This window comes from Pinus tabuliformis, chromosome 3_1, assembly GCF_031772625.1.
Source record: "Pinus tabuliformis cultivar Carrire ecotype Pingquan chromosome 3_1, CPIR1, whole genome shotgun sequence".
Lineage (NCBI taxonomy): Eukaryota > Viridiplantae > Streptophyta > Pinopsida > Pinales > Pinaceae > Pinus > Pinus tabuliformis.
Genome location: NC_142301.1, coordinates 992670812 through 992959169, shown reverse-complemented (window position 1 = coordinate 992959169; position 288358 = coordinate 992670812). Strand labels below are relative to the sequence as shown.

The 288358-nt window shown below is 37.2% G+C and overlaps 1 protein-coding gene and 1 pseudogene across 1 annotated transcript; both read left to right on the top strand.

The window, feature by feature from the left end:
• The first annotated feature begins 19439 nt into the window (after window positions 1-19439).
• LOC149191208 (GDSL esterase/lipase At5g33370-like) lies at window positions 19440-22120 on the top strand. The gene is made up of 5 exons (XM_089413540.1): window positions 19440-19715; window positions 20793-20920; window positions 21038-21280; window positions 21374-21626; window positions 21786-22120. Exons 1-5 carry the CDS (start codon window positions 19484-19486, stop codon window positions 22007-22009), a joined length of 1080 nt encoding a protein of 359 aa, XP_089269666.1. The 5' UTR covers window positions 19440-19483; the 3' UTR covers window positions 22010-22120.
• An 88384-nt stretch (window positions 22121-110504) lies between these two features.
• LOC149191207 (GDSL esterase/lipase LTL1-like) lies at window positions 110505-242292 on the top strand (annotated as a pseudogene).
• Window positions 242293-288358: the final 46066 nt, after the last annotated feature.

Below are 288358 nucleotides of genomic sequence, written 5' to 3'. Positions count from 1 at the left end.
ACATTTTCTATGAAGCAACAATCTTACCTTGCCAAGGGTCTGATCACTGGCCCATAAAATTAGAAATCGCCATGAACCAACAGAATCAGAATAGACCCTTCAGGTTCGAGGCATTCTGGTTGAGAGACCCAACCTTCATAGAAAAAATGGAAAAGTGGTGGAAGGAAAATGAGACTGGAATAAACGGAAGAAACAAAATGCACACTCTACAGCTAAGATTAAAAGATCTCAAAGGTAAAATAAAGAAGTGGAATAGAGAGGAATTTGGACATATTCAAAAAGACCAAGAAAAGCTTCAAACAGAAATGAAAAGAATACAACAGAAAATCATAGAAGACGGGAGAATAGAGGAATTAGCAGAGGAAGAAGGAATGGTTCTAAACAGGCTGGAGGAAAGAAGAAAACAAGAGGAAATCTTATGGAGACAAAAATCGAGAATACAATGGCTGAAAGAGGGGGAGAGAAATACAAAATTCTTCCACAAGGCTATGCAACAGCACAAACAACAAAACAAAATATTCTCTCTAAAAGATAACCAAGGCAATAGGTTAACTCAGAAAGAGGAGATGGAGAATCTGCTGGTACAACATTTCAAAGGAATCTTGACCGAAATGCAAAGCAATAGAGAGGAAGATATAGCAAAAATAAGCCAATATATACCCAAAAGAGTGAATAGAGAACAGAACATGGCACTCCTAAGGGTTATAACAGAGACAGAAGTAGAAGAGACAGTGAAGATGATGGCAAAGAACAAAGCACCAAGACCGGATGGATACACCTCGGAATTCTTCCAAGCCACATGGAGCTTCATGAGTCAAGACATTGTAAATGTAGTGGAAGAATCTAGATGCATGAAAAGAATGCACCGGAATTTGAATGTGACCTTTCTCGCCCTGACTCTGAAGATGAAAAAAGCTGAGGAACCACAAGGATTCAGACCAATAGCACTATGTAATGTAATTTACAAAATCCTAGCCACTATAATGGTGAATAGACTAAAATCTATACTCCCAGAGCTGATTTCACAGGAACAGATGAGGTTCGTCAAAGGGAGACAAATAGTGGACGGAATCATATTTGCTCAAGAAGCAATCCATTCACTGAAGAATTCAAAACACAAGGGGATGATGATCAAACTAGACTTAGCTAAAGCATATGACAGGATAAGTTGGGAATATCTCCAGAAAATCCTCAAAGCTTATGGTTTTGATGACAGATGGATAGATTGGGTAATGTCTATGATAACTACGCTAGTTATGTCCATACTGCTAAATGGGACACCTACAGAAGCCTTTAACCCGTCTAGAGGACTCAGGCAGGGGGATCCACTATCCTTGTTTCTGTTCAACCTAGCTGCGGATGGTCTGGGAAGACTAATAAAAGCTAAAATGAATAGCAGACAACTAAAAGGACTCAGACTGTGGGGAGAAGAAGTACCCCTAACACATCAGCAATTTGTGGATGATGTCATGTTGTATGGACAAGCTAACCTTAAAGAAGCAAAGCAATTAACGGAAATCCTAGGTAAATTTACAAAAGCAACAAGTACTGAGATAAACAAAGAAAATACGGAAATTTACTTCTTCAACACTCAAATGACTTCCCAATTATTTCTGGCAAGAACCATGGGATTTCAAGCAGAGAAATTCCCCACTAAATACCTAGGCATTCAACTAAGTGATAAGCAAAATAGAATTGCTAACTAGGGAGGTCTGATGGGAAAGATACAAAAATGAATGGATAACTGGACTTTCAGGGCTCTGAACACACCGAGTCGCATCATCCTCCTCAAATCAGTCCTCCAATCCATTCCAATTTATCAAATGACTAGCCAAGCTATACCAAAAACAATATGTCAAAAAATGGTGGAAATCTTCAAAAAATTCCTATGGCAAGGGACAAGCAAAGCTAAAAAGTGGGCGTTTTTATCCTAGAAATGGCTAAGTAAAACATTAACAGAAGGAGGACTAGGGCTGCGAGATCCATATATCCTAAACCAGGTAATGGGGGAAAAATTGTGGTGGAGATGGATACAAGGAGGAGAAGACTTGTGGAAAAAGCTGTGGGAGAAAAAATATGAGATGGCCAGATCTCCAAAAGGAAAACTGAGAAGCCAATCGGAAAAGAAAGGCTCCACAATATGGAACTTGGCAAGATCAAATAGGGACCTGATAAGAGAACATAGCTTCTAGGAAATAAGGGAGGGGGACAAAGTGAATTTCTGGGATGAGGCATGGCAACAAAGAGAAAAACTTTGTCAGCAACCTCAACTCCAAGAAATTCACCAGTTCACCACCCAAATGGAGGAAGACATAGTCCGGAACTACTAGCTTCCCGAAAGGGACGGATACTGGAGAAAATGGAAAAAAAAAGAAGACTGGAAAGAAGCACCAGAAACAGAACAATGGGAAAACTACAAAAAGGAGATGGAGACAAGAAAAATAGCAGTCAAAGAAGGGATGGACATCATAAGATGGGGAAAAAGAATTAAAGGGATGTTCACGACAGCAGAAGGATACTACATAAAAGCTGGTAGTACTAGCAACCCCGAAACAAAAAATGGGACAAAATTTGGAAAATGAAAACCTGGCCAAAGATAGCATTGTTTACCTAGATTATGACCCATGGGCGAGCTTTAACCTGGGACCAGCTGCGAAGGAAGGGGACGCAAGGCCCATCACGCTGCGTACTATGCCAGGAACAAGAAGAAATGATGGAACACCTGACTAACACCTGCCGAGTCAGCAACATCCTGTGGCGACACCACCAGCAACTCTTCGAAATCAGTGATAGAGACACAAACAGTATGAAATTAACAGTAGAAAACTGGAGGAGTAAACCATACCAAAATGTAGTCTTGAATAGAGCTTGGAATCTCTCCATAGGGTTCATCCTATGGAACATATGGAAAGAAAGGAACCGGTTGCTTTTCAAGGACGATGGTAGAGCAACGAATGATATATGAAACCAAACAATCCGGAACATAAGAGAAACCATAATCATAGAGAGGTGGAACGATGAATACTGGAAAGCGGACCAAACACAGACATGAATTCTGAACTAGCTGCAACTAAAAATAAGCATAACAGATATGGCTGTAAGGAAATGTCAGGCCAAAGACGTAGAGGACAACAATTACTACAAGAATCCTCAGCAGGGATTCATAAAGTTGAATTTTGACGGAGCTGCAAAAGGAAACCCAGGGGAGGCAGGCATTGGAGGAATATTCAGAGATGACAGAGGAAGGATGCTAAGGGTATATGCGATGGACTATGGAAATGCATCGAACAATGAAGCAGAATTCCATGCACTGAAAAGGGGGATAGAAATAGCCATACGAGAGGGGTATCAGAAACTCCAGGTAGAAGGAGATTCAAAGCTAGCTATAGACATACTCAAACAGTTACAACACGGAACACCAGCAGAAAAGCTGAGTCGCAGCTGGTGGACCGCATGGATAGTCAAGGAGATAAGCAAATTGCTGAGAAGGATAACATACACACTACCATCCCATGTGAGAAGAAGAGGTAATGAACCAACAGACTGCCTAGCGAATTGGGGATGCAGGAAGGGAGACCAGTAGCTGGATGTAAGCGGGGCAGAGCTAAATCAAAAGGAGGAAATGGCACAACTGATACAACTCATAGAAAGAGATAGGAATACGAATGAACATCTAGAGAAATCGAAGAGAGAAGATCAAAGCGGAGATGGGAAAAGACAAACATAGGAAAGGACATGGGAGGAACAGGACAGGAGTAGATAGGTGATCAGAAGGATGACAGAGTAGGGCAGAGGAGGTACACCCCCTGAGAGTATGGGGGAGGAGTCGGAAAGGAATGTCAGAGGAAAGGGCAAGACAGAGAAGATGAAGGCAGGCAGAGGAATAAAGACAAGTGGCAGATTAGAGCCAGAAATACTACGGCAAGAGTAGCTAGGAGAGGAAAGAAATTAATGCAAGACAACGGTAGATAGGACAGGAGGGCAGCATCCCGAGACAGGAAGGAAGGGATCCATGCCGGGAATAAAACAGGACAGCTGGCGGTAAAGACAAGAGCCAGGAACAAAAAAGAGATAAATCTCAAGGAAAATAGGAAAGAGGCATTATGCATGCAGACGAGAACGAGGAAAGGTGACGAGAAAGGAAGGGGAGGAAGCGAGAAGACGCAGAAGGCAAAAGAAAGGCGAAGTTTGGTAAGCTGGTATGTAATACCTCTGGCTCTAACTTCTGAAAGCTTTAAATATTTGAGAAGTAGGCCTTTAGGAATTTGGTATTGTAATCAAATCTGGCATCTTCATATCAATTTCTATAGCAACTCCAGTGGAATGGGGGAAAACAGCCCCGAAAAGATTTCATCTACTCTAGACAGAGAGAGCGAGAGGAGAGGCATAGAAACCTATGAGAATGAGGGCCACCCTGAGCAAAAATTCATCAGTTACCCCCTCAGAATCTGGGTCATAGCCAGACCCATCGGTGTGAAAGGCAGAATGCCTGTAGACTTGAGAGAAGGAAGCTGGGAAAGGAAATCCATGATTTCCAGTGTGTTGATACTGCAACCTAGGGGGAGGGGAGGGAGCGCAGCCAACAGAAACCCTGTAAAAAAGCCTGAGAAAACTGGGTCCAGGGGATACCTCTTCCTCCTACTATTATCCAAGGGCGAGGCCCCGAGAGGGAGGAGGCAAAAAAGGCAGGAGTTGAACTTCTGCGTGGGATGGGATAAGAAACGAACCCATCGATACCCCATGACCCTGGGAATTAAAAGAGATGGAGCCAAACCCAGACTGGTGGGAAACCAGAAGATAGGAAGCTCAAGAAGGAGGAAGGAGGAAGAAATCGGGGAAAATGTTTTAAACCAAAATAATATGACTGACATATGCTTTGATTCTATGATAGGTTCAGTAACAGATCAGGGAAGGCACTTAGAATAGGTCAGAGAGCTCAAGATTACAGGCAACAACCACCAAGCTGCAAGCAGAATGGCTCCCAGAAGAGGAAAGAGGGTAGCTAAGAAGGATGAAGGAACAAGTGGCCAGGCAAAGAAAAGAGGCAGGAAGCAAGATGGAGACCAAATGAAGACAATTATTGACTCCTACATGGAAGGAAACCCGAAGGAAGTAAGAGACCAGATAGCAAGCTGGGAGCGAGACCTAAGAGATAATCTTAGATACAGAGATATACCTATGGATGAATGGGAAAGAATGGTGCAAGACCCCGGGACCACTAATGGAAGACAATCCCTGTTCAAAAAAACCCTGCACCAGTACTGGGTTATGAAAAACGTAGTGGCATGGGCCATGACCCTCCATCGCGAGCACATGGTAGGGGAAGAATTCGGAAAACAAGAAGACAAAAAGGAGAAGGACCCAGTCCACGCTGAACTTCTAAGGGAAATAGTGACCATACAGATACAGACTTACCGGAACAATCTTGCATTAGGAAGGATTGAATAGACCCTGAAAGAGATAAAGTGGAAAATGGAATAGAGAAGCGAGATGCCAGGATCCAGCGCAAAGGCACCAGCTCCAGTAATATCCTCAGATGAGGAATGATCAAGCGAACCAGAATGCTTTGAATTTTGACTATGATGAAGAAAACAAACATGTTTATGTTGATCTTTAGAGATAGCAGTAGAGACAGTCAACATAGAAATAGTGGATGGATTGCTATGAACTTATTTAAATTTTGGACAGGATTTAAAGCTGATCGGTGGTCACCTGGTTTCCTCCGGGCAGGTGACTACCCGGAACATATGGATGTAAAAAGTTTTGAAAAATAGATGATAAATAGAGAACTGCCAAGTTTACAAAAAAAGAAAGAAAGTGGTGCGCATATATTAATAAATATTATATTAAAAAATAAATAAATTAGCTTAAAAATACTAAACAATAATTTTATTTAAATTAATTTTTAAATATATATATATATATATATATATATATATGCTAGTATAATGGCTTGTGGACATGATATTTTTCTAAATTAAATTGAAAAGAAAAAATGACATATCACCATGACTAAATAGATATAAATAAATATTTAGTAAAAGTTAATTTCTATTATTCATATAATTAAATTAAAATTCAATAAACTTTATTCTAAAAGAAACAAACTTAGCTCAATTAAACTATATAATAACTCCACCATAATGTGAGTACCTATTTTATAAAATATAAACTATCCATTAAAATAAATATAATTTATTAATTTAAAAATAATTTAAAATTTAACTTTCCAAAACCCAAAAAAAAATAAATAATATATATATATATAGCTTGTGGACATGATATTTTTCTAAATTAAATTGAAAAGAAAAATGACATATCACTATGATTAAATAGATATAAATAAATATTTAGTAAAAATTAATTTCTATTATTCATATTATTAAATTAAAATTCAATACGGCCTGGAGTATGCCGTAAAACTGCTTCTGCTTGGCTAAGAGCTCGTCTTCCTCGGACGTAAGGAAACAGGTTAACGGCCCAAGACCCAGAGGCATCTGGCAGGAGTGAAAGCCTGCCTGCTCCCTTACGGACCACCAGCGGGTTATTACAGGTGGCGTGGTTTTCCTTGATAACGGTGATGAGTCAAATCGACATTCGCGGATAGCAGCCAGAGATGGTTGTCCTCACTGTTGGTTTGACACCTGAGTTTGATAGGTTTTGCCACCTTCAGAAAAAAATAAAAAAATAAAAACATAAAATAAAATAAAATAAAATTCAATAAACTTTATTCTAAAATAAACAAACTTAACGCTTTTAAACTATATAATAACTCCACCCTAATTTAAGTACCTATTTTATAAAATATAAACTATCCATTAAAATAAATATAATTTATTAATTTAAAAATAATTTAAAATTTAACTTTCCAAAACCCAAAAAAGTTTAAATAATGTGCATAGGAAAATGGATTTCTCTGTTAAACAAAATTCAACTTTAATTCTATATACGAAAGTAAATATTTATAAATTTAACCTAGGGAAAAACATCGTACCATATAAAAGTAAATTATTTTAAAACATAAATCCCTTCCTTTACATCGACTTAATTTCCCAGTTGTGCCCTACCAGCGTTCGAATAATAATTCTTAATTTCCCAATTGTGCGATAAAAGCTTTCGGGTAATAATTAAATTATTTTGGTACGGTGATGTGGTTTGATGGTAAGTTAATTGGGTAAAGTTTGGGAGAACGAAGTTCAAATCTCATTGAGTATACTGATTTGTTGTGGTCCAATCCCGTCTTGGCGGCACGTGAGTCTGCTCTTGCTAAAATCATAGGATCTTAGCATACTCGAGTTGTAGGGGGTTGGATGCTCTTGCTAAAATCCTAGGATCTTAGTATACCCAACTTGCAGGTAGTTGGATGTACTCCTAGTGTTATAGAGGCAGCTACAAAAATTAATACTGGGTCTCGCATAGATTAAAACTGGCAGTTACCAATTCACCATATAGTTAAAAATATAATTAAATTATTTTGAAGAGAAAAATCCCCTGGATTCCTAAAATATCTAACCTAAATACCATAAACCTAAATACCATCTCTCTTAGCTGTAAAATTTGCAACTGCTACAACGTGTGTCGGGCGGAGAGAAATGATTATGGAAAGTGACAAGTCGGTCTGATTTATTAAAAGATATTATTGCATTCCGTTCGTTCTCCATCCCTGTCTGTTATGCCTCCATTGTTATTTAGTGTTCAGCGTGTTACTTTTTGACGAACATGGATGACTTAAATCCTCAGTCTAAACAAGCTGTCGAGTCGTTTGGTACAGATAAAATGCAATTGGAGCCGTAATAGAGAATGATAGTTGAAATATTAAATAGTCAATAACTATTATTAACTTTTTTTAATACAATTAAATTCATAATTTTTTTCCAAGGAGAGTTTCAACGATGCCATCTTAATTATTTGCTAGTGCTAGTGTTTTAAAGAATATCTTCCTTCATTATCCACATTCCAAACCATGTAGAAATAATCATCTAATTAAATTAGATACAATTATATAGAACTTTATATTTTTTTTATTGATATATTAACAAGTTTTTAACCTTTGGTTTGAAAAATGAAACCAAATAATTATCCAACAGCATCTAAAGATTCAAAATCATGAGAGACCATCTAAGCACTCAAAATCATGAGATCTGAGGCACATCAGACTCCATCCTAACTAAATTTTTACTCAAAAAAGAATTCAAATCAACTCCTTTTACATTATAAAATGACTTAACAAGATACTATATCACCATCCATTCTATATCATATACTAAATTTTAATATTTTTATAAATAAAATTGCAAAAAATTTATTCTATAGATGCACTAAACTTTATAATTTTATGAATAAAATTGCAAAGTTTTCATTAATTTGTGAATGTATTGATGAATGCGCGTATATGAATTAATATTCAACTGGACAATCCACGAATCCAAAAAATTTATTACGTTGAACAGTTCCCATTTTACACATGCACGGGCCCTACTATTACTTTTCTGAGGTTGACCCCTGAATCACGGCCATAACAATAACAGGGGAAAATGCACCGACGGAGACTGTCACGGACACGCACAAATCTCGCGTTTGGCCGGTACCTCGAAAGCCCTTATTATGATTACTGCCGATACGGTCGTCCTTTGTAACGACCTAGACGCAGAGGAACCGGCGCACTGCCGGTTCGGAATAGTTTAGTGTAAAGATGTTGTAAATTTGATAGGAAAATAATAGAAAATTGAGCAAGATTTTGGTAAACTCTGGAGAATTATTTTGGAAATTAGAGGTAATTTGTGAACTTTAAGATTTTAGATGCTATGGGTATTTTGATAACTTTGAAGATTTTAAATGTTATAGTTTTGGATAATATTGAATTTATTTTCACCATTAAAATTTAAATTTAAACACTCCTACGGTTAAAATTAAAATAACTAGATTCAAACAACTTTTGGTAAGCAAATTTACTCGACTAAACAACTTACTTCCGACTCGTTTCTGGACAGTGGCAGCAACACTCGTTTCTGGACAGTGGCAGCAACACGAAAGTTGAGGCAATCAGTTTTGGGAAATGCTCTTTTATCTCAAGTGCTAATAACTGCATAGAAAAAATCCGCAAGTCATGGGACATCCTTACTGTTATTGTTGATATGTACGCACCTGCCACGCTGAATTGGACTAACACCCGTTTGTCATAATGATATCGAAGAAATCGATAGGATTTTTTCGGAAATTGCTGTTTCTAACTTTATAGAAAAGTTAATGCGTTTTGACATGTGCTCTCGGTAGTTAGATACAGGGTTGGAATTTGGATTTCTCTTTACCCATCATATAATTTTTTTTTTGACGTTTTGGGTTTTTATGCTCCCCATCAAGAAATGTTATGTTTAAAATTTTGCCCTTCAAGACTAATGTTCTTACAATAAATTAATCCTCCACCAATAGATGTTTGATTATATAATTACTTTTCAATAACATAATTATGTTAAATTTTCACATTTATCATAAGGAAAACAACAAAATGACCATAACACAGAAATGACTTATTAAATCTTGAATCCTGGTTTGAAATTGCATGGAACCTTCACAATAAAGTCTTTGGAACTTGAAATCAATTGTCCTTGCCCCAAACATGCCATAGCGTTTGCATATATGAGATATAACTAAGGATATCTTATAGGACATATAAGATGACCAACATAGTAAAACTATTGAATGTTATCAACAACTCAAAAGTAGATTAATTAATATGGTTTATGTTATTATTTAGCATTTTTTTGGATAATGAGATATACACTAATGTTAACAACAATGAATGTATAGTATTTGAACCTTTTAAAAATTAGAAGACAAAGATTATAATAAATGGACATTGTAGATCTAACATCATGTTATAGGATTATGTTATGATTTCCTCCGCTATTACATTCTTAAAGAACAAACACTTATAATATTAAATGTGGCAAAAACATGCTCTCGTCAAATCCTTCCTTCTATTTATCATCAAATTGTAGTAAAATCAATATATATAAACAAAAAAACATTGTGTATTAAAGTAACATTAAATACAATCATAAAAAACTCACTTTAACTAACTAGTTAGTTTACTTTTTAGACAAAATAATTTATTTGAAAATTCAAAATAATTTTCATCTTGGTGTATTATTTAGAGACTATACTCTTTAGTATAACTTATAGACATATCAACTAAAAATTAAATATATTTAAATTATAATACTTTGACAGCTACAATTATGGAGATTTCAACAAAAAAATATTGAACATTTGAAACATGTTTATTTTTCTTATTGAAAGTATATGATAAATCCTAGGTAGAGTACTTTGTCGTTATCCATTGCATATATTTCAAGTGTCATTTAAAGACAACAATTTATATTATACCACCAAAAAGTTTTGATTCCCAATAAGACTAAGTTCCATGCAAATTAGGAGATAATTTTTTACATTATCTAATATAAGATTTGATACAAAACATAAATATATGACACCCTAAAAGGGCACAAGAACATACCACCAACGTCCAGTTTTCATATCCATCTAATAAGAGAAATTCACTTTACAAAAAATTATTAGTTGTTTCAATGTGATGTTACAACTTACAAGTTTCCAAATTTCATTGCTCCAATGATAAAGTAAGCAAAGAAATGAGTCAAGTTGCATGGAAGCTATTCATTAAATCCAAATATAGATGGAGATTGGATATATGTGCAAAAGAATCTCCTCATATTTAAATGCATCTTGAGAAACATAAAGGGAAAGATGCTATGCCATAGTAAAATAATGCTCCAATCTAAATATCTCACATCTTTTACTACATTTTTAAAAATGTTGGTAAGATGTGGGACACCTAGGTATATGAAATGAAAATAGACAAAAAATATAATAAGCATCTCATTCTCCAATATGTAGTGTAGTGGGGCCTTCAATATTATAGAACTTTATTCTTTTAAGATTAATTTGACATACAAATGCAATACTTTGACCTTAATTATACTAGATAGAAATATATCATGTTGGAGTTCAATTTTGTTTTTTCATAAACATGTTTATGCTTTGGATTCTTTATATTTTTAATTCTTATCTATGTTTAATAGGTTTGGGATTAAAATAAATATTTATTTTAAAAATAAATATATCGAAATAATAAGTAATTATTGTTTTTATAATTGAATGATCTTCTTTTCAAATATTTTAGTAAGGGATTTTTAAGATTTGATCTTTCTAGCCACTTGGTAGATCCACATTTAAGATGGATCTAAGTTGGTTTAATTATTAATTATAATTATCATTATAATTATTAACTTTGTTTTTTGATTTCTGGTTTTTAATTTAATTTATTTATTTTTCTAATTTTATTTTGACTAAGTCAAATGTTATAAAAGATATTACAACATCTCTACCATATTGGAGAGCAATTTGCTCACAAATATTTTAGAAAAGAAAGAAATCCTCATTGTCTTAAAATATACATTGTAACAAAAAAATAGTATTTACATCAAAACAAATTTATTAAATGAAAAAATCATTACTCAAATACAATATTAAAAAAATATCCCATTTCATTGATGTATGTTTTTTATTGATTATTTAATTTAGGGAAGTATATCTAAATATGTTAGGATGATTATGATTACTAATTGAATTATTTCTTATCCATGAAATGCTTTTTTTTAATGGTTTTTTGGGTTAGTTTTAATCAAAATATGGCAGAGATTTTTAATTTTTAGAGTGTTAAATCTACTAATGCATTCAAAATTTATTTTAAATAACAAAAAATCATAATCTTGCTTGATATTGTATGACATGGTGAAAAACACTATTTTGTATATAAATTAAAATGCTCTTTTTTATCTACAGTTTAAAAAAAATTAATTTCTCTTATATTAAATTCAATTAAAATCATAGTTTTTTTAATATAAATATTAAAATTTTCAAATTAAAACAAATAACCCTTATAATATTAATTAAAAAACACTAATTCTCATCATTATTTGTATAAATATTTTAGTTTAAATGTATTAAAAATTGACTTTATGCTCCAAATTTTTCCTAACAACACAAGCATGAAAATCTTGCTTCAAATACATCTCCATACAATCAAATGATCAATTATTCATTACTACTCGCAAATACCAATGTTCAAATAAATCGCATTCATCTTAAACCCCACGCACACCATTTAAAAAAAACCAATTAATTTTTTCTTTCAATGAATTGCTCAGGTGAATTGTTTACATGGGCCAGTGTAAAGTTGTATTTATCTGGTGAATATATATACATATATAAATAATATGTGTGAGTCTTCCGGTTTAGACACGACATTTTTTTTAAGCCACTAAAACTTATTGTAATTAATCAGAGGATGTTAACTCCGACCGTAACCTTCTTTATCTAGTCAGAGTTACTCTTACCTTTTTCCCTCGAGTTTTTGTCATTGGCCTTCCAATGGATGTAACAGGTTCTATTCTCACGACTTGAAAAACTCTGACCACTCTAGTAAAGGCCAACATCCCTGAGATGTAACGACTTTGGCATTACTCTCCTTCCTCCTCTGAACTTCAATGCATTTTGCAATGACTTCTTTGAAAATTATCCCCGGGTCTCCTGAAGCAGTGCTCCTCGGAAGCCCCCATTCATTACAATAGAGGAAAGATTTCTTCAACCCCGTCACTGGTGCTATTGTTGGTAGTGCATTGCCTCTTGGAATTCACTTCCCATAAAGTTGAAGATGAATCCAAAGGGTGGTTACTTTCGGCTATCTCCACAAAACAGACCAATATAATCCCTTTAAATTTGCAAGTGATCCACTAAATTAACCGACGGCGGCAAATCATTTATTTGGTTCAACTCGGACTTTACACCCTCAAAAATGGCAGAGAATCTGCAACCAAACATCCACCAAAAGTCCGTTCTGCGATTTGGCTAACAAAATAATGCGCAGAGTCAAAGATAAAAGCAAGGCTGGATTTACTTTAGGTTTTCCTCAATGCCTTTCCCAGGAGTTCAAAATTTCATTGTTGTGAACTTAATTTGAAGCATGGGGTGGATGTAAAATTATCCACACATAAGAATCTTACAATAGTACTATGACAAAAACATACCAACGTTCCTAGAGACAGGACAAGTGGCCTTATCGTGGAGAACAAGCGCCTGGCAACTTAGTCTACTACCTTCGCTTCTACTTTCTTGAACGGGTATTAATGACGTTTTCAGCAAAATATTAACCGTCAAAAATACGTTTTGAACGGTTCCAAACACGTCTTAAGAAACGGTCTTCAAAATTTTCTAACCATCAAATACGTTCAAAAAGCCTTATGACGGTCAAACTGCCCGTCAAATTCCATCCCTGGTCAGATATAACACGCGGGCGGTGATGATTAGAGAAAAAAAATGACATTATATCGGGCTATAAAATGCGTATGTCAAAGCGCATTAACTTTTCTATAGAGTTGAAAATAAGAATTTCCGATTTCTTCGCATAATGGAATTTAATGATCAAACTTTCAGACAGAACAGTGAGGAAAATTGTGAAGACAACTAATTTTAGACTCAATCTGGCATTTTGAAAAGTTATTCTAAATGAAGAAGTATGAAATTAAACCAACGAAAATTTAAAGGGTGCTTATTATAAAGAGGGACGATGATTAATAATATTTATTAAAATCAATTTTAGTTTATTATTTTTCCTAATTTTTATTTCTTTTTACTATTTACGTTAAACTAAATCTCATTTCGAAGATGTTTTCTTAAATCGTTATATTTATAATTGTGATGAGATGAAGCGTTTTGAATTATATATTTTCGGAAATTAAAATTCAATGCAGGTATAAGTAATATATAATCATATTTTTAAAATTGAAATTTAATGTAAAAATATGATAAGATAGAATGTTGTTTTTTAATCTTAGAATAATGATAATATTAAAAATATTGTAATAGAAAATATGTAAACTAAAATATTTTAAAGAAATATTTAATTTATATTTAGAATATTAAAACATGTGATTAATTTATGATTAAATAGTGTTAAAAGTAAAATAATTATTAATAAAATAAGAACAAATTTGTATTATGGTTAAATTAGGTAGTGTTTAGTTGGGAAAATACTTAAGTATTTTTTTTAAATTAAAATAGTTGAAAATGAAACACACTTAATTTACATTTAAATTTCAAAATATAATTAAACAAAACTATAGTGATTTTTGAATTCTCTTAATATTATTTTTAAAATATAAAAATAAAATTATAAAACATTCTGAATATTTTTTCCTTATTAAAATTTATCATCATCTTCATATTAATATTACAAAAATTAACACCATAATAATAATTATTTTTTAATAATAATAATAATAATAAGTTTTATAATATAAATATAATAATCAAATAATATTTAAATTATTAAAATCACCCGCTTTTATATAATTAAATATATCTCATTCAAAGTTTTAAAATAAAATTTTTAAAAGTCTGTTAAAATAATAAATTTTAACTAAATAATATAAATAAATTATATAAACAAAAATCGCAAAATCGTACACCTTCGCCTTAAATCACATAACAATAAATAATATAAACGAACCACTCAATATGTAAAAGTTGACCATTTGAGTTATTGAACCTAATTTACATGGTCATAAAGGGTGTTCGATTAAAAGTCAAGGCCTAAAGGATTATAACATTAAATGGCGTTAACCTCATTCTCATTCATATACAGAATAAGAATGATTCTCATTCATTAATAAACGTGAAATGATATAAAATCTAATTCACATGGCCATAAAGGGTATTCGATTAAAAGTCAAGTTATAAAAGATTATAACATTAATTAAATAGGTGTAAAAGATTATAAGGTTATAATATTAAATAGTGTTATTTTTATTTTCATTTATATGAATTTTGAGTGGGTTTAATTGTTAAGAGTGTATAATTTTTCTAAAAAAATACAGGTTCAAAACTAGAGAGGGTCGACTTTGTAAACTTAACAATGAATCAAACAAAAAATATATAGATTTAATGTCTTTTACATTTAACTAATTTTAATAATATATAAGTATTTTAAATAATTCTTTTATATTCACAATTATTTGTTTATTAGCGTTTTTATATATGGAATTTTTTTGTTATTAATATTTTTTTAAATGTTTTTCATATATGTTTAAAATGTTATATACCAACTCCATATTGAAGATTTATTGAAGAAATTACAAATCAACTCAATACCTTGAATTAAAATCTATTACTCCATGTGTATATTGAAATATTTAAACCATTTTTTTATTATATTTTTAAATATTATATATCAACTCCATATTAAAAATAAAATAAATTGTACATCTCCATTCCAATATAAACTGAAAGTATGACAAATTTTTTAATTTAAATTATGTTATATAAAATTGATATACACTTATGTTACTTAAGATGGACATTGAAATATTTTATTTATGGGTGACATTGAAATATGTTTTGTTATTAATATATTTTTGTTTTAAATATTAAGTGCAAACTAAATGTATTATGCATCATGTAATATCCATAATATTATTTTTACATGTCATTTGTCAACTCATATTAAATTACATTTATTATTATTATTATTATTATTCAATAGTTTATCTCTATATATAAAGTTGATGTAAAATTGAGGTGGAAATTAAAGCATTTTATTTATGAATGACATTATTATTATCACCATTTTTTAATTTGTTAATGTGAGTATTTATTATTTTTAAATGTAACTTTACTTGACGACATCTCTCTTGTATTGAGTTGTTGAGTTGTAAAGCACCCCTCAGGGCAATAATGTGAGTATTATTTTATTATTTTTAAATGTAACATTAGGTGACATATTTTTCGCATACCTTCTTAGATACTTTTTATTTTTTGCTTCTATTTATTTTTTCCTTAAGAGCTAAGCTCCATCCTAGTATGGAAGAGATGTTATTATGTAATTTAATGTTATGTAAATATTTTGACTCATAAAAATGATTAAAAACATAAAATTAATAATTATAATTAGTTTTAAGTATAATTAAATCAGTCTAGATCCATCTTAACTCCGAATCTATCAAGTCTTGATGGGGATTAAATATCTTGATATGAAAAAGTCTTTTAGAATGAAAAGAAATTTAATCCCTCTTGGTGCTTAGTAAATCCAAAGTTAAGATAAATCTATGCTGAATTAGAAAAAATTATATATTTATTAAAATACCCATCTAATGCTTCTTTCATTGATAATTTTTTTTTTTTGGTGTAAGCTTGGTAGATCCCTTTTCTATTGATACTTCATGAAAATAAGTATGATTTCTATTGATACTTCATGAAAATAAGTATGATTTCTAACAAAATAGCAGGTGGCCTCAACATGCCAGGTATGTTGGCCACCTCTCTACATTGAACGCTGTCCAAAATTTAAAAATAGTTTTTCTTACCATCCATGCTACATTGGCAATTTTATCAACTATATAATTCATGCTAAAAAAGTAAATGCTAGTCGTCATAGAGACAAAAGTATACTTAGTGGTTTGCTTCATTTATATGAAGAATCCATAGGGGCCGGGGCTTTCGCTCATGAACTCGGAACTTCACTTCTTATACAAGTGCATTTGGATAGACTGTATCTCCCTTATCTCCCTTGGAGGTCCTTCATACTTGGCTTCCCTAGTCTATCCTCCTCTGGGTCTTCTCTTTCCTTATAGGTTGGGAGGATGTTTTTTATGACCGAATACTATTGGATAGTTTGGTGAAACAACTTTTAGCATGCTGTGGTATTCCCTGCAACTTTGATGATTGTTTCCCATTCCTTGGCCTCAATCTCTTGATTTTCAATGTTTGTGTTTAGTTCTCTTTCTCATTGAGAGATTACAGTTTTCACCTTAGTAGAGGTTCCTAAACAATATGCATTGATCAAGTTCTACATACTCATGTTTCTCTCCTGTTTCATTTTTCTCCCCTGTTTCATTGATATTTTAAATAAAAATTTTAATATAATAAAATTTTAAATTTTTATTTAAATAAATATTATAAATATATGTTTTATTAATATTTATAAGTAATTAAAAAATAAATATATAATATAATTTTATCTCTATTTTAAACCATGATTATTATAAAGTGCTTTAATAGTGCATATATGTGAACTTCTTTTTCTTTTCCAATTTAACACATTATAGGCTTTGAATTCGTATATTCTATAAATTTTTAAAATAATTTGAATTCTAATTATTTATAGCCATTCTTATCTCTATTGCCAACTCCATAAATATTTTAGACCAATATAAGTAAGGTTAATTAATTGATTTCAATCGGATCTCCATTCGATTGCAGAATACTCTCAATATCAACAATATATTTATTATAAAAACAATTATTCAACAATATATTAATTAGTAAAACGATTAATCAACAATATATTTGTTATTAAAACAATTTATGAGCTGTACCTTAATTCGTCTGTATGGGAAGTTCGTCACAGCACATCTCAATTCAAATATGATAGTAAAAATTAAAGAAGAGAATATTCTCAATATCAACCATATGTTTATTATTAAAACAGTTAATCAACAATATATTTATTATTAAAACAATTAATCAACAATATGTTTGTTATTAAAACAATTTATGAGCTGTACCTTGTCGGTATGGGAAGTGCGTCACATCACATCTCAATTCAAATTTCACGGTAAAAATTAAAGAAGAGAGACAAATAATGTCCGTAAAAGCGGTTAAAGTCAATAGACTCTTCCACAATCCCCAGACTACAGCTCACATTACTTCTTTATTCAACGTTACTTAACCCCAACCTACTATCTCTGTCCATACATAAAAAATTTCATAAATATTAAATTACTTTTAACCTATCAATCCCCCTCCGTCACACTAAGATGATATCCAGACCCACCATAAAATAACTCGCCATACCTAAGATCTTAAATACGTAACCAAAATATTGCCTATCTTTATAGCTATACAAAAAGTTTGCAGCCACTGCACCGCCTCGTTGGGGAGAGAAATTGATATTGAAAGTGAGGTCTGGGTATATGCTGTAATATGAAATACCGTGTTTCTTTTTCAATCGATTGCGTCCATCTGTCACTGTTTTGCTTTTTCACAACCAGTGACGAGTAATGCGTTCTGCCCATACATGTCGCCTGGCGTCTACAGAAACCCCAAAAAAATCCCATGTATTTTTTATTTTACATCCAAGTCAAGAACCTGTCATTCCATAACTTTATTAAAGTCTACAATGCAATTTCTTTTAAATGACTACTAGTTAATTTTAAGTTTTCAAATTCTATTTAAATTATGGAATGAGTTAAAAATTTTCAAATTCTATTTAAATTATGGAATGAGTTAAACTGCGAATTATACTGATTATTCGCTTTTTGCGAATTATAATGATTTTCGGATAAAGGACTTAAATCCTCTTAATAATTTAAAAATTATAATATTAAATGCGAAGTCCTTGTAATTTGAATATTTCACAAATTTATTAGAGATGGAATTAATTTCTTAAATATAATTTAAAGAACCGAATCACTTATTTTATTGGATTAACTTTTTTTCATTTTGGCTAGTTAGTGCATGTGAGTTTTAAAATAAGATAACTAAAGTTATTAATGTAATTTAAGTAACTGAAACCCAAGGGTTGATTTAAGTTAGGAAATTTAATGGCTGGTTTAAATAACAGAAATCCAAGAGCATTTAAGTCTGTCAAATAATCAATGAATTCCACCTAACCTAGGTCACTAATAACGGAAACCCAAGGGCATTTAAGTCATTAAAATCACAATGAATTTCATCAGGATTGAGCCACACCACTCCTTAACATGACTAGATTTGCATCACTAAATTTTTGAAATTTCTAACCAGTAACTTTTACAACATGGAATGACTTACAAAAACACATTATGACAGTTTGCTCCTTATCACATTTTACCCTATAAACAAAAAATAATTCACTTACTTTATTAAAATCTAACCAAAACCAAAATATTAAAAATGACAAATTAAATTAATATTAAATTCAAAAAATATAAACTAGCTAAATTGTAAACTAATTTATAATAACCAAAATCATCCCAACTTGATTTTCAACCTCAATTTATTCACATTTAATAACTCAAATCTCCCACCCCAACAAATTTTCATCTAATTAACTTAATAAATTGCAAAACGGTCACACACCACTCTACAGCATCGAGCAAAGGTAGTCGGTGGCTAGACAGTCAGTCATAGTTATGATTAACAACAACCCAAATATAGAGCGATTGGCTAATTTAGCACCCACATGGTCGGGACCAACGTCAATGAATGTTAGCCAGCAACAGCGAGAACAAGTTATCGCTGTTTCCAATAAATGCGTTGATCAATTCTGTCGTCCTGGGTTCCCTATATAACATTCCTGCCTGCATTTTCCAGTATCACTCGAACTCCTCTCTCACAAAGTGGTTCGATCTTTTTCGTCGAACAGAGAATGGAATTCTATACTGCCTCGTTTCTTGCCGTGCTACTTTCCGTCTCTGTAACAACGGCAGCTGCGGCGCCTCCAGCGCAGTTCATTTTCGGAGACTCATTGTTCGATAGTGGCACCAACAATTATCTCGCTTCGATTGCTAGAGCGGACCGTCATCCTTACGGGATTGATTATCCCAACCGGAAACCGACTGGGCGTTTTTCCAATGGATTAAATCTCGCCGATTTTATCTGTTAGTGTTTCAGAATTACAGAGAGTTTCATTTTTTTTAATTTACACAGTCGTATTATCGGATTTCACGGGTTAGCGTTTGAGATAAGAGTTGAGTTAACCATAATGATTGAGATGATGTTTAAGTATTATATATATTTGGTTGGAATCTGGTAATAGTAATGTAAGGTTGGAGGTTTAAATGATTTAGAATGTGATTTCACGGGTTAGCGTTTGAGATGAGCGTTAATTATAATGATTGAGATGTTGTTTAACTATTATATATTTTAGAATTTTGGTTAGAATTTGGTAGTAGTAATGTAAATTGAAAATTTAAATGATTTTAAATGTGTTTTTGATTAGATACAATCAAATGGCTAATAAGTTAATAGTAATTAAAATATTTATATATCATTTATAAAGTTGAGAATTTGTAAATTTTAAACCAGAGTAAAGTTAAGGAAAAAAAAACTTCGAAAAATCTCCTTAACTTTATAAAAAAACTATGAAATTGAATTATATATGTGACAAAAAGATATTCCTATTTTATTATGAGTAGACTCTCTACAAATTTTTTAAAGAATAGAAATTTTGAAAACTAGATTATAAGTATTAGCTTAATAAATAGATTCAGGAAAATCCCTTAAAACATAAGTTTTGCAGATTATACATTTTAAAAATCTTTTAGAAAATAAGATACCTATATCTATATAAAGTAGATCATATAAATAAGAAGCATATATGAATTTTATTTGGGACTAAACTATCACTTTAAATTATTATTAGTTATTATTCTTATGTTCCAATTTAAAGAACAGGAGATCTAGATCTATCTAGACGAAGTGGTCATATAAACAAGATGCTATTATAATATTATACGTAAATCCGGCTTCTTACTAAAGTAGCCTGTGACGGAGTTCTAACTTCTAGTTCTAAATTCTTCTCATTTTAATTAAATGATTGTTATTAGGATTACATAAAATTAAATGAAATAGATGTATTATTGTTGTGAAAGTTATTAGGATTACATAAAATTAAATGAAATAGATGTATTATTGTTGTGAATGGTATAGAATTTGAATAAATATATGCATTTCAGGCTTGAAACTTGGATCCGACCTCGTGCTGCCGTACTTAGATCCTTCACTCAAGGGCAAGAAATTACTGAAAGGTGCCAACTTCGCCTCTGCAGGCATTGGCATTCTAAATGATACGGGCCTTCAATTTGTAAGCACAAGTTCATCGTAATACCGGACTTTCATTAAACTCCACGTCTTTTCATAGTGATTTGCAGATATCGATGAAATGAATTATAACGATGAGAATTTGGTTGCATACATACAGGCTGAAATTATAAGGATGCATCACCAATTCGAGCTTTTCCAAGAGTATAAAGACAGAGTTGCAAAAATCATAGGACGTAATGCGACCAATAAACTGGTTGCAGAGGGGCTCTTTTCCATATCCCTTGGAGGAAATGATTATGTCAATAACTACTACCTTCTGCCTGTAACAGTGAGATCTCTGGAGTTCTCTCTACCTGCGTATACTGATTTTATCATCTCCGAGTTTGAGAAGATTCTGGCGGTAATTATTTTTCTGTATTCTATGAGATCTACATTCAGGTTTTGGTAATTCATTTCTATCACATGCCTTGTAAATTGACTCATGAATTTGCAGCAATTTTACGATCTGGGAGCACGCAGGGTTCTGGTTCTGTCGTCGGGTCCTTTGGGCTGTATTCCTATGGAGAGGGCATTGAGGTCCACAAATGGTGAATGCGTGCCGGTGCTACAGGAAGCCACGCAGCTTTTTAATGATCGACTAACACCCGCAATCGATCGACTCAACACACGATTTCCTACTCCGATATATACAATAAGTGGAATGTTTCCGATCTACATGAACTTGTACACAAATCCTCAAGCATTTGGTAATGTTTCTTACTGGATTGTGGATTCCTCAAGCATTTGGAAATGTTTCTTACTGGATTGTGGATTCCTCAAGCATTTGGAAATGTTTCTTACTGGATTGTGGATTCTTGTTCTAAATTCAACAGCTAGTGCTCATTAGAAATACCTTTCATTTTCAGGGTTTGGGGATGCCAAAAATGCGTGCTGCGGACAAGGACCCTACAACGGTATTGGTCTCTGCACTGCCCTGTCACATGTGTGCCCAGATAGGGGCAACAATGTGTGGTGGGACCAGTTTCATCCAACTGAGCGCGCTGCTAAAATCATAGTTGACCAATTCTTTTCCAATCCATCCTATGTGAGTCCTATCAGCTTAAAAGATCTGATGAAACTTGATGTCTGATGGCCAAGTCGTCTGTCTGTAAGGAAGAAATCACATCTCGAAGAATCATTAATCATGGGCTCTATTTTGAGAAGCATTAATAAAAACAAATAGCATGGCCCTGTTATCATATTTGAGTCTTATATTCTTCGTTGTCAAACCGTCATGCGATCTGCAATGAAATTGTATTAGATTTCTCCTTTCTGGAATGTGGAGCAGCAAGCAATGGTTTTTTTGAAATTCTTCTATGATCTCACAATCCTACAGAGATTGAGACGAAGTAAACACACAATTCACCTTAAAAAAATGAATAAATATGGAATCACAATGGGATCAAAACTAATATGGAACATAATCCAGATTATGTTACCAGTATATTTCTATTTTTGTCAAACGAGAATACAACAATAATTCAAGGGAGGTTTCTTGTTCCGTCATTGAGATTGTGAAAATAATTCAATAGATATTAGTTTAACTATTCGACGCAGTCTAGTTTTTGGACCTTTTGCTTTTCTGCGTTGAATTCAGTCGCATGATTTGATGAGGATTTTATATTATTTTGGATTTCATCGTAATTTTTATTATTTTAACTGTGATTTTATGGTAAAGAGATTTGTCTTCTCAAAAATCTTGAGAATAAAAATTGAGATGGGAATTGTTAACCTGCAAATTTCAGGTTGTTTGATTCTTCTCTCAATAAGATTTCATTCATATTCTACTAGTCTTGATGATGGACCCTCTTTGGGGTTTGAAATGTCGACAGAATAAACACAAAACTGTGGATAATCCAGATCATACCACTGCAAAAAACTTCTACAACTTCTACAGAAGCCTAAAATCTAATATATTTATCCTTTTTAGTGAAAGAAATAAAATCCTAACAACTAAATTATTTTTTTATTATATCATGGCTACTGCCAACGAGATTTATATTCATTAATTGATATATAGTGTGAATTTAAATCTTAGTTATTAATTCATATATAAAGCTATTTTGTTTAAATTTAAACCTTTAAATTATGTCATTCAAATGTGGAATTTTAAATTTGAGATAAAATTAACTATGGAAAAGAACAAAAGTATTCCATAATTAAATTATTTTTTATTATATTACGGTTACTTCTAGCCAGATTGATTTATATTAATCAATTCATATATGGTGTTAATTTGTTTAGGTCAATGTCTCATTTTTCCATTAGTTTAATTATTTTAAGTTTTGAAGTCTTTTTTGGGCAGCTTTATGTGGATTTAGGAATCTCCACATACGTTAGATCAGTTATTTGATTTAGTGGATCCTGGAATATTTTAAAAATCCACATTAAATTTAAGCTCGAGTTTTTTGAACTATAATTTGTTTATTAATATTATTTAAAATAATCGACATTTATGAAAATTATAAATTAAATTATCATAATTTACAAAATCCAACTCTGGTAAAGAATGTTGAAATAAAAAGAAAAAAAATCACAACGTATAACACAATTGTACGACCAAATTCAAGAAAGAAAACTTAAACAAAACCATTCTGATACAATAAATTGGTTAATTATTTCTATGGAGTTGGATCAGTGTAAATTGGAAAGAGTGGACCAGCAGGATCCGGTGGGATGAGGTTAGCGTGTCCGGTGGGATGACGTTAGCGTGTTGTGCAGTGAGGACAACTTTAATGAATCGATTCGATTCATTATGAGTTTGATCTCTATACTTCACAGCCATAAAGACCTACGAAGTCGATGTCGATCATTGGTCCTTCGCCATTCTTATCTATATCCTTATCCACACAGGTAAACAAAACTGCCATTCATATCCTCGCTCAAAGATGTAGATCGGATTGAACAACAATTGCCGGGAAATAATAGATTGTACGACCCCCATCTTACACTCTTTAAATTCTATTTAAAAAAAACAACAACAACCTGTTTTGAAAAATTTTCCAACTATATTTTATTAAGTATACATTGACTTAAGTTAACATGTGTAATTGAAAACTGAACTTAATAACCTAACTCCCATTCATCTAATTCTAGGATGTTTGTAATTAAAAACTAAACTTAATAATCTAATTTTTATTCATCTAATTCTAGGATATTTTCAAAATCTAGCATAACATAGGATACAGGGTTTAAGAGTAAACACAATAATCCTTCCTAAACTCTAGATCAAAATATGATACAAGATTTGAGAGTTGACCCACTCATTCCTATAAATTAAATGGTTAGTAAATGCCCATAAATTCATTATAAGTATAATATACTTCATGATACATGTCAAATTGTCAAAATAAAACAAAATTAAAAAAATCATGAAAATTATCTAATTTATATATATATTTTTAAATAATAATAATAATTATAAAAAAATAATATGAGTTATATATATATATATATATATATATATATATATATATATATACTTTTAAAAAATCTTGTAACATGATTCTTAATCATGGAAATTCTAACCCTGTAAAAGGCTTTGTTACAATTCTATAAACCAATAACATGGTTTACAATACCACATGTCCAAAAAACCATAATCATTTCTTGGCATTTTCATAATTAATTATTTTTAATTAAAAGGTTTAAAAGAACATAACTTTTTTTGAGATAAATCTCAATCTTTGATTTATGATTATTACTAAGATTCAATGGTAGGTAAACCCGCATAAGTATCAATCAACACAGGGGTTAAATGTCATGGGTATTTTCCTTATTTAACTATCAAATACTGACCATTTTAAAATGTGCACATCACTGAAGATGGTTACCTATATATAAACTTCACTAATGATGGTCACACACACACATATATTAACAATTTCCAATAAACTTATAGAAAACCAAAAAAGTTGGTGATTTTGTTGGCTTAGACTCCAAGATAAGTATCACACTATGCACCACACACAACAGTAAGACTTTAAGATAAACATAGACTCATCCATAGTGGATCTTTGGACTTATTAGAAAAAACTTGTCTCTAAATTCAGTCACACCATGCTATCCTACATTGTACACACATAAGCATAAAACTTGAACATTGAAGCCTAAACTTAAAGTTGAGACTCACATGTCCACACTCATGGGTCATTGGTATTCTATATAAAACACTACTTTTTCTTGATTATGTAGGTGATTTTTCATTTTATTTTGAGAGTTTTATGTAGCTTCTTTAATGTCGGCACATTGGTAATAGATCTTGATTTTTATAAAATAGGTCTATTTATTTGGTTGACTAGAAAACAAATATATTTTGTGGTTAGATTTAGAAATTTTAAAAGAGTGGGTAGTGAGGCTATGTTTCTTTTGATACATTTACACCTAAACGCAAATGGGTTTGTGCTTTTTAAGTGTTAGCCTGGTAAGAAAATTATGAATTTCTTCCAAATCGATGCCTACATATTATTATTCTTTGAAATGTTAGAATCCTCCCAAATTCTTATTTAAAAGTCCTTCAAACTTGTATTATTATTTACAAGGTTCTCATTTTAAGTCCAACTCATCAAATTGTAAGTTTTGATTTAGTGTTCCTCTTCAAAATACATTATAGTTAATGGATTTGACCAAGAAGCTTGAAAAAATTTCAAGGATGGTTTAGCATAATTTGTAAAGCCTTTGAAATTATGTAAATAGTGAATATACATAATTGATCATTGGTTAGATGCAATTAGGAATGAACATAGTTGAATATGTTTGATCATTTTAAAGTAAATAAAACATATATGCATTTATGTTATTACTTGGTTAAAGCTTATTTTATGTTTAAGCTAGAATTTAGAAATTTACTACACAAAACACAAAACTTATATTAAGAAAAAAAATTATATTCACAACAAAAAAATAAGAAAAACACAAAACACATGATATTTAAAATACGAGTTAAAAAAAATCAAATTTCATATAAAAAGAAATTAAAAAAAAAAATTGTCATAAAAAAATTACTTGATGGGTAGGAGTTCGCATCAAATTTATACCTTGAATCTACTATAACTATTAAAACACTTACTTCATGATGCATGTCATGTTGTTAAAAAACATATATATTTAAGTTAATTATAACTTTATTATTATTATTATTAATTATAGAAATAATTAATATATAAATTATATATTAAGATTCATAACCATGGAGATTCTTAATCTCTAAATAGGATTTGGTACAATACCATGGTCCAATATCAAAGATTATCAATATCACATTCCCAAAAAACCATAACTTATTTCATATGACACTTGTTCATATGACATTTTTTAATTAAAAATGAAAAGATATCATTATTAGTTTGGATATAAATATCAACTTTTGATTTCCGAATACTACCAATAATATTCTAGAATATTTCGTGGAGGTTAAATCCCTACCATCCACATAATAATTATTGACAATTAAAATAAAATTTTGGAAGCCCTATTCCAAAATAGCCACGTCTATTTGCATAATTACTTTGAAGATAAATATCAGCCTTTGATTTGTGAATGCTACTAAGAATATTCTAGAATATTTTATGGAGGCTAAATCTCTACTACCTGTTAAACACACATGGGCAACAAGGACAATATGAAAGATAATTAGGAGAGTACAATTTTTATTAACAAGAGATATACATTTATAGTACATTATGTGACTTTTGGGTTTCACATCCCAAGGTCTCTTGGACTACTTTGTCTATTCAGCTTCCACACTAACCCATTGAGGATTAGGTGTCCAACATTCCCCCCCTTAATCCGAAGGGTTATGTATGAGTCCAAGAAGAGAGCTGTAATACAAAATGTGCAAATATGCATGGCAGCACTAGGCTAAATGTGCTCTATGAAATGTTGGTATAAAGGGCGATGGTTTAAGGATGATCACCAACACTGGAACACTTAGTGCAGTTCCCGGAACTCTTCCAAACAGGCAAGAAACTGAAGTCTTCTGCTAGAGGAAGTGCTCCTATTGTTTTAAAGAGGGAAACCTTCAACCAATAAAGGGAGGTCTCACCCGCATAAAAGGGAGAACTTCAACCTAAAAAGGGAAGTCTCAACCTGTGATGGTTTAAGGATAACCAACAACTCTGGAATGCTTAATGCAATTCCTGGAACTCTTCTAAAACTGGCAAGAAGCTGGTGTCTTCTGCTAGAGGAAGTGTTCTCAATTTTGTTCCTGGAATTCTTTAAAAACTGGTAAGAAGCAGAAGTCTTCTGCTAGAGGAAGTGTCCCAGATTGCCAACTGAAGGCATGTTTAGGGGCATCTTTGTCTCTGGCTACAACTCTGAAACTGGTGTGGCAGGTTGTGGCTCAGGCTCGCTTGATGTGACTTTGAAGCTTGTAGATGACCATCATTTCCCCACCTGTCAGATACAAGGTGAGATGATGGAGAATACTCAACTGCAAGAATGTTCAATACTCTGGAACAAGTTCTGACATGTGTTTGGAATATCTTCTTGGCTGTTGATGCCCATTGCCAAGAAGCGATCCATCCAAGATGAATCTTTGTTCTTGCAGGACGTTTGTTTCTGAAGCATCTGTGTGAAGAATGGGTGGCTTTATGACAATGCTTACATGGATGAAGATCAAAACAATGATATTTCAAATGGCCAACTCGGTCACAGTGTTGGCATTTCGCAATCAGTTGTTGTTGTTGATATTGTTGTTGTGGAAGAGGAGTAGAATCTGGAACAGCTGGATGTGAACTGTCATGAATGAATCCTGCACTCTGAAACTGAATGGGCTTGGAGTAGTCTGGAATATGAAAGGACAAGTCCTTGTCATATCCAAGACCAGTTCTGTGCTTGTTGTGGACAAGCTATTCCCAAGGTCTAATGATAGGTTTGGGAAGTGCAGACTGAGTTTCTACATCTGCATGCAAATCTGTTGTTGTATTAGGTACTGAATCTGAATTTGCAACATTAATGTTTTGCTGTTTATGGGAGTCTGTTTCAATTTTTTGAACAGAAACAAGTTCAGAATGATGACTCCACTGTTGTAATTCTTCCTGCTGTAGTTGAGATTCAAGCTGCAAAAATTCAATCTGTTCTTGTGCATATTGTAGACATGTCTGAATTTATGAGAGAGAGCCTTTGCTGGTTTGGACTGTTTCATCAACAGTAGATTGTATAAGAGTTTTCATGAACTCTAATACTTTAGTAATTGTAGCCATTTTTCTCAACACTTAGAAATGCACCACTAGAAGCTTGTTTTAGTATGAGTTGAGGTGAAAATGTACCCTAAATAATCACAATGCTTGCAACAAAATTCTAATACATCTTCATAAACATGTTAAACATTAGAGACCCATCATTCCAAGGTGCATGTATAACCAACATTGGCTTTAAAGGCTCAACGTAGCACTCAACCATCAACACAATTCAATAACAATTCTATACCAATCCAAAAGACATGATTTCAACGTATAGCCTTCAACGCTATATGTGAAGAGCACCTTCAATGAACATGTAAAGAGTGAGGACACACGAATCATATAACCAGCGCATGAACTACTGTACATGCATGCTATCCAATCATATAATACAACATATAGGAGGCATATATTCTCTTCACAGGAACTCTTTTGTCACAAGTCAGCTTCAATGTACATAGAACATAGACCAACCAACAGCAATATATTAAGTAACTCGATAACTGTGTTTGATCTCCTCCAAGTACCACACACAAACACTTTATAATTCGGATCAGATCAGAAAGATGAACTGTGGAAAAAATTCAATTCATATACCATGAATAACTCAATGTTTCACCACACACTAAATTTGTTCTGTTCATGCATATTCTTCGTCTCCCATGTGCAGCAATAATATAGACCTCCAGTCGATTATGAGCAAGGAACGCTGTGTTAAAAAATCCATTCAACGCAATTTAATGCCATTCAATAAAATGGCAGTTTAATACCATATAAACAGCGTTAATATGCAGATTAAGAGAGCCGTGGAATATTAAATAAATCCACAGCGTTATACCATAGTTCAATATACCATTCCACAGTGTTTGAAGTTATTTGTTGTTTGAATAGTAAGCCAGCAGCAGACGTTACTCAACAACCATTCGAAATTTCAACACTGATGCTGTCCATCCTCGAATGTTAAACTCGCCATCAACCGAGTAACAGAGTGCGTTACTGTCCTTTCCGTGTCCGCTGTCACCACGTTTCCACTGTGCAGAGCAGCCACACCATTACGCAGAAGGTCTCCGGTTTATATCCAGCAGGGTATTGTGCAACATGTCAGGCCATCATTCAACGTTTCAGGCCATCATTCAACGTTTCAATAGTGAGTTTGCAGCAGAGGCAGCGCTGGAAAGGCAGCGCGTTATGGACAGAGATGAGTTTGCAGAGAATATGAAACGGTTTTGAAGTCTGAGCGTATGCAAAAAATCATAAATAGAATATGTCAGGGCAGCGCAGGTGTGGCAGACAGAACTATAGAGAGAGCAAACAGTAACTCCACAAAGCAAACAACTCGGGTAGGAGATAACTCAGGCAGCAGCAAAAATGAGTGGGTTCCGTTTCACCTTCCTCAAGACACCCGTCCAGCTACTCAACCGACGATTTCAACGGTCTTGAAAAATAACTCACGCACATAATGCATGCTCAGCAAATGCCAAATCCAAAACCTCATTCGCTGGCAAATTCACACTTTAACATTTGCATGCGGAAGCATTTAAAACATGTGATTCAAAACCAGAATCCAACTTTAAATTTTAAGCTTCAATATAACATCAGTCCCACATGTCGAATAGTATTGAAACTCACCTCACACATTCAGACCAAATGCCAATAACCTTTGGTTCATCACTTTATGGTTTATGAAAACCATATCCATTTCTCTATGATCAATCATTCGGAAGCTTATCAAACAATCCAATAACTCTCATTATATATGGTCGGATTCAATTAAAGATTGCGCCCTTACTTTTATATTCAACCTGGAAACTTATATAATTTTAACCCCAATGCTTAATTCCCACACGTTTGCTAATTAACTTTAAACACATTACTCAGTTTTCATTTCATTTATCCCAACCTGTTCGAATTTCGGCAATATATCAATCTCTGGACCGCCTTCAAATTCTGGACTTCACCAGCAATCGAACCATTCAATTCCACTGCGCTTTCATTCAACGACAGGTCGATATTAACACATCGATTTGTATAACTTCCATTCTTTCGTTTTTCCAATTCCGATTTTCTTCAATATCTGAATCTGCAGCTTAAATAACTCAACACGATTTCAAACATTTTTCATAACAGTTCAACTCAATGCTCATTAAACAATTGCGCCTTCTATAAAATCGACTCTCCAAGTCGATGTGCCAACGCATTCAACAATGTTCAATATGTCAACAAACAATGTTCTACTTCAGTCGACTATAATGCCACATAATCTGTAAATAATCGACCCCCAAACAGAAACTTCAAGGCCCTTCGAAAAAGATGCAAACCGGACTGAACTTTAATCACCGCCTTCTCTGCTGTAACACTACGGCATGATCTTAGCGTTACCAATTTAAACACCAAAGGTTTAATGCAAACTTACCAGATTCGATTTCAACGCAGCTGCTTCTCTCAGCATTCCGTCACATAGCTGCACTTCCAATGTGTTATCCAATTCTCACAACGCAACCAAACAACGTGTGATCTTAAATTAAATTCAATTGAAGTTTTATGCAGTACGCATTGAACATCGTGCACAAACTCAGCGCTAACACAGGAAATGACAGTATGGACAGATGTGCAGTGTTGGCAAAGGTAGGTTATTTCAGGTCTGAGGGGAATAAGGCAGAGTCAGAGGTCAGGTAACGCAGAACTGACATATATATAGAGACCACAAAACAAGTGGCTCAAATTGGAGCAGGACCAGCAATCGCCCGCTCTGATACCATGTTAAACACACATGGACAGCAAGGACAATATGAAAGATAATCAGGAGAGTACAATTTTTATTAACAAGAGATATACATTTATAGTACATTATGTGACTCTTGGGTTTCACATCCCAAGGTCTCTTGGACTACTTTGTCTATTCAACTTCCACACTAACCCATTGAGGATTAGGTGTCCAACACTACCCACCTAATAATATTTTTTGTAAGCTACCAAATTCTATCGATCAACAGAAAAGAGAGTACATCAACACATATTAGTCTCCTTCATGCCACGGTCAGCCACTAAGGAAACCATACCAGTGGCTGTAGAGGAGGAATTTAGTCCAAAATAATACATGAAAAACATAAAAAATGATTTCATGACCTATGTCTACATAGCATGTGGTAAACATAGAAAAATATAGAAGATAACATGTTATAAAATTGCAGCCTTGCTACCAAAACTTTGAGTGTCGTAGACATTACATTGGAGTGTTATTGATAGAAGTTGTGGGAACCATGGCATTGACTAAATAGATGTAGACACATCTATGGGTGCCATGGGAGTGCTCGGGGAGGCTGGAACTTTTCCCTTGGAGAGTAGGGCCCTGATTCTCGCCAATCTCACTGTAATGTTGCGATGCTCTCGAGACTTTTATCGAATTTTAGCATGAAGGATGCTAAGCTACATGAATAGTTTTCTTTTTAAATCCTCATTTTCTTTAAGAGATTTTCCTATGAGTGTTTTAATGTTCTATTTTAGTTCTACTGTGCACAAATACTAGTTCTAATGGCCATGAGTGTGGCCTAGGTTAGGAATCCAATCAACCGAGTGTGACATGACATCTTCACTAGAATGGTTTTTCTGTGCATGCATGGCTTCAGTTGTTGCTTGATCTACAAGGTGCTAGATGTTTTCAAGGGTGGCTTCATGGTATTGTTGTACTGCATATTGGGCCCTCGTTCTATCAAGAGAAATTATAGCTTCCCTACCAATTCAGTCATGCCTACAACATATTCCTTGATGGGGCATTGACACATTGTTGGGTATGTGTCATATTATTTGCACAACTAACTCCAAGTGTTGTTGTGTTGCACCGAGCACAATGGGTCGGGGGGTGGGGGGAGTCACAGGGAGGGTGGTAGCCCCCATGCATGGGGTTTTGGGTAGTGCCTCAATTTTATTTTTCTTAGGTGGACCTAAAGATTGTCAAGTGGACCCAAGGATGGGCCAAACCCACCCATGGTTTTGTGCATGGTTTTACGCATGATGGTTCTTCCCATGGTATTTTGTAGATATGGTCAAGGGAATTAAGGCCATGTTCTAATCCATGGTTACTGGATTGGTCATTTATTAATGCTTCGACATGCATATAATGCATTGTAACATTGAAAGGAATATAATGAAAAATCAATATAGTTTTCTCATTTTTGGGTTCTAGGAAAAAATTTGTGTGTATTTTTTTGTTCTAGTCACTGCATACTTTTTGGTTTTTTAAGAATTCATTTGTAGGTCATTTTTGTACAGGGTTAAAAAATTCATTTGGTATCAAAACAATTTTGGCTTCAAGGGGACGCATTTTCTATGGGGGTGGTTTTCTCAGGATTTTTGTACAACATATTGCAATGGGAGATATACAAGATCAATTCTTATGGTGAAAGGAAACGATGAAAAATGGAAAGATAGAAATCGTGAAATTCAACGAATAGAGTTTTGAATTGTGGAAGCTTAAGATGGATGATATATTGGTGGATAAAGATCAATGGATCACGGTGGATCCTGGTACTAAACCAACGAAAATGTTGACAGAATACTAGACTCAGTTGGACTGGAAGGTAAAGAGCACAATACAAAAGTTTGTCTCATATTTAGTATTAGTGAATGTTTCAGGTTAAGATATAGTGAAAGCTTTGTGGGACAAGTTAGGGGCGTTGTATCAATTTAAGTCCTTGATAAATAAATTGTTCCTACAGAAGTTGTATAACTTGAGGATGAGAGATGGATACTCGATAAAAAAGCATCTGGATGCCTTCAATATTATGGTAAGTTAGTTATTATATATTGATATTAAAATTTTAGATGAATATAAGTGCATCAGTTTATTGTTTTCTCTATAGAATCATGGAATAACTTGGTTGCTTTCATATGTAATAATATAGCTACCTTAAAATTTGATGAAATAGTATCATCCTTGTTTTCTGAGGAGATGAGATGAAAAAACATGGAGAGTCATAATGAAGATGTCTTGTCTGTATGATGATGATTCCAAAACATAAATACAAATAAGTCAACAAGTGGGAGATCTAAATCTAGAGGGAGATCTAAATATCCGGGAAAAATTTTAAAGGTATGTTGGAAATGTGGAAAAGAAGGGACTTTCAAGAAATATTATAGATCTACAACTCTTGAGAATGGAAAGGGATCTGATGATGCTCCTCTTGCAGAGGTGAAAACCACCCCAAATGAAGGTGGGGATATGTACTTGGATTCTTCCAGTATACATGTAGATCACGAGGCATGGTTGATTGAATCATGTGCATCCTATCACATTACTCCCCATAGGGAGTGGTTCTACGAGTACAAGGAATGTGATGATGGTGATGTCTTCCTAGGTGATCACAGGAAGATCAAAATCATAGGATGAGGATAAGTAAAGCTGAAGCTGAATGGTGGAAGCATTAAAACACTTCTTGTTGTTCTTCACATTCCAATATTGACTAGAAATCTAATTTCTATAAGAAAGATGAATGATGTAGGTGTAAAGATAATTCTCAAGAAATATACATGTAATATGGTTTCCGAAGCATTCGTGTTGAGGCAGGGAGTTTAGATTAGAACTCCGTAGAAGATTTTGGGTCCCCTAACATTGTAATCCTAGTAATCCCTAAATTATTCTAAAGCGTGACTCCTTGACACAATGCGAAATATTCTACATGGTTATCATATGTCTACCATATTACACAAGAAATACAAAGTACATGATATCCACTAAGGCCAAGGATGAGCCACATACCACCCGTTAAATAATATAGTTATAGAAAGTTTTTTTTTTTTTTAATGTGAAAATGAATTTATAAAATGTGTGGTCTGTATTATGTTATATTATAGGAAGTATGATCCCCATACAATAACATTATGTTATATATTATTAAATAAATTATATATTATTAGATAATATAATAATAGAAAGTTCTTTAAATATTTTTAAGTGAAACTGAATTTATAAAATGTATCTTGCAAATAACATTAGAACTTCCATAATGGTGGTCTTGGGGACTCAACCATTATCATCAAAACTCTCCTCCAAAGTCAATTCCCTCAAGAACATGTTAGTTGGAATCCATCTAAGATTAAATTGGATACAAGAAATAGAATTTCATCAGTCTCTCTTATTTCCAAAGCCTTTGACATCAAAACCAAGAGGGGAATTGACTGCAAAATTTGGAAAGAAAAGAAAAAACGGGGGTACTTATTATCCATTTCAAAATACATGACTAAACAAGACCAAGTATTTTCTGTGAACCAAATTTATGGGAAGAACATGAGACGATGGATGGAGCATGACATGGAATAGCAAAATACTATTAGTGGGGGATGGTCAACAAGGCACTACCACCATCCTTACATGATCGATATTACTCCACCTTGGTTTATGATTCCTTCACCATATCCAAACTTGACACAATAAGGATTTACCTCATGGCTCAAAGCTATGGTTAACTCCCCTTCTCTCAACTTAGGAAAATTCATTTTGATTCAAAATTTCTATAACTCTAGTTCTCTATACTCAACATTCATCTCATATCTTCTCTAACAACTTGGAATACGCCATTTTTATTAGTCTTGTGCTTACCAAGTCCTAGGTTGGAAACTTAGGATTTTTAGGCAAGCCATTTTATCAATATTCTTTGACCTTCAACTGATTATGTACTTTGATTGTCATTTGTCATTGATAATTCCCTACCTAATTCCATAGTTTCTAGTTTCAAATTAAGTAGTAGGCTCCACTAGTGGTTTGGGATTTCATAGTATATTAGCTCTTCAAGAGGCACAAAAATCAGGAAAGTAATATCATTTCACTGCCATCCCATCCTCCATTCAATGGAATAATCATTTGCCCCTCTTAGAAGCTTACATAGGCCACAATTTGTTTAAAGGACCTTCATTAAACAAGAAAAATTGATTGTATGGAGTTTCATAGAACTAGGGAAATGTTAGAAATCCATGAAGAAAAGATTTGGGAATTGGAGCTGTAGGTTTTAACCACATACATAAATTACGTACAAATGAATTCTTAAAAGTAGAAAATAAACAATGGTGAGAGCATAAAACATAAAACATACATACATAGAGATTTACCCCTGGATCCCAAAACTGAGACTACCAAATTGATTTTTCGTTATTCCATTCAATGTTACAATACATATATATACATGTCGAAGCATCCACAAAGCCCAGTCCATTAACCTTGGATTAGAATATAATTGTAGTTCCCTTGGCTAGATCTACAAAATACCATGGATAGAAAACCATCATGCCCAAAACAATGTGTGAAATCCATGCATAAAACCATAGGTAGGTCTACCCACATAATATAGGGTCCAATTTTTTTTTCCTAGGGTGCTACCTTAGACCCCTGTGACCCCCTTGTTGCGCCCAGTACAACATACAAAGGGGTTTTCTACCCCCCTGTGACCCCCTCACGCGTGCGGTAGTTGTAGAAAGAATTTAACACACACCCAACATTCTCCCCCTTGTTTTTTTATTTCCATAAGGGGGCAAAGGAGAGCTTAGTCATTAGTCTAGCCCTGTAAAGCCCATTGTTTCTCTACACAAAGAGAACTTCTCAGTGCTCGTAGACTTTGTCAATGCATTTGCAGTATACTTCAAAGTGTCCACCTTTACGAGCAACACCTTTTTATCCTCAACCATATCCCTGATAAAGTGATACTGAACATAAATGTGCTTTGTCTTTGAAAGATAAGTAGGGTTCTTTGCCAAGAAAATTGCAATTTGGCTGTCATAGTCTCTCTTTATAACTCACTATAATAACCCCATACATGAAGGCAATCTCTACAACGAAACTGCTTCCTTGCTTGCATGAGTGCCTGCAATGTATTTTTCCTCTATAGTTGAAAGTGCCACTGTAGACTGTCTCTTACTCATCCAACTGACTCCACCTCCAAATAGGTTAAACACATACCCACTTGTAGATATTCTTTGATCCAAATCTCCATACCAGTCTACATCAACAAAGCCATGGATGTACAAAACTCTGTCCAATCCCCGTCTTCCTTTGTAGCAAAAACCCTAATTACTAGTGCCACTCAAATACCTTAAAACCCGCTTCACTGTTGTCCAATGCTCCTTCCATGATTTTGACATAAACCTACTCAATACTCCTACTACATGTGCAATGTTTAGTCTAGTACAAACCATTTCATACATCAAGCTACCGACCACACTTGCATATGGAATACGAGACATGTCCTCTTCCTCTTCTTGTGTCTTGGGACACTGTTCAGCATATAACTTTACACCTACAAGAATATGAACCTTCACCGATTTACTGTCCTACATATTAAACCTCTGTAGCATTGTCTCGACATACTTCCTCTGGTTTAACCAAAGCTTCCTCTTTGCCTGATCTTGTTTAATTTCCATGCCCAAAATATAGTTTGCAGCACCAAGATCTTTCATGTCGAATTTCGAGGAAAATTGGGTCTTCAAATCCTTGATAGTTTCTTTGTCATTTCCAACCAACAACATATCATCCATGTATAAGACCAAATACATAACACGGTCACCAATTAATTTAAAACACACATAGTGATCTTATTTTGTTTTGGTGAAGCCAAGTCCTCATATAAATGTATCAAATTTCTGATACCACATCCTTGGTGATTGTTTTAACCCATAAAGAGACTTTTTTGACTTGCATACCAGTTCTTTCTTACCCTTCACCACAAAGCCTTTAGGTTGCTTCATGTAGATCTCTTCTTCTAGATCCCCATGAATGTTGTCTTCACATCCATCTGTTCTACCTCAAAATCAAAAGCAGCAACAAAAGATAAAAGTAATCTAATAGAAGCTACCTTTGAAATAGGAGAACAAATATCACCAAAATCAATTCCCAATACTTGGGAATAACCTTTTTCTACCGACCTAGCTTTGTATTTCTCCACCTTGCCTTCTCCATTCATCTTCTTCTTAAACACCCATTTTTTGCCAATGGGTTTCCCTCCAGTCAGTAACTCCACTAGATCCCAAAACTCATTTTTGTGAAAATATGCGATTTCATCAACCATGGCCTCTTTCTAGAGTTTTCCATCCTCTAAATCTACTACTTCCCTCACAGTTCTAGGATTATCATTAGTAATAGATAAAGAAAAATTTGAATAGAAAGCAGATGGACTATACCTTTCTAGCTGCCTTCTTTCTCGAACTGGTCTTCTCACAACTAGAGTTTGTGGCTCTTCATCTTCTAATTCCCCTTTTGTTGTAGAGTCCAATTCTTCCTCCTTTAGCTAAAGATCTATCTTCTCAAGTTCCTTTGGTAGGAATTCATGTTTAATAACATCTTTCACCTCTCTAAACACCACATCTCAGCTATAGACAACCTTCCTTGCTTTTGGGTTCCAAAGCTTATGGCCTTTTAAACCATCCTTATACCCAATAAGAATGCACCTTTTAGATTTAATATCCAACTTTGTTCTTTTCTCCTTTGGAACATGTACATATGAATCACATCGAAATACCCTCAGATGTGAAAGAGAAGGTTTCTTACCAATCCATACATTTCGTGGATTCTTATCTTCTAACGCCGATGAAGGTGATCCGTTGACCAGGTAACATGTAGTCTCCACCACCTTTGCTAGAATTCCTGTCCTAACTCAGCACCACTAAGCATGCTTCTTGCCTTTTCTTTCAACGTCTTGTTCATTCTTTCCGCAACTCCATTTTTCTTAGGTGTGTATGGAGTAGTCTTTTGTCATGCTATACCACACTTCTTACAGAACTCTTCAAATTCATTCTTTCAAAACTCTCCACTGTTATTTGTCCTCAACACCTTTATCTTCTTCTCTATCTGGTTTTCCACAAGAGCCTTAAATTCTTTAAATCTGTCAAAGACTTCAGATTTCTTCCTGAGGAAATATAACCATGTATTCCTTGAGAATTCATCTATAGATGATAAATAGTACACAAACTTACCCAGTGATGGAATCGAAACGGGTCTAAACACATCACTGTGCACAAGCTCTAATATCTGTTTCGCCCTCTTAGCACCAGAGGGGAAACTCACCCAATTCTACTTCCCATATACACAATTTTCACAGAAATCAAAATCCAATAGAGAAATTAGACATAGCTTCTACCATACCATTACCATGAAGTATTCGAAGACCCTTCTCTCCAATATGTCCAATCCTTTGATGCCATAACATGGTCTTTTCTCTAGAGACCACTAGATTTTCTGCTTCACTTTCAGGAACCATATAAATGTTGCACTCATCAATAATAGTGCTACTGTGAAGCTTGTACAAAGTTCCACTCCAAACTCCCCACATCAATACCAGTGCTCCTCGAACCATCTTGCAAGTATCTTTCTCGAACACTATTTTTACACCTGCATCATCCAACTTGCTTACAGAAGTCAGATTTCTGGCTAATGCGAGAATATGCAGACACCCATAAGTGTTCTAATCCTTTCACCTTGCAACTTCAACTTGAATTTTTTGCGATCGACGATTATAGCCTTCATGTCATCCTCTAAGAAGACATCACCACCATCATATTTATCATACTCGCAAAAACACTCCCTATGGGGAGTGAAGTGAAAGGATGCACTTGATTCAATCAACCATGCCTCATGATGTACATGTGTACTTGAAGAAGAAGCTAAGTACACATCCCCACCTTCATCTGAGGTGGTTTTCACCTCTATATAAGGAGCATCATCAAATCCCTTTCCTTTCTCTAGAGCTTTAGATTTATAGACCCTTTTGAAGTGCCCTTCCTTTCCGCATTTCTAACACACCTTTACAGGTTTTCCTGGAGATTTAGATCTCCCTATATATTTAGATCTCCCACTAGAGGACTTATTTTTGTTTCTGTTCTAGGACCATCCTCGCACAAACAAGGCATCACCATTCTGGCCCTCCATTTTTTTCCATCTCATCTCCTCCAACAACAAGGATGAGACTATTTCATCAAACTACAAGGCAGCTGCATTGCTACCTATTGCAACAACCATACTATCCCACGAATATGGTAGATAACACAACAAACTAATGCACTTATCTTCGTATGAACTTTTAATATCAACAATAATAACTAGCTTACCACAGTATTAAAGGCGTTCAAAGGCTCTATCACTGAGTCTCCATCTTTCATCCTCAGGTTATACAATTTTTTTTGTAGGAACAATTTATTCACTAGAGACTTAGATTGATACAAAGTCCCTAAATTGTCCCACAAAACCTTCACTGAAGCTTCCCCTGATACATTTTGCAATAATGAATCTAAGACACATAATCATATTGTGCTCTTTATCTTTTGATCCAACTTCACCCAGTCTTCAGCTGACATTGTTGTTGGTTTAGTACCCGAATCTACCATGATCCACTGATTTTTATCCACTAGTAGATCCTCCATCTTGACTTTCCACAACTCAAAACTTTGACCATTAAATTTCTCGATCTCTATCTTTCCACTTCTCGCCATATTATTTCAGCACAAGAATCGATCCCACAGATCTCCCACTGAACAGGGTCCACCATAGGCCCGAGAAAAACCCCTCAGTAGCAAAGGTGTCCCCTTAAAGAAAAAACAACTATGATACCAAATGTAGGTTTTAACCCTGTACATAAGTTACCTGGAAATGAATTCTTAAAAGAAGAAAATAAATAATGGCGAGAACACAAAACATAAAACAGATAGACACAGATATTTTTCCCCTGGATCCCAAAAGCGGGACTTCCAGATTGATTTTTCATTATATTCCTTTCAATGTTACAATACATATATATACATGTTGAAGCATCCATAAACCCAAATCCATTAACCACAGATTAGAACATAACCATAGTTCCCTTAACAGGATCTACAAAATACCATGGAAAGAAAAGCATCATGACCAAACCCATGTGTGAAATCTATGCACAAAACCATACGTAGGTCTGCCCACCTAATATAGGGTCAAAAGAAAATTTCCCGAGGCATTGCACTAGTCCCCATGTAGGAGGGCTAATGCCCCGCTGCATAAACCTCGACAAGCGGGGTAGCCGCCCCCCCTTGTACACCCAATGCAATGTACAGGGGGGCCTACTATCCCCTCTATGACCCCCCCGTGCATGGGGTATTTGCGGAAAGAATATAACACACACCCAACAGAAGGATCAATTGAGGATTTGAGATAATAAAAATCAAACCTAGGGTAAGCAAATCAATAGCCAATATTTCGAACTTAAGAAAAAGGAAGATGTCATGAGTTTCTTGGTCTTCCAAACATAGAATTTAGCCCTATAGAATGAAATTTGTGCAATTCTACTTTGGATGGTTTGCCTTTCCTCCAATGCACTTTCTTTTCCTACTCATGGAACATCTTTGCACATTTTTCTCAAGGAAGATTTGGAGAGAATGATCACTAGGACAAGGATCAACAACAAAAAATTCATCATCACCACACTAATACTATAGAAAGGTGTAACCACTAAATTAGAAAAATATAGAACACTAGATAAGTGACCTATCCTTTTCCTTTTAACTATTTTAATGTACTTTAATGTCTGTGTTGTTTTAGGAATATTTTATAAGATATATGCATTCAAGTCACTTAGATCTCGAACAACCACTACATTTGGTAGGCCAAATTTTTATATGGGCATATATATCTCTCTTATGTTAAAAAGAATCAAAATCTACTTCATAATATTTATTTTTCATACTTTATTCAATATCCTCATGTTTAGAAGACAAAGAACCCCTATTACATGTAGAAATTCCCACTGTAGATCACTTGATAATGAAATAGAGTAAAGTAAAATACTTGATCTACTTCTACAACCAATTTAGCGGAAGCTTAATCGAACATTAAAAACATCAATAAGAACACATATAACTGATAAGAAGGAATCAATCACACATAACACAGAAGATATAACCCGGGAAAGCCTCAGCCTAAAACCACAACTCTGTATTATCATACAAGTGGAAATATAGCCAATATTACAAAAAGAATTAGCTCAAAAGCTATCCTGCTTTCTCTACAATACCTCTGCTGCTCATAGACAGTCAAAGGCCTCTATCTAACCTCTTGTCTACCCTCTAAGCCTCCTATTTCTTTGCACAATTCTGATTGGGGTCCAGTGCAACCACTTGTGTGAATTGGCCTCTTCACACACTCACTAACCTCTGATCCAACTACGCAGTCCTGAAGGAGATAAATACTCATCATGGATGAGCTTCCTTTATAGGAAAAATATTCATCCAACTGATAGTACACTGTCCCTTCTCTAATCTCAACTGGGTCTTTATCTAAACTGACATGCATGAGTTATTCATGAGAGAATCTTCAGTTATCTGAGGTGCAGTGGTTATATGCAAGCATGCATTAACTAACTGAACTTACTTAATTTAAACTAACTGTTTAAATCCATCTAACTGGACTTGAATCTGTTAACTGAGCCAACTAATTACATCTCAAAATAGAACTCATCCTTATGTCTTTAACTGATGGATAAATTCCTCAATTAATAGAGAAACTGTTGTATGTCGCCACATAGACTTCATGTTTGAATTTTCACAACTAATTAACTCATGGAGAATTAATTAATTTATTTTCAAACTACTGCTAAGACCAAATTCGAATTTTACTTCCTATTTTTAGTCCATGGACTGACTAAAATAGGAATCCATCCTGAACTGCTAAAAATAGAATGCTATTTTTAGCACTTCCATTTTTCATTCCCTGTTGCCCAATCCAGCACTAGTACCCAAACTGCTATTTTTAGCAGTTCTATTTTTAGCATTTCTTGTTGCCATTTTTCAACACTCCCTCTCAACAAGAAAGGAATTCAACTTGAATCCGAACCTGTACCTCTGGAATGTTCTCCATGCAACACTTCTACCAAGTGTGGTTGCTCTAGCAACTCTCAGAACAAAAAAAACTCCCCACTAACCTCTTTGTTGGGCTAGAAACATACTTTGGTGCTGAAGCTCTACCTACTGCTGATAAGTGCTCCTTCTCTGACCTCTGAGCTACTACAACACTCCATGCATCTCACACCATTGCACACCTCTATGTGCCTTCCTGCACTGGTGCAACACTCCTGTGCCTCTCGCATTGCTGCAGCCTGCTAGCTCATACACAGTCCTGGGACTCCTACACTGTATCTCTCTCTACCGCTCCATCCACATCTATCTCTACCCAATTATCTAGTCCTACTACTCCTCGTTGGGGCTCCTGTAGTAAAGTCAAATCAAAGAGGTTTGGTACCTCGAGGATCCTACCCCCATATCAGCCTCTGTGGGACAATCACTCCACATCGCCCCACCTCCTACCTGGAGGTATGGTTGCATGTGATCCCTCTGCCCACCTGGATCAAAGTTTCCCCCTACCCGAGGTCTCTGCATGAGTATATGTCTCTACTCAATCTCCTCTCAGCTTCCCCTATTGTGGCTGCTCCATAACCTCCTGAAGCTGCTGCGCCAATCATGGCTCCTCCATAATCATCTAAGACTTCTTCTGGTGTTGCATGTTGAGAGGTAATGTACTCTCCCACTCAACCACCAAGTCTCCATCAGTTGCGTTGCTGCTCAAGGCTTTGCATACACCTTGAACCTCAAGAGCATAAATGTTCTTAACCCGTGAACCGATCTGCTTCACCTGTCTAGTGATAATGTGTCTAAGGAAAACTTTTCCCTTACTGAAGACTACATCATAGCCTCTGTCTTCCAGCATCATGATCAACACCAAGTTTCTCTTCAATCCTGGTACATACTTAACATCAGTCAAGGTAATTCGAGCTCCATGCTCCCTCTAAAAAATAACCGTACCTACACTTGAGACATTAAACTTTTCATCATTACCCATCGCTATGAGTATCTAGAGATCTTTCTCCTCCAAAGTACTAAACAAACTCTTGTTGCCAGTCATGTGGAAAGAAGCTCCACTATCAAGAAAACAACCACTTCCCACTATGGATGAAACCATGCATGTGAATAGTGGGAAATCCAACTCGAACAGTGAAGAAAGTGCCTCACCTTCTGATCCTTCCGTGGATCCCTTCTTGGATTTCCTCTATGGACAATTTGTAGTGAAATGGCCCACCTCATGACAATGAAAGCATCACATTTTCGACTTGTCAAACTTCTTCCCACCATGGGAAGAACTCGAATTAGAAAGAGAATCCTTCTCCTTCCCCTTCTTCGCCTTACTCGCTAAGGCATAGTTTTCTTCATCCTCCATGGATGAAGAACCATCTCTGGTGATTCTTCTTATCTCCTCCTGCATCAAATCTGACCAAAGCAGTTCCCAATCTGGCAGTTTCTCTCTTCCATTAACCAAGTCCTGATAGCTATGGTACCTCTTAGGAAGACCGAGGAGCACAAGACTCACCATGTCATCATCAGCTGTCATGATCCATACACTTCCAAGTTCATCCCTACATGAGGTGAGCTTGTTCAGATACATAGAGATTGTGTCGCCCTTTTTACACTTGATCTTTCGAAGTTTGTCCTTCAGTGCCAACTTCCTCTGATCAATATTTTTATGATATATATCTTTCAATGTTTTCCACATTAAAAATGGTGTCTCCTTCCCATGGAGACTTGAGACTATGTGATCTTGAACTCCCTCCAGAAGGATTCTCCTTGTTCTAGCCACACATTTCTTCCATTCTGCCAGTTCAGTAGCACCAGTCAACCTGGGGACTTCTTGATCAATGAAGTCCTTTAGACCATTATTCTCTAGTACTGCTTCCATGTGATCCTTCCAGGCTATATAATTCAAATTTCCATCAAGGGCATATTCGAGTCGCAAACCATTGAACGCCATAGGTGAAATAGAGATGTGATAAGAACTTGATTTCTATATTCAGGAATCACAAAATCCAACTTCTCCCTTCTTGTATATTGTTCTTCCTTGATCACCTGTGCTTCGATACCATGTAGAAATTCCCACTGTAGATCACCTGATAATGGAATAGACTAAAGCAAAATACTTGATCTACTTCTACAACCAATTTAGCGGAAGCTTAATCGAACATGAGCAACATCAATAAGAACACATATAACTGATAAGAAGGAATCAATCACACATAACACAGAAGATATAACCCAGGGAAAGCCTCAACCTAAAACCACAACTTTGTATTATCACACAAGTGGAAATATAGCCAGTATTACAAAAAGAATCAGCTCAAAAGCTATCTTGCTCCCTCTGCAATACCTCTGCTGCTCGTAGATAGTAAAAGGACTCTATCTAACCTTTGGTCTACCCTCCAAGCCTCCTATCTCTTTACGCAATTCTGATTGGGGTCTAGTGTAACCACTTGTGTGAATTGGCCTCTTTACACACTCACTAACCTCTGATACAACTACATAGTCTTGAAGGAGATAAACCCTCATCGTGGATGAGTTTCCTTTATAGGAAAAATATTCATCCAACTGATAGTACACTATCCCTTCTCTGATCTCAACTGGACCTCTATCTGAACTGACATTCATGAGTTATTCATGAGAGAATCTCCAGTTATCTGAAGTGCAGCAATTATATGAAAGCATGCATTAACTAACCGAACTTACTTAATTTAAACAATCTTTTTAAATCAATCTAACTGGACTTGACTCTGTTAACTGAGCCAACTAATTACATCTCAAATTAGAACTCATCATTATCTCTTTAACTGATGGATAAATTCATCAATTAATAGAGAAACTATTGCATGTCCTCACATAGACTTCATGTTTGAATTTTCACAACTAATTAATTCATGGAGAATTAATTAATTTATTTTCAAATAGCTGCTAAGACCAAATTCGAATTTTACTTCCTATTTTTAGTCCAGGGACTGACTAAAATAGGAATCTATCTTGAACTGCTAAACATAAAATGCTATTTTTAGCACTTTCATTTTTCATTCCCTGTTGCCCAATCCAACACTGGTACCCAAACTGCTATTTCTAGCACTTCTAATTTTAGCATTTCTTGTTGCCATTTTTCAACATTACATCTGTTTGTAAATTTGAACATATACTCTCTTGTTAGGAAACACATATTCTTAGACATTAAACTCACTCAAAAAGATACATCATGTCATATCATATTGGATAATAAGGTTTTTAAGTAGAGAAATGTTATGAAACCATTACAATTATAGTAAATACTAGCACAACCACATTAATAAATGTGGTTGATATATTCCAATAGGCGTATATCAACAATGACATGCACAACCACATTACTAAATATGGTTGAAATACATCGATAGGCGTTAATGGTATAGATTTAATATTAATATTGATATTCATATTGATAAATATATGACAATAACCATAATATTATAATAATCATATTGATAAAGATATATAATTCATATTGATAAATATAAAACAATAACCATAATATTATAATATTATTTATATTTATTATAACAGTAATTTTATTATAATAATATTTGTTTTGTAAGTTCGATGGGACTACATCTTCATCATGTTCAATATGTCACCCCAATCGTGGTGGGTAATTGAACCAGTGACTACACATCAAGGAGTTCCTTAATAGAGAATGCGATCATCGTTTATCCAAGACCCCGTGGACTATATTATAATAATATTTATATTTAAATTAAATTATAAACCCTACATATAATATTATAACTTAGGAATATGAACTGTTAGAGTAATAAACCCAAGGGATTAATATTATAAACCCGAGGGAATAATTAACCCATGGGATTAATATTATTAACCCAAGGCATATAAACCCTAAGATAAATATTTTGAATCCTAAAACGAATATGGTTGACCATGGTGGACCATGGTCGTAGTAACGATGGACCTTTGATGACCTTGATTGTACTGATGTTGCACCTTCATTGACCATGATTGTAGTGACATTGGACCTTTGTTGACCATGACTAATTTTCATATCGAAAAATTCCTATGATAATACCTAAGGTATATATTATAAACAAAGGTATATAAACCCTATGATACATATTACAAACACTAAAATAAACATTGTTGACCATATTTAGCCATGGTTGATTTAAATATTCAAACATGTTTGTCACAATACAACATTGGATAATGGTTCAACATGGTTTTCCATGATTTATTTTCATATTGAGACAATCTTTGTCACAATGCAACGTTGGTCCATGGTTGGCCATGGTTTACTAGGCCTGACCATGGCTAACCAGGCCTGACCATGGCTAACCAGGGGAATAATATAAACCCAAGGTATATAAACCCTAATATATATATTATAAACCCTATAATAAACATTGTTGACCATGGTTGTCGCAATGTAACGTTGGACCAAGAGACAATCTATGTCACATTGTGACCATGATTATTGAGCATGGTTGATTTTCATATTTAATATGAACCATTAATATTATAAATTGAAGGGATTAATACTAAAAACACCAAAGGATTATAAGCCCAAGAGATTAATACTAAAATTCCAGTGGATTATAAACCAAAGGGAATAATATTAAACCCAAGGGATTAATATTATAAACCCTAAGATAAATATTATAAACCCTAAAATAAACATGGTTGACCAGGGTCGATTTTGATATTGAGACAATCCTTGTCACAATGCGATATTGGACCATGATTGACCACGATTAGTTTTCATATTGAGACAATCTTTGTCACAATGCGGCATTGAATCATGATTGACCATGGTTTATTTTCATATTGAGGCAATATTTGTCACAATACGACGTTGGACCATGATTAGCCATGATTCATTATAAAAAGCATGGTTGACCATGACTGATATTATAAACCCAAGGGAATAATAAACTGAAGGGATTATTATTAAAACTCAAGGGATTATGAACCCAAGGGAATAATATTCAACCCAAGGGAATAACATAAACCAAAGCTATATAAAGCCTAAGATAAATATTATATACCGTAAAAGAAACATGGTTAACCATGCTTAATTTTCATATTGAGGCAATATTTGTTACAATGTGACGTTGGACCATGGTTTATTTTTTTATCAAGAAAATCTTTATTACAATTAGACATTGGACTATGGTTAACCATGGCTGATTTTCATATTGAAAATATATTTGTCACACGTGTTACGAAACACATGTTATCAAACATTAAACTCGCTCAAAAGATACATCATATCATATTGGATAATAAAGTTTTCAAGTACAAAAATGTTATGAAACCATTATAATTAGATAAATATTAACTATAACATTACCTAATTAAAAAATGTAAAAATACCACATCCCTCTTGCAATTTACTCCTAATTGTGTCCATTGAAATAGGACAAATGTCTAGTGATATGTGGATCTTGTTATTAAGTCGTTTAGCATTTTGATTTTTCATGTCCATTGACCATAAAATTGTTCATTGCAAACACCATGTTTTACGAAATTCAATGCCAATTGAAACCCAAAAGAACATACAATGCATTGATTAGTCCTACATTTAGTTGCACAAGGTATCCTTCCAAGACCTTATTGGAGTAAACTGCATCAACTTTGAAATCATCAGATCCTGCTGTTACGTACTTTATGAGGTTTCCCCATGAAGGACACTTATAACAATTACTCAAGACAATGCACACCGCTCTACAGGTTCGAGCTAAGACCATTAGTCCCTAGTCTATTATTGTTATGATTAACTATCAACACAAAATCAAATACAGTGCGACTCACTTATTTAGCACCACATTTCCTAATCGTATATCAATGAACATGTGAAGGTTAAGAGTCATGACATGAAGAAGGAATTATAGTTGTTTCCAGCACATGCATCTATTAAATTTGAAGTCCTGAGATTCTTATATAGAGATTCAAGGCTACATATTCCATAACTACTCAAGCTCTATTGGAACTTTTTGACTTAGCAACTTTCACTCTTTCACCGAGTTAAGTTTTATCTAATAGACTGAAGATCGTGTAGAGTGCAGATGACTAAAGATGAAGACAACTTAAGGCATCCAAATTGAAGTATTCATTAAGTGGGAGTATGAAGATATGATTCATACTTATGATATATGATGAAATTATTAATATGTAACAAAGTCTAACTATGATCAAAGATGAGGACAATGAGAGAATTTATGCATGGAGATCACATAAAATCAACTAAGATATTTATGGAGATGTTCATGGAGATAATTATGGAGATGGTTGAACCAATTAGCCATATTATAAATTTTGTTATGGGAACCTCAATGCTATATTACAAGGCCTCATGTGTTGTATTAATGTAAGTGAGAGTGTCATATATCATTATTTTAAATTAATACTATAGAGTATCTTTCTATTCTTATGTGTTATTTCTATGTGTAAATGTTTCATTATGGCTGCTCATATACCAGAAGAGATTGTGGGTCTAAATAATTAGTGTGATATGCTTACAATAAAATATTGGATAAAAAAATTTGATGAATAAGTACATAATTCTCCAATCATATGGAAATTATTGTATTCATCCTTTCATTTGGTAGATGATTGGCTAATCTAGAAGGAAGGTAGAAGTGAGAAAATTCAAAATGGCATTGATGCTTTCATAGGTATTAAAGGTTTTTATAAATTAGCTCCTAATTTGATTTAGGATCTCATAAGTAAATGGGTTTATACACTTGGGAAAATTGTAAAATGAGGAAGTTATATAAATTAGCAACAACAATGGCTCATTTAGGAGGAGTTGTGATTGGGAGAATAATTTATTACATACTAAAATGGATATTAAAAGACAAGAATTTCATAATTTGAGAAGATAAGTATTAGTTGATTTAGTCACTTAATCCCACTATAATATAAGTACCTAAGCTAGATTATAGAAAACTGATAGAGGGAGTTCTAGAGGACAATATGCTTGTTAGTCAAGAATTATCTTAGAACTAAAGTTTCACTTGAAAACTAAAATAATCATGTGGCTAATTTTAAACAATAAGGCCCCTACAAGGGAGCTTATTTAACATGATAACTTTAATGGCCTAGGTTGGTTCAACTTATGCAAACAAGAAAAAAAAAACATAGAATATTTAATTATAACATATCCATTTACTACATAGGCTTGGAAAGAAATTGAAGAATGATAGGACCAAAAAATTTATGAAAAGGAGGAGAGCCAAATGAAGACTTCAGATCTTGCTACTCTAGAAAGGACGCTAAGAAGATCAAAACCCTTCCCCTCATAATAGATTGGGGACAGTGGCTAGCTAGGAATATGATATTATTTAAAGAAAAGGAAACCCCCTACTTCAAATGTGTGATTCAACCGCTAAATATGTCAAGTTCTTACCCACATGAGGAAGAAAAAAATAAGCATGAAACTAGAGAAAATGTAATAGTCAAGGATCTTCCTTGGGCATGCTTTGATGGATTTTTGCAAGGAAATCCTCCCAAAAGTGGTGTAAGAGGAATTTTATCTCTACTTATTTGATAATATATCTTTCTAATAATTTTTTTACTCTAAAACTAACCATGTTTCTAGACTAATGAAATCTAAATTACTTCTTTAGCTAGCCCAACATCGTGGGGTTCAAATTATTTTTTTTTGGTAAATCTCTCTTAGTCATAAAAGGGATAAAAAGAAATATCAAATAATAAATTTAATCTTATATTTCCTTTATGATAATATACGATTCATATATGATATTTTACACATATATTTCAATTTCACCTAGACAAGTACATGAAGAAGATAACACATGGCTATTCAAAACTAGAATATGATTGGACTAAGAGACTTATTTCGCTTCCATACTAGATTATTGATATTCCATAGAGTCAATAAATTCACTTGGAACTAATGTAACTCATATTTATTTTCATTCAGACCTTAATAAAACTTCACCATTTTACCAATGTAACTATTTATGTAACTTTTTAAGAAAAGAAATAGCATGTTGATATATGTAACTGGTTATGCAATTCTTGGGAAAATAATTGCATTTGACATTTTTTTTATACTAAGGAGAATGTCACAATGTAATTGTGTTTACTATTAATAAAATTTTAGAATTTTTCTTTGAAAAAGGAATTAATAAATCTAATAAGTTTCTGTATTCACTTTTATCATTATTATTTTTATTTAATATAATAATAATAATATAAAATTGATAACATTATAATATTATATTATAAATAATATTGATATATATATTTTAATCAATTTAATTATTTCATTATTATTATTAACTAACTATGTTTGGATAACTTTATATGAGCAAATAAGTTGATGATGAATGTTATAATGTAACATAACCATTATATAACATAAGAAATTGATATAACTTGGTGAAGGAGAACAATGAATAGATATAATAATATTACAAAACTCTTAATGTGAAAATATGACATAATATTGTAGTCAACCATAATAGCATAGCATGTGACATATTCTTGAATTCACTCTCTTCATTTCAAAATGTGGTGGATATTTAAACATGGTCAAACAAAGTCAACCATATTCCAACATGATAAAATCATATTCAAACATTATCAACCATAGCTAGATATCATAGAACCATGTCTACATGATCTAATATTGATATGTAAACTATCATGGATATTACACTGCACAACAATTCATAATAATAGATCTTATAGTTTTTGAAATATTATAATGTGCAAATTTATTTATTTATATCCTAGATTAATTAATCATTAATTTTCTCCAAATTTATGAAACAAATGAAATAAGAAATGAAAATAACATGCACATAAAAACATTATCAACACAAATGAACACAAAATTTATCTAGGGAAACCTAATATTGGAGAAAATTTAGCTATAAGGTGAAGCATATCCTCTTCTATATTTCCTTCAATTATAAAAGTTCACATACAAAGGAATGAGCACTATTATGGAGTTACATTTCATAATATAGACTAAAAAAAAACAACTATAGAATACTCCTCCCCTTTTGTTACCCTTTAAAAATACCACTTCCAAATGTTTTTCTCAGCTATGGAATAAGTAAAATGCAAAGGAATGGAACGCATTTTCCTCCAAGTGGGTTGGTATTTAACATAGTGAAACCACCATATAGAATTATGGGTGTAGGCTTTAACCCTGTACAGAAATTACTTGCAAACAAATTCTTGAAAACAAAAAATAAACAATGGAGAGAGCATAAAACATAAAACATATATACATAGATATTTTCCCCTGGATCTCAAAACTGGGACTACTAGATTGATTTTTCATCATATTCCTTTCAATGTCACAATATATATATCTATATCTATCTATCTATATATATATATATATATATATCTACACATGCCGAAGCATCCATAAACCCCAATACATTAACCATGGATTATAAAATAACCATAGTTCCCTTGACCAGATCTACAAGATGCCATGGGCAGAAAATAATCATGCCCAAAACCATGTAGAAAACCCATGCACAAAACCATAGGTAGGTCTGACCACCTGATATAGGGTCGAAATTTTTTTTTCCCAAGCCGCTGCTCCGGACCCCGTAGAGGGGGGCAACTTTCCCTTCTCAAATCCCCTTACAGGGGGGCGATTGACCCACACTGCACCCAACATAACGAAGGGGGGATTGGATGACCCCTCCCTCCCCCCCCCCACCTAAACCCCCCGGCTTTGCACGTGGGGCTAGTCATGGAAATAATATAACACACACCCAACATTCTCCTACTTGTTTTTTTCTTTTCCACATAGGGGGTCACAGGTGAGCCTAGTTATTGGTCCAGCCCTACAACACCAATTGTTTCTCTACACCAAGAAAAATTCCCAAAACTCACAGACTTTGTTAATGCATCTGCATTATTCTTCAAAGCGTACACCTTTACCAACAACACCCTTTTGTACTCAATCATATCCCTCACGAAGTGATACTGAACATCAATGTGATTTGTCTTCTAATGATAACAAGGGTTCTTTGCCAAGAAAATTTCACTCTTGTTGTCACAGTCTATCCTTATAACTTGTTGTACTAACCCCATACTTGAACACAATCTCTACAACCAAACTGATTCCTTGCTTGCATGAGTGGCTACCATGTATTATGCCTTTGTAGTTGAAAGTGCCACTATAGATTGTCTCTTACTCATCCAAGTAACTTCACCTCCAAATAGGTTAAACACATACCCACTTGTAGATCTTCTTTGATCCAGATCTCTAGCCCAATATGCATAAAAAAAGACATAAATGTTCAAAACTCTAACCAATCTTGGTCTTCCTTGGTAGCACAGACCATAATCAATAGTGCCTCGCAAATACCTGAAAACTCGCTTCACTACTGTCTAATGCTCCTTCCCTTGTTTTGACATAAACATTCTCAATACTCCCACTTCATGTGCAATGTCTGTTCTAGTACAAACCATTGAATACATTAGGCTAACAACTGCAATTGTGTATGGAACACGAGACATGCCCTCTTCATCTTCTTTTGTCTTGGGACACTATTCAACATATAACTTTACACCTATAGGAATAGGAACCTTCACCTGTTTACTATTCTTCATATTAAACCTCTGCAGTATTGTCTCAACATACTTCCTCTAGTTTAATCATAGCTTTCTCTTTGCCCGATCTCGTTTAATTTCCATGCCCAAAATATGGTTTGCAATACCAAGATCCTTAATGTTGAATTTGGAGGATAATTAGGTCTTCAAATCCTTAATAATTTCTTTGTCATTTCCAATCAACAACATATCATCCACATACAAGACTAGATAAATAACACTGTTACAGATTAATTTAAATACACACAGTGATCCACTTTTCTTCTGGTGAAGCCAAGTCCCCACATAAATGTATCAAATTTCTGATACCACATCCTTGGTGACTATTTTAACCAATACAAAGACATTTTTTACCTACATACCAATTCTTTCTTACCCTTCACCGCAAAGCCTTTAGGTTTCTTCATATAGATCTCTTCTTCTAGATCCCCATGAAGAAAGGTTGTCTTCACATCCATCTATTCTACCTCAAATCAAAAGAAACATCAACAAATAAAAGTAATCTAATAGAAGATACCTTAACAACATGAGAAAAAATATCACCAAAATTGATTCCTGGCACCAGGGAATAAACTTTTGCTACCAACCGAGCTTTGTATTTCTCCACCTTGCCTTTTGCATTCAAGTTCTTCTTAAACACCCATTTGTTGTCAATGGGTTTCCCTCCAGCCAACAACTTCACCAGATACTAATCCTCATTTTTGTGCAAAGATGTGATTTCATCGGCCATGGACTCTTTCCAGATTTTCCCATCCTTTGAATCTACTGCTTCCTTGACAATTCTAGTATCATCACTAGTAATATATAAAGAAAAAATTGAATGGAAAGCATATGGACTATACCTTTATGGCTTCCTTCTTTCTCAAACTGATCTTCTCATAACTGGAGTTTGAGGCTCTTCATCTTCTGATTCATCTTTTGTTGTAGAGTTTGATTCTTCCTCCTTCAGCTCAAACTCTATCTTCTCAGGTTCCTTTGGTAGGGCTTCATGTTTAATAAGATATTTCACCTCTCTAAACACCACATCTCGGTAGTACACGACCTTCCTTGTTTCTAGGTTCCAAATTTATAACCTTTTAAACCATCCTTATTCCCAATAAAGATGCACCTTTCATATTTACTCTCCAACTTTGTTCTTTTCTCCTTTGGAACATGCACATACGCATCACAACCAAATACCCTCAAATGTGAAAGAGAGGGTTTCTTACCAATCCATACCTATAATGGAGACTTATCCTCCAATGTTGATGAAGGTGATGTATTAACCAGGTAACATGCAGTATCCACAGCCTCTACCCAGAATTCATGTCCTAACCTAACACCATTGAGCATGCTTCTTTCCTTTTTGATCAACATCATGTTCATTCTTTCTGCAGCTTAGTTTTTCTGAGGTGTGTATGGATTAGTTCTATCATGCTATGCCACACTTCTTACAGAACTCTTCAAATTCCTTCTTACAGAACTCTCTGCCATTATTTGTTCTCTATCGTGGAAAGAATATAACACACACCCAACAATGGGTTTGACTTCCTCAATCTTCATGACAAGATTTTATACCTTCTAGAATATTCTTGAAAGTACTCATGTGGCTAGGCCCACATGTGAGAGTAAAGGGAGCTAACATGGTCTCCGCTTGTAGCATGGTTGTCAACTAGGTAGGTCATCCTGTGAGAGACATAACTTCCACATACAAGCTCCAATTGAGGTGATCTTAGGATTGTTGGAAATGTCGTAAAGTGTAGACTAGTGTTGATGGTGTGTGACGATTTTTGAACCATACAACCCCAAAATATGTCATTTTATGCCTAAAAATGGATTAGGAAGGTTCAAAACCTCAATTTCCCAAATTAGAACCTACAACTAAAATGGGACCTACAATTAAATTCCTCTAATTTTTCTATCTCGAGAGTATGAGGAGAGAGGAAGAAGGGTATGTTGATGCAATTTGTATCAACTATAGTTAACACTAATCAATCGTTATTGTTAATCATAGTAAACCCACTACATGGGGGCTTCACTCAATGAACCTTTGACATATCACATGCCTTTGTGGCATACTAAACAATAGCCTTAATTAGACTACATATTGGAAAATATCCCGAAAAATCAAATTATTTAACCTCCTATCAATACGAACCAAATACACCTTCGCAATTTAAAATATATCTATTTTCACCAGATATTTTATGTATCCATTTTTTCATTTACATTTTTTATACCCCTTTATAATTTTTCATTAACTTTGAGCTCCATTTTTTTGTACCTACCAATATAATAATCCTTTACCACCTATATATGCTCAATATATTATGTTACTTTTTCTTCAATATATATAGCCTAATATGAATGCAAGTGATATGGTATTTCTCCCCCAGTGAATTCCCCATGACCCACTATAACCCGTTAATGTCACATTCTAACAATATTTTTAATTGAACCAGTTAATGATAAAATATAATATAACGTTCAAATAAATTTATTTCTATATTCAAACAAATCTTACATGGGTGAGCATAGTCAACCATGGCAATCCTAGGTCAACTAAAGTCGTGAATATTTCATTTTCACATAACCGTTATTGAACATAAAAAAGTGGAATCATTATTGTTAATTATAGTAAACCCAAGATAACCCCTTAATGTTCATTCTAACAGTATCTTGAACTTCTTAATGATATAATATAATGTAAAATTTCAATAAACTTCGTTCCATAGTCAAACATAGTCAAGCATGGGAAATCATAGTCAACCATGGTAAACCTAGCTCAACCAAAGTCATGAATATTTCACTATAACATATCCCTTAAGAAACATAGAGAAGTAATGTAACCATTGAGGAATGTAGCAATTTTACATAAAATAAGATCAATGTCATGACGTGACAACTAGTGACCACATTGTGATCCAACATAACAGTTTAGGAATGTCATAGTGTTACATAAATCTTGATGAACAACATATTGTGAATTAACCATTGTGGAACATCATAATTCCACATCAAAAAACGAATATCAAGGTGACCATCAGACATAACTATTGAGGAAACATGGTCAATGATTGTATGCATCGTAAAAAATAGTCAAAATGGTTAACCATGGTGAATTGAAGTCAACATGGCCAAACATTAATAGCCATATTTCATCACGGTTAGAAGTTAATGAATATTTCAGTGAGACATTTCCATTGGGGATTTTGACAACCCAACATAAGACAGCCATGATGAAATTTTCAATGTAACATAACCATTGAGGAATATCACAATGAATTACAAATTTAAATATCCACTTTTATATATGGTAACTTATTTATAATGACTTGTTCCTCTCAATTAACAAGTCGTTGTAACCATAACCATAATTGTACTCCTTCAAACATCTCAATTGACTACCACTAAGTGAAACAAATTTCCAAATTGCAAATGTAATCCAAGATAATATCCCACTTCTACAAACTAATCCATCTACCACTAAGTGAAACAAATTTCCAAATTTCAAATGTAATCCAAGATAATATCCCACTTCTACAAACTAATCCATCTTTCCATCACTGATTATAGAATCCTCCCATATATTTGAATCAACAGCATGGCATGGGAACAATTTCAGTGAAAATGCATGTTGCTTGTGGAATTTCACATTTTTCTAAGACTTAAGATATTTATAATTGATCAAAAAGTGTATTCAAAACTTATAGGGGAATCCAATGTTCTAAGAGCATGGAATTGATCCCATGAATAACATGATAGCTATCAACAAACTCCAATTGAATTTCCTAGATTTGTAATCTTATCGAACCCTAAACTATTCTAAATCATGACTCCTTCCCATAATATTAAAGCTTCTACATGTTTATCATATGTATCCCCTACTCCATAATCATTTCAAAGTACATTATCTCCATTGAGGCCAAATATTATCCTCTTACCATCACTTAAATAATATAATTATAGAAAGTTTTTTTTTTTTTTTTTTTAAGTGAAAATAAATTTATAAAATGTATGGCCTTTATTATTATCTATTATATGATATTAATCTTGCAAATAACATTAAAAATTCGATAGTGGTGATTCTTGGGGACTCATCCATCATCATCGAATTTCTCCTCCAAAATCAAATCAATTAAGAACATATAAGTTGGAATCGATCTTAGATTAGATTGGATATGAGAAAGAGAATTCCATTAGTCTCATGGGTTTCCAAATCCTTCAACATCAGAACCTAAAATGTATTGGCTAACAAGTTTGGAAACAAACAAAAAATGGCGGTACTCGTTATCAGCTTCAAATTCCATGACCAATCCATACCACGTAAATTTATCGTTAATCACATTTACATCAACAACACAAGACGATGGATGGCTCATGACATGGAATAGTAGTATAATCTCAGTGAGGGATGGTGTTGGCAAGGTTAATCCTCTCTACGGACAAAGACGATCCCTCTAGCCCAATGAGTGGGTCTAGTAACTGAAGTGACAATCAAGTAGACATATTCCTAAGTTATAATTGAAAAGAAGAATGAAAGAAATGGCCTACCTTGTTCTAATGCTATTCTGGTTTCCTTTGTTGATGGCCTCGAACCTCTTCTGTCATGAACTTGTCCCTACTTCTCTAAGTGTTTATGTGCCTGCACAAGTGATCAAGATGTAACAAAGCATGCCAAAACCAATAACAAATCCAATAACAACCTACTTAACTGATCAAGGAATGTCAAGCTAAATAATACATGAACATATATATTTTGGGAAGATGAACCAGTAGTTTTATATTATTAAGAAATAAAGGGAATATTACAACCAAAGCCTTGATGTTGAAAGCCTCTCCTTGAGTGGTAATCCAAGTCCAATCTAAGAACTCTCCAAGCACTCCTTCTCCAAGTCTAATGAATAGCCTCTAGGCACAAGCTTATCATAAGGGTGCAAATAGACATAGACCAATAATTTGGGAATGGGAGAGGATGAATTTATAGGTTGGGAAAGGGAGTTAGGACTTCTCCCAAGATAGGATTAGGCCCTCATATCAAGGAAGTAGCTCATAGGGATAAGACAAAGAGGTCAAGTTGGGAGACCTCATCTATGCAAAACAACCTCCAGCTTGCCACTCTAGAAGCTTCTAGATCATGAAGCTTCTCATCCTCTTTGGTAAATTACTTTTTTGGTATCATTGCGGGTATAAAAGGGAAAAAGTGATGCCATCGCTAGTCAAGTATAGTGAAATAGGCTACCATAGTTGTTTTAAGCCTTATAAGAGTGATGATCATCATTTTAGGGTTTTAAGATCTATTTCTTTAGGGAAAGCTCAAGGTATTTTCCAATCAAAGTCTTAGGAGGAATCTGAGATCTATACATGGATGAGTATATTGTATAATGGTCATGTTTCGGGCATTTCGGGGTATGTCACAAGAAATTTCAGGAGGCATGATAAAATACTGTGTAACAGATGCCCCCTAAAGCATGAAGGGAGAACGAGGAGTGATGGTTGAGATGCTTTACGAGCTCTTGGAAGGACAAGGAAACACACTGTCAAGAGACATACAATCAAGGATGCATATACATATACATATATGAGATCAAGACATGAATCCACGGCATGGACGCAATGATCCAGATGAAGAAGACTATATGAAAAGATCCATGGTATGGGCACAACCATCTAGATAACAAGGATCATCATCAATATAAATTCCCACAGTATGGTCACAACTATCCGTATAGTAAAAACATGTATACAATCATGAATGCTATATAACTCCATACAGCCTGAGTCATAACAGACAAGACTTAGGGTCTTTCACTCCTATCTCGACTCGATCTACGTTTGAATCCTAACATGCAAATAAATGTGTTGAAGTCGAACATGATAGAAAACCAACTAATTACCAGCCAATGATGTGGTCCATTAACAGGTATGAGAGAAACCACCAATAATGACAATGGCTCTCAAGGTACAATAATACAATCCTTGAATGTGTTAATGAAGCTAAAGTTGAACACTCATGGAATCACCCTATCAAAAGCCAATAATGAAGATGTGTCATCAGATGTGAAGAACTTGCCATTAGGGCATGCCAGCTCTAAGGTACTGAATGGGAGTTTCTAACTCATATTCCTAGATAATGAGTTGAATTCAACAGGAAGTGACCCATCGAAGGAGGGAAATGATGAATCCCCCATCATCAACAGGAAACAAGGAATAAAGTGGAATAATTTTCAAGACTGTAACAATGACTCAAATAATGTATAGGTAAATAACTGCAGATTGGACTTCTCTTGAACACTGGCTACACGACTCCGTACTGTGGCATCATTTGACTTGACATAGGGCTAAAGGACATGATGAAAATATGGAATAGTCAAATGGGAGGAAAAATGGATTACCCAAACCCGAGAGGACAAGTGACTGAGTGATGATATCCCAAACCTGACACGAGAGAAGAAGAGTGTCATGCTCAAGAGCGACATGCTGCCTATACAAAGGATGTTTCATCTTCATCCCCCCCCCCCCCTATTTCTAGTGAGTACCCCAATTATTTTTATCACAATCTTGAATGGGATAGCATATGCTTGTCATCTAAGTTCATTCTTCGAATGAATCCATCCTAGTAAGTTTTACGAGCCCTAAGAAGGAGAAGCTCAGGCTCATCATGGTGATGAGTCTTTCGTCATAAAATTCTAACGAGTCCGACGTAAGAATAACTTGGTATACTTTTCATATTTAGAGAGTTTAAAAAAGAGACGGAAAAGAAAACTCCATCATGTCCCTTTTCGTAATTTGTCTCTCGAATCCATAAAGGTAGAAAACAATATCTGAGAGAACCTCTTGACTATGTCGATCAAGGTGTACCTTTTTCATAAATAGTCAATCTCAGCCCAAAAAAGGGGTAAACGTATCTTGAGGTGATGTTGATTCATTTACTTTAACGAGTTCAAAACGACAAGTACTTGGCAATCTTTTCAGTTTTTGAGAGTCAGAAAAGATCTCAAGGATGGGGGTTCCTTTTTCATTTATTTAATGAGTTTGAAAAAGAGATAAAATAAAAATCGCAAGAATCAATCAATAATGATCATTGTTCACTTGAAAGTTCCTGTAACTACACAAATAAACGCACCCATCATTGATATCGAGAAAAAACATTAAAATATCACCAAAATGTTGACAAAATGACTTGCAAAACTTACAAATAACCAAAAGTAATTTTATTTTTTACCATTTTACCATAGTAAGCTCTGAAAGTGTATTTGTGCCCTAGTTTTCTTGATTTTCAAGTGGAATTTACAGCAGATCCAGGGTTCCATTTTGCGAACCGTCTGCAACAGGTAAGAGGCCCTTCCATTCTCTTGCATTTTATCACTTTTTTTATGAATTTTAAATGGTAACTTTTATGCTATATGGGAGGCTTTTTTATTTTTAGGGCATTGACGATCATCACAGGTATGGTCACTGGACCCATGATGATTGCGCTCGAGCCCAAAGGCTTGTGCGATGACATCACTCTATTTGTAAAAGTAGGTGCGATGGCACCGAGGTGGAAGTTTTAGAAATAAAACCCTATTTTGAAGAAAAAATTATGATTTTAATCCAAGAAAAAAGCATTAATTGGTGTTAAATGATGCTTTGTAGGAGATCATGGTATTGGAATGGAAGGAAAGAGGCCATGAGGCCAAAGACCACCAAGAAACTCAGAATCTTGAATGCATAAATGCTTCGAGGAATTGCAGGTTGCTAAAGTTCTTCAAGACCATACGGTTAAGGGCTCAGATGAAATCGCTGCCCTATTTGATCAGTCTCTGGGATGTAGATTGAGAGATCTTCTTCATAAAATGCTAGGAACTAGAAATTGAGGAGATGGATATCTACTTCATCATGGGATTGTCCCAATGAGGGGAAGTGATCCAACTCTTCGAATCTTGCCAAGGAGGTGAAAGTTCAAGGAATCTAGTCTAGAGGCATTGTCTAGGTGCTAAAATGACCAAATGGAGGGAAGGTGAAGCTAGCAACAATCACCAACAACCACATCTTGAGAATGATCTTGTTCACTATGGAACATGTATCTGTCACACAAGCCTTTCATGAGGCTTCAAAATCCCAGTTCCAGTATGCTATCACATGTTTGACCCCCACCATATTTAACTAGTGTGGAGGCCTTTTAGAAAATATGAAACGACAATTGACCAAGGGGAAGCATGGACACTTGAAGCAATTCGGGTTCAGTTTGATATTAGTGGACTTATTTTTAGAATGAGTGCCCTTATTATGGTATCAGTGGGAAAAGGTACCAGATTCTGCCCCTCAATATCCGAGACTCGTGAGATGGAGCCAACTCATGCCTCGAGGAGGAACAAGTCAGCATATGCATTACCCACCACAATTATTCTCTTGGCTAGAATGCCAACTACTCATGGTGATGGTAGATGAATATGCTTATGCTGGCACAAATTTTAGGTGGGATCCAGATCTACTGCTGCCACCATGAGAACAATGGATTGATGTAGGTAAAAACTTGTTTTTTGGATTTTTTCAAGTTTTATGGTTTTTTGTAAAATTGAAAATTGAGACTCAACTTGTGATAAGTGCGTAGATGTGAGACTAGAGATACCACCAGGCATGTCACCAATAGCACGATGAGTTTCACATCAAATAGTGGGCGTAGAATATGAAGAAGGGGCAGACACCTTAGCTGAGATGGAGCACAACTTGGAGGCGATAACTCGAGGAGTCCCAAAGTATGCCACTATTGATGATGTTCCACTGCATTGGAAGATACATACAATGGGAGTATCTGCGAGACTGCGCTAGCTATTAGGCCGAGTGATTAGAGTGGCCTCGTTCTATCATGAGCACCGTGCACGCTGACAACCTTTCAAGTTTTTTTACACATTTTGTAGGCTTTGGAAGCCAAGTGTCCCTGAACACTCTATTTTTTGATATTTTGATGTAAACACTCTAACAAATGTGATATATATATATATATATATATATATATATATATATATATATATATATATATATATATATATATGTTTTATTTTCTACTTATGTGTCCATAATATGATCAATATTATAAATGACAGAAATGCCTATCAAGAACAAAATTTGCTAATGCATCTGTTATTGTATTTAAATTACGTGGAATATGTTGATATGTGATGAAATCAAAATTTCTTTCCAGTAATCTAACACGTAGATACATACGTAATATTTGTGGATTTGTCACTATGTAATGATTGTTTAATTGTAACACAACGAGCTATGAATCCAACTTGACAGCTAAATCCCTAATGCCAAGAGCAACTACTTCTGACAAGATATTAATAATTGCACTGTATTCGGTAATATTATTAGTTGTTCAATCAAGGCATATACCTTGTAAGTTAATCAGCTCGCCACTAGGGTCATAGAGTACCCATGCTGCAGAAGACAGGTTCCTTGTGCTATGACAAGCACCATCACAAAAAGAAATTTAATGGCTTGAAAACATCTGTAAACTGAGTGGAACACAGGGTAAGTAGAAAAATACATGTCTGCAAAGAAAACAAACACACCAAAACTCAAAAACACACACTAATGAATTAACACACTAATGTACAAAATTCATTACACGAATTTCACGCATAATACTTCTTCAAATGGAGTCCATTTTTAGACTCGAGTAATCGATCACAAGATAATAAAACTGGATTTTTCCCATTGACATGATGTGTAAGCATTGACTCGGCCAAATAACAGAGTAGAAATCATAAAAGGCTATGCCCCCAAGCCCCCCAAGCGAGTGAGGGTTACGAGTCATAAGATGAAAACCCCATTGCAATAATGGGAAAATGATAGAGACTCAACAAAAAAATATTGTGAGAGGAGGCAAGAAAAAATAAATCTCATGATGAGGAAAAGGTGCCCCCAGTTGGAAAATCTTGATGATTTCAGGGTGAACCAAAATGTCAATAATCACGGTTGTAGTGATGTTCCCCATATTACCCTCCGACAAGAATTCATGCACCAAGATAGGTGTTGGAAGTGGACGCGTGGGACAGTGAGAAACAAACCCTTCAAGACAAGAAGGCATCTCACCGAGGCTGCGAAGAAATGAAGAATGATGATGGAGACCATTCCATGGAGTTTCGCCCAGAGACATGACCTCAACGATACTCTCGTCTATGGGGAATGTCTCATTCAAAGGATCCAGAGAATCCCAAAACCCAAGCTAAGGAGATTGCACATAAGTGTCCAGGTCCATACTGAAAACAATATGACTTTCTGAAGTAGCCATTGAAGGTAACACAAATTCTTGATAATTTTTCTCCAATGGAATTAAAGGCATAAATTTGACAAATGAATCAATTTGATTTGGGGTATGGATAATCCAAGGATCCGTAGAAGCTGATATCATATTGATTGAATTAACATGCAGAGGTGCGAGAGTAAAAGTACCCATTAAAGTAGAGTCTTTGAAAATACCTGCCCCCACACTCTCATAAGGAACCTCTTTATTTCCCACATAAGGGACATCGCCATTGGATGAACCAGAAGAAGAGAAATACAGTTGATCCACGGTGACAAGTTTTCCTTCATGAGGAAAACAAAGCATCTAGAACAAAAAAGAAACCGCACAAAACATAGCATGGGTCCATATTCACCTGAGAAGAAGGTTGTAGCTGAGATTCAAATATACCACTTCTACTTCTAATTCAACGGTCTTTCCTTCCAATGTAATCAGAAAGTTTGTGAGAATACCATATGGATGTGGGCCTCTTCCATCAAAGGCATCCAAGGTGTTCGGGGACTAGTTAAGAGAAGGAGAGCCAATGGCCTTCCAACATGAAACAAACATGATGCAGGTAGAAGCACCTTCATCAATAATAGTCTAATGGATCTTCTTCCTTTAATAAGAACTTGTATCAGAAAAGTAATCTGATGAGGAAGACGAGGCACGTGGTTTTCAATATCAAAGGTAATTAGACTCAAATCATAAGGATCAATAGCACCTATAGGACACAACAGTGACTTCCGCTATGTTGGATAGGTTTGGAGAACCTCCAATGCAGATATCACTAAAGGTGCTTTAGCTAAATCCTTAGCAACATTGTAGTGTTGTGTGGCTTTAGCATTTAGATTATAAGATGATTTCCAAAGAACACCCTTAGGGGGTGGTCAGATTACAGACTCACTTTTAGGGTACTCAATATGGAGCAGAACAGAACTAGATGAAGTAGAAGTAGAAGGGATATCGGTGAATTCTTTATCCACCATCTACTTATGCATGGTTTAATAGTCCATTGTTTGAGTAGCAATCGAAATAGGTGATGAAATTTGCATCATGAAAACATGGGAACCAGAAGAGGTAGAGGATTGCGGTTGGTCTACCAATTGCATCTGTTGAGATGGAAAAGGTTCTTTTAAGACAACCAGAGTCCCTTTCAACAAGAGATTAACTTCATAGTGTCAAGGACAATCCTTGGTGTAATGAGCATCCTCACAAATGAGGCAAGGATATTTTGGCTTTCTTTTAGAAGCATTATCAGCAAATGATTTGGGTGGGTCACGTTTTGGGTCATTGGCTTTGGCTTTACCTTTGCCCTTTTTCTTACCTTTAGAGGCCTTATTTGTTGTGATAGACTGAATAACATGTACCTCAGAGGTTTTACCAGGACTACATGAATTCTTTGAAGGATTATTGGAACCAGTGCTTGAAACAGATTTCTACTTCAAAGAAGATTTTGTGGAAGTCTGAGACACAGAACCAATCAAACCATCCACAGGTGGTACATCAGGAGACTTTGATGTCGTTAGATCTGAAGATGGTCTCGAAGCATCAAGTAACATCTTATACAATGTGCCAGATTGCGAATAGACTAAGTCTAGATACTGGGCACGGGCGATAACTTGCTCTTCAGTAACACATCCACCCATAGCTATATCCTTAGAAATCTTGTTAATGAATGAGTTTTTGAACCATTCAGTCAACAACTCGTCAGCAATCTCGAATTTTATGAGGTGACACCGATGTCTCCATTCATGGATATGATAAAAAATTATGGTCGCATTGTCTTTCTTAAGGGATGTGAGAAAATGAGTGCCAGTTTCATACTGAACCAGTGATTGGAAGTGGGTGAGGAATGCCATAGAAAAAGAGTTGAAGTCAACATAGGTACATTGAGGCAACTTGATACACCATTTTGTGGTAGCACCTGTGAGAGTTATTTGAAAGAGGTGTAGATGAATAGAATCGTCAACATACAAATTGGAGGAGCACCATATGTGATATGTCATCACATGGGCTTGTGGATCCTCTTTAGACTTTCCATCGAATTTGGCACAATCACTTGGAATATTATTTAGAAATGGAGGGAAATAAGGCGAATGAAGAATGGGATCATTCATGAGCCTCGAGACATCAAGCACCTCCAATGTAGCCAAGCAAGGAAATTGCGTGTTAAACAACATATAGGGTCTTTGAGGAGACCCAAACTGTGGGTTCCAACCTTGCTGGTAAGGATGTTTCCCCCACAGTGGAGGATTTTGTCCATATGGGGCCTGATTTTTTCCCTGTTGAGGGTTACCTTGACCATAACGTAGATTTGGTCCAGGATAGGTTTGATATTGACCCACCATAGGTTGTTGAAAAGCATTGTATGCAGAATATGGGTTATAACGTTGTTGAACCTATTGACCTTGAACCCGGAGAGTTTGACCCTGCTATTGTAGGGGTTGAACTTGGGCTTGCAAAGGCTGGCCTTGTTGATACTCATACAAAATCTTGCTATTGCGAAGGTTGACGTTGTTGCTGCAAAGGCTGACTTTGCTGCTAAAAAGGTTGACCTTGTTGTTGCAAAGGTTGGCCTTGCGAGTGCAAAGGTTGAGTAGACTGCTGAAAAAACTAAGTTTGCGGCTGCAAAGGCTATTGAGGCTACGACAAAGGTTGCCCTTGTTGCTACAATGTTTACACTTGCTATTGCAAAAGTGGCCCTTGTTGCTGCAAAGGTTATCCTTACTGCTGCAAGGGTTGCTAGAAAGTTCCTTGGGCTATACCCTATGGGTATTGATAATTCCCGAAATGAATCTGAACATATCCACCAGGAATAATGGATTGACCAGGCTGGACATAAGCTCTTACTTGAGGAATGTAAGATGGGCTAACCAAGGTTTATGAACCATATTGGACATAAGCCTGTTGGAGTGGAAACTGAGCCATATAATGTTGTTGATATGGGATGTTACCTGACCCGGATAGACCAACAGGGTTAGGAATATTACCATAATAAGGTTGATTCAATCCAACCATGTGATTTTGTAATCCACTCACATTGGTTTCACCTGACACAAGAGGAGTATTCAGATCTTGCATCCTAGGCGGTGGAATGTTCTGTCCGCTTGACAAAGGGGTAGAAGAACTAACTGAAACCTAACTTGAAGCAGTCGGGTGTACTGGAAGGGTCGGTCACAATGATGAAACAGGTTATGATGGAATCGTAGGTTGAATAAGAACTGAGGTGACTGCAGTTGTATAGAAGTTTGAGAGGTCATGTTCAGAATGAATAGACTGGATGCAGGCATAGGATTTGAAGGCAAAATGGTGTTTTGATACAATTAAAAAGCACTAGGAGTACCTGAAACTAACTAAGCTAAGGTTGTATAACCAAGTGGCAACATGGGTCCACTAGTTTCAAGAAAGGTGAGAGACGAGACTCTTCCTATATAAGGAAAGCCTTATGGAGGAAATTCATATTGTTTCTCATCATCGACATGAGGAGTATGGGTAGCGGAAACTTTCGAATGACCCGAAGAAGAGGTTGGGATTTCACCTTCTGACTCCATAGATGGAAACAACTAGTGATGAGGAACCTGAGATGTACGAGGAGATAAATCCAAAGGAATACCAGGCCGATTGTAAGGACTGTAAGGATGTTGATGAGATATCACACTAGAATTGAATAAATGATTCGACAAATAGATAACAAGCCTCTACGAACCCTCAAGAGTCTGTAAACTCTTAAGACTCTAAATAGGATTATAAGGGGTATCAGAACTAGATTCTTGAGGTGACCAGGAATTCGATGGAGATGGACGAGAAGAAAGAGGTTGGATACTTGGAATAATCCCAAGTTCAAAACCTTGATCCTCAAGTGACTGAGGAAGCTCCAGATGAACTCCTTGGGAGGACCCTTCAGTATTAGACAATGAAGGGGAACTATGAGATGAACTCAATGGTTCAGCCATGATGACTTCCTCTCAAAATAAAAAAAGGAAAGGAGATTCGTTTAGGGCTTTATTAATCTTGAAATTAATAGGGATTTACTCAATATTGGTCCAAGAAGCAACTGGTTGGGTTCGACATGTTTAATAGTGGGAAGTTATTTTTAGAAACAAAAACTTTTCCTTTTCATCTTTTAAGAGTCAAGAAAAGGATGAAAAGGTGACTCTAGTCACTTTTGATGGTTTAGCAAGCTTGAAAGGACAAGTTTCTTGATGATCTTTTCAAATTTAAAGAGTCAAAAAAGATCGAAGTGACCACTCAGGCGACTTTAGGCAAAAGGATTACCAAGTAACTGTGAATTGCAATATACACCTCAACAAATAAATTTACCAAGGACTTGACATACGTGTAGGCAATCCCCCTGAATGTTGTGTTCGGTGTATCACATTTATAGGGCAGTAGACTTGACTTCCTATGGATAAAGGGTTGCAACCTATTGGGGTCCCCATTTAGATACGCGATGGTACGAGGAGAAAAGGTCTGTGCTAGCACTATCTAATGCTGAAGCGAATGACATCTGCTGAGTTTTATAGATGCTAGAACACCTCTCTAGCCTAGACCACTAAGTATGAATGCTAATGTTTCAAATGCTCAGATTAATTGATAAATTTTAAATTTGATCTTGGAATTATGTTTTGATTTCAAGACCTTAATGATGTTACCTGTTCCTAAAATGCAACTAGATGATGAAATGAAATCCTTCAATTCGATGAATCTGTCTATGTAGGGAAGAAGATTACTCAAGTCATGCATCAAACCAATGCAAAAGTGCATCTATGAAAATCTTCAAACACTAAATGCAAAAAAATGAAATCTAATATTTCATATCATAAGCAAATGAAATGCCAAAACAAAACTTAACGCAAAGCTACTTTAGGATATAATGATGTTTTTTTTTTTTCTAATTTAGTGAAATCAATGTATTCTATTGCAAAAAGTAAAATAGAATGCAAGAAAGCCAACAAACATTAAAATCTCTTTTACGTTGATGATCTGAATGCAACAAAAAATGCTTCGAAAACTACGAAAAGATAAACACTTTCACTTTCGATTCAAATGAGACAATCAATTTGTAACCTATTGTTTGTCAAATGGAACACAAGCGACTTTCACAATATCTACTCAATCTGACACTAATGAAAAAAACTTAAGACACAAGAACCAAAAGTGATCTGCACAAGATGTCTGAACCCACAAAAAACTCTTTAACACAGGTAATCGATCTCTGATGAGAAGAGTAATGAGTAGATGAAGGTTGACCTAGAAGACCTAGAAACCCTAAAAGGCTAATCAAACTTCAAACAAACTTAAACCAAGTCAAAAGGTGATTGCAGTCAGACAATAAAATAATCAACTAAGATCACACTAGTAAATCATTGGGAGAAGGCAAAAAGAACTGAAATCAACGAGACAACCCCTAAATTTCTTTAATTTCTACAATCATCGCACATGTTAAGAGAAATTAAGAGATCATCAATTCTATAATCAGCAAATACGTGATATCATCGTGACTGTCAGAGCTAAAAACACGATTTGTGAGAAAAACAAAGAAAAAACACAAAATCTTCAATAACAACTCAAATCAACAACCTTCAAGCATCTACCAGAAAGTGAGACTGAATACAAACTAGCAATGAAGTATAAGAATGAATGTTCGATCAAACTCGTCAAAAGACAAGGTGAAGAATGAGAAGGAAATGATCATAGGCTCCCCAGTGGATTTTCCGTTTTGTTGACAAGGTTAAGCCTCTTTGCGAACAGAGACGATCCCTCTAGCCCAATGAGTGGGTCTAGCAACTGAAGTGACAATCAACTAGACATATTCCTAGGTGATAATTGAAAAGAAGAATGAAAGAGATGGCTTACCTCATTATGATGTTATTCCAATTTCCTTTGTTGAGGGCCTCAAAATGCTTGTGTCACAGACTTGTTCCTACATCTCTCAGTGTTTATGTGTCTGTACAAGTGATCAAGAAACAAAAAAGCATGCCAAAGAAAATAGAAAATCCAATAACAATCTACTTAACTGATCAAGGAATGTCAAGCTAAATAATACATGAACATATATATATTGGGAAGATTAACCAACAATTTTATATCATTAATAAATAAAGGGAAGCTTACAACCAAAGCCTTGATGTTGAAAGGCTCTCCTTGAGTGGTAATCTAAGTCCAAGCCAAGAACTCTCCAAGAACTCCTTCTCCAAGTGTAATGAATGGCCTCTAGGCACAAGCTTAGCATAAGGGTGCAAATAGACATAGACCAACCATTTGGGAATGGGAGAGGATGAATTTATAGGTTGGGAAAGGGAGTTAGGACTTCTCCAAAGATAGGATTAGGCCCTCATCTCAAGGAAGTAGCTCATAGGGATAAGACAAAGAGGTCAAGTTGGGGGGATTTGACCTCATCTATGCGAAACAACCTCGAGCTTGCTGCTCCAGAATCTTCTAGAGCATGAAGCTTCTCATCCTCTTTGGGAAAATTACCTTTTTGGGATCATCGCAGGTATGCAAGGGAACAGAGTGATGTTATCATTGGTCAAGTATAGTGCAACAAGATACCATCACTTTTTTAAGCCTTATAAGAGCGATCATCCTCATTTTAGTGTTTTAAGAGCTATTTATTCAGGGAAAGCTCAAGGTATTTTCCAATCAAAGTCTTAGGAGGAATTTGAGATGTATACATGGATGAGTATACTATATAATGGTCATGTTTCAGGTACTTTTTGGTATGTCACATGGAAGTGCAGGATGCATGAAAAAATATTGTGTAACAGATGGTCAACAAGACACTCCCACCATCCTTAATCAATTGATATTAACTCTACCTTGGGTTATGATTCCTTTAGCATATCCAAACTTGAAAGAACAAGGATTTCACTCATGGATTATAGTTATGGTGGTTATCCATTCCCTTCTCTTAGAATTGGTAAAATTCATTTCAATTCAAACTTTATTTAGCTCTAATTCTTTCTACTCAACATTTATATCCTCCCTTCTCTTAGAAATTGGGATGTCCCACTTTATTATTCCTGTGTTTTCCAAGGCCTAGGTTGGAAAGCTTAGTATTTTTAGGAAAACCATTTTCTCAAGACTTTTCGTCTTCAATTCATTCTACACTTTAAATATCATTGCTCATTAGGAATTGCTTACCTGGTTCCATGGTTTATGTTTCAAATTGAGTAGGAGGATCCACTAGTTGTTTGGGATTTCATAATATATTGCATCTTTAGGAGGCACCAAAACCATGAAAGTGACATAATTTCATTTCCATCCCACCCTCTATTCCATGGTGTAAGCATATACCCATCTTGGAAGCTTGCTTAGGTGACGATCTGTTTAAAGGACTGTTTTGGCAGACAAATCGCTCTTTCAGACAAGAGCGATCTCCCTAGACTCTAAAGTGATTTAGTAAAAAAATAAAAAATGAGTGACTGCTACCCTTCCTTAAATCATAATTGAAGGATAAAGTATGAGATATGCAATATCCTCATACCCTTCTATAAAATTCCTATGGAAGTTCTTCTGATGCTTTCAAAAGCCTTTCCTCGTTGGTTCAAAGGAAGATTTTCATAAACAGAAAAAAACAAGGCATAGAAGCATAGCGTAGATAAAGATGGAGCACAAAGCAAATGAAAGTTGTAATATAGTACATATCATAGGATTAAACAAATATTTAGTTATAAATCATGTAAAATATGAAGTAACTTTGCAAAAAGCATTAAAGCGAGTGCAATTAGGAAAGAAACAATTACTTGTATTAATATTTGAACAAGAAGGTGCAATAAAACCTTCCCTTTATGATGTAAGCCTCCTCCCAGTGATCTCCAATCCTCCATTTAGTTGACAATATTTATAGCCTTATTCTAATGGCATAAGTTTACAGTCAGAAGTCATCCTTATCTCTCTGGTCTGTGTTGAATTTATAGGCCAAGAGGATGAGGTTTGAGATCCTATTTTCAAGGGATGAGATCCTCAAAAGGAGGGAATAGGATTCCACAAAGGGAGGAATATTGCTCCATGAACACAAGGATGAGGCCCAATCATGTATAAGGTCGAGGCTTTTAGTTGGGAAATATTTATGCAACAACGCTTCTAGAAAACACACTTTATTTTTACTTATGTTAAGAGATTTGCACAGTTCATAAAGGAAGACAAAGCGTAGATTGGTGCAAGCCATAATGGTAAAACCTGCAATTGCATGGATTCTGGCTAGGAAACAACGCAAATGCTTAAAAGTGGGTTTTTGAGCAATGTAGTCCAAGGTTCTTGTTGTATTTGGGATTATTTTGCTTCTATCTTGTAGTGGAATTCTTGGAACACTTCCTTCGATAGAAATATATATGTATTGGTGGTCATTTACCTAATGGTGACAAAATGACATGTAACAGATTTCCCCCTAAAGTGAAAAGTTAGAAAAGATGTTGGAGGACTAAAGTGCTTTATCATGCCAAAATTCAGATTAAAAACCATGGTTAGAGACATGAAAAAATCAATCAAGGGTTATAATACAAGATCTTAATATAATCATCACTGAGGTAGGTATTCCCATACTCAGAGAAAAAGTATCTCAAAGAATCAATATGGATATGTACAAAGATTGACGTCATCAATAGACATAGTATGGACATAGCCATCAAATATGGATCCATCTTTATAATCATGAATATTTAAAAACTTCACACAACCTGGATGGATAAAACCTAGATCCAAGGTCTTGATCTTCATCTCTATCAGTCCATAGTACAAATCTAACCATGTGAATGAATGTATCGAAGTTGAACATGATAAAAACCACCTGATTACCAGTCAATGATGTGAACTATTAACAGGTGTGAGGGAAACCATCAATAATGAAAATGGTTCTCAAGGTACTCCAATACAATATAGGAAGTGCCATTAAATGTCTTGAAGTCGAAAAATCATAGAGTCATTCGATTGAAGTTCAATGATGAGAACTTGTCATTGAAATCAAGAAACCTACCATTAAGGCATGTAAGCTCCAAGGTACTAAAGGATGTTTCTAGATTATCTTTCTAGATAATGAGCTGAAGTTGATAGGAAGCAATCCGTCATAGGAGGACCTAAGACATGAAACTCATGTCAAGTTTTGAAGAACAAATTTGGAGTGATTCAGGACTGATTCAGGGATGTCTGACATGATTGAGGGCTATGAATTGCAAGGTAACTTTCACTGAGGTTGGACTTCTCTTGAACCTATCAACAACATGATATTTCGACTTGGAAGAATTTTACTAAAAAATGAGACCCAAAACTAGACTGAAGACTTTCAATGAGGTATGATCAACTGAGAGACAAACGGATTTCCCAACCCAAACATAAAGGTGACACAGTGGCATGTTCAAGAGAGACATACTACCTTCTTACAATAAAAAAACAAAATTTTCTTTCCAATTTTCCCCAACCATTACTAGAAAGTACCTCTTTATTTTTTTATGCAAGCTTGAGGAGGATAACATGTTCTTGTCGTGTAATTTCATCGTTTAGATGAGTCCTTTGGAGTATTTTTTAACAAACCCTAGGAAGGAGTGGATTGGTCTGATCATGGTTGATGAGTCCTACACTATTTACTTTTTATGAGTCTAATGGAAGGGTAACTTGATGTTGTTTTCATACCCAAAGAGTTTGAAAAGACACAAAAAGAAAACACATTTAGTTCTTTCAACGTAAAATTTTAATGAGCCTGGAGAAATTAAAGCTCGATGTTTTTCATTTTTAGGGAGTCAGAAGAAAAACATAAGTAAACTTTGAAATGTCATTTTTTGTAAATTTAGTCTTTCAAGCCTAGAAAAGGGTAAGAAAATGTAGGAGAGAACTCTTTCGACCATGATTAGTCAAAGTATACCTTTTTCGTAAATAGTCCAAATGATCTGTAAAAGGGGTAATCTTATATCAAGTTGACGTTTTTGGTTTTCTTTAATGGGTTTGAAACAAACAAGCATATTCGACAATATTTTCAAATTTCCAGAGTCATAAAAGAGCTTAAAGATAGCTCTAGTGTTTCATTTTTTCGTAATTTTTAAGAGCCCGAAAATGTGATAAAAGTTTACTCATCACCAAAATGATCTATTTTCATAATTAAACCTGTAAATTGCACATTCAAACTCAAAGATTATCATAACTACTCAAAAAATAGTAAAACCATTAAAAATTTGAATTTTAAGAAGCTAAAGGCAAAAAATATTATTTTAATAGACCTTTTTTCCTTATAAAAACTGAAAAAAGTAAAAATTTATTTACCATTTGTGTTTTTACCACTGGGAGCTCTTTGACAGTGCATTTTCACCCAAAATTTCATCAACGAATTGTGATCAAACCGGTGGACCATTTCACAATATGTATTTTCCAGGTAGAAGATATTTCCTTCCTCTTAATTTTAGTAGTTTTAATTTTCATTTCACCACCGACTTGATTTGTTTTAGAGTTTTTATTAGCTTAAAATGCACCCTCGGGCTTGGCCAGTTCCTATTCATCGGGACTGAACATACATGAGTTTTCTTATAATAAGAAAAACACCATTTGCCCAGTTCACCCTAAAAAGTGACTACGCAAGGCGCTGAGGGTCACTAGAAATAATGAAAAACACCCATTTTTTTGCAAAAAGATTCAATATTCATTTCTATCTGATTTCCATTATTTATTTTAGGTAATTGAAAAAATGGAATAGTGAGAGAGAGAGAACATGAGGTTCAAGATGTTGAGGCCTTGAATTATCTAGCTGCATTATGTTAGGACTTTGGACACCACATATCTCCACAATGGTATGATATTGTCCACTTTGGGCCTAAGCCCTCATGGATTTGTTTTTGGGCTTTACCCCAAAAGGCCTCATACCAATGGAGATATTTGTCCATCCTTATATACCCATGATCCTCCCCACTTCTAATCAATGTGGGACTTTGGTCGTATACCCAACAATCCTCCCCTCGAACAAAGGACCATCGAGCCTCCCCTCAAACGATTATCCATCCGTCCACTCTCTACCAACCAGGATTCTCCGCTCCAATGCGTTGGAAGCACACGCCTTACATGGAAGCACCACCTGCCTCGAGAGCTTTCTCTATCCCAGGTCAACTCCTCTTCACCGTGTTGGGACCAGGACACGTCCATGAAGAATCCAGAGCACACCGCCTGTCTAACCGAGCTCATCCACGGATCCCATCGTGATATTACCGGGGCCCACCACCTTCGTTCGACATTCCGAGGATTCATCCACTTGGCTAACTTCGGGGCATGGCTCTGATACCACTGTTAGGACTTTGGACACCACATATCTCTACAATGGTATGATATTGTCCACTTTGGGCCTAAGCCCTCATGGATTTGTTTTTGGGCTTTACCCCAAAAGGCCTCATACCAATGGAGATATTTGTCCATCCTTATATACCCATGATCCTCCCCACTTCTAATCAATGTGGGACTTTGGTCATATACCCAACACATTATTGGATTTAAACAATTGCGGCTTGCTAAAATATTTTATGATTCCAGGAATGAAAGCTCAAGTGGATTTATAGACATGTTTGGTGATGTCTTGGAATGTCCAAGCATATTTTTTTCAGATTCAGGATCAAAGGCTTACCATAGATTCCAATGATATTTATTTCTTGACTGGGCTTCCACGTCGCAGGACCGATATTTCATTATTTGGAGGCAGATTAGGTCGTGAACCAACATAAGCTTATCTAGCCCGACATTGTGCCCCAATATCCAAACTTAGTAATGGAAGGATTGATATTAAAACCATACAAAGCCTTCCATTGAGCACCATTACATTTACTATTGATCAGCTATGTGGAAGTGTTGCACTCCACTTTGTTACCAAAGCCCAAATGTAGATCTCTCTAGAGTGTTTACAACCTATTATTTTTAACTGGTGCAAAGGAGTTGCTACCAACATCAAAGGGAAACTCACTAGAGAAAATACTGGTAAAACAAATAATTTTTGTTATGGTGCTATAGTCATTTCCTTTGCTTTGGAGAGGATTCCTCTTCTTCTTCCACATGTATCTATGGAGATGAGAGGACCTCAAGATATTCACATGCTACAATGGGTTTCATTGATGACTCACCACAAAGATGGTGATGGCCTGATTGTCAGATATACTATTGTTTTCTTAAAATGGTTGGATTTGCATATTATTATGATTGAGGATTACCCATATTTGGGTATGGACTACACCGAAGATCCACATATCCCACTCCTTGCAGGAATGTAATGAGGTGATCTACGAAAATAATCTCACTTTTTTTGTTTTATGTTTTTTCAAAATTTATTTTTGATTTTAATTATCCAAGACTAATCATATGAAATAATCATGCAGATGTGTGCCCATTTAGACCAGTAGTTATGCGATGCTTTGATAGACATGATGAGAAACCAACAACTCTTGTAGCATAAAACCCTGAGGAAACAGAGGATTCGATAGAGCTTGAACACAACCTAGAGAAGTTGACTTTGGATATCCCAGATGTCAGGATTGATGATTTTCCTCTTTGCTACCAGAGGCATACACTGGGAGTACTAGGGTCGATTAGTCATATGTTATAACGAGTGGCTCGTGTTATAGTTTTCTATCATGATCATAATTCTTAGCTGCTATTCATAGGACTAGATTTTTTTTTTTTTGATTGATTGACATGTTCAAATAATAAAGGCCACAGGGCCTCATATGTCTTGGATGACATATTTTGTAAACCTAAACTTTTTAGAAACATGATGATTAATGGAGACCACTTCTATTTTCTCATATTATTTTGTACAATGTGTGAATGACTATTGTTTCTTCTTTTACAAATATTGCAATCCTGGTTTAACACACAATTAGTCAATTCATCAGTTAATGTGTTTAAATGTCTTGGAATGTGCTAGTATTCAATGTAATGAAATTATCTCTCCAAGAAATGAATCCTCTTCTTACCGAATAAACATTGTAGAGATTCTTTTTGAATAAACACAATTTTAATGTAATAATATGATTTGAGAATGCAACCTAATGATTAAACGACAAATATTGAATGAAATGGCATCGAATAATAGCTCAGTAACTGCACTATATTCTGCAATATTATTCATTGTTCGACCAAGGCATATTCTATGGAGACTTACTAAGTCATCAGTGGGTGAGTAAATAGCCTAGGTTGTGGAAGACAAATTTTGATTACTGCGACTAGCGTTGACAACATAATCAATGCAAGTTTGAGGGAGCATTGACATCTACAAATCAAGTGTAACACAAGATAAGTAGGAGAAGTAGAAGAAGATCGTAAAAGGAATTTCCACACAAAAATATGATACAACAATGTACAAAAAATTCATGTTGTGAAAAAAAACATAACATTTCTTCAAGTAAAGTTTATTTATGGAATTTCCTGAAGGAATACCATCATAGTCAAATAGCTCATAGGCCCCATTTTCTAATGCATGCTTTATGATATAGGGACCATTCCACATACATTAGAACTTACTGGCACCCAAATTATCATGATCTTGATTGTAAACCAAGACAAAGTCTCCTTGTAATTATGAGAGAGGATTCAAATTTCGATTAAAATGTGCTTTAACTCATTTTTTATGAGTCTCATCTAAAGGTGCTAAATATAACAAACATTATTCCTCTACAGAAGTAGAAGGTAACAATTTGATGGCTAGTTTCAAAGATGGGATTTCACATTCAATGGGTAAGACTATTTCCAAACCATAAACCAATTGAAAGGGATTAAATATGGTTTTAGTTTTTATTGAGGTGCAATAAGCCCATAAGGCTGAAAAAACATCAAATGTCAATTTCGTTTTTGAATTCCTACAATACCTACACTCTCGGCACCACTGACAATGTTAGGGTCCCACCCTAACCCCCTTATTTATGTAGTAGGATCGAGTCATAGTTATAGTTAAGTAAGGAGTCAATAAAGCCCATATTAATAATTGTAAGTGGTTAACCCGCAATTAATGATGGGACCACAGTTAGTTGCAAATGGGCCACGGTATTGGATAGATGGTATTAATAAGAACCATGGTATTGATCCATGGTATTGCATGTATGAGTCATATATAAAGGATAGAGACTCCCTGCGAGGAGTATCATGTCTTATTTTGTAATCAAGCTCTGCTCTATTGGAGGTTACCCCCTCGAAGAGGCAAGTGAACATTGTTTTCTGAATAATAAAATACTTGCTGTTGTTTCTCACTATTCTATGTTCTAGGTATATTTCTTCACATATTCTGTATTCTAGTATCGTCTTGCAGGTTAAGAGCATAACAAGTGGTATCAGATCTCTTTCCAGGGTCAGTGGCATCTCCATTTCCTAGCAATTTTTTTTTTGGCTAGAGCTGTGTCCCGACGTCTTTAAACCACAGGATCTGTCGTTGAGCGCATAAACCTGCGGATTTGGGGAGGCATGCATGCAGGAAATACAAGAGGTGGTCACGCTTGTTGGACTCCCTTCTAACCCCTGTGGGTACCCCTTCGAGTAGTAGCACATTAGACAGAACCGCACACAGACTGTCTTCCAAGTACGCTCTGGGTATAGTGGAAGCCCCCTAGCTCCTTTGAAACCTTGCCATAGTTAAACCGTCGGTCGTCTTGCTACTACAGTACACCGAGAACAGTACTCAAAGAGATTACTCGCCCATACGATAGGGTAGTCGGGTTGTACGACTAAGGGTACGGTTGATCCTCCTTAGTTAGAGCCCTGAAACATTGGGCTGAGTACTACTGTCAGACCCTTATGTATATTGCGATCTGTAGCACTTGAAACTCCTTGAGACCATAGTTCCCTTTTCTATCTCGGGATCATGCATAATCTCTGCCAGATCAGATCTCGCAAGTAGGGTTGCAGCAGCAGCAGACATCAGTCCCGTAGTTCTGAGTTAGTAGACCAGCCTTTCCGATCCATCAGATCCACAGCAGCAATCGGTGCCGCCGCTCAGAGCTATCCGATCAGCCATTCAGATCCCTCAGATCTGCTAGATCTGAGTAGTTGTGTGGGGTTCCTATACCGAGGCGTGATTTTCACAGGACTTTTGGCAGCATTGACATTTTGGGGATTCGACTACTACAGTATTCCTAAGAAAGGAGTAAGACTCCGTTAGGAGTTTTTAGAAAAAAAAAGAAAAGAAAAAAAAATAGTCTGAGATCCCCCGGGGCGCTTATTGGTGATCTAGCCCATAAGAATCAGGACAACGAGCTAAGAAAGGTGGTACCATTCAATTGTTAGGGAAAAAAAATTTGGACAGTCCCAAATTTCAAGTACATCGAATCGGTGCATGGTAGAAACTAGAGCTCAAGCTATGGCCAATGAGAAGATCGACAAACTTGAACAATCCTTGCAAGCCATCCAAGCTCAGCTTGACAGACTAACTGACACACTCTCTGAGGGCAAGGAGGAAGCTCGCGAGGAGGCATATATTGGCAATGGACACAGTGAGGGTGAGTCTAGCTGCTCTCTTCATCTCTGGGGCACCCACCAACAATCCCGTCTGCGACCTCCCAAGCTGGATATGCATAAATTTGATGGTTCTCACCCGGCCGCATGGATAGCCCAAATGGAGCCGTATTTCAATCTGAATAACATATTAGATAATGAGACTCAACTTATAGTGGGGAGCATGTACTTGGACAATGAAAGATGGCAATGGTGGGAATGGCATCAACGTTGCAATGGAAGTTTTATGACTTGGGCCACCTTCAAAAAAGCTCTTATAGAGCGCTTTGACCAGGAATTTTCTTTTTTGGGTCGTCTCACTAAGCTCCGACACACTGGCACAGTGGATGAGTATGTTACAGCCTTTGAAGCCTTAGCTTTCTGCACTAGGGATCTCTCAGATGTGTTCTACACGGAATGTTTTATCAGCGGTCTTAAAGAGGCCATACAAGCCCACGTCCGACTACACCACCCTCCCACATGGTCAGAGGCTTGCAAGGTAGCTCATAACGTGGAACGTGCATTAGCAGCCCAGTCCATTCACCCAAATTTCACCGCCAAGGGTCGCCCCCCACAGGCTCACAGCACGACTCAAACACTTAAGGTTCAAAAGGTGTCACCTGCAGAAATGGCCGAAAGAAGAAAACAGGGATTATGTTACTACTGTGATGAAAAATACTCCCCAGGTCATAAATGCAAGGAGCCTAAATTTTTTCAAATTGATGCCACTGATTACAGCTCATCGGAGGAAGCCCCACCACTTGAGGAACTAGAGGAGGTAGAAGAGGACAACCAGAAGGACAATGTCCCTGACGAACCAGTTATTTCGCTGCATGCTTTGGTAGGGATTTCTTCACCTCAAACTCTCAAAATTAGAGGTTTTATTAAACATCGCCCAATAGTAGTCTTGATTGATAGTGGAAGTACACATAATTTCATCCATCAAAAAGTCGCGGAAGCAGTGCATTGTTTTGTACGAGCAGTTTCTAACTTCCAAGTCCAAATTGCGGATGGGGGAACAATGAAATGTGAACGCCGCTGTGAAAATGTCAAACTTAAAATGGGGGATTATTAGTTGAAGACCCACATGCTTTCCATACACATGGGACGGTGTGACATTGTCCTCGGTGCTGAATGGCTTCGCACTCTTGGGCCAATCACAATGGATTTCCAGAAGTTATATATGAGCTTTAAGCAGAACAACTCCACACATACCCTTCGTGGACTCCAGGCGGGAGCTCCCTCTATAATCAACTCACATAGGATGGAAAAATTGCTAAAAAAGGGACATCATGGAGTTATAGCTCAATTTAATGCCATCCAGGCCGTCGAACCCAATTCTCTGCCGATTCATCCTGAGATGCAACAGATTTTAAATAACCATCTTCCAGTCTTTGACAAGCCTCATGAGCTTCCACCCTCGCGAGGGGAACGTGATCGTAGCATCACCTTGGTTCTAGGGGCCTAACCACCAAATGTGTGCCCATATAGATATCCATTCACCCAAAAGAATGAAATAGAAAAAATAATCAAGGAACTTTTGGAGGCAGGTGTCATTTGTCCCAACATTAGTCCTTATTCATAACCGGTGGTCATGGTGCTCAAGAAAGATGGGGAATGGCGGATGTGTCCAGACTTCAGGGCCCTCAAAAAGTTGACAGTCAAAGATAAATTTCCCATCCCGGTTTGATGATTTACTAGATGAAGTCAATGGGGCTCAATTCTTCACTAAGTTGGATCTTCGCTCAGGCTACCACCAAATTCGCATGAAGGAAGATGACATTCCAAAGAATGCTTTCAGAACTTATGAAGGCCATTATGAGTTCCTGGTCATGCCATTCGGTCTTTGTAATGCCCCATCTACTTTTCAGAGCCTTATGAACCACCTTCTCAAACCATATCTCAGGAAATTTGTCCTTGTCTTCTTCGATGACATCCTCATCTATAGTTGCACTTGGGCCACACATCTTCAGCATGTAGATCTGCTCTTGCAACTGCTCCGCAAGCATAAATTATTTATTTAGATGTCCAAATGTTCTTTTGGCATGGAAGAAGTTGAGTATTTGGGTCACATTGTGGGGCATGAAGGTGTCAAGGTGGACCCCAAAAAGATCTAGGCAATGCAGGATTGGCCTCAACCTAAGACCTTGAAGAGCCTGAGAGGAATTTTGGGTCTCATAGGCTATTATCGCAAATTTGTCCACAATGATGGTTGCATTGCGAAGCCCCTCACTCAACTCCTCAAGGAAAATTCATTCTTCTGGAATGATGATGAAAAATAGGCATTTATAGCTATCAAAAATGCCATGTGTTCCACTCCAGTCTTAGCACTACCTAATTTCACCAAATCTTTTGTCATTAAATGTGATGCTTCGGGTACGCATATTGGGGCGGTCTTAATGCAAGAAGGTCAACCCTTGGCCTTCACAAGCCAACAACTAAGTGGGAGGAATCTGGGATAATCTACCTATGAGAAGGAAATGATGGCCATCTTACATGCAGTAGATACCTGGGGACCTTACTTACTGGGGCGACGTTTCCAAATCTGCACAGACCATCACAGTCTTAAATATTTTTTGGAGAAATGCCTATCCTCCCCACAACAAAATAAATGGCTCGCCAAAATGCTGGGATATGATTATGAGATCATTTACAAGAAAGGGCACAAAAATAGTGTAGCAGATGCATTATCTCGCCAATTTGAGGAGGAAAGTACGCTGCTCGCAATTTCCCTTCCCATTCTAGAATGGATTGAAGAGGCTTGCAGGGAATGGTTTTCACATCCCTGGCTCTCCCAAATCATTACAAAATTGCAGGCGGATCCAAATTCCACCAAGGGCTACTCGTGGCGGGATGAGATTCTTCGCTACAAGGACAAAGTCATAATATCACCAACATCCACCCTCAAAAGCCGCATTTTGGTAGAATTGCACTCATCCCCCATTGCAAGACATTCAGGCTTTCAGAAGACATATGCTCACATTAGAAGATAATTATTTTGGAGAGGCATGAAAAAGGACATCCTTACTTTTGTAGCGGAATGCGATGTCTGTCAATGCCACAAAGGGGAGACAATCAAAGCGCCAGGCACACTACAACTGTTTCCCATCCCGACATCTATATGGATGGAGGTTTCTATGGATTTCATTATAGGTCTTCCAAAGTCAAGAAACAAGTCAATCATCATGGTGGTTGTAGACCGACTTTCTAAGTATGCTCATTTCTATGCCCTACCCCACCCATTTACACCGACTTTGGTCGCTCAATCTTTCATGGATCAGATCTTCAAATTACATGGCATGCCCACTTCTATTGTGTCTAATTGTGACCCAATCTTCACCAGTAATTTTTGGTAGGAACTCTTCAGGCTACAAGGCACCCAACTAAAACTCAGTACTTCCTATCATTCACAAACGGATGATCAAACTAAAGTTGTCAACAAATGTTTGGAAAACTACCTTAGGTGTTTCACTTCAGAAAAGCAACATCTATGGGTACAGTGGTTGCCTCTAGCTAAATGGTGGTATAACACCAACTATCATGCCACCACCAAAGTTACTCCCTATGAAGCAATTTATGGTCAACTCCCTCCTTCCCCTACTTCTTATATCAAGGGGTGCTCCAAGGTACAAGCAGTGGATCAACTCCTACAAAACCGCACAACCATGCTTGCCCATCTTAGAGAGAATCTTCATCAAGCTCAAAACCACATGAAGCAATAGGTAGATCAGCATCGCTCAGAGCGCCAATTTCAAGAAGGGGATCAGGTATTTTTGAGGCTGAAACCATATAAGCAAACTTCACTCAAAGGCAAGGGTTGTCATAAATTATCTCCAAAATTATACGGACCATATCAAGTACTTCAACGCATTGGAGAAGTGGCTTACAAGCTAGCTTTGCCACCCACTGCAAAAATTCATCCAGTTTTCCATGTCTCATGCCTCACGAAAGTGATTGGGAACAATTGCAGAATTCAAACCAGCCTACCTGAATTAGATGAAGAAGGGTCAATCCGGCTCCAACCTGAACAAGTCCTAGACACACGAGAATGACACCTGCGTGGCCGCATGATCAGGGAAGTCCTCGTCAAGTGGAAAGACACTTCTCCTAAAGATGCAACCTGGGAACCAACCACTATTCTTCAGCAGTTTCCGCAGCTTCAGCCTTGAGGACAAGGCTATTCTTAAGGGGGAGGGCATGTTAGGGTACCACCCTAACCCCCTTATTTATGTAGTAGGATCGAGTCATAGTTATAGTTAAGTAAGGAGTCAATAAAGCCCATATTAATAATTGTAAGTGGTTAACCCGCAATTAATGACGGTACCATAGTTAGTTGCAAATGGGCCATTGTATTAGATAAATGGTATTAATAAGAACCATGGTATTGATCCATGGTATTGCATGTATGAGTCATATATAAAGGATAGAGACTCCCTGTGAGGAGCTTCGTGTCTTATTTTGTAATCAAGCTCTGCTCTATTGGAGGTTTCCCCCTCGAAGAGGCAAGTGAACATTGCTTTCTGAATAATAAAATACTTGTTGTTGTTTCTCACTATTCTATGTTCTGGGTATATTTCTTCACATATTATGTATTCTGGTATCGTATTGTAGGTTAAGAGCATAACAGACAAGATTTCAAACATTTTAAAAAAGAATAATATAAAAACCACTTTCAAACCCATGAATACAATTAGTGGATGTCTGAATTTGGTAAAAGATCCTATTGATCCTAAACACCACAAAGGGGTTTATTTGGTTCCTTTTTCATGTGGCAAGACCTACATTGGTGAGATCGGTCATTCCATATTAACTAGGATTCAAGAACATGCCGCTGACAATAAACATAACCGCTCCAAAATCTCAGCTTTGGCAGCGCACTCTAGTAAGACCAATCATCACATTTGTATAGAGAACTCTTGTGTTGTGACCAAAATTGATCATTAACACCATAGAAAATTTATAGAAGCTATCGAAATAGGAAAACACCCCAATAACCTAAATCGCGATGATGGTTGGAAAATTAGTGATAATTTGATCCCAATGCTAACAGGGGATTCTACCATCTCCTAGATGCTCCTTATGGTCCACCAATCCCTAAAATCTTTAAAATAATTTCTGAATAAATATAAATAAAAATAATCAAGAACCCTTCCTTTCTCTTTCAATCCTTAAATACTTTATTAAGATTAAACTCATTTAATTTTATTTAAAACCTTAGTTAACCCAATCTAGGATTAATTAAATACCAGAAAACTTTATACATCAATACATAATATTAATCTTGCATCTAAACTGAGAAACTTCATTAACAAAATACCTTAATAATTATTAATTAATATAGATATAATATTACTCTTAACATTAGAACATTAAAGTTCTAACAATTATTAAATCAAAGTTTGAAAAATATAATTAATATTCAATTAGTAATATAAATAAGACCAAGTTAGTTTCATTATTAAAAAACATTTAGAACATTAGTATCATTACAAGATAATTAAGTATTAAAAATCTCAACATACAACTATTAAATAAGCTAATAATCATTAATAATAATAATTTTTTTTAATAAAAATAAATATAAAATTAAAAATTTTAATAATAAAAAAAACTTAATAATAGAATTAATTAATTAAACTAAATCTATTTTATAGCATTATCAAACCTATCAGCTCCTTACATTACCATCCCTACCCTATCCTCTATTTATTACCCATAAACCTCTTACTTTTTCACATATCTAATCCTGATGATGAACCACAGAGGTTGGTTCGAAATGTTGATACATAAAATAATGAATGCGATGACTCAGGAAGACATCACCACACAAAATGCAGATCGTAGAAGCCTCAAATCTATTATTTCCTACAATACGTCGAAGCATAGTAGTTAAAACTTTGTTCACAAATTCTACTTGGCCATTTTCTTGAGGGTAATATGGAGTTGAACTATCATGACATAAGCCTAGCTTTGTAGTGAGTTTAGTCATCATAAAGTTTTGAAAATGGATACCATGGTACGTGACGATGGCTTGTGGAACACCAAACCTAGAAATCACATGATTGAATATGAAAAGAGTAGTAGATTCACAATCATCCTTATATGTAGGCATCGCCTTAGGCGATTTTATAAAATAATCCACTACTAGGATAATATATCCATGCCCCTTGGCCAAGTGAGGGTTACATGTAATCGCTTATCATCCTCTCTTCCGCTGATTCTGTGATACTGTCGCCTACTGATACAGATATGTCCTTCTTGGTCAAAGGGTGTGGTACCCAGCATCCATCCTCCATACATATAAAGCAAGTGTGATGGCAGGTCTGTTATATGTCATTTCTTTCTTTCTTGATTGGCCCATTCATGCACATGACTGGAATCGCTGGAATCATTGGTCGAACTAAGCCTTCCATCGACCTTCCTGCTTCACTCAACCTCTCTTGCTGCCCATCTAGTTTTTGATTACCACCGTAGATCTACTCTATCCCCAGCCATCATACTCAGACTCATTTTGCTCATACTCCAGACCGCTCATACTCACTACATGATGACCCATTTTGCAAAAGGACTGGCAATGATGATTAGGTGAAGAGGAGCATGGGGTGCATGCATTTTGCAATGATATATTTGATAATTATGATATTTCTAGATTGTAGTTATACAATCTTTGAACATGAAAAGCCATAAATATCCAGTGCGCAAGATTTTTTAGGCAGTGGCAAACCCTGACATATGAACACCACATACTCCAAAATGACAGTGATTTAATGATATTTCAGTTTCATCATGTGACAAACACCGTCTAAAAGTAGGTTCGGCACCACGTCGATAAAGTGTATTGCCAATAATAGTACATTGTTGAGATTGGTACAGAATACGATGACGATCAGTTCAAGATAATTCAAGCTGAAAGGTTTGAGTTTGAAGATAGATGATGATATCTCCATACCAAGGGTCTAATTTTTATAAGAAAAAATGATTCATCCTGAAGAGAATCCTCTATCACAGTTTCTGTTTCAGCATATGCAAATTCACATATCAATTCAACAAACACCAATGATTTCTTCGACTTAGGTTTCATAAATTTTAAATCAAATTCTTGCAGGATAACTATCCATTTGGAATACTTGCCCGCTAGAAATTGTATCATAAGAATGTAAACCATAGGGTTGAAATATGAAATCATTTTTGTTTTACGCAAAAGCATATAGTGACAATATATTTGGACAACTTGCACGACTTCCAAGGCCAATTTCTCCACATGTGCATATTTGATTTCAATTTTGGTAAGGTTCCTGCTTAGATAATAAATCACACGTTCATCATTAAAGTCATATTATTCAACTAACACCATGCTAATGGTGACATCAGATGCAGCTAAATACAAAAATTAATCTTGATGATAATCGAGCGAATGCATCAAAATATTTTTAAGCAGTTTCATCCCATACAATAGAGTTTCCCTTTTTCAAAATATAAGTAAAACCTTTAGTTAGCTATGCATAATTCAGAATGAATCGATGTAAAAAGTTTTCTCTCCCTTGCAAACTATGGATTTGATGGAAATTAGAAGGAGGAAAATTCATAATAGCATCTACCTTAAGTGGGTCAACACGAATGGCTTCTTTTGACACGAGAAATCCCAATAATCGGCTAGATTGTATACAAAAAATACATTTGTGAGGACTTAAGCGTATATTGTAATGTCTTCATCTGTTAAATATTGATTTTAAATGTATTGGAGGATCCTCCAATTTCATTGAATGAGTTGGTGGATCATCTAAATAGGGTTGTACAATATGCTTAATATCGTGAAAAGCGTAAGACACAACCTGTTGAAAGGTGGTGTCAACACTCTTCAGCCCAAATGGCAATTTATGATAATCAAAAGTTTCCCATGGAAAAATGAATGCAATTTTTTGCTAATCCAAGGGGAGTATGTTGATTTTATTGTACCCAGAAAATCCATCCATGAAAGAGAAAATTTCATTACCAGCACAATCATAAATATTTTGATCAATGTAGGGAGTAGGATAGTTGTCTTTTGGATAAGCCTTATTAATATCCCTATAATCGAAGCATACTCTAATTTTTCGTTGCTTCTTATTAACAAGAATAATGTTGGATACCCAATCAGTCAAGGGAATATGATAGATAACACCAACTTTAAGAAGTTTTTTGAACTTCACCTTTGATTGTGGAAACCTTTCAAGGATGCAATGGATGTAATATTTGTCTGATAGGCCTAGCATCCAGGTAGGTCTTAATTTCGTGAACAACAATACTTGGATCAATCCTTGACATTTCATCATAAGACTAGGAAAGCATATCGTGAAATTCTTGGAATAGGGCTTTGTAAGTCTGAATTTCTTCAAGTGAACATGAACCATCTATGTGAATGTTCTCTGTATTTTTAGGTTTCATTGACATATTTTTTTTTTTCTCGATAAAGACTAATTCTATTAATAAAAGAAATATGGTACAATCAGAGCTTCTAGAGAAACGAAGCTAAAGAGCAAGGGAGCCGGAAATGATATGATATCAACCTCGGTCCCAAAGAGCAACCACGGCATAAACAAAAGGAACGAGCTGGTCTAGGGAGTCTACCCAGCATGGGCAGAATCTTCCAATCTACATTTTTTACCTTTCTTTTTGCTGACTTTGACCCAACCATTTTGATCTGGCTGGACCGAAACTACTTGCATATTGTTCTGTGCTAAAGGAGGAGACTCCTTGTCTGAATCAGATGGCGAAGACGCATGTGAACGTTTCTGCGAGAACAGAGGCGCAGAATGAACCTCGGCGCAGGCTGAGGGCGCATCCTTCGGTATCTCCAAGTTCTCCTCTTCCACTTCAATGTCCTCCTCATCAGAGCTAGAGGACTCGATGTCATCCATAGGGGGTATATCACAAGGTTTCCAACTCTTGGATTTGGATTTGCGATTGATATTCTTCTTTTTGTCCAAGAACGATGCACATGAGTTCTGGAGATGCCCCGTCTGATGGCAATGGCGACACCTGAAGGCTGTGTTCTCATAGTCCAAAGTTTGCGTCCAATGGAAGTCCCCGACTTTGAGGATGATCTGATCTGGCAACCCTTTACTAATGTCTATTTCTGCACAAATTCTGCCAAAGGTGTATAATCCTTTCTCCGCTCTTGAGGTATCTGTAGCCAGGAAGCGGCCTAGAGTGTCCCCGATTCCTTGAAAGACAGCAAAATGCCATAGATGCGCAGGGAGATTTGGAAGCCTGACCCAGATAGGAAGTTTGGTGATGATCGCAGTGGAGGGGTCAAAGTCTGGGAACCAGGGGGAGAGGAAGAGTCCGGCTGATCCCCAGAACCAGGGGCCTCCCGTTAAGGCTTTCTGGTAATCTTCGTTGAAGGCTAAGGCTACAATAAAGAAGCCTTTCGAGCAGAGGAAGACTTTGCAATTGTTGGTCCAATTGGAATGGATCCACTGGTATAGATCAGCCGTGCGGGGCCATAGGCCATTAAATCTGCAGATGAGGGCTGTTTCTGCAAATGTCTGGTAGGTTTCATTGACATATTAATCACAATGGTCGTAAATATATTTCCTCAATTCTTTATAAATTTAGATTCAAGAATCAATATAGGGAATTCAGGATTATCTACAATCTCAAGTGAAAAAATTATGGAGAAGCTATTCCCAATGTTTTAAAAATTGAGGAGAAAAGATAAGCGATGATGATAATTGTCCCAAGGAATTTCACCCAAATTCATAATTTCAATGATACTCTCATTTATTAGAAACATATTGTTGAAAGGGTTAGGAAATTATATTAGTTCCAACCAAGATGATTGACAATACTCATCCATGATTGCATTTACTCGATCATTTTCAATGGGTGGTGGCTTCGAAAACAATTGAACTGCCTGATAAGCTAATTCAAATGGGCTTAGAGGAATTTGGTCAACATATGCAGTTAATTCAGATTCTGAAGGCACAATCCAAGGATCATTTGATTCAAGAGTGCTTGATGATATCATATTGGCCTGTGCAACACTGGAAGAAAATTTAGGTGGAGGGAGCGCAAAATTTCGCATCAATGATGAATCCTTAAGTAGACAAACACCAATATCTTCATAAGGAATAGTCGTATTGCCCACAAAAGGTATACTACCAATAGAGCTAGGGTCAAACGTATAATACGATAACTGGTCTACTTACACTATCCTTCCTTGATGAGGAAACAATATCATCTAGAAGAGTTTTGATACCACTGCATACATTGCATAGGTCCAACTTCAACCTAGTAAAAGATTGTAATTGAGTTGGCTGTCAACAAATTCTACCTTGATTGCAACCATTTTACCCTCTAATTCTATTGGTAGATCATTCAAAATATCGTAAGGCTAAAAACCTCTTCCATTAAAGGATTTTAGGGTGGTAGTGATTGATTGATAGTTGGAGAACCTAAATCTTTCCAACAAGCAATAGACATAATACACGTAGAAGCTCCTTCTTCAACTACTGTACGAAAAACTCATTTGGTTTTGACAAAAAATGGTATTTGAAAAGCTAGTTGATGTGGGAGTCTAGGTATATGACTTTCATGATCGAAGACTATGAGGTTAGAGTCCTGAGGATCAATTTCTCCAATAGTTGACAATAGTAATTTCCTTTGTGCTGGGCATGTTTGCATCACTTTAAGGGCTGACATTTCTGAAGGAGACTGAGCTAGATCTTCAACAATATTGTAATTTTGAGAAACTCTAGCATGTGGATTAAAATATGGATTTCGAATAAAACATTTGGGAGGAGAGCGAATTACCATGTTAGGGTCTAGTTTCTCAATCTATAAAGTTTTAGAAGGAGATGGAACAAATATGGAAGGTTGATTAGATTAACTAGCATCATTTCTATTTGCTATAGGAATTTTAGTTCCATAATATTTATATCTTGTGGATTCTGAAAATTGTGAATACATCATCATGATATCTAATAATGTGGATGAAGAGGATGGATTATGTGAAACCATTTTAGTGTCTTGAGAAGGGAGAGCACCCTTTAAAATAGAAGGTTTAGGAGAACCTTTTATGAATTTACAAACCTCTGCTCGATGTGGGCATTCATTCATATAATGATCATTACATATCATACAAGGATAACAAGGTTTCCTTGCTTCTTCAACAGGTTAATTTTTCGTTGGCTTCTCTTTCTGAGAATAATTTTTTTACTTTAACTTTCCCCTTTTTCGTACCTCTCGTTTGTTGAGCTTTTCTAGTAGATGATTCTAATGTATTAATTTTGGAAATAATTTTTGGAGAAATTTTTTCAGTGGATGAATCTTTTATAGCTGGTGAGCACCAATATTGCAACAATAATGCTGCAACTCCTCGGACTCCCTTCTTTACTTTTATCAACTCAACAGTTCGTAACAAACTTGGAAGCGACAGTGTTGTATGCACAAGTACTAGCTCTTGCCGCAATTGTCACTTGGTAAGCTGGCACAAGTCCGTTAGGAGCTTAAGCCAACTTCTATGAGCTCTAAGAAGAATCTTTTTAACTGATGGATGAAAGCTAACTCAAATAAGGCTTATCTACTTGCAGAAAGAAACTGGAAAGCTGAAAGGAAATGCAAACCCTAGCAAACCCTAATTTTACCAGCTATCCCTACTGATGCAAGAAAGAGGATGCAAGCTACTGAGAGAGATGCCAGTGACTTCTAGGAAGGTAAATATATGCATCTAAGCTACTTCTACAGTAACATCTGGAAAAAAACATCTTTTTGTATTTTTGAATAAGTTGCCAGAGTTATCATGCATGCGATTTGACTATTTTTTACTGTGCAGAGGTGGATTGGCGAGAGGAAATGCTTGGAGGAGGTCGGGAAGGTTCAGAGAGGACCTGAGGGGTGCCTAACACCCTTCCAGAGAGTCTCACAGAGTTTTTCTATCAAGAAACCTCAATCGTGAGCCTCTACAGGAAGTCTGTAGGGGTTCTACAGGATGTCTGTGATTTTCTACAAGATCTCTGTAATTTTCTACAGGATGTTCAGAAATGAGATTTTGGATGATGGATGGAGAGATAAAGGTGAAGGAGTGAGTATGGAGGTAGGATAAGGGTTGGAGGTGGTCTAGGACTTGGTGGATGGAGTTGAGGAAAGATGTAGATGGCTGGATTTGTTCAAGGAGGACTAAAGCAATGTTGCACAAAAATTAGGGTTATGTGAGCAAATGGCAAACGTGAGGCAAGAATCTCAGTTGAGGGATGGAGCAGATGGGTTGGATGGAGTATGGACAGATAGAGAAGTGGTACAGGTGCTCTGCAAGTTGTTTTTCCAACTGAACCAACGAAGACTTGTAAAATCAGAGACCTAGTTACGTTGACCTAATCGGATCTAGCTGACAGATGAAGAGAATGAACAGAAGTTTTAAATGCAATGAAACCATGTATACTAACTATGAAACTAAGCAATCAAGAATCTGAACATGTAACCAACTTCTGAAAATGAAAATCAAACACTAGTGATTGCATGGCAAAGCAAAGTCAGTGGTTTTGTGGGCAGCAAGGTCACCTTGATCCTAGCTCCTGATCCCTCTAAGGGAGAGGTGAAATTAGAGGTGTTTGATGGCCCTTTTCTGAAGCTTTTCCCTGTTAACAACCTATCAACTCAATCTGAACATCAAGAGTCTTTCTAATCATCAACAGTGACCTAGTTAATCAGCAAGATTTAATCTACTTAACAGAAATGTTTTTGCAAATACATAAAGAACGAATAACAATACATAAAGGAGGCCTTAGCACTCAGGTTGGGCCCAACCCCAAGAGCTGCAGGCTCCTATAAAGGACTCAAATCTGATGCCAAGTAAAGCTGCTTCTCATTACTCAAAAATAATCATCACAAGAAAGTTATACAGCAGTAGCTACAAGAAAACAAGCTGAGAAAAGGACAGCACTATAGTGCAAATACCAACAGTTCCAAAAGTAAACTACGAAGGCTGAGGCCTTCCTATTTGTACACTACGAGGGGCCTAGCAGCCCTCCTAAATTCAAGGGACTCGGTTGTTCCAACTGCTAGTAAACAGTCACTCTTCCCAAAGTTGCTCGACTGCCTTTAGAATTCATTTTGGTGGCCTATTGAGCTCGGAGTTGAGGGTGGAGATTTAGAGGAAGGGTCATTAAATGAAAGAGACAACCCCCCTACAAATCCTCACCTCAAGCCTGGCTGTCACCTGTCCCATAATTGCTTGGTTTTGCTCCAAAATTTGTCCAAAAAACCTGAAATAACCACGTATTAGCCTCCTTGGTAGAGTGACCACCCTTATTCGTTCAAATAACATAAACATACTAAAACAATATGCATAATCTATGAAAAATGGAGGATTGAACAAGGACAATTAGGCAAAATGAGCCCAGTAAGTTACCCAATTCGGGGCTCATCAATAGCCAAGGTCTAAGGATTTTTATAATTTTTCTTAGATGATTTACCCTTTGACTGTTGGCTAACAAAACCAATTACACATCAGCGATCTTGTAGAAGTTGAATTTGGATGATCCGTTATTGTTGGGCGAAGTATTCGTATAATGTTCATTACGGATCAGACAATGATAATGAGGTTTCCTTTTTTCTTAAAAAGGTTCATTTCTTCGGTCTCCTTCAGCCTAGCCAATGTTTCCTATAGAATAGTCTCAGCATCCTATAGAGAGGCCTTTGTGTCCAACATTTTCATTCTTTCTTTCCAGGTGGATGTCTTTGGGCTTCCCCGTTCATAATTGATGGATGCCTTGGAGGGAGACCTCTCCTTTTGTGTGGCAGGGGTGTCTACAATTGTGATTGGTTCTTTTTACGGTGGCTGGGGTCTGCCAGTCTTAATCCTCACGCTCCTTCTTGCCTTAAAATACATGGAAGGCTCCCTCTTTCGCTTCCCCCTCTGCTTTGGGGATGTGCTTAGGGTGGCCAGCACAGCTGCTGCCTCCCTGGCTAAAATCTCCAGCGATTTTTCCTATTGTTGCCCTTTTTTTAGACTTCCTGTAGAAAGTCCTGTGCTGACTGTTTTCCGTCTTCCTGTAGAAACGATTTTCTGGCTTCCTGTAGAAACGGTTTTCACTGTTTTGGCCTGCTTGGCTGGGGGTGCCTTCTCTTTTAATTTTACTGTGGTTGCCTTAGGTGTGCCCTCACTTGCTTGGACTTTTTCAGTCCTCTCTGCCCTGATTTGCAACCGTTTCTCCCTTGGCGTTTGTGCCTTGATTCCACCCACAGTTTTGGGCTCAACAACTTGGCCTCTCTCTTATTGCTCTTCTTGCTCTTTCTGTGGTGGTCTGTCCTAGGTTTCCTTCCCCTTGGCTTTCTCTTCTACCTCAATATGCTCCCTTTCCTCACTGTTGGATGAAGTGAGTTCCTCGGCCAAAATTCGGATATCATCATCCTTGGACATATTGCGGAGAATCTCCCAGGAGAGAGGGACAGTATAGGTATGGAGGGAATCTTATACTAGAAGCTTGATAAGCCAATGATGGGCCAGCTGGTCCGGTGTCCCTTCCTTCAATTTTGTGCCACACTCCATTAATGATTGTAGGAGGAAATATGGGATGCTTAACTTTTGTTCTGTGGGTAAATCCATTTTATGTCTGAGTTCAGTTAGAAACCGGAAGTGATAACCATATACAATACTAAACCACCCCTCACAGGTAATGTATTTCGTGATCTGAAGGCTGACCTCGGTCCAAAATGGATGTAGGCTGGCTCTCTGGACCCCATTTTTATCCTCTGAAAACTGTTCCTCTGGTAGGAAGAATTCCTTTTTGGCTTTTTGGCCCAATGCCCTCTCCTCTTTGCTCCAGGGTACCCCCAATGGCAGATCAGTGACTCGACTAATGAGTTGTGGGGTAAGCTTTAAGGTCAACCCTCTGAAATTTATAGTGGTCAGTATCTTGGATTTAGGCTGCAGAGACATTAAGAACTCCTCTGTTACCTCATCATCATGATCTTGAATTTTGTCATAGAAGGTCATCCAATTGGCACGGTAAATAGGTCTACCACCTCGGGAGTTTCTCGCAACTTCCTGGAATCCGAGGGTTCCTTTCTGATAAACCCTCTTTGCATGGTGAGAATGCTCTGTTTTGGCTTGTGTTCTGATTAGAAGGAGAATTCTGTGTATGGTTTCCTCCTTTGATTCTCAAGACAGGGTTTCTCAGATGTTTGTATCTCACTTTGCACCAATTCCCTGGTTATAATGTTGTTGTTGCCCAAAACTCGACTGTCAATAGGGAATTAGGCTCTCATAGATAGAGTGTAGAGCTTAATTTTCACACCAACCACATACAAGTCACATTCTTCATGCACAAGTTAGCCCTTACAGTGGTTTATCGTTTCTACAGGAGGAATTTGCTAACAGGAACCGTGGAGGAGAATGTGACGCAGAACCAACTGGAAAAAAAATTTCGTGTATCACACAGGCAAACTACCATTCTTGACCCACAAGCAGACTTGTTTTTAATTCTCTTACTTCGGACAGTTTAATTCACCACCTTTTGAAATATCATGCATGGGAATGGTGTTTTCGAGCCTACCTCTCTTCGAAATTCCAACTTCGATGCAGAAAGTCCAGGTTTTCCTGCTCCGGGAGGCTGTGCCGCGTTTCCTGTAGAGCTCCTTCCTGTAGAGAGCTTTGCCGGCTTCTGGAGGACGTCACGACACTTCTGAACAAGCCTGGGATGTGGGAGGATTTTGAAATGGGCCGAGAAGCTCGGGCTAACAAACTGCAGAGGAGGAGGATGCATACCTTGCTGGAAAATGGTTGCAAGTGTAAATGACAGTGGTTAATGTGAGTTCTCTAGCTGAACGATTTTGAATTACGACGCAATTCATGGCGAGGGGGTGAGGTGTCCAGGCCGATCTGTTAGCCAACGTCACGGCCATCATTCTTCGGCGTGTCTTTGACCGCCGTTTCCTTTCTCTGCCATTAACCGCCGCCATCACTGCCAATCCGCCGATTTTCCCCGACTGGACACTTCCCACGTGTCGGCTCTTCATCCCTTTGGTGGATTTGAGCGTAACCGAGCTCGTTCAGATCCCACGAGGCCATTCGACTGATTGTGGGTGGCCAGTTGACTGGCCACCAAATTCGTTCAATCCGCATCATTCACAGACATGCAGCATTCAGACTATAGTCTATGTAATTTGACGAATAAGGTTAGACACTTACCTGTGTGGCCGTGGATGTGTTCTGCAGGTTTCGAGACGTGGAACGATGGCTTTTCTCATTGCTGCTTCGTGCACAAGTGCTGGAACTCCTTCTTTCATTGGCTGATGCTGTATGTAAGGCTTCAGGACTCGATCCTCTGGTTGTGAACGCTGCATGCACGGCTATATCTTTTCTTAGCTGTCGAGGAGGTGTCCATGTCCAAGCGGAGCTTGTTACATGTCCCCTGTGTCGATTTCAGCTGCTATTGTCTCCATAGTATGTGCTCCAGATGGATCAGCTGCTACAGGATTCCTGTAGGACATCCTGTAGCTGCTTCTCCTCCTGGGATGCATGCTGAAACGAGCAAGGCTGTATTCGTGGATGAAGGGTCCTGATGGAGCTTTGACAGGTAAAGTGTGCGAGCCTCTGTGTGCTTGATTTGTCCTTTGGGGAAAAAAATTCAATCTGAGGAAAACAGGACTCTTTGCATGACTGTGCAGGAATACATAACCAGATTGTTGCAAGGGCGGTGAAAAGAGATGAAACCGGTGATGGATGGAAGAGAGGGGTGGCTGCAGGCCTCATCAACAGACTCCAAGCTTTAAATCCCTTTCCAGAATCGATTTTGGCCTGCCCGAAGGCTCTACAGGATGTTTGCTATAGAAATGCAGAACTTCCTATAGAAAGTCCCAAAACTTGCTCTAGAAAGCTCAGAACTTCCTGTAGGAGGTTGAATCTCGACCCAAATGTGTTCAAATCCTAGAAAATGTGAGTGGCCATGGAGGGGGTCTCTGTGAGGATGTCTGGTAGCTTGGTACGAACCCCTGTCCTTGTTTTGCGCGACCTTCTTTATCTGTATTGTATTCCCTGCAACCTGCAATAATTCCAGAGATTAGACCTGTTTCTTTTTCTTCTTCTCTTTTTCTTTTTCTTTCTTTCTTTTTTTCTTTTTGAGAGACAGCAGGGGTGCCTCCATGAGGTTTTCACCCCCACTATCTACCCTGGGTGCCTCAGAGAGGTTTTCACCCAAGGATCTTTTTTATTCCATTTCTTTATTTTCTGAGAGATAGCTGGGGCGCCTCCATGAGGTTTTCACCCTCATTGTCTGCCCTGGGCACCTCAGAGAGGTTTTCACCTAGGGATCTTTTTATTCCCTCTTTTTTTTTTTTTTTTGATGATCAAGGTGTGGCCGGAATAGAGGCAGAACCCTGCTCTACTACCAGCACTGATTTCTCCACAGTTTCAATGAACTCTTGCCTCGAAAGGGGTTTCTTGTAGATTTTCAATCGATGCCCATTAACAAGCATGGGGATGGCTTCCTCATTAATGGTCCTGATAAGGACTGAACCATTGTCATTGCATTTCTCCATTGTATATGGTCCTAACCATCTTGTCCTCAACTTTCCTATGAAATCCTTGTATCTTGAGTCGTACAACAATGCCTAATCTCCCGACTAGAATTTCTTTTCATTAAGGTGCTGGTCATGCCATATCTTCCTTTGGAGTTGAACTACTTCTCAGTGGAGGAGGGCCTGCATTCTGTGTTCATCTAATCCATTCAGCTACAATAATCATTCACGTTGAGCATGGCTGAGATCTAGGTCCAGCTGAGCTGCCACCCTCAATGTGTTGTACTCGAACTTTATTGATAGCAAAGATTTCTTCCCGTAGACCAGCTCATATGGTGTGAAACCTATTGTAGTCTTCCACGTGGTGTTGTAGGCCCAGGTGGCCTCAACCAGGCGATCTGCCCAATCCTTTCTGCTGCTGCTCACCACCTTGGTTAAAATCCCTTCCAATGCTCTATTAGTGACTTCCACCTGCCCATTTGCTTGAGGATGATATGGGGTGGAAGTCTTGTGCTTGATCTTGTGATGAGCGAGAAAATCTTCAATCAGGTTGGAGGTGAACTGGCTTCCTTGATCGGTGATTAACTCTCTTGGGTAGCCAAACTTGTAGAATATATTTTCCCTTAAAAACTCAGCCACCTTTTCTTCTATTGTTGCTTTGATTGCCTTTGTTTCTGCCCACTTCGTCAGATAATCGGTGCACACAATGATGTAAGACCTTTGCTTTGAAGGAGGGTTGATAGGACCCACAAAATCCATGCCCCACTTCCAAAATGGCTCGAAGGTCACTTGAGGTTGGAGAGGAATTTCATCCCTTGGAGTTGGTTTCCCCATCCTCTAACATCGGTCACACTAGCTAATGTATCTTCTGACATCTTGATGAAGAGTAGGCCAATAGTAGCCTGCCTGTAGAATTTTGAAGGCAGTCCTTTTTGCTGCAAAGTGGCCTCCACAAGGTCCATCATGACAGGTTAGGAGGATGTCAAAGACTTCCTCCTCCCTAACACAACGGCTCAAGATCTGTTCTGGGCCAAGTTTAAATAGGTTGCCCCCGATCCAAGTGAACAGGACACTCTTCATTACAATTCTGCTCTTCTCCTTTGAGGATAGATGCGGAGGGAACTGTGATGAGACCAAGTAATTTGCTATATCAAAAAACCATGGAGAGAGTACTGAGATAGCAAACAGATGTTCATCTGGCATCTGGTCATCCACTATTCCTTCCTCACCTGCAGGCAAATCTAATCTAGACAAGAAGTTAGCAACAACATTTTCCTTACCTAGCTTGTCGACAATAGTCATATCAAATTGCTACAACAAAAGTAACCATCTAATGATACGAGCATTGACATCAGGCTTATTCATTAAATATCTAATTGTAGCATGATCAGTGTGTACAAATGTTTGATAACCAGTGATGTAGTGTCTGAACTTGTTTAGGGAATGGACTATAGCCAGGAACTCTTTCTCGGTTACAGTATAGTTCATTTATGCCTTGGACAGGTTTTTGCTGACGAAGTATATGGCATATGGCAGTTTCTCCTCAACTTGTCCTAAGGCTGCCCCTATGGCTTTGTTCAAGGCATCAGTGTGGATGTGGAAAGGTAGGGCCCAGTTTGGACCTCTCAAGATCGGGGCAGACACCAGCTTATCTTTCAACTCATCCAGAGCCCCTTGACAGTCGTCAGTCCATTTGAACTCAACATCTTTCCCTAAGAGGCCAAACAATGGCGAGGCTAGCTTACTGAAATCTTTAATGAATCTTCGATAATATCCTGCTAAGCCTAGGAAACTTTGAACATCTCTCACCTTTTGAGGAGGTGGGACTTTTTGGATGATAGCAATCTTATTAGGATCCACCTGTAATCCTTGTCGAGAAATGGTATGACCTAGCACGGTCCCTTCAGTCATCAGGAATTCAAATTTTTTAGGACTAAGGGACAAGTTCATCTCAATGAACTTGGTTAGGACTTTTCCCAGATTAGTCAATGCTTCTTGGAAGTTGGACCCATAAGGAGTAAAGTCATCCATATAGATTTCTACCGAATCATGGACCAACTCAGAAAAGATGCTCAATACTACTCTCTGGAAAGTGGCAGGAGCATTGCATAGCCCAAAGGGAAGGACTCGGTAGGCAAAGGTACCCCATGGACAAGTGAAGGTGGTTTTATCTTAGTCCTCCGGGCTTATTTGGATCTGGTTATACCCGCTGAACCCATCTAGGAAAGAGAAGAACTTCTTCCCTGCCAGTCCATGCAACACTTGGTCTATGAAAGGCAAATGGAAATGGTCTTTCTTGGTGGCTTTGTTAAGTTCTCGGCAATCTACACAGATTCTCCACTTCCCGTTCTTCTTGGGCACAAGCACTAGAGGTGAGACCCACTCACTATCGGAGATAGGGTAGATGAATCCTGCATCCAACAATTTTTGCAATTCTTCTTTGACAATGTCTTTAAGGGCTAGATTCATTCTCCTCTGAAGCTGCCTGACTGGTTTACAATCTTATTTAATGTGAATGTGATGGGTACAGACCGATGGATGGACTCCTTTCATCTCCTTATAGCTCTAAGCGAAAGCATCTAAATGATTGTTCAGTAAGCTACACAACTCCTTCTCCTGGGAGGGAGATAGGGAGGAGCTGATCTTTAAAGTTCTTTCGGGACCAAACTCCACGTTCTTAACTCTGGGAGAGATCGGATTAGTCACACAGAGGTCCATTAAGGTGCTGGCTTGGGTATCTTCCACCAATTCCTCTAAGGACAGTGCACGGGGAGGTGGATTTTGAATCAAAGTCTCAATCAGATCATCCTCAGTTTGAGGGCCTCCCCTAGCCATTTCTACTGTGCACAATGGTGCAGAGTAGACCTCATCCTCATCTCCTTCTTCCAACCAGAGTGGTAAGTCATGTTCTAGCAGAGTTTGGGCAGGAGGATATAGGACTAGCTACTTGGACATAGGCCCATTCTTGATGGTCATGCTTCCAGCTCAGCAACTGATGTAAGCATCCGCAGTGGCTAACCAAGGCCTTCCCAAAATGAGGGTGTATCCAGTGAGCTTTGCCTTTGGCTGAAGGACCAAGAAGTCCGCAGGGTACTCCCAAGAGTCAATAGAGACCAAGACATCTTCCACAATCCCTTCGGGAGTCACCGTGGAGTGATCTGCCAACTGCAGGACTGTCGAGGTCTTCCTTAAGGAACTCTGAAGGTTGAGTTTAAGCATGCTATCCCTGGTCATCACATTAATGACATCCCCTAGATCAATCAAGGTATGGGGGATAATGGTGCCATTGATGTGGACATCAACTACATGGCTCCCAGGGTCCAAATACTTTGGACAGATCACTTGCCCCAACATTAGATCAGACAGTTGTCCTATGACATTGATGGTCGAGGCATCTCTCTTTCGCCTGCCTAGGTGCCTGAAACACTTCTCCTTAATCAATTTGTTGTATATCGATACATCTTTTATGGCCTGGAGAAGTGGTATTTTCACACACAACTGTTTAAGTTCTCCCAGAAGTTCAGTCTCCTCTGGTTTTGGTTGTGTGGTTACTGTTAGTCACTCAGGAAAGGGTGGAATGGCTTTGGGTTCACTTTCCTATTTCTCTTCCTCGTCCTCTAGGGGAGGAGGTTGGCGATCTGGAAGGGTCTTTCCGGATCGTAGGTTGATCACCTGGATCTCCACAACATAGGTAGGGCATGTTGCCTCCCAGTGTATACCTGCTGGGCCGGTCGGTTGTTAGGGTTCAGGTTCGGTTGATCAGGCATCTGGGGTTGTCTTGGAGGAGCAGGAGGTAATGGTTGTGGTTGAGCCGGTGGTGGAGGCAGAATGGCTGGAGGAGAGTTGTATTGGGGCCTCCACTAAGGTTGTGGCTGGACATGTGAGTGAAATGAATGAGCAGTGGGTTGAGTATGGTATTGAGGTGGATAAGACCACGGAGGAGGTGCAGACTAGGTAGGATGAGCAGGGGGACCCCAAGAAGGCATGTGAACAGATTGGTTGGGGCTATAATAAGCTTGGGATGTCCCTTGCATCCCCTGTTGGTAAGGTCTGGGCCCATGTGGCCTCCTTTGGTTAAGGAAGTAGAGAGGTTCAGTGGTTGCCTCAGTCCCTTGGTACATGGCTTTAAATCCAGGCAAGGTTGGGCATTGGTTCGTGGGGTGGTTCTCCTCACAAATGAAACATACCTCTATTGAGTGCAATGGACACTTGTTCTTAGGGTGCTTCCTCGTACATCTGGGACAAAAAATGGCCAAAGCCCTCTCAGCTTCCTCTTTCTTTTGTTGGATTCGGAAAGTATCAAGTTGCATGGCAATGGTCTGTCTCATCTCACTTTTGAGGTCTTCCATCTGATTAGCAAACTCATGCTTGGAGAAGGTAGTACTAGCTGAAAGTGGATTCCCCCTACCTCTTTTTCGAGCTGCCCTAGAGTGGTTTCTAAACACAGTCTTTATGTCCTCATAAGGGAGTTGGTAGATGTCTCCTCCAGCTAGCATGTGAAGGGTATCTAGAAGGTCTTCAGGGACTCCTCGGAGCAGAACCAGCTTTAGAGATTGAGGGTCAAGTGTGCACCTGGCCCATTTATAGCTAAGTTGGAACCTTTCCTCGTAGTCTTCTAAAGACTCATAATTTCCCATGGTCATCCGAAAGATTTCTCCCTTTGTTTCATTTGACCTACAATAATCCCGGTATTTGTTGTTAAAGGCTTGCTACATCTGAGCCCAAGTGGTGATACTGTTTCCAGGTAACCCCATGAACTAGCGTAATACTGCATCCTTGAGGATAGAGGGAAAAAGTTTCAACTTTTGCTCGTCTTGTGCATAGTCATAAGTTCGACAAAGGACAACAAACTCAAACAAGAAGGTATTAGGCTCTTCAGTGGTCAATCCATGGAAATGGGGTAAGGCTGAGGGACTTATGTTCTTCATCTTCATGTCTCTGTTGGTCTCTCGGATGGGGAAGGTACCTTCTATTCTCTCATCATCATTTCTACCGTTTCTGTTTTCAGGCATGGTCTCAGAAGGAATGTTTTCTTGCTCTTCTTCTGTTATAGGATCTTCGTATATCTCAAGAGGTTCACCTATAGGTTCTTCTGGGTCACGGCCATCAAAGAAGAGAGAAGGGTGACTCAGTGAAGTGGTGGGGGTGTTGGGTAGGAATTTTCCGGTATTATCTCTGTTCCTACGAGGCATGAAAATATTTTTGGTTGCTTTTGTTTTTTTCTGCTTGTACCTACAAAACTGAAACAGATGGAATTGCAACTAACTAAAATCTATCTTGCGGAAATGAAAATGCGGAATTGAAATGAAAGCATGAAAGGACTAATCTATTTTTCTGAAATCAAATTGCAGAGTGAAATGCTAGACTATGCTTGCAGAATTGAAATTGCGGAATTGAAAGGCTAATCTATGAAAGCAGGAAATGTCTAATTTACTTTTGCAAAAATGAAATTGCAGAATGGAACTGAAATAAACTACATAGCAGAAGGTTAGAGTAGGAAAATAGAAGAAAAGTAGTAATCACAAATACTTTGACGCTTCCCCGGCAACGGCACCAAAAAGGGTGGTGAGCTCCTGTATTGCAGCAATAACGCTGCAACTGCTGGGACTCCCTTCTTTACTTTTATCAACCCGGTAGTTCGTAACAAACTTGGAAGCGACGGTGCTGTATGCACAAGTACTAGATCTAGCCGCAGCTGTCACTTGGTTAGCTGGCACAAGTTCGTTAGGAGCTTAAGCCAACTTCTATGAGCTCTGAGAAGAAGCTTTTTAACTGATGGACAAAAGCTAACTCAAAGAAGGCTGATCTACTTGCAGAAAGAAACTGGAAAGCTGAAAGGAAACGTAAACCCTAGCAAACCCTAATTTTACCAGCTATCCCTACTGATGCAAGAAAGAGGATGCAAGCTACTGAGAGAGATGCCAGTGACTTCTAAGAAGGTAAATACATGCATCTAAGCTACTTCTATAGTAACATTTGGAAAAAAACATCTTTTTGTATTTTTGAATAAGTTGCCAGAGTTATCATGCATGCGATTTGACTGTTTTTGACTATGCAGAGGTGGATTGGCAAGAGGAAATGATTGGAGGAGGTCGGGAAGGTTTAGAGAGGACCTAAGGGGTCCCTAACACCCTTTTAGAGAGTCTCACAGAGTTTGGCTATCAAGAAACCTCATTCGTGAGCCTCTACAAGAAGTCTGCAGGGGTTTCTACAGGATGTCCGTGATTTTCTACAGGATGTCTGTAATTTTCTACAGGATATTCAGAAATGAGATTTTGGAGGATGGATGGAGAGAGAAAGGTGAAGGAGTGAGTATGGAGGTAGGATAAGGGTTGGAGGTGGTCCAGAACTTGGTGGATGGAGTTGAGGAAAGATGTAGATGGTTGGATTTGTTCAAGGAGGACTAAAGCAGTGTTGCACAAAAATTAGGGTTATGTGAGCAAATGGAAAACGTGAGGCAAGAATCTGAGTTGAGGGATGGAGCAGATGGGTTGGATGGAGTATGGATAGATAGAGAAGTGGTACAGGTGCTCTGCAAGTTGTTTTTCCAACTGAACCAACGAAGACTTGTAAAATTAGAGACCTAGTTACGTTGACCTAATCTGATCTAGCTGACAGATGAAGAGAATGAAAAGAAGTTTTAACTGCAATGAAACCATGTATACTAACTATGCAACTAAGCAATCAAGAATCTGAACATGTAACCAACTTCTGCAAATGAAAATCGAACACTAGTGATTGCATGGCAAAGCAAAGTCAGTGTTTTTGTGGGCAGCAAGGTCACCTTGATCCTAGCTCCTGATCCCACTGAGGGAGAGGTAAAATTAGAGGTGTTTGATGGCCATTTTCTGAAGCTTTTCCCTGTTAACAACCTATCAACTCAATCTAAACATCAAGAGTCTTTCTAATCATCAACAGTGACCTAGTTAATCAGCAAGATTTCATCTACTTAACAGAAATGTTTTTGAAAATACATAAAGAACGAATAACAATACATAAAGGAGGCCTTAGCACTTGGGTTGGGCCCAACCCCAAGAACTGCAGGCTCCTATAAAGGACTCAGATCTGATGCCAAGTAAAGCTGCTTCTCATTTCTCAAAAATAATCATCGCAGGAAAGTTATACAGCAGTAGCTACAAGAAAACAAGCTGAGAAAAGGACAACACTATAGTGCAAATACCAACAGTTCCAAAAATAAACTACGAAGGCTGAGGCCTTCCTATTTGTACACTACGAGGGGCATAGCAGCCCTCCTAAATTCAAGGGACTCGACTGTTCCAACTGCTAGTAAACAGTCACTCTTCCCAAAGTTTCTCGGCTGCCTTTAGAATTCGTTTTGGTGGCCAGTTGAGCTCAGAGTTGACGGTGGAGATTTCAAGGGAGCGTCATTAAATGCAAGAGACATCCCCCCTACGAATCCTCACCTCAAGCTTGGCTGTCACCTATCCCATAATTGCTCGGTTTTGCTCCAAAATTTGTCCAAAAAACCTTAAATAACCACGTATTAGTCTCCTTGGTAGAGTGACCACCCTTATTCATTCAAATAACATAAACATACTAAAAAAACATGCATAATCTATGAAAAATGGAGGATTGAACAAGGAAAATTAGGCAAAATGAGCCCAATAAGTTACCCAATTCGGGGCTCATCAATAGCCAAGGTCTAAGGATTTTTATAATTTTTCTTAGATGATTTACCCTTTGACTGGTGGCTGACAAAACCAATTACACATCAGCGGTGTACGATCTTGTAGAAGTTGAATTTGGATGATCCGTTATTGTTGGGCAAAGTATTCATATAATGTTCATTACGGATCAGACAAGGATAATGAGGTTTCCTTTTTTCTTAAAAAGGTTCATTTCTCATTGGTTTCTGTTTCTGAGAAGAATTTTTTTTTATTTACCTTTCCCATTTTTCTTACCTCCTGGTTGTTGACATTTTCATGTAGATGATTCTATTGCATTAATTTCAGAAGTTAATTCTAGAGAAATGTTTCCAGTGGGTGAATCTTATATAACCAAGGTCTGAGTATTTTTAGAATTTTTCATAGATGATTTACCCTTTGACTGTTGGCTAAAAGAACTAATTACACCATCAATGGTGTGATATCATATAGAAGTTGAATATGGATGATCCGTTACTGTTGGGAAAAGTAAATTTGGGATCTTTTTGTACAAAGTGCTAGATTGTGAATAGACAATGTCTACGTACTAGGCATGAGCAATCACCTGCTCTTCCATTACAACACCTTCTTTAGAAACATCTTCCATAATATCTAGAAGTAAGGATTTAGTAAACTATTCAACTAATATTTGTTCTGGAATATAAACTTTGACTAAATGACGTCTATGCCTCCATTATTGTATGTGATCTGAAATGTAGGTAGATGTAGATTGTTTCAATGAAGTCAAAATTTGAGTACCAATGTCATATGAAATGGGTAACTGAAAGTGAGTTAAAAACGTTGTTGCTAAGAAATTGAAATTATGGAAAGAGGCATGTGGTAACACAATGTACCATTTTATTGTTGAACCTATTAAAGTTTGTTGGAAAAGGCGCAATCTGATAAATCATCAATCAATGAGTTCGAATCACACCATAGATGATATGTCATGACATGATTTGAGGTATCCTCTCCTCATTTACCCTAAAATTTTTGTATATCACTTGTCGGTTAAGTAGGAATGGTCGACCAAACTGGATAATAATAAATGGGATTATTTGTAAGATTACACAAATCTAGTGAATATAGGGTTTCTATAAAAGGTAACTTCTAGTTAATGTCTTATTATGGATATTGATAACCTTGAGGATTAAGTCTAACCCCTAGAGGACGATATCTATGATAACCTAGAATGGCTTGAGTGGTTGGTATTTGCATCCCTTGAGGGTAACCATGGTAAGACATACCAGGTTGCGGTTGATATGGAATTTGAAAAGTATGACCAGGGTATGGCTGACTTTGAAAAGGTTCATTATGATATGTTTGACCCTGCACCACTTGACCTAAGTAAAATTTCCCCTGCACAAGTTGACTTTAAAAAGGTTGACCTTGAAAATTTTGATTTTGAAAATGTTGACCTTGATACGACATTGGAATCACCCCTATACTAGGTTGTCTGATAGGAATCTGTGTTGTAGACTCGAAAGTAGGACCAATTTGATAAGAAGATGCCTGAGGGATTGTCTGTGTAGGTTGTTGAACTGGTATTTGGGGCGTAACTTGAATGATCATTTGTGGTATACATTAGACATTTGTTTGAGGTGTACTTGGAATTGGTTTTTGAATAGTTATTTGTAATGTAGAGTAAATAGATGTTTGAGGACTACTCTATACAGGCTACTGAAAAAACACTTATGGAGTTCCTTGAACAGGTTGTTGAACAGGCTTTTGAGGAATTCCTTAGACATGTTGTTGGATAGGTGTTTGTGGAATTCCCTGGACAGGCTACAGGACATGCATTTTTGGAATACCTTGAATAGGTGTTTGTGGAATAGTTTGTCTAGTACGCTAAACAGGTTGATAAACAGGCACTTGCAGAGTGACTTGAGTAGGATATTGAACATAAGAAGGGTTCCAAATAGTATTCATTTCTAGATAAGGAGAACTAATCAAGGATTGAGATACCACAGGTTGACTTGGACTGACTTGAGGTACCTGACCAAAATTTGTATAATTTCTAGCAAGAGATTGTCATATAATAATAGGATATGTTCCAACCACAGGTTTTTCCTCCTGGTGGAGGATAAGATGGTTTCCAAAAAGGTGGATAATAAATGGCAGTTGGGGTTAGTTGAGGATTACATGTGTTACCAAATATCACATTAATGTATTGGTATGATGCGAAAGGTATTTTTGACATAGAGGTCATTCTCTGAGAAGTAGAGGTAGATAAAGCAAATGGGTAAGTAGAAAATTGAGGAGAAGGAGAGGTTCCAGGAAAATTCCCAGAAAGTGACTGGTACCTAGTGGGAATCGAAGGCCCACCATATAGTAAACACTCCGGAGAGCTTGTATAAATAAAAGTGTCGATAGGTTGGACCACTGGAGGGATTTCTGAAATGTTTCGTCTAGGTTAAAAATATAAAGGAGTCCATAAATGAGGAATACCTTGAATTAAATAGTTCAAGGCGGTAAAATACCAAGGATTGGGTCGAAAAGGATCAAAAGGAACCCTTGGAAAAACAAGTGGAACACCAATAGTAAAAGGGGTATGTGGTGATTCTTCCTCCTCTTCTTCAATACTTATAAGGCTAGGAGGAAAATCATTTGTAATTATATTTATTCTTCGAGTTGAAGTCAATGCAGGAGTAGCGGCTATAACAACTGAAGGTGATTTAGACTCAGAAATGTCAGATTCAATTTCTTCAACATTTGGTTCAATTAATTATGTGTCCAAAACTTCTCTAGTATGGGAGTCTCCTTGAATAATCTCTGTAACTTCAGGTCAAGATTGAACCATTCCTTATTCTCTTTCATATGGTTGAATCACTTTAGTTTCTATTATTTCTGATTATACAATTCCAAATGTGTCAGGTTGATTTGATATTCCAGATGCTTTGGATTTTACCTTTCATCTTTAATCTTCTACGTGATGTCCTGGTAAACCAACCATGATGAATTTTATTAAAACGGTATTCCAAATTTATTTAATCAAATAAATAAGAAAATATCAAAAAGGGGTAACTAGGTATCAAGGATTACTAAGTCACTGTGAACTGCAATATACAACCTTGGTAAACTAAGTATTTATGTATGGGCAGACAATCTCCCTGAATTTTGTGTTTAGTGTATCATAGATGACAAAACATCCAACTCGGTTACTTATGGATGGTATGCAACCTAGAAGGGGCCTCCAAAATATACTCGAGGTACGTGGTGGTACAGTCTGTGTTAGCATTGTCTAATGTGAGCCTGTATGATATGAAGCATCCTCATATACTTTTCATTTGTAGAACACCATCTGATATACTCGAAGGCACATGGAGAACATTCCCATATACTTACGTACTTGGAATATCGACTACATGAAAAATGTGTCCAACATAACAAACAACAACTACTATGTTTATAAACACTAGAACATGTCTTCTAACCTAGAACCATTATGTCCAGCTGATTACAAATTTGATTGATTTTACAGTTCCTCTTTGATTAAAGTTGATTTAATAGATGTGGTGTAAATGATATTAGTTTTCGCTTCCAAACCTAATTCAACAAATATTCAAAAATGAACCTTTTACATCAAGGAATTTCTAACTATGGTAAAGAGAGAGTCTTTTCGATGTTCAAACATAATGAAAAAATCCTAATTTCACCATATTCCTTTCAAGAATGCAAACTTTTCACTTTCAAATCGACCCAAATGCAAAATTTTAACTTTTGAATTTCAATTCACCAAAAAACTCAAAGATCATCCAAACTTCTTTCAACGTACAACACCCAAAGCTTGTTCAAAATGTGGGAAGAAACCAACAAAAATTTAAAATGAATATTTTCGAATGAATGATATAAACATAAGGTTGTAAAAAAAGTATGATTCTGAATTTCTTCACTACCAAGAAGAATACCAACTATTGATTTTAATTTACCAAAAGATGCAATTTTACAGGCTAAACGTAATTAACTTTAAAAACACTACTTCTCGTTATCATAATGATATTTTACAAACAGGTAAAAGAAATGTTGAATCTGATTCTTTGAGAGAAGAAAGACAGGAAAACACTATCTTAGCAACTACCAATCCTTCTTTTGATAAATCAACAAGTTACCAGATCAACTTCCAACCCTAATTTGCAAAGATGAATATTTTTTCAAGAAGACAATCTTCAACATCCAATCAAATAGAAACAAACTTTCCAAGAATGTAAACAAATCCAACAGAACATAGTAATAAAAAAAATTGGACTCAGCAATTAAAAACCCTAATTTTTGAAAGAGTTTAGAGACTTACGAAGGTAATCAGTTGAATTGAGTGTGAAGGCACACTGTTGTTAAAGGAAAAGTGCACATATATGCGCTCTTGCTAAAGGAAAAATGTCCAAACCGAGAAAACTTAACAAAAATAAAAATCAAAACCAAAAATCCATAACTTTAATGTTTCAAGTCCAAAACATAGTCAGATTAGGTTACAAAAAGAAATCAAAAGTCACGGGAAAATATAATGAAGAACAAACCGTTCCCCAGTATGGTTGCCAATTTGTTGTGGTGGACAAATCACTCTTGCGGACAAAAGCGATCTCCCTAGACTCTAAAGAGATCTATTAGCAAATGAAACAAGTAATTGCTACCTCTCCTTAATTCATAACTGAAGGATAAAATATGAGATATGCAAGAGCCTCTTACCTTTCTATGAAATGCCCGTGGGAGTCCTTCTAATGCTTTCAAAAGCCTTTCCTCATTGCTTCAAAGGAAGATATGGATAAATAGAAACAAACAAGGCATAAAAGGATAGTGTAGATAAAGATGAAGCACAAAGCAAATGAGAGTTTCAATATATCACATATCATAATATTAAACCAATATTCAGTTATAAATCATGCAAAAAGATCAAAGAACTTTGCAAATAACATTAAAACTAGTGTAATTAGGAAAGAAATAGTTGTTTTTATTAATATTTGAACAAAAAGAAGAAATACAACCTTCCCTTGATGATGTAAGCCTCCTCCCTATGCTCTCCAATCCTATCCCTCTGGTATATGTTGAATTTATAGGCCAAGAGGAGGAGGTTTGAGATCCTCTTCTCAAGCGATGAGATCCTCAAAAGGGGGGATTATGGTTCAACAAAGGGAGGAAGTTTGCTCCATGAACAGAGGGATGAGGCCTAAGTATGTAAAACGTCGAGACTTTCAGTTGGGAAATATTCCTCCAACAAGGCTTCTAGAAATCACTTTTTATTTTTACTTAAGTTAAGATATTTGTGCAGTTCATAATGGAAGACAAAACGTAGATTGACGCTAGCCATAATGGTAAAATATGTGGTTGTATATATTCTGGCTAGGAAAAAACACAAGTTCTTAAAAGTAGGCTTTTGAGCAATGTAATTCAAGATTCTTTTTGTCTTTGGGATTGTTTTGCTTCTAACATTGGAGGGGAATGATTGTAAAACTTCATCGGATAGCGAGAGATCTGGGTTTGTGGTCATTTTTGTAATGATGAAAAAATGATGTGTAATAAGGACCTTCATCAACAAAGCAACATGGATTGTATGGACTTGCATAGATCTAGTAAAATGTTAGAAATACATGAAGCCAAAATATGGGATTTGGAGAAATAATTGAGGATTTGAGATAATTAAATTCAAGAATAGGATAAGAAAATAAATTGTCAATGTTTGGAACACATGACAAATGAAGTTTTCATGAGTTTCTTGATCTTCCAAACATAGAATTTGGCCCTAGAGAAAGAGATTTTTGCAATTATACTTTTGATGGTCCACATTATTCCAACACACCTTCTTTTCCTACTCATGGAACATCTAATTTGCAAATTTTGAGCAAGGAAAATTTTGAGACAATCATCATCGGGAACAAGAATCAACAACAAGAACCTCATCACCACCACACCAATAATCTGGAATGATGTGATTGCTAACTTAGCAAAAGAGAGAACACCAAATGAGTGACCTATCTTTTTCCTTTTGACTTTTTGAATGCACTTTAAACTCTGTGTCATTGTAGGAAAATTTTATAAGATATATGTATATACATCATTTGGATCTTTACTATGAACAACTATTACATTTAATAGGTGAAATTTTGACATGGCTCTAGATATCTCTCCATAGGGTATCCATCATATTATAACTTTTCAATTATCCTTCAATCTTTTTATTAATATAAATCTTCCTTAATTCTAGTATTAATATAATTAACAAAAAAAACTCTTTACATGTTTTATTAAAAATCCTCATATTATAAGACAAAGTACCCTACTCTATCTCTTTGTAAATTTGAACATATACCCATTTAGAAGAAAAACACATATTCTTAACCATAATATATATATATTTCATAACATTTCCCTACTTAAAACATTATTATTGGAAATTGGTTGGTTTTAACTACCACCATTGTCTACTTAGAAACTATCATTTTGTGAGACCAAGCAATACTTATTATATGTAATGCTTAGCCATCGAACCTACCAATAAAACATTCAATTATGTGCCCTATTTACAAAAAGTAAAATACTACAGCTGCGTTACACTTTACACTAATCCTCCATTTAAATTTGACAAATTTCTAGCGAACTATGGCTCTCGTTATTCTGTCGTTTAGGGTTTTGCTCTTTTCACGCCCATTCCCTACAAAATGGTTCATTGCAAACACGTTCTTTTGCGCAATTGAAACCCCCCAACAAGCTGGCCTTCCATGACCTTGTCAATTTTCAAAACTGCAGATCCCACTGCTACGTATTTTCTGAGGTTGCCCCATGAAACACGCTTACGACAATTATTCACGACAATGCACTGGTCCCTGGACTGCCATTGTTATGATTAACTATCAACACCGAACCAAATCTGGCGCGACTGACTTATTTAATTACCACCACAGTGCCCGGCCCTCCATGAATGAACATACGAAGGTTAAGAGTCAAGACAGCAAGAAGGAATTATAGCTGTTTCCAGGAATTATAGCATTTATCCATTTTGTCGTCCCGGGATTCCTATTAGAGATTCCACGCTGCATCTTCCATCACTACTCAAACTCGTCCGGAACAAATTGCTTCGATCTGTCTCGTAGAAAGAGAATGGAATTCCATATTGCTTTATTTGTCGGTCTGCTATTGTTTGTCTCTGTAACGACGGCAGACGCAGCGCCGCCAGCGCACTTCGTTTTCGGAGACTCGTTGTTGGATAGTGGAAACAATAATTATCTTGAGTCGTTTGCTCGAGCAGACTGTTATCCCTACGGAATTGATTATCCCGCCAATCTAGCAACTGGGCGTTTCTCCAATGGATTAAATATTGCGGATTTCATCGGTCAGTCTTTAGAATTTAAAACAGTTTTTTTATCATTTTCAATGAATAATACATTTTTATTTAGATTAGAATCTAGAGAGTAGAATATGTATGGTTGACCTATTTTTTTCTAGAAATATTTAATTATGAATTTAGTGAGATTAAAACTCCATGCAAACCTCAATAAACACCTCATAAATTATTTAAAAAAACGGAATACAATCCACATTAAAATATTTCATAAATTATTTAAAAAAAACGAAAGACAATCCACATTAAAATTTTTTTTTTTTTCATTTTTAAAAGGGAACAATAATATTACATATTGGAATATAAATTATGATTAGAAAGTGACCATATTTCAAATTTCCACATTACACGATGTAATTTAATATTTGATTTCTAAAAGTGTTTAATTTATATCATCTATAATTTGAGAGCTTTAAATTATTATTAAATTGGTCAGATTCAACTAAATATAAATAAAATTTAAAATTTTATTAATTATAAAAATACCAATACCAATAAAAATAATTAATTATATTACTTAATAAAATAATTTTATATTTTATATAAAATAATTAAATCAATCTATTAATAAATTAATTTTATATTTTATATACAATAATTAAATCCATCTATAAACAAAGTGACAATGACATTAACAAATTTCACGAGGAGAATTGACTTTATGTGTATTTCATTCGTGTTTGCATTTTGGTTGGGCTAGGTTTGTTGTGTTATTTGAGCAATTTTAGAAGTGTTTTTTTATTTTTTTCCTTTTCTTTTTACTATGAGGGTGTATAGAATTTTTTGGTTGCATGAAATGCACCCTATGAGCTTCTATTTTTGTGAGTTTGGTTTGTTGTGTCATTTGAGAAATTCTAGAAGTGTTTTTTTTCTTTTCTTTGTACTATCATGTTGTTGAGAATTATTTTCTTGCATGAAATGCACCATATGAATCTTGGTTGCTTAAGAGATTTTGCTTATTGAAAACTGGGCGAAGTTCCAAGAGCTTGTGATGTAACAATTTGTTGCCCCAGTTGAGCAGCCAACTAGCTTTATAACATCAATAGAGATGAAACCAATCACACCACCAAAACATTGTCCTAGTTTTGGGCGTTGTGAATCTGTCGATGTTCAAGGAACATTAGGGATAATATCATAAAAAGTACCTAACTCTGAATAAATCAAGTCAATATGTTGGGCATATATGATGGCTTGCTCCTCGGGAATTGCCTCGGTCATGGTGACATCCTTGGAAATCTAGGGTAGCAAGGATTGGGTGAACCAATCTTTAGGAAATTGGTTTGGAATATTGGTCCTAATCAATTTCTTATGTCTCCACTCATGAATATGGTCAAAGATGTCAGTAGAGGTGTCCTGCTTGAAGGTACACAAGAGATAAGTTCCAATCTCTTACTACAAAGGTAACTAGAAGTGGTTCAAGAATGTTTCCACCAAGGAAGAATAATCATGGTAACATGTCGTATTGAGTTCGATGTACCATTTGGTGGCATCATTGGTTAGGGTTCCTTGGAAGAGTCACAACTAAATACTATCGTCCAACAAAGAGTTTGAGGGAATGCCATAAATAGTATGTGGTGATATGGGTGGTCAAGTTCTCTCTTGGCTTTCCATAATATTTTGGCATATTAAAAGGGATCTTAAGAGGCATTAGAGGCCATTGAGGGTCACATTATACAAGGTCACTAGTTAGTTTATATATATTTAGAAAATCAAGTGTTGATCAAAAATGAAGTTGTTGTTCATTGAAAGGGTTTGTGTAATGGCCCTCAAGAAAATTCCATGTAAAAGTATATAAATAGCACAGATGATGGGACACATATTCCAAGATGAATGTTGGGCAAAACATCCTAGTGGGTGTTGATTCGGTTTATTATGGCTAAGGAATTAGCAAAGGCAATGGAAAAGGCTTTGGAAAGGAATGAGGCATTTACTGGAATTTTATTTATGAAAATAATGGAAATTAGGAGAAAAGGAAGGTGAAAGGTCACAGGTTGCATTTGAGGAGGAAATTGAAGGAAAATAATGGAAAATGAAGAAAATAGAGGCCTCATTCATAAAATGGCTTTTGAGAATCAATTGGCAGGCTCTTGGCTCAAGTTTAGTCAGTGTTAAGCTCTTAGTCAGTGTAAGATCTTAGCTCAGACTAGGTCAGTTCAATTTTGGAGCTCTCTCATTATCCTATCTCTTTCTCATACTCTTGGAAAATTAGAGTTTTATTGCAGCAATCTTGGAGGGTGTGGCATATTTGGATTCTTGGAGCAAGAAGGAAAAGGAAGAGAAAGAAAGCGCAAGAGGGCATCGAGATCAGAAGCTATATCAGATTTTCTTGCAGGTACTGAGTTGAATGTATGTTTCCTTCACTGGTTTTTTCATTAATGGCATATGCATGTGGATTTTTAGTTGTGATCTATCATTGACATTGAGGATGGCCAGGATTGACAATGGATTGCATAGTCTTTCCATTTCCTGGATAGCCATCATGATTGTGGGTTTACTTTCATTGTTTGCTTTTGGTTGGTTCTCATGTTTCCTTAGCTTGGGTTGAGTTACTAGTCCTGGAGCCCTCATTGGACAAATGCTTTGGAAGCCCTATAACAACTTGGGTTGAGTTACTAGTCCTGGAAGCTTTGGTTGGACAAATTCTTTGGAAGCCCTTAGTGGGTTGAGTTACTAGTCCTGGAAGACCTAGTTGGACAAACGCTTTGGAAGCCTTGTATAAGATGTGGGTTGAGTTACTGGTCCTGGAAGCCTTCGTCGAAAAAAAGCTCTAGAAGTCGTGGAAGGCTTGGATGGAGACCAATCTAATGATAGTTTTGGTGATGTTCGACTGGGTGGTGGGATCATTATTTGATGGGTTGAGACGGATGGCCTCTGGAAGCCCTAGATGAGTTTTGATTGATGTTTTCTATGAGATCCCATATTCATGTGTTGAATATGGCACGAGGGTGAATGACTGCAGAGAGAATTGGATTAGCCATTCTGCGGTCTGGTAGAACGAGGAAGTCCCATCCCAGGTTTGGATTTTGCATCATTAATGAAAGGTTATTTCTCCTGGTATTTCTATGAGTATTATGATGGATTATATGTGGTGTATATGGCTATGATTTCATTGATATTTATGTCCCTAGTTGGTTATGTATATGTTTTATGACAGAAGCTATGTATGTCTCTCACCATGTTTTTACTTGTAAATGAATAAAAATGTATCTATGACCTAATGGATGGAATGGTATTTAAAGTGACAAAAAAATGCTTCATGGTGAATCTCAGATAAGTATGAGACCCCTATGCTCATATCTTTTATTTGCACCTATAGGTCGCATATTTACTAGGTGTTTAACAAAATGTCTATGGTTAGGCTTGATTAGGGGAAGCCCTTGATCAAGTTTTTTGTTAGAGGCTTTGCCTTGGTCTCATTTATTATCTTGGAAAGTTTCATCCATGTTCTAGGCACTGGTTTGGAGACTAGCCCTGAAAAGTGGCTTAAATCTCACATTCTGTGGCACAGAACTGGTTGAAAATAATGTACTCTCTCTCTTGCAGGCATTGTGGGAGTGCCTATGGGGTTCTAGTCACATGAATGCCTTGTAATGGGAGTGACTTTGGGTTTAGTTCATTGAAATGCTAGGTTAACTCAGGGGTTGGGCACTTGGAGTGGTGGATTAGCTCCTGGGGTACTAAAGCACTAGAGGGAGGTCTGCAAGGTATTTTTTTGTTGACTCCATTTTCTTAAGGTTACCTAGGAAGTTGAGTCTTATCATAATGGTCTCACATTGCATGTTTACCCGGGTTGGCCAGTTTCTTTGGTAGATGTGGGATGAGGGTGTTACAAAGTGGTATCAAAGCGGGTTACACTCTCTTTGGGTCATATCTAATACCACATAGTGGTATCAGAGTGGGGTGCACTCTCTTTGGGTCATATCGGATACCACAGATTGCTATCAAAGCATGGTTGCACCCTCCTTGGGTGAATGTGTTGGTCATGCATGCGTGTGAGTTGCATGTGTGTCTCTTACACTTGCATTCCATGTGCTTGTTGCATTTAACCATGTTGATCATGATTGTAGTAAGGTTGTCATGAGGAACTAGATGTTGATTTTGTTGAATGCATCGTCATGAGTATATAACGAGTTACATGTTGCTATACGTTTCTTGATTACATCCTTGTATGTTAGGTTTCATTCTTGTATATTTGATTACATGTATTAGTCTTGTAGGTTGGTTATAAGAATTGATCGCTTATGCTCAACTACATGCGTTCATGCATGTGTATTTGATCAGGCACTGTTTATGCATGTTGATAGTTGCACGTGGCAATGTTTACAATGGAGTAATGGTTGTTGTCATGCACGATGTCATGGTTTGTATATTTGATATGGTCATGCATTGATGACTAGACTCTAGCTAGAATGATGTGTATATGGTTTGGTACTCATGAATTATATGTCTATATGCAGTTGTCATACATGTATGGTCTTGGTTATAATTATGCCTGAATAGTAGGTCAAACATGCCTTGTGAAGTCATGGTGTGCAATTTAGGTCATCAGGGTGATATTGGTATGTTATGATGCCAATGTGTTGGCTGAGATAGAACAAAAGATGCAGATCATTATAATGAGGTTGCAACATTAGAATTTGGGGTAAGAGTGGAGCGCCATACAAATATTGTATGTTGGCATGTAGGTATGTAAGTTAAGGATTATTATATGCATTATGTTTATGTACATGTATTTTCATGTTATGATTACATTCATGATAGATGTTAGGTTGTTAGTGTAGTTATATACACATGTGTCAGATAGTCAAGAATGATAGTATCTTGTAGTTGTATGCATTGTTATTGTTTTCTTATATTAGATAACTTGATGATTAGGCTATTTGTTGTTGATGAGCATGATATATGGCTTATTATTGTTATATGTTATTAACTTGATTATTAGGGTTATTTCATTGAGATCTTGATGTTGTAATTTGGATTGGTCATACGCGTGATGGGTATGTTCATTGCATTCAAGATCTTGATGTTATATGTATTGTTTTAACCTAGTTTGACCTATGCAGATGGTTATGGTTGGGTTATTCAGGTATGAGCTGACATATTTGTGGTATGGTGTCATACTAGTCTAGACTGATCATACATATGCCATTGCTATGCATGACCGACAAATGCTTATGAGCTTATGATGTGAACATCTTAGTTAGTTATTGTTATGGATATCATGATTTATGTTTTAGTGGATATGTTGTGAAGTTGTCTCATGCTAAACTAGATTGATTGTGCAGACAAGATAGTCTCCCTAGAAATACACTAAGGTATGAGTTTTCTTATGCAGTATATTGGGTGCTTCATTGTTGATGATGTCATCTATTTGGTGTTTAAGTGTCCCATTCCTATTATGTCATCCAGTTGATTTATCTGACATGGTGTGTTCATGACTTGCTTGAATGTTTGGTTAATTGCATAATATGGGTATGACTCTATAGGGTTGCATGAAGAAATGATATTGTTTTAAGATGATTGTACTAATACATATGTGTTGAAACAATTGATATGTACTTGAGTATAGTAGGTGACAATTGTAGCATTATGTCTAATGACTATGAGTTGACTATGGATTATGACATGATTATTTGTAAATGTTGATTTAAAATTGATAGATATGATTGTCTTGATATTTGGAACATGTGATTGACATGGGTAAACAATTGCATGAAACATGCATGGTATTAACATGAGAAGGTAATAGTTGATGTGTTTATATAACTAACAGTTAGGTGATGTGGCAACACATAATAAGACTATATTGCAACAAGGTAAAAAGGGTAAAAGAAAGGAATTGGGAAAGAATTCCTTTGGCTATGTTTGGAAACCCTAATTCCAAACGAATGAGTTCTTTGCATATAGGAAGTCTTCTTAACCCTAATTTGTATGAAATTATGTGGATATGTGCTATATTCATGAATATGTACTTGACAGTATATTAGCTAGTTTCTAGTTACAGGTGGAGGGAAATAGAGTCCCTTGAGAGATGGCTTGGATATGTTCGGTTGCAAGCAACGTGCTTGGTGAAATAAGGTAAGATAAATAGTATACTATGATATTTATTTATGCACTGAAAGTTATATGTTTATGGTAGTATAATCCAGGGGATTGCATGGCAAGATAATTCCATGAAATATTGAAGAAGGCTTAGGTTGAGCTTTCCTTGGGAACCATGGGGATTGATTCATGGTGTTTGTGGTCAGACTTGTGCTTTTGGCCTTTCGTGAATTTTTGTGCTTGATTTGCAGTTTTGGTTATGTCTAGTGCAAGGCATTTCCACTTTGTTTATGGCGTCATTTTGTTATTGATTTTCATGGTTTTCTTCTTGTTTGCGTTTTTTCTTGTATTTTATATTTTGAGTGTATTTGGAATTAGTTGAGAAAGAGGAAAGTTAGTGGAGCTTGGGAAGAGTTGTATGGTACTCAACAGGTAATGTAAGACACAAATGAAGCTCGATGCATGAGTAAGCACAATGGAAGGTAATACTATGACAATCAGTTTGATTGGTTGGGTCCATTGTAGTAAATGGACAATGGTAGTACAATCATGAGAAAGGTAACTAGAAAAGATAAAGTAAATTGATCTGAGGTGTCAGATGCCTTGGCTATGTTGGGAACGATTTTTCTCAATGTTGTGCATGAATAAAGGAATTTCTCTTAACCTTGACCTTGATATCTAGTAATTATGTTATGATCATGATTATGTTGATGTTTATACATGTAGGTGTGTATGTATGTGATGTCTGATAGGGTTGTCATGGATCATGATTATTAACACTGACATTTATATGTATATATATGTGTGTGTGTGTATCGTTGTTTGATAGGACCATGATTGTTTTATGCTAATGTTTGTTTACATGTATCTATGTATCTATGTATCTATGTCACTGTCTGATAAGGTCATCAGGAATTGTTCATGTGAAGGAATGATTGCTTATGTAGGTGAATTACATGAAGAGGTTACCGGTTTCTGAGGAATCAAATGGGAAGAGGAGTCTTGATAAATATATAAGGTTAGTATCATGTGGTTATGAGTTGATATTATGTTATTATATTATGTTTGTGTTATGGACAGGTTATACCTAGGGATACATCAATTAAATGAAAGCAGTGTGGTATGTAGCATGCCAGGACAAGCACATATAAGATAGTGGAAGAAATGTTGCTTGGTAAAGAAAGTGTGGGTTCAGATGTATGATACTATTGTTCTACATATGTTGTATATGTTGTACATGTTACATAAGTGATGTTGTGCACATGCAGTATTGTGTATATGTAGTGTGCGTACATGTTTTTTATGCAATGTTATGTAAAGGGTGTTAGTACAGATAGTGTTGTATGAATGTTGCATATTCAGTGTTGGGTATAGAAGGTGTTATGTACATGTTGGATATACAATGTTGTGTATAGATGATGCTATGTACATGTTGGATATGTAGTGGTTTATACAAGTGGTGTTGTGTGCATGTTATGCATATGATGCTATGTACATATGGTGTTGTGTGCATGATTGTACAAGTGGTGTTCAGCATCTGGTGCCAGTACATGTTGTACATAGGGTGTTGTGTGCATATGGTTTTGTGTACAAGTCATGCATGTGAACATGTGCTTGTGGTATTGTGTACATGCGATATTATGTACACATTGTATATGTGATGTAGTGTACATGTCGCATTGTGTACACGCTTTGCAGATGGTGTCGTATACATGTGATGTTGTGCATATGTCGTGCAAGTGGCACGGTGTACATGTGGTACTATGTACATGTTGTACATATGGTGCTGCTGTACATGTGGTATTGTGTGCATGTCATACATGTTGTGTTGTACATGTGGTACTATGTATGTGCATTCTATAGTTGGTATCGTGATATGTGTATTCATTGTACTGTACTTTGTGTGGGTACATGTATTGTGTGGTGTTGTACATCGGGTATAGATGTATGATTTGTGTTGTATATCGAGTGTATGTGTATGGAATTTTTTGGTGTCACACGTTGAGTGCAGATGTATGTATAATGATTTAAATTGTGTACATATACATGTTGTGTTGTGTTGTACACCTGATGTAGCAGTATGTATTGTGTTGTGTTGTACACTAGGTGTAGGTGTATGAGTTGTATGTCAGGCGTAGGTGCATGTATTGCATGGTCTTGTATGTATGTGGTGCACTTTATGTGTATGTGCACATGGTTGAGGAGAAGGCCCTGGGTGTTTGTCTGGCGTGACAACCAATTCGAAGTGTGTACGAAATAAGGACAAAGGTGGAAGCCAAGGATTGATTAAAGGATAAGTATTAGTATTTTACTCAGTTTTACTATGCATGTAGTTTATGATTTTGGTTTATGATGGTTACATGTGAGTTATGATTTTGATTTATGACAATTGCGATTTGAGCTAACCTGATGTGATATGTTTATACATGATGATTTGATTAAATATTCTAGTTTGACTTGTTGTGATAGGAAGTAAACAAGATTGCAAGCGTACCTTATTGACAAGCCCCCAATGAGGTATGATTTGAAGTTATTTCAATTTATTTTGAATCTAATGGAAATTATGTGCTTGGAACAATAATGCATGAGCATGCCTAGTTGGGTGGTTGAAATCGATTGCAAGAATTAGGAACATCAGAAAAAGAAATTGGAACATGTAGAAGTATGTTGGTAATGAACTTCGGGAGTAGGGCCATTGTGGGACATTGGTACCCATTAGTGTCCATCGATTTCTATGAACATGCTATGACTAGTATGATGGTTTTGAGGAAGGGATATGCCTTTTTTTGTATCTTCCTATGTGAGAAAGCCTTTCCAAGGGATGGACTACCTGAGATGAGGGTGTTAGTGGAACTTGGAAGGTGGGTGACTATAAGGAAGGGCTTAACCGGGTTTCCCGAGGGACTGTGTAGAAGAGAAGGGAAGACCGAGGATGGATTTTTTTTGGTCATTATCATTTCTAGATGGAATCAAATGCACATTGGGAGTGCACCCTAGAACAATGAGCCAATAGTCGTTCATTGAGAGGACAAGTGGCATGGACGTTGGACATTAGATGCAACTTTGACTTTGCAGTGGATTTTGGACTTCCTGGGAATGAGGTGAATCCTAGTATTACTTTAGGGTGGAGGTGTGAGCCTCTAGATTCCCTTGTTGATTGATATGGATACCACATCCTTTTATTTTTTGGCTAAGAAAATGTCCATATGTGTATATGTGTGTATTATTATAAATATTGTAGCGAGCATGATTTATAAATCTCCATAAACAGTATGGTTATTTGCCGGCTGAAGCAAATACATAAGTGTGTATATGTGGACTGTAAATATCATAATGAGATGTGTTATAAAGCTCCAGTAAATTGTATGTTTGTCATGTTTGAGAAAATGGTCATTGTAAATACTGCAACAATCTGTGTTATAAAGCTCCATGTGCAGTATGTTTTGTTTTTAGAAACCTTGTTGGTTATAGGTGTCATTGAACACCAAGGATGGTGTCCCCCCAAGGGGGAAGGTTTTGTAATAGCCCTGGTGAAAATTCCATGAAAAAAAATTATAAATACCACAGATGATGGGACACATATTCCAAGCTCAATGTTGGGAAAAAAATCCTAGTGGGTGTTGATTAAGTTTATTATGACTAACGAATTGGAAAAGGAAATGGCAAAGGCTTTAGAAAGGCATGAGGCATTTATTGGCATTTTATTTATGAAAACAATGGAAATTAGTTGAAAAGGAAGGTGACAGGTCACAGGTTGCATGTGAGGAGGAAATTGAAGGAAAATAATGGAAAATGAAGAAAATAGAGGCACCATTCATAAAAGGTTTTTGAGGATCAGTTGGCCAGCTCTTGGCTCAAGTTTAGTTAGTATTAATCTCTTACATGGTGTAAGCTCTTGGCTCAAATTTGGTCAGTTCAGTTTCGGAGCTCTCCCATTATTCTCTCTCTCTCATACTCTTGGAGACTTAGATTTTTTGGAGCAATCTTGGAGGGTGTGACATGCTTGGATTCTTGGAGCAAGAAGGCAAAGGAAGAGAAGGAAAATGCAAGAGGGCATCAAGATCAACATTTACATCAGATTTTCTTGTAGGTACTGAGTTGTATGTATGTTTCCTTCACTATTTTGGGCATTCATGGCATATGCATGTGGATTTTCAGTTGTAATCTACCATTGGCATGGAGGATGGTCGGCATTGATAGTGGATTGCCTAGCCTTTCCATTTTTTGGATAGCCATGGTGATTATGGGTTTACTTTCATTAATTGTTTTTGGTTGGTTCTCATGTTTCCTTAGCTTGGGTTCAGTTACTAGTCTTGGAAACCCTCGTTGGACAAATGCTCTAGAAGCCTTGTAACAGATTGGGTTGAGTTACTAGTCCTAGAAGCCTTGGTTCGAAAAGATGCTCTTGAAGCCCTTGGTAGGCTGAGTTACTAGTCCTGGAATCCATCGTTGGATAAATTCTCTTGAAGCCCAATATAATATATGGGTTGAGTTACTAGTCCTAGAAGCCTTGTTTGGACAAACCTTCTTGAAGCCTTGGAAGGCTTGGATGGAGATCAATTTAATGATGGTTTTGGTGATGTCCGATCAGGTGGTGGGATCACTATTTGATGAGTTGAGGTGGATGTCCTTTGGAAGCCCTAGATGAGTTTTGATTGATGTGTTTTGTGAGATCCCACATTCATGCTTGGAATATGGCATGGGGGTGAATGGCTAAAGAGAGTTTTGGCTCAGCCATTCTACGATTGGGTCGAATGTGTAAGTCCCATCCTGGGTTTGGATTTTGCATCATTAATGAAAGGTTATTTCTCTTGGTATTTCTGTGAGTATTATGATGGATTATGTAAGGACTCTGGACACCACATATCTCCACAATGGTATGATATTGTCCACTTTGGGCCTAAGCCCTCATCGATTTGTTTTTGGGCTTTACCCCAAAAGGCCTCATACCAATGGAGACATTTGTCCATCCGTATATACCCATGATCCTCCCCACTTCTAGTCAATGTGGGACTTTGGTCGTATACCCAACAATCCTCCCCTCGAACAAAGGACCATCGAGCCTCCCCTCAAACGATTATCCATCCGTCCACTCTCTACCAACCAGGATTCTCCGCTCCAATGCGTTGGAGGCACACGCCTTACATGGAACACCACCTGCCTCGAGAGCTTTCTCTAACCGAGCTCATCCACAGATCCCATTGTGATATTACCGAGGCCCACCACCTTCGTTCGGAATTCCGAGGATTCATCCACTTAGCTAACTTTGAACTTGGCTCCGATACCACTTGTAAGGACTCTGGACACCACATATCTCCACAATGGTATGATATTGTCCACTTTGGGCCTAAGCCCTCATGGATTTGTTTTTGGGCTTTACTCCAAAAGGCCTCATACCAATGGAGACATTTGTCCATCCTTATATACCCATGATCCTCCCCACTTCTAGTCAATGTGGGACTTTGGTCGTATACCCAATAGATTATATGTGGTGTATATTCTTATGACTTCATTGATATTTATGTCCCTATGATGTTGGTTATGTATATGTTATATGACATCAGCTATGTATGGCTCTCATCATGGTTTTAATCTTAAATGAATGAACATTGTATCTATGACCTAATGGATGGAATGGAAGTGAAAGTGAGAAGTAAACAATGCTTCATGGCGAATCTCAGATAAGTATAAGACCCACATGCTCAAATCTATTATTTACACCTGTAGGTTGCATATTTACTAAGTGTTTGACAAAATGTCTATCATGGTTAGGCTTGGTTAGGTCAAGTCCTTGATCAAGTTTTGTGTTAGAGGATTTTAATTGGCTTCATTTATTGTTTTGGAAGGTATCATCAATTTCTATGCATTGGTTTGGAGACTAGCCCTGAAAGTGGCTTAAATCTCATAGTCTCTGGCACAGAACTGGCTGAAAAGACTGCAGTCTCTCCCTTACAAGTATTGTGGGAGTGAATATATAGTTAAAGTCACATGCATTCCTTGTCATGGGAGAAAATTTGGGTTTAGTTCATTAAAATGCGAGGTTAACTCAGGGGTTGGGAACCTGGAGTGGTGGATTAGCTCCTAGGGGTCCTGAAGCACCCGAGGAAGGTGTGTAAGGTCTTGTTTTGTCAACTCCATTTCCTTAAGGTTGCATAGGAGGTTGAGTCTTATCATAGTGGCCTCTTGGCGCATGTTTTCTCCAGCTGGTCGGTCGCTTGGGTAGATGTGGGAGGAGGGTGTTACAATATAGAGGTTAAGATAAACCCCCAGATGGACTTTGCAATCTTCCCATAACATAGTTTCTTGATGGAGGATAATGACCAAAGGGATTGTTATGCCTAGAGTGTTGGACCCCTAGATTTCTTTTCATAGTGAAAATATGGTTGCCTCTAAGGGGATTGTCCCAAGGAAAAAGGAACTCCCAAAATCATGTCTACTAATAGGATTATGCATGGCACTAGAAGGATGGTATCCTAGTCCGAAAGCATCATCGTAAGTGGGAAGACTTGTAGGTAAAGTGGTATTAGTGGGGACATTTCCCCAAAATAAGTTAACTACTTGGAAGGAATTCACATGTCTATAGAAAGGAATTCATCCTAACTTAGAACTACCCCGAGGATTATATGTCCCTCTGAAATCATTACTGCCTTGAGATTGAATAGGAACAGAGGTATTCCTTCCCAGAATATTCGTTGAAGAAGTTTGTCATAGCTAGAGATTGTCATTGTAGGGGTAGACAAAATAGGTGGGAGCCACATGTTTCTTGTACATGGACTCTAGCTTTGCCTAATACAAAACAAAAATTTGATAAGATAGAGGGTAACAAATAGACTAGGGAAACTACTCGAGGTTGTAGAAGCAACTGGTGCTATGCTCCAAAGTGAGGGAAGAAGCATTGTAGAAATAAGAGGTGTGTACCTTGTCACATTGATCAATGGAAACAAGGACATCATGGATGAAATTCCATACATAGATTGTGATAAAGGTCCCTATCTCTCCTAAGATGTAAGCACCATTCTCACTGGACTTCTTATGAGAGAACAAGGAAAATGGTTGAGTGAACATACGCTCACTTGTATTACAATGGGGTAAGTAGAATTCATCAAAGGTGGGTTCATGCATGGTGGTGAAAATTCCTATACTACTTCAAATATGACCCAGTCTTCCTCTTCTAAAGCAAAGATAAATCTCTCGAGTTTAGCTTGACCTAAGCCCTTCGATGATCAAATTATCCTTCATCTCTATGGTGGTGGACCCTCCTATTTGAGAGGAAGGTTTCTAAATCATGAAGATAAATAGATAATTTGGTCAACAATGATGAATATATAAATTTTATTTAGTAATTAATTAATTAATTAATCAATTAAGACATTTCTATTTCCAACTGTGCTCGAACCAAAAGAAAACAAACTATAAAAATCCTGAAACATCAAGAGAATTCTAAGTAAAATAGGCTTCCTAAATAAAATAATAAGATAAAAGTAAAAACAATGAAATAAGAGTTATGAATTTTTTAAGAAAAAATAAAAATATTTTTTCTTAATGTATTTTTGACTTGTAACCTTACAAGTTTACTCAAATTTTAAGTGTGAGAATCCATTGGATGTGGAATCTAATAAATTTAAACACCTGCAATTTAACGAAAACTATAAGGATATAATTCTAGAATACATTTTAAAAAAAATCATCTTCTTTTCCTTTTAAAAACATTTACCCTTGTGCATTACATTATCATCTTGAATCCTAATGGTTCTTTTAAATTTGATTTTTTTAATACATTTTTCATTTTGAGGCCCATTTTTGAACTCTAAATTCCCCTAATAAATGCCACAAAAAAACCAATTATAAAGGTACATCCTGAAAGAAAATATGCTTGAGATGATGAAATCTCCAAGGACATTAGACCAACAAAGGACTGAGAAGTAGTTACCCCAACCTCCCTATACAAGCTTAATCGATAAAAGTAACCTAGATGGAGCTGAGCATCACTCCCCAAGAGCACTAATATGGTGATTGTTGTTTGTCTCAAGTATCATAGTTACTTTCCACCCACAATCACTTAGGTAAGAACTCTAAAATATAGGCTACTAATATTATCACCACAAAACCAAACAACCAATGGGACACATGTGATTGGAACCATATGTATAGATAGGGTAACTAACCCTAAAAATTCGAAAGAGATTGCTTAAAGTGAGTTGTACAAACCTCAAAGAGATCCCTATTAAGAAGCATAATATATCAAACACTAATATTAAGGGAGTGGGGTGTCACTCCACAAGTTCATGATGTTACCACATGCTTGACTCCTTGTGAGAGGATATTTCTAGCAAACATTATATGTGATAGTGGATTTACAATCTTTAGCGAAAATAGTTTTAGTTTTGCAACCTTGAAGAGTGTCCTTTCCAAACCTATTTTAGGCTCTATACCCCGAAGCTATTGTTGGCATGCTATAATGAAAATGTATAGATTTATTTTATTAGTGTTTTATTTGACGATTTTTTATTACTAAAGGGTATGGAGAGAAACTGACATGGTGTTCAAGAGACTCAGAATCAATCTGATATGCAATCTATATGAAAAATGAAAACACTTTTTCAATTTGATGAAATCTAGTTAGAGGAAGGGTACACAATTCTTTATTTTCCCAAGTGATAAAAAAGAACCTCACAACCTCTCTCAGTAATCACTTCATATGCTCAAAATTTTCACAAAAAATCAATTCAAAAATAAATTCAATCACTCTAAGATGAAAATGCAATATCACCAAAAAAAATCACTAAAAACCATCAAATTATGGCCTTGAAAGGAACAGGTGTGAACTATGGTCTATCAAATGAGACAAATATCATGTTCACACAAAATTCAAAGAAACTTTGGATCTATAACTCAATCTATGTAGCTAGCAAACTAATCCTACAATATTTTATGAAGGGAAAATAAATCTAAATCCTAGCAAGGGAGAAAGACCTAATGCACCATAAAACTTGGTTTTATTTTTAACTCTTTAGATCAGAAATGACACAAATACTAACTAGGTAGATCAAACTGGGCTCACAATGTCAAAAAAACAATCAAAATATCAATCATTAAATAAGGAAAGTATGACACAAACTAAGGAAAAGTGCCAGATGAAATAAAATGTCTTAGGAAAAAAGGGTTTTGGATCAAATATCAAGAAGATATAATCCTTCCATAGTCAAGTAAAAAAAAAGCAAGCTGAAACTATAAGAAAGCAGATAATATCTCAGTTAGAAAGGCCTCCAATTGTCACCATCACAAAATGTAGTTTTTCATTTTTCTTATTTATAACATGAAATGATCCAAGTGGATGTGGAAAGCCTCAAAAGTAAAAGTATTTGGATTTCATCAAAACCAAGACCAAGTCATAGATCTCGACGAGATATTTCCAATGACATAAACATCGCCGCAATCCGAGTTCGTATGAGAAAGTTATTAAATTTTGAAGATTGTACCAAACAAAAAAAAAATCAAAGTCAACTTCTACCACATGGTAGGTGATATAGATGACATGTGGCAACAAAGTCAGCAGGCCTAGTGGGACCCATATAGGCAATGTGGGAGCCCTATGAGTAAGCCAAGTGGACCCATAAGCAAGTGATGTGGTAGAACCACAAGTTGACACATGACAAGTAGCTGACAAAGGTGGAATATGATGTGCACCAATGAGAGCCTACCACATGGCCCAATCACATGGTGACACATGGCACATCAAATTAGGCCCAAGTGGCCTTGGCATGGTGAAACCTCCAATTTTCTCTTATCATAATGGTTTGGGGAGTCATTACAATATGGAAATATGTTTACCATATATTATATCATTTGAAAAATATACTAAAACCAAAATTGGGCTTTAAAACCATATTAAAGAAAAATTGTAATTCCATCGGTTTTGAACCCAAAACCTCCCCAACAAAAGGCAACTTAATATGACTATGCCAACCATTGTTCCAACCACACACTCTGTATTATTCACCCTCACACTTTTTTACAAAATTCCATTAAAATGGTTCAAAGGAAACCATGGAGAATACATGAGAGATGAGGGTGCAGGAAGGCCAGTGAAGGCATGAAGCTCAAGAAGATTCTAGGAATATTGTGAGAGCATATGTTAAGGAATATTCTAATGAAATATTCTATTTATATTCTCATTCTTGTGCAATATTGAAGATTCCTTCGAGCTAAATTTTGACACAGTTAGAATTATGTCATGTATATACTCAGATTGATCAAAATTTCATCAAGAGTCTAATGGCACAGTCAATTTCTTCATTTGAGTGGCATATTTTTCACCCCTGACCAGAGAAGAATCTTGTAAGGAATCTAAAAGATTCCCGGGGAGCCCAAATTTGACCGTGACAGAAAGGGGTAGTGTTTATACTCAAATTTCATAGTTTTTAGTGAGGAATTTGATGGTGCAAGAAGTTCCTTCATTCAAGTATCCGATTTTTAGGTTGTTCCCAGACTTGGAGGTGTAAGGTGTATTTTTACTATGTGTTCATATGATGACTTGAATTTGAGATCCATGTATGCCACTTTATACGAGGATCATTGTATGCCATTTTATGTGAGAGATTTTTATTTTGTCATGCTAAAGGAGATATTTTATGAGTGAAAGTTCTAATAGAAGAATGTCTCCTCAGAGAGACATCCCACTCTAATTAAAGGGGTTCATCCTTGTATTGACAAAGATTTCATCATGTACTCATCATATTCTTGCAAAAACTAATCAAGCGACCTCCCCACTCTTGACACTGGGCTTAGAGACATAATCAACATTGAAAAACTCCATTATCATATTGTTCAGTTACAATTGTGCATAATTATTGCTTCTTATTGGTACATTGTTTCATGCTGATGGTTTGTTGAAGAATTGTTCATAATATGCATTGCTCATGATTTCACTTGAAAATGTAAGCGTTCATAAAATGGCATGTATAATGGGGATTTTTGTTTGAAAGAACTCACAAAAATTTCCCGGATCAAGTGGTATTAGAGCGGTCTAACCTCTTTCCCAAGGGTTGTGAATTGAGCGTGCAATAAGAAGGAAATGGAGGAACACAAATATTTGTATGAGGCCTTCTACAGGATGACAAGCATGGTAGATATAATGTATGTAGATTATGAGTAGAAAATGGAAAAAGAGAAAAGAGAGAAAGAGAGAGAAAAGGACGATGCTCCATCTCCATCTTCTGGTGAATATTTTTCTTCTCCATATTCTTCTCATCATTTAAATGAAGAGAACAACAAAAGCCTTCAAGTAGAGAATGTTGAATTGAGGAGACTTCTACAAGAAACAGAATAGGAGAGGTAGATATTATAGCTTCAATTATGAGCCACAAAAGAAGCCTTGGAAAAGTTGAAGTGCAACGAAGGCTTAGTGGAGCCATCATCACTAGCTTTAGAATCAACAACTGAGGTAAAAAATGTTGATAATTCTTCAATTTCATTTTCACATGATGTTATTTCTGTTGGAAGCATTGAGGTACCCATTTGCAGAACCAACATCAAACACCTTACTAGGATGGGGTATAAAGGTGGAGGAATTAATGTTAATTTCAAAGGAATGATTCAGCCCTTGGAGGTTGTACAAAGGCCTCAATTTGCAGGATTGGGGTACATTGAAGGAGAATTTTTGAAGACATTAGAAGCTTCTAAGCCATTTCCAAAACCGATGTTGTAAGAACATCACAACCTTCCCATGATAGTGAGAATTGCAGAGGAAGAGCTAAGGAAATCTCTCATCACCCAACATGCACTAGAGACAACCAAGAAAGGTGTAAAACGTATCAATATTCTAATGTCCCTTTTGATTACAAGAAGATTGATAATGATGAACAAAATTTGTGGCATAGAAAAGCATGTAGATTTTGTGGCTTTTATAACTATGTTGTTGCCAAGTGTTGGAAAATAATGGCAGTAAGAAAGAGGATAGAAAGAACATGTGAAGGAAGAAGGACCAGTCAAGGAAGTTGATCAACAAAAGAAGTAGCTATTAGAAGAAGACCCATTAACCTGGTTGGGTAAGAAATTGGGATTTATATGTAGTTGAGCATGGCCACTGTTTGTAAATCACATGTTGCAAAATTATGTTAAAAGTGAAGTGTTTTCCATCACTTGTGAATAGAACCTGGTGATCTTTTTGTCCTTTTAGTTTATATCTGGGGTATGGTTTCTTTTATTATTCTAATGTAAGCTTGATCAAGGATTGTGTTATAAATTCGTGGCAAGTAAGTGGTTTCTTGGGTCATGATTGGTCTTATAAGAGAACATGTATATTTCAAATTGCACTTCAGTTTCACATATATTGCAGGTGTCAATTCATCACTTATGGCTTTAAAGTACAAAGGTGAAGGAGAAGGAAGTGTGGCATGTTAGGGCACTTATTAAGCAGAGGAGTGGGTATAGTAGATTGCAGATTGTGTTCATGATTTTGGAGGAAAAAAATCTCCTCAATGGGGATGAATGATCCACGTGGCTTTGGAAAGGCTCAAAAATCAAAGTCTTCATATTTTGTCAAAACTAGGACCATTTCCTAGGGATCAGTGATAGCTTTCCAATGACACAAATGTAGCCTCAATTTGAGTCCATTGAGATAGTTATTATAGTTTGAAGTTTGTACCAAATAATGAAAAAAGGAAAAATCAAATTCAACCCTCTTCCACGTGGAAGGTGACACAGATGAGATGTGGCTACAAGGTCAACAGGCCTAGTGGGACCCGCAAAGAGAATGTGGCAGCCTTGTCAAAACACTAGGTGGAACCATATGCAAGTTATGTGGCAGCACCATAAGTTGACATATGGGAAGTAGGTGACAGAAGTGGCATACGTTTTGGACTAATGAGAGCCTGCCACATGGCTCAATCACATGGTGTCATATTACACCTCAAATTAGGTGCAAGTGGCCTTGACATGGTGGAACCTCCAATTTTATCTTATCTTAATGGTTCTTGGAGTCATTACAATATGGATATACATTTACCATATATTATATGGTTTGAAAAATATATTAAAACCAAAATTGGGCTTTAAAACCATACTAAAGAAAAATTGGGAGTCCATGGATTTTGAACCCAAAACCTCCCCAAAAACAAGTAACTTCACATGACTATTCCAACCATTGTTCCAACCAAACACTTTTATCTTCCACACTTAGACTTTATTATAAAATTACATTCAAATAGTTCATAGGAAACTATGAAGAATATATGAGAGACGAGGACGAAGGAAGGTCAATGAAGACATGAATCTCAAGAAGATTCTAGGAATAATGTCAAAGCATATGTTAGGGAATATTCCAATGGGATATATTGATTACATTCTCATTGTCATGGAATCTTAAAGATTCCTTGGAGCTAAATTTTGACAGATTCAAAATTATGTCAAGTATTGATGCAGGAGCATTCAGCTCAGAAATATCATTGTATTTTAGTAGACATAGGGGGTCTTGTGTTTTAAGGAAGTTGGTTTCCTGAGTATTAAATTAATGTAATTATTAAGGTTTTTAAGTAATTTTATGAGAGATATTAAGAATAGGAATTAATTAGATATTGTGAGGAATATTGTAAATGTTCTCGAATGTAGGAGAACATGAGTGATGATGAGTGATTAGTGAGGATTGAGAGATTTTGAAATATTGTAAATCTTAGATTAGGAATTGGTTTCATGATTTTGGGGATTAAAGAGAATCCTTAGGATTTAGTTGAGTTGTTGAGATCCCCAAGGGATCATTGAAAGATTTTAGGACTTGATGAGCAGATTAAGGATCTGAACTGAAATGGGTTACAGAACCTTTTGTATAAATGTAAGCCTAAAAGGCATAGAGAGAGTTAGTTAGTTAGAGAGTTAGGAATTAGAGGAGTTTGATTGTAAGCCTACAGGCAGATAGGGAAATAGAGGCCACTGATATTGGAAATCAGGCCCAAGAGAAGAAACTATGTAAATTCTTGCTTACGAATATAGAAATTCGATTTCAAACCTGTGTAGAGTACATATGTGATTAAATTGTAATTATTTATAAATGAAGTGTTTTTGCATAAGATATGTGTGTGCAAACGAAATCAAGAAGGACAGAGCACCGAGACAGTGCACATAGAAAATTGGAGCTTAAACAGTTGCACTGATGGACTGTAATTAAGCTCAGGAAGGAGTCAAATAGAAGATCAACGATGTAGAAAGTATCAAACAACAAAGCATGGAAACCATCAGATCAGCCAAATCGATGGATAACAACGACAGAAGAGGAATGGCAGAGAGTAAACTACGTGTTAGCATTAAGGGTTAACACTGAGATTAAGTGCTAAACCTTTGGTTAAGCATCTTCCTTAAAGGTTTTGATTTGAGCACGTGGGAAGTTTTCCAAAGGCAGAAGTGGTATCTTGCGCGGCCTAAAGGCTGTAAGTGGTATTTCAAAATTCTACGTGATAAAACATGGAGGCGCCACGTAGCACAACAAAACAACTTTTCTCGCGTGCTTCCAAAATTTTATCAATCGTGCTAGTTGGAGCGCGAGATTGTGCGATATCTGTTGGATCAAGCAGGATTGATCTATGGTGGAGATTTGGCCGCACAAAAGTTGAGCAGGTGACACAACAGTCGTTGGATCGGATGGAGCAGATCAACGGTAGAGATCGTCCGGGTTAGTTGATGAGCGGACGACGCGATAGCCGTTGGATCTGAAGGAAGAAATCAATGGTGCATATTTGAAGCACATGTTGAGCATCGATAAATGTGTAAAGTCATGTGAATCAACAAAATGGTAAAGTAATGAAGGGTTAAATGGTTTATGTGTAATTTCTATTATATAAGAGTTATAATAGAAATAAAGCGGAACAAATATATTATGGTTAATATGCGTGGGTAATAATAATTAGCCAAAGATTATGGAAGAATTTTATAAGGTTTCGCTTGAAGGTTTATAAATGTTTAGACCTTGGATAGCTAAATCAAATGTTTCCGCTTAAGCGTTTAATTAAGAACATTAAACCTTGATTTAAGAGAGTTTTTCCTAAGTATGAGATGGAAATTCTTGGGACATGAATATGACATGCATTTGTATGCATACTATGGATATTTGTGGCTAAGGCTACATCATTTGGTATCAGAGCATGGTCAAAGCTCTTTTTAATTAAAGCAGAATTGTGTAGAATGCAAGTGTGATTGCGAAAGAAGGAGGAGATCAGGTTATTTGAATCTGATAGGTAGAAGGCATGACATAAGATGAGAGTAAGTGATACTCCTAAGAAGAGATTGCAGAAGCATAAAGAAAGCACAACGATGTTTGTTTTCTTGAGGAAAATGGAGATTCACTCGAATGTGAAGAGTGGATGGAGACTGCTTGTGAAATCATACAGGTATTGTTTTATTTAACTCTGGTTTGAGTTTTGTAGGTTAAAGACAAAGTAAAGATTGATAGAAGTAGATAGACAAGGAAAGTTGTATGTGTTCTAAAGAACAAAGTGAATGAAAGATTGGAAAAAAAGTGGCATTGAACCTGAAGAATCCGACTGAAGGTTGGACAGAGAGGACAAGAGTGTTCTCAGAAGGAAGCTGAGCAGAAGCATTTTAAAGTGGCCATAGAAATTTGGCAGCAACAAGCTTTTGAAAGCTTGGAATGATCTTTGTTTTAAATATCATTGATATGCAGGTAACAATAATTAGTGAAGCATCTCAGTAAGAAGATCATAGCCTGAAGAGCAGTGATGAAGGAAGTCGGTAAGGGTTTCTGAGAGAAAGTGGCCACAACCTAGTATTTCATTTGTGTTTGAAATACAAGAGGATAGTTGTGTTCTCAAAAGTGCATATGAGTTGTAGTCTAGAGAATGGAGTGCTCATATGATTCCAGAGGAGAGAACCAGAGAGATGCCAAAAGACTGAGCTCAGAAGAGAGAAGCTTAGTGAGGTATCATGCAGTAGGGAGGACTTGCTATTGCAGAAACTTGTGTAGCTCATAGTGAGTGGGTGAAGAACTCATAGAGATGGAGAAGAAGATGACTACTGATAGTCATTGTAGAGGTTCAGAGAAAAGCCACAAAGTGAAGAAAGAAGATTCCAAAGCAAATGGCATATGGAGACAGATGAATGATGAAGAATATGAGAGGGATAAGGCTGAGATATATTCCATCTTGAATACTGATGGAACTATTACAGAGGAATGAGAAAGACTAGAGGTGTGGTTTTCTTTTGAGAAGAAAGATAAGGTGGCATAAACTACAGAAGAGGAAAGAGAAAATGATGAATGCTCGACTAAAGGAAGAATTACTCAGAATAAATGAGTATTTGGAGGAAGACTTGAAGACTGAAGCTTCAAGTGAGGCCAAAAGGTCACATGATTTTAAATCTGATAATTTGTGTATGTTTGCAGGTGAAACATGTGAAAAAGGACAATTTTTTGATATTGTCGTAAAGGAGGAAGAAGACAAGCATAATCTAAATTTTGTTCTAAAAGAATATGAGATAGATAGATCTCATGTAAATTCCCATACACAGTTGGGATTTTTTTTTACTTTTAAGCATATTTCAAGGACTAAAAGAAGAGGAAGTTTGACTCATGATGATGGCCAAAAGCAAGAAGAAGTGGAGAAGGATATCAAGCAACCAAGTGAAGGACTTGAGGAGATTGGAGAGAAGACCATCGAAATATTTCTGAGTCATGTAGAGGACTCGGAATAGCAGTAGGAATTAGTGATTGAATCATCAAGTGAGATCATGAGGTCTTGTGGTTTTAAAACTGACAAGTTGTGTGTGAATGCAGGTATTGCAGAAGACAAACCATCTTATGGAACTGTCTTGAGTGAAGCTGAAAGTTGCCAAGAAAAGTATGATAATGACTGTCTTTCAAATGAAGATCAAGTTGAGATATTACAATAGAAAGAGTTCATAAATCCCTTGCTTAGTGAAGGAAATATCTTTAGTAGAGATGAGACAATTATGTTTTATGATAAGGAAGTTGTTATTGGTAAGGACAAAGAGAAATTTGTTGCTCTTAAATGGCTAAAGGAAGAGTGATGGACAGACATCTAAAACTATCACAAAGATGGATGATCAGAATAAAATTTTATTCTAATCGAGAATGAAGAAGTAGTTTCAACAAGAAATTATACTTGTGACAAAGAAGAAGATAATGAGGATTGTACAAAGCTTTTAGGAGAAATCCCAAGTGAGATGGAAAATATATGGCATGAGATAAGTCTTTTAGAGAAAAGGCTAGAAAACCAAAGAGTAAGTGTTCAGGGTGTAAAATCAGAGCTGAATGAGAATGAAGAAGTTCACTACAGTGGACAAGAGCAGGAAGGTATCATTGAAGCAGATGGTGTGGAAGAGAGACTTGCTAACAGTCTTGAGAATCCGTTAGAGAATTCTTTAGAGAGGTTGAATCAGCATACTGATGTCCTAACAAAGGAGTTAGAGGAAAACTCAAAACATCAAATTGAGATGTTTCCAGAGAAGGAAAAGGTAGTGAGGCCTTATATTTTTAATTCTGATAATTGGTGTATTATTGCAAGTTGTGATGAAGATAATGCTACAAAGACAAAAAAATATTTGGCACAAGAGAATAGTCAAATGAAGGAGGAAAAGGAAGATTCCATGATAGTACTTAGCCCATGGAATGAAAACACTAAATCATTGGAAAGTAAATTTGTAGACAAGGAGCAGAAATTAGGTGTTGTAGAGGGAGATATCTTCAAGGATATTCAGGAAGTTTGGGTAGAAGCAATATCTACAGCGGTATCTGGAGCAATCTCAAGAGTAATAGTAGAAGCTGAAGTAGAAAAAGCTGAAGAAAGTAATCAACAGTTTAAATATGAATGGACAACATGGAGTGATATGCAATGGCAGAGTATGTACCAGCCTAAGGATGTGCTGGAGATGGAGATTGAATAACTATGGAAGTTGATGATGAAACAATCCATATTGAGGAAAATGACAACCGGAGGAGTGATCAATCAGAATTTGAAACTAATTGAAGAGAGGAAGATGAACCAGAAGACAACAAATATACAACAGTAGCAAAGGTGCAAGGCATTTGGGTAGTTACAAACTAAGGTTTGGGACCCTAGAGGTTTTTCTATCAACATATGAGAACACATGATTTGGAGCTCATGAATTTTTTCAACCTTGGGAGTCTGATGAAGGAGCATTCGGCTCAAAAATATCATTGTATTTTAGTAGACATAGGGGGTATTGTGTTTTAAGGAAGTTGGTTTCCTGAGTATTAAATTAATGTAATTATTAAGTTTTCTAAGTAAGTTTATGAGAGATATTAAGAATAGGAATTAATTATATATTGTGAGGAATATTGTAAATGTTCTCGAATGTAGGAGAACATGACTAATGATGAGTGATTAGTGAGGATTGAGATATTTTGAAATATTGTAAATCTTAGATTAGGAATTGGTTTCATGATTTTGGGGATTAAAGAGAATCCTTAGGATTTAGTTGAGTTGTTGAGATCCCCAAGGGATCACTGAAATATTTTAGGACTTGATGAGCAGATTAAGGACCTAAACTAAAATGGGTTACAAAACCTTTTGTATAAATGTAAGCCTAAAAGGCATAGAGAGAGTTAGTTAGTTAGAGAGTTAGCAATTAGATGAGTTTGATTGTAAGATTATATGCAGATAGGGAAACAGAGGCCACTGATATTGGAAATCAAGTCTAAGAAAAGAAACTATGTAAATACTTGTTTATGAATATAGAAATTCGATTTCAAACCTATGTAGAGTACATATGTGATTAAATTGTAATTATTTATAAATGAAGTGTTTTTGCATAATATATGTTTGTGCAAACGAAATTGAGAAGGACAGAGTGCCGAGACAGCCTACATAGAAAATTGGAGGTTAAACCATTCCAATGATGGACTGTAATTAAGCTCAGGTAGGAGTCAAACGTAAGATCAACGACATAGAAAGTATTAAACAACAAGGCACGAAAACTGTCGAATCAGCCAGATCGACAGATATCAACGACGGAAGAGGAATGGAGGAGAGTAAACTATGTGTTAGCACTAAGGGTTAAAACTGAGATTAAGCACTAAACCTTTGGTAAAGTGTCTTCTTTAAAGGTTTTGATTTGAGCACATGGGCAGTTTTCCAAAGGCATAAGTGGTATCTCACGCAGCCTAAAGGCTGTAAGTGGTATTTCAAAATTCTACACGATAAAACATGGAGGCGCCACGAGGCACAACAAAAAAACTTTTTTCGCGTGCTTTTGAAATTTTATCGATCGTGCTAGTTGGAGCGCGAGATTGCACGATATCCATTGGATCAAGTGGGATTGATCTATGGTTGAGATTTGGCCGCACAAAAGTTGAGTGGGTGACATGACAACCATTGGATCGGATGGAGCAGATCAATGGTAGAGATCGTCCGGGTTAGTTGATGAGCGGACGACGTGATAGCCATTGGATCTAAAGGAAGAAATCAACGGTGCAGATTTGAAGTGTAGGTTGAGCATCAGTAAATGTGCAAAGTCGTGTGAATCGACAGAATGGTAAAGTAATGAAGGGTTAAATGGTTTATGTGTAATTTCTATTATACAAGAGTTATAATAGAAATAAAGCGGAATAAATATATTATGGTTAATATGCGTAGGTAATAATAATTAACCAAAGATTATGGAAGAATTTTATAAGGTTCCGCTCTAAGGTTTATAATGGTTTACACCTTGGATAGCTAAATCAAATGTTTCATCTTAAACATTTAATTAAGAACATTAAACCTTGATTTAAGAGAGCTTTTCCTAAGTATGAGATGGAAATTCCTAGGACATGAATATGACATGCATTTGTATGCATACTATGGATATTTGCGGCTAAGGCTGCATCAAGTATATACTCAAATTGATCAAAATCTTGCCAACAGTCTAATGGTGCATTCCATTTCTTCATCTGATCAATATATTTTTCACCTATGACTAGAGTAGAATCTTTTGAAGAATCTAAAAGATTGTTGGGGAACCCAAATTTTACCCTGACAAAAGGGTCATGTTTATATTTAGATTTCACATTTTTTTGTGAGGAGTGAAATGACTCAAGAAGTTCCTTCATTCAAGTAGATGATTTTTAGGTCATCCCTAGACTTGGAGGTGTGAGGTGTATTTTTGCTATGTATTCATTTGATTGTGTTGAGATGATGATTTGAATTTGAGATCCTATATGCCACTTTGTTGGAGGATCATTGTATTCCACTTTATGTGAGACATTGTTATTTTTTCATGCTGAATGAAAGATTTTATGAGTGAGAGTTCTTATAGAAGAACGTCTCCTGGGAGAGACATGCGACTCTAGTTAAGGGGGTTCATAATTGTATTGACAAAGATTGCATCATGTACCCATCATCTTCTTGCAACAACTAATGAAGCGACCTCCCAACTCTTGACATAGGGCCCAGAGACGTAGTCCACATTGGATGAACTCTGTTATCATATCATTGAGTTATGGTTGTGCATAATTATTTCATCTTATTAGTTCCTTGTTTCATGTTGATGGTTTGCTGAAGTGTTATTTAAAATATGAATTTCTCATGATTTCACATGCAAATGTAAGCATCAATAAAAGGTCCTTTATAATGTGGATTTTTTTTTTAAAGCACTCACATAAAATTCCAAGATCAAGTGGTATCATAGCGGTCTTACCTTTTTTCCAGGAGTTGTGAATTGAGTGTGAAACAAGAAGGGAAATGGAGCATCAAAAATATTTCTACGAGGCCTTCTACAAGAAGGAAAGCATGCTAGATATAATCTATGTAGATTATGAGGAGAAAATGGAAAAATATGAAAGAGAGAAAGAGAGAGTAGAGGACGATGCTCCATCTCCATCTTTGGGTGAATATTCTGCTTCTTCATTTTCTTCCAATAATTCAAATGAAGATATCAACCAAACCTTTCAAGCAGAGAATTATTAATTGAGGAGATTTCTACAAGAAATAGAAGAGGAGAAGTAGAGATTGTGCCTTCAATTACGAGCCACAGAAGAGACCTTGGAAAGGTTGAAGTGCAATGAAGGCTTAGCAAATCCATCATCACCGACTTCATAATCAGAAGTTGAGGTAAACAATGTTGGTAATTCTTCAATTTCCTGTTCGAAGCATTGAGGTACCCATTTCACAAACTGACATGAGACTCCTTACCAAGACGAGGTATAAAAGAGGAGGACTTGGTGTTAATGGGCAAGGGATGACTCATCCCTTGGAGGTTGTACGAAGGCCTCAATTTGTAGGATTGGGGTACATTGAAGGAGAATTTTCGAAGGCAGTGGAAGATTCCAAGCCATTCCCAAAACCATTGAGGAAAGAAGATGTTGTAAGCACATCACATGTAGAAATTTCACTGTAGATCACCTAATATATGCAATGTTCTAAAGCATAATACTAGATCTACCATAAACTTAGCGGAAGCTTAAATAGATATGAGCATCATCAAGGATGAATAGATATAACTGAGAATGAGAAGTAATCAACATAACACAGAAGATATAACACTGGGGAAAGCACCAGCCTAAAACCCCAACTCTGTATTATCATACAAGTGGAAATCTTGTTCAAGTTACAAAAAGAATCATCTCTCAAGCTATCCTACTCTCTCTGCAATCAAACAATACAGTTCATGGACTCAATAGACATAGAATATATCTTCCTCAAGCCCTCCAAGCCTCCTATTTCCTTGCGCAGTTTTGATTGGGGTCCAATGATATCACATGTGTGAATTGGCCTCATCACACTCACTGTAACCTCAGGTCCAACTGTGCAATCCATAAGGAATAATATTCCTTCTACATGCAAGGAATATTCAACAAGGAATATCCTAGCAACTGATAGCACACTATCCCTCCATCTGATCTCAAATGGGTCTTTGACTGAACTGAAATGCATGAGTTATCCATGAGTGAATACTCAGTTACTTGAAATACAATAGTTACATGCATGCAAGCATTAACTAACTGAACTCTCATTAATTTAACAAACTTTTAAATTAATCTAACTGGACTTGACTCAGTTAATTGAGCCAACTAATTACAACTCAATATTGCAACTCATCCTTATCTCTTTAACTGATGTATAAATCCCTCAATCAAAGGAGAAATTGTTGCATGTCCTCACATAGACTTCAAGTTCATACTTCCTTAACTAATTAACTCAAGATGAATTAATTAATCAATTTACAAACTTCTGTTAATATCAAATTCGAATTTTACTTCCTATGTTTAGTCCAGGGACTGACTAAAATAAGAAGGGATCCCGAAATGCTATTTTAGAAAAGCTATTTTTAGCACTTTCACTTTTCACCCATTGTAGCTAAGATCTCCAATGGCTTAACTGCTATATATAGCCCGGCTATTTATAACAGTGCTATTTTTAGCATTTCTTGTTTCACATTTCAACACTTCCTCTCAACAAGAAAGGGATTATCTATAACCCCGATCCTATCTCTATGGAACTCAAACTTGCATTTTGACAATGCCTTAGTCAAAATATCTGCATCCTGCTCCTTAGTCAAAACATACTACAACATCATGATTCTCTTGATCACACAGTCCTGTAGATGATGGTAACAGATACCTATATGCTTGGACCTATCATGAAACACTAGATTCTCAGAGAGTTTTATGTAACTCTGATTATCACAGTATATCACTGTAGGATCCATCATTTGACCAAACAATCCCACTAGAATCTACCACATCCAAATGGCCTCGCATGCTGCTTGACTGGCAGCCATGTATTCAGCCTCTGCTAAGCTAAGTGCAACTAATCTCTATTTCCTGCTATACCAAGAAACTATGGCTGAACCAAGGTTGAAGATTCCTCCAGAAGTGCTCTTCCGGCCTGATGGACTACCAGCCCAATCCGCATCCGTGAAGCCTTGCAACTTCACTCCCTCTATCTGTCTGTACCACAATCCATACTGTGTAGTGCCTCTGAGATATCTCAGCACATGCTTCACTGCCTTCCAAAACAGCTTGGTAGGTTGAACCATAGCTTGACTCAGTTGGTTCACCGCAAAGCATAAGTCGGGTCATGTGTTCACCAGATACATGAGTGAACCCACCAGCTGCCGATAAACAGTAGCAACTACTACCTCACCTGAAGTAGCATCCTCCTTCCTCTAGTTCCCAGCTAGAGGAGTCCGCATGGGCTTGCACTTCTCCATGTGAAAGTGCCTGAGTATCTCACTGGCATACTTGCCTTGAGACACAAATACTTCCCCATATTTCTACCACACTTCCATGCCTAGAAAGTAGTGCATGAGGCCCATGTACTTTATCTCAAACTCTCTTGCAAGGCCCTCCTTGCAAGACTGTATCAGCTGATCATCACCTATCAAAATCAGATCATCGACATAAAGTAAAATAATCTATGGCTTACCTTCTACCATGATGTGGTAAAGATTCACATCTGCTTCACTCTTGGTGAAGCCCAATCCGATGAAATAGCTATCGATCCTAGTATACCAAGCACAAGGTACTTGCTTCAGCCCATACAGTGCTCATTTGAGTCAGCAAACATGCGACTCGCGATCGAAGCTCTCAAATCCTTCGGGCTGCTCAATGTATACCTCTTCCTCAATCTTCCCATTGAGGAACGCCATCTTCACATCCATTTGATGGATATTCCAACCCATCTAACCTGATAAAGCTAGCATCGATCTGATAGATGAGTACCTTGCTACGGGAGCAAAGGTCTCATCGTAGTAGATACCCTCAACATGTGAGAAACCTCGGGCAACAAACCTTGCCTTGTGTTTCTCAACACTGCTATCAGCTACCTGCTTTACTTTCTAAAGCCATCGGAAACTAACCACTGACTTGTCCCCAGGTTTAGGGACAACATCCCATACACTGTTGTGTATGATAGAATCATACTCTTCTACCATTGCATCAACCTAGACTGGTTGCTAGACTGCCTCCTGAAAAGAAGAAGGTTCGGTCGCTACACACTACCCAACCAGGGCCATGTAGCCAGTGTATCTCTCGAGAGATCTCCTCTATTTGCGGTAAGAGGATGGCTACCCCACATTCTCTCTTGCATCTAGCATCAATCTGTCAGCTTCCTGTGAGCGTTTCTGCCCGTCTTTGGAAGACTCTCCAGGAGTGGTGGTCTCCACTCCTGAATCCTCTACATGTGGCTGATCCACATCATCAGGAGGCTCCTCCTCATTTGGAACTAAAAGTTCCTCATCACCATGCAACTTGAGCTCCCTCTCAAGTGACACTCGCATGGCTCTCTGCTCATTGAACTTCAAATCCCTGTGCACTACAGTCCTCTGACTGGCAGGCAGAAACACATGATAGTTGTGGGGTGTATCTGTGTACCCCACTAGTATCCCCAGCTCAGTTGTTGGGTCTAGCTTCTTCTGAGCATCATTAGTCACATGACAGTAAACTAATGATCTAAAGATGTGGAAGTGACTCACATCTGGTCGCTTCCCCGAAAAATCCTCCATAGGTGTCTTCATCCCCAAGATACGATGATGACTTCTATTATGAAGGTACACTGCTGTATTGCATGCCTAATCCCACAGATGAAGTGGTAGGCCTTGGTCATGCAACATCACTTGATCTGCTCCCACAATAGATCTGTTCTTCCTTTCAGCCACCCCATTTTGTTTTGGGTTATGAGGTGCCATTAGTTACCATTTAATTCCTTCTGCTGCACAGAAGTCTTTAAACGGTTGGGAAACATACTCTCCACCATTGTCACTATGCAAGGCTTTTACTTTCTTGCCCAATTCTTTCTCTACCAAGGCTTTAAACTCACAAAACCTCAAGAAGGTCTGATCCTTCTTTTGCATAAATTAGATCTAGCATCTACGAGAAAAATCATCAATAAAAATAACATAGTACCTTTTCTTAGCAGTGGAGGCTGTAGAGAATGGTCCACATACATCTGAGTGAACTTGCTCCAGGATTTATCGAGCTCTACTATCTCGATCCTGAAAGGAAGCTTTTGCATACTTACCGAGGGTGCATCCTTTGCATGTATCTGTTTGCTTCGGTTTTCCCTTAGGTAAGCTGGTAGAAATTTGCTGCATGATCTTCAAGGCCCCGTGATGCAAGTGGCCTAGTCTCCTATGCCATAGCTCACCAACATCTTGGCTTTGCACCACCTCTGCTTTGGAACTCAGCGTAGCACAGTCATCTACCTCCATCTTGTAGAGATTCTTGACTCTAATCCAAATTCGCTGGGTTTGTTCAGTGCTGATATGCCTCAGGAAAAATTTTCCTTTACTAAAGACTACATCATAGCCTTTATCTTCTAGCATAGCAATAGACACAAGATTATTTTTCAAACCTAGTACATACTTAACATCAGATAGGGTGAGAGGAGCACCATGCTCCCTCTGAAACACAACTGTACCTTCACCGGAGACACAGTACTTTCCATCATTACCCATCTCGATCCACATCTGGAGATCCTTCTCCTCCAATGTATTGAAAAGATTCTTGTCACCTCACATGTGGAAACAAGCTCCACTATCTAGGTACCAAACAGATCCCACCATGGATGAAACCATGCATGCGATAAGCAAGAAATCTAGCTCAAACTATGAGGATAATGCATCACCATCAAATCTCTTGGAGGAACCCTTTCTGGATTTCTTTTGTGGACAATTCATTGCATAATGGCCCACTTCATGATAGTGAAAGCATCGCACTTTTGACTTGTCAACCTTCTTCCCACCGTGAGAAGATTTGGATTGGGATGCCTTCCCTTTCCCTTTCTTAGCTTTACTCGCTAAAGCTAAATTTTCTTCATCATCTTGTTTTGATGAAGATCCATCCCTGGTGCTTCACCTTATCTCCTCCTGCATTAGATCCAACCAAAGTCGTTCCCAATCTAGCAGTTTCCCTCTTCCATTAACTGAGTCCTAGTAGCTATGCCAACTCTTAGGAAGACTGAGGAGTGCAAGACTCACCATGTCATCATCAGGTGTCACGATTCGTACGCTTCCAAGCTCATCCCTGCAGGTGGTGAGCTTGTTCAGGAACGTAGAGATAGTGTTGCCATTTTCACACTTGATCTTTCGAAGCTTATCTTTCAGCGATAGCTTCCTCTAATCGCTGCTATTTTGATAAATATCTTTCAATGTTTTCCACATCGAAAACGGAGTCTCCTTCCCATGGAGGCTCGAGACAATGTGATCTCAAACTCCCTCCAGGAGGATTCTCCTTGCTCTAGCCACACACGTTTTCCATTCCGCCAGCTGAGTAGCATCAATCGGCTTCTGGACTTCTTGATCAATGAAGTCCTTTAGACTGTTATCTTCTAATACTACCTCCATGTGATCCTTCCAGGCTATATAATTCAAACTACCATCAAGGGCATATTCGAGTCTTAAACCACTGAATGCCATCAATGAAATAGATTTGATAAGAACTCAATTCAATATTCAGAAACCAAACTTCAAACTTCTCCTGCTTGTACACTATTCTTCCTTGATCATCTTTTCTCTGATACCATGTAGAACTTTTTCTACAAAACCTCGCTTTGATACCATGTAGAAATTTCACTATATATCACTTTATTTATGCAATGTCCTAAAGAATAATACTAGATCTTGTTATGAAACCAGCTCAAGAAAAGATAGAAAAGATAGATCAACGCCTTAGAATTCAGCCTCTTTGAGGGGGCAACCTCCTTTACATTACTTAAATGAACAATTATTGGATGATACAAATGAAAAGATCTCCTTTCTATATATAGGAGTCTAAGAGGTCATAACATAATCAGAGCCGACATAACAATAATAATGTAAGGGCACAATAATAACAATAGTGGGCTTCTATGGGGCACATTAGTAACAATATGGGCACTACATGGGTACATCAATATAATAAGTGGGTTTTACTAATAACAATAAGGGGTTACACTAGTAGTATAGGGGCCTAACATGCCCCTCTCCTTCAAAAAGCGTTGTCCTCAACGCTTGAGTAGTTCTTGATGCTTCTATATAAAATTCTTGTCCTCCCATGTGGAATCTTCAGCGGGTAAGTTCTTCCACTTGATGAGATACTCTGAAATTGATCGATTTCGTAGCTGTCGGGTTCTTGTTTCTGTGACTGCTCCAAGTTCTAATATGATTTTTCCTTCCTTTTCAATATCTGGCAATATTGTTTGAATTGGGATCTTTTGCATCTTTTGAATAAGTGGCCATACTTCTTTGTCCTTCCTCCATTCATCCCTTGCTTCGTTTATCCAATCTGGTTGGATAATAGAAATAGCACAAAACAATGCTTCCACATCCTCATCCTTGAAGAGTCTTCCCATTCGGTAAGGTCGCCATTTTTTAAGTGCATGTAGTATTGCCAACATTTCCTTCTCATAAATAGCTTGCTTTAGATGTAGCAGTAAAAATACCCAATCACCTACATCAAAACATTTTTCACTATGATGTTGATCTACCTGTTGTTTCATTTGATTTTGCACCGAAGTGGCGTTATCCTTTAAAAGTTGGAGAACTTGTTGTTGATGCTCAATGTGATCTTTCACTGCTTGAACCTTTTTCTTCTTGATATGTCCTTCTATCTTTAGAGTTTGAGGAGTGGTAATTTCTTCGAATCCTTTACAAGATATGGTCGGATTCATTTCTTGACGCTCGATGTGATCTTTCGCTTCTTGAACATTTTTCTTCTTGATATGTCCTTCTATCTTGATAGTTTGAGGAGTGGTAATTCCGACCAGTGAATTACAAGATATGGTTGGATTCATTTCTTCTTCCTTGATGTGATCTCTCACTTCTTGCACCTTTTTCTTCTTGATATGTCCTTCTATCTTGAGAGTTTGAGGAGTGGTCATTCTTGCCAATAGTTTACAAGATATGCTTTGATTCATTTCTTCTTTCTCTGGGGTCGGGTCCTGGCATATATCCTCTTCTTTTGATGTTTCTTGATCCTTTTCTTCCTCCTCTTCATACTCTATGTAAAATAATTTCTTCTCAGCACACTTATGACCTTTAGTGCATTTGCTATCACAATTGTAACAAAGACCTTTTTCTCTTTTTTCTTCCAATTGTTGTGGTGTAACCCTTGTAGGTTGTGGAAGGCTAGGAGAAACAACACGTCCATCTTTAAAGTTGTGAGGGGTAGACTTCCTTGTTGCCATAAATTTAATTTCAAATATGTCACAAAGCCCTTTTACTCTTTCCAATTGTTGTGGTGTTGCTCTAAAGAAGGTGTTGCTCTTTGTATCCTCATAATGTGCTATCATTTCCTCCGTGAGAATTGATCACGTAACAAGTTGTTTACGAGAACAAAGCCCTTTATACCATAAAAATTGATCCGGTTCTAAATATGAAGATGCAATACATACCTTTTGTAACTGTGGTACACCATGTAGATCAAAATATTGCTCCATCTGAAGTATCCAATTTACCGGATCCTTGCCATCAAACTTCCTCATCTTGCTTTTTCTTGATTTTAGTACCTCGATCTTGAAACTACTGTAACTCTGTACTTACGAATATTTAAGTTCTGAAATTGCTACCTGTAGTAGCCCTCTGTGTCCTCTTTCTAATGCCACCAGTCTGATCCAAATTGGATTCTCCAAAAAAGAGTAATGCACAATCTCCCAAGATGACCTAATTATAGACCTTTCCAGAAGAGCAAACTTGTATGAAGTGCCACGTGTCAATTTTTTGACCTTTGGCTCTGAAAAAGATACACAAGAAACTACAGTCTGTCCTCTTTCTGTACCTTCTTATGAAATTTCAATCCGATCCTCAGAGAGAAAGTTATGACGATTTTCCCTAGGTCACCTATTTTGAATGTAATTCAGGAGTCTGCAAAAAGACAAACTTCCTCAGATCATATCTCCGCAAATATCGCGCGAAAATCTCTGAAATTTGGACCCAAGGTTCAGCGCGATTTCTTCTAAAATGGGTTTTTGTTGCGACTTCTGAAACGTCACAGAAAAATGTTATAGCGAAAATGCCACGATGACCTGTTTGGAGCAGCGAAACCCTAGAATCCAAAGCTCTGATACCAAATGTTATGAAACCAGCTCAAGAAAAGATAGAAAAGATAGATCAACGCCTTAGAATTCAGCCTCTTCGAGGGGGCAACCTCCTTTACATTACTTAAATGAACAATTATTGGATGATACAAATGAAAAGACCTCCTTTCTATATATAGGAGTCTAAGGGGTCATAACATAATCAGAGCCGACATAACAATAATAATGTAAGGGCACAATAATAACAATAGTGGGCTTCTATGGGGCACATTAGTAAAAATATGGGCACTACATGGGTACATCAATATAATAAGTGGGTTTTACTAATAACAATAAGGGGTTACACTAGTAGTATAGGGACCTAACAAATCTACTTCTACCATAAACTTAGCAGAAGCTTAAACATATATGAGCATCATCAAGCATGAATAGATATAACTGAGAATGAGAAGTAATCAACCATAACACAGAAGATATAACACTGGGGAAAGCACATCCTAAAACCCCAACTCTGTATTATCATACAAGTGGAAATCTTGTTTAAGTTACAAAAGGAATTAGCTCTCAAGCTATCTTGCTCTCTCCACAATGAAACAATACAGCTCATAGACTCAATAGACATAGAATATATCTTCCTCAAGCCCTACAAGCCTCCTATTTCCTTGCGCAGTTTTGATTGGGGTCCAATGATATCACATGTGTGGATTGGCTTCATCACACTCACTGTAACCTCAGGTCCAACTGCGAAATCCATAAGGAATAATATTCCTTCTACATGCAAGGAATATTCACCAAGGAATATCCTAGCAACCGATAGTACACTGTCCCTCCATCTGATCTCAACTAGGTCTCTAACTGAACTGACATGCATGAGTTATCCATGAGTGAATACTCAGTTATCTGAAATGCAGTAGTTACATGCATGCAAGCATTAACTAACTGAACTCTCATTAATTTAACAAACTGTTAAATTAATCTAACTGGACTTGACTCAGTTAACTGAGCCAACTAATTACAACTCATCCTTATCTCTTTAACTGATGGATAAATCCCTCAATCAAAGGAGAAACTGTTGCATGTCCTCACATAGACTTCAAGTTCATAATTCCTTAACTAATTAACTCAAGATGAATTAATTAATCAATTTACAAACTGCTGTTAATATCAAATTCGAATTTTACTTCCTATGTTTAGTCCAAGGACTGACTAAAATAAGAAGGGATCCCGAAATTCTATTTTTAGAAAATCTATTTTTAGGACTTTCACTTTTCACCCATTGTAGCTAAGATCTCCAATGGTTGAACTGCTATTTATAGTAGTGCTATTTTTAGCATCTTCTATTTTTAGCATTTCTTTTTGCACATTTCAACATCACAATCTTCCTGTGACAGTGAAAATTGTATATGAAGAGCTAAGGAAAGCTCTAATCAATAGACATGCACCAGAGATAACCAAGGTATAAAAGGTCTCAATATTGTAAATTTAATTTTTATTACAAGGAGATTGATAATGATTAACAAAATTTGTGGCATAGTAAACCATGCAATTTTTGTGGCTTGTATAACCGTGTGATTTCCAAGTGATGGAAAAGAATGGTAGCAAGAAAGAGGACAAGACATGAAAACCCTTCTGCACATTAGAGCAGGAAGAAGGTTAGGCAAGTTTGGAGGAATAATTTTTTTTGCAGTCATTGCAACCAGGGTGGACATCAAAGAGCCACATGTTTGGAGCTCCATCCAGAGAACCGTTGCAAGGAGGACTAGAAAGAACCTGTGAAGGAGGAAGATCCATTAACCTGGTTGGGTAAAAATTGAGGATTTATAAGTAGTTGATCATGACCACCTTTTGTAAATCACATGTTGCGAAATGATTGTAAAGGTGATGAAGTGTTTGCCATCACTTATGAATGCAACTTGGTCATCTTCTTGTTGTTTTAGTTGATACCTTGGGTATGTTTTATTTTATTAATCTGATGCAAACTTGATAAATTAGTGTGTTATAAACTCTTGCAAAGTAAGGGGTTTCTTGGGTAATGATTGGTCTTGTAAGTGAACATGTATTTTTCAAGTTGTAGTATAGGTTTGCATAGAATGCAAGTGTCAGTTCATCACTTATGGCTCTGAAGTACAAAGGTGAAGGAGAAGGAAGTGTGGCCTGTTAGGGCACTTGTCAAGTAGATGAGGGGGTACAACAGATTGTGGATTGTGTTCATGAATTTGGAGGACCAAAAGCTCCTCAGTGGGGAGGAATGATCTAGGTGGCTCTAGAAAGGCTCAAAAATCAAAGTCTTCAAATTTCATTGAGACCAAGACCATTTCGTAGATCTCAAAGAAATATTTCCAATGACACAAATGTTTTCTCAATGAGATTCCATATGAGAAGGTTATTATGGTTTGGAGTTTGCTCCAAACAACGAAAAAAATCATATTCAAAGTTAACCTTCTTCCATATGGTGGACCATACAAATGATGTGGCAACAAAGTCAACAGGCCTAGTAGGACCCACTGAGTTAGTGTGGTAGCCCTATTAGCAAACCAGGTGGACCCACATGAAAGTGATGTGGCAACACCACAAGTTGAAACATGGAAAGTAGGTAATCGAAGTGGCATATGATGTGGACCAATGAGAGCATGCCACATGGCCCAATCACATGGTGCCACATGGCACCTCAAATTAGGGCTAAGTGACCTTGGCATGGTACAACCTCCAATTTTGTATTATCCTAGTTGTTTTGGGAGTTATTACAATATGGGCATACGTTTACCATATATTATATGGTTTCAAAAAAATATTAAAACCAAAATTGAGCTTTAAAACCATATTAAAAAAAAAAGGAGAGCCCATGGGTTTTGAACCCAAAACCTCCACAACAACTTGTAACTTAATATGGCTATTCCAACCATTGTTCCAACCAAACACTTTTCTCTTTTCACCCTCAAAGTTCAGTATAAATTTTTATTCAAATGGTTCAATGGAAACCATGGAGAATACATGAGAGATGAGAGTGCAAGAAGGCCAATGAAGACATGCATCTCAAGAAGATTATGGGAATATTGTCAAAACAAATGTTAGGGAATATTTTAATGGAATATTTTGAGTATATTCCCATTGCTATGGATTCTTGAAGATTCCTTACAGCTACATTTTTACAGAGTCAAACTTATCTCAAGTATGTACTTAGATTGATAGGAATTTCTTGAGGAGTCTAATGGTGCATTCCATTTCTTCATTTGAGCAACACATTTTTCACACATGACCAGAGTAGAATCTTGTGAGGAATCTAAAAGATGCCTTTAGGGGACAAAATTTGACTGTGATAGAAAGGGGTCATGTTTATATTCATATTTCATGTATTTTAGTATGGAATGTGATGGCACAGGTAGTTCCTTCATTCGAATAGCTGATTTTCAGGTCATGCCTAGACTTGGAGGTGTAAGGTGTATTTTTGCTATGTGCTCATTTCATTTTGTTGAGATGATGATTTTAATTTGAGATCCATGTATATCACTTGGTTGGAGGATTTATTATATGCCACTTTATGTGAGATATTGTTATTTTTTCATGCTGAAGGAGAGATTTTATGAGTGAGAGTTCTTATGGAAGAACATCTCCTAGGAGATACATGCCACTCTAGTTAAGGGTTTTCATCCTTATATTGAAAAAAATTGCATCATGTACTCATCATATTCTTGTAGAAACTAATGAAGTGACATCCCCACTCTTGAAATTGGGCCCAAAGACGTATTCCACATTGGAAAAACTCTGTTATCATATCATTGAGTTATGGTTGTGCATAATTATTGCTCCTTATTGGTTCCTTGTTTCATGTTGATGGTTTGTTGAAGCGTTGTTTAGAATATGCATTTATCATGGTTTCACATGTAAATGTAGGCTTCAATAAAAGGTCCTATACAATGGGGAATTTTGTTTGAAAGAACTCACAGAAATTTCTTGGATCAAGTGGTATTAGAGCAGTTTGGCCTTTTTTCCATGGATTTCCAATTGAGCGTGCAACATGAAGGAAAATGGAGGATCACAAATATCTCTACAAGGCCTTCTACCATATGAAAAATATGGTAGATATAATGTATGCAGATTATGAGGATAAAAAGGAAAAAGAGGAAAGAGAGAAAGAGAGATCGTAGGACGATTCTCCATCTCCATCTTTAGGAGAATATTCTTCTTCCTTATCTTCTTCTCATCATTCAAATAAAGATATCAACAAAAGCCTTAAACAACGAGAATTGTACAAGAAAAAGAAGAGGATAAGCAAAGATTGTGGCTTCAATTATGAGCCACAAAAGAGACCTCGAAAAATTTGAAGTGCAACGAAGGCTTAGGGAAGGCATCATCATCGGCTTCAGGATCAACAACTGAGGTAAACAATATTCATAATTCTTCAATTTCATTTTCATATGATGTTATTTATGTTGGAAGCATTGAGGTACCCATTTTAGGAACTGACATGAGACTCCTTACCAATATGGGGTATAAAGAAGGGGGACTTGGTGTTAATGGCCAAGGACTGACTCATCCCTTGGAGGTTGTACGAAGGCTTAGATTTGTAGGATTAGGGTACATTTAAGGAGAATGTTAGAAGGTAGTAGAAGCTTCCAATCCATTACTAAAACTGTTGAGGAAAGACGATGTTTTAAGCACATCACAATATTCTAGTGACAGTGAACATTGCAAAAGAAGAGCTAAGGAAATCTCTCATCGCTAGACATGCACCAGAGACAACCAAGAAAGGTATAAAAGGTCTCAATATTCTAATGTCCCTTTTGATTACAAGAGTATTGATAATTATGAACAAAATTTTTGGCATAGAAGACCGTGTAGTTTTTGTGGCTTGTATAAACATGTTTTTTCCAAGTGTTGGAAAAGAATGGCAACAAGAAAGAGGACAAGACATGAAAACCCTTATCCACATCAGGGAAGGAAGAAGGTTAGGTAGGTTTGGAGGAAGAAAATTTTTTGTAGTCATTTCAATAAGGGTGGACATCATAGAGCCACATGTTGAGAGCTCCATCTAGAGCGCCAGCTAAAGGAGGACTAGAAAGAACCTGTGAAAGAAGAAGGACCAATCAATAAAGTTGATCAACAAGAGAAGAAACTACGAGAAGAAGACCCATTAACCTATTTGGGCAAGAAATGGGGATTTATAAGTAGTTGAGTGTGGCCACCTTTTTTAAATCACATGTTGCGAAATGATTATAAAAGTGATGAAGTGTTTGGCATCACTTATGAATGCAACTTGGTGATCTTTTTGGCCTTTTAGTTGATAGATTGGGTATGTTTTCTTTTATGATTCTGATGTAAACTTGACCAATGAGTGTGTTATGAACTCTTGGAAAGTAAGGGTTTTCTTGGGTAATGATTGGTATTGTAAGCGAACATGTATTTTGTAATTTGTACTACAGGTTTTCATAGAATGTAGGTGTCGATTTATCACTTATGGCTCTGAAGTAAAAAGGTGAAGGAGAAGGAAGTGTGACCTCTTAGGGAACTTTTATGTATATGATGTGGTATAGAAAATTATAGATTGTGTTCATTCTTTTGGAGGAACAAAAGCTCCTTAGTGGGGAGGAATGATCCAGGTGGCTCTAGAAAGGTTCAAAAATCAAAGTTTTCATATTTCACCAAAACCAGAACCAAGTCATAGATATCGAGGAGAGATTTCCAATGATGTAAATGAAACCTCGATCCGATTTCATGTGAGAAAGGTATTACAATTTGAAGTTTGTCCCAAACATCGAAAAAATTCAGGAGGTTTAGTGCAACCCATAAAGCTAATGGGGCAACCCTGTCAGCAAACTAGGTGGACCCACATGCAGGTGATGTGGCAACACCATAAGTTGACACATGGAAAGTAGGTTACAAAAGTGGCATACGATGTGGACCAATGAGAGCCTGCCACATGGCCCAATCACATGGTGCCACACAACACCTTAAATGAGTCCCAAGTAGCCTCAGCATGGTGCAACCTCTAATTTTTTGTTATTCTCATGGTTTGGGGAGCCGTTATAATATGGACATAAATTTACCATATATTATATTGTTTGAAAAATATATTAAAACCAAATTTTGGATTTAAAACTATATTAAAGTAAAATTGGTATCCATGCGTTTTGAACCCAAAACCTCCCCAACAACAAGTAACTTAATATGGCTATATGAATCATTGTGCTAACCACTAAATTTATCTTATTCGCCCTCACACTTTATTATAAAATGTCATTGAAATGGTTTAAAGGAAACCATGGAGAATACATAAGAGATGAGGGCACATAAAGGTTGATGAAGACATGAATCTTAAGAATATTATAGGAATACTATCAAAGCATATGTTAGGGAATATTTTAATGGAATATTTTAAGTATATTGTCATTATTGTGGAATATTGAAGATTCCTTGGAGAAAGTTTTTGATAGAGTTAGAATTATGTCAAGTATATACTCAAATTTATCAAAATTTTGTGAGTCTAATGGCGCAGTCTATTTCTTCATCTAAGCAGCATATTTTTCACTCGTACCCAGAGCAGAATATTGTGAGAAATCTAAAAGATTCTTGGGGAGCCAAAATTGCAATGTGACAGAAAGGGGTCATGTTTATACTAATATTTCACATTTTTTTAGTGAGGAATGTGATGGCGTAGGTAGTTCCTTCATTTGAGTAACTGATTTTCAGGCCATCCATAGACTTCGAGGTGTAAGGTGTATTTTTTCTATGTGTTCATTTGATATTTTTAAGACGATAATTTGAATTTGAGATCCATGTATGTCACTTTATTGGAGGATCATTGTGTGCCACTTTATATTAGAGATTGTTATTTTTTCATGCCGAAGGAAATATTTTATGAGTGAGAGTTCTTATAGAAGAATGTCTCATGGGAGAGACATTCCACTCTAGTTAAGGGGGTTCATCCTTGTATTGACAAAGATTGCATCATGCAATCATCATATTCTTGCAGCAACCAATGAAGCGGCCTCCCCACTCTTGACACTGGGCCCAATGATGTAGTTCACATTGGATGAACTTCGTTATCATATCATTGAGTTATGGTTGTGAATAATTATTTCTTCTTATTGGTTCATTGTTTCATGTGGATGGTTTTTTGAAGCATTGGTTAGAATATGCATTGCTCATGATTTCACATGTAAATGTAAGTTTCAGTAAAAGGTCCGATATAATGGGGATTTTTGTTTCAAATCACTCATGAAATTTTCATGGATCATGAAAAAGTCCATCAAAAAAGAAGTTCTTGAGGATCTGTTTACAAAAAACATACTCCCTATGGTTCGTAGGCAAAAAGAAATGAAATATTTTATGAAAAATGAGTGTTTTTTGCATTATAAAACCCTCTTTTGTGTACCCTACAGGCTCCATCAACCCCATAAAGAAGGAAAATTAGGTACCAGTTGCCTCCAAGATGAGAAAATGGAGTGGTGAGGTTAGAAATTCACTTCATAATGCACATATAAGGAGTGATGGGGTACTATGATTGAATTTTTTGATGGGAAAAACTCATGTATATGTCATAGGCTATGGATATGGGCCGAAAGAGACACAAACAAGGTCACAATTAATAAACAACACTCAAAACAAAACAAAAACAATGTATATAGAAAATATAAGGAGAACTCAACATCTAGGGATTTCTCACTAATTATGTCACCATTTATATTTTTTTGAGTTATGTTTAGGAAAAAGGGACTATTGTCTGATAGATCCCACCATACGATTTTACAAACAATGGACATGATGAATAAAGGATTTTCTTATATTTTAGAAATATTTACCTTTGATGGAATATAAATGGTAGGGATGAAGATATACCTAATAATCCACACATGTTAACGAAGATAACAAAACCACTCCAACGTCTATATTAAACCTTTCTCTTGTTCAAAGATCCTTCTCTAACTCCTTGGTATCAATACCTGCATACATGCACATGAAAATAAAGATGATATAGTTTCCTCTCAAAGAAGGAAAGTTAGACTAAAAGAAATATCTAATTATACCATATACAACATTATCTCAAATACATAAACAATATAGAGAGGGAAAACATATTGTTAATTTATATATAATAATAGTACAATAAACAAAAATACCTTCAAGTGAGTGGAATTATCTTATGATCCTTTACTCCTTGTCCTCCCTTGATTGGCACACAAAATGGGGTCATTCATGAAGAAATAGAAGGCCTAGTCTACTGGTATTTCTACAACATAAAAATGGTTATGTTGTTACTTTCTCCTCTCTTCCACCCCTGAGAGGGTCTCGTTATATAGGCCATTCCTATATCTAAGAGGATGTATCTGGACACTTAGGATCAAGATAAGTTAGGCTTGATGGCATATGAATTGGGTGGATACAATTCAAGGATGGAATTAATTGCATGTGAACCAAGAAATTATAAGTCATGCACAATCTTTATGCTCAATTATGAGTTTTCCCAACTTACTATGAACTTTATTCTTAATTATGAGTTTTCCTCAATTAGAAATAATTATTCTTTCATAATTAAGACATTGGGACAAATAATTATGAGAAAAACTCAATTATGTAATCAAGCCCTATGACATCTAATAACTTCCTTGTAACATCCACATAAGCCAAAAAAAGGGTGAAAGGGAATATATTCAAGCTAGCAAATGAGATAAGTTGAACTAGGTCCTCTCTCCTAAAATGAACTGGAAATTAGGGTTATAACGAAGGCTCTAGAGGGGTCAAGTCATAACTCATGGTTAGGGTTGAGTAGTTCAAATGTATCCCCTACTTGGCTATTGGGTTGTGTTATAGTAAGGCCACTAGGAGGAAAAGGGTTTCCATTCTATTCAAATGCACTTTGTTCAATAGTACAAAAAAGTAGTTGAAACTGGTTATAGAGCGAGAATAGCAGAGATGATTTGTGTTTTTTAGTGACACATAGACCATAGATATCACTCATTTGAATTTACATTATTTACATTCAAAGAAGAAAAAGAAAAGTGGCCTCATGTTCTAGTTGTGTTTCCTCTCAAAAGTGTTTCTGAGGTCATATTTGGTGTTCATTATGTTTTGTGTGCATTTTATTTTCATTGATCTCTATTTTTTTCATTTTATCTATTGCATGCATAGGAAAAGAAAACAATAAATTAATAAATCCATAAATCTAAGGAAAATTAATCTTATTAGTATATATTTTATATTTTAATCTACTTTTCATCAAATCCAATGTAATGAACTATCTAATGGAATATCGACGACAATTTATGAATCATATTTGTACCATATTATATGTTTTTGGGTATTTAGTGGAAATTTATATGGAATATAGCTCAATTTAAGAAGAAAGTAACAAAACCTAACTATGGTTGGTGAATCTCTATTTAAAAATCCTCAGGATTCAACAGAAGGGAGATTCTCAAGGTTGGACGAGCTAGTCGCAAATATGAACTGTAATATAAACCCTCTTATGCCAACTTTGGAAAACAATCTTGGAATTGGAACACTAAAGGTTCCAACTCATAGGTCAAATAACAATGAACTTAAGGGATAAAAAATAAACATGGGAATCAAAGATAGAACCCAAGAAAGAAAAACCATATCTTAGTGTCATGAACCATCCATAGTTTTTGTTTAAGATGGAAGTGAAGGTCAACATCAATTCATATCAAGGTGGTATTGATTATTTGAAAGTGAATAATTGGTCACAACAGCTGGAGGTTTATTTTACTCTTCACCACATAAAGGAAGAACAAAAAATTTCATTCACTCATTTAAAACTTGAGGACCATGCTCTGACTTGCTGGGAAAGCCACATGGAAATCTTGACATTATAGGGGTATCCCATAGTAACTAAGTGAGAGGATTTTAAAACTCTCATAAAGTCTCATTTATACCCTCGCGATTATGTAGAGTACTAGTGGATACAGTGGAATTACCTTAAGAATAAATAGGGGTAAAGTGTACACGAGTACACCATCAAATTCAATAAGATCAAAATAATGTTAGGTGTCTCTCCCAAGAATCTAGACATACTCATCAAATATCTGGGTGGTCTACAGAACCATCTATAGTAATTCTATTGAAAATGTAGTAAGAAAATCTCAGTTTGACTTTTCCTTGGTCAAACTAGAGAAAATTTGAATTTCTATTCCTACAGAAATATTGGAGGTAGTTAAATGAGGTGACATGACACTTGTCACTCAGTTAACTCATATAATTTGATCTGGGAAGATTGAGTTCATTTCAATATGACTGATTACTAATCTGTAGAAATATATTTCAGTTAATTTGAGTTATTATTAGTTAAACTAGTTTTAACTGTCAGAAGAACTAGTGGAGGTCAAGTTGTGGAAGTGCAACTTTAACCACATTGAGTGATCAACCATTTAATTGATCAATCAACCAAAAATAATTATTTCATGTAGAGAATTCGAGTTACCCAGTTGAGATGGAGATTCCAAGGCAATGTACTATTAGTTGTAGCATATTCCAATGTGTACAGGTGGTGCATGCAGTAACAGGAACTACCTAAAGGAATTGCAAAATTCAATAGTGAGAAATTCCTAAATAATAGGGGCCAATTTCCTAGAGGAACAACACAAGTAAATAGGAGCTTGGAGGGATTGAAAATTGGCAAAGTGTTGGCTAGATTTACTCAATCAGGCAGAGGGATAGACAATAGACTTGCAGTGTGTGCACAAGCTTGAGAAAGAATATGTATTTCATATCTATTCTATGATTAATGAAATATAGATAGTAAGGGGTTTTGAGTAGTTTCTTTGCCCTAGATAAATATCCGTGCTTGTGGGATGTTTCCTTTTCCATGTCTGTGATTTGTGTTCTAGATGGTTACTTAACTTCCGTAAATCAATAGAGTATATTCAAGTCTTGCGATTTAGTAAATTTCTTGAGAATTTTTGGATCTACACATTAATTTCAACATGGTATTGGAGCTGGTATCACTTTAGAGAAGAGATTTCAAAGTTTTCATTGTAGGAGGTTTGAATTTGAAGATCAGTGTTGGAGATTTTCTTCAGGCTGAGAAGATGGCTTTCAATGGAATAAGGCTATAGTATGCCTTGGAAGACACCTCAAACTTTGTTGCATGGAAGGACTGCATGGAATAAATATTGGATGATAATGGGATGCTAGAACACATCAAGACAGATGTTGCAGAAACCCAAGCATCTGATGCTCAGAACCTTTCTCAATGGAAGAAATATGTGGCAAAGGTGAGGAGAATCATATTAGAGGGAGTACAGGATCATATTGTCTCAAATCTCCATAGAAAATAGACTTTGTTCATGATGTGGAAAGCACTGACATAATTGTTCGAGAATAGTAGTGACCACAAGAATGACACTCAAGGAAATTATTTGAAGTATCAAGATGCAAAAGAATGGCACAATTCTATAATATCTGAGTAAGTTTACACAGTGTCGTGACGAACTTGGCGGGGTCAGTGTTATTTTCCCTAAAGAAGAATTGGTATCTCTAGCCCTTCTCGGCATTCCCAAGAGTTGGTATAGCTATCAAGATTCTATAAATGGTAGGGAGAAACTACAAAGTTAGGAGCACTTATGGTCTAACCTGGTACAAGAGGAAATAAGGCGAAATATTAGAGATGGTACTTCATCCAAGGGAGAAGATGATCAAAATTGTGGCTTGTCTAGAAAGGAAAATAAGGGGAAAGGGAAGAAATCCCAATCCAAAGCAGAATCTAGTTAAGGGGGGGAGAAGAAAGACTTGTTCAGAATCAAGTTCTTTCACTATCATGAATTTGGGCACTATGCCACAAAGTTTCCACACAAGAGGACAAGTAAGAAGACCTCAGGAGGATCACTAGGTCAATCTTTGGCTTCAAAGTTCAAGATTGAATTCACTCTCATTGCATGCATGGCCAGTATAGTGGTGGGAAGCATGTGGTATCCAGACAACAGTGCCTCATTCCATATGACAGGGAATAAATATTTTTCAGTGATTTGGAGGACAAGTATCTCTGTATGCACATCGAGATGGGAGTTTATGGAAATTAGAATGTGACCAGGATTGGTACAGTCACCTTTCAGAGGGAGTCAAGCTCCCCTCTCAGACTCAAGGATGTGTGCTATGTTCCGGGTCTAAAGAAGAATATTGTCCTTGTTGTAGTTTTGGAAAACCATGGTTATGATGTGATATTTAGCAAAGGAAAGGAATTCTTGAGACACATAGCCATGGGACAGCTGAAAAATATCAAGGTTCATGTGAAGAACCTCTACAAGCCATATGTGGAGGATGTGTTGCATTAAGCACAAAGGCGAAGAAGGTGCAAAGCCGTAATGTCAGTGAACTTTGGCTTAAAATACTTAGCCATTTGCATCATGGATATTTGAAGATCATGAAATAGATAACCAAAGGCCTCCATAAAGGAGCGCTAGAGTGGCAAGATACATGCAAAGGGTGTACCTTGGGGAATTACACAAAAGCCAGTTTCCATGATCAATACAATACAACACATGCAGTCCTTGAAAGGATTCACTATGATGTTTGTGGACCTTTCTAGATATCCTCCACTGTTAGGCACAAATATTTTGTCATCTTTATTGATGACTTCTCGCGGAGCTATATCTTCTTCATGTGGAAGAAGGATGAGACTTTCTCCAAGTTCTTAAAGTTCAAGGCACTAGTGTAGAAAGAAATGAGAAATAAGGTGAAGGCTCTTAGGAGTGATAATGGAGGTGAGTATGTGTCAAATGAGTTTAAAATTTTTTATGCAAAAGAAGGCATTCAGTGGGAGTTTAAAGCACCCCACAATGCACATCATAATGGGATGGATAAGTGGAAGAATCATAGCATTTTGGGAGCAACGAGGATGATGTTGCATGACTAAAGCCTACCTTTGCACTTGTGGGTTAAAGCATGCAACATAACAGTCTATTTGTAGAATAGGAGTGCCCATCGAATTCTTTCCATATTCACACTGGAGGATGCTTTCTCGAGGAGGAAGCTGGATGTGTTGCACTTCAGGATTTTTTAGAGCCTATGTTTACTGCCATGTCTCCAAAGAATCAGGGAAGAAGCTAGAGCTTACAGGAGAATTGGGGGTATTTTTGGGTTACATAGAAACTCCCCACAACTATCGTGTGTACTTGGCATCCCTTAGAATTAAGATTGTGTGAAGGGATGTAAAATTTGATGAAGACAAAGCCATGTTGTGCTCTATTAAGATGGAGCTTCATATCCCACCAGAGGAGGAGATTTTAGCTCCAAATAAGGAGCCTCCAGATGCTGTGGAGAAGCCACAAGTTGAGGAGGAGAGAGTGGAGACAACCACTCAAGCGGAACCATCCAAACAAGGCAGGAAAACCACCAGAGAAGCTGAGATACTTGTGTAGGATGCGAGGGAGAATGTGGGGCTCCTTCAAATAATCACATGCAGAGAAGGTCACCAGATTAATACACTAGATACATGGCTCTAATGAATAAGATAGTAGATACTGAGCAATCCTCTTTCAAGGAACCAATAGATAAAATAGTATGGGTTGATGCAATGGTGAAGGAATACAAATCTATTGCAAGGAAAAGTTTTTGGGAAGTGGTCACAAGACCAATGTACAAATTAGTTGTGGGTTCAAGATAGATCTTCAAGGTGAAGTAGATGGAAACATAGAAAAGTACAAGGCCAAATTTGTGGCCAAGTGATACTCTTAGGTTGAGGTGATTGACTATGGTGATACCTTTTCTATTGTAGCAAGGTACTCATCCATCAGATCAATCCTTGCTCTAGCTACACAGATGGGATGGAAGATCCACCAGATGGATGTGAAAACAACATTACTCAAGCGCATTATTAAGGAGGAGAGGCATATCAAGTAACCAGAAGTTTTTGAGACTTTTGATAGAGAGTATCATGTGTGCAAACTCAGGCAAGCACTGTATGGTCTCAAACAAGTACCCCAGGCTTGGTACACTAGGATCAATAACTATCTCACCGTTTTTGGCTTCACCAAAGTGAAGCAGATGTAAACCTCTATCATATTTTGGTAGAAGGTAAATTGTTGATTATTTTTTTATATTTTGATGAATTGATTTTGACTAGTGATGAGTAGCTGACCAGATCTTGCAAGGAGGACCTTGCAAGAGAGTTTGAGATGAAGGACATGGGCCTCATGCACTACTTCCTCGAATAGGAAGTATGGAAAGGTGATGGGGAATTGTTTGCCTCTTAGTGAAAGTATTCCAACGAGATACCTCAGAGGTTCTACATGGATAGGTGCAAATCCATGGATACTCCTCTAGTGACTAACTGGAGGAAAGAGGGTGCCATTTCAGGTGAGGAAGTTGATCCAATTGTTTACGATAGTTGGTGTGTTCACTATTGTATTTTGGATATGTGATTTGTAGTCAACCAGGTGAGCCAAGCTATGGTTAGGCCAACCAAACTATTTTGGAGGGCACCTAAGCATGTTCTATGATACCTTAGAGGCACTACCCAGTTTGGACTTTGGTATAGACAGATAAAGGGAGTGAATTTGTGTAGCTTCATAGATGTAGATTGGGTGGCAAGTCCATCACACCGAAAGAGTAAATCAGGTGGAATTTTCAGTGTTGGGTCTACAATGGTTTCTTGGTACAATAGGAAGCAGAGATGGGTTGCATGCAACTCGACAGAAGAAGAACACATGGTAGCAAGTCAAGCAACATGTGAGGCGATCTGTATGAGAAAGATATGTGTTGGCTAGTTTGAATAGATGATGGATCCAAACTCTCTGAAAATCTTGTTTTTCACGGTTGATCCAAGCATATTGATATCCAATATCACCATCTACAAGATTGTGTGTAGAGGTAGATTATGTTGTTGCAGTACATTCTGATAAAGGAATAAGATGTTGATATTTTGAAAAATAATTTTTCAAGAGGGAAGTTCAAGTTCCACAGGTACGGGATAGGGGTGGTTTATAATCCCTTTCTTGCTGAGAGGGAGTGTTGAAAATGCAACAAGAAAATCTTAGTTTGGCTTTTCCATGGTCAACCTAGAGAAAATGTGAATTTCTATTCCAGTAGAAATATTGGAGGTAGTTAACTAAGGTGACATGGAACTTGTCACTCATTTAAATCCATTAATTTGATTTGGGGAAGCTTGAGTTCATTTCAGTAGGATTTATTGCTAATTAGTAGAAATATGTTTCATTTAATTTGAGTTATTGTTAGTTAAACTAGTTCTAACTATCAAAATAACTAGTGGAGGTCATGTTGTGGAAGTGGAACTTTAACCACACTCAGTGATCAACTAGTTAACTGATCAATCAAGCCAAAATAATTGTTACAAGTAGAGAATTTGAGTTACTGAGTTGAGATAGATATTCCAGTTGAGGAATTGCATAATTCAATATTGCGAAATTCCTAAATAATAGGGGCCAAATTCCCAGAGGAACAACGCAAGGAAATAAGATCTTGGAGGCCTTGAAAATTAGCTTAGTGTTTGCTAGAGTCAAATAGTCAGACGGAGCTATAGACTACTTGCAGGTTGTGCTCAAGCTTGAGGAAGTGTATGTATTTCATCTCTATTCTCTAATTAATTTTTTATAGATAGTAAGGGGTTTTGGGAGTTTATTTCTCTTAGATAAATATCCTTGCATGTGTGATGTTTCCTTTTTCATGTCTACGATTTGTGTTCTTGATGGTGAATTAACTTCTGCAGATCAGTAGAGTAGCTCCAAGTCTTGTGATTTAGTAAATTTCATGACCAGTTTTGAATCTACACATTAATTTATAAAGATTCTATTCGAACCGAAAATAGTGGATGAGTGTTGTGTATAGGCACAATACCGAGAAATCATAGGCTAGAAAAAATGGTAGTTAAGTGGTTCAAAACTAAAGGAACACTAGAAAGATTCCAAAGAAAGCAAGAAAAAATTGATAGGGTAGAAAGAAAAGAAGAAAATAACCATAGCACACCAATGAAAAGAACCCAACAACCACTGCAACCACTATATAGTGATGGTCAAACTAAGGAGAAGTGCTAGAAACTACATGTTGGCATTATGATGCATGTGTTGTCCTTGATGGAAACTCACTTGTAGTAGAACAAGTATATGGTAACTAGATGAATCTACAGGACAGATCAGAGGTGATGAATGGACTACTTGATAAAGTTATAAACAGGCTGTGACAGAATACATGGAAATTGTGTTTACAACTGTGACAAAATGCAGGACAATTCAGAGGAATCTATTCAGAAGTGATGTATGATGACAACCCACATTGTAATAGGTATATTTAGAGTAATGGCACAAAAGAACAAGATGATGGGACAAAGGATTACAGATTAGAATCACGAAATTGAAGGAAAAAAATTTTTTAAGTTGTATACGCTGGTTCACCTAGCCCAAGTAGCGTATACAAGCGGGTTCATAGAGCAAAAGGCGCGTATACGTATGAACACACTTTCACAAGAGGAAAAGTGCGTATGGGATGGAAAATTAAGGTTAAAGAATACCAAGGGTCAATACCATGTTATTAGCTCACAATATTGAGGAGAATGATAGTTACTTGATCCCGTCTAAGAATACGACAATTTCTAAGTGTTGTTTTGGTTTGAGGTATTGAAAAAGGCTCTAGGTACATATAAGGAGGTGAAGATAGAAGTGTGAAGTGTGAAAGGAATGAATAGCTTATGAAGAGTTAGATCAAAATAAAATATGCATATTATGGGTTTCTGATGCTTTTCTTGATCTGAACTAAGTATGCACCTAAGTGTTTGATGATGGATGAGATCTAATGATGGATCAGGATCATAAGGCCTGAAATGACTTATCATTATGTGATATAATAATGGATAGGATAGATCCAAGTGCTAACAAATGTTTTTTCCTTTAAATTTTATGATCTGGATATATCTAAACTCTGGAATAGTTGCGAAGTTATAAGCTATTATTTACAGATCTATACACTGGTTCGCCTTGGCAAAGGTGCATATACATGCTGGTTCGGCACTTCCAAGCAGCGTATGCAGAAGAAAAGTCTGTTGTTCAGAAATGACTGATCTATATGATCAGTGATGCTATTTTATTGTTGTTTGTCAATGATATATTCTTTGGATCTGAAAGTAAAACTGATTGTATAGGGAGATTGAGTCTGGTTGATTGATTGATTGAGTTATAAGGGTGATCTTTGTTGCTATCTGTATAGAACTTTGCAAATTGACAATAGATCTTCAGAATGTCATTGATTGGTATAGTTTGTGGTTTAGAAGTTTTATGATTCAGTATCTTTAGAGGTATACGCAGGTTGGGCTATAGAAAGTAACGTATACATGCAGGTTGGCTTCATTGAAGTAGCGTATACAATCTGACATATGCTTTTTGAGGTTGCAGTTGGTTCTAGTTGTTGATGTAGTGTTCTGGGTTTAGATCTATGTTCTCGTTACAGTGATATGACTATTCTAGTTGATTGGTTGAATTTTGATTAAGTAACAATTCATTGGGTTTTGAGTGAATGGTTGATTTAGTTGTGTCAGAGGTTCAGTGATTATTTGATTCATTTGTGTCAGAGGTTCAGTGATTTCTTGATTCAGTTGTGTCAGAAGTTTCAACAATTGGTTGATTCATAAAGTGATGATTGGGTTTTAGTTATGTCAGAGATTGATGATTGAGTTTCAATGATTGTTGATGCAATTTTATTTGATGGTTGTATTCAGTGGTGATTGATTTTTGAGCTTCAATATTATTGATGAGTCAAGTATGAAAATATGATGAAACATGGCCTAGATATTGTGTTGATGTGTACCAGGAGTATCTAGTCTGAAAATATATGAAACATGGTCCCTGGAGGATAGTGAGGGTTGGAGATTTCAGTAAGGAAGTTGAAGCTTCCTGCCAATAGTGGCTGGTGATTAGATCAGGGGGTTGTAGCTCCCTTCTAATAGAAGCTAGAGAATGAGAGAGTGTTGTAGCCTTCTGCATGTGGGTGCCTACATACTGGTATGAATCCACACCAGTACAAGATTCGAAACAACTTATTCTTTATATTAAAAGGAAGACATAGACAACAGTAGGAGGTGGTTTTCTCCCGCATTGGGTTTCCACCTTAAATCTTGGTGTTCATGTGTGTTTCTTATGTGTGATGGTTTATTTATTACAAAACATGTTTAATGTTTATCTAATGGTTAATAAAGTACTAATGCACTAGCCGATTACAAACATATGATGGATTAACTGAATTCTAAGTTCACTAGATATATGCTAATTGGCTTAAGAACAGTCGCATATACAAAACTGAATATGAAATGTAAAAAGTTATTGATTTGTAAACACTGATTCACCCCCCCCCCCAACCAGTATTTTTCCCAACAATTGGTATCAGAGCAGGTCCTTTTGCAGAAGCTTGATCACTTGAATGAGATCCGTTGTAACAATGGGAAAGAAGTAAAAGAAGAAATCACCTCAGAAGAAGAAGACATCTCAAAGGAACAGTGACAACAGGAGAGACAATTGGCTATTAGGTGGAAGTAAGTATTCAAATTCAGAATCACTTTAGATTGAAGATGAACGAGAAAAATAATTATCAGTACAATTTTTTTTTCTTCTAGTCATACATTTCTCTGTTCATGTAATATTGATGACAGTAAAACACCTGAATTTTCTCTTATGGGTGAAAGTGAAAGAAATATAGAGGCAAAAGTTAAATGTCTCACAGACAAAACTAGAGATCAACAAGATATATTTGACAAAAGGGAGTGTACCGACAAAGAAGAGATTACCATGTTAAAAGCTCAATTGGAGGATGGAAACTAAATAAAGAAGCAATACAAAGAAAAGGAAGATCAGTGACTTCATTGAGAAATGAAGTGAATGAAAAGGATACAACAACCAAGGAACTTATAGAAAGAACCAATTACTATGAAGGTCTTCAAGCTGTGGTCATCTCTCTAAAAGAAGATCTTAAAAATTCAAATAAGCAGAATGAAGAACTACTTCAGGAATTTGAAGGACAAGAAAATGAGGTTCTCAAATTAAGGCAACAAGTGGAAGAAGGAAGAAAAGTTGAAGAAATCATGAAGAATCAGTATCTTGAAAAGGAAGAGTAATATCAGGTTGAGGTAAATATCTTAAAAGGTAAATTAGAAGAAATGGATAAACTTTTATGATTTCAAGATATTATTAAGATTTTTGATCATATTCTTAGTAGTCAAACGTCTCCTACCATCAAATATGGTCTTGGTTTTCATGAAACTATTAAAGGTGAATATATCTCACATAATGAAGAAAGGAATTCTAATGCAAAATCTGATATGCCCAACAAGGAGATAAGAGGTCAACCGCATCAACAACCAAGGAAAGAAAGTCTTCAAAGAAAATCATTTACTCCTAACTATGAAAGTGTTAATCGATTCTTTCCTCCCCTGAATAATGTTGAATGTTTTAAATGTCATATTTTTGGACATGTTGTAGCCATATGCACAAGTAGAATGTTTCAGGCTAATAACCATCTCATAGAAAGATGATCATCTTCTAGGTACTTTAAGGGATACTGTTATTCTTGCAACATGTTTGGTCACAAAGCCATTGCTTGCTATAGAAGGAACATAAAAAGATGTTATGCTTCTAACAAGTTTGGGCATGTAGTAAAGAAATGTGGGGACAAGTCTATGGATCGTCATAGATATTATGGAAAGAAATCAAATAAGAAAATTTATATCAGAAAATCTGAGAAAGATGAATCCACCAAGAATCAAGAAAAGGAAGATCAAATAAGGTGTGATCTTGCTCTCTAATGATTAAAAGACAAAGATGAAGATGAATGTTCTCACCACATGACTGGAGACAAGAGTAAAATGGAGTCTCTGATGAAGAAACATCATGATAATGACATTCTTGGAACTGATGTTTCAGCAAAAGTTCTAGGACTGGGTACAATCAGAGCAGAATCAGGGGAAACTGAAAGTATGAAACTTCAGTGTTCCAATTTCCATACACAGATCTTATAAAGGAAATTCATGTATATGCGTGAGTTAGAATATGCATAGTCGCGTATAGGTTGGATTGATGAAGAAGCTGTGTGATAAACTCAGAAAAGTGGTCTGATATGGTTCAGTCAATTATCAATTGTCTTTTCTGCCTTGATGATTGATGACTACAGTATGTGGATGTTTCTTAGAAGTGATTTTGACCCTCATAGGTTGTTGATAATTTGATGTATAACTAGTTTATGATGATGCCTTGATGATTCTTACTGATATATGCAATAATCATGTCTGACAGTGAACAATTGGCACAGGTTCAAGGGGAGAATATGCTATGCTTCTAATAATGCATTGTTGGCATTATGTTTAGAAGTGTTTGGTACATAATGATTCTTATCAATGGATAGGATGATTATGTTTAAATGATGCATCATGCTATGATGTAGTCATGAATTTTCCATGATGAAATCATAGATGATATATTGCTTGAGCCACTTAGTTGTTCTGATGCTGCTGATCAGATTTGTGGATGAGTCTTTTGATGAAGCATATAGTTATGTTTCTTACATGGTGATATTCATAAGTTCAAGGAGAAGCACAAAGTTTGAGTACACATCTTCATTATTTGATGATGTTAAGTATGTTGTTGTCATCATGCCTTCAAAGATGCATAAATTTCATATGGTGTATTTATGGATGAGGACTCCTCTAGTTCTTGGATCTCACATGGTATATTGGTTGAGGATTATTGATCTTGATAATATCGAGAAAGTTTTACTATGAGCTCATGGTTTTCTTTTCACATTGATGAGAAGTTAGATACATATTTTTATCTCTATGATGGATATATATTATGCTAGATACATGGATGATTACTTAAATTACACATTGGTAAATAACGTTGGTTGGCCAAGAAGAATGGTGTTATTGCAGGTTTCATGAAGACATGGATATTCAGAGACATGGCTTACTTAGTCACATAATGATAATGACTTCTTACTTTATGATGATAGGTTTGATTCTCACATATGTTGATTATCATGGTTGATGCTTATCAGATGAGGGATGTTGAAAAAATCCCTAGTGAAGATACATGTTTGATAGATTGAGGGTTGTTATGGAAAGATCATGCAGTTATTGGTACAATGATGATGGTATAGTCATGGAGGATGACTATGGTGTTTTCACATACATATGATATGATGTGAATGGTTTTGTATTACTGCTTGGAGATATGACATATGCTTAGTTGATTCATGGAAGGCTATGTTAAGGATTTTCTTCTAAGGAAACAGAGCAAGTTGATCTTGATAAGATCAAGAGGATGAGTTGATATCTATATGTGGCATACTTTGTCACAGGTTGATGATATTTACATATCTTGTGAACTAATGATGGACATACAGAGGTTGTTGTTCTAGATGTTGTTGACATATGCTTATGGTGCAGATCATATATGGTGTATGATAGTTGCTGATGACTATCATGGTCTTGTTTAGATCTTTGGTCTTTGTTATAAATGTCATGTATATCATTTGATGTAAAGGTCATGTAAAGACCTATGATGTAATAAATGTCATATTCAGTCATGTATGGAATTTTGAGATCATGTCAAATATGTAATCCCACTTGGTTAAGTGATTGAGTCATTTGGTGTATCCCCACTTGGCTGGGTGATTGATGTATGTATGAGTCATTAGTGATAGGAAGGTGTTGTAGTGGCTACAACCACCCTCCAAAATTTTTCCTTAGCCTCATTTGGAGCCTCCCTTCCAACCTTCACAATAGCTTGCCTTGCTTCGTCAAGTTCACAAGCTTCAATGTCTTTCTTGCACAAAGGCAACTTGTCGGTCACAGCTTGATCCATTCCCATCATAGGCTGTTCACTGGACTTGATCCAACTGCAGGCTGAGTAGTTTCTGCAAGAAAATTGAGCATTTCTAGAGGGCAACCAGCCTTACCTCAAGAAATTGTGCAATCCTGTCTGGCACCGTGTTGGGCTCCAAGATTGCGCAATTCTACCAAGTCAACATTCCTAGTAGGAATTGCACAATTTTCCCCAGCAAGGGTGCTCAGCCTAGAATTTGCACAAATATGGGTAGCAATCAGCCGCTCTAACAAGAAATCTCACATATCTCCTAGGAAGTCAGCCCAGCTCCCAGCTAGAAATGTGCATTTCCTTCTAGCAGTTGAGCAATCTCTTGCATGTGCAGCTGAGTTGACAGGTTCCCTCCGGGACCAAGCAAAACTAACTTGTGTTCATAGGATGCTTCTCCCAAGGTTGCATGCAAAGGCATCCCTTTTTTGAGGGATCTATGTTTAGCAGTTAGAGGTTACATGCAAGGATCATTTCAGAAACCTCCCACCAAGTGTCGCTTTCCCTAGATTTGTGGCATGCGCGTCACAATCTCGTTGTTATCAAATATCATCAACCAAATGATGCAAATCTCATTCCTCATATCAACCTTACATATTTGACATCCCACATCATGTCTAGGAGAAGTTGGCACATTCACATCAGTTGCTTTGGGGTAAGCCTGCTTCCCATGCCTTGTGCTTCATTTCTATCGCTTTTTGTGTTCTCTCTTGTGGGAGTACTGTTTGCTTGATTTCTTTGAACACTTGTTATCTTTTACATATATACTAGCTTGTCCTAGAATTGTTGCAGTTTTCATTGCTATCTCACTATTGTCACATGCATGAATTTTTTTTGCATGGATGTTCACCCAACTAGCTAACTACCTCACCCACATGCATGTTGATCTGTTTGTTGAATATTTCATTCATGTTTTGCATGCACTATCAATCACTTCTGCTATCACTTAGTGTCGCCATGCATTTACTATCTTAGTTGCTTTCAATTACCCGTCGGCGAGTCAACCCAACCTTGGCCCTGTCTCTGCCTTCACCAAGGTGCCATTGCGCAATCTGGGGAAGGAAGGCTCACCTTCCTCTCCATATTTGTGCATTCCTACCCAGCACTGGCCTCCAGGACTGTTTTGCACATTTCTGGAGGACAATGGCTACTTGGCCCAAGAAATTGCGCAAATCTGTCCCTAGGCCAACAGTCCTTCCCAGTTGGAATTGCGCATTGCACAATCCCAATAGTTAGTAGCCAGAATGGACTGTGCATTGCGTAGTTCCAGCAGTCAGCCAGTCTCCCAACAACCCAAACTGTTCCTTGTGCAGTCTTGGTAGTCGGTCTCTCGACCTTCTAGCCTAAATTGTGTAACCTTCACGATCATGCACCCAGGTATGTTGTAGGTTAGTTCTCGTGTTCATTTTGGTTTTCGACTGAAAGATTGCTTTCCATGAGTGTTGTCATGTCTCTAGGTATCCCAGGTGTTGATCTGTCTCTTAGCAGTATAGGTACAATGGTTTCCAGGAGAGAAGAGACGAAGACACCATTCAGAGCACACTCGGGGATGTATTCTATCAAGTGTCCATGGACTTTCCTACCCACGAAGACATCAAGTTGTTCGTAGACAAGGACATCAAGATATGACAGAAACATCATCACAGTGAGTAGCATCATGAACAACAGCTGAAGACAGCATACCATATGCAAGGAATGCAAGAGGAGGGTTGTTGACAACATGAAGGCGGAACAAGCTCAAGCAGGTCCATTGATGATGAAAGCAACTTTGGAGACTCCGGCTGTGAAGTGATGGCACGACATGAACATCGTGAGAAGGTAAAATGTGGAACAAAGGAGTTTCATGCGCTGAAGCAGCAACCTAGGAAGAACATGAAGCTGCATAGACATACGAATGAGTTGCAACAAGAATAGGAACAATAGTGGGCGCAACATGCACTCACGGATGAAACTACACCTGTACAAGTTAAGGATCCATCTGAGTAGCTGACACGGAGCTAACATGGTGAGAAGTGTTGTTGATCACATGTAAGGGATTCAGCAGCTGCATGTGGTTGAGCGCACGCATGCAATCCAACCCATTCAACACACTCACCAAGGTGAAGATAAGAAGCAAGTCCAACTAGGGGAGAACATGTACTTCAGCAAGTTGATGTGCATGACCACCAGTGCACACTCGAAGATCAGTACGGACAATATGTATCAATGTGTTGATAGTTCAACCGTACCCAATAAGACCATGCACATATTACCAGATGAGTTGGATGAAGGGGCTAAACCAATGCACCGGTTGCAACGGAGGCAAGAGTTCGCTTCAACAAGATGTCACCATGAGTTGCATGCAGACCATCACGGACGACCAAGCTTGGCATCATCTCACCACCTTCACCATCACAAGCATGTCAAAGAGTTGGTCTCAGCACAATGGACTGAGTGTCAGTTATGTCTTGCAAGGCTTGCTCAAGCCATGTCGTCTCACATGAGTACATGTTCATTCTAATGTTGAGTTGTGTGAAGTGTAAGTCAAGTGTCAATAGTTGGATGTAACAGTCATAGAGTAGGCGAAGAGTCATGAGGGTAGTTGAATTGTCACAAAGGGGAATGTCAAGGGTCACCCCACCCTTTGCTATAAATATTCCCTCATAACTCATTGTAAAGGATTTTGGTCATCCAAGCTTCTGATAAAACTATCTTGGATAAATATTGGACAATATTGTAACACGCCTTGGATTCTTCATTGCACAGAGCTAGTTCATCACTTTGGAGCAAGCGGATGTGGATGTAATGTTCCAATGTTGGGGCTAGCAAGTTTACATGGATGTATTGTATGATTGTGAGTTACACTTCTTTATATAATACAAGCCAACACATTTTCATGCATATTTTTGGCTATGTGGGGCCTGACCCAAGTTCAGCAGTGAGTTTAGCAAGAAAATCCCAGTACTACTAGCCCTTTCGGCAACAGCCTGCGGTGCGCGGACTGAGGTCTCACCCGAGGTAGTATGGGAGGGTGATAGAACTAGGTTTCTGCACCCTAGGGATGTCTTGATGAGGTCTAGGAAGTTCATGAACCCAACCTACGTGCTTGCGCTACTTCGCGCAGTCTTCTAACCTTTGCAACTTGTGCGACTACTTTTGTGCAGCTTTGTAAAGAGTGCGAAGAGGTGCTATCTAGATCCTTTATCCTTACTATGCTATTATTATAGATCTTGACTTAATTGTGTGTACCCAATATTCTTATTAACCATTCAACATTCATAACAAGTGCACACAATCATAAAACTGTAAAGAGATGCATAAATACCACAGAAGCATAAACACATAGATCTACGAGCAGATGCACACGATGTCAAAACAACTTATCTTTATTAATCCTCTATTCAAGTACAATCCCAACTCCGCCCGGCGCACTCAACTGCAGGGGTCCGCGCACACACCTGCAGACTCTACCAGGCCTCTGTGCACACAGCTACAGAGCCTCTTCCTACTACTACGACCCAACACTTGGACTTACAGACTCAGAGCAAATTCCACATTCAAAACCCATCTTACATCTCAAAGCTAAGACATCCTTTTACACTTAGAGCCTCGCTCTATTTATACAATCCCATGGTCCGTGGACCATGGGTAGGCTGACACATTCTATATTAAATTACATTATTTTAGGGTGGACAACCCTAGACTCTCGCGCTCCATGCTCGCATTTTGTGGGGTCTTTACATTACATTGACCAAAACTTGGGCTTTAAGCCCCAAAACTTGCTATGGGGGGGATCTGCTGCCCAACAGGCCCCCAACACAATCATCATGACTCATCCCGAGTCACTCGGCTGGTGCGGTGATCTTCACGCGGAGTCCATCCAGCAACTTCTGTGCTTTGCTTATGTCTACAACACACTCTTCTGCTATCCACTGTATCAGTTGTGCGCGAATCTCTGATGCATCGTTGTCAGGGGAACCTTCTTGCCTTAGTGCATATGTACTTTGCATCTATGCCAGCTTTCCCTCGATCATGGCAGTGACCGTGAATGCTTCCTCGAGCCAAGGCTGGATGCATGCTTTAAGCACTACTTCTTTCTGGCACTGCACGTCCACCTATTCCTTTAGAGCCTGGGCCTCCTTCATCTTGGCAAGTCGCTGAGTAAGGGCGACCATCTGTGCAGTCCCCCTAATATTGTCATATGCCTATTGTAACTGCCATGCTTCTGTCTCCAGATGTTGTATGGTTGGATCTTCCTGCAGTGAGGTGAGCGTGAAGAGGGACTGATCCAACAATCTCGTGCAGTCTTGTACAGCGTGCTCTATCGCTTCCAACCCCGATTGAATGGTGTAGTGGCACTGCTCTCTAACTTCTGGGGGTGTAGAGGGTTACGCCTTCAGCTACAGCTCAATGATTTGCAAGTTCAGCTCCAACTGAACCTTCACGGCCTCTTCTTGGGTCTTGCAGACTCCAGCCGCTAGCTGGTGAATCTTTTATGCTATTGGGAGTATCACTGGCACAACCAAGTCTAGTGTTCTGCTACAGGCCTCCTCCACAGCTTATTCCAATCCCTAGGTGGGTGCGACCAGGTTGTCATGCTGCAAGCTGAGCTGTTCTAAATTTAACTTCTGTTTGACCAAGACGTGGAGGGTGCGACCCTCACTGGTGTGAAGCTCAGTAGTTACCCCATATTGTAGTTGGTATATGGTTTCTCTGGGAAGGGCAGCCAAATTCAACCCCCAGCCCTTCATTTGACTTGCCATGGCCTCGTCGCCCTTAGCGGCTGCTAAGACTGTGCCTTCTGGTAATACAAAAGTGTTCATGGTGTGGGCGCGCAACATTGGATTGACTTCGGATGTACCTGCAAAAATGTGTGGTGCCATCATTTGTGGGGGTCACACTTGTAATGCTTGCAACTGCGCTCTGAGCACCCCCAACACAGTTGTCTACTCCGTCATTAATTCGTCAAGAGCATCCTTAGTGACATCGTGAACTGTTTCGCCAATGTCAAGAAGGTTTCCCTCAGTGAGCTGGATTGGGTCAGCAGAGGTCTTTGTGGCCTTTGTATTTTTCCGCAAGGCTGGCTTCTCATGGACATGCGGCCTCTTGAGTTGGGTCGATTTTGGTGCCGGGTCCGTGTGTTCCTCTGTCTCTGCCTCCCCCTATATGTCCTGCTCTATGGACATTTCCTAGCCTTCCTTGGTCTCTTTGGTGGCTGTGGTTGTCGTCTCTGCCGTTTGCGCTGCCGCTGCTGCCTCAGCCGCCTTCTGCTGCATGGCTGCTTCTTCTTCTTGGCACCTTCTCTCTGCCAGTTGCACGATGCACAGCTTGGTATCCTTCTTTCGCTGTTGTGCTGCGATCTTTTCCATTTTTTCCAAGTCCGGGGTGTGCCATTCTGAGGGCCAGGACTCCATTACCACAAAGATCACATCATCCATTGTGATGAACGAGAGCTTTTCCCATGTTCATGCCGGATCTTTGCGCACCTGGATATACAGGTTATTCATATCCACCTTGAACTCTGCCATGCCTGGTAAGTTGTTATGGACTGTAGGGGACAAGTGCGACCTGTGATTGATCCATGTTTGTATGCTCACCTCTATGAACACCCAAAACACCTTTATTTCGCAAATCCTCATCACGTCTTTCATTACCCAGAGCGAGGTGTACCTCGCGGCTTCGAGTAGATCACCCTCAACTGTGGGAAACTGGCTATCCTTTGGCAGTTCTCCTACAACCAATAGGATGGATAAGAGCAACCACGCATAGTGGAAGGTCTTACCCTACTCCTAGGCCTCCCTATAGTTTGTTAAGAACTCATCACAGAGGAACTATGCCCAGTTGAACTGGACCCCCTCTTCGCATTACTTTGCCAACGAAATTACAAACGCTGGTATTTTGTCTGCGCAACATTTCCTCATCAGCTTGTCGGCCAGCAGCTGGGTGGCTAGGCACACTCCTTGTTCCTCGATGCTTTCAATTACGTACCCTCGGTTCGTCTTCTCCAGCTTATATTTGGCCTTCATAGCTTTTGCAAGGGCCAAGTCGTTGCTCTTTCCTACTATGGCTGCGGGGTCGTTTCCTTTGATGGGCAGCCAAGAAATCCGGTGAATTAGATCGGTCGTGATGGGAATCGGCTCCTCCAGCCAAAGATACCCATCATGTACTAGGCACAGTAGCTGCCAGATGACAAAAATAGTGATGGGCGTACGGTGGTAGTGGGGTATCCATCGTAGATGGAGTAGCCCAGCCTTCTCTACACTGCGTAGCCATTTCTGCTTCAGTAATTTCTCCGCGGCCAACTGTGGGAACTTCTCATCGTCTGCAAGGTCCCAATCTTCGAACTTCATATTAGGTACCATCCCAACAGCAGACCTTCAAACCTTATTTCATTAGGAAGGAGCGGGGTCTAGAGCGCACTCTTCGTAGCCTCCAAGTGCTTTGGTATCTTGGCTTTCCCCTTCCACGGGGAGATGTAGGGGGGTAACTTTATCGCCGAAGGCACTTGTGAGACATTTTCTTCCTCATCATTCTGTGCTTCAATTTGGGCGATCAGGGCTTGAAAATATTCCTCCTCCTCCTCTGTTTCAAAGGTGATAGCTTTTCCCTTCTCTGCCATCGATAATTTACTAAACCATGGGTTCTGTGGTGATACTCGGACTGGCCCCATTGTCTGCTTGTCTTTCTATGGTCATGGCATGCGTGGTGACTTTGAAACCTCTGGTGTAGTTGCCACCTCTCCAAGCTCCTCCTAGATCATACGGGGCTCTGGGGTAACTTCCGCTAATCGTACTCTGGTTCTCGTAGCCGTCATCATGTTTACACTGGGTCCGTTCGGTCATGTACTCAAGGATGGCAAGAGTGCTTGGTGCTCAATGCTCTGTACGGGCTCAAATCTTAAACAACCAAGTGTTGCCTCGAGGCTAGCCCAAGGGATTTTATAGTATCGTTTGAATTTGAATTTGACCATTCCCTCCACTTCTAAGTCATTAATATCTTCTTGGCGATAGATCGTCCCAAATCTAGCTCTTAATTCCTGTCTTAATTGCCCATTGCCCACTCCTTTCTGCTTTAAATTGGACCTCTTGTCATGAATAGTGACATCAATGGTCACCTTCCAGCCTACCCACATAGCAGTACAACCCCTTATGTGCAACCGCGACCCCTGTGACATACTGACCCTACACGTAACTTCCTTCCCACGCAGCTCTCCTACAGACTTGTTTATAGTCTCGTACTCTCTTTCAACTGTTTGGAGTGCTAAGACTGTGCTTTCTACGGATAGTCAGGTGGTCACACTACTAATGTGAGGCATCAAGTCACCTTCCAACCCAGTCAATGCGTCATGTTCTTCCTTGTATGGTGCGCTCCCCTGTTCACTTTGTTTGGTAAGGTGTGGTCATAGCCATGGTAGCAGAGCCAGAAATCTTCGGCGACAATCTTCTAATGTGGTGGTATGGCTGCCCCTATCTTGTCATATCCTTCTATCGACACGACATGTTTGCATGATTTCATTTTCTAGCTTTCTAATATCTGCGTCCATTAAAATGCTTTTCTACTTCAGTCGCACCTGATCTTATTCAAGTTCACAAAGCTCAAGGTTCCCTCACTCAATGGCTTCTTAAATCTGCATATGTTCGTCCTTGCACGGCTGCATAATCTCTTCGCTCTAGTCCTCGCATGCTATCCCAAGTATGAGAGTTATTGCATGAGGATTTTTTTCCAATGCTACGGCCTCAACTCTGCTCGTTGTCTTCTGAATCATTCCCGCGCTTAGGTTCTTGTGCATGGCCCTATAGGCCCATCAGACTGCTAGTATGCACAGGTCCCAATCAATTTGTTTCGCCTGGTAAACTATGTTCATGATTCTGTATAGCTTTTTAAATGTTCTGGCATGGACTATTTGAGGTGTGCATCGCTTTTCCTGCTGTCGCGTCTGGTTCTGATTTTCGATCCTTAGTCTAGGATGTGCTTGCACAGCACATGTTTGCACCCATCGACATAGGTGGGCATGCAAGCTGTTTCGTCCTGGCTGCTCAGCTCTCATTCGATGTTGGGGACTTCCAAACCGTAAGCACATCTGTCTTCTACATTCGCGCCAATTTCTAATGGTATTCTGATGTGCACTCCACCATCGTGCGGGTTGCGTGCAGCGCCGATTCCATCGCACCATACCGCTGCTGTTCTGGGACTGCGCTTTCAAATTTTTCTAGGAATTCATCCACCATTGTCACCCCATCATATGTTGGTAGTTCCCTTGCTTCTGTCACCATGCACCACAATGATCTAATCATCATATTGCAATTCAGCATTGCCACTTCATGCAACCGATTTTGCCAGTGTTCTACTTCTTCATCTGAATCTAAAGTACAGGAACTGTCGCGCTCCCATGAGATTATCCCATATGCAGTCGGGTTCACCTGATCCTGGTCTTGCACCGTTATCTGGTAAATGCAGTCTAGCTCATCATCATTGTCATCTTTGCACACAGGTTCAGTGTAGCGCGCTCCTTCGGTTGGATCTACCGGAACTACTACGCGTAGGGACTTTTTCTTGAATATCATCTTCCGCTTCTTCAGGTTAGTGACTCCATTCATATCAGTGGCCCAGTCTATTCCTAGCAATGTGGGATAAGGATTACTATTATCGACAACCTCTATTACTTCAAAGTCCATCTGCATGCTTGCGCCTTCGATATGAACCGTTACCCCTTGCAACCTCCCCATGGGCAAAATCTTCTATTGGTTTGCCATTTGTAATTGAATAGGAGACCACTGTAACGTGGGCCTACCCATACATTCCCATGTCTACTTTGATAATACATTTGCATCTGAACCCAGGTCTAAGATTACCTGATCGATTTCATACTCGCCAATCTGTGCCGTCAATCTCATTTCTCTCCCGGTGCACAATGTATGCTTTCCCAGTTTCCAGACTACATGTGGTTCCCCGAGCCCCGTGCACCTGGTGATCAACTCTTGTAGTCCCTTAACTACCTTATTGTCACGCAGCAGTTCCATACATGTCTCCGAAAAGGTAGTAAGGATAGAAGGATCCATCCCTGGCTCCGGTTGATCCTTACTTCCTGAAGGAGAGGCCTCCGTGAAGCTCTTCTTAGCTTCCATTAATGTCTCTATTACGCATTATAGGTCAAACTAAGGTTCCTTGGCAGGAGCCTTGCGAACCCAGGTATCCTCCTCGAGCTTCTTCCCCTTATCCTCCCCTATGGTCACATAGCTTCTGAGCATCATGTTCACATTTGGGTCCTCTTCGCGCAGTTTAGACCTCATCATTTGGATATTCTAAGTTGGGGTAGGCTGGAGTACCGCTTTCTCACACATCTTTGCGATCAACGTAGGAAAATCTATCATTTCATGATCAAACTGGGCACAGTATGAACAGGATACTCTCATCGGGTTGGTACAATTGCGCACGTAGTGCCCTAGTCCTTCGCAATTGTAATAGATTAACTATCTGCGGCCCCTTTCTGGCCCCACTCCTCCTCGTCCTTGACCTCGCCCCTGAAATCCAGCGTGCGCCATCCCTACGGTTGGGTCGAGGCCTCACATTTTTGTCTGCATTCTATATGATAGGGTTTGATCCATCATTAACTTGTAGCTGTTACAAGTATGCTTGTCATGGCCTACTAACCTACAGAAATTACAAAACAACTGCTGGGGAGTCTGTGTATACTTCTGTAACAAATGATAGTTATCCGTCGTGTGTTTACCTCCTATCTAACATATCACGCACCATAACATGGGTGTTACACTCAGCCCTGCCTGTGCCTCTAGTCTCAACGGCATTAGCCCCCCTCCTACCAAGTAGTTTGCAAATATGGGACAGTGGTCTTTGTCGTGGCCCTGACCTTTGCATTTTATACACCACACTTCATTGCGCGCATCTAGCCGCAGTGCCCTATTTTGCTTCAAACTCTGCATCTCCAAACATAGATTTTGTAGTTGCACATGGATTTATTGAACTCCTAACCCAGGGTCTTGTATCGGGGTCTCATGCAACCTCATCGCCATTTCCAACGCTTCGGCTTGGGTTGAAAGCTTCTGTTGTGACAGTGCCATCCTCAGGTGCGGTGTCAAGGATGCCACAAACCATGCGTGGTGCTGTGCATCTGTGAGTGTCATATTAGCCTCATGGATCATACTCTTTAGCCATTGATCCAGATCCCATGGGGTCTTGCCTGGAAGCATCGCGATTTCTTTAAATCCAATGATTGACTGCATTTCTGATTTCGGCCGGATAAATTCTCTGTTTAGCGCATTCTGGATCTCTGTTATTCCTACATTTGGGTGATCATTGGAATGCTTGATATACCATGTCAATGTGCGATCCTGTAGCATGCTCACCAATGTAGCCTTCTTAATGTTGTCATCCGTGACCCCTTGTGCTTCCCACACTACTCTTACCACAAACCAGAACTGATCCGGATCCTCATTTCCTACTCCTCTGAATACGGGTAGCTTGATCGCGCTCGCCATGCTGAACTGTGGGGGTGGTGGAGGTGGAGTGGGTGGAGATGGAGGTGAAGGAGGTGAAGCGGGTGGTGGCGTAAGTGGAGGTGGTAACTGTGGAATGCGCTGCCTTATCAAACTGACTGCACTTCTCAGAGAGACTCGAGTGAGCTCTTCCTCACTTTCTCGCGAAGGTGAAATCAAGGGACTGTTTCCTAATTCCCCGCTACCTTTGTATATCCTCACGCTCCACGTCGTTCCAAACATTAATGTATTTGTATCACCCGTTTTTCACATAACAACATCTTAATCTAGGTATTTAGGAATTTAATGTACCTACCTCATGGTCCCTTGAGAAAATGTCGTCCTGCTTCCCTGTAGCTCACGATCATGTCTATCGCAAACTCAGTGATAAACCCTCCTATTATCTAGTTGAGCCAATGGTCCACAGCTCATGTGATCTTATCTTCTGATGCCTCTAGTCTACGCACTAACTCCAGAGTCCACACTATTGGTTGGTCGAGCTTATACCTTCCCTAGCTGTTAGCTAATCTCGCGATCCACTCATACAGTTCAAAAGGAAAGGATGTGAAGAAGATCTCGTGGATTTCTGTATATATGTAGCGATCCAGCCACCTCTTTTCGGATATGTGCGGAGTTCTGTTTTCCTGTGTCACAATCTCGTGAAGCTTTTTGTCCAACCAGTCTTCATTTTCCTCCCTTGTAGGGTTCCAATGGCATGACATCAGACATCCTTAGGCAGATCCCAGTCCTGGCAATGGAACCATTTGTTGGCTACGTGGGGCCTTACCTAGGTTCAAGAGTGAGTTTAGCCAAGCAAACCCCGGTACTACTGGCCCTTTTGGCAATAGCCTGCAGTGTGCGGACTGAGGTCTCACCCGAGGTAGTATGGAAGGGTGCTGGAACCGTGTTTCCACAGCCTAGGGATGTCTTGATGAGGTCTAGGAAGTTTGCAAACCCAACCCGTGTTCTTGCGCTACTCCGCGCAGCCGTCTGACCTTCGCAACTTGTGCGACTGCTTCTGCGTAGCTCAGTAAAGAGCGTGAAGAGGTGCTATCTAGATCCTTTATCCTTACTATGCTATTACTATAGATCTTGACTTAATTGTGTGTACCCAATATTATTATTAACCATTCAACATTCATAACAAGTGCACGCAATCATAAAACTGTAAAGAGACACATAAATACCACAGAAGCATAAACACACAGAACTACGAGTAGATGCACACTATGTCAGAATCAACTTATCTTTTATTAATCCTTTCTTCAAGTACAATCCCAACTTTGCCTTGTGCACTCAGCTGTAGGGGTCCACGTACACAGCTGTGGACTCTACCAGGCCTCTGCGCACACAGCTGCAGAGCCTCTTCCTACTACTATGACCCAAGACTCAGACTTACAGACTCAGAGCGAATTCCTCATTCAAAACCCTTCTTACTTCTCAAAGCTAAGACATCCTTTTACACTTAAAGCCTCACTCTATTTATACAATCCCATGGTCCGCAAACCATGGGTAGGCCGACACATTCTATATTAAATTACATTATTTTAGGGTGGACAACACTAGACTCTCATGCTCCGTGCTCGCATTTTGCAGAGTCTTTACATTACATTGACCAAAAATCGGGCTTTAAGCCCCAAAACTTGCTATGGGGGGGATCCGCTGCCCAACACATATGTTTTTATTGTAGTTGGACTTCTCCAGTTTCCTTACTGGTATATGTTGTTTAACTTACGTATTTGTGTATGAACTGGTTCGCATGCAATTATATGAATCTTGTTGTTAATGTGTTGTATATGTTGTTAATGTTGTGACTGTCTGTGTCAACTGCTCTGCCGGACATCAGACAGACCTTTCACATGAACCTTGCTGTAACAACCATCGCACTCATCTCAGACTAATCCATGAGTGTTGTACATGTTATCTTACCTTGTATGATGTGACTGTAGCATCTGAGTGGACTGCTCCCCCCAGAAGCTGTGCATGTTCTTTGTGTTGTGTGTTCCTAGCTGAGTTAGGACTGATCCCTTTCGACCTAGAACTGACCTTCACCTCCTTCCCCCTTCGAAGTGTTAGAACCTCTCATACACCTTCCTTAACTCACTACATCAGACACACCCTTGCTACTGATAGAGTTATCTTAGTTGCCTCTATGCGACATCGCGGTCAAGGAATTACCGTACGACCCACTGCTGGGACTCCTACACCAAAGGGTCTGAGGTCTAATTGGGACTTTTTACTGGGGAGATCCCATTGACATGTTGGTGGGTCCAGCATCGTCGACATTTTTGGTGATAGAAGGAGGACTTGATGACAAGCATTGTCCTCTCATCCAGTTTTGGACCTTTGCATATTTTTCATGGAGTCTTGAACTCTTCTTCCTCCAAGGATTTTTTCGAATCGTGAAGATATCTCCATCTTGGGGAAGCTATTCGATCTCATGTCCACTCACACGTATGATGGTGAGGGTGAAGTGGCCTTGCTTGAGCACTTACATAAATTCCTTTCCATGATTCATGAGGAAGATGCCTTTTCTCATAAACAGGCTGGTTTGTTGCTTGCATACACACTTCGGGAATCTCAATTTCATTGGGTGCTCAACCTACCTATTAACACCATTCACTCATTTGAGAACTTCTGTTATCTCATGGAAGACACATTCTATCATTTTGATCCAAACCATCTTGACCGGAAACTATTACAACAATGGAGGGATCCACATGAATCTGTTATTGATTTTTGGCAGCGGTTCCGTGACTTGTAGTTTCAAGCTCCTAGGAGCTAGATGAAGTTTTCTTATCTTTGGGACCGGTTCGAGTACTGCCTTAAGAAATCTACTCATCCCAAGAGAAAGTTTGAGATCAAGCCTCTCTCAGCATTCTTCATTGATGGAGCTACGCAATCTCATGTGGAAGCTGGCACTATCTCAACTGACTGTCTGCCTTCCTCTTATTCAACAGCTCCACCACTACACAGTGATGTTGAGGATCATGCTCACACACCTGTTCATCATTCACACCCTCCCAACATCACTTCACTCAATTTTCACACAGATTTGGTTGTGAGTCCTTCGAGTCCTCATATGTAGTCTTTTCTACGACCTCTGTCTTTGCACCCAGGTGTTCCTCCGGATGATGCTTTCTTGTGTTTGTCCATTCCAAAGTCTTCACTTGTTGTGAACGAGGAACAAACCACTGACGGAGTTGGTGTTGCACAACCAACATGCATTGTCATTCATGAAGAGTATGAGTGGGAGCTTGAGCATCAACACTCGACGAAGGATGACTCCCTTCCATCCGAACCCCCTCTGTTCTTTCCTAACATCATTGGTGAACTTGCCATCCATGATTTCACATGTGTGCCTTCAGCCACTAATGCACCCATTGTTGATCTTTCACAGGACACACCGTATGTTAGCCCATCATCCAACAACAGAGAGGATCTATCATTCATTGGAAATCCACTTGATCTTTCATCTACTTTTTTTGGAAATGTAGAGGGTGGACATCCTTCCTCCTCATCTACCCCTCTGTGTAATTCATCAAACAAAGAGGATGCTGACCAACATCCTGAATTTTTTGATCTTGGCTGTTGCGATCTCTTCACCTCACCATCTGATCATGATGTTGATTCCCTCGTTGTTAATCTATCTAAGCCACTAGTCTACAAATATCCATCTATCAACAAAGTTGAAACCCCATAGACCATCGAGGCACTTCAGCCCGACCTAATGGTTATGTCAGCCCCTCGCTGTCCTAAGATTGGTTTCACTTCCGATCAGTAAATTGTTCAAAAACCCAAGGCTCCTCATCACTCATCTATATTTACTCAAGATCAATCTAACACTCAGATTTACTTCCTCCACTCAAACTACATGATCCCATTGCTCATGCATTGGAGGAGTTTTACATTACAATGATCCGGATTTAAACAGTAATGCAACAAATTACAAAGATAACCATAAATATAGAGATACAACAAAAATAATACTTCATTTCATTAATGTCAAATACTGAAATATGCTTACAAACAGAAATTGAAATAAACTAGCTTGGGCGATGGTAGCTTATCCTTGAGGAGAAATGTGGCGGCTACATGCCTCTAAACTATCTTACAATGAAGCTCAAAGGCCTATTTATTGTTGAGAAACAATCCAAAACCCTAACCCTAGGAGATAAAGCACCAAACTATGGGCCCCGTTTTGGGTAAATTGGTACATCAACTTCCTGGGGTCGTAACTTTGGCATACGATCTTCATTTGACGTACACAATACCTTGTTAGAAAGATCTATTTGAGGACTAGAACTTTTGGATGAGAAACGTCTATTGAGAGACCAATGTTGCTCCTAGGTTTCCCCAAAAAATGTCGTTTAGGGCCTCAAAACGGCTCTGGAAGTTCAAGACCTGAAAAACTGCCAAAAATAGTAAATTTTGATACAAATGAGGAAACTGAAAAACTGAAAGAAACAATGGTAGGGGTCCAAGTGGAATTGGTAGGTGGCCACCAATATCCAGCTGGATCATGCAAGCACTCATGCGCGATGCAAGTTGTCTTTGTTTCTTTCATTTTCTTTCATGTCACAGTCAAGAGTGTGCTTATGCTTCAAATTTCCCCATAGTGTCACACAATACCATGATAAGTTTGCGGATTACTCGTCATGCACATGCACTCACTTATGTCCAGTGGGAACTTTGAATCATGAAGTGTAGGTGTCATCATTGTTATATCTTTCTTTCTTGCTGCTTCGCACAACTGGGTTGCTCTCGAATCAAGCCTTCACGAACATGGGTATACCAATGCACCGTTGGTTGCATTGGAAGTATCACTTCATGTGATCAGGGCCATGTATCATTAGTGTAGGAGTAGGAGTAGTGTTTTCTTTCAGATGTTTTCTTGCATGCTTGTGTGCTTACGTGCTTTGCTTGCTTGTTTGTTTGTTTGTTTGCTTGTTTGTTTGCTTTCTTGTTTGTTTTCATGCTTCACTTTCATTTTTCCTTTTTCTCTTGCTTTGCTTTGTTTATTGTTAGCTCATTCGCTTGTTGCATTCATAGGTTAGTTTTGCATGAAACCATGTATGACTCTTGAAGCGAGCTTGGTAAAGTACAAGAGGGCTTGTACAACTATCACTACTTGGTTATCTGTTATCTTGCCTCTATATCATGATCTTGTTACTTTTAGTCCATGATACGTCGAAGGAAAATACATATTGTTCGAAGTGAACCTTGGTGTAAACACAACACTTGCGCACTAACTAATGTCACCTTCTCTAGTTGATTGTTTTTGGGTTAACCCTTGTCAGCTCAGTCAAGTAGAGTAAGGTAAGGGGGAAACCTTAACAAGCACGTCAGAGATACAATAAAATACTTCTCTATTAGAACAACCTCTTCTTCTCTCAATAAGTCGAGATCCCTCTTATGCCTGTGAAATGAATAAGTGTTATGCACAGTGAAAAGTCAAAAAATGAAAAGTCAAAAATTCAAAATGAAAAATGAATAAGTCGAGAGAAGAGAAAGGCTTCTTACAAAGGGAGGTGATGCAAGTAACTCCGCCAGGGTACTGACTGGGCTCACTGGAAGCGGAGCCATGCTTGTGTTCCTATGTGACTCCACTGGGGTACTGTTCAAGCCTGCTGGAAGTGGAGCAACACTAGAGATGAAACTAAGACTCTCACAACTATACTGCTTGTGCACCTATATACCCCCTAACCCCAATCGAAACAACTGTGTTTCCTTGGCTTGCAATGTGTATCAATCGACCAAAGGTTTGGGAGATGCTACATCTTTCAATCAAGTTAGTGTGAAACCGAGATGAGCTGAGAACTAAACAATACTTCCGAAGGTGTCAGGCTTGCTTTTCACAAACAAGGTCCATTCAGAGAGCTAGAGTTCGACTAGTGTGTCGCCATGTGTTGTAGCGACTACAACCACCCTCCAAAATTTTGCCTTAGCCTCATTTTGGAGCCTCCCTTCCAACCTTCATAGCAGCTTGCCTTGCTTCATAATGTTCACAAGATACAATGTCTTTCTTGCACAAAGGCAGCCTATCGGTCACAACTTGATCCATTCCCATCACAGGTTGTTCACCTGGACTTGGCCCAGCTGTAGGCTGAGCAGTTTCCCCAAGAAAATTGTGCATTTCTGGAGGGCAACCAACCTTCCCTCTAGAAATTGTGCAACCCTATCTGGCAGCCTGCTGGGCTCCAAGATTGCGCAATTTTCCCCACCAGGGCTTCTCAGCCTAGAATTTGCGCAAATATGGGCAGTAGTCAGCCGCACTACCCAGAAATTGCACAAATCTCCTGGGTAGTTAGCCCAGCTCGCAACCAGAAATGTGCATTTCGCTCAAGAAGTCGAGTAGTCTCTTGCATGTGCAACTGAGTTGATCGGTTCCCTCCGAGACCAAGCAAAACTGACTTGCATGCATAGGTTTCTTCTCCCAAGGCAGCATGGAAAGAAATCCATTTTTTTAGGGATCTATGTTTAGCAGTTGGAGGTTACATGCAAGGATCATTTCAGAAACCTCCCACCAAGTTTCGCTTTCCCTAGATTTGTGGCATGCCCGTCACAATCTCAATGTTATCAAAACTCATCAACTAGACACTGCAGAGCTCATTCCTCACATCAACCTTATAGCTTTGACATCCCACATCATGTCTAGGAGTAGTCAGCAAATTCAACTCAGTTGTTTTAGGGTAAGCCCGCTTCCCATGCCTTGCGCTGCATTTCTATCGCTTTTTGTGTTTTCGCTTATGGGAGTACTATTTGCTTGATTTCATTGAATGCTTTCTATCGCTTACATATATACTAGCTTGTCCTAGCACTGTTTTAGTTTTCGTTGCTATCTCAATGTGGTCCCATGCATGAAACTGTTTTGCAAAGAGATTCGCCGAACCGACAAACTGCCTCACCCACATGCATGTTGATCTGTTTGCTGAATCTTTCATTCATGTTTTGCATGCACTGTTGATCACTTCTGTTATCACTTAGTGTTGCCATGCATTTACTGTCTTAGTTGCTTTTATTTTCCTGTCGGCGAGTCAACCTAACCTTGGCCCAGGCTTTGCCTTCACCAAGGCTGGATTGCGCAATCTAGGGAAGGAAGGCTCACCTTCCTCTCCAAGTTTGCACATTCCTACCCAGCATTGGCCTCCAGGACTGTTTACGCATTTTTGGAGGACAGTGGCTGCTTGGCCCAAGAAATTGCGCAAATATGTCCCTAGGCCAGCAATCCTTCCTAGTTGGAATTGTGCATTGTGCAATCCCAACAGTTAGAAGCCAAACTAGACTATGCATTATGCAATTCCAGTAGTTAGCCAGTCTCCCAACAACCCAGACTGTGCCTTGTGTAGTCTTGGTAGTCGGACTCCCTTCCTCCTGGCCGAAATTACACAACCTTCATGTTCATGCAGCCATGTATGTTGCAAGTCAGTTCTCATGTTCATTTTGGTTTTCTACCGACAGATTGCTTGCAATGAGTGTTTCCATGTCTCTAGGTATCCCAAGTGTTCATATGTCTCTCAGTAGTATAGGTACAATGGTTTACAGGAGAGTAGAGACGAAGACACCACTTAGAGCACACATGGAGATGCAGTCGATCAAGTTTCCATGGACTTGCCTACCCACGAAGACATCAAATTGTTTGTAGAAAAGGACATCAAGATATGATAGTAGCAGCATCACAATGAGAAGCATCATGAACAATAGCTGAAGACAGCATACCAAATGCAACGAATGCAAGAGGAGGGTTGTTGACAACACGAAAGCGGAACAAGGTTGCAATCTCAAGCAGGTCCATTGATGATGAAAGCAATTTTAGAGACTCAAGCTATGAAGTGATAGCTCGACATGAATGTCGTGTGAAGGTAGAAGATGGAACAAAGAAGGAGTTGCATGCACTGAAGTAGAAACTTGGGAAGAACATGAAGCTGCACAGACAAACAAATGAGTTGCAAAAAGAACAGGAACAACAGTGGGCGCAACATGCACTCATGGATGAAACTGCACCCGTACAAGTTAAGGATCCATCCCAACAGCTGATACGGAGTAGACATGGTGAGGAGTTTTGTTGATCACATGTAAGGACTTAGGAAACATGCATGTCGTTGAGCACACGCATGTAACCAAACCCATTCAACACACTCACCAAGGCGAAGACAAGAAGAAAGTCCAACTCGGGTAGGACATGTACTTCGACAAGTTGATGCACATGACCACTAGCACACACTCGAAGATCAGCACAGACATTATGCATCAGTGTGTTACTGGTTCAACCATACCCAAGAAGACCATGCGCATATTAGCAGACGAGTTGGATGAAGGGTCCAAACCAATGCACTAGTTGGAATGGAGGAAAGAGTTTGCTTCAACAAGATGTCACCATGAGGTGCATGCACACCATCACGGATGACCAAGATTGGCATCAGCTCACCACCTTCACCATCACAAGCATGTCAAAGAGTTGGTCTCATCACAACAAACCAAGTGTCAGTGATGTCTTGCAAAGCTTGCTCAAGCCATGTTGTCTCACATGAGTACATGTGCATTGTAATGTTGAGTCGTGTCAAGTGTAAGTCAAGTGTCAATAGTTGGATATAACAACCATAGAGTAGACGAAGAGTCATGAGAGTAGTTGAATTGTCACAAAGGGGAATGTCAAGGGTTACCCCACCCTTTTCTACAAATAGTCACTCATAACTCATTGTAAAGGCTTTTGGTCAGCCAAGCTTCTGATAAGACTATCTTGGATAAAGCTTGGACAGTATTGTAATGCACCTTGGTTTCTTCACTGCACGAAGCTAGTTCATCTCTTTGGAGGAGAAGGTGGATGTGGCTGTAATGTTCCACTATTAGGGCTAGTAGGTTTACATGGATGTATTGTATGATTGCGACTTACACTTCTTTATATAGTAAGAGCCAACACATTTTCATGCATATGTTGTTATAGTAGTTGGACTGCTCCGGTTTCCTTAATGATATATGTTGTTTAACTTATGTATTTGTGTATGAACTGATTCCAATGCAATTATATGAATCTTGTTGCTAATGTGTTGTATATGTTGTTAGTGTTGTCACCGTTCGTGTCGATTGCTCTACCAGACATCAGACAGAAATTTCAGATGAACCTTGTTGTAATAACCATCACAATCATCTCAGACCGATCTGTGAGTTTTGTATGTGTTATCTTACCTTGTATGATGTGACTGTCATATCCGAGTGGATTGCTCCGCTGGACGCTGTGCATGTCCTTTGTGTTGTGTGTTCCTAGCTTAGTTGGGACTGATCCCTTTCAACCTGGAACTCACCTTCACCTCCTCACCCCTTCAAAGTGTTAGAACCTCTCATACACCTCCCTTGACTCACTGCATTAATCACGCCCATGCTACTGACAGAGTTATCTTACTTTCTACTGTGTGACATCGCGTTCAAGGCATTAACTTATGACCCACTACTGGGACTCCTACACCAAACGGTCTGAGGTCTAATTGGGACTTCTTATCGGGGAGATCCCCTTGACATGTTGGCGGGTCCAGCACCATCAACAGAAGGTCATTATAGAGTCATGTTATTCTTTTGAAAAATATTTCTGCAGACTCTACATATGCTCAGGGGGAGCATGGATAGTATAGTGCATATTAGCATGTACTAAGGGGGATTTTTATTAGAGAATTCAGCATGTGCCTAGGGGAAGCACGATCAATGTTCATATACAGCAGATTAGATTTGGAAGCCTTCAGTTTACATTGGCCAGCCCTTTGCCCTTGATGTGAAAGGGGGAGAGTAGCTTGGTGTTCTGAATAGCTTGTTGATTGCCTTGATGTTATTTACAAGTTTTGGCCATCAAACACCAAAGTAGTTTGCAACAACTCCAATGGGGGAGATTATTGGCATTATGATGCATGTGTTGTCCTTGATGGCAACTCACTTGTAGCAGAACAAGTATATTGTAACTAGATGAATTTATAGGACGGATCATGGGTGATAGAATGATGGAACACAGTGATATCAGAGGTGATGAATGGACTACTTGATAAAGGTATAAACAAGCTGTGAAAGAATACATGACAATTGTGACAAAATAATGGAAAATTAAGAGGAATCTGTTCAGAAGTGATGTATGATGACAAATCACATTGTAACAAGTCTATTAAGAGTAACCTTTTAGCACAAACTGAATCACATAGAAACACTGTAGAGTGAGAAATCTAGCAAGTGCTAGATTTATGTCTACCACAAATACAAGCATGTTGCCAACAAAAACATTGTAGAGTATAAGAAATCTAGCTTCTGTTAAATTTTCTTCCAACATAAACACAAGCACATTTAAATTTGAAAGAAATCTAAGAGATGATATGTTATATATCTAGGGGGGATAATATGGGGTACCAAGGGAGGTACCCAAGGTAATAATGTAATAATGGGATGGGCCATAGTAATAAATAAGGTGGTTAACCCATATCATGTAAGGGACCACAAGTAGTTAGTAATAATGTAATGGGCCCATGGTATTAGTTGATGGTATGAGGGAACCATGGTAATGACCCATGGTATTGTATGTAGGAGGCCTATATAGAGGCTAGAGACTCCATTGTCAAGGAAGAATGTGAAGGATTACTGTATGAACAGGCATATGGCTTGTGGAGTGCTCTCCTTCCTTAAGGAGTGAATGTATGGTGTTGCCCTACCTTAAGGGTTTGATCAATAAAGAAGCATTTCTATCTATTTTGATCTTATTATTTTTGGATTTATTTGCATTGTCTTATATTTTCATATCAAATCTATAATTTCTGGGTTAGATCTATAACAAGTGGTATCAGAGCTATAACGGCGCTAAAAGGAAATCTAACATATGTTAGATTTTCTTTTACATTGCAATGTTGTTAATCTAGCACACATTAGACTTATTTAGTCCTAAATGTTGTTATGTTCTTATGTTTGTGCTAGAAGGAAATATAGCATGTGTTATATTTCTTTCAAATTTAAATGTGCTTGTGTTTGTGTTGGAAGAAAATTTAACACAAGCTAGATTTCTTATACTCTACAATGTTGTTGTTGGAAATGTGCTTGTATTTGTGGTAGACATAAATCTAGCACTTGCTAGATTTCTCACTCTACAAAGTTTCTATGTGCTTGATTTTGCGCTAAAAGGAAATTTAACACATGTTAGATTTTATTTTACATTGCAATGTTGTTAATGTAGCACACATTAGACTTATTTAGTCCTACAATGTCGTTATGTTCTTGTGTTTGTGCTAGAATGAAATATAACATGTGTTAGATTTCTTTCAAATTAAAATGTGCTTGTGTTTGTGTTGGAAGAAAATTTAACACAATCTAGATTTCTTATACTCTACAATGTTGTTGTTGGAAACGTGCTTGTATTTCTTGTAGACATAAATCTAGCACTTTGCTAGATTTTTCATTCTACAATGTTTCTATGTGCTTGAGTTTGCGTGAAAAGTAAATCTAACACATGTTAGATTTTCTTTTACATTGCAATGTTGTTAATATAGCACACATTAGACTTATTTAGACCTACAATTTTATTATGTTCTTGTGTTTGTGCTAGAAGGAAATATATCATGTTATAGATCTAACTCGGAAATTATAGATCTGATATGAAAATATAAGACAATGCAAATAAACCCAGAAATAACAAGATCAAAATAGATAGAAATGCTTCTTTATTGATCAAACCTTCAGGTAGGGCAACACCATGCATTCACTCCTTAAGGAAGGAGAGGACTCCACAAGCCATATGCTTGTTCATACAATAATCCTTGACATTCATCCTTGACAATGGAGTCTCTAGCCTGTATATAGGCCTCATACATACAATACCATGGGTCATTACCATGGTTCCCTCATACCATCAACTAATACCATGGGCCCATTACACTATTACTAACTACTTGTGGTCCCTTACATGATATGGGTTAACCACCTTATTTATTACTATGGCCCATCCCATTATTACATTATTACCTTGGGTACCTCCCTTGGTAACCCATATTATCCCCCCTAGATATATAACAAGCACAAACTCAAGCGCATAGAAACATTGTAGAGTGAGAAATCTAGCAAGTGCTAGATTTATGTCTACCACAAATACAAGCACGTTGCCAACAACAACATTGTAGAGTATAAGAAATTTGGCTTGTGTTAAATTTTTTTCCAAAACAAACACAAGCACATTTAAATTTGAAAGAAATCTAACACATGCTCTATTTCCTTCTAGCACAAACACAAGAACATAACAACATTGTAGGACTAAATAAGTCTAATGCATGCTAGATTAACAACATTTCAAAGTAAAAGAAAATCTAACATGTGTTAGATTTCCTTCTAGCGCAAATTCAAGCACATAGAAACACTGTAGAGTGAGAAATCTAGCATGTGCTAGATTTATGTCTACCACAAATACAAGCACGTTGCCAACAACAACATTGTAGAGTATAAGAAATATGGCTTGTGTTAAATTTTCTTCCAACACGAACACAAGCACATTTAAATTTGAAAGAAATCTAACACATGCTATATTTCCTTCTAGCACAAACACAAGAACATAACAACATTGTAGGACTAAATAAGTCTAATGTGTGCTAGATTAACAACACTGCAATGTAAAAGAAAATCTAACATGCTTTAGATTTCCTTTTAGCGCAAATTCAAGCACATAGAAACATAGTAGAATGAGAAATCTAGCAAGTGCTAGATTTATGTCTACCACAAATACAAGGCGTTGCTAACAACAACATTGTAGAGTATAAGAAATCTGGCTTGTGTTAAATTTTCTTCCAACACAAACACAAGAACATTTAAATTTGAAATAAATCTAACACATGCTATATTTCCTTCTAGCACAAACACAAGAACATAACAACATTGTAGGACTAAAAAGTCCAATGTGTGCTAGATTAACAACATTGCAATGTAAAAGAAAATCTAACATGTGTTAGATTTCCTTTTAGTGCAAGCTCAACCACATAGAAACATTGTAGAGTGAGAAATCTAGCAAGCGCTAGATTTATGTCTACCAAAAATACAAGCACGTTGCCAACAAAAACATTGTAGAGTATAAGAAATCTAGCTTGTGTTAAATTTTCTTCCAACACAAACACAAGCACATTTAAATTTGAAAGAAATCTAACACATGCTATATTTCCTTCTAGCACAAAGACAAGAACATAACAACATTGTAGGACTAAATAAGTCTAATGTGTGCTATATTAACAACATTGCAATGTAAAAGAATATCTAACATGTGTTAGATTTCCTTTTGGGGCAAATTCAAGCACATAGAAACATTGTATAGTGAGAAATATAGCAAGTGCTAGATTTATGTCTACCACCAATACAAACAAATTACCAACAGAAACATTGTAGAGTATAATAAATCTAGCTTGTGTGAAATTTTCTTCCAACAAAAACACAAGCACATTTAAATTTGAAACAAATCTAACACATGCTATATTTCCTTCTAGCACAAACACAAGAACATAACAACATTGTAGGACTCAATAAGTCTAATGTGTGCGAGATTAACCTCTATCACAAACACAAGCACATTGAAAGCTAAAGGAAACATAACACATGTTAGATTCCTTCTAGCACAAGCAACCATATTTCCAACAACAACATTGCACTGTGAAATAAATCTAGTGCATGCAAGATTTCCTTCTAGCCCAAAGATAAGCACATTTCCAATAACAACATTGCAAGGTGAAAGACATCTAATGTTTGTTAGACTTCCTTCTAGTATAAACACAAGCAGACAAAAAAACTGTATGGTGAAATAATTCTAGTGCATGGTAGATTTATAGCACAAACACAACCATGTTGACAACAACAACATTGTTAGATCTTAGGATTTTATGATCCATATTGTAAATGAGAGTCTCTTTTGGATTAATCAAATCCTAATGATGTGATTAATCTAAAAGACACTCTCATTAACAACAACATTACAGGGCAAGGAAATCTAGTGCATGCTAGATTTCCTTCTAACACAAAAATAAGCACATTACAGGATGAAGGAAATATAATTCTTGCTAGATTTCCTTCTAGCACAAACATAAGAACATAACAACATTGTAGGGTTAAAGAAATATAACACGCGCTAAATTTACTTCTAGCATAAACTAAAACATATTTCCAATAACAACATTGCAATAAAACAAATCTAGCATGTGCTAAATTTCCTTCTAACACAATCACATGAAAATTTCCAATAACAACATTGCAAGGTCAAAGAATTATAAAATATTTCCTTCTAGCAAAGACAACCAGATTTCCAACCACAAGATTGCATCATGAAAGAAATCTAGTGCATGCTAAAATATCCTTCTAGCTCAAACACAAGCACATAAAAACAACATAAGGTGAAAAAAATATAACATGTGTTGTATTTACTTTTAGCAAAAAAACAAGCTATTGTCAACAACAACGTTATCAGGCAAAAGAAATCTAACACATGCTAGATTTCATTCTATCATAAATACAAGTGCATTTCTAATAACAACATTGCAAGATGAAATAAATCTAACGAGTGCTAGATTTCCTTTAGCACAAATAAACACATAACAACATTATAACTTCAAACAAATTTACTGTTTATTAGACTTACTTCTCACACGAACACAAGCATGTTTCCAACAACACTGCAGGGCAAAAGAAATCTAGAATGTGTTAAATTTTCTTCTAGCACAACCACAAGCACATAACAAAATTGTAGGATTAAAGAAATTCAACACATGTTAGATTTACTTTTAGCACAACCACAATTATATTGCCAACAACAATGTTGCAAGGTAAAATAAAATTTTCACAGAATAGATTTTCTTCTATCGCAAATATAAACACCTTATCAATAACAAAATTGGAAGGTACAATAAATATAACATGTGCTAGATTTCCTTCTAGCACAAATACAAGAGCATAACAACATTGCATGCTAAAAGAATTCTAGCACATGTTAGATTTATTTCTAAAACAAAAGCACGCATATTTTGAACAACAATATTATAGGCTAGAGGAAGTCTACCACATGATTGATTTTCCTTTATCAAAAATAGAAAAGAAATTGCCAATAACAACATTGCAATGTGAAAGAAATCTAACATATGCTAGATTTACTTTTAGCACAAACAAAAACAAATTGCCAACAACAGCATTGCAGATCAAAAAAAATCTAGTGCTCGCTACATTTTATTCTATCACAAACACAAACACATTGCCAACAATAACATTACAAGGTGAAGGAAATGTAACACATGGTAATCTATTTCTGTTGCAAACAACCAAATTTCCAATAACAACATCACATTTTGGAAGAAATATAACACAAGCTAGGTTTCCTTTTAGTACAAACACAAGAATTATCAATAAGAATACCACAAGGTGAAAAAAATTAACAAGTGCTAGATTTTATTCTAGCACAACATTACATCACAACATAAATCAAGCACATGCTAGATTTCTTTCTTGCACAAACAAAAACACATTGCCGATAACACCATTTGAAGGTGAAGGAAATCTAACATGTGCTAGATTTCCCTATAGAAAAAACACAAGAATATGACAACATGGTAGGGTGAAAGAAATCTAGCTCATGTTAGATTTACTTTTAACACAAACACAAGTATAATTCCAAGAACATTGGACCCACATTTTACAGTTGATCTCACATTTTATGCCTCAATACTCTGTCATGGGGAAGAATATAAACACCTACCAAATAAAAGTGTCTTGATATTTATTATACAAGGCCAATCAGAAAATTCAAAGGTGGTAATTCAACACCTTGGGTGTGTTGCCCCGAAGCTCTGTAGAATGAAATATAAATGCAGGTGATAGCAACTCGAATGTTTGGTATTAGGTTTGGAAGGTTTTGTAGTCTGAGCTTCATCATCTTCTGATCTAATCGATGGCCACACTGTCCTCTGAAGCTGACATGTATTGTCTAGTTCAACCAAAGATGAATTTGGTTGGGAATCAAACTGAAAATGGAATAGGTAAAATCTAGTTAAATCATAAGAGGACACGTGGCCCCCACACGTGTCTAAGGCAGGTGTGAAAATCGGAAGGGTCGAGACAAAGCTCGAAGGAAAGGAAAAATCAGGGTCGTTGGATGTTGATGTTGACATAAGCCGACGGATTGTAGGGTTGCCAACATTTATGTTATCATAATTACTAATTTTTTTAATGGGAATTAATTTTTTGTATTAATAAATTATACGTTGTTTTGATTTGGTAATATTCTGGGTCTTCTTGAATATGAATTCAAGCTCTTCTGCTCACAAAAATGGCTAGGGAGTACTGCAAATTGCTTTGAAATGTTTGATGATAACGCAAATTTGTTATAGTCACTGCATTTTGATGCTTTCTCTAAGCAAGAATGGTTTCAAGTCAAGCAATAAGCTCAATATCTGAAGTGAAATTCGAGCACACATAAGAGATGAAGTTAGGATCATCTCCTGAGGTGTCTCCTCTTTCACCTGTATGTTAATGCAAGCTCCCCATCTTTCACCCATACTTTGGGGGATTTAGGAGGTATGGCCTTGAAGTTTGTTATTGTTGAATGAAAAAATACCTTTTTCAATTACATTTGTTCATGTTGAATGCAAACATACCTTTTTAAACTAAGTTTGTTTCCGTTTAATGAAAACATACTTTATTTCAATTACATTTGTTTTAATTATACTGCAGTGGTGATATTATTGATGTGATTTTTGTACATGCAAGTTCAAAAGGAAAACAACCTTAGTCCAGTTCAACATCAGAAGACGGTGGACAAGATGTGGTGGGGAATGAATCTACAATAAATGGGAACAACTATTTGTTTACAAGTTCAATAGAAAATTGGTTGACCCAGAGCAGGAAGCTGATGAAAATCAAATCCAGACAGAGGCTAGCACCATCCATCCAACATTATTCTCTATGATTCCCTCCATATTAGTCTTCACAAGCATAATAAAAAATATTTCTCTCGCATCCCCACAAATTCCTTAGATTATTGATAAACCTACTTTTCAAGACAACAATATTCCACACATAGAATCCAGTAATGATAAATTGATAGAGAACATTCCCAACACTTCATGGGTCATTTGGTGATTGAATGCTGTTTGTAGATTGGGGGGGTTGTCAGCAACATTTGTGTTTGTTCTCTAGCTGTCTCAACTTGGTTTCTTTGATGTATGTGCTGAGAAAGTTTAGTATTTGAATGTTTTTCTTGACTTCTTTGATGGTCCAGGGGTTTATAGGGAAACAAAATTGAGTCTAGTTAAGTATCTCTTCACATTCCTAGTATATCCTAATTAGAGAGTTCACTGTAAAGTGTTCCCTCTAGGAAACTCATGGCTTTGTTTTTGGCTGATTGTATTGGGGTATGTGGGTTCTAATGTTGGGGTATCCACTTCAATGGGGGTTGAGATGGTGATCCCTTCAAGCATCATGGTCTATTTGATGAGTATAGGTGATGAATTTCTATGGTGGTGTCAAAGCCCTGAGGAAGTTGTGGTTGGTATATTATCCTATTTCTTTACAAGTCGTGTAAGTTATAACAATTGCTATAGGTGTGACCCCTTTATTTCCTTCATGTTTCCTAGGAAACACGTGTTGTAGGCGGAGTGGGGGAAACATCTCGAAAGGCCAGTGTAGAATGACACTTTTTACCTAAGATGATCATACTACGTATTTCAATGTTGTGCCACCTAAGACAAGAAGAGAAATTTGCTAGCTTGAAACCCAAGATGGGGTGGAGAGGCAATGCACTGATATTATAAAATTATGAATGAGGTATCTACTTGGATTTAGACCTTGATCACACTAGGGGATGAAATAAGAAGTATTTGAACTTAGTGGAAAATTGAATTGGAAGATGAAAACTCTGTTCATGTAGGTTTTTATGGACAAATAGTTTGAGAGGTATAATGTCTTTAACTCCTTGGAAGACATTAAAACAATTTTCTGGAACGAACACTTCACCCTGGATAGGTTAGATGCAAGGCTTACCCATGTGGAGGGACACTTATAATGCGAGTCTAACGCTGTTACACCTATAGGATCGAGTGTCCAAGACCCAATTACCATTTCATTTTATGAGTTTGAATGATTCTCTTTCTTGTCACTTTTTAGTTTAGCCCAATAATAAGGGATTTTGTAATCTAGATCTAGTTATATGGCCTATTTTCGGAGCAAAATTTATTTAGGAAAGTTCTAGTCTTTTGGACCTTGGTAGCCTAATAAATACACAAAGAAATCCTCTGTTCGATATATGCTACAACCATGTATATATGAAAATTTTTTAGTAATATAAAGTATTAATTTACAAAAAAACACAACATTAATATATTCTATGATTAGTTAAAAAATTAATATAAAAACCATTAATAATGAGTCAATTGAAATGAAATTCAAGAAAATTGTTTCATATTTTAGAATAAATTTTAAGTGAATCATAAATTCATAATAATAATATAGTTGAATTTAGAAATATCATAAGAGAAAAATCAAATATTAGATGAATAAGGATTTTATATGAAATACATGTGAATATCAAATAGAAATATTTGAAATAAATTTTATAGTTTCATTAGATATCTCACACATTTCATATCGAGGTGAGAAATTTTAAAGTTAAAAATAACATATTTTTGAAATTACAAGTTCAAATATTGGTGTAAGGTTTGAGGGTTTTAACATAATTACATTTTTTTTCTTATTCTAAAATTGTATATTTTTATTATTGTAATGTAGTACGTCTGGCTATATATATATATATATAGATAATGGATTTGTGTTGTCAATTTAAAAATAAAATGAAAATTAAAAATATTGAAAGAGATTTTAAAAACAAATTAAGGTTTTTTTTTTTTTTTTTTTTCATTCAAAACAACCAAGATGGTTATGCCAAAGTTAAATACAAAGCAACCAAATTAGCGAATATTTGGGTAAATTTTTTTAAGCTAGCAAAGAAAACACTGGAACTTGGGAAAACACTATCGATTGGGGAAGGCATTTTTGAAGATCTTGAGGAGGTCATTGACAGATATGTGGACCGGCTTGTGAGCAATCGGAAGGCAATCCTTTCTTATAGGAAATTTAGAAGGGGCACAAAAGAAAAGTTTGATAATGTGTTGCGGAAAGAAAAATTTGAAAATCCAACAAGAATTCCATATTATTTATCTATTTAACATGAACATCCTAGTTCATTTATTCTCTCTTATATCAGGGGCACAAATCGGTACGATGAGTATGTGGGGTTATATCTTAAAAGTTTCAAATTCAGAAAGAAAAAAAAAAAAAAAAAGAAGAAGAAGAAGAAAAAAGAAAAATGAAAAAAATAAAAAATAAAAAAAAAAAAGAAAAAGGAAAAAAAAAAAAGAAAAAGAAAAAGAAAAAGATTTTTCACAATCGTGACAAACATATTGCTCATTTACAGAAGCACATCAATAATCTTAATAAATTATATATTCTAAAATATTATATATAAATTAATATTATTTCAATTTATTTGAATTTGATAAATATATCTATATATATATATATATATATATATATATATATATATATATATTAATATATTATTTATAATTATATTAACAAATCAATTGAATAAATTTATTATTTTTAGTTAATTTTTTACTATTTATTATATCTCTTCCTACCAAACCATTCCTCTCAACATAAAAGCATAAATACATATAAACATTATTTATAATAAAAACTAGTTTAAATCCATGTTAAATTTAAATTTATTATTGAAGTGTGTTTGCAGCTAATCCAAGCTAAAGTGTACTTTCTACAATTTCAACTCTAAGATCCATAGTAGCAGAAAAAATCTTAAGATGATTCCATTGTGGCCCAATATTTTCATCACATATAACATGCTTTAGAGATTTCAGCCCTCGAAGTGATTTAGGTAGCGTCCTCAACTGAGAACACTCTCTCATGTCAAGCTCCTCGAGTTTCTTCAAGTGCCCTATTTCCTTAATAAGTTCTTTCAAGCACTCACATAAAGAAATGTCCATATATTCCATCTTCCCAAGTTTTCCAATAGATGTTGGAAGCTCTTTCAAACCTAGACTACCAGGTTCTTTCTACATCAACCAATATATAACATAAAAGTTTGAATTTTAATAATTGAATTAAAGGAAAAAGGGGCGGGGCGGGGCGGGGCGGGAGGGGCGGCATCATTAACAAAAAAAATCATTATTTTACCTTCAATCATATTTGGAAAAAGGAGAAATAGACTTATCTGAATTTTCAAATTCTCTATAGTATTTCAAGGTAAGATTAAATATACAAAACTCCAGATACATCGGCTAGCAATCTCCTAAAAAAAATCAACCTTAGTGACAAATATAAAGGTATGCAGCTATTCTTAACATTCTTAAAGAACTGAGCCTCCCAAGATCATCAGGTAACTTTTGAAGAAGGTGATAGTTAGTGATAAACCATTTTTGAACTGAAAACATGTCACAAATACCAACGGGCAACTCTTCCAAATCACAACAATGATCCATATTAAATCTAGCATTATGGGAAGATTTAGATTCGACTAGTTGCCATTGAACCGGGACATATTTCCAAGCACTTCACATAAGCTCAAAGATACATTTTCTAAGTTCTGTAAGACTTTACGGTGCTCTTGAAGTGGGGGCACAATCAACCTCTCCAAACGAATAGTCTTGAGCTGAGCGAGTGAAGATAACAATGGAATACCCTTCACTATGGCTCTCTTGGACACATAATTAAATACTATGAGGACTTTCAATTTTCTCATTTTACTCAAAAAAACGGCTCAGAGCATCCAGATACTCTTCAGGAGATACAGATAGAGAGAGTTACTTCATATTGTGGCTCGACTTCCATTACAAAGGGGAATTAGACCCACTCGTTTACCCACTCGAGTTAGAGCACCTCCTACTATCAGTGGTGGCAGACACCCTGCTAATTGGCCACAGGCAGAGAGGATACTTCTTTGATTTAGGCAGTGAGTGGATAGAGAGTAGCTCCAGGTCATGGCAGATTATCAAGATGAGGCTTGATTGGTGCAGATACAGGGGGTTGCAGCGAGACAACGCATATTAGGTGCTCAAAAATTAGGCCTTTGATATATGGACAGAGCTATACCTGTTTAGGGGGTTTAGGAGCCTAGAGATGGCCAAGATAAGGTTCCTAATAGTCCTACTGAGGAGGAGGTGGATATCATCTCTAAGATTATGGAATAAAGTAATTGGTTGCGGAAAGTAATACTGGTGTCTAAGAATTTAAAAAGCCCTTCTTTGTGATAATCTGATATTTGTTCACTATTTAATAGCTTATGCTTGGCACTCTCCCAAACCGACCAAGGCTCACCATGCAAAGAGCTTCCTATCACCTTCAGAGCCAGTGGCAGACCTTTACATTGTGTTTGCACTTTCTTGACTAGATGTTCATTAGCCATGCTTGCAATTGGTTTCTGTATAAAAGCCCAAAAGTAGAAAAGGGAAAGAGCATCACCATCATCCAACAATGGAAATTCATAAAGCTAAGAAATTCATAAAGCTAAGGGACAGAGCATCACCATCATCCAACAATGCAAATTCATAAAGCTGAGTAGAAATCATTTTCCGGATGGTAGAACGATCTTGTGTTGTCACAAGTGTCTTATATCCTACACCTTCAAGTAACATATTTTTCAAATTTGCCATAGACCAGACATCATCCAATATCACCAGAGTTGGCTGGGCTTGCCTTAGCAGTTGGCGCTGCAGCTCTCTATGTGCTTCCTCCACATTTTTAAATTCAGGTCTCTTCCTCCAGACAATCTTCTCCCACATGGTCTGTAAAATTACCTTCAGGTTGGGGGAAAATGATATTGTTTTGTAAAACATCGTTGATGTCTTTATCGTTGTTGAGGGCCAATGCCATGGTAGTTTTTCCGATACCTCCCATACCATGCAAACCAACAATGGTCACCTCACTTTGGAGCAGAGTTCACTTCAAATTTCAAAGATTTTTTTCCAACCCAACTGCAAAATCAGACATTCCCAGCCCAACATAATTACAAGGAACCTCGACAAGAGCACCATCAAACATATTATCTGCACCCATTTGTTGAAGTATCATCACATTTTTTTGTGGATCATTTGTAAGATTAGACACGTGTTTATAGATTGTTTCATTCATCTTGCTCTCATCCATTGACTCCAACTCGTACTGTTGGCGAAGGTTCGTTAACTCTGCTGTGAGATTCTTCAGTTCAAGAAAGATGTTGACAGGCATCTGGTACCGGAGGAAGTCAGAGATCTCCCCCCTCCAGCTGATGGATTTCAAATCCATATGTGAAAAATTTTAAAACAGATGGTACCCTCCCACGTTTACAGCAATTCCACGCCTTTCATCGGCGTTTTCAGGAACTTCCTGTAGCTAGGATTCTGTTCATTTTTGGGCTTTGGTAAATTCGACAAACTCAATAGCTGAAATTCCTTTATGAGTCATGTGAGCACCGTATCCAATCTACTGCATGCGTTCTTACAATTAAAGCTATCCATGACAAGTTTCTGTAGTGGCCTCGCTAGTGAATAAAGAGTCCCGACAATTCAAAGCCCAACCATTATTAGAAGAAATTCAAGTCCGCATGAGACAAAAGTGTAGTAATTTGGAGATTTACAGACTTCGGCCAAGGCTGGGAGAGGGTGAATTTTGTGGTTTTCTGAGTTGGGTTTTCGTGTTTTAGGTTGTGGAAACAATCGATGTTCAGTTGTGTATACAATGAAGATATTAATGTGCCGTGGAAGGATATCAGTAGAATGTGAAGCATAAGAAATTGAGGCAGAAGAGAAATGGCGTTGAATATACAACTAATACTAATGCTTAGGGATACTTAGGGTCTGGGAATTCACTAGTAATAAATTCGGGGCCAAATCGGGCCATTGAAATCGAGTAAGAGCAATTCAAAACTCGGGGGTAGACTGAAAGCGTTGACAAGCTCCTGTAGTGGCTTGGCTACTGAAGAAAGAGTCTTGACAACAAACTCGCAACCGATCACAAATTTTTTCTGTGCATATGTATTGTTTGAGGATTAAACAAAGTATGGGCAGATAATTAATGTATCAATGAAGCGATCAAACCAACGTATATCAACGAAGTAAATTGCAAATACTTACAGCCCAAGATGGACAAATTCTGTGTAAAAGTATTTTTCCTTAACAGAAAGAGAGAGTATATTAAAAACACATGGCATAAACGGCTTAAAAAAGGTACACAAAGGTAATCAAAATTGCATTCAGAAGTAGGAAAAAACCTGTATTTTGCATGAACTATGAAACTTCCAAAAGAGAAAATTTTGAATCAAAAGGTTGTGTTGCCTGTAAATTTGAAAATTTGTTCTTGTGAAAATCAGACAAAAGCGTGCCTGTGAATATTGTGCTTGTGAATTTGTAAAAGTGATAGTAAATGAAAAATCTGAAATTTAAAAAAATCATGTGTGCTTTCTATTTAAGAAAAAATTGGTATTTGGAATGGATTTGTAAGTAAAAGTTCGATATGCATGTAGTGAAAAATCTAACTTTCTATTTTTTTATTTATCTTAAATAAGGAATTGAGTAATCATTAAAAAAATAGAGATTTTTCCTTATTTCAAATAAGGAATTTAGTAATTATTAAAAAAATTAAAAGTAGAGATTTTACCTTATTTCAAATAAGGAATTTACAAATTTATTAATTATTAAAAAATTTAAAAGTAGATATTTTGAGAATTTATTAGCTTAAATTTTTTAAAAGTAAAGATTTTGGGTTTATATTTAATCCCTTTATGTTTATTTTTATGTTTTAATTTTTTTAAATGTCAAGATAATATTGAACATATTGTGTCATTTTATGATCTAATCACCTATTGAATTGGTTTTGTTTCTTAAGTTGTTCACTTGAAGCAAGGCATTAGCAAATTTATGAGCCTAAAAAATAGAGTACTAGAAGATTATCTTCCAAAGCAACACCAATTTCCATACCATGCTTCTTGTCAAACACGTGGCAACCCTTTGTCCATATGTCACCATTATAAAATGGCTTATCAACTTCCACAGTAGCCTACCTAGTCAATTGGCTATTATATCCACTATCGACCTCTTGGGAAATATCACATAATTTAGTTTAAAACTTGCTTACTTGGTCTTCACATAACCAAACAATGGGTCATCAATTAACATAGTTACCTTAACATCATCTACCTTATCCATCTACTAGATCACTGAGCCCCTATCCCCCATGACACTTAATGCTCTATACATACTTATTGTCTCGATACTCGACACCTAACATACAAACGAGCTTGTAGATTGAAGCCCTAATGTCTCGATACCCGATATCTCCAAAGGCCAATGGTCGGCTATCAAGCCACTAGGCCCTCGGGTAGAGGCTAAAGAGTGTCATTGATACTAATTAGCTGATATCTCAACATCCAAAAGCCCAACATCCACATCGTTGCTATCTAGTTACCACCTAGACATCACCTTGGTGCCAAGTCAACCCTCTATTTCCATGTCAACATGCAAAATCACTTTCCACATTGGTATGCCATGTCATCTAGACCCACATTGGTGCCACATCATAATGAGATGTTAGTATGAGAATCAACTACCACATAATTAACATGTGGTATCCCAAGGTACATCAACTCACCACATCATTACTCTATCGATATCGAGGTTTCTTGTTGGTGACTAGTGTCCTACTTACTAATGTCTACTACCCAATATTGTGATATTTTGATACGTTGATGTACAAACAACTAATACATTGATAGGTCGATTTGACCTCTCGATGGACTATAGTCCCCAACCATCCAGTGACAATCCTTGAACTCTCTATCTCCATGAGCTAATGGATAATGTAGGATATGCTAATATCGAGGACATGTTTGAGATGGCATATAGGTTAGTTGGGGCTTTTTGCACAATTAGGTGATGGGGAGCACTATTTACCATCATTATAAACCATAGGTATATAGATGTTGTATGGGTATTAATATGAGGATTTTCCCAATAAGGATGGCCTTTTGTTGGGCTTGGACATCATCTAAGGAGAAACACCGTTATCCTCCTAGGACCTATGAGTGGTTTTAAAGGCTTAGTAATAATATAGACTATGCACGTGGTACAAAACCACCTCCCGGTGCTTCTAAGGTGAATAGTTGGCCTAGTGGTGCTCATGGAGACCATCTAAGGGATGGTTCTTAGGTCCTTGAACATTTTTCAAGGATGAAAACTAGTCCCTAGGGGCCAAAAGAGGTGTAAGATAATGTTCATGGTCCATGTATAAGCTCCCAAGCCACTTCAATACAACACCTACAAAGAAAATATTTTCCCCGTGTATGTTGTATGGACAATGTTTATTTCCCTTTAGTGGTTAATTCCTATTGACTTCTACTATAGATTTTGGAATATCTAGCATGGAAAAGTGTTTGAAATTTTTCATGTTATATGTTGATGCCTATTGCTACACTTTTTATCTTTCAATCTCTATTCTTCTAGCAATATATACTTGTATCATATAAAACCTCAAGCAATACGCTTGGTAACACCCTTGAAATAATATTTACTCTCATTTATTAAATATTTTGTATTTCCACTTTTCAACTTTAGTCACAAAGAAATAATAAATCTAGTTAACAATGAGTAAAATCCATCAAAAGTGCTACCTAAAGTCGTAGTTATTTGATCTATTAGAGATGATGAAACTATTTGTGAAATTAAAGATATCAATATGTGACATAGTAATCAAGATCATTTATGGGAATTCTTACGTATAACTATTCATGTGATACATAACTTTGTTTCCATTACAAGAGATATTGAACAATCTAGCCATGTTTATTTTAGTAATGATATGAAAAATAAGATGGAATCCTAGTTTCTTCTTTACAAATTCTCATTTTGGATAGTCTAAAAAAAGGTGTTTTATTTGACCTTTGGTATTATTTAAGTTTATATTGTAACTTCTCTCCTATACATATTTATTTTCTTCTTGTCAAACACGTGGGAGCCCTTTTCTCACATGTCACCATTATAAAATGGCCTATTGACTTCCACAGTAGCCTACCTAGTCAATTAATTTGGCTATTATATCCACTATCGACCACTTGGGAAATATCACATTAGTTTAAAACTTGCTTACTCTGTCTTCACATAACCAAACAATGGGTCATCAATTAACACAATTACCTTTCCACCATTTACCTTATCCATCTGCCAGATCACTAAGCCCCTATCCCCCCAGGACATTTAATGCTCTATACATACTTACTATCTCGATACTCGACACCTAACATATAGACGAGCTTGTAGATTGAAGCCCTAATGTCTCATTACCCGATATCTTGAAAGGCCAATGGTCGAGCTATCAAGCCACCAGGCCCTCGGGAAGAGGCTAAAGAGTGTCATTGATACTAATTAGCTGATATCTTAACATCCAAAATCCCAACATCCACGTCGTCACTATATGGTTACCACTTAGACATCACCTCGGTGCCAAGTCAACCTTCCATTTCCATGTCAACATGCCACATCACTTGCCACATAGGTATGCCATGTCATCTAGACCCACATTGGTGTCACATCATAATGAGATGTTAGCATGTCAAATCAACTACCACACGTTTGACATGTGGTATCCCCAGGTCGACATCCACTCACCACATCATTACTCTATCGATATCAAGGTTTCTTGTTGGTGACTAGTGTACTAGTGTCCTACTTACTAATGTCTACTACCCAATATTGTGACATTTTGATATGTTGATGTATGAACAACTAATACATTTCATTAGTGTGGGTTGACCTTGAGGTGTCCTTAATACAGTTAGCCCGACATTTGACCTCTCGATGGACTATAGTCCCCAACCATCAAGTGACAGTCCTTGAACCCTCTATCTCCATGAGCTAATGGATAATGTAGGATATGCTAATATCGAGGACATGTTTGACATGGCCTCTAGGTTAGTTGGGGCTTTTTGCACAATTAGGTGATGGGGAGAACTATTTACCATCATTATAAACCATATGTATATAGATGTTGTATGGGTGTTAATGTGAGGATTTTCCCAACAAGGATTTCCTTTTGTTGGGGCCTTGTACATCATCTAAGGAGAAACACCATTATCATCCAAGGGCCTACGAGTGTTTTAAAACCACCTCCTGATGCCTCTAAGATGAATAGTTGGCCTAATGGTGCTCATGGAGACCATCTATGGGGCAGTTCTTATGTTCTTGAACATTTTTCAAGGATGAAAAATAGTCCGTGAGGGCCCAAAAGAGGTGTAATATAATGTTCATGGTCCATGCATAAGCTCCCAAGCCACTTCAATACAACCCATACAAAGAAAATATTTTCCCCATGTATGTTGTATGGACAATGTTCATTTCCCTTTAGTGGTTAATTCCTATTGACTTCTACTATATATTTTGGAATATCTAGCATGGAAAAGTGTTTGAAGTTTTTCATGTTATATGTTGATCCATATTCCTACACTTTTTATCTTTCAATCTCTATTCTTCTAGCAATATATACTTGTCTCATTTAAAACCTCAAGAAATATGCTTGGTAACACCATTGAAATAATATTTACTTTCATTTATTAAATATTTTGTATTTCCACTTTTCAACTTCAATCACAAAGAAATAAAAAATCTAGTTAACAATGATTAAAATCCATCAAAATTGCTACCTAAAGTCATAGTTATTTGATCTATTAGAGATGATGAAACTATTTCTGAAATTAAAGATATCAATATGTGACATAGTAATTAAGATCATTTATGGGAATTCTTACCTATAACTATTCATGTGATACATAACTTTGGTTCCATTACAAGAGATATTGAATAATCAGGCCATGTTCATTTTAGCAATGATATAAAAAATAAGATGGGATCCTAGTTTCTTCTTTACAAATTCTCATTTTGGATAGTCTAAAAAAAGGTGTTTTATTTGACCTTTGGTATTATTTAAGTTTATATTCTAACTTCTCTCATATACATATTTATTTTCTTCTTGTCAAACACGTGGCAACCCTTTTCCCACATGTCACCATTATAAAATGGCCTATCAACTTCCACGGTAGCCTACCTAGTCAATTAATTTGGCTATTATATCCACTATCCACCACTTGGAAAATATCACATTAGTTTAAAACTTGCTTACTCAGTCTTTGCATAACCAAACAATGGGTCATCAATTAACACAATTACCTTTCCATCATCTACCGTATCCATCTGCCGCATCACAAAGCCCCTATGCCCCCAGGACACTTAATGCTCTATACATACTCACTATCTCGATACTTGACACCTAACATATAGACGAGATTGTAGATTGCAGCCCTAATGTCTCAATACCCGATATCTTGAAAGGAAAATGGTTGGGCTATCAAGCCACCGGGCCCTCGAGAAGAGGCTAAAGAGTGTCATTGATACTAATTAGCTGATATCTTAACATCCAAAAGCCCAACATCCACGTTGTCGCTATATGGTTACCACCTAGACATCACCTCGGTGCCAAGTCAACCTTCCATTTCCATGTCAACATGCCACATCACTTGCCACATTGGTATGCCATGCCATCTAGACCCACATTGGTGTCACATCATAATGAGACGTTAGCATGTTAGATCAACTGCCACACAATTGACATGCAATATCCATATATGCATAGTTTAAGGCATCTTCCATGTATGCATAGTTTCTATATATGCACATAGATATGGAAGCATGCATATATGAATTCAAACATATGTGGAAGTAATCTTCCATATATGCAAATTTTCTATATATGCACATAGATATGGAAGAATGCATATATGAATTCACACATATGTGAAAGTCATCTTCCATATATGCATGCTTTGATATCGATGTGCATATTTACAAGTTGTGCATTTACAGAAGATTTCTTCTATATAGGTGAAAATTTTGTATATGCACATAGATATGGAAGTGTGCGTAAAAAAATGTCACACATATGTAGAAATAAATTTACATGATTAAAATTAACCCTTTTTTCCACTTTATTTCATGATTATATGTACACTGCTTTCTTTTTCCATTGATGTCAAATGGGAAGAGAAATATCAGGCACAAGTCAGAACAACATCAACTGATTTGGTAATGAGGTAGTTGGTGTCTATGGTTGTCATCAATGTCAACACAACAATTCCAACAATCTCCCTCTTTGGAATTGCTGGAAACCATAGCCACCGACTCCCTCATTACCAAACCATTTGATGTTACTCCCACTTGTGGTTAATATTTCTCTTCCCCTTTGGCACAAATGGAAAATGGAAGTACTACACATACAATCATAAAACAAAATGGAAAAAAAAAGGTTAATTTTAATCAAGCGAATTTATTTTTGCATATTCATCACTTTCATATATAAACACTTCCATATCTATGTGCATATCTAGAAGTTGTACATATACAGAAGTCATCTTCCGTATATGCATAGTTTCAGTATATGCACATAGATATAGAAGCATGCATATATGGAAGATGGCTTCCACATATGCATGACTTCCATATATTTATGCTTCCATATTTGTGTGCATATATAGAGGTTGCACATATATGGAAAATGGATTCCATATATGTGTAACTTTTGTATATGAACATAGATATGGAAGTGTGCATATATAAAAGTTGTGCATATAAAGAAGATGGATTTTGCATATGTGCAACTTCTATATATGCACATAGATAAGAAACCACACATATATCGAAGTCACACATATGCAAAAATGCAAGTGCATTTATGAAAGTTGACTTCTATACATGTGCATGCATATTTATGTGTATATACAGAAGTGCACAAATATGGAAGATGACTTCTATATAAGTTGCCACATACCTCCATAACCCAATATTAACAATTACCTACTAGGCTCCCATCCCCCAATTTAGCTTCGATTAAATTTAGATTCAAAAATCGTCACATGCATAATTATTCCATCATCTCATGAACAAAGATTATACATGCAAGTGCACTCATACACTTAAAAATTCGACAACGTCAAGAGTTATGAACCATAAGATAGAATGATGTAATTATACTCATAAGTTTAAATATGCGACAACATAGTGAGTAAGGAGCCACATAGATAACATCACAAGCAATTGAAACAAACTAGATTAGCTAAGAGAACCGTCACTTGGAAAATCAATCACCACCACCCATCCTAGAACTGGCTACCTCTAGTTCACCCCTAAGCCGAGAGTTCTTGCCATGGATCAACTACCTTCTGTTGATCTCTTCAATGGGTATTTAATACCCTCTTTCATGATATGGTTTCCTTTAGCAGTGTCCTACTTTTAGGTGGATATTTTTATCCATTTGCCTAGGCTTTTCATGGAAAAGCTCACCTTTCTCTCCCACGAGGCTTTTCCCATAAAAGCTTTCCTTTCTCTCCTGCAAGGATTTTATGTGAAACTTAACATCTTTTTCCAGCTAAGAAACCTAATGGATATTTATCTCCCAATCCATTAAGCTTATCTAGAATTTTATCTAGAAGTCTTATCATGAAAGAATTATCCATTCCCATTCACCAATGGGATTTCATTTGGAAAGAATCTCATCTCTTGGTGTCTTGTTTTCCAAGTGATTAATTTATCTTTATTTATTTAATAATAAAGTATTTACTTTCATTGTTACACATCAGACCTAGCTTTTCTTAACAGGGTGTTACATAAGTGTAGTTTCTATATATGCACATAGATATGAAAGAACATATATAGGAGTGAAATCTCCTATATGCACTTGCTACATTTTTGGATATGTGTGAATTTCGTATATGCATACTTCTATATCTATGTGCATATATAGAAGTTGCGCATATACGAAATCCATATTTTGTATATGTGCAACTTATGTATATGCACATAGATATGGAATATTGTATAGATGGAATCCACATGTATGCAGAAATGCATGTGAATATACGAAATATAACTTCCACATATGTGTGACTATGTGGTTTTGTATGATGCCCAAGTGAGTGTGTGGTGTTTGAGTGAGGATGTAAATGCAAGAATATGAATGAGTTTCTTTTAATCATATTTGCAAGGGTGTTAGGTTTCTTGGAAAATCTCTTTGTACATAAAACAAAATTCTCCTTCCTATGTGAAGATATCGAGAAAATATGGAGTTTCCTCCCTCCTTAGCATCAGTGGGAAATCTATCTCTAGTCATCTTCCTTTGCACAGGTGGAGGCCTAGATTTTAGCCATGGTGCAAAGCACACAAATTGAAAAGGAAGGCTCAAGGTCCATTTTCATTCTTTTTTTTCCTAAAATGTTGCATGGATGGACATATTGAGGTATGTTTTCATCATAACAACTATACATTGTCCTATGTTACTTCTAAAATTGGAAAAAGTAATTCAAATGAAGGAAATTGAAAATAAAGAGTGGATGTGCATGTGTTTGAGACATTATAAATTGGAATTTGAACAAAACTTGAAATATATTTCTTTTCCCATTCTTGAGAAGCTATTATTTATATGTCAAGTAGGATAATCATGGCACTATGGAGGAAAAGGGCATTGATTCTTGAGAAGAAGATGCAAATAGTAGAGAATGAAGAATCAACGAGCTCAAAGGATCTCCAAAACAAAGATTCTAGATACTTTTAGAGTGTTGAGGAAACCATTATGACCAAGTTCCATTCATAAACATTAGATTTCAGTGTAAGTATCTCAATCCATAAGGTATTTCCATATTCTACATTCCTACCAAGTTATTGTTCTAATCCTTACATTATTTTGAACAAATTGTTAAGTCAATTGTTTATTTTGGTAATATCATGCTACAAGATTTATACAATAAATAATGAAACTCAACAACCTATGGCAAGTAGTTCTAACTAATTCAATCATTACTTGTTTCTTAGAAAGGCATCCCCACTAAAATTATTTTTGCAATTCCTAATGACAAGTTGAGTCACTCAAGGAGTTATATGATGGGGGTCAACTTTCATTTTAAGGGTCTATTTTAAGGCTATCTCCTCGTCTCCAGATTCACTAGAAAGAGAATGAACAAATGAATTTAAATAGGGGGAAAAACCCCTTTTATAGGAAAAACCTAATTTTTCAATTGACCATTATGGGCTCACCATAGTTCCATTTAACAATTTTTCTGCCTCATTAGAAATCTCTCTCTAATCTCTCTAATGGGTTTTCCCTTGTTTTGGGTAATTTGAAACTTCACCTAGAAGCCCCTTTTTCCATGAGTTCTGAATTTTTTGCCTATTTAAATTGAATCTCTTCATATTTATCACTTGTACTCTCACACCACTTTATCTTTGCACCTATCAAATTGTGTGTCGATTTTTATTGTGAGTAACCACTTTTTACTCATGTTTTGATGGTCTCATATCTGCACATACAAAAAATGTGCATATATAGAAGCCATATTTCATGTGTGTGGACCTATGTGTATGGATATAGATACAAAAACACATATATCGAAGTTGAATTTCATAAATGCACTTACATTACCGCATATGGGTTACTTCTGTATATGTTTTCTTCCATATCTATATGCGTATATAAACTTTTCACATATATAGAGGCCATATTTTGTATATGAACATAAAGATGCAAATAAATATGCTGAAGTCGACTTTTATATATGAACTTTCATATTTCTGCCTATGTTTGACTTTAGTATATGCACGCTTCCATATCTATGTCCATATATAAAAGTTGCACATATATAGAAGTTGGTTTTTGTATATGCACATAGATAAGAAATCGCACATATACGAATGTTACAAATATGTGGAATTCATCTTCTATACATGCATGCTTCCATATCTATGTGCATATACAAAAGTCACACATATATGGAAGCCATCTTCTATATATGCATGGCTTATGTATATGAACATAGATATGTAAGTGTGCATATACAAAAGTCATACAAATGTAAGTGAATATATGAAAGTTGAATTCTATATATGTGCTTGCATATCTATGTACATACATAGAAACCATATTCCATATCTGTGCACTTTTGTACATATATATACATATGCAAGTATATATATATATATATATATATATATAGATATAGAAGTAAAATTTCATAAATGTGCTTTTATTTTTGAATGTGCGACTTTTGTATATGCATGCTTCCATATCTATGTGCTTATATCGAAGTTGCATATATACAAAAGATGATTTCTATATATGTGGACTAATGTATATGCACATAGATATAGAAGTGTATGTATATGAAAGTTGAACATATGTGGGAGCTATCTTTTCTATATTAATGATTCCGTAATTATGTGCATACACAAAATCTTTTGTATATGCATAGCTTCCATATACGAAAGCTTTTGTATATGCACATAGATATGGAAGCATGCATATACATAAGTTTTTAGAACTTGTGCATATATTGAAGTTTTCATAGATGCATATACGAGAGCTTCTGGAAGCTATGCATATATGGAAGCTTCCAAAAGCTCAGCGTATATGAGAACTTCTGTATATGTACAAATTCTAGAAGCTTATGTATATTCATAGATTTTGGAAGATTCCGTATATTCACAACTTCCGGAAGCTTCTGTTTATGAAACATATATGGAAGATTCTAGACATTGTGCATATACCAAAGATTCTAGAAGTTGTGCATATACAAAATCTTGTGTATATGCGAAACTTCTAGAAGGTTTTGTATATGTACAACTTTTGGAAGCTTTGATATATGCACATGTAAATTATTTCGTATATACAAAACTTCCGAGAGCTTCCATATATGCACATATAACGAATTCCAAAAGTGGTGCATATATGGAAGCTTTTGTATATGCATGTGTCCATACCTGTGTACATACATAAGTTGTGTTGTGTGCATATAACAAAGCTTTCGTACATGGAAGTTGTGAATATGGAAGTTGTGCATATAGGGAAGCTTTCATATATGCAAAACCTCTAGAAGCTTTTGTACATGCACAGCTTTCGAAAGCTTCCATAAATGCACAAATTCTATATATCCACATAGATATAGAAACATGCATATATGAAAGATGGATTCCACATATTATGTGACTTTCATATATATACAATTCTATATCTATGTGCATGTACATAAGTGCGCATATACAAAAGTCATATTTCGTATATGTGAAACTTCTATATATGCACATAGATATGGAAACATGCATACGCATAAGTGACACATATATAGAAATAAAAACATATTCATGAAATTTGACTTCTATATATGTGCTTGCATATTTATATGCATATATAAAAGTGAATATGTGTAGTGTCCTATCTAGGGTGCTAGATTAGGCTATATTTATTATCGACCAGGGTCAGTAAACTTCGAGGTATGCGTCTACAATCTATAGACATAAAGGATTCCTAACTAAGTGTTCGTGATGGTAGGTTACAGAACTTCCTTACAGAAGGTTGAGGTATGCTCCCTATCACCTGGACACTCAGGTCACTCAATTCATCTACCTATTTTAAAAACACTGTGTATTACTTAAACCAAGATTTCAATCCCCTTACGAGGATGCTGTGCATAAAACCCCTATTCAGTGAACACTCAGCATTCAATGTTTATCATTCATGAAAGATTGAAACATACTAAAATCATAAGCACACTTAAAATTCAAATATATGAGAAACAGGTTTCATGAATATGCTTTTAAAAATAACGAAAGATCAGATCCCTTACAGGATACAATTCAACGATATCAACGATGAATCCTTCAAGCTATCATCATAAACATTACTCATACAAATTTCTAATTAAATCAATGAAAGCATAAACCAAACTCTAATCACTGTGCATACTATTGAATATTCAGAAGTTGCAAATGAAATGAAATGGCAGTATACCCGTTCCACGCAGGGCCCGTCCGCGTTTCAAAGGTATACTGGACTATGCTCAAGCAACTATAGAATCAACGCAATAACAGAATCGTGACTACAACCGTGTTCTTGGTATTAAGTTCAAAAGCTCTGTTTTCCAAAACGATACAATGATAACCCTTAACTAACAACACGTAACTCTGTTTACATATGTTTTACAACATTTACATTTCGGAATGAATGTACATTCGTTACGCGGTTGTTGCCGCTTTTGCTATGGCATAGTTTTTAAGTTGTTTCCATTCTGAACCGATTCCAAAAAGGAACAAAACTAAATCGGTTTAGAACCCTATGCTGTTGCTGCTTTTGTCGCCAACATGTTGTTCTTTGACCATCATTGACCGCGCATTCAGGAGCGTTGGTTCTGCTGGAGGATAGGTGTTCGTCCATGCTTGTACATTCTATTTTTCATCCCTACCCTTTGCTCTAGCTTAGTTGTCATGCCATATGTCAAACAATAAACCAATTACAGGATGTTGCAACTTCCTATAGTCTTTTTATAAAAAATCCCTAATTCTTTAACATAAAACTCATAAATCAATTCTAATGCATTTTAACAACTATAATACTGTTAACTAATCAATTTCAAGGGGTCTAAGAGATGTATGAAGGAAAAAGGTAGGCAAACGATGTGTTTCAAGAGGAAAAAGGAGATCAAGGAATGGTACCAACATCTCTCCCTGACTTAATGAATTAGCATGACCTCATGCTAACCCCAATGTGCTTCCTCTGAACTCTGTCCCTGCCTGTACCTCTGCTACCTTCAACAATGTATCCACATTCTTCTTCACCTGGGCATCTTTCTGACCATGGAGCTCATGCTTTAAACTCTTGTACTTTTCCTTGAGGACCTTCTTTTGGTTGTACCATTTAGTGGCCCACTTACAAATATATGTTTGTTCAGCTTCAAGTTCCTTAATTTGTTCCCTTAACTTTTCAATTTTCTGTTGAGTCTCTTTACTCCGTGCTCTGAGCATTTCATTTTCTTTCTTGATAACTTTTTCCAGCATATTGGCCTCCATTAGTTCTTCCTTTAACTTCTCAATTTGCTTCTCCAGTTTCTTCTGTTTCTTTATGGCAGGTGGTGAATCTTTTTCTTGCCTGTTATTGCTTTCAACCTCCATCTCAGCTCCTGGTCCAGGTTGTGAGTGGGCACTATTTTCAATATCCATCGGCATAGGTGCATTTGATTCAGGTTGGTCTTCTTGTAGCTGGGCCTTTGATGTTCTCCTGGTTCTTCTTGAATAGGTGGTAAAAATTTTATCTTGCTCTGCTTTCTGAGCATCCTCTTTTCTCATTTTCCTCGTCCTTATACTGCTAACAGGTGGAGGCACCTTGCTTGCTTTGTGTATAGGAATTTCTTCATCGATATCATTCATAAATCCTGAGTTTTCCTGTGGTTCTTCCTTGTCCTCTTCGTCTTTAATTTGGTTAGCAGCCAAGAACTCCTTCCACGTTTTCCCTCTTCTCTGTAATTCATACTCAATAAGAATTTTAATTAGCCCAAAGTGATATAAGCTCTTGTCTTTGTTACCTTTCTGCTTTTGGATGGTCTTCGACATTTTGGTTAGGCTTTGCAAGAGGAAGTATGGCAGACTGATAACACACTACCCTTTCAAATGTAACAGTAACTTGATATGGTACAAGTAAACAATACTGTAGCGGCCTTCACAAGTTACAAACTTCTGGATAATATAGACCATCTTGTCCCAGGGATGCACCATCCAACTCCTTGGGATGCCTTTCTTCCAATTAACGGATGAAACCCTGGATCTGGACATAAATTGAGTCCATGATTTCTCTTTAAATTGCTTTGTCTTGAAGTACTTCTCCCCTTCTGGGTTGATCCCTAGGGACTGAGCTATGGTGTCTTCTGAAACTCTGAATGAAAAATTACCTATCAGAGCTTTCTCTGCGTTGAATGTAAAAGTGAACTGTTTGGTGACCTCTTCATTACTTCCACGAAATTTCTCTAAAAAGGGCAGCCACTGTATTTCTTTAAGAATTGAAATGCAATCTTCGTGATACTGGGAACTGTCGAATATGCTTGGTTCGACCCTATTGGTCATTTTGGCAGAGAGTTGTGCTCTAACTCTTCTTTGTTTATGTTTTGCAAATTCAACAAAGAAGTTTTGATTTGTTACCTTTTGTCTTCCGCCCCAATACTGCTGACCTGGTGGCGTCCTCAGCTCTTTAACACTAGCTCCTTTAGTAACCCAAGCGATGCTCGATTGACTGTCTTGTAATGGAGGTCGAACCCAATTAACTACATTTTCCTTTCGTGGCGCTTGCTACTTTCAGTCTTTACTGTTGAAGTCACAGGAGTCGAATGCTAACATAGAACAACTGAAAATGATAATGAAATAACCGGCTTAACTCAATTCATAACATATTCATCTTTTGAAACAGAGGAATGGTTGTACTGGTCGTATGGATGCCATCATAGAAGCGCTAGAAGCATATATGAAGTACTGGGATATGATTTCAGGTAGTTGTTTGCATCATTTGGCTTCGTCGGGTGGTTAAATCATAATTCGGCCGTTTCAAACATAATGAACAAGCCCGCATAACATTTGGTTTCCAAACAATTCACCACGTGTCCTACTTCTATTGGTACCCGGCCAAATAGAAATGTTGGGATGGCTGTAGGGTCTAATTGGTTAGTAACAGAGATTGAAAAGGTGATATGAGAGGGGATTAACAAAATCATATAAGTATGAGATGGGTTGGAGTATTGGAGGATGATAGGGATTAACAATAGGATAAAGAGTGATAGGTATGGAGGTGTCTCTGAAATTGATCGTAGTAGTCACAGTTATTAAATTTAACATTAAAAATTAATCTAAGAATTTAAATGTTAAGAATAAAGAATACATTACACTTTTGTTGGTTGTTCAAGCGTTGCATTGGCATGCTAGGTAGGACTAGTCTCTTTTGACTATTCTTTGTTGTTCATAATAGGTCCCTTGAGATAGATTCGAATGCAACAGGTCCCTCTGAGATCTGGAAAATGTTCATGCAGCTTCTTTGAAATCTGGAAAAAGAATTATATGTATACAGGTTCCTTGATCTTTGGTATTTGATGAAGTCTTGGTGCCCAGCAACCTGTGGATCCTTGTTGAAACTTGATGAAGCTTTGTTGAAGTAATCTTGAAGTAACAGTCTCTTAACAGGTCCCTTTTATGTGTCTTAAACAGGTCCCATTACTGCTGGTGTTGGTAACATGGTCTTCTGGACAGAACAGGTCCCCCTGCATAATGTTTTTAACCAGGTCCCTCTGAGATAAAACAATGACAAAACAACTTCTTTATTGAAATCTGGAGTGTTGAAACAAACTTCTTTGGAAATTTACAGTGAGGAGATGAGATAAGAAATCTTTAAGAATTTACAATGGGGAGACAAAATGCTGATGCTTCTCTCCCCCACTAAAGTTTTGACTTGTCCTCAAGTCATTATTCAGTTGATAAATCAAACAGGAAACAAAAGAAAAGGAATTCTTACCCGCCAACGAATTGGTTTTCAAGTAAGAATTCGGGGTTAGAGTGTGCCAGAGTCTGGTTTTCACATCTAACCCATTTTTATTATTTTTTTTTGTTGTTTTTTTTTTTTTGTTTTAGATTTTGTTTTGTTTTTTTGTTTTAAATTTCTTTTGAATTTCTAAATTGAAATGAAATGAACTAAGGCAGGGATACTGCAGCTGGAGGCTGCAGTATCTCAACCTCTCTTTGTTGAGATACTGTTTGGAGAAAATTTTTCTTGCTGATGGGCTTAGTGTAAAGTTTCAGGCGATGACCATTGACAGTAAAGGAATGACCTTCTCCATCAATAGTTTTGAGCTTGACTGAACCATTGTCGTAAGCCTGAATAATTTGGTATGGGCCCATCCAATGTGTGGTAAACTTGGCTTTATGATCTCTGAATTTAGAGTCAAAAAGTAAAGCCCAGTCTCCTTCCTTGAACTGCTTCTTCTTGATATGTGCATCATGCCACTACTTCATTTGTTTTTGCATGAGGATTGTGGTTTCCTCTGCTTGCTGCCTCATTTCATCCAGCTGGTTCAACTGCTGAATTCTTTCTTGTTGTGCTTGGTCCAGGTCAATTTGCAAATCTGCAGCCAGTTTAAAAGTATGTATTTGAAACTCAATAGGAAGCATTACCTCTTTGCCATACACCAACTGATATGGTGTAAATCCTGTAGTATTCTTCCACGTAATTCTGTAAGCCCAGAGTGCATCTTTGAGCTTCTCTTCCCAATTCTTTCTGTTCATTGCCACAGTTTTAGTGATGATCCCTTCCAAAGTTTTGTTTGTGGATTCCACCTGCCCATTGGCCTGTGGATGGTAAGGTGTACTTCTTCTGTGCTTGATTTGGTATTTGGCTATGATGTCCTTCACTAACTTTGAAGTAAATTGAGTACCTTGATCAGTCACTATTTCCCTTGGTACTCCATACCTTACAAAAATCTCTTCAAAAAGGAAATTTACCATTGTTTGTTCGGTGGCTCTAACTAGTGCTTTTGCCTCAGCCCACTTTGTGACGTAATCAGTACATACTAAGATGTACTTCTTACCATTGGAGGTTGGGTTAATAGGTCCTATAAAGTCTAGAGCCCATTTTTCAAATGGCTCTAGGTGAACTTGGGGCTGAAGTGGCATCTCATCTGTAGCTGTTGGCCTGCCCATTCTTTGGCAGCTATCACAACTCTTCACGTACCTCTTGGAATCCTTAAAAATGGATGGCCAGTAGTATCCAAGGCTAAGAATTTTGAATGATGTTCGCTTAGCTGCAAAATGCCCACCACACGGTTCATCATGGCAAGATTTTAAAATATCAATTATCTCATCATTTCTTACACATCGTCTAATAATCATATCATAACCAGTGTAAAATAAATCGCCATTAATCCATGAGTATCGAGCACTTTGTTTGACTAGTCTCTTCTTTTCCTTTGGAGTAAAGTATGGAGGTGTCCTTCCTGTAGACAAATAATTGGCCAAGTCAGCATACCAAGGATTCACTATGGAAATTGCAAATAAATTTTCATCTGGGAAAGAATCTTCAACCGGAACAACCTCACCTGGATTTTGTAGTCTAGAAAGAAAATCTGCCACCTAATTCTCTTTACCTGGTCTATCTAACACTGTGATGTTAAATTCCTGTAACAATAATAACCATCTGGTAACTCTGCCACTAGTTATTGGTTTATTCATTAAATGTCTAATGGCAGAATGATCAGTATGTACAAAGACTTCATAACCAATTATATAATGTCGGAATTTATTCACAGCATATATGATGGCAAGTGTTTCCTTTTCTGTGACTGTGCAGTTTGATTCTGCAGGTGTTAGATTTTTGCTAATGAAATAAATGGCATAATTACAAGATTCCTCTTTTTGGCCTAATGAGGCACCTACTGCAGTGTTAGATGCATCTGTAAAGATATGAAATGGTAGGCTCCAGTTAGGCCCCCTTAAGACTGGTGCGGTTGATAACTTCTTTTTGAGTGCTTCAAATGCTTGCTGGCAGTTCTCATTCCAATTGAAAAGTACATATTTGGTTAGAAGCTTAAACAAAGGTAAAGCTATTTTACTAAAATGTTCAATAAACCTTCTATAATAGCTTGCATACCCAAGGAAACTTCTTACCTCTCTTTGATTCTTTGGAATTGGCAAATCAACAATGATCTAGATTTTTGCTGGGTCAACTTTGATGCCTTGAAAAGAAATATAGTGGCCTAATACTATCCCTTCGTTTAACATCATAAAGCACTTTTCATTGCTCAGGGATAGATTGGCTTCAATACATCTTTTCAAAACTCTTTCAAGGTTCTCTAATGCATGTTCAAATGAATTTCCGTACACTGAAAAATCATCCATGTAAACTTCAACACAATCATGAACTAAATCAGCGAAAATAGCTAATACAGCTCTCTGAAATGTAGCTGGAGCATTGCAAAGTCCAAATGGAAAAACATTATAAGCATAAGTGCCCCAAGGACAGGTGAATGTGGTTTTGTCCTGGTCTTCTGAGGCTATCCTGATCTGGTTGTAGCCACTGAAACCATCAAGAAAAGAGAATGATGATTTCCCAGCTAATGTGTCTAACACTTGGTCAATAAATGGTAGTGGGAAATAATCTTTGAGCGTTGCTTTGTTCAATTGTCTGTAATCAACACAAATGCGCCACTTACCATTTTTCTTGGGCACTATAACCAATGGGGATACCCACTGACTATCAGAAATAGGATATATAAAATTGACTCTCAACAGTTTTTGCAATTCTTCTCTGACAATATCCTGGAGCATGGGGTTCATTCTTCTCTGCGATTGCCTCACTGGTTTGATAGTACTATCTGTATAAATATGGTGAGTGCATGTGTCGGGGTGAATCCCATGCATATCGGTGTAGTCCCAAGCAAATGCTTTCTGGTATTTTCTCAATAGTTGAGTCAATTTCTCTTGCTGAGATGAGTCTAGGTGATTGCCAATGTTCAGAGTTTTCCCTGGACTAATCTCTATGATCTGACTCTGTGTGTTTGTGATGGATTGAACTGGAAAAATATCATGAAATGTGGTTTGCAAAGATTGAATGGTGCATGTTTCTTGAAAAATTTGGGCTAAAAGCACATCTGCAGCATGATATTAGTCGTTTCTCAAATTTTCGGAAATATTAGGTTGAGAAAGGAACAATTCTACCAAATCATTATTATTTTGTTCTTGGAAATCATAGATTTGGTCGATGCTAAAAACAGATTGTACTTCTTCTTTATCATTGTATTTATCATCAAGCCATAAATTGTGTGTTACTGCTGGCGATTGTGCCGATGGATAAAGAGTGAGTTGTTTTCTTTCAATTCCTCGTGAAATGATCATGTTGCCCGATCGACATCCTATGAATGCATCAACAGTCGCTAACCATGGTCTACCAAGAATGATAGGGTGCCCTCCTAAATTGGATTTGGGTTGAAGAACTAAGAAGTCCACTGGGTACTCCCAAGAGTCTAGTGAAACAATTATGTCCTCCAAAATCCCTTCAGGAATCAATTTAGACCTATCAACTAGTTCTAGAACAATCGTTGTGTGTTGCAAATTTATAAGCTGGAGTGTTCTCATGGTTTCAAGAGTCATGACATTTATTGCGGCCCCAAGATCTATTAAAGTGTTTGGGATCTATATGTTGTTAATGATTGTAGTATCTCTGGGGATACCAGGATCAACATACTTCTCCATTGGGATGGTATTTGTCATAAGGCCAGCTAAATGTCCTATAACATGAATGGTTTGTGGATCAATCCTTTTCCTAGTGGGCTTCTTAAGGCACATTTCTCTGATTGCTTTAGTATATATGGGAATGTCTTTTATGGCTTGCAGTAGCGGAATTTTTATATAGACATTCTTGAGCTCATCTAAAACATCAAACTGTGGTATAGACATTGGAAGTTTCATTTGGACCAATCGGTCTGGAAAAGGTGGATGGAATGGTTGCATTTGCTTATCTTTGGTATCATCGTTTAGTTTTCTTTGATTTGTCATTTCGTTTTCATTTTCTGTGTTTTCTTCTTGTTTACCAATTATTGGAGAATCTTTGTGGAGTACCTTACCAGACCTCAAGTTGATATTTTGCAAGGGTAGTGTGGGATATGAGGTTCCCTCTTCTACATTGTAGGCTGGCCTCTCTGCTCTGTTATTTGGATTTGGGACAGTTTGAGCAGGAATTTGAGTTGGTCTGGGAGGTTGTGAGTTAGATGGAAATTGCAGTTGTGGTGGATTTATTGATGGAGGAGCAAGCAGTGCTTGTTGAGTAGGTTGAGGTTGGTAAACAACTTGCTGCTGAGGATACTGCTGATATGGTTAAGGATGTGATGAGTATGGCTGATGATATTGTTGATATGGCTGCGGATATGGTTGGTATGATTGAGGATATGTATGATATGATTGAGAGTACTGTTGAGATGGTCTCCATTGTTGCTGTGGGTGATTTTGGTGCTGCCATGGCATGGGTACATTCCATGAATTCTGAGCATACATTTGATCATTTACAGGAAATTGCAAATTTTGATTTGGAAACATACCTTGAGGTGCTGGTCTTGGCTGCCATGGTCTCTTTGTGCCCATGTAATACACATTTTCCATCTCTGCATTAGCTGCCATATTACAGTTCTGCAAAACCTTAACTTTAGGACAATTAAATATACCATGATTTTCAGTACAGAAGGCACAAACTTGGATGTTTTCTAATGGGCAGTCTTTTAAGGCATGTTTCTTCCGGCATTTTGGGAAAAAGATAGCCATTATCTGATCTTTATCTTCTTGTTTTTTCTTAGCTTTTAGAGTCTCAATTTGGTTCCCTAAGGTGCTTAACAGATCTGTTTTAAATTCTTCTAACAGATTCCCTATTTCATCCCTTGTGACACTTGCTGAAGCAGATTTTGTGACTTTGGATGACAGGGTTCTTTTTCCAATTTTAGCTTTACTTCTTGAAAACTTTTCACATAATTCAGCGATTTCTTCAAAAGGTAAGGTAGAAATGTCACCTTTGCCCATCAAATTAAGATCATCCATGTATTCCTCTCGGATACCTTTCAAGAATATTGTGCGAATTAAATCAAGAGGCATAGTTCGGTGTTTGGATTTTTGTAAGTTGTAGACAAACCGTTCTAAGTATTCCTCTAAGGTTTCATCCTCTTGTTGGCTCATTCTAAAGATATCATCTTTGGAATCTTTGGATCTACAATAAGGTTGATATTTCTTTAGAAATATCCTTCTCATGCCATCCCAATCGATTATCGCATGCTCACCAAGCCTCATGAACCATCTTAAGGCTGATGTCTTTAATGTTGCTGGGAAGAGTCTAAGCCTATGGGCATCATCTGTGTAACTGTATGTTCGACATACAATGTCAAACTCGAACAAGAATGAGTCTGGGTCTTCTGAAGCCATACCATAAAAGTTTGGTAGCACGGATGGAGGTATGTTTTTCATTTTGATCTCATCATCTTCTTGTGGTTCATGTATAGGAAACTTAAAGGTTGACTCCTCTTCATCTCCTCGTCCTTGATTTGGTACTGATCCATCTCCTTCCTCAGCCATTTTAATAGGTTCCTCTGTGTCAGTGTCACTTGTTTTAAAGAGAAAATTAAAGAAAGATTGTTTGGTCACTGTGCTACTTTCTCCTTGTATAGAGGATCTAGGAAAGTGTTTCTTCTGCGATTTATGTGCTAATAAAGTTTGCCTTTCGATGAGAGTAAGTCTTTGCCCTGACTTTTGTTTATCCTCTAATGCTTGTATGGTGACTTCCTCAGCTTGTGTTGTATTTCCTAAAGAGTCTGCTCCTAATGATAGGTTAATTTTTGGATGGGGGGTTTTTATGAATCTACCTTGATTATCTCTAAATCTAGGCATAAATGAACATGATTTCTAAATCTATGTTTTTGCTCGTTTTTGTTTATTGAATTTTTTTTTTAAATCCTTTAACTACGCCTCCTCGGCAATGGTGCCAAAATGTAGTGTCCTATCTAGGGTGCTAGATTAGGCTATATTTATTATCAACCAGGGTCAGTAAACTTCGAGGCATGCGTCTACAATCTATAGACATAAAGGATTCCTAACTAAGTGTTCGTGATGGTAGGTTACAGAACTTCCTTACGGAAGGTTGAGGTATGCTCCCTATCACCTGGACACTCAGGTCACTCAATTCATCTACCTATTTTAAAAACACTGTGTATTACTTAAACCGACATTTCAATCCCCTTACGAGGATGTTGTGCATAAAACCCCTATTCAGTGAACACTCAGCATTCAATGTTTATCATTCATGAAAGATTGAAACATACTAAAATCATAAGCACACTTAAAATTCAAATATATGAGAAACAGGGTTCATGAATATGCTTTTAAAAATAACGAAAGATCAGATCCCTTACAGGATACAATTCAAGGATCTCAGCGATGAATCCTTCAAGCTATCATCATAAACATTACTCATACAAATTTCTAATTAAATCAATGAAAGCATAAACCAAACTCTAATCACTGTGCATACTATTGAATATTCAGAAGTTGCAAATGAAATGAAATGGCAGTATACCCGTTCCACGCAGGGCCCATCCGCGTTTCAAAGGTATACTAGACTGTGCTCAAGCAACTATAGAATCAACGCAATAACGAAATCGTGACTGCAACCGTGTTCTTGGTATTAAGTTCAAAAGCTTTGTTTTCCAAAACGATACAATGATAACCCTTAACTAACAACACATAACTGTGTTTACATATGTTTTACAACGTTTACATTTCGGAATGAATGTACATTCGTTACGCGGCTGTTGCCGCTTTTGCTATGGCATAGTTTTTAAGTTGTTTCCATTCTGAACCGAGACCAAAAAGGAACAAAACTAAATCGGTTTAGAACCCTATGCTGTTGCTGCTTTTGTCGCCAACATGCTGTGCTTTGACCATCATTGACCGCACATTCAGGAGCGTTGGTTCTGCTGGAGGATAGGTGTTCGTCCATGCTTGTACATTCTATTTTTCATCCCTACCCTTTGCTCTAGCTTAGCTGTCATGCCATATGTCAAACAATAAACCAATTACAGGATGTTGCAACTTCTTGTAGTCTTTTTATCAAAAATCCCTAATTCTTTAACATAAAACTCATAAATCAATTCTAATGCATTTTAACAACTATAATACTGTTAACTAATCAATTTCAAGGGGTCTAAGAGATGTATGAAGGAAAAAGGTAGGCAAACGATGTGTTTCAAGAGGAAAAAGGAGGTCAAGGAATGGCACCAACAATATGTATGGAAAAAAAATTATGTATGTGTATAGATATGCAAGCACACATATAGAAGTCATGTTTTGTATATGCACTTACATTTCTGCATAAGTGTGACTTTCGTATATGCATGCTTGCATACCAATGTGCATATACAGAAGCTGCACATAAAATATATTGTAAAATGTTTAACTTAATGTGAGATTCCCTCTATATATATGCAACTTCTATATATGCATATAGATCAAGCTTCCACATATGCATAACTTCCATATGCACACCTTCCATGTATAGAAGTTTTCGTATATGCAAAACTTATGTATATAATTTATATAATAATATAGATTATAATATACAAGTAGAATATAATATTTAGAAACATAACAATATAAATTATAAATATCATAAACCATTTCAATCTTAGTGGACTCTAATCATTATTAACATAAGCATAAATATTGGATGTCAAGTTTTGGGTTGTAATATCTATAGAGCCTTGGAAGAAACTACAACAAATCTAAACCCAATTTATAACATATATATGTGCTTATATTGAAGTTGCATATATACAAAATATGACTTTTTTATATTCGCACTAATGTATATGCACATATATATGGAAGTGTGTGTATATGAAAGTGGAACATATGTGGAAGTCATCTTCATATATGCATTCTTCCACATATAAGTGCATATACATAAGCTTTTGTATATGAGTAACTTGCATATACAAAAGTTTTTGTATATGCACATAGATATGGAAGCATGCATATATAGAAGTTTTCAAAACCTATGCATATATAGAAGCTTCTGGAAGTTGTGCAAATACGAAAGCTTCCAAAAGTTGTGCATATATGAGATCTTCCATATATGTACAACTTCTAGAAGCTTACGCATATGCATAGCTTATATCTGAGCATAGGGGTATCATATTTATCTCATAATCGCTAAGAAGCATTCTTCCCTTATATCACTTGCTGCATTATCATATATTAGGTCATAGATACATTGCTTATTCATTTACGAACCAAAACATGAGGACTGCCATACATTATCAATTGTCATAATACATGCTTATAACCAGCATAATAACACTAGAAATATCAAGTATACATCATCCATAGAATCCACATATAAACCAATACATTTACACATAAGATACCAAGGAAAGAACCTCTTATTAATGAGTGCAAAAGCCAACCTGGTATGGGACTACCACATTCCACCCAACCATACATTGGCTGAGACAAATATCTCTTCAACCAATCACCCCCATGCCATATTCAAAGCATGAATGTGGTACTCAAACCAAAAGAACCAACCTGGGCATCCTGAGGTTAAACCACCTCACCCTCATCAATAGAAACTAGGCTTTACCGCAATCCACACTAGATCACTAGACCCAAACAATAAACATGTAATAACAAACTTTACCATGATCTCCACTAGATCCCTATGCCAAAACAGGTATGGATCCCACTGGATTTCACAATTTTCCTATCTCCTAGTCTCTCACGCTTTACCGCAATCCACACCAGATCACTAGGCCTTGAACTGAGACTCCACCCTCTAGGCTTTACCGTATATCTCACCATTCACCGGCAAATATTATTAGGCCTAATCAAGGGTAAACACCTCTAAGATTTACCGTATATAACGTCATTAACCGATCGAGGATTCATAGGCCCACTCAAGCATACAATACCTGGCTCTAACACAATCCACAGTCTGGTTCATGGCTCACTAGGCCAGTGGCTTTAACACAATCTATAGTCTACTTCGGGATCATTGGCCATGTCTTCTTTCTTTTGGAGATCCACCTCACTCAATTTTGAATCCATTCGACAATACAACTCAACCAAAACATAAGAACCCCATCACACCATGGCTATCCGAAAATGGGAAGGCTAGGCTGAAAACAATGTCACAACTAGCAAAACCCATGCCATGTCAGCAAAGAACCGCATGCAATACCATGCATGTCAAATCTAGCAAGGAAAACACACATGAAAATCGATACATGCAAAGAATCATATTGTAGCTGCTTGATCCTTCTCTTCCTTTCTTGCTCCTTCCTTCCTCTTTCCTTCCTTTCCTTTCTTGATCCAATGCCAAAGTGCTCCAAGAAAAACTCTAAGTGTCTAAGAGTGAGAGAGAGAGAGAGAGAGAGAGAATAACAAGATAGCTCCAAAACTAAACTGACAAAGGGTTACACTAACCAAACCTAAGAAAAAGCTTTCCAACTAATCCTCAGAAGCCATTTTATCAATTAGGCCTTTATTTTCTTCATTGTACATTATTTTCCTTCAATTTCCTCGTAACATGCAACCTGTGACCTTTCACCTTCCGTTTCTCGTAATTTCCATTATTTTCGTAAATAAATGTGCCAAAAATGTCATTTTTCCTTTCCAAATCCTTTGTCATTTCCCTTGCAAATTTACTTAGCCATAATAACCAAAATGAACACTGACTAGGATGTTTTTCTCACCATTTAGCTTGAAATATGTGTCCCATGACCGTGGTCTTATATATTTTTACACGGATTTTTACGTAGGATTGTTACAATATTTTATGTATAACTTTTGTATATCCACATAGATATGCAAAAATTCATATACAAAAGTCACATTGGTGTAGAAATGTAAATGCATATACATAATTTGACCACTATATATGTGCTTGCATATATATGCACATACTCAAAAGTCATTTTCCATACGTGTGCACTTTTGTATATGCATATAGATATGCAAACATATATATAGAAGTCAAATCTCATGAATGTGCTTTTATTTCTATATATGTGTGACTTTAGTATATGCATGTTTCCATATCTATGTGCACAACTTACGTATATACACATAGGTACGGAATCATGCATATACAGAAGCTTTCATGTATGCACCACTTTTGGAAGTCTCTATATGTGCATATATGGAAGCTCCTAGAATTTGTGCATATACAAAATAATTTTCATATGCATATACCAAAGCTTCGAAAAGCAGAAGCTTCCATAAATGCACAACTTCTAGAAGCTTACTTATATGCATAACTTTTGCAAGCTTCCATATATGTTGTGCATATAAGTAATATTCCAAAAAATGTGCATATATGGAAGCTTTCAGAAGCTATGCATATATGTAAGCTTCTAGATGTTGTACATATACGGAAGCTCTCGCATATGCACAACTTTTGGAAGCTTCCGTATATGCACAAATTTTGGAAGCTTTCGTATATGCATATATGGAAGCTTCCATTTATGCACAAGTTCAAAAACTTCTGTATATGCATGCTTCCATATCTATGTGCACATACAAAAGATTTTTTATATGGAAGTTGTGCATATACATAAACTTCCATATATGCACAGAGATACAGAAGCATGCATATATGAAGGATGATTACCACATATGTGTGACTTTCATATATATACACTTCCATATCTATGTGCATATACATTAGTGCGCATATACACAAGTCACTTTTTGCATATATGCAACTTCATTATATCCACATAGATATGGAAGCATTCATATACATAAGTCACACATATGCAAAAATAAAAGCCTATTTATGAAATTCGACTTTTATATATATATATATATATATATTCTTGCATATCTATATGCATGTACCAAAGTGCACACATATAGAAGATGATTTCTATGTACGTACACAGATATGCAAGCACACATATACAAGTCGACTTTCATATATGCACTTACATACGTGTGACTTTTTTGTATGCACGCTTAAATATCTATGTTCATGTACAAAACATATCTATATATAAAAGATGGCTTTCATATATGCACAACTTTTGTATATGCACATAAATATGGTAACATGCATGTGTAGAAGATGACTTCCACATATTTGTGACTTTCATATATGTGTGCTTTCATATCTATGTGCATGTAAAAAATTGTGCATATAAAGAAGTCATCTTCCATATATGTGCAACTTTTATATATGCACATAGATATGGAATTGTGCATACAAGGAAGTCAAACATATGCATAAATATGAAAGTGCATATATGAAAGTTGACTTCTATATATGTGCTTGTATTTTTATGTTCATATATGGAAGTTGAGCATATATGGAATATAGCCTCGATATATGCGCAACTTTATATATGCATATAGATATGTAAACACACATATACATAAGTCACACATATGTGGAAATGAAAGTCAATTTATCATTGTCAACTTTGATATAAGTATTTTTGTATCTATATCCATATACAAAGGTCTACACATATGAAATATGACTTCTATATATGCAATTTTTTTGTATATGTAGATATGGGACCATCAAAACATGAGTAAAAAGTGGTTACTCATGACAAAAATCGAGATATAATTTGATACCTGTAAAGAGAAAGTGGTTCCAGAGTACATGTGACAAATATGAAAAGATTCGATTTAAATAGGTGGAAAAGTGACACCTCATAGAAAAAAGGGCTTTTAGATGAAGTTTCAAATTACCCAAAACAAAGGCAAATCCATTAGAGAGATTAGAGACAACTTTGCAATGATGCAAACAATTTGTTAAATGGAGCTATGGTGAACCTGTAATGGCCAATGGATAAAATATGTTTTTCCTATAAAAGGGTTATTTCCCCCAATTCAAATTCATTTTTTCAATGTGTTTTTAGTGAATTTGGAAAGGAGGACAGAGCCCTAAAATAGGTCCTCTAAAATAAAAGTTGACCCCCATCATATAACTCCATGAGTGACTCAACCTATCATTACGAAATGAAAAAACAATTTTAGTAGGGATGTCTTTCTGAGCAACAAGTAATGATTGAATTAGTTAGAACCTCTTCCCATAAGTTGTTGGGTTTCATTTTTTATTATATCATTGTTGTAGAATTTTCTCTCTAAAATAAAACATTGACACAAAAAATTGTCCAAAATAATGTAAGGATTAGAACAATAAGTTGGAAGGAATGCAGAATAGGGAAATACCTTATGAATTGAGATATTTACACTAAAAGGTAATATTAGTGAAATGACCTTTCTCATAATGACTTCCTCAACACTCGAAAAGTATCTAAAATCTTCATTTTTGAGATCCTTTGAGTCTCTCGATCCTTCATCCCCTATTATTTGAATGTTTTTCTCAAGACTCACTTCCCTATTCCTCCATAGTGCCATGATTATCCTGTTTGACATATAAATCATAGCTTATCAAGAATGGGAAAAGAAATATATTTCATTTTTTGCTTAAATTCCAAACTATATTGTCTCAAAATCATGCACATTCACTCTTTATTTTTAGTTTCCTTCATTGGAATTACTTCAGCCATTTTTACAAGTGACATAGTACAATGTATAGTTGTTATGATGAGAAAAGAACTCAATATATCCATGCATGCAACATTGGAGGAAACAAACGAATGAAAATGGAACTTGAGCCTTCCTTTTCAATTTTTGTACTTTGTACCATGGCTAACATCAAGGCTACCACTTGTCCAAAGGAAGATGACTAAAGATAGATTTCCCATTGATGCTAAGGAGGGAGGAAACTGCATTATTTTCTCGATATCTTCACATAGGAAGGAGAGTTTTATTTTATGTACAAAGAGATTTTCCAAGAAACCTAGCACCCTTGCAAATAAGATTAAAATAAACTCATTCATATTCTTGCATTTACATCCTCACTCAAACACCACACACTCACTTGGGCATAATAAAGAACCACATAGCCACAAATATGTGAAAATGGTATTTCATATATTCACATGCATTTCCACATAGTGTGACTTCCATCTATGCAAAATTCCATATCTATGTGCATATACAAAAGTTGCACATATATAGAATATGGATTTCATATATGCACATAGATATGTAAGCATGCATATAGAAAAGTCACACATATGCAAAAATGCGACAAGTGCATATAGGAAATTTGACTCGTATATATGAGCTAACATATGTGTGTGTGTGTGTGCATATCTAGAAACTACACTTATATAGAAGCCATCCTCCATATATGTGAAGTTATGTATATACACATAAATATGCATTCACATGTATATAAGTCGATTTTGATAAATGCACTTGCATTTTTGCATATGCATGACTTTTGCATATGCGCGGTTCCATATCTATCTGCATCTACAGAAGTTGCGCATATGTAGAATCCATCTTCCGTATATGCACAAGTTTTATATATGCACACTTCCATATCTATGTCTATGTATGGAAGTTGCACATATACATAAGTTGTGCATATACGAAACCCATCTTCCATATATGCACAATTTACGTATATCCATATAGATATGGAAGCATGCATATATAGGAAGTCACACTTATGCATAATCCATTTTCCGTATATGCATGCTTCCATATCTATATGCATATACAAAAATTGTGCATATTTGGAAGATGGGTTATGTATATGCACAAATTATATATATGAGAAACTTCTATATATAGACATAGATATGGAAGTGTGCATATACAAAAGTCATGCATATGAAAAAAAATTCACATGATTAAAATTAACCCTTCTCTTCTACTTTGTTTTATGATTATATGTGTAGTGCTGCCATTTTCCATTTATATCAAAGCAGAAGAGAAATATCAACTGCAAGTGGGAGCATCATCAATTGGTTTAGTAATGAGGTAGCTGATGGACGTGGTTGACATTAAGGAATTGTTGTGTTGGCATCGATGACAACCATAGCCACCAACTACCTCATTACCAAACCAACTGATGTTGTTCTCACTTATGGATAATATTTCTCTCCCCCTTTAAAATCAATGGAAAGGAAATCACTCAACATACAATCATAAAATAAAGTGGAAAAAATGGTTAATTTTAATCATGTGAATTTATTTCTACATATGTGTGACTTCTATATATGCACATTTCCATATCTATGTGCATATATAGAAATTTCACATATACAGAAGATTGCTTTTGTATATGTGCAATTTCTATATATATACATAAATATGGAAGCATGCATATATGGAAGATGAATTTCACATATGTGTGACTTTCATATATGCATGCTTCCATATCTATGTGCATATATAGAATCTATGCATATACGGAAGATGGCTTCCATATATGCACATAGATGTTATGCAAAAATTGCAAGTGCATATAGGAAATTGAACTTCTATATGTGTGCTTGCACATCTACATGTATATATAAAAGTTTCACATACACCAAATATGGATTATGTATATGTGCAACTTTTATATATGTACATAGATATGGAAGCATGCATATATGGAGGTCACACATATGTGGAAATTCAATTGCATTTATGAAAATCAACTTCTATATACGTGCATGCATATCTATGTGTATTTACATAAGTGTCAATATATAAAACATGGCTTATTTATGTGAAATTTTTGTATATGCACATAGATATACAAGCACATATATATATAAGTCGATTTTCCTATATGCACTTGTTGCATTTCCACATATGTATGACTTCTGTATATGCATACTTCCATATTTATGTGCATATATAGAAGTCGCGCATATATGAATATATGAAAGTCACCTTCCATATATGTGCAACTATTGTATATGCACATAGATATGCAAGCTTCTATATATGAAAGTAACGCTTGTGGAAATGTAAGTGAATATATGGAATATGACTTCCATATATGTGATACTATGTAGTCCACTATGATTCCCAAGTGAGTGTGTGGTGTTTGAGTGAGGATGTAAATGCATGAATAATTTTGTTTTTAATTACACATGAAAAAAGTGTAAAATGTGTAACTACCATAATATCACAATACATTTTTATATATTTGGAGAAAACTACATTGAGAGAGATACGAAAAATAATATATTAATAGTGTAACATTGTGAAAGAAAACATGTGTTCTTAACCATTCTAATATGTTAAAAGTGATGCTAAATTAATTTAAAAATAAAACAAATGATATATAACAAAATGTGAATAAAAATATTAAAAATGTCATATCTTTATAAAATATATATAATAATATAAATTATAATATACAAGTAAAATATAATATTTAGAAACATAATAATATAAATTCAAAATATCATAAATCATTTCAATCTTAGTGTACACTAATCATTATTATCATAATCATAAATATTGGATGTCAAGTTTGGGGTTGCAATATTTGTAGAGTCTTGGAGGAAACTACAACAAATCCAAACCCAATTTATAACATGCAAATTTAAAATTAAAGGAAATAATCCCTATATTTTCCTTGAAGTAAGTCATTCCCTCATTGAAAGCATGACTATGACTAGGTATCTTATCTTTTCTTTGAAGTAAGTCATTCCGCCATTGAAAGCATGACTATGATTAGGTATCTTATGTACAGGAAGAGGTTAAACAACATAGAAGCCAAGAGGTTTGCTAAAATTGCTTCTAACTTTAGCCAAAAAAATCCCCCTTCAATTCTAGAAGGAATGATTAGTGAGGTGATAAAGAGTAAGAGGGAAAAAGGAAACTAAGATATTATTAAGAGATAATCAATCACAATTCTGAAAATCAAAGAAATAAAAAATATCTATCTGTCTTGTTCAATGTTAAGAAGAAAATTAAAATTGTTAAAATATGAACAAATTTTCATACATCTCAAAAATGAAATTGAACATTGGTCAATTCTCAAAGCAACAAGAGATATCACATTTGTGAGCAAGAGAGTTGAAGATGAAAAGTGCATTATGTTAGATTGTTAAGCCTATACTCAAACTCATCTAAATTTGGAAATGCTACAAACCTTCTTGATCTTTTCACTAATCAAACCATATTGATATTGGAACACTTTTCTTAATTTTTTTCCAACATATAAAAAATTCCATGGCCTATATTCTTAAACTCTAATAAAATATATTTAATTTCAATAAATTTTAATTGTAATCATTGTCATTACTATTTTAATTGTCATCATTGTCATTACTATTATAGTTTTATATAAAAATAATGGACATTTCCAAAAATCTAATTTAAATGATTATGATTTTTTTTATATAAATTTTATTTTTCTAAAATAAAAATTATAAAGATAATTCTTTTAAATATAGTTTTCAATCAAATAAAATATAAAAATGCCAAAAAAAAATATACTTAAATACATTACTAAATACCGTAAACACTTCAAATACCATACACACTTCAAGATATATTTTTATTTATTTTACTAAAACTAAATTTAAAAAAATAAAAGGAAAAGGAAAAATACAATGATATGGTCCACAATATATTAATTATATGACAATGTAAAAGAAACGTGTTCCTAATGACTATATATTTAAAGTGATGATTAATTATTTTAAATACAAAATAAATCATATATAATAAAATGTAAATAAAAGTATTAAGAATATCATATATGTGTAAAATATATATAATAATATAATTTAGAATATACGAATAAAATATAGTTTTATAAATATAATAATATAAATTATAAATAATATGAGATATTTTGATTTTAGTGGACATTAATTATTATTATCATTAATATAAATATTAAATTTCTCATTTAGAATTGTAATATTTTTTTAGTTGAGAAAAATTATTTTTTTTGAAAATTTTTATGCGGCTAAGAGTGAATTCTACGTACTCAACTTCCAGTTGGCAAGTGTTCATTTTAAAATAGAAATAAAATAATATTTCATAAATAAAGACCATGTCTGTCATGATTAAAGGCAAAAATAAATATACTTAATCTTAATTAAAAGCATTCAAAAATATTGATGACTAGATATCTTATTGGGGTGAGAGTGCATTCTACATCCCAATATGAGGGTAATGTGTAATTATGTCCATACTCAACTTCCAATTTACAAGTGTTCCTTTTAAAATAGAAATAAAATGTCCCCTATTATAAAAAAACAAAAATATTTCATAAATAAAATACCATGTCTGTCATGATTAGAGGAAAAAATAAATATAACTAAATCTTAATTAAAAGCATTCAAAGATATTGATATTCAATTTATTGTTGAAAATGTGAATCAACACCAAAAAGATGTGGTAAAATATTTTGACCTTGGTAAAATATTTTCATTTCCATGTTAAGTGACATAATTTTATATCAAACTTTTAAGAAAAATAAATTAATTACAAAACTTATTAAAAAAAAAAAAAACAATTATATTTTCACTTTTGAACGTGAGGAAGATGTATAATTCTTATTCTTTTTTTAAATATTTCAATATAAGACTTCAATAAACTATCTAAATATCTATGCTAATTAATATATTTTAATATGAAACTTCACACTATCTAAATATCTATGCTAATTAATATATTTTAATATGAAACTTCATAGAGAGAAATTGTTATAAAAAATTACTCTAATTTTTCTATAATAAAATATTTTAATATCTACTTTAATGTTTTCTATAATAATATATTTTAATATTTGAAGGGAAGAAACAATTGAAAGTAAAAAAATTTAATTACTCTTTAATACAAAAGAAATGTGTAATTCATTCAATTATGAATCTAAAAAACTCAATATGTGTGATAAATAAAATATTTTAAATTCTTATTCTTTTACATTTTCCCTTCCTTTTGGAAATGTTTTGGTACTTGTTTTTTAAATCAATCAAATATTTGATGTAATTTATAAAATCCAAGTGTTAATGAATATTTTCAGGGCAATGAATCCCTTTATATACTTAAAAATTCAAATTAACATTTTAAGTCATTTACACATTCAAAGATATATATATATATATATATATATATATATATATATATATATATATATATATATATATATATATATATATATATATATATAGATATATATATACACCAAGAGGGATCAAATTTTTTGAAGTTGTTACGTACCTTGGTAACCTCGTATGTAAAAGCAGAGAGTTAGAATTTTTTATACAAATTACCCACAAGTAATTATCCAATTCACAACTCCACAATTCCTCATTAACCATTAGATATAATGTTCATTAGTACATCAAGTAAATTGCAATAAAAGACAGTAAGTTGCATAACCATTAACCACCACTGTGGTAGTGTAATAACATAAACTGTCTCATGAATCCTTGCATCCATTTCATGATTTCCTTAACCATATTAATTAATCTCATACTTGGACATTATGGTTATGCCATCAAATAAAGAACCATCAACATCAAGGATTCATCATCATCAAACTGACACAAAAGGCAATCACACCATTGAACACCAATATACCCTGGAAACCTCGTAGGGTGAAAACTAGCAAACATTTAATCTTATTATTAAACACTTGTGAGGGTTTTCACCCCACTCAATGGCTTATAAGGGATTCCATCCCTTAACCATTGTTATAAAATCATTACAATGATTTATCATTAAGTTGTCACATAGCTAGCTAAAAGCTAATACATTTTCCATGAAACCCTTTTCTTACATGCCGCCACATGCAACATTCCTTGTGGCATGATTATTCTAGCAATGGACGATCCTGCAACTCAAACTCATCTACATGGACCATTAATCATTTTCCTGCCATAATGTTAAACATCACTTTTCTTAGGCACCAACCGCCATCGTTTCCTGTCAATGCTGTCGTCAACAAGCTTTGGCAACAAGATTAGATACCATATTAATGAATCAATAATCAACCTCTAAAAGAGATCTTTTAGCATCTACTCATATGCATGAGCAAGCATGACATACTATTTAACTAGTACATATACTCAAGTAAATATTGTTTTACCTCCACAATGTTTATTCACACTAATGCATAATTCTCTCTAAGAGATCTAACTCATTAGTTCTACTAACATGTATAACACAATCGTTATATCTTCATACATGTAATAAACTATTGTTTCGATGCTTAAGCACATATGTTCTTTTCACATAGCTATTTTCGAGAACTCTACATAGTTTCTCTATCATACAAAGAACATAACTCTTATATCACAATGACTATTCTTTGTGCATACATTAGCTTGACATAATAGCCCTTATTTAATATATGCAACACATATTCCCTTCACTAGAATACTACCATCATTTCATGTAACAAATCACATACTTCTTTCTTAAAGGAAGTCATTATAACCCCATTTCTTTATCTTCCTATAAGTAAGTTCCTCATGCTTTCTCTTTCAAGAAAATATTGGGAATACCCATCTTTATGCATAAAAATCAAGAAACAATAACAAGGTTAACTTACCCTTTTTATGCACCAAACTAGAAATCGACCCAACTCATCTAGCAAGACAATCTTTTCAAGAGATTAATATTTCCAAGAAGGTTAACTTAATACTTTCTCTACATACACCCAAAATCATATTTCCAATTGTCACAACAGCTACCCTTATGTGCATGCAACATGTGTTTTTCCTAACACAATTACTTTTACTTTAATGCACATAATCTTTTCATGAAACAAGTATGGATTCTTGATATGATATGAACACTATTCATATGTCTTTTAAGGAAGGAACCTCTATTTTTGTTTCCAAGAAAACTCTCATAAAAGCCTTCATCTTCATACATGAAGTATGCACTATTTTTTTGAAAAGAAACTGTCTCTTTTTCTGAAAAGAAACTGTAGAAATGAATATCTATGTGCCTAGAAACACATCATTAGCTCATTCTATCATGCATGTAATGCATAATTATTTCACCTGAACTTAGAAATTAGCTAGTATGACAATGCAATTAGCATATATCCTTTTTCAAGAAACTTTTATAAAAATACATATTTTAATTCAAGAAAACTTGGCCACTTTTCATGCTATGTCCTCGGGACGTTTATATGCCTCATCTTCTTTTCTCAAGAAGATATTTTGCCTATATTTACCAAGGATTTTATTCCAAGAGAAATGACAAGAGACAATCTTTTCACACACAAGACTCACATGGAGTCTTTCTAAGAGGAACTACCTATTTTCTTTACCAAGTAAAAATACAAAATAATCAATTTTAACATATTTTCTTTACCAAGAAAACATATTAAATATTCAATATTTTACTGCATGCACTAGCATATTTTTCTCTACCAAGAAAACATATAAAATAATCATTCTTTTACTGCATGCATTGACATATTTTCTTACCAAGAAAACATATAATTTAATCATTATTTTACTGCATGCATTAACATATTCTCGTACCAAGAAAACATATAAATTAATCATTCTTTTACTGCATGCATTAACATATTTTCTTACCAAGAAAACATATAAAATAATCATCTTTTACTGCATGCATTAAAATACTTTTCTTTAAAGCATGCCGTAAATTCTTTCTTTAAAGCATATCATAACTTCAACTCAAAGCCAACAAAGAAATCAAACAATTTGACATCTATGGTATCTATCATAGCTGAGCTTATGCAAGAGTTATCCCTTTACCTTTTAAAAATTGCAGAATAATATCAAAGGCTTTAGAGAATTGAGTTATGAATGTGCACCTTTTTCGCAGACTTACTGGTGAGCTTCTTGGCAAACATATTCAATAATTGCTTCCGGCTCCTTCGTATGATAAGCTGCTTCCGGCTCCTTTCCAGAAACCAATCGGCTTTGCCTGAAGCAAAGCAGGGGTTTAGCGCCAATCTTTCTTGGAGAAAATGGCCAGGACGCGGCTCCGACTGTAATTTCTTTTGTTTTCGAAGTGTATTTCACCGCTTAATGAGAATGTGCAAATCTTTCTGGTGCTACAAAACCTGCGCACAGTAAACGCTGGTTCACCTCAGCATTCTTTGCATCCGTCGCACATCAGAAATCAATTTACCTTATGCTCTGCAATACCATGGCAGAGAATAAAATTTCTGAACTAAAGATCCAGGGAAGCCTTCCGATATCTTTAACACTGTGCATCACTCTGCCATTAGAAATCGATCAACCTCTACCAAGCAATTGCAGGGCAGAGAACATAAATTCTCCACTAAGCATTCAGGGAAACTGTCCCTAATATGGAAAACATAAGAATCAAAACACAACCACCTTAACATTCCGGCATTTGAGGCTTCTCCTACAGTCTCGAGCTCAGAAAACCTCCAAAAGAATAAACAGAATTCGAAACTACTTCTGATTGTTCATCTCCGACTTCAGTTGGGAGTGAAAAACTCTCCCCCCCCAAAAACCGGAATGCAAACAGGATTATTCATGGAAAAATTCCCCTCCATCAGTTTCCCGCATATCAAGAATCAGTTAATAACTGATTCGTAACTATTTCTCAACTGTTTAATCACGCTGAGTTATTACGGTAGGGATGTTACAGAAGTGTAAATCATTTTTCAAATTTTACACTCTAAAATAAGTTTTCTATCTTAAAAGAGTTGATCTTTTTCGGTACTTGGTAGATTTGTGGTCAAGATGGATCTATATTGGTGTATATGAAGAAGTCAAACAACATAGGAGCCAAGAGATTTCCTAAAATTGATTCCAACTTAGCCAAAAATTTAGCCTTCCATTTAAGCAAAAATGCCCAATCTTGTCTGGTTCATTAGAGGATAAAAGAGGAGATTATTCTACATAATAAGGATGATATGAAAAAATGTTATTACTTCAAAATTCTAGGGGAAATTGTTAGGTGACAAAGACTTAGAAAGAAAAATGAAACTAAGATATTATAAGGAGGTTATCAATTCCAATAGCCAATTTTATTTTATTTTTATCTATCTTGTTCAATGTCAAGAAGAAAGTGAACATTGTTAAAATAAAAACAAATTCTATAGCTTCTTAGTAAAACTAAGAGGGTTGGAAATGAAAAGCACTCTCTTAAATTGTTCATGTTTAACTCAAATTCAATCTAATTTTCTTGACGTTTTAAATCAATAAAAATATGATGAACCTCAAATGCTTCTCTCAACTTTTTTGGAACATAAAAATAAATTGTTAAAGACTTTTGAGTAAACTCCCACCTTTTTAAAATCCAGCTAACTGTAAAAAAAAAACTTACTAAAAATTAATAATTATTACTCTCATCACCATAAGTATACATAATTATATAATAACTATATAATTTTAAAAAGTGATATTACTAATATAAATTAATAAATTTACTTTTATAATAAATATTTTATTTATAATTAATCAATATATAGGAATATTTACATATTATTACACAACCATATATAAATTTTATTTTAAATATATTGTTTTAATGGTAATTAATCTTAAAATTTTGCAACATCGTATCTCCATATCTAATTGATATGAAAGGTTATGACGGCAATACTAAAGTGAAATTAGGTAAAGATCATCTTTATTGAAGTTTATGACGGAGGCTGGAATTTTAGTATTTGAATACTAAAGTGAAATTAGGTAAACGTCATCCTTATTGTAGTTTATGACGGAGGTTGAACAAGTCTAATGACATCTTACACCATAATCTGATGTGATAGTAATGATAACTCACACCACAACAGAATGGAAGATGTGAGTAAAAAAAAACCAATGGGGATTTGTATATCTTGTAAACCTTTAATATTCTCACAAATATGCACACTGCAAAAAGAAACAAAATCAATCTCAATCGCTCTTGAACGGATTTCTGATATCTTTAATCTGACTTATAAATATACACATTTCGGAGGAAGAGAAAATTAATCTCAACTGTCGTCAATAAGGGATTCTAATTTAACCATGAATGATGTGCCAAAATTTAATTTAGATAAAGATTCACTGGTTGTTGTTTAATCCCATATGACTCATCTGCATAAGAATTAACTCCAACAGAGGCCACTAGATTTACACCGAATCAGTTCCACTACAATGCTTCCTCAGATTCATTCAGGTTTCTTCCTTATAGATTTTCTCGTTTTCTCGTTAAATAAATTCTAGCTATTGATCCAATCAATGATAATGATGAGAATTTGTATGCATACATGGTCAAATTATCAGGCTGCCCCACCAATATTTCGAACGGTATCAAGACAGTTTCATGCATCATAGGACGTAAGGCGACGAGTACGTCGTTGCGCGGGGACTGTTGTGGATCTCCCCTTGGAGGAAACGATTACATTAACAACTACTTTCTTCTTTCCGTAACAGGAACATACATGGAGTACTCGTTACCCTCCTATACTAACTTCATCATATCTGAATGTGAGAAGTATTAGTGCTAATCATTTTTCACGTTTACGAAGCTAAATTTATCACAGCGCCTAGTAAATTAACTGATGAATTTGTATGCATACAGGGTCAAATTATCAGGCTGCCTCAGAAGCTTCAGTATTTCCAACATTATAAAGACAGTTGCAAGCATCATAGGACGTAACGCGACCAATAGCCTTAGCCTCGTTGTGCCTGGGCTCCTGTCGGTCTCCCTTGCATGAAACGATTACATCAACAACTACTTTCTTCTGCACGTAACAGCGAGATGCATGGATTACTCGTTATTTTTCAAAATTAATTTTATATGGAGAATTATTTAATTGAGTTTAGAGGTTCGTTCTATAGTATAGTGATATGTAATTAATTTTGTCAATACATCATTAAATTTGAAATTTTGTTTGTTTGTATTGATTTAAATATAAATTTTTAAAAATAAAAATAAAAATAAATAAATAAATAATTATACAAAATATTTAAATAATACAAATTCATCAAATAAAATTTACAAATACAAAAATTAGATTTTCTCAATTTGATCCGTATTTAAAAAAGATCTATATCAGTGATAATAAGATAATAAGTATTTTGTTTTATATGACATCTACTAGACGGTTGTTAGGTCTTCTCACACTGATTGTTGGGGATCCATTGAGCCCCAGTGAACTGGATTCCCCGTCATCAATCAGTCTCCGAGATCTAACATAGAATTAGTTTGGACATCCCACGATTCAAGCCTACCGGAATATTTCTTTACGGAAGGTTTCATTCCTCCATAGAATCCTCCGATCACAAATTTGTTGGGACCACTCTTGATTACCGTTGCATTTGTACCTCCTATGTCTTCTGTTGGACCTACCCCTACCATCCCATCGATGACTAACGGGCCGTGGGCTTTTGTGGAAACTTTTAGTCCACCACCACCTCCCAAGTCGACAGTCAGTACCAGACCTCTGATGGAAAACCCTGATATCCCATCTATCCCAGGCTCAAACCCTATCATGACGCCCATGACGAGTGGAACCCAGTACATACCGGGTTCGGCCCCTTTTGTGTCAGCTCTCGGACCTTCGACAAGTGATACATATAGCGCTCCTTATAACGCTCAATATAGAATGGTTAGCAAGGGTCCCGTCAACCCCCCCCCCCCCCCCCTCCCCCCCGCGTGGTTGGCATCCATTGTTTAGTTCCAACCCCCAAGTTTAGATGCCTGGGGGCAATGTTTCCAATATGCATATACCGGTTAGGAATGTAACAGTTCCCCCTCCATTTATAGGACAACAAGGATAGTCACTGATGGACATGAACCCTCCTTATATCAGTCAAGGACCTATAGTTAATTACGTGGTGAGCAAGATCCCTCAACAAGGTCCCAATCAATCCATATGGGCACCCCACTCTCAACCTCAAATGAGTCAAGGGGGCATTCCTTATCCTGGGGGCACTTACAACCCCCAGTCTAACAATCCCTATGGAAACCCACAGTACACGACTGTACCCCAAGGAAATTACTATTCCACGCATCCTGTGTATAATATTGGGAACAACACGATGGGAGGACCACAAGGATCCTCAAGTCAGTTTTCATCGCCTTGGTCCAATTTGGGGGCATCAAACACCTTGCCTTTTTTGGCAATGCTTGATATCCCTGACTTGTACATACTCAAAAATGACCCCATCTATCACAACTTACTTTGGCTTCCAATCCCGCACAAAATTCCGACGAACATCCCAGTGTTCGAAGGGAAGTAAGGGGAGGATCCGGGTACGCACATCACAACCTATCATTTATGGTGCGTTTCTAACTCCATGATGGATGATAGTATCCGATTACAGCTCTTTCCTTGCACCCCCACTGGAAATGGAGCCAAGTGGTACATTGAATTACCATGTGCGCCAGTCAATACCTTTGGCACTTTAGCGATAGAATTCTTAAAGCACTTCTAGCTACCCATCGGCTATGAAGCTAGGACTTAACTCCCCACTTCATTATGTCAAGGCACCGCCACCCACATCTCTGATCATATCCATGAATCGATACATAGGCAGAGGCTCGTCAAATCTCCCCTCCCAGACTATCTATTAGTGGATTGGTTTTCCAAGTCTCTACTCCCCCAAATCGATAAAGATGTCACCTTAGGTGGTGTGGTCAGGTAAGGCTAATCCATTTGTCGTGCCCAACAGTTAGATCTGATATTCATGTTTTGGAAGTTAAATCCATCGTGCAAAGCTTCTCTCATTATCAATATTTGGTTTTAAATTCATCGTGTAGGTACCCACAAATAAAAATAATTTTTCTTTGCAGGATTCTTGGATGCCAAGAACACTTGCTGCAGACAAGGACCCTATACTGCGCTGTCAAATTGTGCCTAAACAGGGACAATTATCTATTCTCGGAGCAGTATCACCCCATTCAAAGCACTTTTGCCATTATTGGTAAACGCTTTTTTTCTGGTTCCACGTCCGCTTCAATTTAAGAAATATGATGAAAGTCGACATCTGAGGTCTAAAGTGGTTCATATGTTAGAAAAGTAGAGATAGGAAAACATAAAATTTGACACATATAATAATAGGGGTTGTGGTTTTTTGATTGATTAATTAAATTTGATGATTACAATAAATTAGTGAGGGATATTTAAATTTTTTAATGAGTGACTCCCTCAAAATAATTTCACATGCACATATAGTCTAAATTTGACTTTTCCCAAAATATGGCTTAACTCACATGCACACACAGTCTAAATTTGACTTTTCCCAAAATATGACTTAACTCACATGCACACAGTCTAAATTTGACTTTTCCCAAAATATTACTTAACTCATATTCACACACAGTCTAAATTTGACTTTTCCCAAAATATGACTTGACTGGAATTCACTCCACTTGACTCAATTAAATGACTCTTCAAATTTAGGTAATAACAATTTCCAACATTCCCCCTTAATTACGAGCGTATGACTCAGCATAACTCAAACATGACTCACCTATGCATGCTAGAGTTACAATGGAAATTAAATCAATCATCACAACCCATCTATTGGTCTATGTCTCAGCTAGACTTACAATGATTCAAAACTTTTATGATTTTACATTTTCCTTTTTCTCTTCTTCCAAATTCTATATCCTCAAAATTGCTTCATTCTCTGTTGTGTGTTCTTGTTGTAGGCTTCATATTTCTTTACTTGTTGTTGCTACAATGTTTCTTTGGCTTGTCTTGAATTTGATCTTAGTGGTTCTTCTATAGCTTCCTAAGATTCTTTCACTCATGGATTGCTGCCAAAACTCTTCAACTTCAAATTGTGTTCTTCACACGCTTCTTCCGTTTCATATCCCTGACTTTCTTTCTGTCATATTTTTTGATAGCAAAATCTTATCTATTCTTGACTCCATTATTGAAAAATTATTTCAATGCATTTATCTTTGCCTTCATAAACATCCATGTCATTTCCTGCATCACATTCTTCATATTCTCTTTTAGTTGGACTGTTATCATATTTACCTACACACTCAAAATCAATGCTAAAAATATATTCATTATGCTCTTTAGTGAGAGATTCTTGCTCTACCTCTTCCTTCTCTACCTTATTTTGTTCTGTCATTGCATCATAATTTTCATTTTCTGCTCTTTTACCAACCTCTGATGCGACAAACAAGTTGTCTTCCACTTGCAGTCCAGATAGAAGTGGGATTTTCTCACCAAATAAGAAGATATCAATATGTTCACATCATGTGCAACCACTCATCACCAATTAGTCATTCTTCATCAAATTTAACATTAACAATTCCAATTGTTAGATCCACCAAACTACTTGCTACTCTATCGATAGCTTCACCTATGCTAAATTTAGCTATTGCATGTTCACACATGACATCCTAAGCAATTCCAATTGCTTCATAACTTACTGCTACACTGGAAACTTCAACCTTCAATTCTTCATCAAACATGGCACTTACCATATTACCACGATCAATCCTTGTTTCATAAATTTCATGACCATAATGTTCATCCTCCCTATGGTGGCATATCCAAACATGCATGTGCTCATTGACAATTCCAAACCCATCAACTGTGGTTCGATTCACCAATTCGCATCTCACTTTTCAATGATCATCCACATGTGTTTCGTCACAGTCGGATTCACTATCATCTGCACCATCCATGTTACAATGGAGTCCTTGAGATTTTCTATGCTCTTTCTCTACTTCACATAGAAAGGCTTCAACTTCTCTTTTTGCAATGTTTGTTGCATATTCTTCAAAGATATGCATGTATGCATAATGAGTTTCAATTTTATGGTCTTCATGACCATCATCCACCTTTGAGTGGGATTCTCCAAGCTCTATTGTCTTCTTAGACTCTTGTTGATCTACTATCATATTTTTCATTGACTAAACAAATTGTAACACATCTTGTTGTTGCATGTCACTCCCCTTGCACCAAATTCTTCTTCCAAGATTTTCCATGCTTCTTTGGAAGTTGTAACTTTTGCTACCTTGCACAAAAACTTCCCATCCAATCTATGTCTTATAAAATCCAATGCTAAAGCATCGCATACTTCATCATATGGGTTATTAAACTAGTACTCAATTAAGTCTTTAGCTCAAAGAGAAATTTGCATCTTGATAACCCAATGATCAGAATATTTACCCGCTAACATAGGAGACGGTAGAAGATCAAAGCTAAATCAATCAACCTTGATTTCTTCTTTGTCTTTTGCTATACTTCTCAGTTTATTTTCCTGATTTGCTTCAGCGACGCTTTGCGACCCATCCGTGTTTTATTTTTTCTGCTGCTTTTTTTATTACATGAGATTATCTTCCATATCGCTCCCTAAAAAAAATATAATTTTAATATGGCCCCTAGAATGCCCAAACTTCACCCATATAAAAAAAAAAATTACAGAGTAATTTAGCTTTGAAGGATCTTGAACTCTCTTTCCAATAAAATCCTTTTTTATTCTTTTAATTTTCTTTTTAAAAAATAACCTCCCAAAATAAAATTATTTATAAATCTTTCCTTTATAATAAACTCTTTTAATTTTTAATAAAAAACACTAAAGCTATCCCAACCCATATGTAAAAAATCTCCCAAAATAAAATTCTTTATAAATCTTCCTTTATAATCAACTCTTTTATATTTTTTAATAAAAAATCTCCCAAAATAAAATTCTTTATAAATCTTCCTTTAAAGTCAACTCTTTTATATTGTTTGATAAAAAATCTCCCCAAATAAAATTCTTTATAAATCTTTCCTTTCTAATAAACTCTTATATATTTTTAATAAAAAAATACCCTTTATTAACCTCTCACAAACAATATGTAAAAAAATCTTCCAAAATTAAATTCTTTATAAATTTTTCCTTTATAATAAACTCTTTTATATTTTTTAATTAAAAACACCCTTTATTAAGCTCTGCCAACCAATATGTATAGAGTCGTAAAACAAAACTTGAATAAAGCAATCACACTTTAAATCCTTTAAACTTCAACGCCCCTACCTTATCAATAAACCTCTGTTTTTCTTTTAAAAACTCCCTCAAACTGTAGGCCGCCCTTAAAATAAAAAAGTTTTCAAATAAACCTTTACCTTGAACCAACATTGACCTTGAAAACTTAACTTCGGGAATAATTTTTTTTTAAGTTTGGCCACAGATTCCTAACGTTGTTCACGATGTGGACTTCGCTTGCTCTTTGAAATAAAGACCGATTAATTTTTTTTAAGAACCTTTTGCTAAAGTGCCTCTGGAAATGGATCAGCCGCGTAGTTGCCTGGACTGACCCGACTACGGAATTTCTGGTATGCGTTGGTAATGCGGCTTCGCATTTGGTCGTTTAGCCCTATTCGAAAAAAATCTGACATTCAACTCTCTCGTGACTTATCGTTCACATAATGCGGCTGTACAAGCTACGGAAATTTGCATGTGCTCGCCAGGATACAACTTTCCCGATTAAACCTTTGAAACTTCGTTAAGTTCTGTGCGATTAACGCCGTGAACTTCTGGGTTAGTGGTTTCGCGCCTCACACTGTTTAAAAAAAACGATCGCTTTGTTGTGGCTTTGCGAGGTGACTCACAGACTACAACTCCAGCGATTGCTCACCACGGTGGCTATGACAACTAAAATATTTTCTCTCTTCACACACTGTGAGTTTGCAGTCTGCGGCTGCAGCAGATTCACTACAACTAACGCAGTTGACATCTAGATCTCTTGAGTCATGTTGGAGTTTTCTCCCTCTGTTTGATACTAATTTGTTGGAAAGGCTGAGAAGAGGAAAACATAAAATTTCACACACATAATAATAGGAGCTGCAGCTCAATTAAATTTAATGATTAGAATGAATCAAGTAAAAGGTATTTAAACTTTTTAGTCTAATGACTAACCCAAAATAACTTCAAATACACATACACTCTAAATTTAACTTTGTTGAGATATTAATCTCACTGTATCTTAGGTTTCATACACAATTCAATTTTACTGAAATTATTTATTATTGATGTTGATATTTACAACGTAAATTATTTAGCTATTTTAAATATTGAAAAGAACCATCTCTGCTCCAGCTTTCGTTTTCATTCTTTATCATAGTATCATAACTTCAATAAAACCAAGTACCAAAAATTCAAAGAGGAAAAGAAACCCCCTTATTTTGAACAAGCTAATTGCGTGAAGTCGTTCTGTGAAAAAGATGAAGCATATAGTTATCACCCCTTAGTTGAAAAAGAAAGCAAAGCATATAGTTATCACCCCTTAGTTGAAAAAGAAAGCAGAGAGAAGTTTCAATTTTTGTTTTTTAATGATCAACACACTCCTCCACAATGATCAAATGCGTTGATGATCGATAACACAATTATTCAAAACTGCAATGCAAGGCAGTCATACAGTGTCGGGAAACGCGTTGGAGACGAGAATTAAAATTCAAAGAAATTTGGGCATCACGGGAAGTGCCACGAAGCTGTTTCAAAACTCCACGAAGTCAACCGGCTCTGCGTTTAATGTTAACACCAAACCACAAACTAATTTTTCGAAGGTCATTTTGGAAGCCTCCTCAAAGTTTCTTTTTAAATGTACGAATTAATTTTTAAAATGCAAGATCAACGTAATCTTTTCGGTGACTCTGTGCGTTGAAGTGATCGCTACGTCTTAAATAATAAAAACGCCTTCATTCAAGTTGAATTAATTTTTTTTTTAATTGAAGGAGTGGGTTTTATATTTATTTATTTATTTTTTTTTCGAAGGTGGCAAAACCTATCAAACTCAGGTGTCAAACCAACAGTGAGGACAGCCATCTCTGGCTGCTATCCGCGAATGCTGCTATCCGCGAATGTCGGTTTGACTCATCACTGTTATCAAGGAAAACCACGCCACCTGTAATAACCCGCTCGAGTGGGTTATATATATATATATATATATTTTTAAATAAAGTTTATTTAAAAAAATATTATTATTAAAATAAATTTTTTTTCAATAATAAAAAGTTTTTTTTTCAAAGTTCAAAAAAGAATTTGAACTATAGATTTAAGATTTTTGTGATTCATAATGTAGATATTGTTGTTCTGATTAATCATATTATTAGGATAAGATTTTTGTGATCTATAATCTAGATATATGTCGTTCAGATTAATCACATTATTAGGATTTGATGGTGGACATTTCGAACCAACTAATCCTCAAGACAAGGTGAGAGATCAATCAATCTGTAGGAATAAATAGCATGGATGCATCATGTTGGTAAATTAGTTAATAAGGTAAGTAAAATATTATTTAAAAATTAGTGGTAAGGAGTTGTCTATTAAAATATTATATATTTAGTTAAAAACTAGCTCTTAAGAATAAATAAATATAAAATATTTTATTTCAATCAATTTAATAATTATTTATTGATATTGTCAATTTATATAATATTATTTGTTAGGGGTTGATCTATTCCAATTATATAAAAATATAGCTATGTTAACTTATACCAAACTAGTTATAGGTTAAGGATTGGTACTAGAAATATTTTTCATAACATATCAAATGAAGAAAGAGGTTCCATCTTATTATTTAAATATAAAGGTGAATACATATTTTAGTTATATTAACTAAATAATATTGTAAAAAATAAATGATAGTGAAGGACTTAACAATTATATATACTTAGATGAATGGTCAAGAGGAGAAACCAAATAATAATTGATATCTAAAGGGCTAAAAAGTAATATAAATAATTTAAAAGAAAGATGCTAAAGAAATAAGAATAATTACTAAAATATAATACTATGATAAACAAACAAAATTAAGGATTCTTAATCAGAAAAATAGGGGCTTATAAATGATGAAAACATAAGAAAATAATAATAATAAAAGAAATTATGAGAGTCAGAGAGAAATAAAGAGGAGAAAGGACAAGAAAGGGAGGAAGAATCATGAAGAGAGAGCATGAATCCAACTCTTAATTGAATTTGTTATAAAGAAAGAAGAGGGAGTTGCATTTTTAATGGGATTTTTTTTAAAGAAGTAGTTGAATTTGTTATAAAGAAAGAAGAGGGCCTTGCATTTTTAATGGGATTTTTTTTTTAAAGAAGTACTTGAATTTGTTATAAAGAAAGAAGAGGGCCTTGCATTTTTAATGAGATTTTTTTTTTTAAAGAAGATTATAAAAAGGTGTGCACATCCGCATTCAAAAATGGCTTCATCCAATGCTTTGTTACAGACCTCGACTCTCTTTGGAAAAAATTATGGGTTTTGGTCTTCAAGAATGAAAACTTTTCTACAAGCCCAAGAATGTTGGGATACCTTGTCGAACAATTATGCAGAGCCAACCCAAGAACAACTAGCACCCGTGACCAATAATCAGAGGAATGAAATTATTAAACTTAGAAAGAAATATCACATAGCCAAATATTGGATATAAAGCTCATTCAATGACTCTATCTTCAACAAGATAACTAATGCATCCACAACAAAAGAAGCTTGGGAAATCTTGAAAGCTACATTTCAAGTTAATGATATAGTGAAGACAATCAAATTGCAGATATTGAGAGCTCAATTCGAGACCCTAAAGATGACTCACATAGAGAATGTGGATTCGTTCATGACTAGAATAATGACAATAGTCAATGAGATTAAAATCATTCGTGAAACCATTACAAATCAGAACATTCTTGAAAAAATCCTTCGAAGCTTGCCCAAGAAATATGACATGATTGTAATAACCATTTTCGAATCCAAAGTTTTTACAACTTTCTTAGTAGAGTAGTTGACTAGATCTCTTCTGGCACATGAAACAAGCAAGGCAGAAGTCGAGGGAGAGGCATATTAGAGCATCATCATGCAGCAGAGCAGTGGAGACCTCCACAAAACCAAACATAGAGAAGCAAAACATGGATCAAATCTAATGTCCAATCTTATTACTGCAAGAAATTCGGGCATTATGAACATGAATGTAGAAAGGTACAATCAAATCAGTAAAGAGGTAGTTTCCATCTCTCCAACGATGAAGGAAAATCCTCTGAAATAATGTTTCTTTCGTGCATCGTTCTGAAGACACTCACAATGAGGACCTTTGGTTGTTGGACAGTGGTTGCAACAATCATATGACAGGTAACAAATTTTTTCTTTCTTATATTTATGCTTCCATAACATTACAAATTACTCTTGGAGATTTTTCTTGTATTAAAGTTGAAGGGAAAGGTACTGTCCATATTCTTACTAAACATAATCAACACAAATGCATACCTGATGTTTATTGTGTTCCACATTTGAAGCATTACCTCATTAGTGTAGGACAATTGATGGAACACGGATATCATGTAATATTTCAAGGGAACACATGCTATATATATGAAAAACCTCACAATAGAAGATTGATAGAAAAGGTTGAAAAAACCAAAAATAAGATGTTTCCGTAATATTTAGTCCACAATGTACCAAGAATAGATGAGTCTCATCTATGGTATTCTAGATATGGCCACATCTCATTCAAGAGTCTAAGTCTACTTTAGAAACATTCAATCATCATTGGTCTCCCTTCTATGAATGATTGTAATTGTGAAATTTGTGTTCTATAAAATCATAAAAGAGATAGCTTTCCCACATCTTCCTCTAGAGCAAAAGAGCCTTTAAAGCTAGTCCATACAGATATCTATGGCCCAATGAAAACATAATCCATTGGTGGTAGTCTTTATTTTCTAACATTCATTAATGATTATAGCAGGAAGATATTGGTGTATTTTCTAAAAAATAAATCAAATATTTTCTTAAGATTTAAAGAGTTCAAATTAGAAGCAGAAAAGCAAAGTGGAAATCCTTTGAAAGTACTCAGATCCGACATAGGAGGAGAGTACAACTCCAATGACTTCAAAAAAATTGTCAACAATAAGGAATCATAATGCAGAACACAACAGGATATACTCCACAACATAATGGAGTAGTAGAAAGGAAAAATCGTTCGATCATGAACATGGCTAGATGTATGCTTCATGAGAAGAAGTTGTCAAATAACTATTGGGCTAAAGCAGTTTTGACAACAGTGTATGTTCTCAACAAATTTCCAAAAACCAATTTCCAAGATATGGTACCTCAAGAAGCATGGGATGGTAAAAAGGTAAATGTATCTCACTTTAGAATTTTTGGATCAGTAGCATTCTCACATGTTCCTCAAAAGCTAAGAAAGAAGTTTGATGATAGGAGTGAAAGATGTATTTTCATAAGATATAGTGAATAGTCAAAGGCCTATAGAATCTACTATCTAGTTACCAAGAAGTTTGTTTTAAGAAGAGTTGTAAAAAAATTTGAAAATAAATCTTGGTCTAATCATGTTGATGAAACTTCAAATCAATGTTTTTATCTGCCACAGCCACCAAGATTGCAGGTTCAATAAGACCCATACCATTCTGAAAATGGTACATCTTCAAGAAGTGAATCCACCAGTGATTCAACATCTTCACAAGACAATCAGAAAATAAGAATCATCAAAGATATATATGAACAGGAGCATGAGTTTGACCAACAGAATATGTATGCATTTCTTTCATCTCAACCAACCAATTTTGAAAAAGAAGTTAAAGAAAATCATTGGCTTGATGCAATGAACCATGAAATTGCTTCCATAGAGAAGAACTAGACCTCGGAATTAGATGATCTCCCAAGAGACAAAACCAAAATTGATGTAAAATGGATATATGTTAAACACATATATGGTGAAAGAAGAATATGAAGGATAAGCATGAGATTTCATATATTATTGACATGATATACATTTATAGTACATGGTGTGACCCTTGGATTCATATGCCAAGTGGTCTCTTGGACTTTGGTGGTTGTTCACATTCCACACCAACCCATACAGGATTAGGTGTCCAACATTCCCCCCCTTAATCCGAAGGGGTATGTATGAGTCCAAGGAGAGAGGCCTCATACAAAATGTGCAAAAATGCATGGCAGCACTAGGTTGAATGTGCTCTCTAAAATGTTGGTATAAGGAGGGTGGTTTAAGGATGACCACCAACACTAGAACGCTTAGTGCAGCTCCCGAAACTCTTCCAAATCTGGCATGAGGCTGAGGTCTTTTGCTAGAAGAAGTGCTCCTCATGTTTTGAAAAGGGAAACCTTCAACCTTGAAAGGGAGATATCACCCCGCATGAAAAGGGAGAACCTCAACCTGAAAAGGGAGGTCTCAACGTATGATAGTTTAAGGTTGGTCATCAACCAAAGACATGCTCAGGGGCATCTTTGTCTGTGGTACAACTCTGAATTTGGTATGGTAAGTTTTGGCTCAGGCTCGCTTGATGTGGCTTTGAAGCTTGTAGATGACCATCACTTCCCCCCCTGTCATATATAAGGTGAGATGATGGAGAAAACTTAACTGCAAGACCTTTTAATATTCTAGAAGAAATTCTGACATATGAATGAAATATCTTCTTGGTTATTGAAGCCCACTGCCAAGAAGTGATCCATCCAAGGTGAATCTTTGTTCTTGTAGGAGGCTTGTTTTTGAAGCATCTATGTGAAGAACGAGTATACTTATCACAATGATGGCATAGATGAAGATCGAAACAATGATCTTTCACATGGCCAACTCTGTCACAATGTTGGAATTTAACAATATGTTGTTGTTGTTGTGGAAGAAGAGCAGAATCTAGAATAGCTAAAGGTGAACTGCCATGAAGAAATCTAGCACTCTAAAACTCGATGGGCTTTGAGTAATCTAGAATATGAAATAAAACTTCCTTATCATATCCAGGACCTCTTATGTGCTTATTTTTGACAAGCTCTTCCCAAGGTCATATGATGGGCTTGGGAAGCATATGCTAAGTTTCAGCGTCTACATGCAACTTTGCTCTTGTACTAGGCACTAAATGTGAATCAACCTCAACTTTATATTCTCGTTGGTGATGGGAGTCTATTTCAACATTGTTGATTTGAACACTTGTTGGTTGCTGATGGGTGTCATGATGCTTATGCTATTGTAACTCATCTTGTTGAAGCTGAGATTCAAGCTGCAAAAATTCTATCTTATGTTTTGTATGTTGCAAGCATCTTTGAACATCAAAAAGAGTTTCCTTACTAATGTTGATTGAGCTTTCATTAATTGACATAATTAGGGTTCTTAATAAATCTAATAAATTTCCAATTTGAGTCATTTTTAAACTTAATTAGGTCAACTCAATTCATCAACAATAATCCAAAATAAATAAAACTCAGTGTGCAAACTTTAATGTTTCAAACCAGCACAAAGAGCAACAAAGAGAATGAACATAAATCATATGGAAACTCTCCAATGCACATCTGAGACTTAAGAACATCTAAAATAAAATATGATCGAAACCCAATAAGTTGAATATCAAATGGAATCGGCCCCTTCAATTTGATGCTTTTGAGCCAAATACTATCACAAGTCCTTCACTAACAAAGCGAGGAGCAGTGTCTTCTTAAGGTTTCTTGTGTGCCTAAACCATAGCCTCAACTTCATCCAACTACTTCCTGAGTTTTTATAGTTCATGACATGTGGAAGTCACAAATGAAAAACCATATAAACCTTATGGAAACATGAACGGCTAAATAGTTGACCCTCGTATCTCAGTTTGAAGCTGAGATGGCTTCTTTAAAAAACAGAGAAGAATTCGAAATTAACCCTTGAAATTCTTATGCTAATGGTATCAGACTGTTGTAGTAGCTACAACCACCCTCCAAAATTTTTCCTTAGCCTGTTTTGGAGCCTCCCCTACCAACCTTATGCAGCAATTTGTCTTGCTTCGTCAAGTACTCAAGCTTCAATGTTTTCCTCACACAAAGGCAACCTGTCAATCCATTCCCCTCACAGGCTGCTTACCCAGACTTGGTCCAATTGCAGGCTGAGTAGCTTCCCCTTGAAAATTGCGCATTTCTGGAGGGAAACTAGCCTTCCCTCTAGGAATTTTGCAATCCTCTCTGACAGTCTACTGGTCTCCAAGATTGTGCAATCCTCCCAGCCAACCCTCCCAGTAGGATTTGCATAATTTTTCCCAGCAACAGGTTGTTCAGCCCATGATTTGCACAAATCTGGGCAGCAGTCAGCTGCTTTACCCAGAAATTGTGCAATCCCCTTGGCCAATCAGCCCAACTTAGAGTCAGGAATGCGCATTTTTCCCAAGCAGTTGATCACTGGCATGCATGGAAAGTCTAGTTGACTAGTTCCACCTGGGACCGAGGAAACTTAACTTGCATGCATGAATGACTTGATCTTCCTAGAATAGAAAGAGACAACATGCAAAATGCATCCCATGATTTAGGTAACTGTTTTTAGCAGTTGGGGGTTACATGCAAAGTTATTTTAGAAGTTTCCCTCTAAGTGTCGCTTTTCCCTATATTTGTGGCATGCGCGTCTTGAGACCAAACTTATTTATTCGATGCATCAAAGCTCATCCATTCACATCGATCTTGGAGCCCTAACATCCCATAGCACATCCAGGACTCTTCGACACATCCGGCTTAGCTATTCATGGGTAAGTTGCCTTAACTGGTCTTTTTCAGCATTTTTGTCCCTCTTTGTGTATTCGCTTATGTGAGTGTTGTTTTATTGATTTCCTTGAATGGTTGTTGTCATTTACATATATTTTAGCTTTTCCTAGCTCTGTTTCAATTTTTGTTGCTATCGCATGCATGAAACTGCTTTGCACAGACGTTCGCCCAACCAACGAACGACCTCACCCACATGCATGTCGATCTGGTTGTTGAATCTTCCATTCATGTTTTGCATGTAATGTTTATCACTTTTGTTATCACTTAGTGTCGCCATGCATTTCATTATCTTACTTGATTTCAGTTGCCCGTCGATGAGTCGGGCCAACCTTGGCCCAAGCTCTACCCCCACCAAGACTACATTGTGCAATCTGGGGAAGGAAGGCTCACCTTCATCTCCATATTTGTGCATTCTTTCCCAACACTGGCCTCTTGGACTAAAGTACATATTTTTGGAGGTCAGTGGCTGCTTGGCACAAAAATTTGTGCAAATCTATCCCTGTGCCAGTAGTCTTTCCCTGCTAGAATTGTGCATTGGGCAATCCCAGCAGCCAACTACCCAACTAGATTATGAATTTCGCAAATCTAGCATCTAGTCCAACCTCCAGGACAACCTAGACTACCTTTTGCCTAGTTTTGGTAGCCAATCACTCATCTTCCTAGTGAAATTTGCGCAATCTTTCTCATATGTTTCCCAAGTATGTGTTGTGTCCTTCCCCAGACTTGCTTTGTTTTCACTGACATATTTCTTGGCATGCATGTTGCTTCTTTCTAGATCTTTTAGGTGTTTGTCTATTTCACTTGCTTCCAAGACAGCAGGATCCCAGGACACTAATGGTGTTGCAACTGGAATAGCAGTTGAACAGGTGTCCTCTAGCATGTCGATCTATGAAGACACAAAGCTGTATCTAGACAAGGACCTCAAACTGAAGTGGCAAGAGGTGAATGAAACATTCACAAGTACTTTTGGGGAAGACCTTGAAGACTGTTAGGTGTACATGAACATTCATAAGTCCTTCCTATACCAGATTGCATGCAGATACTCCGCGTTCCCATGTGCAGATATGATTCACTGGATCATCTCTCACACTGACCCCGAGACAATGACCTTGAGAAGTGTTAGTGGGACGAAGCTTGCAACCTTCTCGGAACGAGACTATAATGGGATGTATCAGGTGAATGATCCCATGACTGTCATGACTCCTCCATTCAGCTTCCCCAATAGCAGAGGCCACTCCAGAGACATTCTGAAGGATTGGATAAAGAAGCCAACTCATTTCAAGATGACCCGTAATCGGATCGATAAGACGAAGATATTGAGGAAGGCATACCAATACTTGGTCATATTTGCATGTTGACTGAGTGGCCAAGCAAGCACTGAGACCTTTCCTCAAAGTTGGGTGGTCGTGCTAGACCAACTCGCTAGAGAAGGAAGACCATGCAACTGATCTGGCATACTAGCTCATCAGCTGAAGGAGCAAGTCACAAAGGCTCGACAGTCACCTAAAGGCATGCGTGTAGAGATTTACATGTCTGCCTACATTCTAGATGCAGTCTGTGCCCAACATAAATTCTCGGGCTTAGAGTGGGCATGGTCACCAGCGGAGACTATTGTGAGCACATATTTCAAGTTATTGTCCGAGTGCAGCTTTAGAGGAGTGATCATACGGTTGTCCGACCATCTTGTTACCCCAGTGTATAGGTTGATATTCAAACATGATCCACCCTACATGTCAGATGAAGTGATGAGGGCATTGTTAGGCATTACAGATTGGTATGCCTCACGAGATAACATGTTCATCAGATTGTTCAGTGTGGAGAAGCCTCCACATGTTCTACCAAAGTTTGCTTTGGGCGTGCTTGTCATGCATGAAGTAGCATATCATATCTCAGCAGGATTAATAGCTAGGTTGTAACGAAAGAAGAAGGCACCTTGTCCCACTCTTCCATTGTGGATTGGGTTATACGAGATCCAGAGCATCAACCAACCGAATGTCAAAGCTAAACAGATGAAGAAATACTCATTCAACATCTGAAGCTTCAACCCGTATGACCCACATTGCATTGTGAAGGATCACTGCATGAGAGTTCAGTTCAATTGGATCCATGGGGCATGTCATTGGGCTGAGGAGGAATCATGGAGGTATTGCTTCAATTCCTCCAGACCCAATGAACAGGTTGGTTTCACCGTAGAGTGGTTAGCACAACAGCATGAAGCAACACCACGGATAACACCAGTAGTAGAAGCAACAACAGAGATAATGGAGGCAAGCATACCTGCACGTGACAAGGGGAAGAGAAAGATTCTCAACTGCATGGAGGAGGAACAAAGCTGCAAGTTTTGAGCAGAAACACTTGTAGAAGAAGTAGCTATGGCTATTCAATAGAAGAGGCAGCGGCGCGACAAGAAAATCGCGTGAAGGTAGAGGGATAAGAAGAGAATGGAAGAAGCAAAGAAGGAGTTTCATGAGCTAAGGGAGGAACTCCGAAAATAACAAGAGTTGTGCCAACATGAGAAGGAAGCGCACTAGCAGGAGATTCAGGAGGGGGGCATCATGTGCAGACAAATGAAGCAGCATCCATACAAGTAGTTGATTCTTATGAACAACTGGCATCAGGTGAACAGGGTGAGCCCTCGTAGGGGCAAGACTTTGCTCATGAGATAGAAGAGACTCTTGAACAGGTGGATGCAGACATGGAGCAGTAGGAGTTGGAACAAGATACCGACCTCATGCCTCACCACAGAGAGGTCGACTCGCCCGCTTCAATGCATCCAGATGATGAGCAAGTCTTGAATGACCAAGGAGGCACTGAGATCCTTGGTGGTTGGCTGGCAGCAGAGATGTGCAATAACTCTTTTGATGAATCTCAACATAGAGTTGTGCATCCTAACAGAGTACCATCTCCAAAGGACCGAACATCCCCTACGCAAGTTGAAGAACAGGTGATCATGACTGATGTGCGCAAGGACCCAACTGCTTTGGTTGATGCAACTAGAGTGTATGCCGAAGCCACTAGCTCTAGTGTTCGCTTCCTCATAACTAAGAATGAGTGAATGGCGAAGGAACTATAGCTGGCCAAGTAGGGAGAAGACTTGGTGACAATGTCTGCCCGAGCTGAACTAAAGAAGGAAATACCAGATGAAGTATTGTCCTTGGACACAGTCATGTGAGCATTGTACTCCAAGTTCAGTTCCGTGCATTGAGCAGTTGTTCATCTTCACCAATGACAACATCAATGTGTGAGAAGAGCTCGCATGTTGAAGAACATACATGCTGCCATTGACAACATGTAGGCATGGATGATGAAGTACAAGGGAGCCCTGCTTCATTTTCCCAAGATGATGAGGGCCAATGCGGTTGAGCTACAAGCATGTATCCAGAGTCAATTCCGAAACTATGAGGACCTACTGCAACTCATCACTGGCATACAGACTTCCCATGCAAGAGTATTCAAGAGCGTGGAGGTTGTGGTGCACATACATGCGATTCCATCACATGGGACTCTCACCCAAGTGAAGAGCAAGAAGCAGACTCAACAGGACCTTGACTCATACTTCGACGAGTTGATGCGCATCGCCACTAGTCCAAACTTTCCTATTAGTGCAGACATCATGCGCAAGTATGTTACTGGTTCGGCCACATTGAGGACAATGATTCACATTCTTTCAAATGAGTTGGATAGAGGAGCCCAAGCAGTGTACACAGATGCCATGGAGGCAAGGTTCAAGTTCCAAATGGATGTCATAGTAGAACACGTGGACACTATCAGAGACTACCAATCTTGGCACTAATATGTTACTGTTGATCAACATGAGGATGTAGAGGAGTTGGACTTCTATAATTGTTTAAGTCAGAGTGGCATCTAATTTGGCTTGTTCAAGCCATTGTTTACATGGGTACATGTGCATTGTAATGTTGAGTCATGTCAAGTGTAAGTCATGTGTCAAGAGTGAATGTAATAGTCATAGAGTAGGTGAAGAGTCATGAGGGTAGTTGAACAGTCACAAAGGGGAATGTCAAGGGTCACCCATCCCTCATAACTCATTGTATAGGCTTTTCGTCAACCATGCATCTACTAAGACTATCTTGAAGAAGGCTTGGATAGTATTGTAATGTGCCTTGGCTTCTCCACTACACGGAGCTAGTACATCTCTTTGGAGAAGCAGGCAGATGTCAATGTAATGTTCCACTATTGGGGCTAGCAGGTTTACAGGGTGTATTGTATGATTGTGACTTACACTTCTTTAATAATAAAAGCTAGCACATTTTCATGCGTATGTTGTTATTGTAGTTGGACTGTTCCGGTTGCCTTAATGATATATGTTGTTTGACTTAGGTACTTGTATATGAACTGATTTGTATGCAATTATATGAATCCTTTTGTTAATGTGTTACATATGTTGTTAATGTTGTCACTCTCAGTGTCGACCGCTCTGTTGGACATCAGACTGACCTTTCTCATGAACCTTTCTCTATCAACCATCACACTTGTCTCAGACTGATCCATGAGTGTTGTTCATGTTATCTTAGCTTGTATGTTGTGACTACCGCATCCAAGTGGACTGCTCCGCCGAAGTTGTGCATGTCCTTTGTGTGGTGTGTTCCTAGTCGAGTTGGGACTGATCCCTTCCAACCTAGAACTCACCTTCACCTTCCCCTCCCTTCGAAGTGTTGGAACCTCTCGTACACATTCCTTGACTCTCTGCATCAGTCACACCCTTTCCTACTATCAGAGTTATCTTACTTGCCTCTGTACGACATCGCAGTCAAGGCATTACCTTACGACCCACTGTTGGGACTCCTACACTAAACGACCTGAGATATAATTGGGACTTCTTACCAGGGAGATCCCCTTGACATGTTGGTGGGTCCAGTACCATCAAGATTTCTAGCGCTAGAAGGAGGGCTTGATTACAAGCAATGTCCTCTCATCCAGTTTTTAACCTTTACATATCTTTCATGGAGTCTTGCATTCTTCTTCCCCCGAGGTGTTTTTTGAATTGTGAATATGTCTCCATCTCAGGGAAGCTTTTCAATCTCTTGTCCACTCACATGTATGATAGTGAAGGTGAAATGGCCTGGCCTGAGCACTTACATAACTTTCTTTCCATGATTTATGAGGAAGATGAGTTTACTGACAAACAGGTCGGGTTGCTGCTCACATACACACTTCGCACATCTCCCTTTCATTGGGTTGTCAGCCTACCAACTGACACCGTGCACTCATGTGAGCACTTCTGTGATCTTATTGAAGACATGTTCTATCATTTTGATCCAAACCATCTTGACTGGAGACTGTTATAGCAATGGACGGCTCCGCATGAATCCGTTATTGATTTTTGGCAGTGCTTTCGTGACTTGCAGTTTCAAGCTCCGAGGAGCTAGATGAAGTTTGATTATCTCTGGGACCGATTCGAGTACTATCTTAAGAAATATGCCCATCCCAAGAGGAAGCTTGATGTCCAGCCTTGCTCAACCCTCTTCGTTGATGGAACTACATAATCCCATGTGGGAGTAGGCACTATCTCAACATAATGTGCGCCTCCCTCTCATTCAACAATTCCACCATCACCCAGTGATGCTGAGGATCATGTTCGCACATCTGTTCACCCTCCACACCCTCCCAAAATCACTCCACTCAATTTTCACGCAGATTTGGTTATGAGTCCTTCGAGTTATCATATGTGTTATTTTATTCAACCTCCATCTTCACACTCAGGTGTTCCTCTGGATGATGTTGTCTTATGTTCATCCATTCTGGACCCTTCACTTGTTTTGAACGAGGAACAACCCACTGATGGAGTTGGTGTTGCAGAACCAACATGTGTTGTCATTCATGAAGAGTATGAGTGGGAGCTTGGACATCAACACTTGATGAAGGATGACTCCTTTCCATCCGAGAGCCCTCCGTTCTTTCCTAGCTTCTTTGGTGAACCTACCATCCATGATTTTGCATGTGTGTCTTCATCCATTGAAGATCCACTTAATCCTTCATCTATCTTTTTCTGGAAATACACAGGATGAGTTCATTTGCTTTTCATCTACCTAATTGTTTGATTCATCTGATCATGATGATGCCAAAGAATTCATTGATTGTTCTGATCGTGACGGTCGTGATCCATTTTCTTCAAATTTTGATCACAATCACGAATATATCACATTTGATCTTTTGAATCCACCAGTTTATGATGATCTACGTGATGATGAATTTGAGACACCCAAGACTGTTGAAGAACTTTAGCCCAAGCTGATGGTTATGTTAGGCCCTCGCTCTCTTGGGGTTAGTCTCACTTCCAATCATGAAACTATTCAATCACCCAAGGCTCCTCATCACTCGTCTGTATGCATTGAAGATCCATCTCACACACAGATCACACTTCCTCCACTCGAACTGCACGATCCCATTTCTCATGCATTGGAGGAGTCTTACATTGCAAGCACTCATTCGTGACGCAAGTTATCTTTGTTTCTTTTGTTTTCTTGCATGTTTCAGTCAAGAGTGTGCTTTTGCTTCAAAGTTGCATGTAGTGTCACACAACACCATGATAAGTGCACAGACTGTTCGTCATGCACATGCACTCACTTATGTCCCGTGGGAACTTTGAAACATGAAGTGTGGTTGTCTTCACTGTTATATCTTTCTTGTATGTTGGTCTGCACGACTGGGTTACTCGCAGACAAAGCCTTCACCCACATGGGTCTACCAATGCACTGGTGGCTGCATTAGAAGTATCACTTCATGTGATCAGGCCCATGCACCGTTAGTGTAGGAGTAAGAGTAGTGTTTTCTTTCAGTTGTTTGCTTGCATGCTTGTTTACTTTCATGCTTTGTTTTCTTGTTTGCTTGCTTGCTTTTCTCTCATTTTTGCTTTTGCTTTTGCTTGGATTTGTTGTTAGTTAGTTTGTTTGTTTTGTTTGTAGGTTAATTCACATGAAACCATGTGTGGCTCATGAAACGAGCTGGTTAAAGTACAAGAGGATTTGTACAACTATTGCTACTTGGTTATCTGTCATCTTGCCTCTGTATGACGAACTTGTTACTCATAGTCCATGATACGTCGAAGGAAAATACATACTCTTCGAAGTGAACCTTGGTGTAAACACAACGCTTATGCACTAACTAGTGTCACCTTCTCTAGTCGATTACTTTTGGGTTAACCCTTGTCAGCTCAGTCAAGTAGAGTAAGGTGAGGGGGAAAACCTTAACAGGCACGTCAGAGATATAATAAACTACTTCTTTTCTAGAATGACCTCCTCTGATCTCAATACGTCAAGATCCCTCTTCCACCTCTTAAATTAATAAGTTCTATTCACAGTGAAAATGAAAAAAAAAAGACATTCAAAATGAAAAATGAATAAGGCGAAAGAAGAGAAAGGATTCCTGCGTAGGGAGGTGATGCAAGTAATTCCACTAGGGTACTGACCAGGCTCGCTGGCAGGGGATCCATGCTTATGTTCCTATGCAACTCCATCGGGGTACTGTCCAGGCCTACTGGAAGTGGAGCAACACCAGAGATGAAACTAAGACTCTGATGACTATACTACTTGTGCACCTATATACTCCTCAACTCCAATCAAAACAACTGTGTTGCCTTGGCTTGGAATATGTATCCATCAACCAAGAGTCTGGTAGATGCTACATCTTACATCAAGCTAATGTGAAGCAAAGATGAGATAAGAACTAAACAATACTTCCGGAGGTGTTAAACAAGTTTTTCACGAACAAGGTCTATGCAGAGAGTTGGAGTTCTACCAGTGTGTCACCAAGTGTTGTAGCTGCTACAACCACCCTTCGAAATTTTTCCTTAGCCTATTTTGGAGCCTCCCCTACCAACCTTACATAGCACTTTGTCTTGCTTCGTCAAGTACTCAAGCTTTAGTGTTTTCCTCGCAGAAAGGCAGCCTCTCGATCACATTCGATCCATTCCCCCCACAGACTGCTTACCTGGGCTTGGTCCAGTTGCAAGCTGAGCAAATTCCCCTTGAAAATTATGCATTTATGGAGGGAAACTAGTCTTCCCTCCAGGGATTGCACAATCCTCTCTTACAGCTTGCTATTCTCCAAGATTATGCAGTCTTGCCAGCCAACCCTCACAACAGGATGTTCGATTTTTTCCCAGCGATAGGCTGTTCAACCCAGGATTCGCAAAACTCTGGGCAGCAATCAGCTGCTCAGCCCAGAAATTGTGCAATCCCCTTGGGCAGTCAGCCCAACTTACAACCAAGAATGTACATTTTTCCCAAGAAGTTGAGCACTAGCATGCATGGACAATCTAGTTGACTAGTTCCACCCGGGACCGAGGAAACTTGAATTACATGCATGCATGACTTGATCTTCCTAGAATAGCAAGAGACAACATGTAAAAGGCATCCCATGATTTAGGGAACTATTTTTAGCAGCTGGGTGTTACATGCAAAGTTGTTTTAGAAGTTTCCCTCCAAGTATTGCCTTTTCCTAGATTTGTGGCATGCATGTCTTAAGACCAAACATATTTATTCTATTCATCAAATCTCATTCATTCACATCGATATTGGAGCTATGACATCCCACAACACATCAAAGACTCTTTGACACATCTGGCTCAGTTATTCAGTGTAAGTGGCTTCAACTTGTCCTTTTCAGCATTTTTGTCACTTTTTGTGTATTCGCTTGTGTGAGTGTTGTTTGCTTGATTTCTTTGAACGCCTGCTGTCATTTACATATATTCTATATTTTCCTAGCTCTGTTTCAATATTTTTTTCTATCTCACTGTTGTCACATGCATGAAACTGCTTTGCACGGACATTCACCCAATTGGTGAACAACCTCACCCATATGCATGTCAATTTGTTTGCTCAATCTTCCATTCACATTTTGCATGTACTGTTTATCACTTCTACTATCACTTAGTGTTGCCATGCATTTCATTGACTTACTTGCTTTCAGTTGCCCGTCGGTTGGTCGGGCCAACCTTGGCCCAGGCTCTGCCCCCACCGTGCCCCCACCAAGACTGCATTGTGCAATCTGGGGAAGGAAGGATCACCTTCCTCTCTAGATGTGCGCATTCTTTCCCAGCACTGGCATCCTAGAATGAATTGCACATTTCTGGAGGTCAGTGGCTATTTGGCCCAAAAATTTGTGCAAATCTGTCCCTGGGCCAACAGTCTTTCCCACTTGGAATTGCGCATTGCGCAATCCCAGCAGCCAACTTCCCAACTGGTTTGAGCATTTCACAGATCCAACAACCAGTCCAACCTCCTAGATAGCCAGACTGCCTTTTGCATAGCTCTGGTAGCCAATCACTCAGCTTCCCAGTGAAATTTGTGTAATATTGCTCATCAATTTCCCAGGTATGTGTTGTGCCCTTCCATGATTTTTATTTGTTTTCACTGACATATTTGTTGCCATGCATGCTTCTTGTTTCCAGATATTTCAAGTGTTCATCTATCTCAATGGATTCCAAGAGAGCAGGATGATCCTAGGACATTGATGGTGTTGCAGCTGGAACAACAGTTGAACAAGTGTCATCTAGCATGTCGATCTACGAAGATAGGAAGTTGTATCTAGATAAGGACATCAAACTGAAATGGAAAGAGGTGAATGAAACATTCGCAGGTACTTTTGGGGAAGACCTTGAAGTCTGTCAAGTGTATGTGAATATTCATAAGTCTAACCTATACCGGATTGCATGTAGATACCTCGCGTTTGCATGTGCAGATATGATTCCTTGGATCGTCTTTCACACTGACCCCGAGACGATGACCTTGACCAGTGTCAGTGGGATGAAGCTTGCAACCTTCTGGGCACAAGACTACGATGAGATGTATCAGATGAATGAGCCCACGACTATCATGACTCCTCCATTCAGCTTGCCCAATAGCATAGGCCACTCCAGAGACATTATGAAGGATTGGGTAAAGGAGCCAGCTCGTTTCAAGATGACCCGTAATCGGATCTATAAGACAAAGATATTGATGAAGGCATACCAATACTTGGTCATATTTATATGTCGACTGAGTGGCCAAGCGAGCACTGAGACCTTCCCTCAGAGTTGGGTGGTTGCGCTAGACCAACTGGCTAGAGAAGGAAGACCATGCAACTAGTCTGGCATATTGGCTCATCAGCTGAAGGAGCAAGTCATGAAGGCTCGACAGTAACCCGAAGGTATGCATGCAAAGATTTACATGTCAGCCTATATTCTAGATGCAGTATGTTCCCGACATAAGTTCCCAGTCTTAGAGTGGGCATGGTCATCGACGTAGACTGTTGTGAGCACATATTTCAAGTTATTTTCCTAGTGCAGCTTCAGAGGAGTGATCATATGGCTATCCAACCATCTTGTCACCCCAATGTACAAGTTGATATTTGAACAGGATCCACCCTACATGTCAGAAGAAGCGATGAAGGCATTGTTAGGCATTGCAGATTGGTATGCCTCACCGGACAACATGTTCATCAAAGTGTTCAGTGCGGAGAAGCCTTTGCATGTTCTGCCAAAGTTTTCTTTGGACGTGCTTTTCATGCAAGAAGTAGTGTATCATATCTCAGCAGGATTAACAGCTAGGCTGTAGCGGAAGAAGAAGGCACCTTGGCCCACTCTTCCATTGCGGATTGGGTTATACGAGATCTAGAGCATCAAGCAAGTGGATGTCGAAGTTGAATAGATGAAGAAGTACCCATTCGACCTCCGAAGCTTCAACTCGTATGACCCACATTGCATTATGAAGGATCACTACATGAGAGTTCAGTTCAATTAGATCCATGGGGCATGGAATTGGGCGGAGGAGGACTCATGGAGGTATTGCTTCAATTCCTCTAGACCCAATGAGTAGGCCGGTTTCGCCGTAGAGTGATTAGCACAGTAGCGTGAAGTAGCATCACAAATAACACCAGTAGTAGCAACAACAGCAGAAACAACGTTGCCAAGCATACCTGCATGCGACAAAGGGAAGAGAAAAATTTCCAACCGCATGGAGGATGAACAAAGCTACAAGTTTTGAGCAGATCCACTTGTAGAACAAGCAACTATGGCTATTCAATAGAAGAGGAAACATCGCGACAAGAGAATCGTGAGAAGGCAAAGGGATAAGAAGAGAATTGAAGAAGAAGAGAAGGAGTTGCATGAGCTAAGGGAGCAACTCCGAAAAGAAGAAGAGTTGCACCAACATGAGAAGGAAGTGCAGCAGCAGCAGATTTAGCAGGGGGCACATCACGTGCAAACAGATGAAGTAGTGCCTATACAAGTAGTTGATTCTTCTTAACAGCTGGCATCAGGAAAACAGGGTGATCCCTCACAGGGGCAATACTTTTCGCATGATATAGAATAGGCTCTTGAACAGTTGGATGCAGACATGGAGCAGCAGGAGTTAGAATAAGATACTGACCTAATGCCTCACCATAGAGAGGTCGACTCGCCCGCTTCAATGCATCCAAATGATGAGAAAGTATCGAAGGACCAAGGAGGTCAGCCATCCAAAGGCAGAGATGCGCAACATCTCTTTTAATGAATCTCAGCATAGAGTTGCGTAGCCTGATAGAGTACAAACTCCGAAGGACTGAACATCCCCTTCACAAGTTGAAGAACAAGTGATCATGATCGATGTGCACAAGGACCCAGCTACTTTGGTCGATGCAACTAGAATGTATGCCAAAGCCACTAGCTCTAGATTTCGCTTCCTCATAACTGAGAATGAGCGAATGGAGAAGGAACTACAGGTGACCAAGATGGGAGGAGACTTGGTGACAATGTCTGCCCAAATTGAATTGAAGAAGGAAATACTAGATGAAGTATTGTCCTTGGACACAGTCATGCGAGAATTATACTCCAAGTTCGCTACCATGCATCAAGTAGTCATTCATATTCACGGATGGCAGCATCGATGTGTGAGAAGAGCTCGCATCTTGAAGAACATCCATGCTATCATTGACAACATGCAGGCATGGATGATGAAGTACAAGGGAGGCCCACTTCATTTTCCCAAGATGATGAGGGCCAATGCAGTTGAGCTGCAAGCATGTATCTAGAGTCAGATCCAGAACTATGAGGACCTACCACAACTCATCACTGGAATAAAAGCTTCCCATGGACAAGTATTCAAGAGCATGGAGGTTGTGGTGCACACACATGCGATTCCGTCACTTGCGACTCTCACCCAAGCGAAGACCAGGAAGTAGGCCCAACAGGAGCTTGACTCGTAGTTCGACGAGTTGATGCGCGTCACCACCAGTCCAAACTTGCCTATAAGAGGAGACATCATGCGCAAGTATGTTGTTGGTCCAGACACATTGAGGACAATGATGAGCATGCTTTCAGATGAGTTGGACAGAGGAGCCCAAGTAGTGTACCAGGATGCCATGAAGGCAAGGTTCAGGTTCCAGACGGATGTCACAGTAGAACACACAGACACTGTCAGATACTACCAATGTTGGCACCAATATGTTACTGTTGATCACCATGAGGATGTAAAACAATTAGAGTTCTATAGTTGTCTAAGTCAAAGTGGTGTCTAGTTTGGCTTGTTCAAGCCATTATTCACATTGGTGCATGTGCATTGTAATGTTGAGTCATGTCAATTGTAAGTCAAGTGTCAACTGTGAATGTAACAGCCATAGAGTAGGCGAAGAGTCATGAGGGTAGTTGAACGGTCACAAAGGGGAATTTCAAGAGCCACCCCACCCTTTGCTATAAATACTCCCTCATAACTCATTGTATAGGCTTTTGGTCAGCCAAACTTCTACTAAGACTATCTTGAATAAAGCTTGCACAGTATTATAACTGATCAGAAAATGATCCAAGACCTTAACCAGGGTTAAAGACCAAAGGTAAAGATCAAAGGGTAATAGGTGAAAAGGTGCATATTGGCCTTAAAGCACTAAAACCTTGTTAAAACGCAAAAACCTTGTTAAAGCGCTAAACCTTTATAAAGCGCCTTTTTCATTAAATCCGAATAAAGCACGTGGGCAATATCAGCCAAGCGGTAAATGATATACCACGTGGGTGAAAGGCTGGAAGCAGTAATCAACCAAGAGCACACGATTTCATTTAGCGAGCAACACATAGCAAAGAAAAACTCGTTTTTATCATGCACCCTCAGTTAGATATCGTTCGCGCAGGAAATCTGCACGATATGAGCAATGTCCATTGGATCGAGCAAGGTCACATCAATGGTGGAGGTTGTCTAGGAAAGTTGGATAGTGGATGATGCGACAGCCATTGGATGGACAGGATAGATCGATGGTCTAGAATTAACCCAATCACAGAAGCTCTATGGTTGAATGTCCCTGATTGTCGGGGTTATATCGCACATATGTGCGCCCAAACGTTGTGGTAATGTTAAACGGTTACCCCTGATGGTCAGCTTGGCGGAGTGGCTAAATTTTAGCGGATATGCTAAATTTAGTGGGAGTCAGGTGTGGTTGCTAATTTTGGTGGAGAAACCAAATAAAAGTAGAGACAAAGTAGTTTTAAAAGCGATTGCAGACAGAGAGACAGCAGAGTCTAGAGAGACAAAGGCTGAGCTCGAGAGTTCGAGAAACTCAGAGAGAGTGAAACAAACCTTCAAAATCTAATGGAATGACCCATAGAATCTGAAGAAGTCATCTTCATGGAGGATTCCAACCAAGAAGATTGATTATGGAGTTCAGAAGCCACCAGAGGTTGGAGGTAGTTGCAGGAGCTACTAGAGCTCATTCTCAATGTTCCAATAGTCAATGCTAACTGTAAAGGACCTTCTGAATCCATTATAGGGACTTTCAGGAGCACCTAAAGACTTCTAAGGGCTAAGAAGCTACAAAGAAGTTTCAGGCAGTAAGTGATCAAAAGATCAAGTTTGTTATTGGTGTCTGTTGTGTGCTGAGGACAGAAGAAGGAGTTCCAGAGACAGTTGAAGAATTCTGAGGGAGTTAGTGCCATCCAAAAGCTCAAGTCAGCTGAGTGCCCTAATTGAAGGAATCAAGTCCAAGGAATCTCAGATCTGTCTAGAGAGTAAGGAAATACAACAATATAGATGGTATTATAAACCCATTGGTTGAGTTGTTAACCTTTGGATTTGAGTGTGGAACTTGTAAAAGAAGTTTTACCATAATCCCGAAGAGCCAAGTCAAGTTGACAAGAGCTCAAGGAGATGTAGTCCATGATATCAGGGTGAAATCCTAGATTATATTGATGTTATGTGTGTTTGTCTATTTGTTGCATTTACTACTATTTGTCTTCAATATTAGCATGGACAAATAGGCACTTAAATAGTATAAACAAAGACATACACCTATTTCAAGTACTTAATTCTACTATTGTCAACATAAGCTAGATCATATATTTGTTAAGCTTTGGAGTGGGAGGTTCTTGTAAGTATGACAAGATGTTTAAACCCCCATTTCAGATCAGGTGGTATCAGTGTTGGAAATAATACTGAGAGGGGGGGTGAATCAGTATTATCAAATTCTTTTCAATATATCTTCCAGATTTATACTTTGATTTATTCTTCAGATATTGATCATTAGATTGTATGTTAGTAGCATATAATAATGAGCAAGAATAAGAAAAACAGATAATCACACCAAAGAACACCAGATATAAGGTGGAAACCCAATGTGGGTGAAAACCACGTGCTGCAATATGTCTCTATCTTCTTTCAATTAGAAATTTCCTTTACAATGATTTTGTACTGGTGCAGTCCTTTACCAGTACGTAGGCTGCAACCTGCTGAGAGCTACAACCCTCTCTCGTTTTCCAATATCTCCTAGAAGGGAGCTACAACCCCCTACTTCTTTTCTTCCAAGGACCACTTTTCATAAATTTTCAAACTGGATCCATGAACATCAAATAATCATCAAGTACATGTGAATCAATCAATCTCCTTTTCAATCAACCAATGAATCAACCAATAACTTCTCAGAATGCAGTAACCAGATCAACAATATCAGTAATCTAAACCCAGAACTCTTCAACAATAGATAAAATATAGCCAACAAATATTTCAAGAAAAGTCTGCAACTTCACCAATAGAAACTTGCGAACATCTGCAGCTCTTCTGTGTCTAAACTGTGCAGATCTGCACCTGGTCCTTCTTCTACTCTGTGTACCTCTGCACCTACTCCTTCTGCTGCACTGCGTACCTCTGCTCAGATCCGCACCCGCACAGTCTACCTGATAGCATACATACGCACCTGGTCCTTCTGTTCCTCTGCGTACCTCCGCACTGTGCCTTCTGCTGCGCTACGTACCTCGCACCAACGCCTTCTGCTTCGTTGCGGACCCCCGCACCTGCGCCTTCTGCTGCGCTGCGGACCCCTGCACCTGCGCTGTGGATCACCTACGGACCTCTGAATAGATCCAAATTAACAGTCCTCCAATGTGCCAGAGTCAGTCAGATCCACAGATCTGATCATGCGCCCGAGAGATCACAACCTATCAATAGATTCGCCTTAAATTTCACCTTGATTTAGATCTAGCTTTTAAAACCGATCACCCAAACTTTCAGATCTTAAGATATTCAAATTTCACAATTGACTAGCCAAGTGATCTCCTTTCCTTTTTATAGGCAAGCCCTTATTCACACCATGGGACAAAACCATCGAAAACCAATACAAGGGATCCAAACCGGGGTTCAATAATTTAGATCCTATACCACGGGCCAAAACCATAGGATCATGAACGTCGGGCTAAATAGCATGGGCCAGACATAAGAATTCCCACGTTTGCGCGCTTTCTCTGCATTGGAGTGAGTGGACTAGGGTCCGCACCTTTCGTTCGGATAACCTGTGGACATGACCGCACTTGGTGAATGGCGTGCCTGCAAGTCCGCACCTTTTGAATGGTGTACCTGCGAACCCCTTATATTTCATCATTTTGAGAGCCAGAACAGGGTTTTGCCACTTGAGTGAGTTGCCATCAAGTACAACACCTGTGCCATAGCGCCAAACCTAAATCACAATGCCAACAATCTCCCCCTTTGGACTTGATGGCAACCCCAAGAACCTCAAAGTCATTCTCCCCCTTTGACATCAAGGGCAAAGGGCAGACCAAGATATTCTCTTCCTTTGTTGTCCTTACTCCCCCTGAGTGCCTGCTGAAATTTCTAAATGAGCTCCCCCTGACTATAGACCAGATCTGCAAGAGAAAATTCTTCAAGAAGAACCATAATCTACTATACACCATACATGACCTTGACAAGAGAGATAGAGACATATTGGCAGCAATATTCAGATCAGCATCCATGTTCTCCTTTTGTACTTTCTCCTCCAAGATCTTCTACCATCATGCCAACAATGCATTATATATGCTCCCCCTGAACCTGTGTCATTTGATCTTTGCCCAATCCATAACCCAGCAAATGTACGCATATACCCCATATGAAACTCATGTACAATCAACAATCTCTGAAACATATGAGATTCAACAACAAGATGATGCATCAACTACCCCTATATTTTTCCTGAGGTATTCAAAGGTCTCCCTGGGCAATGGTTTGGTGAGTATATCAGTAACTTGTTCCTTAGAAGGAACATTCTCCAACTTGACCTTTTTTTCAAGCACTTGTTCCCGAAGAAAATGATATTTGATAGGTATATGCTTGGTCTTTGAATGCATGACTGGGTTTTTTGAAATGTTGATAGCACTTGTATTATCACATAGGATGGAGATAGGTGGTGTACAAGTGATTTGAAAATCCTGCAAGGTCTGCATCATCCAAATGAGTTGAGTGCAGCAAGATGCAGCAGCTACATATTCCGCTTCAGCTGTAGATAAAGCAATCGAACTCTGTTTCTTGCTGAACCAAGATACTAATCTGGAACCCATAAAGAATGCACCACCACTTGTGCTCTTCCTGTCATCCACGCTTCCGGCCCAATCTGCATCTGTATAAGCATGAAGTGTGAGATCTGTATCTCTAGGATACCATAAGCCATAGTTTTGAGTTCCTTGAAGGTACTTGAAGATTCTCTTAACTGCCTGAAGATGAGTTTCCTTGGGATTTGCTTGAAATCTTCCAACTATTCCCACTGCATGCATGATGTCTGGTCAGGTACCTGTCAAATAAAGTAGACTTCCAATCATGGATCTATAGGTTGGTTGATGCACTACTTCTGATTCATCATTTGCACTGAGGCTGCATCCTGTAACCATGGGGGTACATACTGGTTTTGCATCTTCCATGCCATATTTCTTCAAGATCTGCTTGAGATACTTGGTTTGAGACAAAAAGATACCGTCTTCATTTTGTTGGATTTGCAATCCAAGAAAATATGTCAGTTCTCCAAGCAAAGACATTTTGAATTCTTTCTGCATCACCAAGGCAAAGCTTTGACTCATAGCTTCTTCATTGCTGCCAAAGATAATATCATCTACATACACAACAAGTATTAGCAATTTGTCCTTTTCAATTTTTATATAAATATTGCTATCTGCTGATCCTTTTGAAAAACCTTGTTGATGAAGATATTTGTCCAAACGGTAGTACCAAGCCCTTGGAGCCTGTTTAAGACCATAGAGATCCTTTTTCAGTCCGCATACAAGATTTGGATCATTCCCAAGAATGAAACCATCTGGCTGCTCAATGTATACTTCTTCTTCTAAGTCTCCATTCAGAAAGGCTGATTTCATGTCCATTTGAAATACTTTGAACTTCTGAAAGCTTGAGAGAGCAAGTAACATTCGGATGGCCTCAAGTCTTGCAACAGGAGCACAAGTTTCTTCAAAGTCTATTCCTTCTTGTTGAGCATACCCTTTACAAACAAGTCTGGCCTTGTTTCTAATTACTTCCCCATTTTCATTCAACTTATTTTTGAAGACCCATTTTGTCCCTATGACATTCTTATCTTTTGGTCTAGGAACCAACTCCCAAGTGTTGTTCTTTTCGATCTGATCAAGTTCTTCATCCATTGCCTTGACCCAACATTCATCTTTGCATGCCTCTCTTACATTTTGTTGTTCAATGGAGGAGAGTAATGCCAAATAGCTTGAAGCTTCTGCAATTGTTCTTCTTGTTTGTACGCCTGCCTCCTTTTGCCCCAAGATTTGAGATTCTGGATGATTCATTTGAACATACCTGGATGGAGTCTTCTCTTCTATCCTTGTCTGTTCCTCTGGTGCCTCTTGAGGTTCTTCTTCATCTTTAGTCTGATTTGGAGGGTAGTCTTCATCCTCTTTGATATTTTCATAATTTACTTGTCTAGGGATGTTTCCTTTTTCATCAACCACCACATCAATGCTGTCAAAAATTCTTCCAAGTCTTTTATTGTAACACTTATATGCTTTGTTGTGGGGAGAATAGCCAAGGAGAATGCCTTCATCTGCTCTAGGTTCAAGTTTTCCAAGTTGTTCATCATTATTCTTAATATAGCATTTACTTCCAAAAATTTTGAAATGCTTTACCGAAGGAGTCTCACCATACCAGAGCTCATGAGGAGTTTGAGTGTTGTTCACTCGGATGTTTGTTTTGTTGATAATAACAACCGCAGCAAATGCAGCTTCACCCCAGAAGGTTGCAGGAGTTCCAGACTCATCAAGCATAGCACGAGCCATTTGTTGAACCGTTATGCTCATCCCTTCCACCACTCCATTTTGCTGAGGAGTCCTAGCTATAGAGAATTCCCTTCTTATTCCATGTTCTTCACAGAAATCAAAAAATTTATTTGAGGTAAACTCCCCACCTTTTTCAAACCTGAGGCACTTAATTTTGTGATTTGATTCATTTTTAGCCAAGGCTTTGAAAGATTTGAATTTTTCGAATGCTTCGTCTTTGTGTTTCATAAGTCCTAACCAAACCATCCTGGAGAAGTCATCAATGAATAATATAAAGTATTCTTCTCCTCGAGGTGACCTTGTCCTAAATGGACCACATACATCTATATGGACTAGTTCAAGAGGCCTGCTGGCTGATCCTTCCTTCTCAGGGAAGTTAGTTCTGGTTTGCTTACCAAACTGACATGATTTGCATATGGTGTTGTCTAGAATTTTGATATCTGGAAGACCACGAACTGCCTGGTATTTGCATGCTTTCCTTATTTGTGAAAAGCTTAGATGCCCCAACCTCCGGTGCCATAACTAGTGTTCATCATCCTTGCTCAAATAGCATTGTTGTTGTCCTTCTTCAAATATGTATAGATTATTTGGAGTTCTTCTGCCTTTGATCACTGTTTTTCCTGTATCAAGATCACGAACACTACATCCATTTGATCGAAATATTACCTCGGTTCCTTGATCGCACATCTGACTGACACTCAGTAGATTATGCTTCAAGCCATCAACATACAAAAAATTTCCAGCTTTAACCTTTTCTTTCAACTGAGCAGTGCCTCTTCCTTTTATGACTGTAGGGGTATCATTTCCAAAAGAAACTTTCTTTCCCTTTTCTAAAGCACTATATGATTCAAGTTTTTCTTTATCACCTGTCATATGCTTCGAACATCCGCTGTCAATGTACCATTGATTTTCCTGTCCTTCTGCATAAAAAGCTATCCCACATCTTTCTGGTTGTGGTTCCTTTATTCTCCATGTTCTGGTACTTGAGGCTTGTTCCTTTGTCTGCCAAAACCTGCTCCTGCATTCAGAATCTTCATGACCAAAGTTATTACAAATAGAACATTCAATTTCATTTTCAAGGGCCGAAAAGTTGTTATAGGTCCTTTTCGTGATCCCAGTGATACTTCTTTGTTTTTGAGCTTCTCTAGTCATGATTGTCTTATAGGCAACACATTGAGCTGCTTTGTGACCAAAGTTATGGCAAGAGAAACATTGGCCATTGAAGAAACTCCTGCGATTATCCAACCGATTGTAGTTTCTACTAACATCCATTCTTGAGGCAACTTGGGAGGATTTTACCTGTGGCTGGTTGTAGCTTCTGTTTGTCCTTAAGGTAGCTTTCCCCCGATTTTCTTGATAGTATTTGTTCGTTCTTGAGGTAAAATGTCCCTGATTTACCTGATGATTTCTATTAGACCTTTGCTTGCTCCTCCTTGCTGCATCAAGATAACTTTTGGAGGTGGATGCTTGAGATGCTTCTCCATTATATCCCAGACCTGTCTTGATTAGTGGAGAACACTGCACATTGATAATCTCATCCAGAGTTTCAGATCCTTTAACAAATTTAAGATTAAGAGCTTTTGTTTTCTCAATCTCTTTTCTAAGACTAACAATTTCACATTCCAATTTTTCGTGATGATTTTCCTTTTTAGCCAGTTGACATTGCAGAGAATCAATAATCACATTTTTCTCTTCTAAACAAATTTTGAGATTATAAATCTCTTCACAAAGACCTTCTTCATCTACAGCATCCATATAATCATCATCTTCAAATGCCATTAAAAGTTTATAATTATTACCTCGTTCATCTTCGTCACTATTTGAATGTCCATCACTATCTTCATGAGTGTAATAGCTTTTCTTATTTGCATTCTGTTTCTTTTTCCATCTAACAGGTTCCTTCCCCTTGTCAATCTTATCCTTATGAGGACATTTGGCAGCATAGTGACCGACTCTTCCACAAGCAAAGCATTTGAAAGGTAACTTACATCGGAATCGTCCAACACCCCGTTGAAGGTTTTTGACAAAATTTGATTCTTCTTCTTCTTCTGACACGTGTCCTGACTCATAGTAATCTCCTTTGCCTGAAGCCTTGAAGGCAGCTTCTCTCCTATCTGATGGTCCTCCTTTCCTCATTTCATAAGCAGTCAGAATTCCGTGCAGCTATGACATGGTAAGGTTTCGTAGATTCTCTTTTTCTTCTATTGCAGAAACTTTAGATTCAAACCTAGGGGACAAAGATCTTAGAACCTTTTCAACCACAACAACCTCTTTTATTTCTTCACCCAAATTTTTCATACAATTAACAATCTCATCTACACGAAGGAAATAGTTAGCCACACTTTCATCGTTATGCATTCTGAGATTTTCATATTGAATTCTGAGGGTTTGAAGTTTTGCTCGTTTTACCTGATCATCTCCTTCATAGCTTAGAACAATCTTGTCCCATATTTATTTTGTGGATTTATACTGCATAACCTTCACGAATTCTGATTGAGATAGACATCCTAGTAGAGTATTGACAGCCTTTGCATTTGTTTCATATTTCTTCTTCTCAGCCGGATCTGTAGGAGTTGCTGATGGAAAAGTGTACCCTGTGTCTATGATGTCCCAGACTTCTGTACCAAGAGATTGAAGATAGGCAGTAACTCTTACCTTCCAATATACGAAGTTTGTCCCGTCAAAAATTGGTGGCCTGATAGATGCTTCTCTCTCGTAGTTGCTCATGATGATGGATCTTCCTTCAAGCGATCAAGCTTCTTTAGAAGGACCTGCTCTAATACCAATTGTTGGAAATAATACTGAGAGGGGGGGTGAATCAGTATTATCAAATTCTTTTCATTATAACTTCCAGATTTATACTTTTATTTATTCTTCAGATATTGATCATTAGATTGTATGTCAATACCATATAATAATGAGCAAGAAAAAGAAAAACAGATAATCACACCAAAGAACACCAGATATAAGGTGGAAACCCAATGTGGGTGAAAACCACCTACTGCAATATGTCTCTATCTTCTTTCAAATAGAAACTTCCTTTACAATGATTTTGTACTGGTGCAGTCCTTTACTAATACACAGGCTGCAACCTGCTGAGAGCTACAACCCTCTCTCGTTTTCCAGTCTCTCCTGGAAGGGAGCTACAACCCCCTACTTCTTTTCTTCCAAGGACCACTTTTCATAAATTTTCAAACTAGATCCATGAACATCAAATAATCATCAAGTACATGTGAATCAATCAATCTCCTTTTCAATCAACCAATGAATCAACCAATAACTTCTCAGAATGCAGTAACCAGATCAGCAATACCAGTAATCTAAACCCAGAACTCTTCAACAATAGATAAAAGACAGCCAACAAATATTTCAAGAAAAGTCCGCAACTTCACCAATAGAAACCTGCGAACATCAGCAGCTCTTCTGTGTCTAAACTGCACAGGTCTGCACCTGGTCCTTCTTCTGCTCTGCGTACCTCCGCACCTACAACTTCTGCTGCACTGTGTACCTCTGCTCAGATCCGCACCTGCACAGTCTACCTGACAGCGTACATCCGCACTTGGTCCTTATGTTCCTCTGCGTACCTTCGCACTGTGCCTTCTGCTCCGCTGCGTACGTCACACCAGCGCCTTCTGCTTCGCTGTGGACCCCCGCACCTGCGCCTTCTACTGCGCTACGGACCCCCGCACCTACGCTGTGGATCGCTTGCGGACCTATGAATAGAGCCAAATTAACAGTCCTCCAATGTGCCATAGTCAGTCAGATCCACAAATCTGATCATGCGCCCGAGAGATCATGACCTATCAATAGATTCGCCTTAAATTTCACCTTGATTTAGATCTAGCTTTTAAAACCGATCACCCAAACTTTCAGATCTTAAGATATTCAAATTTCACAAGTGACTAGCCAAGTGATCTCCTTTCCTTTTTATAGGCAAGCCCTTATTCACACCATGGGACAAAACCATCGAAAACCAATACAAGGAATCCAAACCAAGGTTCAATAATTTAGATCCTATACCATGGGCCAGACATAAGAATTCCCACATGTGCGCGCTTTCTTTGCATTGGAGTGAGTGGACTGGGGTCCGCACCTTCTGTTCGGATAACCTATGGACATGACCGCACTTGGTGAATGGCGTGCCTGCGGGTCCGCACCTTTTGAACGGTGTACCTGCGAACCCCTTATATTTCATCATTTTGAGAGCCAAAACAAGGTTTTGCCACTTGAGTGAGTTGACATCAAGTACAACACCTGTGCCATAGTTCCAAACCTAAATCATAATGCCAACAATCAGAGCTAGCTGCTTGATTGACAGAGCATAGTTGGTTGATTGACAGAGTAATAGATTGCTTGTTTGACTTGAAAGGTGTTTAAATAGTACAAGGGATTTGGTTGTTTGATTATTTGTAAACTGAAAATTGTTTTAGTTTGCAAAGGTGAAGGGAAAGCCACTGATAGCTAAGTCCGGGAGAGGAAAAGAAGGAAGAAGGGTTGAAGGCATTCTCCTTACCCCAAGGACCTCAAGATAATCCTTGAAGCACAAGAGGTTTGTTTGCTAAAGGTTGTTTGAATAAGCTCTTTGTGAATTTTGTTGAAGTTATTGTGTTCATTTCGATAATGACAACTTCTACAAGTGAGTTCTCAAAATCCTCCTCCTTCACAAGATTCTTTGATGAAGACATGAAGCAATACATGTTAATCATGATGGATATGGTGAGAGAAATGTATGAGGATGGAAGTAAGAGCACCAAACTTCGAGAGAAGTTGAATTCCATGAAGAAAGAGAAGCAGTTTCTTTTTGACAAATTGCAGGAAGTGGAAAGTCAACTTCATATTGCAAATACAAACCTGTAAGGGATGCATGAGTTGGAGACCTTGCTCCTTGTTGCTAGAGAAGCCTTAGTCAAGTATCATCTTGAATAAAAGGTAAACAATTATAGTTTTTCTTCAATTTCCTCTAAAAATGATTATGTTGGTTCTGTTGAAAAACATACAAGAGGCATAGAGTCCAAGTTGATGTCAAAGATGGGCTATGAAGGAAAAGGATTGGGCCAACATGCATAGGGCATTGTTGAGCCAATAATGGTTGAGGAAAGGCCTAAGTATTTAAGTCTTGGCTATGGACAAGTAGATGGAGAAAGTTACAAAGCAACCATGAAGGAAAATGAAATGGTTCCTAGAAGGAGTTTCATGACAGGTCTTCTACCTCAAGAGTGTAAAGATTGTATTCTTGGGAAGTGCAATAGTTTGAAACACACTTTGTCGGAAGAAGGTGTTCATAAGCATGCACTTGAACCAAAGAGTTGTAAAAGCTCTGAAAGCATTGAAGAGATCGATGGTGTTCCAAAGGGAGCCACTTATTCATTCGATTCACCTCCTCATGAAGGTAATAAAGGTGAAAGAAAAATGTATAAACCTAATTCTAATCATATTCCTTCTGATTATGTAAAGCATGGTAAATTTCCACATAATCATGGGAAAAGAATTGCATGTTCCTTTTATGGTTTGGATAACCATAGTGTTTCTAGATGTTGGAAGAGAATGGCCACATACAGGAAACTATTGAAGGAAAGGAGGCAAGAAGCCAAAGGTCCACTGGACAAGGAAAATCATGCTGTCGAGAAGATGCACATGTGTTGCACTTATTGCCATAAGCAATGACATGTTGCTGAAAAGTGTTGGACTCTAAATCCAACAATGCTTCCACAAAATCTAACGAAGGTGGAAAGAGAGAATGGAAAGAATGGAAAGGGAGTTTCCATAATTGATGTATTGCAGGATGATTCACATGTTGATGTCAATGTGCAGACAGAGGAAGCACCCTTGAAATGGATTGGTAAGAAATGGTTAGAGTTCTTATCCAATTAAGGTAGCATGTTTCTTTTGATTTGATGCATTTCTTTGCTAATGAGATGCAATTTGCATCATTTTACCAATAAGGTGAATGAAAAAGTTGAGTATGTAGACTCACTTTATTGCAACAAAAAGTAAATTCATTTCAGATTTGTAAGTACAGTGTGCTTAAGAGAAAGTTGAAGGATGGGATACATACATGAGCATGATATGTATGAACACAGGGATGTAGATGTTTTCTTTTATTTGAACATGTATGTGTAATTGACTTAAAGGGTTGATTGCTTCGTTTTAAACATGCATGTAATGTAATATTGATTTGGGAAAATTTGGTTTGGTCTCCAAGATTGTAAAAGGGAGATAATCATGAAGTGTTTCGTCTTTGAAAAAGAATCCTTAAGTTCTTTTTGTACATGCTTGACTGAAGGGTCAATTCCTTGTAAAGGCATGTTTTTGTTGCCTTGTTATCTAGTCAATCATTTGTATACAAGATGTAAAAACATGATGGTGATTTACAGGATGTGAAATATGTTTCTTCTGTTGAAGCAAGAGTTTAGGCCATCCAGTTGTTTTCTTGTGTTTTGTTGTTTTTGAAAATATGTCAAAAAAACATACTGTAATTGGTAAAAATGTAAATTTCTGTTAAAAATATGTAATCTTATAGTTGTTTGAGCCACCTTGGATCAATGATCAAGGAAGAAAAGCTCAACTACCTTCTGTAACCTTCTTCGCTGAATTTTTGCATGAATTGTGAAGGAAAACCAATTTTAACAAGAGGACAAGCGCATCCAGGAAGGAAAGTGTCGACAAACTTCAAAGTTTTGGTTCAAAGGTGCTAGCTATGTAGGGCAAGTGTATGGAGGCTAAAAGAAGAGGGTGGCGTACTCTCATCTATTGTTCAGATCAGTGTATCAGTCTTTTGGGGTCCAAAAGATTCTCAATGGGTAGGAGTGATCAGAAAATGATCCAGGACCTTAACCAGGCTTAAAGACCAAAGGTAAAGAAAAAAGGGTAATAGGTTAAAAGGTTAAAAGGTGCATATTGGCCTTAAAGCACTAAAACCTTGTTAAAGCGTAAAAACCTTATTAAAGCACACAAACCTTGTTAAAGCGCTGAACCTTTATAAAGCACCTTTTTCATTAAATCTGAATAAAGCATGTGGGCAGTATCGGCCAAGCGGTAAATGGTATATCACGTGGGTGAAAGGTTGGAAGTGATAGTCGGCCAAGAGCTCACGATTCCATTCAGCAGGCGACACGTAACAGAGAAAACTGCTTTTATCGCGCGCCCTCGATCAGATATCATTCATGCAGGAAATCTACGCGATATGAGCGATGTCCATTGGATCGAGTAGGGTCACATCAATGGTGGAGATTGTCCACGAAAGTTAGCTAGTGGACGAAGCGACAGCCATTAGATGGACGGGATAGATCGATGGTCCAAAATTAACTCGATCGCAAAAGCTCTATCGCTGAATGTCCCTAACCGCTGACGTTATATCGCACATATGTGTGCCCAACAGTTGTAGTAATGTTAAACGGCTATGCCTGACGGTCAGCCTAGAGGAGTGGCTAAATTTTAGTGGATATGCTAAGTTTAGTAGGATTCAGGTGCGATTGCTAATTTTGGTGGAGAAACCAAATAAAATCATAGATAGAGTAGTTTTAAAGGGGATTGCAGACAGAGAGACAGCAGAGTCTAGAGAGACAGAGGTTGAGCTTGAGAGTTTGAGAATCTTAGAGAGAGTGTTGGATAGGTAAATCCCCTCTACGGATAGAGGCGATCCCACTAGCCTAAAACAGAACTAGCCACAATCGATTCACGCTGCCACGCAAGTTCCTAGTTGCACACTAAAAGTGAATTAAGATGACCAACCTGGAATCCAACGCTATAGTCGAAGCAGAGTTGGTATTCCCGCTCCCTCGCTCCAGCAGGTCACAATCTTTGCGATCCTTGCAAACGGACACCTGCACATGCAAAGGAAGAAACAGATACAAGCATAAAATCCACTAAGGCACAACTATATTTCAGTCAGAAAGGAAATAAATCAAACATCACTATAATAGACGATGAGATTGGAACTATAATAACAGTCGTTCATTAATTAATAATAGACAGGAAAAGTTACAACCAAGGTTCTGACGTTGAACCTCTCCTCTGGCTGGGCGAGAAACTATATGTGTCTTGCAATGTACCTCCTCTCCGGCAGCATAACCACAACTAGCATTCCTCCAAGAACTCAACAACTCAATAACTAGCACTAGCTTGTCTAATGCATGAGGACAAATATTTATAGATGGAGAAGGTAGAAAGATTCGATGAACCAGGACACCCATTGTGGATTGGCATTATCTCTGAAAAAGCCACTGTGGATAGATGTCAAGGATAAATGATGACTCTCGACCTCTATCAACTGGATTTTTCCCTCAAAAGGCTTCGTGATCTGAAGGGAAAAAGCAGAAGGGCGTGCTTTTGGCAAAAAACATTACCAAACTGGGCTGGCGCGGGTGTTGTTCTGTGACAGAGCGCCAATGGTCGCGCCATATTTTGAGGATCTCAGTGATTGGCGCGGGTAAGATACTATGGACCTGCGCCAATGGAAAAAGAGTACTTTCCAAGGATAATTTACAGAAGGTGTCTTCAGGGAACATGAAGTACATACTCAGGGGAACATAATGCAAGTGTTTTTGGGTTATGTCACTGCTCACAGGTCTCGGAATGCGTCCTCCAATGTATGGAAATGGGGCGATAGGGATGGTGACCAACGGTGACAAATTACTGCGTAACAGATGCCCCCTAAAGCATGAAGTCCGAGAGGTAGAGAGAGGGGTGAAATGCTTTACAAGAACACACAAGAACACATATATAGCTGCCGCCGAGGATCTGCATTAAGAGACATGACTGATAGTTCAATTACATGATGTACGTGGTATGGTCGCAGCCATCCATAAGAGAGTACATAAATAATCTAGATCCATAGTATGGACGCAGCCATCTGGTTAGGATCAATGAATTGACTCAGGTATGGTCGCAGCCATCCAGTGAATGAGTCATGTATCAAGAATCACGCCTGGATTACAACAGACACAATCCAGGGTCTTGCGCTCCATCTCGATCCAAACAAGAGTACAAGTTCAAGCATGTGAATCTATGAGCTGAAGTCGAACATGCATGAACATCGTCTGAGTACTAGTCAATAGTGAAAACTGTTAACAGACGCGAGAGGTACCACCAATAATGACAATGGCCCTCAAGGTACCATAGGTACAATCTACGGCGTGTGAATTAATGATCTGAAGTCGAACACCCGTAGAATCATTCGATCGGAGGCCAATGATGAAAACCTCACGTCGAACACGAAGAACCTGCCATTGAGGCATGCAAGCTCCAGGGCACTGGAAAGGAGTCTCTAGATCAGCTTCCTGGATAATGAGCTGAAGTCGACAGGAAGTGACCTTGATCGAAGGTGGGCCATAATGTTTCCCACATCATCGACACGAGACAGAGAGATAATGTTGTGAATCAAGATTGTACGAACTATCAGAGGGAGGTTGTTTCTTTGCAGAGGTCAACTTCTCTTGAACATATCGGCGGCACATTAATGGAATTGGAAGTATTTGACGTCAATGTATCAAAGGTCATGATGACGAGGCTATGAGCGGATGAGAGGTCAAATAGGGTACCCAAGTCCATGGAAGCAAGTGAAAAAATACGAGATGAGATATCCCCACCCTGGACACGAAAGCAGAAAAGTGCCATGTTCAAGAGCGACATACTGTCGACACGATAATAATTATGGTTCCAAAATTTTCTTTTCCCCCACCATTTCTGGCGAGTACCCCAGTTATTTTTAACAAGCTTGATGGGGATAGCATATGCTTGTGGTGTGTCATTTCGACAAAATCCGATGTCATCAGGTTTTAACGAGTCTGACAAAGGAAGAACTCGGCGTCTTTTCATGTTTAGAGAGTTTGAAAAGACAACAGAAAAGGAAACTCCAGGGGTGTTCTTTTTCGTAAAGTTGTGTCTCTCGAGCCCGAAAAAGTATAAAACAATGCTCGAAAGAACCGCCCGACCATTACGATCGAGGAGTACTTTTCATAAATAGTGATTTCGACCTGAAAAAGTAAAAAAGCGGTCAAAACCACGTCGTTTCTTGACCATTTACGAGTTTGAAGCGACAAAAACCCGGTAATCTTTTTATGGTTTAACGGTCGACAAAAAGAACTTAAAACGACCGCCCCTTATTAACGTTTAACAAGTCAAGAGGAATAACTCGGAAATCTTTTCCTCTTTAAACGGTCAGAAAAGAGCTGAAAGCGGACCTCCATTTTTATTCTCTTTAACGAGTCAAAAAGGGAAAAAATACTCGGCAATCTTTTCATATTTTACGAGTCAGAAAAGAGCATAAAGGCGACTCGTCCTGAAGGAACGAGTGGTATAAAGGGTAGCAACTGGTTCCGGTAATGGTGGAACTGCTCAAAACATGTAATGGTCAAGAGGCTGGCGATAGGGATGGTGACCAACGGTGACAAATTACTGCGTAACAGATGCCCCCTAAAGCATGAAGTCCGAGAGGTAGAGAGAGGGGTGAAATGCTTTACAAGAACACACAAGAACACATATATAGCTGCCGCCGAGGATCTGCATTAAGAGACACGACTGATAGTTCAATTACATGATGTACGTGGTATGGTCGCAGCCATCCATAAGAGAGTACATAAATAATCTAGATCCATAGTATGGACGCAGCCATCTGGTTAGGATCAATGAATTGACTCAGGTATGGTCGCAACCATCCAGTGAATGAGTCATGTATCAAGAATCACGCCTGGATTACAACAGACACAATCCAGGGTCTTGCGCTCCATCTCGACCCGAACAAGAGTACAAGTTCAAGCATGTGAATCTATGAGCTGAAGTCGAACATGCATGAACATCGTCTGAGTACTAGTCAATAGTGAAAACTGTTAACAGACGCGAGAGGTACCACCAATAATGACAATGGCCCTCAAGGTACCATAGGTACAATCTACGGCATCCGAATTAATGATCTGAAGTCGAACACCCATACAATCATTCGATCGGAGGCCAATGATGAAAACTTCACGTCGAACACGAAGAACCTACCATTGAGGCATGCAAGCTCCAGGGCACTGGAAAGGAGTCTCTAGATCAGCTTCCTGGATAATGAGCTGAAGTCGACAGGAAGTGACCTTGATCGAAGGTGGGCCATAATGTTTCCCACATCATCGACACGAGAGAGAGAGATAATGTTGTGAATCAAGATTGTACGAACTATCAGAGGGAGGTTGTTTCTTTGCAGAGGTCAACTTCTCTTGAACATATCGGCGGCACATTAATGGAATTGGCAGTATTTGACGTCAATGTATCAAAGGTCATGATGACGAGGCTATGAGCGGATGAGAGGTCAAATAGGGTACCCAAGTCCATGGAAGCAAGTGAAAAAATACGAGATGAGATATCCCCACCCTGGACACGAAAGCAGAAAAGTGCCATGTTCAAGAGCGACATACTGCCGACACGATAATAATTATGGTTCCAAAATTTTCTTTTCCCCCACCATTTCTGGCGAGTACCCCAGTTATTTTTAACAAGCTTGATGGGGATAGCATATGCTTGTGGTGTGTCATTTCGACAAAATCCGATGTCATCAGGTTTTAACGAGTCTGACAAAGGAAGAACTCGGCGTCTTTTCATGTTTAGAGAGTTTGAAAAGACAGCAGAAAAGGAAACTCCAGGGGTGTCCTTTTTCGTAAAGTTGTGTCTCTCGAGCCCGAAAAAGTATAAAACAATGCTCGAAAGAACTGCCCGACCATTACGATTGAGGAGTACTTTTCATAAATAGTGATTTCGACCTGAAAAAGTAAAAAAGCGGTCAAAACCAGGTCGTTTCTTGACCATTTACGAGTTTGAAGCGACAAAAACCCGGTAATATTTTTATGGTTTAACGGTCGACAAAAAGAACTTAAAACGACCGCCCCTTATTAACGTTTAACAAGTCAAGAGGAATAACTCGGAAATCTTTTCCTCTTTAAACGGTCAGAAAAGAGCTGAAAGTGGACCTCCATTTTTATTCTCTTTAACGAGTCAAAAAGGGAAAAAATACTCGGCAATCTTTTCATATTTTACGAGTCAGAAAAGAGCGTAAAGGCGACTCGTCCTGAAGGAACGAGTGGTATAAAGGGTAGCAACTGGTTCCGGTAATGGTGGAACTGCTCAAAACATGTAATGGTCAAGAGGTTGGCTAATAAAACCACTCATCGCTGCGGTTCCTCAGGAAAGGATAAACAACCAAGTGAGAGCATATGATCGGCCAAAGAGATGGTAGCAATGGAATGAAACAACCAAGGCTCATCTAGCAGAATTTAGCAGATAAAAGGCAATCACGGGATGTAAATCAGGTATGGGTTCATTTTTACACAAGCTTGAACCATGGAGAACTTTGCTTGGATTCGGTTTCATGTTTACACAAGCTTGAAACGAAAAACTATGCTTACTATAAATTTGCATGCCCCCAGCATAATAACGCAAATCGAGGTACATGCCCCCCAAGCTTCATTGCATTCAACGAGGTGGATGTAATGAAGGTTCACTTTCGAGATCTTGGAAAGACTCGACTTGGATTTTACGAGATCTTAATCAAAGACTCGATTTGGAAAGGAGGAGTTGTTTCATTTTTTTATGAGGTTGACCTAGGAAAAGAACTATCCTCATAACCCTTATTTCATTTTTTAATGAGCTTGACACAAGATCAGGAACTATGCTCGGCCAGACCTAGTTTCATTTTTTAAGGAGCTTGACATAGGAAAACGAACTATGCTCCGCCCGACCTTCATCATAATGAACAAGAAGTCGAGACTTCCAAGAGTGTCTCTCCCAGTGGGAGGTCAACATTTCGGAAGTCAGGACCCAATGCCCCCAGGACACTATGCACGATGGCGGCATCACTGGATACAGGCACAAGATAGGTGGCCACGTAGTTGATCTGCGGTGGGGCAGATGCAACTGGTGGATGAAAACCAGGAGGGGATGACGACTGCGCAGGAGGGACCCGTGGACGAACGAACGATAATTGATTGATAGTCACAATTCTTCCATCGTGTGGAAAGCAAACCACATGGAAAAGTGAAGAGACAAGGGCCCCCATGGCATAAACATAGTCACGACCAAGGAGAAGACTGAAATCTAAAGCACCTTGGGTAATCCATACGTCTATATAGACGGTCTTGCCTCCCAAAGTAATAGGGAACTGTGGAAGGAGCCCTAATGGTTGGCTAGTTCCTTCGTCAAAAGCAGTCAGATTCGATGCTACGGGCACAAGCTGTGGGGAACCCAAAGCTTGCCAAGTAGTGGCAGACATAAGACTAACAGATGCACCCTCATCCAAAACAGTGCCAGGTATTGCCTTGTCATAGGCGTGTACCGTAACCCAAAAAGGCACATGAGATGGGAGGCGGAAGGTAGTCAAACATCTCCAGTCGAAGGAAGCGACTGAACTACTTGGTGGGGGAATCGTATGATTACCCCCCTGCTGGGGAGAGAGCGCAGTAGGACTCTCAAATGTAGGGGTATTTCCAGATGTAGGAGAATCTGAGGAGACGAGAAGAACAGGAGAATGATGCTCTTCCGAAATAGAGTGGTCGGCGGGTGGTGAACTCGAGTTGACACTCTTTCCGACCAATGGTTGGTCTGGAACAGGCTTGGCAGAGCCAGATTCAGGAAGAGGAGGCTGGACAAGAGAGGAATCTTGGTTGATTTCTTTGTCAGCAGGGGAACGTTCTGCAATTGCAGAAAGACGTTGATAACCAGTAGGAAGTTGGGTTGAGGGAGCTGTAAGACTTTCCAATACAATAGTGGCTCTATCCATGAATGGACAAAGGTGAAGGGGATGATTGCCTTCACAAAGTTTACAAGGGATTCGAATCTTCTCTTTTCCCTTACCGTTTCCAGGTGATAAGGTAACATCGCCATGATCTACAGAGGACGATGCAGGGCGGTCCGGATCATGAGACCATACTTCTAAAACCCTGGGAATGCCAGGACAATCGCGGAGAAGGTGGTCTTCCTTGCACAACTTACAAGGAAATTTGACCTTCCGCGGAGGAGCACAAGGTGGCTCGACTTGGGTTATACCTTTAACCTCTGGTGTAGGAGTTTTCTTCTTCTTCTTTGTCTTCTTCTTCTTCTTCTTAGCCACCTGGTTACTTGAATCCAGAGTTTCACCAGGCGAAGTAGAAGATGAGGACGCAGCAATAGGCGAAGAAGGGGAAGGGTCCACCTTGGAATCAGCATGACGTTGTTCGGGTGGAGGAGGTGGTGGCGGAACAGGAGTTATCACACTCGAGACCACCGAGTTTGAAAACAACCATACGGGTAAACCAATGGTCAACCCAGGCAAAGACAATGTTGCGATATACTGAACACCGACATTTCCAACAGAAGGAAATGGATGAGGGTTTCCATCAGGAGGAACACCTTGGCCGGTGGGCGCCGGGAAGGCTGCCATTGAACGAGAAATAATCTTACTCAAGCTAACGCAAACAAAATCTAATTGGGTAGATGTTATCGTGGCCAATAAATTTTAAGACACTGAACTTGACCTTTTCATATTTTAAGAGTCGAGAAAAGGATAAAAGATGACTCTAGTCTCCTTCGAATATTTAATGAGCACGAAGTGACAAGACGCTCACAGGCACCTTTTCTTTTAGGGAGTCCGAAAAGGATCAAAAATGACTACTCTGGAGACTCTAGGTAAAAGGTTTACCAAACAATCCGTAAAACTACTTATACACCTCGGCAATCAGATGAAAACCAAGGACTTCCCGTACTGCAGTCAATCTTCCCGAATGCTGTGTTCAGTGCATTATGGCTTGTAAGGCGGCAGACTCGGCTTCCTATGGATAAAGGATAATAGCCTAGTGGGTTCTCCCGTATATACGCGACGGTACGTGGGAGCTCAGTCCGTATTGGCACCTATCGTTTCACAGTGGAGGAATCACCCAACCACTCAACGGTAAGCTACCAAGTCTAAAGACGCCGGAACACGTCTCTAACCTAGACCTCTAGAGTATTTGCGTTATGTTCCAATGCGTTGTTATGTTCATTGAGTTTATTTTAAAGTTTATCTTCAATTATGTTTCAGTTTTTTGGTCCTACCGTATGTGATATCTCAAAAACTTCTTAAATGCAAACTATATGCCAAAACTATACCATTTCATTCGATGAATTCTATCTACAGGAGGGTGGAGATCTTTACACAACCGAAATGATCACTCAGCAAACAACAAAGATCCTAATGCAGCTAATAACAAGAAATGAAATTTTGTCTTTTTCTTTTTAATAGCAACAAATAACAATAAACGCTAACTAATATGATGCAAAAGATATTTTGTTTTTCTTTCCTTTAAGATGGCATGATGCACTTAAACAAATCTTAAGAGATATGCAGAAGTATACACAATCCAAGTTCACTCAATGAAATAGAACCAATTCTGAAACACCAAAATGAACTATGCAAGCAAGGAAAAACACAAAGACTTTCAATGAACCATGTAATCTAAGTTCAAATGAAGTCGAGTAAAATCCAAAGAGGCTAGAAGTGAATCACCCAGAGCATAGAAGACCAAGCTTTAACAAACCACTAGATAGGTGCGGAGCACAACCAACAAGTTGACTGGAAAATCAAAAGACCAAAACTTCCCACAGAAGGCTAGACATGCAAAGCCACTAGATGTTCTAGGGCTGAGACGAAAATCAATAGAAATAAGCAAACAACTGAAGGATAAAGGGTTCAACACGCTTCCAGAGGCTGTAAGAGGTATAAAAAGATAAAAATCTGAGTTGAAAGAGCTTCAAACCAACACACAGGCAAAATTGACAGGGCTGGCGCGACTGTCAGCCTGCAACTTGCGCTACCAGAGGATTGGCGCGAGTTGCTGTTGAGCAACATGCGCCAACTGGCGCGACTGTCAGAGTAAAAACCGCGCCAACTAAGCTCGCCGGCTAAAAAATAAATAACACGACCCCAGGTCGGGCTGACAGTGCTCAGATGGATCAAACAGTAAAGAATAATCTCAAAACTGACCCAGAAAGCTCATTCACTCAAGCAAGCAAGAGAAAATTAACATGCAAGACAAACTCCAAATAGCTTCTCCCCAGTGGAGTCGCCAAATTGTTG

Bases quoted from the DNA above. Each gene is read 5' to 3' on its own strand.
- LOC149191208 (XM_089413540.1), top strand. From the start codon at position 19,484: ATGGAATTCTATACTGCCTCGTTTCTTGCCGTGCTACTTTCCGTCTCT. The intron at 20,921-21,037 runs GTAAGCACAAGT...GCATACATACAG, and splicing joins ATGATACGGGCCTTCAATTT to GCTGAAATTATAAGGATGCA. The intron at 21,281-21,373 runs GTAATTATTTTT...ATGAATTTGCAG, and splicing joins AGTTTGAGAAGATTCTGGCG to CAATTTTACGATCTGGGAGC.